Genomic DNA, 288,358 nt, shown 5'->3' on the forward strand with positions numbered 1-288,358 from the left:
CATTTCTGATTTGTTTGATATAAATCTTGGTTTTCATCTAGGATTTTTCTTGGCATTTTTTCCTTTATATGACCTTACATTTAAAAATTTTTTTATGGAGATTTAAAAGTATATACAAAAGAGGAAAGACTAAGTATAATGGATCCCTATGTACCCACCTCCAAACTTCAACACTATCAAGAAAGAGCCAAGCTTCTTTCACTTCTTCCTCCACTTTTTTTGATTTTAGTATTTTTTAAAGACATCACTTTGTTAGTTTTATCTAACACTCAGTACACATTAAAAATCCCTAATTGTCCCCCAAATGTTATTTTATTATTGATTTATAGCCCCACTTTTACTGATGATTGAGGTGTAGGTAGCATTGTCTTGATTCCTCTAACATAAAGTTCGCCATCAACTATTCTCCTAATAGTTTCAGCAGCTATCAGTGATTTTTACCTAGGGCCATTAATTCATCCAAGGATACAATATGATAATTTCCTAATTCTATCATTCCTTCTATGTTTACTAACTAGAATTCTTCTATAATAGTCTATAGGGTAAAAACAAAACAGAACAAAAACCTCTTCATGTTCCCCTTTTATTCATATACACTACTACCACACTCACATTTCTGACTCCAGATGTGTCATTTTTTCCCACACCAACCAATTCTCTGACACCAGCTGGATGTCCGATAATTCAACTCAGTTCTGACACTACCTGCAGTTAGTATCGGATCCCACAGATTAGGGGCCCAGTCTCACAAGCCTGCCTTTACTGCAGATGCCAATTCCAAGTCCCAAGTTGTTACCTGTACTTCAGACTGAATGGCTACAAATTAGCATTCCCATGACCCACTTCTAGGGCTACATACTATTCTAGATTGGCTCACAGAACTGAGGGAAACACTTATGTATCTCAGTTTATTATAAGAGGATTTGATGAAGGCTAATAGATGAACATTCAGATAGAAGAGATGCACAGGGCAAGGGATAGGGCAGTGGAGGGGAAGAAGTGCTGACACAGAGCTTCCATGCCCTCTTTTGGAGGATGACCCTCCCGTACCTCCATGTGTTCAGCAACCTAGACGTTCTCCGAGCTTTGTACTTATGGGATTTTTATGGAGGCTTCATCATGTAGGCATTCTCAATCATTAACTCAATCTCCAGCCCCTCTTCCCTTCCCAGAGGATGGGGAGTGGGGGTAAAATTTCCAAGCTTCTAATCATGGCTTGGTTTTTCTGGTGATCAGTCCTCATTCTGAAGCTCTCCAGGAGCTCACCAAGAGTCATCTCATTAGAACAAGACACACTCCTATCACCAGAAAATTCCAAGGGATTTAGGAGCTCTCTGCCAGGAACCAGGGGCAGATATATATATATATATACACACACTCCCCCCCCACAAATGTTGGACGGGGTTTGGGTAGTGAGCAAATTTGCTTGTTCTCTTTCTCAAATGGAAAATTTTAACTGCTTCACTATTAATTATAATTTTGCTGCTTAAAAAAGTTAAAATATCCTTTATCAGATTCAGAGAGTTTTCTTTTATGCCTAGTTTGCAAAGAGCTTTTTTAACCATAAGTTGATTTTCAATGTTATTAAATGATTTTTCTACATCTTTGAGATTATAATACAATTTTCCTCCTTTATTTTGTTAATAGGATGAATTTTTAAAATTTCTTTAATAAACTTTAGTTTGGGTTCCTCAAGAAGCAAATGCCAAGAAAAGAACAGACATATACATCTATGGGGAGAAATGCCTGTCAAGGGTAAATGGGAGGGAACAGCAGTATGCAGGGAGACCATGATGGAAGTCAGACACTGTGAACACAGAGGCAAACAGAGGAGGACTGGGCAGGAAGAGTCTCAGCACAGACTATCGCAGAGTTCCAAGAAGTTCTGGTCAGCCCAGTGGGAAGATTTTGTGCACAGTCACCTGTTAGAAGTATTTTTTAAAAATTTTTTTGTGAGGGAGAGGTAATTAGGTTTATTTATTTTATTATTTCTTAGTGGAGGTACCAGGGATTGAACCTAGGACCTCGTGCATGCCAAGCAGGCACTCTACCACTGAGCTATACCCTGCCCCCTCTATTAGAGGTATTTTGAGCCTGCATCCTTGCCTTACTGAGTCATTAGCTGAGCACCCCGGGGGAGCATGACTTTGCTGTGAACACAGTGGTGGACCCAGAGAGGTGCAAGCTGGGGGTGTCAGTTAACTATACTCCCAATAGCAGGAGATCTGAATGGTTCTCCCGTGCTCCGTTTGCAGCTGTGAACAGACATGAGCAGTGACCTCAAACTGAGAAAGTTATAACTATCTAGAATTCAGAACCTTCATGTATGTAGGTCTGAGTCACACCACTAGGTAAGGCACTGACACTTGCTGAGGTGATAGTTAAGGGTAAGGGAAATTTAGAATGAATAGTGGAGGAGAGAGAGTGTGTGTATCAGTTGTAGCCCCAAAGACTAACTGCAGTATAGGAATAGCTCACCAGTCTCCTTTTTGTAAACTTCTTTCAGCGAGATCGTGGAGGAGCTGCTCCCAAACCCATGTGAAGCAGCAGATCTGTGTTGTGCAAGGGCGGACTGTGGTGGCCATCAAAATACACCATTCTTCCCTCATACTTCTCACAACTGTAAATGCACTAGAAGAAAATATGGGAGGATTAATAATAAAGACACCCAGAGTAGGGAAGGTCTACGTACAACATACAACCTAGAAGTCATAAAAGACTGATGAATTCAACCAAATAAAACAAATTCTGCATGGGAAAAAGTTTCACACAAAGGCAAAGGTCAAAAGACAAAAAAAAAACACTGGAATTCATATCACAAAGGCCTGAATTCTTTAATATATACAAACAACTCCTAAATCAGTAAGAAAAACACCAGTAGTTATCAGTCTTGACAGATAGTGACAAAAAGCTCCAAAATCTCGATGGCTTAAGCCAGAAAAGTTTATTTCTCATACGCGCTCTGTGTCCGTCAGTTGGGTCTCTTTCCCATGCTTTCCTCATTGTAGGACTTATGCTGATGAGCAGCTGTCTCCTGGCGTATTCTTGGTAATTGCGGCACAGGGAAAGAGACTCTGCAGGGTGCACTGGCAATTCAATATGGGCCTGAAAGAGATCCTCATCAATTCCTCTCACAAGCCATAGGCCAGCCCCATGGCCCGACCTAAACCTAAAGGGACCAGGCTGTGCCATAATCTGTGTGCCTGGAAGGAGAGGAGAGCCGGCACTGGTCAGCAGCACTAAGTGGTCATTACCACTCCAGAGAGTCTACGAATTATTTGGTTTCTCAGTTGAAGGCCTTGTCAAAGAAAGACGATGGCATATTTCATTACATTCCACATGCTGGTTATTAAAGAAGTAAAAAATTCCTCTCTTTCCAAAGTTGGTAGTGACATCTTTCTGATCAACAGAGTGAATCTGGGGGTCTGTGAGGTAGATGAGCCCTTTTCCATTACCTGTCACCCAACCTGAAAGAGAAATACATATGTCTGAGAAGTAGATCCTCTATGAATGTCAACAAAGTGTTTCAGAAGAAAATACAATATATACATTTAAATAGACACTTGAAAAACTTCGTCATCCTGTGGTTTATGATTGATAAATTTCTATTAAGGGATTTGGTGTTGCATATTCCAACGACTGGTTTAAGAAGAAGAACTGAATATCGGGTAATTAAATTTGTCAAATACGACGTACCCAGACCACCAATTTTCAGGTATTAGAGAGCAGTAACATTCACTTAGTGAAATTATTAAATCACAATATTGAATATTTCTTTCCTAATTCAGAAGTTTCTTTAATGCCTTACTCATTAATTCATATATTCCTCTGTTCATTTAACAAATATTTATTGGGTGTATATACTATACAAAACACTGTTTTGGTCACTGGAGATACAGCAGTGAACAAGTTAGTAAAAAAAACTCTGTCCTCATTGATGTAACGTTCTCATGAAGAGGGACAGACAGACAACACAGGTAAGCAGAATATGTAATATGACGGAGAGTGATGGTAAATGCTATGGAAGGGAGATACAAAAGATCTTGGAGGATGGTCACAGAGTCATTACTAGAAACAATTATGATAAAACTCATTTATTATTTAAATAAAGTATAGGATAATGGCTAATAATTCTGACAAATAAAATAACAAACTAAAACAAGATTAAAATGTTAATGTAGATTTTAAAGGAAGTCAGATTCCAGCACACACAGCTTTCTGTTCCGTAATGATCCCAATTATGAAACCCAATCATCACACCCGTAATAAAGGGAAAGGGCTGGAGGAAAGAAAGTGTGGAAACATTCTGACACATTTAAACATGCAATCACTCAAAAGAAACCTGCATCACTCAAAACCACTTCAGTGAAATTTTAAAAAGCTGTTATGGATTTGCTCTAGAATGAAGCCCAGCAGAATATGAGCCAGATCTTCTCCTGATTGCTGGATACCTTAGCCACCTGTAGAAGTTGTAAAATTGGGGGTGGGGGGGTCATCTTTTGCTGTATACAGGAAAATCAATTAATTTAGTTCCAAGTAGTAGCCTACACACCAAACAATCTATTAAATAATGATCAGCACAGCTAGTTACAAAACCTCACATTTACATATAAATAATAGTAAAAAATAAAAATATTCCCAGTTTCACATACCTTGCAAGTCAACCACAACATCTTTATGATTAGAAAACTCATAAGAAAAATGGCCATAAGCCAAGCCATATTCTGTGGCTTTGAATTCTGTTTTCACCACTTTCGTGTTATTTGATAATTTCACAAATTCTCCCAGTATGTAAGGTTCCACACTGATACATCCTTTTATTGTTTTGCCCTCTAAAATCTGAAAAATAGAAACAGGAAGCAGTATAACATAACGGTGAAGGCCACGGGCTTTGAGGTCAGTAGATCTCGCTTTGAACGCAGGCTTTGCCATTTAGGAGCTTTGTTACTCCTCCAGACTTTGGTTTCCTTATTTGTAAAGAGGGTGTAGTGATAGCTACCTTACAGGACTGTTAAAAAGATTAAACGAGACAATACATGTAAAGTCATTAACATGTATCTGGCATATAATAGAACTTAAAATTTCTATTATTCTTTTATTAAAATGTGCACATAAAAATCAGGCCATGAAGTGACCTGCCCTAGGGGCTGGCTTATTAGGGCATGTAGCTGGATCACGGACCGAGACTCTGGGTTGCCGTATCAGCTCAAGCATTTCTCTGCAATGTGATCTACTTTGTAGAGTTGTTTCAAAGGTCAGAATTAATGTTTGTTTGTTTGTTAAATGCCCAGCATAGTGCTTCACATAAAGAAAGTGCAAAACAGATGACAGCTACTATTAAATAAATAATAAAATATGGATCTAAAAATACCTCTGGCCAAAGTAGAAAAACAGAATAAGCTAAGAGCTAAGCTAAGCTAACAACTTAATCCAAAGAAGAGAAAAGTCAGTGGGGATGGTTGCCTTTGTATATTTAAATAGATAGATATATTAGTGAAGAGAGATTGATCTCAATGGTCCCAGAAGGCAGAGTTGTTAATTCATAGGTAGAAATTAGAAAAAGACAGATTTGGCTCAAATTTAAGAACTTCCTAACCATTAGAATTATTTGAAAGTAAGAAGAGAGGAGGTGAGTATAGCTCAGTGGTAGAGCACATGTTTAGCATGCATAAGGTCCCAGGTTCAATCGCCAGTACCTCCATTAAAAAAAAAGACAATAATCATTTTTTTCTCTCTGAAGGTGTTTAAGCTATGGCTTAGTTATCACTTGATTGCAAGGGGGATCAACAGGTATAAAATGGGATTTATGCATCATGTTGAGGGAATAACTTGTATTAGATATGAACTTTAGGATCTTTTCTCCCTTTTTGAAAGTACAAAGACAAAACAAGGGAAAAGGATATTAAAAATGCTAACCTGATCATATGGGACCAGATACCAGTGTGACTTGGAGATTCCAGTTGATGCATACAGGGTACAGAGGGTCGCATTTCTTACTTATCTTACAAGTAGGTGAAATAGATGAAGGAGGCTGATAACTGAGTTTATTGAATTTTATCAGAATGGTGGTGGAGGTAGGTGAATGGTAGGTTGACAACAGAAATCTAACCTATTATACATTTATAGGCTTGTTGAACCAAACCCTTGATTTCTTCAATCTTACCAGTAATATTGTAGACGGTATGTAAAATATCTGTGTTGGAATCTTTTGTTCATAAAGTCTCTTGTTAAATTCTGTCACATAGTGCTGTGCAGTCATCTGCCTCTCCACATCGATGAAGTGGTGCCAGAGCCCTTTCGGCTCCTTATATTCTTTTCCAACATATCTACAAATGGGGAAAAACCGCACAAAGAAATGCAAAGTGATCCTATTACAGAGTAAGAGAGAGGAGATCAAAAGAGATGTGCAAAAATGCTTGAAAGATGTTATTCTTTCCCCGTTTTAGTCAGTATTAATTATCTTATCTCATGACTCAAATAATTTTTAAGAGCCACCTGAACGATGGAACACAATTCATACTAGCCGACTGATGGTGACGTTTGTGCAGCATCTTGACTTGGCCAGAGGGTGCCCAAATATTTGGTCAAACATTATTCTGGGTGTTTTTGTGAGGGTGATCTTGGATGAGCGTAACATCTAAATCAACAGACTGAGTAAAGCAGACTGCCTTCCCTAATATGAGGGGGCCTCATCCAACCAGTTAAAGGACCAAATGGAACAAAAGGCTGACCTCCAAAGTAAGAGAGAACTCCTCTGTCTTTGATCTGGGACACAGATCTTTTCCTGCTTTTGGACCTGAACTGAAGCATGACCTCTCCCTGGGTCTTGAACCTGCTCTTTGGGCTGGAACTCCATCGTCAGCTCTCCTGAACCTCCAGCTTGCCAGCGGCAGCTGCTGTGACTTGTCAGCCTCCGTAATCATCCAAGTCAGTCCCTAATAATAAATCTCTGTCTACATGTATACATGTCCTATTGGTTCTGTTTTTCTGGAGAATGCTGACTAATACAATGACCCAGGATGATATGGTTATAAAGAGAAAGTGTCCACTTAATGCAGTTCACCAGACTTGTTTGGTAAGTCAAGGGAGCGAGCATGCATACTGGAAAGTGTACGGACGCTGGAAATGACCTTTTGCTCTCTGAAGCAATGCCTTATTCAGGTCAATTCATCAACCTGAAACCTTCCTCTATCCTTTCCTTTTATGATGACTTCATCTCTGCAAACACTTGTTTCCCCTCATCACCTATTATATGCACAAAACTGTGCTAGTCCCGGGGTGCTTTATTTAAAGAAAGTGTGAGGAATGATTTGTACATTTCAACGGCTTATGCACAGCCGGGGACAGAAGATGTAAGACAGTAAATGACTAAGTGTTGAAAGGAGTGAACAGCAAGTGTTACACTTTACTGTAGTTAATATTTGCTATCAGCTGGTGTAAATTTGTAAGTAATTCACATGTGTCCAGAGTGACTTTCAACAATCAAAGGGAATTTTCAGAGTCACAGACCTCAACCAGAGCCAACTCTCTCCAGAAATTTCTGAGCCCAAAGTGATAATGGAAACCAAGTTGGCTGCAGTTTTGGCCATTCAGACTCCTAAGGATCAGAAAGGAAATCTGGCCACAGAGGCTGCACAGGAGGAGGCTGCATGGCATTGGAAGGCAGCCTGCCCAGAAGTGGCTGTCATGACAGGGGCATCTGCCAGGGCTTCAGGCATTTCTGGTATGGGGACACCTCTGGGCCTGCAGAGGCTCTGAACCAGCTCAGAACTGTGAGCAACCCCTGTGGCTCTGGAACTGGAGCATTTCCTGAATATTCTGCCAGAGGACCTCCAACCTGACGTACCGGATCATCAGTCTGGGAACAGAAGCCCATTCCTTCTGGCATCTTACACCATTTTTCTGGCATCATTTTTCTTTAGTAAAGATTTGTTAGCAGTAAACTCTCTTTTTCTTTGATTGCTCTTAAGATTGTTTCTTTGTCCTTGGTGTGCTGAGGTTTGACGACTGTGTAGCTGGCAGTGGATTTATGACTGCCTGCCTGCCTTCCTTTCTTCTAGTTTCTTCCCTCCTTCCCTTTCCATCCTACTTGGGATTCATTGCGATTCTTGTATTTGAATGTTAATGTATTTTGGCAATTCTGGGAAATTATCAGAAATTATCTATTAAAACAGTCATTTTTTTTTCTATTTGCTCTGTTATCATTTCCTGATCAGACATACGATAGACCCTTTCACTCCATCTTCCAAGTCACTTCTCTCTTTTATCTCCCATCTCAGATCCTCCTATGATATATCCTGGTGTATCAGTTGCTTAGGATTGTTGTAACAAAGTGCCACAAACTGGGTGGCTTCACAATTCTAGAGTCTGTAAGTCCAAGATCAGGGAGTCAGCAGAGCCCTGCCCTCTCTAAAGGCACTCAGAAGAATCTTTTCCAGGCCTCTCTCCTGGCTTCAGGTAGTTCCTGCTTTGTGGCAGCATAACTACAATTTTCACATGCATTCTCCCTGTGTGTGTCTATCTCCAAATTTCCTCTTTTTATAAGGATACCAGTCATAGTGGACTACCCTATCTTAGTATGATCTCATCTTAACTAATTATAGCTGTAATAATTCTATTTCCAAATAAGATCACAGTCTGAGGTACTTGGGGTTATAACTTCAACATCTGAATTTGGTGGTGGTGGGGACACAATTTACCCATAAGAATTGGCTCCATCACTTTGCTGTGTGAATTGGGGCAAGTTTCTTAACATCTCTGTGTCTCAGTTCCCTCATCTGTAAAATGGGGATAATAATAGCATCTACCTCATAGGGTTTTGTGAGGATTAATTAAATTAGTATATAAATGGCTTAAAGCAGGGCTTCTTGGCATATAGTAAGAAATTTACATGTTTACCATTATTGTTATAGTCATCAACCACCTTTCCAAGAAATGTACTTCTACTATTTAAGAGTCACCCGATTTCTCTCTTTTTTTCTTGTCCTACTTATTTCTTAGATTATTTGGATTTAGGTAAACAACAGGATCTACTTTAAAAGTCTTGGCTTATAGGTGCTTGGCTTAAACTACACATACGGTATAAAATTAGGTCTTAAGCCCAGTGAGGACCACCTGTGATCACTAATTTTCAGGTGAGTTTTTGCTTAAAGTTGTCATCAAGAACTAAGGCCAAACAAAAATTTTCCAGGTTATTTGCCTCAGCTGGGTGACATATTTTAAGCTAATCTTTTTCTTGAGGATGGAGCCATTCCTGAGTCCCTGCTTTATATGGTGGTCACTATGCTCGTTCCCTTCCAGGTGTGACTTTGGTCACTAGCTGCTCCTGCACTCCGCCCCTGCCCAGAACGTCTACGCCGGGTGTCTTAAGGGTTCAGTGTTCATTTATATCCCTGGATATGCTTCCTCCCCGGCCTCAGAGGATTTTTCTGCCTTTTTGTAGGCTCACCCATTTAATTAGAAGTGTGGCTTTCATGGTTTAACTCGCCTTTTTTGCCACCATTTTTAGTGAGGAGTGTTTAAGACTCTCTGCCCTATCATATGGCCAGGAACTCTGTTTTTCTGATTTGTGCAATGAGGTTAATGTTCCCTAATGGGTTTGAAATCATGTATATAAAACATCCAGCCCAATGGCTGACATAATGTGGGTCCTCCATATGTGGTACCTGTTATTAATGAGGACGAGGAAAAAGGAGTCAAATTATGAAAACATACACTTTAAGCCATTTTCCCCAGTCCTTTTGAAGTCTCATAAACAGTAACTTAACAGAAGGGGGAGATTAGTCTATTTTACATTAATGTTAGAGATTTTTTTTAAGCAATACCTTCCCAGAGTTTCTTCTTGATGAAGATGATGAACCCAAAATGCATTTCTTTGTCTGCCTTTCTTCTTCACATTCAGATAGTCCCCCAAATAGACAACAGTTTCCTGGGCTGTCCACAGTTCAGATTTCTTGGAATATTTTAACAAAAGAGCATCTGGGAAAAAAAAGATAAGATGAAGTACTGATCTTATTTTTCAAAAGGATGTTACAATTCATAGATAAATTGAAGGAACACAGATACCAATCCAGCTCATCTGAAATCTTCAACTTCTTTATATATTTTCTCAAATTTTATCCTTCTCTATGACTATTACTAAAAATTACTGAAGTACAATACAAAGGTAAAGCTTTAGAAATTACAATGAAGAATAGCCTTTGGTTCACAAAATCTCGTTTGTGATGGCAAGGTGTTAAGGCCAGAACTTCTGTATGAAAGTAATGAAAAATAAAGGGCTTTTAAAACAGCAAAACCCCAAAGACCATCTTGGAACAACTGAAAAGTGCTTACATCTTCTAATCATCTGGGGACCTCAAATAATAGAGGCTGCCACTTATGCCAGGTCACACAGATAAAAATAAATGGAATAATTTTATCCCAGAGGCTCCTGGCAACTCCAGGGTTCCTAGATTACATATGCAAATACACCTTAATTTTCTCTCACATATTTTGTTTAAATTGGGAAGGTCCAGGAATTACTGAGAAAATATAGCTACTGTACAAAGATGCACACTCAACTGAAAAAGGAAAGGATAAAAGGAAAAATAAGGGCTGTTTCCACCTTAAAGAAAGGAAGACCAGTGCTAGCAAGAAAGCATCTGTTTGAGAGGGAAGACCAACATGAACTCTAAGGAAGAAATGCAACATTTTGGGATCCAAGTTAAAATGAAGTGAACGAGGATCTCCTGTGTCTAGGTTGTGACAAAGGATAAATGAACAGGAAACTCAGGACATAAAATACTTAAAGTGAGATAAACCCATTGGTCTGGGATGGGGGAGGGAGATGACTGGGGTTGGGAGAGATGGTGACCAGAGTGGGCGACTTAATCAGAGAAGCTGGAGAAGGAGATGGAAGGTGAGCTGTTTGTACACACACGTAGAGAGGGCAGTGAACTGGGGGGAAGAAGCAAGGGAAGTACCCCTAGTTCTGTTTCTTAAGCTTTGGGTCTTGCTTTCTCCATCATGTTTTACTTACCCAGACATTGACACACAGACAAAACAATAAAGCAGCTACCTAACTTTCAGAAATGTGATTCTCAAACTGCAGTCAGCAGAGAAACCCTTTTATTAGAAAATTTTGCTTCTTTTGGCAACAACCTAATCTGTATTTTAGCCTGACTTCGTGGCGGCAGGCAAAACACTGAAGTACTCTGAAACAGAAATTCTCCACATTGGCTTTACATGAAATCACTGGGGAGCTCTTAAAAAATACGGATGCCTGTGTCCATTCCGCAGAGCCATTAGATTGAAATTCTGGGGTGAGGCACTGGAAATTTTGAAAAGCTAAAAAGCCCCTGTGGGGCTTCTCATGCGGTGCCAGTGTTGAGAACTACTATTTTAGTACCCAGTGCTTAGCAATCCACACAGTTGTTCCCTCTGAAATGCATTCTGCAATAGTTTTTTCTCACTCAAATAATTCTTCAGTATCTTGGAGGGCATTACATTGTGATCTTCTGGGCTAAGAGAAGAACTTTGTTTTGTTTTCTTCCAAGCTTCTCCACCACTTCTAAGCTGTATTAGATGCACTGACTGCTGGGTGACCCCAGCCCAGGCTCCCTGCTTTGGGAAGAGACCGCAGGTGGGTCTCTAAGCAGGAAGCAGTTGCTAATTGCAACAGGACAGGGCACTGGATCAATCCATTGGCTGGTAAGAAACCACTTAGGTGGACAGGTGTGAAAATCTCTGCCCACTAGAAAGGATAATGTGCAACTAGGTCACATTCTGTTTGCCTAGGACTGGAATGTGAAAAAAAAAATCAGCTGATTGGTAGTGAGAATCAATGGAGAGGACAGATGCTGAGTGGATATGACACCCTGAGCTGTTTTTTTTTTTTTTTTGAAGTTTTGAATATTTTATTTTATTTTATTATTATTATTTTTTTTTAACATTTTTTATTCTCCCTGAGCTGTTTTAAACCTGACTGATGACTATTCCCGAGTCCTGTAAGATTCTCGGCTTCCTTATTGCCTTGTGTGTCTTTACAACAATCCTCAATGTATGAGGTGGCTTGAGTGAGCCTCTGTTCTTTGCAACCTTTAGAGTCCAACACACAAACAATGAAGGAGGCCCCTGAAGTACACATTTCTCTGTATCTTCACAAAGTGTAACAGGGGTCTGTGTCTTTTATGAGCTTTAAGTGATCTATACAACAAAAGCTCCAGAGGGCCCCAAACGCACAGAGATGCTTCCTGAAATGTTGTACTTACTGTGTGCTCCATAGAGTTGACCGGACTTGAAAACTCCTGTATTCTCCAGTCTCTGGGACAGCCAGTCATGCCTCACCCCGGCCAAGAGTTTTTCAAAGTCATCAGGCTGCAGAGTGCGAGCCTCAAGGATCTCTTGCCTTGTTGTTCCTGGCAATGAAACAAAAGAACTTCCACTGGAATTCAGAAGGGACCATGGGTTTTCTCCCTCAGAAGAACCACTGGAAAGTGCAGGTGATTTCAACCACCATGCCGCAGACGAGCTGGAGTTCTGGCTGCAGTGTAGCAGGTTTCCAGGTTCATCTGCTTCCTCTGTGGTAGCACAGTCCTCGCTGAGGACAGGGATGGAAATGTCACCTCTTACTGAGGAATTAGGGATCTCGGCCTGCAGACCGCACAGCGGTCTCAGAGCACAAGGTCGGTAAGAGCCATGTGTGCTGGTGGCATGAACATCCGCGCCGTCCAGCAGTTGGCTCTCCTCATCCACTGTGGAGGCGTCCGGGTCAACGCTCTGCCCTTTGACTGAGCCACCGCTTTTCCCAGAGTCAGGATTTTGACCAGGCCAATGAGAAGTGGAAGAGCCACATGCTACTGTGGAGCTTCGGCCGAAAGAGTCGCCCACGACTGCATGTAAGTCTAAGGGCACGTCTTCTGCTCGTTCTGCTGTTTCTCCTTCTGGGTCAACCCAGCAGGGGCTATCTTTAAATGCAGGGCCTATGTCTCCTTTGATTTCTTCTCCCTTCTCTTCTCCATGTCTGTCTTTGGTGTCACAGTTGACTTCTGGAAACTTATCAATTATTTCAAAGGTTTCTTCTTCTTGGATTGAAGGATCTGTGGCCTTTTTTTTGGGCCAAGCAGAATCAGAAGACCAAGAAGCAGAACCAGAGGAGGATCTGGGGCAAGCAGAAGTATTTCTGGACCCTGCATGTCTGAAGTCCTGCATACCTTCTGGAGCATCTTCTAACATACCTGCACCCGTGGCCAACAAAGTGCCTGTTGTGCTACGAGGAGGGAAGGTTGTCAAGGGCATGTGTTTGTGTAGCTGACTTTGAGAAGACTCTAAACTGTCATCCTTGGACACCTGGAGAGAGAGATCACGAAGCTCTGAAGACAGTGGATGCACAGCTCTGCTCTCCCCAGTGATCTCCAGCTCTTCGGACAGGGCCGTGGAACACTGTGTGTCCACAAGACGTTCTTCCTTGCTAGGCTCTCTTCTAGTTGACCTATCATCAACATGATAATTCACTTCCTCCCAACTTGTAGAAGAACTAAACTCTGATAACTTGCTCCAAGAACTGGAGGTCTGGCTGTTACTCAGAGACTTGTTCAAGACAGCTCCCCCACCATTGCTGTGGTCTGGTGACTCAGCCTCAGTCTCCACCTCTTCATCCACGGAGACTCGAAATACATCAGAACGGGTCCAGTTTCTCCTTCCTACCCTTCTGAGTTTCTCCTGACCATTCTTAGCCATTTGGGAGGAAGATACTACCATGCCTTTTTCAAAACGTGGTTTGTCCTCAGTAGTACTCATAGTATCTATGTTTTTTGTTTCTGTTTTTAGATCAGTGATGCAGACTCCCACTTTTGTATCTTTCTGTTTATTTTTGTTGTTTCCACAAGTGCTTTTAAATATTTCACACACTGAAGTATGGTGCTGTGAATAGGTTTCAAGAATTTTTTGGAAATCCACTTGCCCATGCAAGATGAGTTTCTCCAACCCACAGCTGAAACCCTCTGGAACATAAGACTTGCCATCTAAATTTGAGAAGCCTTGAACTTGTAAATGTTCCTTCACCCGAGTGATAACAGACATAATTTCCTGAGAGATAGCTTCTCTCTCTTGACTTCTGGAGGACATACTGAAAGTGTACAGCTTTCCCATGGCTTCACTACAGAGCTGACGTGCTGCGTGGACTGTCTCTGTTTCCCCATGGAGTCTCTGGTGCACTGTGGTGAGGCCAAAACCAGCTTTGAGAAAACTATGGAGCTCCTGTTTCCCAGTAACTGTTTCATCACGCTTCTTGGTGAGGAGGCCAATCTCAAAGGCCTCTTTGGCTTCACACAGATATGAATTTTTCACTCCTACAGGACAGTCATTAGAACTACTATATGACAACAGGCATGTGCCACGAATATTCTGAGGAAAATACCAAATACAAAATCAGACATTGAATTAAAAACTGGAGATGAATCAGGGAAAACGTCTCATTCCTGGAGGACAATCACTAGAAATATTAAAAAAAAAAACTGTGCCATGCGTATTCTAAGAAAAATATACAAACATTGAATCAAGGACCCAAGGTCTTTTTGGTGCATCAGGAGAAGGGACCAGGATGCACGTGACTGGCCCTGATGACACATTCGTTGTTGCTGTGCTGCTGTTAGCGTCAGCAAGCACAGTCTATACATGGAACGTGGACATGGTAATTTTGCTATATACAAATACATCATTTATTTAATAATAGTCAAAATAATAGAATAGTGGCTTCCAAACCCTTTTGTGCATTTGAATCACCTGGGCAGTATTTCAGAATGAAAGATTTCTGAGTAGAAATCCCAGGGGTTTACACTGAGTGGATTGAGGGTAGAGCCTAGAAAGATGTATTTTGAAAGGGCTTTTAGGTGATTCTGGTGTGCCTGGGAACTGCTGTTCTGGAGCAGATAACATCATATCCTCCAACAGCACTGACTTAGCTCCCATCAGAGTGTCACCACTCTAACTGATAAAACCTTGACATATGTGAAGTCTGACCACAGCGATCTAATGATGTGCACCAAGCCTATTTTAAGGTTAGACCTTCCCCTCCACTGGTTACGTCTGACACTGGGGAGAGGAGCGATGAAGGGCTGTAGTCTATTTACCATGGCCGTGAGCACGAAGAGGGGCGTGTAGGGACTGAAGGCAGCTGCCAGCTTGCAGGCCTCCGCGGCTGACAGCAGATGATGGTCAAACTCCTTCAGCAAGCCCTGTGAGAAAACAGGAGGCTGAGTGCATTGCTGACAGTTATTTATCCATTAGCAAAAGACAGGCCGTACAATTCCTTTGCTTTTCTTTCAGGATGCTGAGGGATGCCCTGCCCCTCATCCCAAACATTTCAGAGAGAGTAAGTGGGTCAAAAGACTGTCCAGGTCTCCCCTACACCCACACACCATCCATCCCCAACCCGCACTGCAGAGAAGGCCTAGTATGTGTAAACATTCACAATGCCTGCCTGTGCAAAATAATTCAGGCAAGTTTCTTTGGAGGATTGTGCAGTTCTTTGTTTGCAGAACTCTGAATGTTTTATAGTCAGATTCACTGATGATTTCTGCATTGTTCTTGGTAAAGAGACCTTTAATGTATGATTTCACGGCAATTAAGATTCATTCATTTATTCTGGAAATACGTATTGAGTACCTCCATGTGCTATGTACTGGTCTAGCCACAAAAGAGAGTGCAGACTGTAAGCCTGCAATGAACTTGTTTTCTTTTGAGGGGAGGGGATCAGTCAATACACCAAATATGTAAAAGGCATAGTATTCAAGATGGCGATAAGGGTTGCAGACAAATACAAAGTGGGAAGGGGCAGGAGGACCAGGGTGGAAGGGCAGTTTGCAGTTTTAAACAGTCATCAGAGACAACTTCACTGAACGGGGGATATAACCCTTCTCTTGTGTTTCGGTCTGCCTGACAGCAAAAGCAACATTTTGCTAAGATTCAGACTGCTAGCAGCAAGCTGTATGTGTTCTTGTGCTACACTAACCAGTGTTGAGTACAGTTACTACTGTTGCTTTGGTAGTTTTAAAAAAGGCAATACTGATGATATGATTAAAAAACCTCAATTTCAGTGCAGGGCAGGACAGCAGTCAATGCCTGTGCTAATGCTCCAGACTGTTTAGAGACTGGCTTTTGCTCCCAGTTCTCTTTCTCACTGGTTGTGGAAACTGAAGAGGTCACTTAGTTTCTTTGAACCTTAGTTTATTTTTCTCTAAAATGGGAATAAAACATTTTGCTCTGCTTATCTTGTAGGTATATGTGGATCATACACACATATACATATGCTTTTTGAGTTACAGAGCAATAAATAATTCATAATTATTCAATTATGTTCATAATAATTCAAATGTTCATAATCTTTATTATTACGGATAAGAGCCTGGACAAGTGACTGACGCTCTGATTTGAACAGATGGTAATTAAGGTTTTAAAATTATTACCCCCCTGCTTTATCATTGAGATAGCCCAAGTGTGGAAACTAAATGTTGTGATAATTTGAAAGGAAATCATGAGGTTCAAAGTATTTATCACTCTGATTTCATTCATTCATTCACTCATTCACCAGTCTTTTTTTTTTCAGTATCCTCTGTAGGCCTGGTACTGTGCGAGATGCTGGGATATTAAAGCCAAACAGCACACCATTGGAACTGTCCCCAGGACTGCTCACATTACTCAAAGAGGGGAGACCCCAAGCTCCCTGACTCCTGGAGAGAGAACTAACCAAGCACCCAGAATAACAGTGACAGTTTTCTAGGTGATGCCACTCTGCATGATGGTTTTGACAAATGATAATTACCAAGTTAATTTCAGGATTGTTTTTAAACTTCTCAAAATCATTCTTGCTCATGGAAACAAAGATGTCTGCCAATATACCGAGTGATGTGGAAATACCCTGTAAGGAAAACACATACAAAACACAGATTAAGAATTCACAATTGTTGCTCTCATCTCAGGGCCTAGAGTCAATGATCAGCCACCCCCACCCCATATGAACCACTGCTTATTATTATTGTTACTGTTATTATGACACTGCAGATACTTCTCAGCCGGATGCCACTGGGCTTGGAAGGTCATCACATCCTGAGGACAAGGGCATAATGTGAACTCAGCTATTTCTTAGGTGGGCTTTGCTGGGTTATCGACACTAACTTGTCCATACTGCTTTAGGCATAAAGAATTGGCCCAAGCAGAGTCCCCACACCCCATTCCATCTGTGTTGTTAAAAGGATCGTAGGCAGCAGCGCTGTTGACACAGCTCAGGGAAATGTGTAACCCAATGCTTCAGGTAATGAGAATGTTCTCACAGAATTACAGAGAATGAACACATCAAGTAAGAAAGCAAATGTTGCTTCCCAGTTTCTTGAATAAGGGTTATGACATAAACAGTTAATTGAAACCTTTTCTCACTCAACTGAAGGAAAACGATTTTACGTATTAGCAACTTGGCCATCTCAACTTTGCTACGGAACCAGGTAAAGGCTAAATATATAATAAAATAGATATCAGTAGAAATAAATGGATCAATAGAAATAAATATGTAGATAGCAACAAATAAATATAGAAACACTAAATATATGCCAGGAGTCTAGCTGTGAGGGAGGACACAGCAAGACTCAGAGGAAGTTACCAAACGTGTCTGGTCCGATGCTTATGTAGAACCAATAAAAATAGGACCAATAAAATTGACAAATCTTAAACTGAATGGAGATAATCTTCCAAAGACAAATATAGGAAATGAGAAAATGAGCACTAGACAAACCACCTTTTTATCTGGCTGAGGAAGAGTCAAATATCCTATGATCGAGGCCCATATTAGCTCTGCTGCTTCGTACCACATCCCTGCAAAAAAGAGGGGGACGGGACAAACTGCTGGTACCTGTGCCCTTGTGTTAGAAAATACCTTTAAAAACCAAGACAGAAAGAAGATTTGTTGGATCTTAAGAAAATTTACAATTGAATTAGATTGAGAGTAATCAACAGATAGCAATCTGCTGGGAAAACAGCAATCTGTTTTTCTAACTGGTTTGATACAGATGATTTTTTCCCTTTCACAGGGAAACAGTAAGAATTATTATATATTACATGTGTACATATATAATATATTAATATACAAATAGTTATCTTCATTATTTACAAGAATACTATTCTCTGTTAAAAAAATTCAAAGACATTAGTTTGCATTTTAAAGTATAGTTAGGGTTAGGGTCCTATAACCTTTGCTTGTAAAACTCAGGAATACCTTCCGAGCAATGAATGGGTAAGTGTCAGGGTGGGTTTAGAATAAGGTGTCACTATCTCACACGGAGTCCTGCTGAACAGAGAGCCAGATGCCAGAAGTAATACCGAGAACCCGGTGGTTAACGGTCATGATATACAACTGTAAATCTTAACAAAGCTCAACAGAAAAATATTTTGTTTTGTTAATGTTCATAACGCTCCTGGCATCTTAAATGTCATTCCCCTTTCAATGAGGAAACTATGGGAGGTGATGCTGAACAATTTCCACCAGATACACTGAGAAAAGTTCACAGTAAAACCTCGTAGTTGGACTTGGTACACAAGCCTGGAGAGAAGCGGGTGCCTGAGGACCATACCCAGCTTCTGTAGAATCTGCCCTCTGATCTGGATGCAGACCGACTGCACCAGGACCTTGTCGCTTTCATTTCTGTACAGCCAGGTACCTACAATAAGAGAGAGAAAAAAGAAAAGCATTTCTGGCTTTGAATTGTTAAAGAAACAGCCTGGTGATATAAAATGATTTTCATAGAAGCCTTCATGAACACACACAATAGAGCTTTGGGAGACCATCTCTTACCTGCATTTCGAGTAAGGTTCAAACTCCTTGCTGCAAACCACAAGACTTCACAGAACTGACTCCTGCCTCGTCGCCACCTCTTCCCCTTACCAACTGGGCTCTGCCACACAGCTTCATTTGTGTTCCTTATAAGAGCAGGCTTCTCTTGCTTCGTGGTATCTGCACTTGCCATTCCTTCTGTCTGGGATCCATCTCCCTCTGGCTCCTATTTCAGGGCTCACCCTCAATTCTATGCCTCCAAGGCTTTCCCAGGTTAACTAACTACAGTGTTACCCCCACTGTCTTGTGGTTACCTCGTGAAGGGCGGGATCCACCCCATCCGCCCAAAATTGGTTTGGATGTTGAAACAGATGACTCTAACGTGCACTAAGAAGGTATGAAAAAATCTAGTGCTCATATAACAAGGCTTACATGAGGAGGGCAGGGAGGGCACACAAGCTGGTTCATTGGACTTGAGCAAAGGCAGTGGTCAGTAGCTTTAGTTTTTATTTTGATTAGGGTGTGGGGCTGGGGTAAAGGTTCCCACAAGCTGGGCAGGGGCTTAAAAAATACCCAGCCTGTTCAGATGTGGGACAAAGGAGGAAGCAGCTGGGGCCTGACAGCTGTCAGTGGCTAAACATCAAAGATAGAGTCAGACTCACTATGACACCCTCCCACGATTCTCTGTCATATCATCTTCCTTTTTTCTCCCTAACTTTTAATCTGTGTGTGTGTGTGTGTGTGTGTAGGGTGTAGAAGCTGGGAAGTGTGCATACTGTAGGTTAGTGATGGTGGCCACAGATGAGAGGTGTGTGGTCAATATCCATATTCCAAACTGCCTCCCCACCGGAAATGTCTACAAGTTTCCAGGAGCTTGGGACCTTATATCCAAGCATACTGCACTTAAAAGTCTACTGGGAATTGTGTTCAACTTATCGGGAAACTTGTTGACTTAAGTGCTTAGAAATTCAGGCAAGATATCTGAAGGCTTAAACTATTTGTTACCCAACTCTTAGGACTTCCTTTCATGCATGATTCAATATCGAAAGAAATCTGTTTTAAAATAAGTTTTTATTAAAGTTTTTCTGTAGCAAAATAAAATGTATTCCCCAAACCATTTAAATTCAGAAAGCAGTAAGTGTGTTCTTCTGAACTTACAGGCTTAATTTCTATCCACAATTCTTTTAAAAGCTGAGGCTGAGCTCTTTCTGAGGCCCAGAGAGTTTCCTACTTTCACAGCTAACGCTGATTAGGTAACACACTCTCCAGTAAAGCACGGAAAATTTAGAAGACTTGGTTGGATTGTTTTGTTTTTGTTTTTAAATAGAGAAAATGGAAACAGAGAAGTAAGCTGCTTGACCAAAGCCACTTCATTTATCAGTGGCAAAGCCAGGGCCAGGTGGTTCTGGGAATGCCCAGCGTACAGTAACTATCAGGTCATCAAGCCGTTTTTAAATGAGAACTCTGGTAGGGGCCTGAGGGTGAAGGTCATTGTGAAGACATGGAAGCACCTTACCTGTCGCTCCATTGTTGCTTATCAGACTGCTCAGGATATACTCTGCTTTTAAAAGTTTCCCTGAAAAGAAGCAACCAAATGCCGCACAATTAGTTCCGAACATGTTCTTTAAATGCTCTAAGGTTAAGACATTATAACGGGGGCCATAACCTCTCTTGGAAACCTTCTATTTTAAAATTTAAAATCAATGACCACATCATATACAAAGTGGAAAGACAGATGACATTTTCAGGAATTGGTAAGGTGGGAAGTTGTACAGTACCTGAAATTGCAATTATACACATGCATTCATATGAATGAACAATTCATTCATAGAGAGAGAGGCTTAAGAAGTTAAAATGAACCTCTGTCAAAGGCTGTGTCTGCCCTCTGTGAAAGCCACACCTGGAGAGGTGGAGTAGAGCTGCCTGTGAAGACTATGTATGGAATTATCAGGAAAAGTTGTTTTTTTTTGGGGGGGGGTAGAGAGGTTTTCTTCCTAAACATTTCACTTATTTCACCACATGGAAGCAGCCTAATCTCTGGACAGCTATTTTCCCATAAGCAGAAAATTCAATCACTCGTCCTTTCATCTACTTCTTCTGGGTGTCTCTAAGCCCTGTATGACCTGGCCCCTGAGACTCCTTTGACCTCATCTCTAGCATTCTTTCCCTCCCTTTCACTCCTTCTGCTCTGGTTTCAGTGGCCTCCTGGCTATCCCTTGAATCTACTGGGCTCATCTCTGAACTTACAATTATTTTAGTGTGGGATACGTTTATCCCAGGTATCCACAAGGCTTGCTCCCTTCTCCTTCAGGTCTTTGCTCAAATGTCACTTCACTGTCCCATAAGGCCTTCCCTGACCACCCTATTTCAAAGTGCACACAGGACATACACCTGACTGTGGTGACTGTGCTTCCAAAGGAAGTCACGACAGTGTCTTCCGTTCCAAATGCTCTTTTGCAATGTAGCCATGCCACTCCTCCATCAAGAAGTGGCAACTAAACTCCTAATTTATCCCTCCCTCTTCCTTCCCCGCTGGTAACATCAGTTACTTTTCTATGTCTATGAGTCTGTTTGTTTCATAAATAAGTTCATTTGTGTCTTTTTTTTTTAAGATTTCACATATAAGTGATATCATATGAGAGTTGTCTTTCTCTGACTTCACTTAGTATGATAATCTCTAGCTCCATCCACGTTGCTGCAAATGGCACTATTTAACAACAAGGTTGCACTGTATAGCACAGGGAACTATATTCAATAGGTTGTAATAACCTATAATGAAAAAGAATATACACACACACACACATACATACATATGTAACTGAATCACTATGCTGTACACCAGAAACTAACACAACATTGTAAATCAACTATACTTCAATAATAAAAAAGAAAAGTGGAATATAGAGTTTATTTTCCTTCTCCTTGAGTCTAAATTGGCCTTGTGACCGTTGTGACCGATGGAATGTGGCAGATGTGACCCTGTGCACCTTTCTAGTCTGGGCATTAAGAGATCTGTAACTTCTGCTTTTCCCTCTCGGAACCTACCCCCAATGCTGTGAGGAAGCTGCAGTTGCTGCATGGAGAGGACCATGCAGAGGAGAACGGAGCCCTTGCCTGACAGCCCCTGCTGAGCTCCTGGCTGGAAGCCAGTATCGAATGCTCGCTGTGTGAATGAGACCATTTTGGACCTTCTAGCTGTCACAGCTTCCCAGTCGGCACTACTTGCACCCAGTCAAACTACAAAAATAGGGGATATAATAAATTATTAGTGTTTTAAGCCAGTAAGTTGTGGGTTGGCTTTTGCAACATCAAAATACACGACAGAAACTGGGCACCTGACAGTGGGATGCGAATGTCACAAAAACTTAGAACGTACAGCATTGGCTTAGGAACCCAGTGTCAGGAAGAGGCTTGAAAGATGCTGAGGAGACTGAAAACGCAGTGAGGAAAACTGTTTGCTGAAAAGTTCGAGAAAAAGGAACACACATTATATAGTGGTGGAAACTACCATCCACCACTGGTGGCAGCATAGTCTTCAGCAGCAAAGTGGAAAATAAAAAGTATAACTAATGAGTTCGTGTATCTAGCAAGGGAGATACCCAGTAAGAAGGCCGAAAGTACCAAATGGACATCTCTTAGCTGCCTAGGATATAGTGTGGGAAGAAAGAAACAAACTAAAGAAGGAACTATTTTGTTTTCATGCAGGGTTTAGAAGAAATATAGAAGGCTCAGAATAGCCTTTCCAGCCAACAAGACATTCTCAAAATAAATTAAAACCTGGGGGTATAGATCAAATCCAGAGCACTGGCAGTAAAAGGTGGCCAAGATCAAATCAAAGGTGTGTCTGTAAAACCCCTTGTGAAGACCTCAGACCCTCTCGACCATGCATGAGAGCTTCTAAGAATCTTAAGTGTACCACTTCATAGCACCTTGATTAGCAGCCCCAAGCAGAGCTCACAGATAATTGCAGGCATGGCTTTTGTCTAATTTAATGTATTTAAAGGCTATAAAGTAAAGGGTTAGAGGGATACTGCCTGGGGAAGCTGCTTCTCTCTCTGATTTGGTGTGCTCCTCTTGCCAAGCTTCCGCAGGACACACAGCTTCTCCAATGCTGCCTGCTGTGCGCTCCTGGCTTCTCCTGTACCCGACAACTGAAACAGAGGTGGCTTGTCCACTGGGCTCCTCACTGGGCAGAGGTGAGCAGCACCCAGTGGTCAGCAGCTTCCTTTAGCATCCTCGATGATTCACAGTGCAGTGCTGCCAGTGAGGCATCTCCCATGACTGTTCCCCCTGGCAGTCCATACAGGCAGCTTTGTGGTGAGTTCCAAGGCACCCTTCAGGGAATAGCTTCCCCCAACGCACAAGAGGGTGGTCTTCCCAGTGAGTTCTGGTGGCACAGAATCTCCTCGATTTCTCTGCCACCCAGTGAGCCCGGTTGCACCACCTGTGACAGGTCTGGATCTCAGTCTTGGTGAGCTGGGGTTTGGGATTGGGGAGCTCTTTCTTAGGAGTCCTAGCTCAGTCTAAGGGATAGTGGCTGCTCCTCATAACTAACACCTGAATTCGTCAGAGTTTTTCTTTAGAAGTCTCTTTACTTCTTACTAGCCAATCCCTCATGACTCTAATCCCCTTATACAGTCAATAATTCTTTATGTTAAACTTTCCTTGTTCAAATTACCATGAAGTTTCTGCCTCCTGATTGGAACCTGACTGATAACATCTTTAACTCCAGTTTGCATTTTTAACCTAAATGGGTAAAAAATTTTCTAAAATAGTTCTCAAATCAATTTAGGTGAACACATAGTTTTTCTTATTTATTTTGTCCATGAGGTAAGTTGAATGAATTGATTTAAAAATATTTAACCATCCTCATCTATCTGGAATAAACCTTCCTTGATGTAATGTATTATTATTAATTTGTTACAATGCTGGTCAGGTTAATAGTATTTAAAGATTTTTGCATCTTATAAATTATGTGTTATTTCCATATAATTTTCTTTTGATCTTATTTGGATTAACTGTGCATTTATTAAATTCTTTGTTCACCATTGCTTTTTGAATCCTCCCACTCAATCTTTACAGATTCAACTTCCTCCTTAGCAAAATACATCCTTTAGTGTGTGTTTATGCGTGTGTCTGTGTTTGTGAGTATTCTGCGTGTGTAAGCAAGAGAAAGAGGTGTCTTGAGAGTAAGAAACATTTTTGGTCTTTGCCTGAAATGGCTATTTTATCCTTAATTTTGATGATTTTTTGCTGGGTATGAAATTCTAGGTTGAAAGCTATTTTCTCTCAAGTTTTTGATAGATTCCACTGTTTTTTAAACTCTGTTGTTTCTGAAAAGATGCCTTTTGTCAGTCTTAATATAGTTCCCATGTACGTAATCTGTCTTTTCTCTCTTTTTCTTTCAAGATTTTCTCATTGCTTAATTTCTTGGTAGTTTCACTGTACTGTGTCTAGGTGACTAAAATTTTTTTTTTCCCTGTCTACTTCTTCAACGCAAAGACTTGTGTTTTTCTCCAATTCCAGTCTGCCCTGCCCTGGAAGAACTGCTGGGTTTTGGGCTCTCTGAAGCCATCATCATTTGATTACATGCTTGTATCCTGTATCTGCAGACAGAGGAACTGGATGCCTTGCCTACTTTGTGGGCAATTCTCCATAACTTTAAGACAACTACCTTGATTTTTTTAAACTAAGTAATTGTTTTAATTAAAAATAAAACTAAAAATTTTTTGTTTGGACCTCAGTTACTTTTTTCCCCCTCCAGTTTTATTGAGATAGAATTGACACACAGCAGTGTGTAAGTTTAAGGTGTACAGTGTAATGATTCGACTTACATACATCACAACATGATTACCACAATAAGTTTAGTGAACTTCCATCATCTCATATAGAACAACAATATTGATTTTTAATTTCAATTGCTGTATTTTTTAATTTCTGAAAGTTCTATTTAGTTCTTTTTCTGTTGTGTTCTACTCTTTAAACATAGTATTTTTAAAACCACAAGTTGTTCAGGTTGTTCGAGTTTATATATCCATTTCTGTTTTGGAGCCATTTTCCTTGTTTGTTGTAGATTCTGTTCTTCTCTCACAAGTTTCATTTCCTTTCATTGCTTGTACATTTTAATCTAAGGGCATCTTCAGTGAAGATCATTCTCCTGTGAGATTCCTGTGCTTCTGGAGTGTGGATGTTTCTCTAGCACATCATTTTGTACTTGATCTTCTGCTAGGCCCTGGAATTTCATTCCTGAACTAGCCTTTTCTTAATTATTTGGTGGGGGATTCTCTCTCAGGGGCAAATTCAGACTCCACATACACATCTGGCACAGACTTGGGGTTTGTATTTCTTTGGGGATTTCTTTTTCTTTTTTTTTTTTTTTTTTGCCTCTGCTCTAGAGCTTGGGCAGAGAGCAAGCCTCCTCACCTCCTCTCTGGGCAGGTTGGTTCAGTCCCATTTCATAGCTGTGCAAACCTTTAAGAACGCCAGCTTTATGCAGATATTACACTCCAAGTAGGCCCACGGCCCTGCCTCTTGTTCTTGCCCAGGAATTAAGACAGCAGTCCCTTCCCCTAAGACTATATCCAAGTGTAAACCCTTCTGGCTCTAGTGTCCAGAGCAGTAGTCTCTTGTTCTGACTTTGAACATCTTCTGTGTTTCAGGCACTTAACATTTTTTAAAAAAATTTATCATATGTATACAATGGGAGAAGATTGTGCATCTGCTCAGTCCTCCATGATGATGGAACTAGAAGTCTGAATCTTTGTATCTAACTGTCCTAAAAGGTTTTGTCTCCTCATTTCAGGCAAGAGTTACCCGGGCAGGCCCAGGGTATCCTCTCTTGCTTCTGAAATCCCACAATGTTGAATGTTTGGACCTTTGGGATGGGTTTTGGTTGGATACCAGGAAGGGCTGGGTCAAAGGGGAGAACAGAAAGACTGTGCCATCCCCTCATATCATCTTTACTCTTTATCCTTACCCCCTTGTCATATCATACACACCTCTCATTTCTCCAGCCCAGGATTCCCACACACTGGGGACTGAGACCCCTTTGCACTGTACCTTCTTCTCTTCCCAGGATACCACCCTTGCTCTAAGCTCCCCTTTCTCTCTGAGAAACCCAGTGTAGGTAGAGGCTCAAGCAATGTTTGAGGGCAGAAGTTAACAAGTAAGAACCTCACTCTGAGGCTGTGTTTGTTTCCTTGTGGCATTTCTGCCAGTGTCTTTGAGGAAAAGACAACCCCAAGTATTGAAGAATAAGACCAGGACTTTTATCTTAGACTTGTGCTGTGTGGGCAGAGGAGCGTACTGCTCATGACGGTACCAAGGCTTACTTGTCAGCAGAAGAAAATCTCTATATCACCTTGGTTACAGGCATGAATGAGAGAGCCAACCAAGCAAATAAGTAAAAGATTACTTGGCTATATAAAGCAAAGCTATCAACATGTCTGCTTCCTGCTTGTCCTCAATTCCCATGTCACCAGAGCAAATCTGTATATCATAAAACATGCTTCAATAACTCTGTTCCAAGTTCTACTTGATGAGAACCAACATCAGAACTCTGCCTGCGCACGCCCAGCCCTCCTCACTGGGTTCCTTCCACAGATGCTCTGCTCATGTATCACTGCCATCTGATTCCATCAGAAGGAATATCTGTGGCTAGCTTTCTCTCATATCCTAAACAGTACAAACCCTGAACATCATAAAGGGTCCCAAGTTATGGACATCTGAAGTAGGAATTTTTCCCTAAGTTCAAGTCTATTGATGCAGTTACTCTAGAAAAGTAAATAAAAAGACACGGGCACAATTTATGCACAGCTGCGAGAACCTGAAAGTGAATGAACCTGGGCTTTTAAACAGTTACCCTACACAAGCCCATTTCTCTCATGTACTTCTATCTCTGTCTCTCTCTGTATTCAGTAACTGTCCCATTTAGTATAGTTAGTACAGTTCATTCTTAAAGGAAATGACGTAGTTAAAAGATACTTTAACCTCTTTCAGACCAGAGTTATTAAAACAATAGCAATAGCTAAACCTAATTTAAAAAATGAGCCAATTCTGTTTCTGGGAGAGGCAACTTGCCTTCTATTTACATCCTTTATTCTTTCACCCTTGGAAGCGAGGACAGCAAACTACAGGTTTCGAAACCCAGTGGTTATCAATAATTTAAATAATTCCAGAATTCTGTGGAAATGAACTCAGTAACACGTAGCAGGCCCCTCTACCCTCCAACCCCCCCTGTACATTACAGTCTAAGCTAGTATGTTGGCCTCATTTTTCATTTCATTCAAAGTGACAGAAGGAAAAAAAAAAGATACTTTAAGGCCTAATCAGGTACTGCACCGGTGTTCCTAGGGATGGAAAAAACCCTCAGATTACTTCAGTGGGTTTGTCAGCTCTATTGTTGGCGTAGTCAAGTGGCCCTACAGAAAGGAGACAGGAGAGCTAAAAGAAAATAGTAGAATTCTAATCTGCTTTTTAAAGGCTCTTGGTCAGAAGTATAGCAATTCAGATATCCCTGTTTGAAAGCAGCAGGACAGATTTGTTAGACGACAAAAGCGCCAATTAGTATTTTCCACCCCCTTTCACAATATTCTCTATTGCTTTTGGCTCTGAAACCCTTTATGCCAGGGCCTTTGTGCTGGCAGGAGGTGGGTGGAAGGGCACGGCGGCGGCTGCAAAAGATGGCCCACGGGCCCCTGTGCCCGTCGCCCCTCACGGAAGTCAAGGAGCCCGGAGGGAAGGCGAGCCCAGACGGCACGATCCCGGACGAGCCTACCTGAGTGCATGGAGATTCGAGCTTGGCGAATAACCACCTGCGGGGCAATCGGCGTGGCTGGCTGCAGCCTGTGCAGCCCTTTGGCCACCTGCAGGAGGTGGCCCGACACGTCCAGCCCGTACAGGAACCGGTCACTCAGGAACACGATGGCAGCGGCGGTGGCACAGTCCCGGGCGAGGATGGAGGCTTTCAGGGACGCCTGAGGGAACATCCATGGGACACCATGAGCCACACAGAAAGAGCACTTGGCAGGAAAGAAGGCAGTCTTGGGACCAAGCTAGTCTTCTAGGTATTTTTTATCAAAACAAGTACAACAACAAACCTAGAGCTAGAAGAAACATCAGGCTAAACCAAAAAACAGTAATAATAATAATAATAAAAAGTCCAATTCATTTGTGGAATAAAATAATATTTCTTTCATTACATTTCCCCCATTACATTTCTAAAATCATACCAGTGATAAATGCGTATTTCCTGTTATTAAAAAATTCAAACAAAACCAAGCAAAAATTTAAAATGCCCCTTTGTTTCCCAACTACTTACTTTATTTTTCCCCTCCTTCCACTAATTTCATTCTCATTCTTCCTGATAATGGTTTCCAGAGATCCTTCCAGAATTCTACCCTTTTATGTATACTTACACATTGATTCCTTGTCTTGCCTTCTCCTTTCTCCTTTTCTCCCTTTTTCTTTCCTTTTTCTTCTTTTCTTTCTTTCTTTTTTCTTTCTTTTCTTTCTTTCTTTCTTCCTTCCTTTTTTCTTTTTTTCTTTCTTTCTCTTCCTTCCTTCCTTTTTCTTTTCTTTCTCTTTCTTTCTTTCTTTCTTTCTTTCTTTCTTTCTTTCTTTCTTTCTTTCTTTCTTTCTTTCTTTCTTTCTCTCTCTTTCTCTCTTTCTCTCTCCTCTCCTTCTCTCTTTCTCTCCTTCTCTCTCTCTTTAATAATAATACTACACTAGACATATCGTTCTGCTACTTGGTTCTTTCAGTCATCATAACATCTAGAAGAGCTTTTCATACCAATTTGTAACACTACTTCATTTATTGCCTACATTTTAATTAAGAAGAAATACACAATTTTAGGTAATATTTTAGATTTGATTTATATGATCATATTTAATGAATAAAATAAGAAAAGAAAGAAACAGACAAGAAATGAAAGTATAATATAAAGAAAAGTAAGATAAATGAGGCAAACTTTGATGGGAAAAAACATCATCTTTTGGTCTCTTAAGGTGTTACACTAAAGACATTCAAAGTCATGCAGCTGATAGCATAAATGAGTTTATTAACTGGTAGTACTTTCTACATTTGTTAAACTAAATCAAGCAGAGTGTTTTCTGGGCATGTTAGCCCACATATGAAGCATCGCTCATTTTCCCACCACAATCTTACCATACAAGCACTGCTTTCTTCATCACATAAGTGCGAATACTTACTGGGCAAAACTAGGTGCCAGGCACAGTGCTGAGCTTTATATGTATCATTCATTCAGTCCTCACAACAATGCCAAGAGGCAGATTCTATTTATTTTTAGGGTCAAAACCAATATTTAAAAGATTTTTTATTTACTTTTTTATTTTTTATACAATTTTTGAAAAGTTACTTTCCATTCACAGTTATTACAAAATATTGGCTATATTCTCCATGTTGTGTAATATGTCCTTGACAGATTTTGACTCTAAGAACATATTACTTCCAAAACCTCAAGAGCAAATATCTCCTCTTTGTATATTAGGCATTTCCCTATCGGAAATTCTTGCAAACTCCTCCCATTCTGACTTCTAGAATCCTATTTCTTTTTATTTATAACCTTGCCTAGGATTGCAAGCAACCTCCCAAATTTGCAGTCTTCATAGAGATAAAAATATCCCAGATCTTCAACATCTTGAGTCTGGATTATCAAGATTAAAAGGCAGATTCTATGATTATGTTCATTTTACAGATGGAAAACCCAAGACTCACACAGGTTAAGTAACATGCCCAGTAATTTCTGTGACTGAATGAGGAAGTCTACATAATGCGAGGGTTCGTCTAGCAGACCCTCATGCTCCAATACCAAGCTATATTTTCTAATTTATCCTTTGTCAGAATTAAATATAATATTTAATCTTTTGTCTGCCTAACTCTTTTGTTTTATTTCCCAGTTTGCTCAGAATCCAGGAGGGGAGGAGAGGTGTTATTTATTGGACCCTCCCAAAGACCCCCATCATTTCACTGCCTGACACACGGGAAACTGCTCTGCTCACAGACCCTGCCTTTGAAGCAGCCATGTATTTTGCTACTGGACCATGATTCCTTCTTCCCATCTCACCACCAGCTCAAGGCCAAGCTAAGACTACCCACCTGATTGATACCTGGCCCATGACTCCTGTGGTCTGACTTGAAAAATGAACTTATAAATATGAACTAAGAAACACAGAAAGAATTTGCCAGTTATTGCAGGATGAGAAGAAGCAGAGTAGAGTGTAGCTAAGCTACGTTAATGGGCAACACCAGCGTGAAGGTCCAAGAACACAGCTGAATCCAATCCACCTTTCCCAAGTGCCGTTCTTAGAGTTATGGATCTCCTTTATTATCCCATGTGTATCTTTGTAATAATGTACATCCCATTTTATGAGTTTGCTTGAGTGAACCTCTGTTTCATCCAACCAAAAAGCTGAACCAACTAAAACTGAAATGCTCAAAACTTCTATTGAGGTTTGTCAAATAAACCATCAATCTGAAAAACACAAGTTTTAAAATGAGAACAAGTCAGTCATTTGACATTTATAAAATGTAAATTTAAAGACGGAAAAGGGAATCAATGATTTTGTGTATGCCCAACTCCATTTAATAAGGACAGTCTCTGATCTGAAGTCCCCCCCGTGCTAGATACACATAAATCACTCTTTGGTTTGCAGCCTCAGCTGCTATCTGCAGAACTTGCAGCCTCTGCCACTAGGCTTCCTTAAACTTTTACTTGGAAACAGCAGCCATATTCCTGTCACTCTGCTCATGACTAAGTACCCTGAGGAAGGCACTCCTCAAGCCAAAGTCAGTCCGCTCTTTGAGGTGCATGCTTGATGTTTAGTTCTGCTCTCCATTTTCATAGGTGCCCCACCTCTGTTTCAGGGTAACTGTAGTACTGACATGGGGTACAAGGTCTAGAGGCAGGCTGTTCTCCAGAGGTGACTCTCCACCCTTTCCTCCCTGATAATAATGGTTTCCATCTTCATATTACCATCTAGTTTATGAAAAACGTTCACACAGATTATCTCATTTAAATTTACAGTAACTATAAAATCTCAGTAAGATAAGGAAACCAAGGCTGAGAGGTTAAGTGACTTTCCAAAGTTACAAAGTCAAAAGTGTCAGGGTCAGGCAAGAACTCAAGTCTCTATCCTTTTTTTTTTTTTTTTCTTTTCTATTGTGGTAAAAGTTGCAGAACATAAAAGTTACCATTTTAATCTTTTTAAAATGTAGAATTCAGTAGTGTTAAGTATATTCACAATGTTGTGATTTAGATCTCTAGAACTGTTTAATCGTGCAAATATTAAACTCTATACCCATTAAAACAACACTCTCTCCCTCTCCCTAGCCTTTGGTAACTACTATTTAACTTTTTGTTTCTATGAATTTGACTATTCTAGGTACCTCATATAAGTGGAATCATACAGTTTTTGTCTCTTTGTGACTGGCTTACCTAGGATAAAGTCCTTAAAGTTCATCCATATCGTACCATGTGTCAGAACTCCCTTCTGAGTAAGAATAATATTCCATTGCATGTATATACCAACTTTTGTTTACCCATTCATCTGTTGGACATTTGGGTTGCTTCCACCTCTTGGCTATTGTGAATAGTGTTGCTATTAACATGGATGTCCAAATATCTCTTGGAGACCCTGTTTTGGATATATACCCAGAAGCAGAATTGCTGGGTTATATGGTAGCTATAATTTTTAATTTTTTGAGAACCTCCATACTGTTTCCATAGAGTTCATACCATTTTACAATACCACCAACAGTGCACAGAGTTTCAGTTTCTCCACATCCTCAGCTAACACTTGAGGAACTCAAGTCTCTTGAGGGTCAGTTTTTCTTCTGCTTTCCTCCTGTGGTCTGATCAAGGTGATTCTGAGCAGGGCTTAATCTGGGCATAGGAATCCAGGTCTTTGGAGCTAGGGCTGAACTCACCATTCACTAAGTCCAAATAGTGGCTCTAAGGAACACATATCCTTTATTATGATGAGAAAATTCTAAGAAAAAAAAAAAACCAAGGGCAAATAAAAACAAATCCCAATTGAAAAAGTATTCTTGCTGTGTATTTAAAAATAAGAGAAAGAAAACTTTCTAGGAGATGGCCTCTAATTTCAGTGTTTTGGAATTCCCTAGTGAAAGTTGCTGCCATGAGACCAAATGATAATTTGATGATTAGATGGGGATTACTCCAACTGAACATTTCTCACACTGAGTAAAAGTCCAGTGGGTCCCTCTGGGAGGTGGCCTTCCTGAGTTGAGGAGATGGAACTTCCAGGATTCTGGGGAGGCCAAGGTGACCAGAGTTAACAGAGCGGAGAACCAGAAGGAGAGAGCTGCACAAAGCAAGAAATCCAGAGATCTGCAGAGGGTCCCCCTCGAGTCTTTAGCAGAAAACTACTCATCAGCTCATGTACGGAAAGACACCACCCAAGTCTGGGGAAAGAACCACCCGGATGAAGCAGAGGAAACAATCTCTAGGCCTCATATAGTTTGTGTTTCCACCTGTCAGAGTAGGAAATCATGTCATCATAGGGCACCGGGTAGAGTATTCAGAAGGGTATTGCTTCAGTGGTGGGAAAGATAGTTCTTGGCTGACTTTGAAAGTTTAGAAGCAAGGTTGATCAAACTACTTCCTAACCTGACTGAGTTCTAGAACAAAGTTCAAGAATATTTATATGCACACAAATTATCTGGCAACTTTTAAGTATTTATAATGTCTGATACCCAGGCAAAAATTACCAAGCTTGAAAGAAGCCCATACTGAAAGGAAAAAGAAATCAACAGAAACTGAAACCCAAATGACAATTATTACAACTGTATTTCCTAAGTTCAAAAAGGTAGAGTAAAAATTAGGTGGAATTAGGGACACAGGAGATATGAAAAAATGATCCACATCAAACTTATAAAGATAAATTACAATGTCTGAGGTGAAACCATAGTATCTGGATTGCTTCCAAGCTCCTCCATTTGCTTGCCACAGCAAGTCACTTAACCACCCTGAGTCTCAGTTACCTCATCTGTGAAATGTGCATAATATCTATTTTCAGTGCTGTTTTAGGGATTAGAGGAAATGTAGGTAGGTCAAAAGCTCAGCACAGAGCCTGACACATTGTGAGTGCTTAATAAATGATGCGGAACAAACGAACTCAGTTCACGTGCTTCCATTCTCTACTGTGACAAAATAACAACAAGCAAAGACAGGATCCTAAAATAAATGTCAGTGGGATTTTCAATAGAGTAAAAAGGAAGTAATAGACCCTGCATATAACATCTCTAAGGCTTATCTCAGAAAATGGTTAAATCTCTCATTTTTTAAAATTTCTTTCTTCTCTTCGCCAAGTCTAAGGAGTGATGTTACTGGAAACTGCAGGGGGAAAAAAGGAAAATGAGCAGGCTCTCTGGCAGTTGGTGAAGGAAAGCTGGTTCTTGAAAGGGAGCCTTCTCAGCATGCACGTGTGAGTTGCTTTTGGCTGTTGCCAATGGAGGAATCCCTCCCGAGCACCTGTAAACGGATGCTGCAAACACCCCATTCTGCATCCCGCATGAACACGCCATATATTTGAGCAAAGAACATTGCCTCATCTATTTTTCCCCCTTCTACTCTTAATAGTTCGGAGCACAAAAGACTGAGAGAGGGTGATCTGCCAGACAAAGGCCCTTTGAGTTCCTTGGAAAAGTAGACTTGGAGGAGGATGGAAGGAATCCAAGTGGCCCTATTATTTCCACTTGCACTAATTAGACATTTTTCTATCAGCTATTGAGCACTGCTGAGAGGCCAAACTCACTGAATTCATTTCTAAAGTGTTTACAGAAGTTTGCATCTGTTTGTGTCTCTTCAGGAGGAAAATAAGCACTTCAATAGCATTGTGGAAAATCTAAACGAAGCACCCTATTCTGGAGGATCTGGCATCCCTGCAGCTGCATAATTTCACTCTGTTCAGGGCCCGAACCTCTCGCATCTCTCTCCAAAAACCAACGACGCAAAATGCAGAGAAGTCAACTCAGGAGGATCTTTTCTTTCTCGTCATTGTCTTTTCTCTCCCTCTTTTGAAACGGCGGCATGCTGTGCACGACATACAGATTTAGGTGGGTATCATTCTTGCAGTCCCTCTCTCGTGTCTCTACCAGCACTCTGAGAAATTAATACCCACTTTCATTTGCTGCCAAGTCAGGGGATAGTAAATTCCTCAGCAGCAAAGCAGAATACATCACCATCCTGGGAATCTCCCCCAAATGTACGCCGGGGGAGCACTCTGACTTCAGAAGGAGAGGAATGAAAGGAGGCCCAAGTGTGTGGTAGGGAAGGACGCTAAAGAGAAAGTTTCCCTACGTGGTAAAATGTGCCTGGGTTATGCACAGTTAGCTTAACATGAAAGAGAGTCCCTTTCCCTCCCCCACTCCCCAAAAAAGAAAGAAAAAGAAAACAGCACAAAAACCCTAACCCACTGACTACATGGCAGTGCCTTTGAAATGCATATTGGTCTACATGGAATTTGATTCAGGATTCTTTTTGTTTGGGTTTTTTCAGCCCATGACTGACCTGCCATCACAGAGGACTCAAAAATATAATCTTTTCAGATGGTGTCATAGTAACAGAATTTTAGTGATGGAACAAACACAGGATAACTCAAGATAAAAATTAAACAGGAATTCTATTCCTTTTATCTTTTCCTCAGAGGCTGACCTAAGAGGAAGCTTGTCCAAGTAGCCACCAAATTATGTTTTTCTAGTTGAACGATCCTGTTTAAGTAAAAATATATGGATGTAGATAAGGGAGTGTGTGTGCTGGATTTCTAAAGAGACAGGCACACAAATGTGCACACACATCAGTTGTTTTTTCACATCTGTTTTCAGGATGGGAAATACAGGGTTCTAATTGAGTTTATGGCAGAAAGGGAACTTCATGGCTAGGAAGCTGAGTCAGGCGGTAAAGGAATTAAACTCCACAATGAGATTTCAATATGCAGATGATTGAAAAAAATGCTGAAGAGTCTTTTCTAAGGGCTTTTGCTGAACAGCATCAAGGAAAAGTGTGTGCTGTTTTCATGGTTCCTTGCATTAGCACTAGCCCCTCCCAATGCTGAGCTTCAAGTTTGGGTCCCAGCTCTGGGTTCAAAGCCGCGATGTGTTCACAGCAATGACAATGGCAGCTGTTCTCAAGGGGGGCTGGGTGAGGGGACTCAGAACCGAAGCCATCTGGCATTGCAATTGGCAGGAGCAGTGTAAAGGGAAATTATTGCTGCATAGCAAATTGGGAGACTGGAAAAAGGCAGGGGAGGGGGGGAATGTCCTGAGGTGAGGAATTAGCAGAATAAACAAATGAAAAGTGATTGACGCCTGTATAGTTATGCATTAAAAATAAAAGCAGAGTAAGAGTCAACCCATCAAAATGGACTACTCAAGGTCAAGGGAAGACCAAGCAGGGCATGCTCCGTGTTTGTCCACCCACTGAAATGTGAGGAGGAGGAAGAGGGGAAAAATTAACTTTCTTAAGGTTTATGCTCAGAGCCTGTTCACATTTTCATCAATCTTTCCTTCATTTTACCAATGGACATGCAGAATCTAGCACTTGGGGTAAATAGTTATCATCTTTTTCTCGCTCTCAATACCTAATGATAACATTTTGGATCATCTGTCCCTGCTTTCTCACCCTCCCTCTCTCAAATCTACTGTGAATCAAGTTGGCTCTCTGTTGAAAGAAAAAGAAAGTAGGACCCAAATAGACACCACCTACCCAGGATTCTGGTGAACCTCATGGCTCCTGGGACCTGCGGACCTACATGCCTCACCTCTCTTCTAGACTCCAGGTTGCTATGGCCATCATGCCTCAAGTCATCATTCTTGGTGATTTCAGCATCCACACTGATGATTCACCCAGCACAACAGCCTCCTGGCCATGGGCTCCTTACCTCTAATGATCTTGTTCTATACTCAACCTCAGTCACATACTCCATGGTCAGTCATAACTTAGAACCTGCCATTTTGGTGGCATCACAGAATCTCAATTCAAGCATTTGATTCTTTGAGCTTCATCTCCTATTCATGCAGCCCCCTTCCTGGATAGCCCACCTCCAGTAATTCTGCAACCCTTTGGAGACATCCATACTATCTGCTGATCCTACAACTTTTTTGCTATGTCATCAGTCCCTTATGTCCTTACTTGCCTCTTTAAATTACATGGTACATCAACTCAACAACTTTTAAAAAATGTCTTCTTGACTCCTTTGTTACTTTCTACTTCTATCCTATTTGTCTGGCATATTTAACCATGTTTATTGTAAAGGGGAAGTGGCCTCACATTAGAATCACCTAGGGAGGCTTTTAAAAATCCAGATGCCCAGATGGCACCCCAGACATGTCAAATCAGAATCTCTGGAAGCGTACCCAAGCACTGATTTCTTTTGAGGATGCCCACGTAATACCAATGATCTCAGGCAATTCCAATGATTCCAGAGTCAAGAACCCCAGAACTTGCCTCTTTCTCCCCACTTGCTCCCTCCTCCCTGCTAGAGGTGGAATGAGTTATATCCAATGGGAGTGGCATATCTGGCTCAGGGCTTCCTCTTTCCTCTCTTCAAGTCTTCCTCCTTTTTTTTCCCTCTCTTGGTAATATTTATGTATTTATTTTTGTATATATATATTTCTATTGAAGTATAGTCAGTTTATAATGTTTCAACTTCTGGTGTACAGACAGCATAATGCTTCAGTTATACATGAACATACATTAAAAAAAAAACTTCCTCCTTATTCTACAATAAGGGAAGGGGCCTGCCAGCAACAAGATGAGTCTGGAGTGAAGAATTTTCCAACCCACTTGTCTGAAAACCTGAAGTTACATTCTCCTATCTGTTTTAGAATAATAAAGGTCTATCTTTCAGCTGGTTCTGAACACAGGAGGGGAAGATAAATATTATTTACTGTCACTTAACATTTTCAACTTATGTCTAAATTCTCTGCCTAACCTAGGCTTCTCTACCTAAGCAAGTGTATGTGGCTGGACAAAAACACACAACCATAATACTTTAAATTTGTGACAATAACCTGAAGTCGGCCCTCAGCACGGCCTGACAATCCAGTTACATTTACATCTTTGCTCTTCTCTCCAGCTCCCACAGCCCCTTTAACCTCCTCACACTCATCTGATGGCCTGAATTCTTATTTCACTAAGAAAATAGTGAGAAGAGATCTTCCTTATTCTCTTATCCAGGTTTTCCAGCCCTCTTGTGTTGTAACCGACGTGTCCTGCCTGCTTTCCTACTGACATATTTAAGGCCAATTCCCCACTTATATACTCAATTCTATCCCGTCTTCTTTACTCTAGGACATTATGTCTATAAACACCTTCTTTCTCTTCTGTATCATTAATTTCCTCATCTCTACTGGATCATTCTCATCAGCATACATATTATAGTATCTTCCATCTTAAAAAGTCCTCCCTTAACCGTATATCTTTGTCTTAGTCCTTCCAGGCTGCCATAACAAAAACGTAATGAACCAGGTAGCTTATACACAATAGAAATTTACTTTTCACAGTTCTGGGGGCTGAGAAATCCAAGATCTAGTAACCGGCAGATCTGACGTCTGGTGAGGCCTGCTTCCTGGGTCACAGACGGCTTCTTTTCTAAGTGTCTCTCCGGGACGTCTTTTATAAGGGCACTAACCCCACTCATGAGGACTCTGTCCTCAAGGCCTAATCATCTTCCCAAAGCCTTGCCTCTGAAATCATCACTTTGAAGGGCAGGATTTCAACCTATCAATTTGGTGGGGTGACTCAAATACTTAGTCCACAGCATTCTCCCCCCAGCACCTGTCCTTTTTATACAGCCAATCTCGAAAGAGTTGTCTAAACTCCCTGTCTTTGCTTCCTCACCTCCCATTCTCTCTCCAGTCTGTAGCTCTCATCCCTAAATGTCCACTGAACCCGTTATTTTCAAGGTTGCCAACAACCTCCAAATCCAATGACCATTTATTAATCTTCATCTTATTCAAACTCCTAGACGCATTTGGCTGTGACAAACAATCCCACACTTTTTCATTCATGTGACTTCTGGCACGTCACAGTCTCCTGGTTTTCTTTCTACTTCATTGCCTACTCTTCCTCACTCCACTTTGCAGGAGCGTCCTTTTCCAGCCTCTGAATGTTGAAGGCCCTAAGACTCAGTCCCAAGGCTGCTTCTCTGCTTCTCTTCTCTAGCTACACTTACTTTGTTCCATGGCCCCAAATATCACTTCTTTTGATGAATTCCAAATTTAAATACCACCCTGAGTCTCTTTCCTGCAATACTGCCTGGTATATGAAATTGCCTGGATAATAAACAGCCCTGTCTGGATGTCAGTTAGGTATCTCACACTAAACACGTGTAAGACAGAACTTTTTATTTGCTCTCCTAATACTTTCTCCTCCATCTCAGTGAAGATATTCTGTCCATTAACTTGCGTAGGACAAAACTTTAGAATTTTGACTCCAAGTTTGTGACTCTTTTCTTTCTCTCATACTCTACATCCAATCCATCAGCAAATGCTGTTGGCTCTTTTAAAATATACACAAGATCTGACCACTTTTCATCCCTCTAGAGCAACCACTTTAGTCAATCCATTATTGGAAACTTGCTTGGATACTAGCAACAGCTTCTGAACTAGAATCCCTCCCTTTGCCATCCAAGTCCTCTCTCTGTTTCCTCCACATTCCTCACACAGCAACCAGAGTAATCCCTTTAAAATATAAATTAAATAAAAATGTAGATACTCTGCTCTCAACTTCAAGTCAAGCACGTGCCTTTGCCTTTGCAATTACTGTTCCCTCTGTCTGTAAAGCTGTTCCCTCAGCTATCTGCAAGGCTCCCCCATTCAGATCTGGGCTCCAGTTATCCTTTCAAAGACTTTTCTGACCATTTCTCTAAAATAATAGTATCTATAAACACTTGTTGTATCCTTTCCTTGAATCTATTTTATTTGCCTTCATAGCACTTACCCTTCAGTTTTACATTATATATATGTATGTATGTGTGTGCATATTTATTTATTTATTTTATGTTTATCTGTGTATTTTATTTCCTGTCTTCCCAGAAAAATGTAAGCTTTTCATTTACATTGGCTGTTAATGCCCAGGCACTTTGTCTTGTTTACTGCTGCTGCCTCAGTGCCTTGAAAAGTGGCTCAATAAATAGTTGTTGAATAAATGAATTAGTTTATGGCCCTCTAGCTGTTTCCCTGGTTCACTTATTTTCACATATGCATGCATAGCTGCCTTTATACTACTTCAGATTTTAGATCATGATTTATTTGTTATGTGAGGCATAAGTGAAAATATTGATAGAGCAAAGTTTTTTTCAGGGAGTAAAACAGCAAATAACTAAACAAGATAAAAGCAGACAAAAGGAATATGGAAGTGATTTGATTTTCTGAGCTAGCTGGCTTTAAACATATAGACTTTGATCAGGGCATAAAGTCCATATTTGTATGAGAACATTTATTATTTAGTGATGCTAATGTCATGATTATGTGCAGTGATAAAGAAATGCTAGAGAAGCTTGGGAAATTGGGGTTCATTTTCTTTCTTAATTATGAAAATGCCTGTAAAACCATATTTTCTTAAAGGATCTTTCCACTGGAAATAACCATAAAGTGAAAATCAAAATCAAAAGTCTGTGTTAGGTGATGTAACACTTTGGACAGAACTAACTGATTTGGGGCCCATGATCTTAATCTCAAAAATGAAAGGGAACTCATCATTGCAATACACTCCATCAATAGGGGAAAGCACCTGAAGCTTTATAATGTAGCAAATGATTCCTGCCAATTGATTTAGTGGGAATTCATTCATTTATTCAATAAAATATTTACTGAGCATCTCCTGGATGCATCTGATAGAACACTGGAAAGGCAATAATGAAAAAGACAGACATAATATTATCTAACCTATAAGCACTTTGAAGATGAAAATTTCCACCTAAATGAGATTTTCAAAAATTTTTAAGAAACCCTTTGATTTTTTTCAAAGAGAAAAAGCCATATAAATATTAGAGTATAAAACTTGTGTGAGATACAGGAAGGGGGTGGGGAGCTACATGACTGTGAAAAGAAGTGCTTGCAGGAGTCAGTATGCGGGAGGGGGTCGCTGCAGCCACAGCACAAAACACCTAAATGGATTGAGTGGCTTATAGAAAACAAAGAACAGATGAATAGCAGAGTTGGAGATTCAAACTTAATATTTAGACTACAAGTTAGGATTCTAATCTGAGTCAGCACATTAACTGCAAGCCCAAAAAGATGAGTCCCTAGAGGAAGAGTTATCTGTTGAAGAAGAGGATGCATTTCTCCCATATTCCAACCACGTGGGCTTCTGGGGAGATGCCCCTCCCAGGTACTGTTATTACTACTACTACAGAGGTAGGAAAATGGAAGCCAACAGTTTAGGGAAGTTGCCCAAGGTGACTAACAAGGGGCAGCGTTTGGATTCAAACCCAGGCAGTCTAGTTCCCAGGTCAACTTCCTTAACCTCTACCTATGCACCTTAGTTTTATCAAGATTGACATTGTCTGGAATATTAATTACTCAGCCAGAAAAAAAGAATGAAATAATGCATCTGCAGCAACATGGATGAACCTAGAGATTACCATACTAAGTGAAGTAAGTCAGACAGAGAAAGACAAATACTGTATGATATCACTTACATGTGGAATCTAAAAAATAATGCAAATGAATCAAAAATATACAAAACAGAAGCAGACTCACAGACATAGAAAGCAAACTTATGGTTACCAAAGGGGAAAGGGTGGGGGACAGGTAAATTGGGAATATGGGATTAATAGTTACAAACTGCTATACATAAAATAGATAAGCAATGAGGATTTACTGTATAGCACATGGAACTATATTCAGTATCTTGTAATAAGCTATAATGGAAAATAACCTGAAAATACATATATATAACTGAATCCTTTGCTGTATACCTGAAACTAATATAATATTGTAAATCAATTATATTTCAATAAAATTTTTTTTAAAAAGTCATATCATTATTACCAAAAACATATTAGAATAGTGGCAGATATATAGCATGAAGAGAATTGTTTGGACCCAATTGTCCCTAGGGTTTTTCACTTGTTCTTAAAGTAATAATTATCACCAAAAGGATGGAGAGCTTAATTGCACCTATTGCAATTTTAAGAGCTATGCTTACTTAGAGAAACAAATGTACTGATTTGTCACTTTTATTATCTAAGAGAATCACATTTACATAAGCAAAGCAAAAATAAATGTTTAATCAGTAAGGGTAACCATTTTTAATAAAACTTCATAAAAACATCTCAGACCACTAGATTAGGAAGTGTCAGCTGAAGGAATGGCTGGTTATTCACATTACAAAGTAGTCTTCATGATTCACTGTGAGACTCTCAAATAATGAGCTTCCATAATTTATCTAAAATATTATTCAATTGCAAGCATGTTATCAATGACTAATAAGATACTTTAAAAGGGGAGTAAAATAGTAGTACTTCAACCAGATTGTACATTAGACTCAATAGTGATGTTTTACTAATATGGGTCTTGGATCTCAATAGAGATCTACTAAATCAGGCTCTGAATAGCAGAACTTGGGAATATTTATTTTTTAGAAGCCACACTTTTCCTCATTCTCTCTCCCCAGTCCCCCACCCCCCAAAATTAGCTCTACCTATGCGTACACACACACACCCACACACCCCAGTAATCCTGATTCAGTCAGCCCCTTGATTTGCATCTGGAAACTCTGGTAAAAGTCACTGAAGTTACAACCAAGTCTAAGCTATGTGCATTTTAAGCATATTAGGCAAAGATACGGCCTTATACAAGGAGTGAAGAGAAGCTGCCTTAGTCTTGTGTTCAAAGTAATAAAATGGGAGAGCTACTGAGAGACAATGTTAGGAGTCTGACCCCTAAACCCTTTTAATGTTCTACTTGAAAGTGACTCCAGAGGCCCAGAAATTTCAATTTTAGATGCAATGCCAACGGGAATAATTCATGCCTAGCATGATGGGAGGGTTTCAATAACCATGAAAGAAACATATTTTGCTTCTACTCTTTACCTGATGAATAAATATAAAAAATTTCAGAATTGAGTTGGTAATACTTTCAAAATGTGACAGATTATACATGTGTATGGAAAAGAAGCCAATTTGTTTGTGCATATTCTTAGGAGAAAGTGAGTCAAATCAGTTCCTAGAGGGGGATATTGTGGAAAAAATTTTTTTAAAATGGGGCTTGAATTGCACTGAGGCACGATTTGATTTTGGGTAAGATACTTAACTTTTTAATTTCAACTTTCTTATATATAAAATAAGGATAATAATACCACAGAGATTAGAGAAAATTAAAGACAAATACATGTAAAGTAACTAGCACTTAGTAGATGTTCAATAAATGAAAACATTATTTTGAGATCGAGTTGAGGGTAGATCTGTGGAATCAATCCCTGAGATCTCAGATTTTAAACAAAGTTCAAAGAGTTCACACCAAGGTTTACCAGTGAGCAAGAAATTAAGCTTTACTAACATTTAAAAAAGTGGGTAGATCCCAGCCCCTTACTTTGCTTACATATATGTCAGATGGTTACTCACGAGGAATTCTTCATCTTGGAGAGGCTGATGATGAGAACTCACCCACTGAACTGTTTTTAGCTTATTGTATTGTAGTTTATTTATAACTGGTAAAGTAGATTTACAGATTATGTTAACATAAATCATAGATACTTTAGAGTAATCTACAATGAGAGGGAGAAAGACTAGAAAAATCTCAAGGCAAAGATTTTAAAGAATGGTCAAATGTGAAGAGTTTGGACATTTTTCTTTTATAAACAGACAAACGCTAGCTTTGTGCTTTGGAAGCACTGTAGTCAACAATGTTCGTCTGAGGTACCGTTATTACTAATTGAAACAGACAAGTTCTCCAAATTTACCAGCCTTTTCTGTGATAAGTGGCTAACAACAGTATGTTATGTAATAGGTATTCTGAAAGCAGTTTCCAGATAATGAGGCTGAGGGTGTTTTCATCATTGTGATTTTCATACTAAAAATGAAGTATCACATACGGAAAAAACCTCACACAAATGGGAAATTTTCAACCTGTTTAAAAATCTTCCAAATGAAGAGTTTGAATGGGTTTTGACATCCTTTGTTAAAACATAATGTCTTCTGATTACCTTGCAGAAAAACACAATTGACACTAAGGAAAGTGGAAATTTGCAAGCTGAATTTCAACAAACAATTTTTCATAATTGGTGGATGGACTGAGATATGAGTAGCATGAATTAGGAATCACAGTCTACCTCTTTTATTTGGATCTGCATGCCTTTGAGACATAATGTTTTTCAACTGTTACAATCATTGGAACTAAGTACTGAAATAAACTATGCTAGCCATATCTTCAAGGCACAGTGCTAAGCCAAGATTTTAAAAAATAATTAAATGTATTCAATCACAATTTTAACAGGAACAAAAAGTTCTTGTGCCAATAATGCAGTTTAAGAATTATTTTTAAATATTCATTTTTTTTGTTTTGTTCTTCTTAAATTTTTATCCCATAGAAATATATAACATAGTAATGCATAGCACATGTAAATAAATAAATAAATGTGGATCAGGGTGCCTACTCCAAAGTTTTTACTGATGAGCAATAAAAAAAATTAAAGACAACTGATTCAGAAAAAAATTGATCAATGGGATAATAAAAATCTTTCTTTTGTGTCGCACAAATACACCCAAAAAAGAAAGAACTAATTCCAAATATCTATGAATTTGTTGAGATTAAAAGTTTTTGGATTCTGCCCCCTGAGGCAAGTTGGTTTAATAAACAGGGCAGGTGATTCTACATCATGAAAGGATGGTGGCAGGTAGAGGGAGGTGGCACAGAGTGGAGGTCTGGGGTCTTATCCCAGCTTAGCCGCACTTTGTAGTATGGTTTGGGAGCATCTCTCAAGCTCTCTGAGCCAATCACTTCATCTGCAAAACGAGCATAATCCATTCTATCTTGCAGGGTTGTCATCAAGATTATATGTTGTGCTAACATTGTAAATCAACTATACTTCAATAAAAAATAAGAATTTTTTTAAAAAAGATTATACGCTGTGAAGGACATATCCTACTGACTCACATGAAATGCCAGTATTTGGTGTTGTTTGACATACAAACACAACACTGTGGTTCAACTGTTTATATTCACAGCGTCAGATACGTGGAGATAGATATTTAGAGAGAATACTGTTCAAGCTCCTTATTTACTTAACATACAAGGTGTGAGAGGTGCTGTTACTCTTACTTCCTGACAGAACTGAATAAACACATCCCCAGGACTGATCTTTTCTGAAAGTCATCTCTGTCTCCTGTCTGCCCAACACCTCAACCTGTTCACTTTCTGCATTTCGAGCTGATTTGCTCTGCCCACTTGTCTTAGTTGGATCAGTTCCTCCAAGACTTGGCTCAGCTTCTAGGTCTCATTATGGGAGACATGAAATCCATGCCATAGGGTTAGTCCTCATCAAAGGGATAACTCGCATGCCTGATTCTGTGGCAACCAAAGTTTCACTGGTAGAATTTTAATGACAAGTCACCATTTTAATTTATCTTCCATTGAAACTGGAAAGTACTGTATTGAAAGGGGTAGCTTTTTGGCACAGTTTTAGAGCAGGGTTTAAATCCTTGGTGATTTTAATCATACTCTCTTAAAGTCTGAACACACATAGGCCTTGGGGCTAATATTTATCCTCCGAAGGCTCCATTCTCTTGGTGCCTAATTTTCACTTATTAAATGAAATTTATTTTTGGTGGATCTGAACCTTTTGTCTGGTTTATTTTCAAAATAAGAACTATAACGTTTAGTAGAGGAAACTAAAGTTTTAAATATTGATGATTGGAAATTACAACATTTCTGTCTTAATTGCGCTCTGAGTAAAAAAGTCAAATCACATTAACAGAGAGGGCAGAGGGCAGTTACAGGGCAGCAGAGAGGATAGGAATGCACCAGGCAAAGGCTGCCCCAGTCCTCCAACAGCCCGGTGTGAAGGACGGACATGTGTAGACAGGGAGGACATGCCAGGCTCAGGTTAGGATACCTGGGTGCTGTGGTCCTGCCGCTCCCACAGACTGGCTGTGTGATGCACAGCAAGACACTTCTTACTTTCCCTGCGTTTCAGTTTCCCCATCTGTCAAATGATGGGCTTGACATAGATGATCTCTAAATTTCCCTCCAGCTTTGGTATTCTATCATTTGATAAAGAAATAACTTCTGTCCATGAATATCAATTATATATATATATGTATATATATATATGAATGTATATTTCATAGGTGTGTGTGCACATGTGTGTGTTAAAATGACCTCCAAAAACTTAACAGGAAAATAATACTTGACTTATAGGAGACCAGCAACTGGGAAAAGAAAAGATTCCAAAACAAGACTGCATTTCGAATCCTCAGTTTATCAGTGAAAAGATGCATGGTCTGAGCATGGTCTATTTAATTAATAGCTTTAGCTTCTCCATTAGAAAATGGGCAGTTCAGTATTTGTCCTTACTCTCAGAGAAGTGGTGCAGCATAACCCAGCTATCCTCACTTAGGTTTTTGAACATTTGACCCTATTTAGATTTAAGGACCACTGGACAACAGATGCTCTTCTCTTTCTCTCAATCCCCTTTCTTTTATAATGCTAAGAGATGCTTATTGTGGAATCAAGGAAATATAAAGAATAAAAGTAACTACTAATCCCACCACTTAAGTAAAAATGTTCATCCAAATTTATTTGGATTTTATTGTTCAGGATTAGTATTAGGTATTTTTGTAAAATATACATGTTATTGGTTTATACTGCAATTCCCCCACCCTCACCACAAAGATTTAAGCAAGAAAAAACGTCAGATCGCTATTTCAGAAAGATAACTTTGGTTGTAATATGGAAAAAGCCTGGGGAGCCATGGCAGTAATGGGTACTAGTCACCGATCTATTTCTGGGGCTCCTCCTTCAGAGCACATGGTACAACCGTGTTTCCCTGGCTCCTTGAAGTGAGGTGTGACTACATGGCTTCTCTAGACCAATGGTCACCTCTGTGCGAAGGTATTTAAGAGCCACTGAGCAAGTTCCAATTTCCCCTTCCCCCTGCCTGGCAACCAGCAAAATTCTAAATGGTAAGTATTCCATCAAGCTGGGTCCCTGAGAGAGTGACAAAAAGCTGAGATTTCTCCCTCTACACCCCATCAGATGGACATGTAGCAATAGGAAGGAACGGATCTTAATTGCTTTAAATCCCTAAGATTTTTTAGTTTGTTTGGATTTTTTTCCACAGCATAACCTTACTATCCTTACTGATACTGGGGACATGACTAGAGATAGGGTGAAGAGTTGGACATACTCCAGGAAAGAGATGATAGGGTCTGAACCAGTATAGTTGCAATAGGGTTGAAGAAAGGAAAATGCATACAAGCAACATTTAAGAAGAAAATTAGTAGGGTTTGATAACCAATGAGATACAAGGGTCAAAAAGGAAGACAAAGATGATTCCTAGGTATTGATTTGTGTAACGGGGTGGTCCATGGTACCATTTAATGAGACTGTAATCACTGGAGGACAAAATCTGATTGGTGGAGGGAGAAGGAGTTGGGAGATGAGTTAAGGTTTGGACCTACTGGACTTGACATATCTGGGACATCCAAATGGAGATGTTTAGTGGACTGTTGTACCATAGGTCAAAACGGAATGAAGTAGGAAGAATGATGTTTTCTCCAGTCTATCTTCTCCAATCATATTTAGGGATGAAATAGCACAGTAGGTACTAGAACCTACTTTTTTTTTCCTTGTAGAAACGATTTTCGTTAAAATGTTCTTTTGAACAAATTCTGCTCTTGACTTTGCCTTCTTCCCTATAGGGGCATAGGACCACATGCTAAGAATCTTGAAGTGATTTGAGAGCTTTCTTGCTTCATCATCTTCCACGTGTGCATAAACAGCTTCCACTCGGTATGTTAGTTTCCTATGGCAGCCACGCAAAGTACCACAAATGAGTGGCTTAAAACATAGAGATGTATTGTTTCAAAGTTCTGGAAGCTGGAAGTCTGAAATCAAAGTGTCACAGAGTCATGCTCTCTCTAAGGTTCCGTGCCTTTCTCTTAGCTTCTGGTATTGTCAGAAATCTTTGCATTCCTTGTCCTGTAGCTGCATAATTCGTCTCTGCCTCTGTCATGACATGGCATTCTCCCTGTGCCTTTGTCTTCACATGGCCACCTTCTTATAAGGACACCCGTCAGACTGGATTAAGGGCTCACCCTACTCCAGAATGACCTCATCTTAACTAATTACCTCTGCAATGTCCCTATCTTCAAATAAAGTCATATTCTGAGGCACTGAGGATTAGGACTCCAATATATTTTGGTGGAGGACAAGTCAACCCACAACATTTGGTAAAACTGTGATAACCCTCAAATTTTAATGCCTTTAACAACAAAGTTTTTGTTGTTCATATTTCACATTGGGTACTGTTTGGCTTCAACTCTGAAACTCTGCTCCAGGTACATTGCCCTTTCTAGGATCCAGGCTGAGGAAAGCCCCTTTCTTGTTCATGAGGCAAAGGAAAGTTTCATTTGGGGATGTTTTCAATTGCTGAACTACACAATGGTTTATAAAGCTTCTGCTTGGGACTGACGTATGTCACTTCTAATCACGTTTCACTGGTAAGTCAGGTCATATGGTCAAGTCTATAGGAATAAGAAGAATATGTATTGAGTACCTGCCACATATTAGCTGGTCAATAAATGGGAGGAACCATTCCAACAAGCAGGTTTTTGACAAAGGGTTGCCCTATCTCTTCACTTTGGTAATTTTTCCAAAACAGGAACTAGGTCTTCTATTTCTTTTGCATTTTTCTCAGTGCTCTATATAAAATGCCTGGCACATGCTAACATTCAGTAAAGTTTTGCTGAATGAATGAATAAATATACAGTTTGCATTCACTTTGCTTTTGTATCCTGACAAAAAAGATTTCAGTTATTAAAGCCCTAAAGCACATAGTTAAAGATGAAAACCTCATTTGAGAAAATCAGTTGCTGAACAAATCATAATTTCAAAAGCATGTTTTACTGCTTTTAAATTCTCTATTACTAATATGAAAACTGGTACCTGAGATATATTGTTTTTAAATTAGTTTTTAAGGACATCTTTTTGCCTAGAGCCTATTCATGGAGGAAATTTTATTGTTCCCAGGATAGCATCTCAACCTCTTATCTAGTCCTCACACACTGTATCTTTTCTTTTTTAATTGAAGTAGTTGATTTACTAGGCTGTGTTAGTTTCTGGTGTACAGCATAGTGATTCAGCTATATATATATATTTTTTTTTCATATTCATTTCTATTATAGGTTATTACAAGCTACTGAATATAGTTCCTTGTGCTATACAGTAGGACCTTGTTGTTTATCTACTTTATATATAGTAGTTTGTGTCTGTAAATCCCAAACTCCTAATTTATTGCTCCCCCTCCTTCTCCTTTGGTAATGATAAGTTTGTTCTCTATGTCTATGAGGCTGTTTCTGTTTCATAAATAAATGTTCATTTGTGTCATTTTTTTTAGATTCCACATATAAGTGATATCGTATGATATTTATCTTTCTCTGAATGACTTATTTTACTTAGTATGATAATCTCTAGGTCCATCGAAGTTGATGCAGATAGCATTATTTCATTCTTTTTTATGCCTAAGTAGTATTCCATTGTGTATGCATATATACCACATCTTCTTTACCCAATCATCTACCGATGGACAATTAGGTTGCTTCCATGTCTTGGCTATTGTAAATGGTGCTGCTATGGACATTAGGGTGCATGTATCTTTTCAAATTAGAATTTTCTTTAGCTATATGCTTGGGAGTGGGATTGCTTGATCATATGGTAACTCTATTTTTAGTTTTTTAAGGAACCTCCATAGTGGCTGCACCAATTTACATTCCCACCAATGTTGTAGAAGGATTCCTTTTTCTCCACACCCTCTCTGGCATTTTTTGTCTGTGAACATTTTAATGATGGCTATTCTGACTGGTGCTCATACACAGTATCTTTCTTCAACTTGACATCTCATTTCCTAATAAATTCACACTTTATCTTTTGCTAAAGACCCTTTCTACCTCTCTGTTCCCAGGTCACTCATACTAGACATTTAAAAAAGCCCTGTAATCTTATAATGAGCAATTCTTATATATTTATTCATGTTTATTTATGTTTTAATTCTTGACTTTTTAACATTCAGGTAGTTCAAAAATAAAAATATCAACAAGTTAAAGGCACCTAGATTATCTAAAGAGACATATTAGAAAAAATAGTCTGAAAGCTAAATTTATCCAACTCTATTCATCCACAAATGCTTTTTAAACCGTATTAGCCTAAGAAATCAACTATTGATTTATTTTTGGTCTCTCTTCAAACCACTGCAAGGTAGCACAGATATTTCCAAAAAAGGTTTGTTGAATAAAGTTTATCAGGTTACCCATTTTCATGGTTGTAAAAGTTTAAAAGGAAATGGAAAAAATACCCTCATTCTGAGCCTGCTTCATCTCCATGTACTGCAGTTAGCCACGCTGTAAAGAGTACAATGTATCTCCTTACGGAGGCACTACACTAAATTCTGGTTCCCTGCCCCCGACAGAAATGTTGTGGGCTGGGGAGTGGCCAGTCCACCCCAGCATCAGGACCCCCAAATCTGCAGGGAATGCTCAAAACCAGGGTCTATGAAACCATTCTTGGCCTTGCAACCCAGTCTGCTCGCAACTGCCACTGACATGCAAATCCAAACATGCTCTTTATCTCCCTTTCAAAAGTCCTCTTTTCGTATTTTCTTTTAATCATGTAGCAACTGTCCTTTTCAGAAGTGGGAAAGTTACTGAAGAAATCACAGAAGTTGGCAATCACATTGAGGCCGGTGCCTACATTCCCTGGCATCCCACAAGTGAGGATGGTTTGACTCGTTAGAACCCTACTGTGCCTGCCTCAAACCATGCTAAACAGAAGCTAACGCTAAATGCCTTCAATACTTTTTGAAAAAATCCATCAAAGGTTTTGCTGAATGATATTTATAAGGGCCTTACTGTTCTCTTTCAAAAACTGAAATGCCCTTCTCCGACACTTGAAAAAAATTGCTTGCGCTTTTCATCCTTCCCTCTCAGAGTGTAAACATTGTTTTGAGTGAAAGGAGCTGAAGGAGCACTTACTTTCCCTTGAAATTTTATTTTTAAATAAGAGAGGGAGAAAATCCTTTTTCTGACTAATACTAATAATACAGGTCACAGTGTCAGGCGATATACAATTAAATGGAAAACAAAACACATTCCCCCTCTTTTTCCCACAGTACAATGGCGCTGGAATATAAATTACCGATGAAGATGAAATAATACTTCAAAGCTTGTAGGGCAGGGCAGGGCAGTGTTTATAAAGTATTTTCTATGGCATGATGAGACATTAAAGATGATGGTAACCCATGGACTTGGGGGTGTTACTGAATAGTCTAAAACTAGCATGAGGTTGGATTTTAGGTCCTTGTAGCCTGTGACCCTGTGATATGCTTTGTTTCGCAAGGGCAGCTGCAGTTATCAACAGATGTTTCAGCAATAAATAATTGGTATCATCTCGGAAAAGACCCATCTACCTGGGGAGAGGGCATAATACCAAAAACACTGCCCAGCTATTACAGCCACATTAATCTCCCATCTCTCCAGGTTTCTTGGGGAGCGTACTGCAGGTGTTTTTTCTGGGAGAGAGCGGACAAACTCTCTCAAGTCAGCAAGCTTTGTGTGGAGTGTAAAGGAGGTTGGCCCCTGCCATAAATTTCTGTCTGTGGCCACACACCAAAGGAGAAAAGATCGGGGGTGGGGAGTGTTGGGGGGGATGGGGAAGGAGGAGAGGGGAGGAGTGGAGAGGGAGGAAACGGGGGAGGCTGTGGAGAACAGAAAGCAAAGCACAAAGCACAGATGATTTTTCTTGGTTAAGCCTAAGAGAGTAATTAAAAATGACTCTTAATTTTTACCAAATAAGGCACTCAGCACAATTCTATGCTTAACTTTGCTCTAATAGTGGAATTTACTTAAAGACAGTGTTTACACTCCAAGTGCAATGATAATTTTTTAAATGGAGGGGAAACTTTTTATGGGAAGGATTCATTTCAAGATAAATCATAGAAATTTAGGTCCATGAAAAAAAACTGTAAGAAGAGATAAGGGAAAAGACAAACTCAGCAGCCTTTAACTATTTTTTATGTGGGAACAGAATCTCACAGTTGATGATTAAAACATGGCCATTCAGCTTCAGGAAAGTATAATATTGAAACCAGTGTATAATGGGACAAAAACAAATCATGGAATTTCCTCAAGGTACTTTGGACAAGCTAAGGTATTACAAGGAACATGAGTTCACAGGGCACTATGGTTCTCCGTGTTTACAAAATAGAGTGGTTTAGCAATTGTGCACTTGGGGTCTGACACAATAGGAAAGCATTCTAAGAGTCTTTAGGAGGTGTGGTTGCTTAATTTATAGCTTGCTGGGTAAGCTAAAGAAAATGATGCCCAGAGTTCAAAAAGCTCCCAGGTTAAACACATTAGGGGCTTAAAGCAGTCTAATGGATGGATTCTTAGAGCTGAGTAATCTTGGGAGCTGGGCACAAATTTCTTAAATTCTCTGTGCCTCTATTTCCCCCTAATTGTGACTCCTGTGCATTATAGAAGGAACAATGAATGGCCTCCTGAAACAGTCTAACAAACTATGAACAGTTTGTCTCTCAACTCACATTAACTCCCAAACACAGCAAGACTTGGAGTTTTTAAAACACCATTTTCACCTTTTCAGCCAGTATCACTATCATCTTTGAATGCAGTGAAGGGGATCTGGTGATTAGGGGGTGGAATCAAAGGAGTAAAACTCTGGTTATAGGGATGGGCTGCATCTCCATATCTCAGCCTGCGTTGGAAATTCAGAGGAACTTTCTAAGCCCCAAAGGTCAAAGCAGAGGTCACCCCCTCTGTGAAGCTATCCTGCTCTCATCTTCCTTGGACGCTACATAAAGTTCTTACATGCCACTGGCCGAACATCACAGGGCTTTCCAAGCACTTCTCCACTCCTACCCTTGTTCATGCTCTCTGCCTTTCCCCATCAATCTCACCCTCCTCTTTTATAGCAGTGGTTCTCAAACTCTAACACGCATCAGAATTGTCTGGAGGGCTGCGTAATGCTGACTCCTAGACCCTCAGCCTCAGAGTTCTTGATCTGGTAAAACTAGCATAGGGCTTAGGAATCTGAATTTCCAACAAGTTTCCAGGTAGTGCCAGTGCTGTTGTTGGGAGAGCTGACTTAAGCACCACTGTTTTAGAGCTGCGCTGTCCAATAAAATAGTAGCCCTAGTCACATGTGGCTCTTTGTACAGAAGTTCATTTTAAAAATTAGATAAAACTAAAAATTCAGTTCTTCAATCATTCTGGTCACATTTCAGGCCCTCAAGAGCCACATGTGGCCAGGGCCTAACGTACTGAGATGTAGAACATTAAAGCTCTAGTGGAAGCCTACCGCTCACGTTGGAGTGAGCAAGTCTCACAGCTTCTCCCTGTGCTTTCAAGGTCAGCCCCGGGGGCTTCCTGGGGGAGAGACTGGAATGGGATGGAGGAAAGGGCGTGAGTCACAGCCCTGTCACTCACTTGTCTGTTGCCCTGGGCGAGTTAATCTCCCTGCACCTTAATTTCCTCACCTGCAAAATGGGGATGATAACAGTAATAATCACTGGAGCACTATTTTGAGAATTAAATGAGATGACGCATGTGCAAGCATTCTGTAAACCCTAGCGTGTTATACACATTATAGTTTTTGGTCCATTCCACTCTCCACTAATAATAAGCACACTTATTTAAAACCCCTGGCTCACCACTGGATTTGTTTTTCTTCTTTGCCTGTTGTCCTTAGTCTGCTTAACCCAGTCTGCTTATTTTCTTGCAGGGTTGGTGGGGAAGGAGGGGTGGTGGTTACTGTTTCTATTAAGTCTCCAATGATGCTGTTATGTGTGCATAGATCAGGTGGTCTTCCCTGGATTTTTGTTTTGATAGACAAAGACTAAGTCTATATGTTTATTTTGGGGATGATCCCAAAACACATTCCCATGTAAACTGATAAAAGAAAATTCTTAGGATACTGTGATTGCTTGTAATGCCTGGTCTCCAGACAAATGTATATATTTTAGATGAGAAAAAAAAACACAAGCTGATAGACTCTCTTCTTTGCTAATCATCTAAGAGAACGTGGTGGGGGGGGGGGAATGCTACCAAAAAGGAAAATGGCACTCCTAGTAGCACCCCCAGAACTTAAGCCTGAAATCTGAGCTCAGATCTGAGTTCATGTGTTATTCTTGAGGCTCTCTCCTATCTGGAGTGGAGGTACCCATTCGATTAATTTCCAATACAAGAGTTGAGGAATAAGCCAACTCATGTCAATGACTTTGACTTGATACTTTCTAAGCAGCCTGAATCACAGTGAGATAAAGGAACAAATAGGATTCTAGGCAGGGCTCAGGGAAGGGACATGTCAGACTCCAATAACTTAGACAGAGAGTCACATTGATGTAATAGTGGTGAATTAATTTTTTTAATCTGCCTCACTTTAAGAAAGTAGCATGTCAAAAGAAAAATGCTATAAGGCAGGGTGGAATCAAAACTACTGCTTCTGGCCCACCAAAGATATGCAAATATTTCAGCATGACAGGTTCTCATTGGGCCCACTGACCACCCTTCTTCACTTTTGCTTGATTTGGTTTTCCAACAGAGGGTCTTACGGGCAAGCGGAGCTTTCCTAAAAGCTTTCCCCCCCACATTACTCAGTCTGGCAGAGCTGGCCATAAAGGTAATGGCTGTCTATGCTTCAGAGAAATTTAATCTATTAGACCACTTAGAGGCTAAATGCCTCACTTAGGGGTGTCAGAGGAACAGGTGGTGTGGCTCTTCCTACCAGTAACTGCTGCAACCCGGCGCCAATCACATCCTGCAGATTTGTTTTGTCCTCTGGGCCCACGGCTTGTTTGTACTGCCACTTTTCAGGCACGAAGGGCCACTTCATTTCCTTTGCCTCCTGGATCAGGGTTCTTAACTCCCTGGGGAGTGAAGCTGAAAAGGTCAGAGTTCAGGTAAGGAAATTGCAGTCAAAGAAAAGGCTGTTGAGTTACCAATGTTATGATGAAGCACCTCAGTGGCAAACTTTTTTTCCCCCTACCTCTTGCTGGCTGGTCTGAGAGCAAAAAGCTATCTGTCAGGGGTGGCCCTGCACTACTTTGCCCTACAGGTAAATTGGGGTAGTCAGGCATTAAGGAAGGTTTTTAGCAGGAAGTAAAGCACTTCAGTGACTATCTCTGCATGAAGAATCAGAGAAAGGAATGAAGGAAATATTCTCCCTGTAAAATGAGAAAGGGACTGAGGTGGAATGGCATTTGGGGCTTGTGGCAGCTGGTAATGCAGAGAATCAATTTGTACAAATTCTTATTTACTTCTCTAAGACATCACCTCACCTCTGACTTTCACTGTGGACTACATTTGAATATAGACAATGAATATAAAAACCCCACATCAATTTGTTATGAAATGGCCTTGTTTCACAGTAGGAGATATAGTTAATCTCCTAATGGACACCAAACCTAATTATAGTTGTCAACAGTCTCCTACCCAAACTTAGGAAACCCCAAAAGCTCTGGAAACTAGAAGGTTTTTTCTTAAGCTTGACACCCAAACCAGACTTGAATTGACTAAAGGCTATTTATAATCTTGTTTATCCTGCTTGGTGAGATTAGTCAGAGTTTTGCTCTAAAAATTTTAATCTTTGATTGTAGATGCTGCCCCCAGCTTCCGCTGGAGTGCTAATAAACAGATAGTATATGCACCACACTACTCTTTCTAATATTTGAAAAAATCCTGAATTCTGAAGCACATGTGACCCCTACGTCTGTGAATAAGGGGTCACAGACCTGTATGTATGACTGCCAGCTATAAATCTCTAGGTGCTTGGTTTGCAGACATCTCAGACTCAACACATCTAAAACTGAACTCATCACCTTTTCTCTATATATGTGTTTCTCTCTCTATGTTCTATTTTGATAAATGCTACTACCATTCACTGAGTCACCCAAGTCGGAAACCCAGAAGTTTTTCTCCCTCGTCCTCACCGAATCTAACTAGTTATCAAATTCTGTGAATCCTAAGATGAATCTTCTCCTTTTAATTATCAGTAATTCTTGTTTGAATCATTGTTTCCTATCTTGCCCCATCCACTTCATCTTCTGCATTGTTGATCCCCAGTTTGCTAAAAACAAGATGGACCAGGCCATTGCTCTACACAAAATTCTTTGCTCCTTTTGCACGTCCTGTCCTCCCTGTTTGCACTGCCCTCCCTCCATTGCTTCATGGCCAAGTTCAGGCCCACTGACTTCATTTCAGCATTCAATGCAAACTCTGCCACTTCTCATCAGCCTGCCATGATCTCCCAGTGAATTGAGATGCCCCTTGTAAGTGCTCCCAAACCCACAGGTGCCTGCTCCTTTCAGTGTTCACGTCACTGCTCTCTAGCCACATCTGCCCTCTCATTGTGCTGTGGACTGCCAGTTCCCTGAAGACAGGCATCATGTCTTACCACTTCTGTAAAACACACAATGATATTAAAAGAAGGATCAGTCTTATGTTTACATGAGACATGCTAAATAGGACAAAAGAGGTGTGACAGAAAGAGTAGAAAAAGAAGAGAAGGAAGGAAATGTAAATCTGTCTTGGTTCCTAATGCCTTTTTATCTCCTTGCCACCAACTGGACAAACGTAAAAAAGTCTCCCAATGGGGAAGGACTGCTTCGCATTGAGAGGCTAATGCATGGGCCATGCCAGTGAATGATCTGAACTGACGACTAAGGATGACTTACAAATATCACACTGAAAACACTGCCCCCCACTCTCGTCCACCACCCCATTCAGCAACCCAGAACTACTGTCCACCCACTGTATGACAACACCGCCCCAACAAAGGCACAACCACGGGGTTGGAGACCTACGTGGTCACAATCTCCTCCTACCACCATTGACATAATTTTGACCTCTGAAAACATTTCCAATATATATGTAGAGAAAACTTCTGAAATGATATTTCTAAATAGTCACAAATAGGATGACTATTCAGTTCTGTTTGCTTAGGGCAGTCTTATGTAGTCATAGTGTACTTATCAACAGCACTCTTCTTCACTTTCAGAAGTAGTCCAGCGTGACTGATAAATTATTTGGACACTCTGTCCATGAGTGTCAAGCTCAGGAATCAAAGGAGTAGTTAAATGAGAAGAGAAATGTGACTTCTGGTTTCAGAGAATTTCTTTATGTTTTGGCACTGAAAAGCTTTAAATATTTTCAAAATTTCTTCATGATGATGGAGAAAAATCTGTATTTTACACAACATTTTTGCCTCTTTGTACCACCCTTTTCCTACAGATCATGCCACAGCGTGGGAAGTCCTGAAATGTAAGATGCATCTGAAATACGTTTTAAAAATGTATCTCTGTTTAGATTTCAGTTCCTTCTCTATCTCGTCTCAGGGGAGTTGCTTGGGCTAGTCACCCATGCTGACTAGGACAACTTCTGAGGGAAAAGGATGGGGCTGAGAGGAGGAGGGAAAAGGATAAAAACCACAGTGTTCATGTTCGAGTCTGCTGGCTGGCCCTGTCGCCTTAAGTGACCCTGTACTAATGCCTTTCTCTTGGAGCACATGCGGGTGACGACATCGGTGGTGGTGGCGGCCCAACCCGCAAGCTAGAGCTTCTCTGAAACCATCTGCCGAGGGACAGCTCTGCGTTCAGACTGCATCCAGCCTCACCAGTGGCGCTCAAGTGGGCCGTGGCGCTCGAGTGGGCCTTGCAGCAGGCAGTGGTGATGGGCAAATGCTGAGTCTGTCAATGGCTGAGCACAGCGTTCCTCCCTAACTGGTTTATAGGATTCAGCCATCTCCAGCAGTCAGCGCCTGATGGAGCAGTAGCCTCCTCCTCCTCTCTGATCACTCACTTCCCAAGCAGCTTACCTGAAGGGCCATGGCTAATGCAGTGATTTTGCAGTTGTGATTTACCTTATCTGGAACTAAACTGATTATTTCTCCTATTCTGTGCTACTTGGGGAGAAAAAGAAAAAGCAAATGCTTCCCAAGTGGGGGCTCAGAGTCTTTACTAGGGAGAACACAAAGCTTAAAGGAATTTAGGCTGAAGAGACAAGGGACACGATGTAGTAAAAGGACAAGAAAAAAACTTCAGGAGAAATAACAGAACACAACACACTGCCCCCGGGGAGAACTAGGACCAGCACTGGAGCGAGCAAGGTCACACACTGATGTATCTGACTAGTAAAGAAGGAAAACACAAACTAAGGTTGTGAAGCAACTAGATATGGGGTATTTTATCTTGAAAAGAGTACGGATGACAGGCTACAAAAAATTAGACTCCTAAAGGCACCTAAATGTTCCCCTGTAAAAATGTATGTGCCTATGTACAAGAAGACAGGGGAAAGACTCTCCCAGAACTTTTCCCCATTACATAATCAACAACAAAAGAGATGGGGACTGTGCATTTTATACAGGAATCTTATTTCTGTAAGGGATAGCAAATCACTAAAAATAGAAAAATATTAAAAGCACATAAAAAGGACACACTGATAGAAATGAAGGAAAATTATTTGAATGCTAAAAAGAAATCTAAGGGAAGAAGGTTGCCTCTCCAAAACTGGCTAAAGAAGAAATGAGAATTGCTTTAACTTTCTAACTTTCTAGACTTTGTGATTGAAAACTTCCCAGTGACTCACCTAAAACTGTCAATGGCACAAGCTATGAATGAGCAAAAAAGCCGAATTCTTACACCCTGATAATGATACATTAAGTATTTATCAGTATTAGTGGATTTATTTTACAAATGGCATGTAAATACAACATGAGAAATATACTGATGATCAAAACAGAGAGATGGGACTGATGAGATGACATATTTGTGGAAACTGTGGAAGTCTATGGAAACTGATAAAGCACAAAAGCCTAGTTTGAAAAAAAAGTAGGTGCCACCATTCAGAAGTGGCTTCAATTTTTTAATAATTGAAATTTACGTGCACCAGCCCACTTGGACCCTTTGTTCTTCTTGAACTAAACTGTTTCTTGTAGCCTCATGTTTACTGAAGCTTAAAATTAGAACTGACAGCAATTCACTGCAACAAAGTGGGCTTCCTCCCTGGCCCGTCCGCCCGCAGCCCATGTCCCATTCATGCCCTAGAAATCCACTCATTTCTCGGTGGTCATCTGCCAAGAGAAGAAAAATAGGGCAGAGATGAGAACGTGCCGTTCAGACAGGGGAGAGGAGAGCAAACCTGCTGCTCCCCACTCCCCCCAGCGCCTCCCATTGGGATCTCACCTCTGCACTGCTGGTCCTCCCTCTTGTCCTCCTCCGACACATCTAACGCCTCCAACAAGAGCTGGTCCAGCACTTGCTTGCACTCTTGTAGTAGTGCAGCTACAGCTTTTTGATTATTCATGATGATTACCCTCCCTTGATGATGAGTCAAGTGTCCCTGCGTCTACGGTGATCAATTACCTAGGAGAAGACATCGATTCTCAATAAAAGAGCCCCTTCAAGGCTGAGGTACCTGGTGAACAAAAGAGGGGGAAAGATGATTAACTGAAGCATCATCAATTATCTGTAAGACTCAAGCAGGGAGGGATAATAGAGCAAACGCATGAAAATACATGACAGCCCCCGAGGACTTTATTAGGGGAGTGTGTGAAATTACTGCAGGGCCTGCTCTGGATGGGCAGCACCTCGAAGGCATCAGAGAGCAGAAGGGAGAGGGTCCTGCTGCGGACCCCAGTCACCCACAGTGAAGTCAGCGAAGTCACATGGAGCCAAATGAAATGAATATATCCTATGATTTATATATTTTCTGCATACTTCACATCAGTGCCTCTGGATCCCAGCAGCACCACACTTTCTGCCTCTCTGGAAGTCTACAGGAAGCATCTGGCTAACAGTTCTAATATTCAGACAGAAGCACATGGTAATATGAAGTTTACCACTCTCATAATCCACTGCTGATTTCCCCTGTGCAGTATTCCTTATGGTATTTAGCATCATATAATTTGGACCAAAATAGGCAATGACAGATGCCAAATTTAAAGCTCTTCACTGCCAGGCATACTGCCAAATAAAATAGAGAAATGACATCCCAGAAAACCCAATTTCCTAGATCTATCATACGGATGGATCTATTATATGGATGAATGGATCTACTTAGATCCCATTTAACATATATACAGTTGAGAGATTTCTTATGTAAATACGAGTATATTATAATGAACTACTGCAGTATAGGTAATTTCAAGAACATAATAACTCACTGACAGTACAAAAATGCCTGACAAATAAATACCAGAAAGTCACCTGATTAACAAATCTTTCTGTTTGTTTTCCTTCTATTAAAGAATGTACATTGTAAACAAAACAAAGGAAGTTATTCTCTTTCTGAGTTTGCCAGAATAGACAGTGGACCTGCGTCTGGGGACACTCTTGTAGGGAATCTTATCACCAAAGCAAGAGAATCTGAAAAGGATTCAAGTACAACAGACATACGGATGACTCTTCTCCTTCTGTCTCCTAGCAGATCCATGCAACACAATAACTGACTGCTTTAGTAATCATCAAAAATACTAAAGCAGTGAATTATTGTGTTGGTGTTCGGAAAAATGTTCTCTACTACTCAATAGCCTCCTCGCTTTAAGAAGTTTGTTTTAAATTTGAAATAGTAAGAAAGCATTTTTTTCTATCTTTTTTCTATTTTATGACTTAACAGGAACAGAAAATGAAGGATGAGCTAACTGTGTAATCTAAATTTTGTATTTTTGCATGAAAAATACAAAAAAGCCTGTATACTCTCTATGCTTTAGGTTTTAAAACGCACACGCACACGCGCCCATATACACACACACAAGAGATACATGACACAGAACTGCCAAAGCAGTTTCATTAAAACAGTCACATATCTGATGATGAGTAACGCAAGAAGGGTTCTTCATACAACATTCCTGTTACCTGAAAGAGCATCCACATAGGGAGTTCATGAAGAATCAGTTACTGGAAGCATTTAAACATAAATACAAATTTAATCCTTTTTCTGTTTAAGATGTTTCTAGAAAGTATTCCTGCATGGATTGGGTTGTTGGATGAAATGATTTTCAATCTCCCTTTTAGCTCAAGTGTTTATAAGTCAATATTTTGCGGTACAAGCTGGCCATTAGCTCGTCTTTCTATGAAAACAACTAAACACTATGGGCTGGTCAGAGAGCTAATTAGTGGACTAGAGTGAAAAAGAGGCCGTGGAGCAATGATATTCCATTTCCACCATTCCTTGGAAAAGGGAGATGGTGGTTATAATGGGAAGTTAGTACGGAGGTTGAGAAATGCATCTCGTAGAGAAGAAGGTTAAGAACAAATTTGCTTGGAATGAGTTACAGGTGAGTAGGACACTCACTTTTCTTTAAGTCCTAAATTAAAGCAAGAAGGGGGTTCTCTTTCCAAAGATCTGTTTTTTAAGACTTCATATAGAAGAAGAGGTGTAATAAAATATAAAGAGCTCATGTACAAAGAGATAAAACTATAGCATAATTTTAATAGCACATCACCCTTTTGTCTAAAGGCTTATAGTAATGTTTTATTAGTGCTATATTATCCTCTTAGGGTAGACAGTAGTCTTCCATTTTACTGACAAATTAAGATATAATTTAATTGCCTTGTTTCTGTTTAAACTTTAAGCAGAGAGTATGTAGCAAAGAAAAGAACACTTAGAAATAGGAAAACTAGTATACATAATAGTGCTCAGCAACTAATTCCACTTCATTCTCTACCATCAACTACTTGTGAGATCTCGGAGATTAATTTTTCTCATCCATATTTTGAGGAGATCGGTTGGGAGTATTTGTTAAAATCTTTTCAGGTCTTAACTTACATACTCAGCAGCAGTTTAGATAGACCAGGTTGCCTATTGCAAAAGAATATCTGATATTTATTTACAGAAAAATTCCTGGCTCTTTTCAGAATCTGTAAGTACAAAATTTTTATATACACTTTTCTCTGTGGTTTAGAAGTGTTGACTTGAATCTTAAAGGCTGATTACTAAATAAATATCCTTCTTTGCTTTTGTTTCCTCACTTGAAACCCCAATTCCTGATGCACAGGATCATAAATCTCTTCCTTTTGTCTAAGTGCTGTGAAAGAAAGATAAGATACGTGGTTTTGTGAGAGCAAACAACAGGACTTGACCTAATCATTTGGGTAAGGCTAGGGCAGGTCAAGGGGGGCTCCCCTGAAGATGTGATGCCTGACTTAAGCTCTGAAAGAGGAACAGCGTTTAATGAAGTTAAAATGATAGTGAAGAGCCATAATGTAGAAGAAAACAGAGAGCGAATGAAAGAGGTTGGCTGCACTAGAAATAAAAGGAGAAAGTTGATATGAAGTGATGCTCAACAGGTAAGCAGGGACTGTGCAGGGCCGTATGTGCCAGGTAAGGAATTATTTGTTTGCCCAAAGAGTCACAGAAAACTACTAGTAGCAATAGGAACACAACCAAGTTTGCATTTGGGAAAGATCGTTCTGCTTTAACTGTAGTTTGTGTACTGGGGGCAGGGAGGAAGAGGGTGACTGCAGGTAGATCAGTTAGGTACTTATTGCAATAATTCAGGTGAGAGATATCAGGTCTTTGGACCAGAGAGATAGTATCAGAGATATAGAAAATTGGACAGATTTGAGAACTGTTTAGGGAGTGGATGCAGTACTGGTGTTGGATGGATGTGAAAGGTCTTAAGTATGAGTTCCAAATTTCTGCCTCTCCATAGCTCAAAACTGAATGGACAATGTTACCATACTTTGAGACAGGGAACATAGATGAGAAAAGGCATAAATACATCTTCTATTTCTAGCAATAAACCTAGTAAGGATGATAAATCATACTGTCCAACAAAAGCAATCAGATTTTAACCAAGAAAGCATGTCTAAAAAAGGAAGAGACTTCCAAGATAATTAATGTTTATTACCTGTTACGAAAGATATTCTTTATATATTTTGAAAGTTATAGCATTTTCCTCTTTCCCTGTAGAATTCAGGAGAGACAATAGGAAGAAAATACTGTAACATGAGAAACACTTTGGAATCCAACCATCTGTCTAGACTTGTATGGTTCATTGTTAGGCATAACAGAGGCTGGAGCCCAGGAAATTTTCCTTCAGGCAACAGTCCCACTGGAAATTTTGGTCAGCTTCATTTATAAAAGAATCATTTTCAATTACAACACGTATCAATTTTTGTCCCCCTGAACTATGGCACTCTGTGAGCTATACATTATTTCTAAATTGGAAAAATGATGTTTCTCAATATTTAGTAACCTATGAATTGTTTTTTCTATTTTAATATCCCCCATATATTTTTTTCTTACAAATCAAATAGAAATAGGCCAGAAAAAGCAATCAAGCATGCAAACAGGTATCTCTAGAATAACAGGTACCCCACAAAGTTAGAATCATATACTCTAACGTACACATGCACACATAGCCTAATGGTCATGTATTCATACATTCTGTGTTTGATTTTTGCACATGGATGCTTTAGCTCTGTTGATGACTGAGAATTTAGCTGCGTGGCTGAGTTATAGAATAATTGGCAAGTTGGCCATCATTAAAAATAAGCAAGTCAGTGAATTATTCAAAGCCCCATTTCTTTTGGCATTTGTGTTTGAGCCTTCTTCACTGGACAATCAGTAACTCTTTAGGGGATAAATTAGGGAAAATTAAAGAACTCCAAAGGTATTCCATGGTCTACTGGCTGCCACCTCAATAATAATCCACCAGCCAACTAGTGTGAATCCCTAGGCTTGAAGATGTCGGGAAGCATAAAGAAGTAAAAGAGATGGTCTGTACTCTCAGGGAGCTTAAAATGTAATCAGAGGACTAACATATCAATATATTTAAAATGAACTATACAGAGCATATCACACATGACTGTATTCCAAATGCTCAATTTAAATTATCTTTGTTGGAATTCAATTAATAGTTGGTTAAATTTACAAGCAAGTTTACAGAGCTCATTTAATTCATATGCACATGAATACTTATGCTAACAATACTTTCCATCTACATTCAAAAGTATTTATCATATTGTTTTTAGGAGAAAATGTATTCTGGTATCCAACAGAATAATCAGAATACACTTCTCTAGTCTGGCTCCAGCAATGACAATGCAGCCTTTCCCAGCATCTCACCCTCTCCTGAGCAACCCCATACACCAACTCTGACTATATTACCTCTTGTACTGATTAGTGGTGGAAATGGGTAAATAAAAGGAGAAAAACTAATTGGAGAGTAATACAACTATGGAGTTTGGTTAGATACTTTTGGATGACAGCTGTTTGTTAGCATTTTAGAACTGCATAAAAAGCTAACTTCTAAATCACCAAAAACCTAAAGGGTAGATTTCTATATCTATCAGTATGTAAGACTATATGCCCAAACCAACACTCCGGCTGAAAACAACTAAAAATGCTGGAAAAGCATGTTAAAACCTCTAAAATGTATCAATGAAATGGCAAGAAAGGAAGGATTACTCAGAAGATAAAAATCAAGTAAAAGCTGGAACCCAGAAAGATAACACAGAATCTAGTCTTTGCCTTGAGTTTATCTGCCTAACATTGTGAGCTAAAACTGGTTTTCACTATCTTGGAGCATAAGAGGGTAGGAAATAAAATCAAAGGTTTACCCACATGGGACGTACAAGGGGAGACTGTCCCCTGCATAAACTGAGATCCTAAAAGGATGCACCTTTACTGTAGGGGTGGGCTAAAAATATATTCTCATCTTCTTTCTCTATCTCTAGGAAAATTGTCTATGGCAAAACATGCTGCTTCCTGGAGAACAAAAATTTTTGCCTTGAGAATTTGAAGCCACAGGTCCACAAAACCTCTTCTTGATAATTATTTTTAAATAAGTTATTTAAAATTGATCCTAGGTTGGTGGTTTTCTCAGGCAACTGGTGGAATGGAATACAATCTTCTCTAAAGGAATCTGATTTTGATCTAAGTTTCAAAGAATTCTCACCTATAAAATACCAAGAAATATAAACTCCTGGTCATAGCTCACAAAGTACATAAGGTAAAAAGAAACAAAGAATGAAAGCAGAAACAACAGACAGTAAAGTCAGACCCACAAAAACTCTAAATAGTGGAATTATCAGATATAGACTATAAAATATACACATTTAAGAACTGAAAGTATATGTTGAGTGTATGAATAAAGAATAAGAAACTGTAAAAAGATACAAGAAGATTGAAGTAGAATCAAATTACATTTCTAGAAACAAAAAACATAATTAAAATGTTTAAATTCAATGAATTGGATATATTTGATAAAATATTAGCTCTGGCTAAAGATAGAATTTTTGAACTGAATGATACATCAGAACATATTGCCTAGAACACAACAGAAAAAGACAAAGGGATGGAAAATACAAGACAGATTAAGAAACACAGAGGCTTGACAGGAAAGCTCTAACATATGTCTGTTCAGAGTCTTAGATGGGAAGAAGTGGAGGAAGCAGAAGAAATTTGGAGAGGTAATGACTAACAACTTTTAGACTAGCAGAAAGACAGTAATTAAGATTCCCATTATCTTCAAGCAGAATAAATAAATAAAAATCCACACCTAGAAACATCACAGTGAAACTAGGTTAACACAAAAGACATAAAGAAGATCTTTAAAATGAACAGAGAGAAAAGACAGATTACCTTCAAAAAAATAAGAGTGAATTTTTAGATGGCTACCTAAAGCAACAATGGAAACCAGAAGATAGTGAAAGGCTATCTTTAACATGCTAGGAGGGAAACCCTGTAAAATAAAAATATTTTAAAATAAACATCAACAACTCCTTACCAAACATACCTCTATAGAATGTACTTTAGATAAAAGGAAAGCGATCACAGATGAAGGCCCTGAGATTCAAGGATAAGCAACAAGCAATAAAAGTGGTAAGTTATTGGCTAATCATAAACAAACATTGTATAAACCTACAACAATGTTTTATGGGATAAAAAAAATAGAAAAATATACAGACAAACACAAACAGCATGTATGTCAGGAGTAGAGTGATTGACATTAAAATTTTCTAAGATCCTTGAGTTGGTCAGGAGTGGAGACATTAACTTTGACACTGATAAAATTTCTAAGGTAACCCCTAAAAAATTGAAATAAAACATACAACTCTGAAACTACAAGAAGGGAAAAAAAGAAAAAGCCAATCTAAAAGAAGGCAAGAAAAAAAAGAAAATTAAGAAATATACTTCTAAATGACTCACAGGTCAAAGAAGTCTTTACTATGGAAATTAGAAAATATTATAATGGAATAATAATATTACATATCAAAATGTGTGGAATTCAGTCAAAGTGGAACATAAACATTTCAATACTTCCAATAAATATAAATGAAAAAATGCTATAGTAAAATGATATAGACTAGATTAAAAAAATAGCTACATGAATTTAGTTAAAGAATAAGAATATAGAAACATTAAAATAAGATGGAAAAAGATATACTAGAAAAATACTAACTAAAAGAAAGCTGATATAGCTATATTAATATCAGATAAAACAGACTTTAAGGCAAAAAGCATTAGTAGAAACTAAAGCATCACTTTATATAGCTAAAAATGTAATTTAATAAAAACATATCATTTACAATGGTATGAAATATGTAAATAAAAATAAGACATATGTGTACGTAGAGAATATCTCAGAATAATGATAACAATAAATACGCAAGACTTTTAGAGAAAAATTATAAAACTTACTTTATTGAAAGACATTAATAAAAATCTAACTACATGAAGAGATATCCCATGCTACTGGCCTGGAAAATTCAGTATTATCAAAACATCAATTTCACCAAATTAACCTGTATCTTTAATGCAATTCTAATCAAAACAAACAGCTGTGTGTGTGTTTATCTTTGTGCACAACCTTACAAGAGTTCTAAAATGTATGTGTGAGAACAAAGTTTAAGAATAATCAAGATACTCCTAACAAAAAATAACAAGGGAGGAGAAGGGTGTCATACCAGACGTCAATAATTAATATAAGATTATATTAAATGATACAAAAATTATTGGCAGTAGGATAGATAAACTGATCTTCCAAATAAAATCAGGAGTCCAGCAAAAGACCCACGTACGTATGAAAACCTGATTTATTACAGAGCTCAATATAATTTGAGTTAATTTTTTAAAAAATCAATACAAGTCAGATTAAAGACCTAAATGTGAAAGACAAAACCATGCAACTTGTAAAAGAGAATACCTAGAAGAGAGTATCTTTATCACTTTTGGTTAGGAAAGAATTTCTTAAATACTTGTGAAAAAATAAAGGCCAGTTGTAAAGGAAAAGATTGATACAATTAATTGGAAAGATGAACTTCTGATTGGGAAAAAGACATCGAAAAGAAAGTGAAAAGACAAATAACAAACTAGGAGGTATTTGTAACATATGTTAACTGACAAAGGATTTCTATCCAGAATATGTAAAGAATGCCTGTAAATCAATGAGAAAAGGACCAGCCACGTAGTAGAAAAAGAATGAGCAGAAAACTTGAACAGATACTTCACACAAGGAAACATGGATGGCCAACGAACAACCTCATTAGGGTAATTAAACCACAATGAAAGAACATGCACAACTTCCTTATAGGAAAAAAAAATTTAAGTTGGATAACAGTTGTCAAGAACAGTCAGTATTAGCTTTTCTCATCCACCAGTTTGGTACTACCCAGTAAAATCGAAGATGCACACACTATGACCCTGTGTCCACTCTCAGGCATATACTCTAGTTTATGGAAGCTTTTGGACTTGTGCCTAGGGGATATGTATAAGAATGTTCACAGTGACACAGTTGGTAATAGTTTGTAAATTAACAAAAGGGAACAATTCATATATCCATCAGCAGGAGAATGAATTAGAAAACAGGTATATTTATACACTAGAATAGAATAAGCAAATGAATGAATTACAGTTACATATAACAACATGGATGAATCTTAGAACTATAAAAAGGAAGTCACAGATGAGTACATGCATATAATTTACAAACATTCATAGCTAAACAACATACTAATATAGGATACAAATATATAAGGTAAAATTACAAAGAAAAGTAAGGGAACATAAACTAAAAATTCAGAATAGTGGATTTACTGAGGGGAAAGTGAAGAAGATAGGAGGTAGGTGTACAGACACAGGAGATTTCAAAGAAAGTGATAGTTTCTTTTATTTAAACTGGTTGTTTGATCTATAGATACTAATTGTGTTCTGCGTATATTATACTCATTTTATAATTTTTGATACCTATTTGACATTTAAGGAAAAAAATTAAAAACAATAAAATGGAAACCCAAGTCTAGGAATATTGCATAGGTAACAAGTCAGTTCGGGCCTGCCCTTAGGGCTGGAGCCAGTGATTTCATTGAAAGACAGTAAAAGACAGCACTTCAGAGCAGGGAGGGGCACTTGCACAGGGATTTCTCAAGGGTAGGATTTGAAATAGCTGAAGACAGGAGAGAAGAAAAGAAATCTAGTTGGGGAATGAAATGAGCAGGCATTTCAAAGAGATCATTGGGAAGCCAGGAGTAAGGATAGGCTATTGAAATAACTGATGAGACAGGCAGTTTGAACCATTAGTTTAACAAACACTGATTGCCAAGAAATTCAATTCATTTTTCATTCCATTTATAAAGAAAATGAAGGAGTGTGCTGTGATTTTTTAAAAAAGTAAATAGATTTTAGAAAATTCTGTAAGTGAAAATGAAGTTCTTTGCTATGGCTCTTTTATAGCAAGATTTCCAGCCAGAGGGCCATATCTTGTTAAAATGGGAAGTTGGAGGCCAAAGCTGCCTCGTCCCTCTTTCTCTCTTGCTCTTGTGCCCCATTCTCTCCAGTTCCCCTGCAGCTGAATGTGTTTATCAAACTTGACTGCGCAGGAAAGTGCAATGAGAATGTTTCGGGTCACAAACAGGTTACCTGCCGGCCTCAGGAAGAAAGAAGGGGAAAAAGAAAAGGCCATTGTTGCAGGGTCTTTTGCTCATACTCCCCAGCTACAGTTACCTACTCCATCAGCCGTGGTGACATCTGATGAACTATTAGCCTAGCCCCATGGCTGGAAGAGCGACATCTCAGGTCAAGGTGAGTCAGGCCTGCCATCTGGTCCTGCTTGAGGCTCCTGTGCTTATGACTTCCAAATGGTCCTTCTAGGAGAGTTTTCTTTGTATTTCTGCACCCCAACTAAGAGAAGAGCATTCCCATATACTGACTCCATATGTCCCCAAATCCAGAGCTGCCATGATACTGGGAGCCATTCATAGAGTAGGAAAAAGTATTTTATAAACTTTGCAGGGCTTTCAGTCTGAGGCATATCCTGTGGGAGGCAGATATTGTCTCCCCAAACTCTAGGTAAATAATTTGAGCCATGAAGAGGGGGTGAAGAGGCAGGAGGAGGTTGAGTAATTTGCCCAAAGCTCCAAGCAAAGATCAGGATAAGAATTCATTCGGGGTTCTGACTTGTCCTCAAAATACACTTTGCTTCCCCTTTAAATAGATATTAGCGTTCTGTAGAAAAACATAGCAGGTGCAATTTGCTAGAAAAGAAACAGTTCTCTTTTAAAAGAGAAATTTCTTTAAAAGAAGAAACGGAGTAGTCTGTGCTGCGGTGGATGAGGCAACTGAAATGCTCCGTTTACACCTACAGAGTCAGGATGGCAAAGCTGCTGGCTGTCTCCAGGGATGGAATAGGAAGAAAGTCCAGGTGATGGTGCAGTATGTATATGGAAATGGCATGAAACATACTATGATATAAAATTGCCAGGGCTGTAAAGCATCATATACTTTTGATGAGGCCAGTAAATGTGGAGATTAAGGTTAATTTTGCAACAAAATATTTTCAAATCTGTATCTATAATTCCCGTGGCCAAGAGAGTTATTTTACGAGGAATCATGTAGATTTTGAAGTTAGAGATACCCTACAAAGGAGCAGTCTGTACTGGAGAAAAGGGATGAGCGGGGCTCTGAAATTCTTGGAGCAGAAAAATGAAGGTACTGCAGTTTTTCTGTTTAAGTCATCAGTAGGCAGCCAAGTGAAGCACTATTGCACTTTACAGTCAGGGTTCTTGGGTTTCAATTTTAGTTCTGCTACTTGCTAGCTGAGCAGTCTTAGGCAAATTATACCTCAGTTTCCTTATCTGTAAAAAAAGGGGTAATAATAGGACCAATCTCACAGAGTTTTTTTTTTTAGTAACTTTTGTTTTTCTTTCTTTATTAGTATTTTTAAAATAATGACTGGGGATTGAACTCAGGACCTCATGCATGCAAGGCATGCACTCTACCACTGAGCTAAACCCCCTCCCTGCCAATCTTTCAGAGTTTTAAAAGGATCAATTGAGTTAATATATGTAAAACACAAAGAATATTACCTAGCATGTAATTAGTGCTTGATAGGTATCAGTTACTGTTTTTGATAACATTTCCAAGAAATAAAGTTTTATTTTTTTAAAGAGTCACCCAATTTCTCTTTAGTTTACCTCTTTTGGGATTTGATTTCCTTGTTGGCTTCATTAGCATTTATGGTTTTGAGAAAGAAAATTGCTTGGCTGTGCAGTCTTCAGGTTCTTGATATTTTTTCCCAGTATAAAGCCATGTAACAGTGGAATTATGCCCTAAATAATTTTCCAGATCCACATTTAATTAATGAATAGAAATGCTGTAAGAGAATTGAAATGTTATGACCAGTCAGACATCTTCAGGAAAAAAGATGTGAGTTTTATTTGCTTTTTATAAAAACCCTTAAACCCAGCCAACTTGGTTTAATCAGCTGTTTGCCTCCAGCCCTGAGCCGCGCCTCTATGGTGTTAGAAAAGAGCCCTGAAGCGGCTAAGGGGAAGACAGCCCATCGGATTATAGATCAGACAGAAACACCCTCAACCCCTCATCTTCTTCTTCGCCCTGAGACACATACGAAGCTCTTTATTTATTTTATACTTGAAATGTCAAAGGCGCCTGGGGGTGGGCCTCTGGCCTGGGGATTGGCAGACCACACTCCTGGGCAGACATAATAAAAGTCCACCATGTGGCCGTGTGATTCACACAGCGTGCGCATGTCACCAGCAACTGATGGGTCTTGGCAGGGAGCCTCCTACTGGCCAGGAACAAGTGCGAACTCACGTTTCCTCTAGTGGCAAGTGACTGTGATGGAGAACAACTCGGATATCCACACACTTTGAGGGCCCAAAGTCAAAAGTATCAATCAGTGGGACAAGCGTTACACACACCAAACTACCTCAACACAGTGACAACCAAGTCGAGGTCAGCCGCCAGGAGCTCTTTAGGAGAGGAGTTTACAGCAGTATTTTACTACTTCTGCATGATGATAAAGGAACAAGAAGTGTCTACAGAGGAAAGTTAGCATGTTTAACATTTTGTTTACTTAGCTCTTGACAGGGCTCCGAAGCATCCCACCGCATATACAAAAACAGAGTCCTTGACATGGCTTGTCTTAGCCAGAAAGGCTCAAGCAGAAAACCAGGCCTACTTTGCTCTCTGTGCCTGCAGAGACCCGGAGGCCCTCACTTCATCAGGCTGGCTTGGAAAATGAGAAGAGTTTTATAATTTCAGGATTCTATGCTTTCTATAAGAGTTCTACCACTGAGTAAAATGCCACTCGGTCATGGAGCAAGTGTGCCCAGAACGTCAATCACCTGATTTGAGGGATAACTTGATTGGTTTTGAGCCAGTCCACTCACTTTCTTTGGTAGCTCCTCAAGCGGAAGAACTCCCATTTTCTCTTTTCTCTAATAAAGAGGACAGAGATCTGAGACTTGGTGTTAATTCTATTCTTTGCTTTTAGCTAATGAAGGAACATTTGCCAGTATAGAATTAACAGTGATACAGAGAATTTTAAAAAAATGAGTAAACCAAAAAAGGCAAGTGAAACACATGAGCTTTTTTACACACTCTATTACTGGCCAAAAACTTTTCCTACTGTTTCCTTAATGCTTGGCTTTAATAGCTAACTTAGAGGTTTAAAATATAAATTAATACAAACTGACTATATTTGCAAACTCCTGGATGGTTAGTTATGCATTTATTGAGTATCCCTTATATACTGTATTTCAAACTTTTGAAGATTACCAAGAAACAAAATAAACCCTCAAAGACCTCATTGGGGAAATAAAGTGAGTATATGATTCAACTTGCAAAAAATTCCAAAGCAACATTCTGACCCAAGGATGAATTTACTTAAATGTAGACAAGTTAGAGAATTCATTCTACCCTTTCCACTATTAGAGAAGAAAAGGCATTTCATAATACATATTGACAAAAAGAAATAGATTTGGCTTGATTATTTAACTTTTATAAGATTACAATGAGGAAGGTAGCAAGTAATATGCTACCAATTTGAAGATAAAGTCAGAAGTTCAGTGATTTGTCCAAGTTCAAATAGCAACTTGGTGGGATTATCTGCAAGAGTCAGACACAAGATTTTAAACATCAGTCCACTGTGGTTTTACATGAGATCACTCTATGTCTTGGCTTTTGTGGGGAAGAAACCAATAAAAACACTGGGAAAAAAAAGATATATTATTTTGGTAGACTATTGATTCTATGACAGAAAAGTATAATCCAGTCTGTTTAAAAGAAACAGGCTTCACTCTCAAATTTTAAAGCACTGAAATAATAACTGCTCTGTTTCTTCTTGGTAAAAGGTATCCTAATTTGACCTTATTCAAGCAGTAATATAATTCCAGGGGGACCAATGAAGAGAAAGGAAAGAACTGATGAGGTCTAAGTGGTGATTACATTTATAGATTAATCCTGACAGGGAGCAAATACATCTCCTCCCAGGAGGCCCCAATATAGCCAACTGAGAAGTGGGGTCATTATTCATGAGCACAGTAGATTTTTCTGATTACAATAAACATTTTAATTACTTTAGGTGAAATATTTTAATGGTAGCAAACTTAAAAATTAAGCACTGTCTTTTTTGGTCATATTGGCTATGCATGAAATCCATTCTTATTCTTTATACTACTTCACACAGCAATTTGCCTGCCCTGAAATCAAAATGGCAAAATGGTATACATTTATTAAAAAAGCATTCACATATGAAAACCTGCCAAACCCCACACGGGGAAGAACGGGCCATGTGAGTGGTCAGCAGCATGGCCACAGAGCAGTTTCATTTCCATCCATGTTCTACTGGGGCCTTTCACATATAATTTCACTTGAAGCTAATAAGTTTGGAAAACACTTATCCAAATGAATCAATGAAGATAAGGTAGGAGTAGAATAATGATTCAATTTTTATTTTTCAATGAGATGATAAATTCACATTCTAGGAAGATACTAACACATACCACAAAACACATCCACATACATCACAATGAAAATAATTATGAAAGAATGAAACCTTTGTGTCATGGAAGCAAAATAACTAATTTGGAACATGAGAGCCAAATACTAAGTTCCTTTAAAAAAAAAAAAAGTGGGGATTTCCTGACTGATAATAATTGTCACAGTAAATGATATTAAGGAATCTGTTCATTTTTAAGGTGAGGTAATAGTACTGTGGTATGTTAAAAAAAAAAAGAGCTCATATCTTTTAGGGAAACATTCTGAAATATTTACAGATGAAATTATATAAAATCTGAGATGTAGGGAATGGAGGTATGGAGAAAGTAAGGATATAAATTAGGCAAAATTGGCTACAGGTTGTTAAATGTTGAGGCTGAATCAAAGTACATAGATTTCTTATATTGCCCTCAGTACTTTTGTACATATTTGAAGTTTTCCATAATAAAAAATTTTAAAATATTCTGTTTTGAGGACTATAAGCAAAAAGGAATGGTTTTGATGAACTCTGAGAAGCACAAATGACTATTCTGAAATTATTTTAACCCTGCTTAGTCCCTGCTTTAGACAGCCAACAAAACTGGGCTTTGGCCTCCCTAATGTGAAGTAAGCTCTTTAAAGTGACGCTACTGCTTCACCCATTTCTATAATTAAACCCAGACAGTGACTAGTACATTTGGAGCGTCTGCCTAAAAAGTTAACAACAACACATTGTGTTTTTCAATCACGGCCCCATCTCACCTACATACCCATCATAAACACTGCTAGGGTACTCTGTTGCATTTCCCAGTTAGTATGTGCTTTGAAATCACAACCAAATTTTAATGCTATCTTAAGCAAAATACAAACAAAAAGTTAAATGTAGTGCAAAAATAATCATACCAAATACTTCCAAGCCATTAGCATGGGTAAATGAGCTCTGTCTATAAAAACACAAGAAGCAAGCCCCCTATTAAAATTGTCTTGAGAAATCAGAGTTTACAACTGTGAGGAAATAGTGAGGCTATACCTGCTTTTACCAAAATTATGTGAAATGCTGCTATTCGTCTACTTTCTACGGAATTAAAAAGTTACTTTTTAATTGAAAGAAAAATTCCAAACTGTGGAAGGAAAATCTCCAACTTTATCTGCCCTTAACATTTTTTTTTAATATGAAAAAATAGTCTGATGATTTGTGATGATGTGAATGTTCACGGTATTTGAACTAATTTAACTATTTTAAATCCACAGTTTGCTGTCACAGACACCACCGAAAGGCGGGGTGGAGAGGGCACGTTTCATTGGTTGAACACTTTCTATGCTTTAGGTGCTGTGTACCTCAGATACAAACCCTTAGGATGTAGGCTTTATTATTCCCACTTGAGAGAGGAGAAAGTTAAGGGTCATGGAGGTTAAGTCATTTGCCCAAGGTCACATATTGAATAAAGGACATATTCAGAATTTCCAGAAGATTTTGACCCCATGGGTGTTTTTAAAGCCACTTGCCTTCCAGCTTACTAACATAGTCCTGAAAATTTCAAAAGGTATCAATACATAGAAAGATAGGATTAATGGAAGTCCTTCTAAGTACTCTTATTATACTTTCAATAAAGTAATTCTATAAATACATATGTGTATATTACACATGTGCTCTTCCACTTTACTAATAGATCAATTTCTACCCAGCCTGGTCCAAAGAAAGTTAATCAAATTTCACAATTTCCCCTAAATATACTAGTGAGAGACAGCTGAAAAGTCAGAGACCAATTCTACTATTTTCATGTTGGGAAGACAATTGCTTACAACTGAATTCTCTCTAGACTTCAACCAGCAATAATTCAGGCCAGAACACACTCTGCTGTCACACTCTATCTTCTCCAAGTTCGGGGGAGTTTTGTCTCATAAGGATAATTAAAGACATGGTAGTGCCACTTGCTAGGATTTCTCTCTTTCTCATTTACCTCTTATAAAAGAAGAAACTTTAGTTTAAAGATTAGATTTTTTTTCCTTTTTCTAAAGCTGGGTATACCAACTGGCATGGGCTGTATTAAAATCAGGAGAAACCTCAATCAAAAAGCCCCTCTCGGAAGGCAGGCTTTCTTGTTAATATGCGCCAACATGAAAGGCTTTCTTTTCATCCTATACAACTACAGTGTGTGTAAATTGCAGGGGGCTCATTGGCATAAATCTCGGCAGCGACCTCTGAGGTAAACTGGATTTACATTACTTTCTGACAAGAATTAAATGAAGGCCTTGTGGATATATGAACAGCCTTCTAGGCTGCAACAGATGGGCATGAATGTGCTCCCTAGGAAAACTATCAGTGACATCTGTGTCCTCCAAATTCTGGTGGTCTCAGCCAATTAACAGAGGGGAAGAAAAGGTGGGGGCTGGGAGGCCACTGCACAGCCCCCAGCCAAAGCCTAGGCAGCAGTGTTTGTGTTTGGAGATGGGATCAGGCTGGCCTGAAGCAGTGAGGTTAGCACTTTATTGTTATCATTCAAATGGAGAATGAGGCTTACAAGCTATTTGTATACCACAGTGAGGATAATATGATTTTTCTCATTTGACCAGAGGAGATGGCCCTCTCTTGCAGCTGATATCATATTTCAGTGCAATCTTTTTGAGACGGGTGTTTACTTTTGTCTCTTCTGGGGCAGGCTGATGGGGTTGCTGTCTGCCAGTTTATGTGGCGCATTCACATATCACAAAGCAGGTGAACTCTAAGACAAAACAGAGATCTTTCCCCCAAACAGTCTTCCTCAAAATCTATTTATTTCCTCCTCCAAAGTAGCGTTTGTTGATTTCACAAGGAGGTCAAAATCAAGGTTTTCTGCAAACTTATGGTTACCAGGGGAAAGGGGGCGGGAAGGGATAAATTGGGAGTTCGAGATTTGTAGATACTAACTACTATATATAAAATAGATAAACACCAAGTTTATACTGTATAGCACAGGGAGCTATATTCAATATCTCATAGTGACTTACGGTGAAAGAGAATATGAAAATGAATGTATGTATGTTCATGTATGAAGCATTGTGCTGTACACCAGAAATTGATACAACATTGTAAACTGACTATACTTCAATAAAAATATAGATACAAAAAAAATCAAGGTTTTCTGGTTAAAACAAAGTCAAGAGAAATTACATCAGAGAACTTTAATGAAGTGATGAAGGATTCCTTGAAAAGACAGCATAATGAACCATGAACCCTACTGTCTGAATTTATCAGTTTTGCTATGCTGATCCCCCTGTGTTTAATATGCAAGGCAGAAGGAAAACTGGATGACCCTAGGCAGATGATAGGATCCCCCTTGTGCTCTCTCATCTCATTTTCTTGGATTGCATGGACCAAATGACCAGGACTAGGGAGCTGAAAGGATGGCAGGGGAGATGAGAACTAACATTTACTTGTTCAGTATCAGAAGGAATTAGAAGAGGACTATTTAGATTTTCTAGGTTCTGTGTCTTCTAGGCCCAAGCATTAAGAACAGAGGCTTTGGACCCAAACTACCCATGTCCATCTCCACCACTTCCTGGATATGAGACAAAAGGCAAGTTACTTCCTTGTGCCTCAGTTTCCTCATCTGTAAAATCAAGCAAATAATCGTATCTACCTCTTTTTTTTAAATTGAAGTACAGTCAGTTATAATGTGTCAATTTCTAGTGTACAGCACAATGTCCCAGTCATAATAGACATACATATATTTGTTTTCATATTCTTTTACATTATAGGTTACTGTAAGATATTGAATATAGCTCCCTGTGCTATACAGAAGAAATTTTTTTTAAATCTATTTTATACATAGTAGTTAATATTTACAAATCTCAAAATCCCAATTTATCCCTTTCCACCCCCTTTTCCCCCTTGGAAGCCATTAGTTCATTTACTATGTCTGTGAGTCTGTTTGTTTTGTCGATAAGTTCATTAGTGTCTTCTTTTTCCTTTTTTTTTTTTTAGATTCTACATCTTAATAAGGATGAAATAATCTAATACGTGGAAAAATGCTTCTGACATTGTTTGAGGGCTATTTTTATCCTGACTTTATGGAGAGGAGTATTGAGGGCCTAAGGGTAACGTCCTGGGCCTCTAAACTAGTTTTTCAAATGACTTTTCAAAAGAAACTATTTATATTGCTCTTACGAGCTTAAGGTCATGTTTTAAAATTACATATTTCCTTTAATGTAGAAGATTTTGAAATTATGATTGGCTAAAATGAACTAATTTTCAATACCATCTAGATATCTCTAAATTATAAAATAGTCTGTCTAGAGGCTAATAAAATGATATATTTAGAACCCCCCAAATTTAAGCCATTTGTTTGAACTTTGTTTTCTTAGTTGTAGAAACAGAAGTAAGCAGCTTGTGCTGTAGTAAACTGAGGTTATTATACGCAGAGTTTTAGAAGACAATGGCTAATTGTGATAGCTTGGATGTAAACTACTTACCCCTTTGTCAGTGGTATTGTTTAAAACACAATAATTCCATATAGCAACTGTTTAGAACAACAACAACAACAAAAGGAGGGCAAAAAGGGCGAGTGGACCTTCTAACGAGAACCCCTGTCTAGCTGTACATGTTCATCTTGCTGTGTTTTTAAAGCAAATTTTCACTTATTGATTCTTCGCCTCTTACTCTTTGCTCTGCATGACTTTCTAATGGTGCAGGTGTCAGAACTTGAGCAAGCTGAGCCTCAGCAGTGTAGGGTTGCTTTTAGGGGAAGCCAAATTATTGGTCCACAAAGAAGTCACTCACTCTTTCCCCATTACTCATATGCTGGCTTTCAAAACCCATGGATTTCATGGTGAGGATGAAGACAGTTGTGGGCACAATTTTTATACAAATTGTGAAGTTTTTTTTCATCTTTATCAGGCTGCAACACCAAATATAATTTTGCCTTATTCTGTTGGTATAGTATCTTCATGTTGAGCTATAAACAGCAGAGGGGTCTTTGTCTGCATAGAGGTTCAGAAGAGACTTGATACTAAACAAAAGCACCTGTTGTTTCGTTCCTGCGATGGCCTCAGAAGTGACCAGTTGGCTACATTTCCCCCACACTCCTCCTTAGGCTTTTCCCAACACTACCGTCTCACACATCATTACTGGACGTAAAAGGAGAATAATTGAGGAGAAGATCAATAAATTTAAAAGCTCTTTAAGGAAAGACATAATGAATTTGGTACAGCACATATTTTTAGATCAAAGATGCCTTTGAAGTGACAAAACCGTAATCCATAAACTACTGAAGCACTTCCTTTCTCTCCCAAACTGCTTGTTGTCAAATAAAATGGAAGTTAAGGAAATTATCTTTATCTGAAAATGGCCAAAAGAAGCCATCACCTAATGACAGCCTTGTCACAAGCGACAATTGGGGAAATTGTCAGGAAGGCAAGGCCTAACAAGCAGAGGAGTGGGCTTGCTGTTTGCACTAATCTGGCCATGCAGCCCCCACACACAATCCCAGTCAGCTTGCTGTGTGAAACAGCTAAGGCTTTGTCAGCAGTGGCAAAGACTGGAAAGAGTGCTGTTTCATGAATATGTATTACCATCCCTCCATGTCTACAGAGACAAACCCTTCAAAACTGAGATATAAAACACACACATCCACACCACCAACCAACAAAAACCAAGAAAACCTAAGCTACTCGGTTGAGTGTAGTGAAATGCTAGTAACTAATGAAAGATCACGCGTTGGAAATCGAGCTATAGGCACCCAGTTCCATGTGTTTGCAGGATCTTTATTTCTCAGCCATTGTGATGAAATCTTTAGGGGGCTTTCAGTCTTTAAGAACCACGTCTATGGATTCCAAAACGCTACACACAATTACATGGTTTGCAAATCACACACCTTAGAATTCACCTTTCCAATGCCAAATATGTTCTGAAATTCTCAATATGTGAAAATAACTTTCATATTAATTGAGTACATGTGCAGTTTTAAGAAATCAATCAAATCTCACACTGGCTTCCTATGAAGTAGTAAAAACACTATGTGGAGAATTATGATAAAGATACAATTGTCCAACACTGAGCAGAAAGACATTGTGCTGGCAAAAAGTAAAAACTGCAAATAAGAAATTTTAAGGTGTAACGGGAAAAAGATCCACTCTGCAAACCATTTGTAATCCTACAATGGTGTTCAAAAATGCTGTTAAAAATGTTTTTGACTCCATATTTTAGATATATCCATTTCTACAGAGATGAGTTATTTCACATCCATCTTTTGGACATAGATCTAATAATATGTTTCTGATTGACTGAACTTTGACTTTGCTACTGACATGGCAATTTAGTTTAAATATAAATATAAATGAATATATCTATATTTAAATTCACTTTTCATAGCAGCAGATGCATAAGGCAGAAAAATATAATGTTTCTTTTTTACTTTTTCTTCTGATATGATAAAGTTTGGTTTCCCACTGTGCCAGAGACAAAGCTCAGTTTTGAGAGGTTTCGATATTACGCAATGTTTGCTGTAGACATTTACATTTCATTAGCATATTCTGCTCCACGTGAAATCCAGCGCTGAATGCTCCCAGCACACTAAGGCTAATCCTCTTTAAAGAGCGACAGGCTACATTACATGTGGCCACAGCGGCAGCCGAGCCATCGAGCCATCGCTGCATCACTTTGAAGACGACGAACAGAGTTCTCTTGTGAGTCTGTCGGTACCCGGCCTCACAACCACTGCTTTCTGTGCTGTGAAACCCTTCTGTTTTCATCAAGGAGAATTACGAGGAGGCCGAAGTCCACGTTCCAATTCTGAAAGCTGGGCTGCACTTGAAGAGGAGATATTATGCTGATTTCACTTTTTCCTAAGTGTCTATCTACAACCTTTTCAATTAAGATTAAAATGAACTATATCCAAGTATTTTTGGTCCTTTGATTAGAAGCAAGCGCTAACCACATCTTCTGTCCAGGGAATCTGATCCTGGATAATCAGAGGAAAGGGACTCAGTGATGCCACAGGTCTTTTTTCCTTTACCCTTATTTTTACAGGATAACATTAAACATTCAGATGCAGTTATTTGTAGTAGCTCACTTTCCTACAAAGATGACTCAGCTGGCATTAGCTAAGCAGCAGACAGATAATCCAGAATCCAATTTCAACAAAATATAAGGAACTAAAAATTGTACAGCATTGCAGAAAATGTAATTTTTTAAGTTAAAAACAAAGGAAAAGGAGTAAGTACATCCCTCTACTGATGCTATTCTCTTGTTGATGCTTAGTTTATGTTATCAACAAGATTGGTCTTATTTGTTTTTCTTATTTTATAAGTAATTTGTAAAAAATGGTTTCTAAATTGTTCATAATTTTGAAAATAATTATTTGGTAAAAATTGCTATTGAAGATGTCCATTATACTGCTTAATGTTATTTTACTTAAAGTCCTACATTCTAAATTCTCCTATGATTAAAACAGGAGACACTTTCATTTTCATGTCAAGTGGAAATATTTCTTTTTATTAGATTATGAGGATTTAAACCTCATCATGTTGTCCCTTTTCGCCTTTACTCCCAGGAAGCTCAGGTTTTGTGATCAGTTCCATGCTGTCCTTCACTTAGATAATCTTGAATAAACCATCTAACCCAGACCCTTCATTCCTTGGTCCACCTTCTTCTTTACCAGTGGCTTAATAGTTGAATGTGTGTGTCTCATTATATGTAATTTCAAATATTTTTGAACATGTGTGCAAGTTAAAATACATTTCACAATACTGTTCCCTATTTAATTTGGTCCATCTCTTCACAAGCATATGTTAGAAAGCCTTTATGGAACAATGGAAAGAATCCAGCATTTGGAGTTAAATAGGCCTGGATTTGTTGTACACCTACTATGTGGCAGGAATTATTTGCCTGCCCTTCTGGGGTAACTGAATGGTGAGGCAGGCATGGCTGTGGGCAACTCTAGTACTTTTTTTCAGTCACTAAAGAAAACTTTGCTATGAGTTTTCATATTGTACCCCACTTTAATCCCAGCAATATCTAAATTCAGACTTAAGTTTTATTTATAATTAGTATGATTCTCTGCTTATTCTTATATTCCAGTCACTTCTAAGGTAAAACATACTCTAAAAGACTCTATTGCAGACATCTAGATGTTAGCAAATACCTTTCCTAGGTGGTGGCCTCCTTCTGTGTCTGCACCACTTTAAAAGTTTTAAAGCATCTCTTCTGTGTGATTTTCCTGCTCTCTCTTACACCTCTTCCCAAGTGTCTGCTAGTGCCACCTTTCCCCCACACTTCTAATTTAAACAGAGTAGGAAGTAGAGAACTGGGTGTATTTAAAATTGTTTATGATATTTTACTCAAAAACTGTCTTAGAAAAATACTACTAAGTATGAATATACTTAAGAATAAAAAAATGACATAAAATAGTATATTAATCAAAATGATTTACAGAATGCAAATCCTTAGGCAGTTCTTCAAGCATATATACTCAAATGTGTGTTACTGCTGAATGCTTCTAAAAATCGATAATATTGTAGGACCAAAAGAAACTCCATAAATCTACAAGAGGAAAAAAATATTTGACCACAATTTATAAAAGCTCTAGATTATGGACAAAAATTTAAATATAAAATTGGCTCACTTAGAAATTTCAACAGCACTCACAAGTCATCTCGCTCTCATTTTCCAATACATTTTCAAACTTAAGGGGTGCAACCGAAACTATAACCAAAATAAAATCCAAAGCCTGACAACCTTTTATAATAAAAATGAAGAAGTATGAACTGTGTTTTCATCTTAAAGAATGGAAGTAACAAACCAAGTCTTAGGGAAGCAGGAGGAATGAATAAGCGTAAATTGTTTCAAAATAATTATTTATAAAATAGTAAATAAATCAAAATGATAGTAATTTGAAAAGGCCAATAAATTGGATTTCAGGAAAACCTAATGGAAAAAAAGAAGAGAGAATCTTTTCAGATTGGGAAAAGTGGTATAAACTTAAGAAGTATAAGAGACTACTATGTACAAATCCACATGAAAATGTGAACATTTGCATAAACGGAATACGTTCTAGGACAATTTTGATATCCTATGAAAACTGAAAAAAATCTAAGATCTAATTAAGACTAGGTGAAAACAATTCTCTTATTTTCTTTTTTTTAATGGTAACGAACTGCTTTCCAAATGAAGTATAACACAATCAGAAAATTATATGAACACTAAGTATACAAAGTGAACACATCTGTCTGTTAACCAGCTCAAGAGAATGAATATTTCCAATATCCTAAAAGTACAATTTGTATATCTGCCCATTCCATAACCTTTCTATTTTCCCTAAATGTAACTACTAAACTGAATTCTAACACCATAGATTAATTTCACCCATTTTTGAAAAAATTCTCTTATTTTCAAGAAAGGTGCCAGGTTCAGATGACATCAGAGTCAACTTCTACGAAATCTTTCGGATTTATGTGATTTCCAGGATATTCAAATTATTATAGAGGACAGAAGAATACAAAAGACACCTCCAGTGCTGACATAAAACTATTATTAATAGTTGACCAAGACAATGGACAAAAAAGATAAGCAAAGTAAAGATAGGGATAAAAAAATAAAGATAAAGATAACTATAGCAGACACATCCCTCCAAAATATAAACCACCAAATATTAACTTAATAAGACGTGAATCTGAACCATACTTGGAAAGAAAACTTTTTTGAGGTGAATGGAAGAAAAATAAACAACGAAGTAATATTTGTGGATTCAGAGCTTTGATATTTTAAAGATGTCATTCTCTCCAAAATCATCTATACTTCTTACAAACTTAACTTAAAAAGTTCCAACAGGATAAATTTAGAGCTAGTATATACTGAACTGTTTTCACAGTTAACCAATTTTCCAGGAGAAAAAGAAACCCCAGGTTTGCAGCATTTGCTGATTTCTGTGGTGTAAATATTTCTACCATGGCTGCTATCAAGCTCTCAATGTGAGATCTCTGAAAATAGAGTTGGGAAGAGATATGCAATAACTCACTTTATGCAGTGTGTCCACCAGGCAAATGCAACAGACACAAGTAACCTCAAAAGCACAGATAATAGTAAAATACCAGGAAAATAACTAGGAAATAAAATTTTTTCTTTGTCTTCAAGTAATTTATTAATTTTAAGTTTATACATTTAGTTCATAATGATGGTGTATTTAACAAATGGCTCATCAAATTCTTTACATTTTAATAATTGGCTCTCTTGAGCCAGTAGTGCCAGAGCTCCAGCAAGCCGCTAAGAGGGATCATGAAAAGTTTCTGATGAAGACAGACTTTAAAAAATTAAGCTTTACGAAGATTAATATGATGGCAGTGAGCTAGTTGTCACTTCTTTTCAAGTTTTATAAATTCTATTCCAAAAATTTTGAATGACTCCAATCATATCTTAGCTGTCACCATTTTATTAGTGATGAAGCTGGCATATATAAACAGAAGTGATTGTTCTTTCTTCATAGAATTATTATACTGTAGTCAGAAAAGGCAGAAAATTACAAAAATTGTCAAGGATACAGAGAAATATATCCTTGTAATGCAAATACAAAGACACTTTGACAGGTTCTTTAAAAATTAAACATAAAAAACTTACCATAAAAACCTGTAATTCCACTTAACCAAGAGAAAGAAAAGGTATTTACCCAAGATAAATGAAACATATGTCCACCCCAAGACTTGCCTGTGAATGTTCAGAGCAGCATTATTCATCACAGTCAAAAAGTAGAAACAACCCTAATGTCCATCAGCTGACTGATAAAAGGATAAACAAAATGTAGTATATCCATACAGAAGAATATTATTCAGCAATAAAAAGGAACTTGCTACAACACAGATGAACCTCAAAAATATGCTAAGTGAAAGGCGCCAGACACAAAAAACCCCCACATATTTTGTGATTCTATTTATGAGAAATTTTAAGAAAAGGCAAATCAAGAGAGATGGAAAGAGGACTATTGGGGGCTGGGGATGGGAACAAGGATTAAACGTAAATGAGCATGAGGGATCTTATTTGGGTGATTAAAATGTTCTAAAACTGGATTGTATGATATTTGCATAACTTGATAAATTCACTAAGGAGAATTTAACTATACTTAAAATGAGTAAATTTTACTGTATGTAAGTTATATCTCAATAAAGATGTTAAAATTATATTTAGCTAAGTTTCACTCATTAATTTTTGGTCATCCCCATTTACAAAAGAGGCAAATGAGACAAGGAAATTAAGTAACTTGCTTGCTGTTAAAGCTTTTTGTTTTACCCATTAGAATTCATACCTCAAACTGTAATTTCTGTCTGCCTGTCCTCCCCTGATTGAATGCTAAAAGATGTCTAACTGAATCTCATTTTACTCACCCCATTTGTGTATCTGCTTTCCATTATCCAGGGTTCTTCCTTATCTATACTCACTGTGTGCTGGTTACACAGAACTATATGTGTGTTAAAATTATAAAATAAATACCAAACTAAAGGTCAACTTTACTGCATATTGTTAAAAATAAAATAAATAAAATAAAGCTGATTTATGTTGTTTTCCAAAAGAAAAAGGAAGGAAGGGAATGGAGGGAGGCAGGCAGGAAGGAAGGAGAGAGGAAGGAAGGAAAGGAAGAAAAGGAAAAAAAAATTATGACATTTTAATGTCTTACTTTTTGAATCTGTGGTATCTAGATATTAGAAGGAGATTCTGACCAAGCTACACCTAGGGGAGCAGGCTCACACACACAAAAAGAAATAAAAAATAATTGTATGTTTTTTCTACTACAAATTAGCAGAAACTAGGGGAATGTTCTAAAGTTCTAGATTAAGGAGGAAGAAAGGAACAAACTCCCTTGGAGATTCCAAATTTATTATGCTAGTTCCAATAGGTGGGATTGGTTATCACAATTTGGTCAGAAAGTAGCAAATACATGAGATGCCTTGGTAAGACACATGCGTAACTGAAGATAAGAGATAAATTCCATGAGAATTCAGAGATCTATTAATTCACTGATCTGGCAGTCTAGAGATATGGAATACACTGAGGTATTCCCTCCAAACTGAAAGACAATCTGCTGCACCTCGTATCCAGTTCCACAAAGAAAGAGGCACACACACTTGGTGGGATTTTAGATTAGAGAGGTGAAATAATATTACATTGATTTTGCTCCTTCCTACCTTTTGAATAAACCAGAAGAATTCTATATATAAGAAAGGTCTAAAGCAAAAGAATTCTTTGGCCAGTTCAGTTTAAAGAACAACATACTCTTTCCAACTAGAAATGGTTAAGTTTTGATTAGAAATGGATAAGTTTGGTTCAAAAGCAATTCATGGTGGTCTTTGATGTGTGGGACTGGAAAGGGTTTAATTTGAATTACAACAGTGTTTATATGCTTGTGAGAAGTTATATGCTTGTGAGAAGTTATATGTACTGTGAGTGTTTATATGTTGCAAATGAGATTTACAAGTGATAAAATTGTTATATCTTCTTTTTTTTTTTTTTTAAAAAAAGAATGTTCTTCAGCCAGTTCAGTTTAAAGAATAATCCACTCTTGCCACTTAGCTCTTGTGATCCAGGAAATCTAATGTGTACAATGCTCTGTGGCAAGTCATTGAGCCTATGGAATTCCCAAGTAAGAGAATAACAGTACAACCCTAGAACTGAGAACAAAGCCATACTCTTTGACAAATAACATTTTCCTTGAGAAACATCTCCAGGTTTTTGCTGTTGGGTCATGACAGAGACTGAATATATGACATGGGAAATGAACTGATAGTGAGACCTGAGCTGTCCTTCCAAACTGGATGCTATCTGATGAACTGGTTGTTAAATTTTGGATGGGCAGAGCAGCTCTCCATCATCAAGTTAAAGTGAGACATACAAGATCACACACAGTTGAGTTTTAGAGGCACAAGAAAGTTTCATGAGCAAATAGTTCCAACTCTCATGGCACCCAATCTTGCTCCAATGCCACTTCTTCCAGGACCCACACAGGGAATTTCCCTATGGGCAGGGAAGAAACAGTATGAGACTGATTTACTAATGATTGTGCACAATATACTGGCACCTGCCATAAATAAACTGATGTAGCAGTAGAGTTCTCCTCACTGTTGGCCATAAAGGACATGCAGGAAGATAAATTTTCACAATAAGCAGAACTTTGAGAAGCACATCTAATTGTATACTTTGCCTAGAAAGAAAGATAACCACAGTGAAGATTTATAAAATATACAAGAGCCTAAAGGTTTGTTTTGATGGTGAGCAAGCTGGAAAGAACAAGATTAGATGACAGGGAGATTTTGGGGTAGAGGTATGTGTATGGACCTCTCAAAATAGTTTCACAGTGTGAGAATATTGTGCCCCATGGGAATGCTTAGCAAAGGGCTCTCACTACAGAGGAGACTCAATAATCAGATGGGCAGGAAGATCAGTACTGCAAATGTCAGCTGTCCTCTTTCCCCTTCTTCCCCTGTTTCTCAGTAGGTTCCAAAACAAAGTGGTTATGGTGACAGAGATGGAGGTTACCCATGGGCTCACCCACAAGACCTTTTCTTACCAAGACAGATCTGGTTACCACCACAACTGAATGCTTAGAATGCCAGCAGCAGAAACCCACACAGCTCCAAGTGTGGAGGATGGGAGTGGCGTGGCCAGCCTCCTGTTGACTGAGTATATTGAAACCCTTTCATTGTGGACTTGGAAGCAATTTTTCTCATCAGAATGAATATACGTTCTGCATTAGATTTTACTTCCCTGCTATGCTTCTATTAGCAATACCTTCTGAGGACTTACTGAAAGCTTAAGTCACCCACAGTATTTCATACAACATTGCTTCTGGCCAAGGATGCTGTAGGATTCCCAAAGGATCCATTGGCTTTACCAAAACCCAGGAGCAGCTGGCCTTGCAGAGTGGTTCAGTAGTCTGTTGAAGACTCAGAGCCAGCTGGAGGACATCTTATGAAGTGAGAGTACTGGTCTAGACAAAATGTATATGCTCCAAATCAATTACCAATTTACGATGTGTTTCACCCAAGGACAGATCACATGAGTCTAGGAATCACAGAGAAGGAGGAGTGGAACTTCTCACACTACCCTCACCCTCCTTACTGGGAGCGAATTAAGGCATTAAGAAAGTTCTAAATCTAGCCACATAAACAGTTACAAAATTGGAGACTGTGGTCAATATTTATATTTTCTTGCTTGCGTGGTAGGGTATATGTTCATACATTAACTTCCTTCTTTTTTCCCCTTCTCCCTGTCAGTTACTATTTTATATATGGTGTATCAGTGTGGTTACCTTTACAGTTTAGTCTACAAATAACATGTACGTAGCTTTTACAAAACTTATCAAATGTCCTCTTCTTTCTCTTATCTAAGTGTCTAGGCAATAAATTCTGTCTAGAATTAAGTTCTAAAAATGAGTCCACATTTCCCGATGAATTTGCATGCTTCATTTGCACAATGAAAACCGTACAGTCTAGCATGTTCCTCTCCTGAATTGGTTGTCTAGAAGCTCAGAGAATCCTATAAGCTCCACTCCAATGACTCACTCACAAGGTTTCCAGACCTTGCTTTCTTCCTTTCTTCTAAATCAGTGCTTTTCAGTTTAACTTTTCTGCATTGTTTTATGTCCTTATTTTATTATTTTGGTTTACGTCCATTTTAGTTGCGCATGTTATTTCAGTTCCTTTTTATAAATATACCCCACTTACAGCAAATCAGTTCATGGCTTCCCTTAGCAGCAGCTCAGCCACACAATGACCTGTTCATCCAACCAGCATTTATTTAGTGCTCACCACGCAGATGTGACAGTCCTTCTCCCCATTACCGTGCACACTCCTTATGTCCTCAACCATCCCTATTATTTCATGGAGATGCCCACTGTCAACTCCATGGGCAACACTTGGGTAACGTGTGGCTCCTCTTACTTGGACTGGTTTTCAGAGTCTGTTTCCGATTGTTCCTCACTCCCACCCTCTAGGGGGGTCTGTCTGTCACCAGTGGGTGCATTTAGATCCAAATCCACTCATAGATAAGATGTTACAATTTCTGAATTTTCTGATAACTTCTCTATTTAACCATAGCTTAGATTAACTGCAAACTTTTAGAAGCTTTTAGAAGCTACCTGAAAACCAGAACTGCCTCATCCTAAGAGCTAGGGCCTTTCTCCCTTTTGTAATGAACAAAGATGTGAAATACATGGAATTGGGCAAGGGTGATGCTGCAAGCTGGACACAAACACTGCAACCTCTGGGAGACGTGTTCTCCACTGGAAATAGTGAACTAGCACTTAGTGTATAGTAAAAATAAATGGATAGGGCTGCACCCAATACACTATTCTCTTCTCTTTTTCTATTCTTTAGGAATAATATTTGTCTAACAGGTAAATTCCTCTTGGTGGGTGACCTGTCTTCCTCTTTTTTTCCCTAAATTGATTTTCCTCTTTTTGCCTGCTTGTTCTTCCTAAGCACATATATTTATTCTTTAATTTATTCAACGTTTTCATAAGTACCTACTATGTGCCAGACAAACTGTTTAAGGATAAAGTTATGAATATGGTACTATTTCTGGACCCCAGAAGTACATAGCTGTGGGGAAGCCAATGTGCAGACAATAATTACAGCCTCATGATAAATGACAGGGCAGGGGCACTACAGAAGTCCAGAGATGTCCCTGCATCTGACCCACAAGCTGAGAGGGGCTTTGGGGAGAGTGACCCTGCTTTATAACACAGCAAAAGGTCTCAATCTATCATGTCGGGTGAGTTGCTGAGCTTTTTCACAACTGAAAGAACCAACAAAACATCTCAGGTCATTGCAGGAGCAGGCAGTTCTGGAAAACCACACTAATTCTCACACAAACTCATACATTATATGCAGTTGTGACCTAGGATAGTAAAACCAGGACCACAAAGTAGACTTTTAATGAAAAAAACCCATGTTTCTCGAGTAGGTCGGGCACACAGATTATACAAAGTACTGCAGCGCTTCCTCAGGAGTCCTGAATGCCCAGTGTGCCCCTCGGGAAACCTCCTTTAGCCAGAGAAATGATGTCAGTAAAGGATGGTAATTGGTCCCTAAAGGATTGCCTCGGGGAGGCTACAGAACAAATACTCAACAGCGGCAGTAAGCAAGCAGGGGAGGGTATAGCTATTTATCTAGATCAAAAGATATGGACACTTTGGACATGTACAATAGGTTAAGATAACTGAATAGTGTTACATATGGGTATTCTGAGAAGGGAACGTTTCTGTACCCCTGAAGAGACTTACAAGAAACCTATTTATGATCCCTACTTGACCATCCTTTTTCTTTATCAGTGACTCCAAAACAGCATGAATACTCAACCAAAACATTTCTACCAGAAGCAAATGCAGTCTTGTCTCTCAGCATCACATATGACTGCGGGTGGACTCACACTCTGACAGTCCCCCTGGAAGAAGGAACCCAGTGTGTCGGCAAAGAATGCTTTTGGCTTGGAGTCCTGGGCAGCCTTTATTAGTGTATCCATTTCACTTAGTCCTCCCTTCACAAAACAAAAACCACTGCTTTCTTCTCTAAATCGTCATCGCTTAGTAGTCACCCTATCCAAGTTCGCCATCTACAGGTCATACAGTTTATAACTGCTTTTAGGGCCTTGAGAAGCTTGCACGTGAGGATTCACAGGTGCCTGTTTTGAGGGCAGTTTGCACTGCTGATTGATACCACAACTGACGGCTGTTTACGCATAACTAGAGCTTAGCAGATATTTCCTGGACTCTTACATTTCTCTATCACGTAGGGATATACGTTAAAAAGGTGACAGTGAAGAAGAGCTATGAAATACATGTTTTAGTATCATGTTTTTCAACTTAAAAACACACACACACACACACACACTCTCTCCCTTCCGGTTAACACAAAAAAGAACACACTTGTCATTAATGCTTGTATTACAAAGCACTAACAACCCTAACCATCCCTACCATTTACTGAGCGCCTAGCTTGGTACCACTGGCCTGGGAACTTACAGACATTACCTAATTGAATACAGAACATCTACAAAGTATTTTTATTCTCATTTTGTACATAAGAAATCTGAGTCTGTAAGAGGTTAAGCAGCTTAGCCAAGGACATAGAGCTAGTCAGTGGGTTGGAGAGTTGTTTTTGGAGATCTGTCTCACTTCAAACCTATGCTCCTGAAAAGCCCACCATACTGACTCCAAGTATTTCATCTTTCTATTTTTCCAGCTTTACAATAAGTGCCTATGGATTTTCAACTACTCCCCCACCTTTGAGGTTTAGATGTGTCCTTACAGACAGGGGTTATCTCCCTACTGCTTTAGTGAACAGGAAAGAATAACCTTTTCCCTTGACGTGCTGTACCATAGAGAAGAGTACAACCAGAAACTGCAGTCTCATGCATCACCAAGTTAGTCCAGCAGTATTCCAGGAGTCCGGGGTGAATCTGGGACCCACTCTGCTTCTTCCCGGAGCTTAGGTTGGTAAGTGTGTCCTGATCATACCTCATCTGCCCCTTTGACTTTAAATAAAGCCATGTTCAGTCAGCAATGCCCAAGGATCCTCAGGTTGGAGCTTCTGTCTTATTTTTCCTCAGAGGTTTCCTCTTAGAAGATCAACAAACTTTACTTTTGGAGATATTTTCTTTATTTTCAGTTGAATTTGAGTTTCTATTTTTTTTTTGTTTGTTTTGTCCCCAAAAGATGAGGCTAACTTAGGTAAAGTGGAGGCATGCCCACTTTTGGAATTCAGTGATTTCTGGACAAGTCACCTAGATTTCTGGTTTGCATGAGGAGCTCCCTGGGGACAAGATCACTTTAAAGACTGATGGCTGGGAACCCTACATTAGGAGATTCTCAGGTCTAATCTAGCCATGAGGAACAGAACACCCCCAAACCAGCTTTAGCATAAAGGGGAAATTACTGGACGGACACAGGGTTATCTCCTGGACATAAAAACAGAAAATGCAGATAGTCTTCATGAAGGATTAGAATCAGGAAATGGAAAGTTGCTGGAAGGGGAGGGGGAATATAGCTCAGTGGTCGAGCGCGTGCTCGGTGTGCACAAGGTCCTGGGTTCATCTCCCAGTGTCTCTGTTGAGGGGAGGAAAAAAAAGCTATTGGAGGCAAAAATAAATCCTCTCTCTTTCTCTCTCTCTCTCTCACACTCCACCAAGACTTACTGAAAGCCTGCTTACTATGTGTCAGGCACCATGCTAGGTAGCAAGAGCACAGAGGTGAACAGAATAGACACGCTCTGCTTTATTACTCTCTGTAGACCATCCTTATTGAACCAGTCACCCTGGCCTAATGTGCCCTCCTGATTCAAGCCCTCAACAGAAGCTGACTCAGTATCAGCACCCTCAGTTCAAAGACAAAACCTTAGCACAACACATGGCTTGTTACCGCTAGCATCAGCTGCCCACCCTGGTCCAATCAGGTATAGCAACAATGACTCTGGTGGGGAGTGGGGGTGGTTGCAGGGGACAGTCTCACAGTCAGGGAAGAATAGAGCAAACTGTGTGAAAATGGGATGCTGGTAAGAAGGATACGACTGGTGAGGGAAAGGATGATCATCCCAACTGCAAAGATTTTTCAGAGATACAAGGATGATGGTTTCCATAAACTTGAGGAAAGAAAAGGAAAGAGCCTTAGGAAGGCTGAGAACTCCACCGTGAGGCTGGGAAGGGTTCCCAGACATACAGCCTAGGTGAGGACACCAGTTTGAATCTGAGTGGAAGTCTCTGAGTGAAGAACGGGTTACTCAAAAGCCCTCTAACCCGGCCTCAGGGGAACCTGGGTGAATTTCCTTGGGAGGAGAGAGGAGAGGGCAGGGGAATTACAGATCTTAAAAAAAAAAAAAAAAAAAAGGCCTTCCTTGAAAAGTCTAAAAAGCTTGCAGCTGTTTAGAAGTTCAAATTATCCAAGGTTGTCTGAAACATTTGTGAGCCCAGGACACAGTCAATCCGCAGTTTTGAGAGCAGCAGGTGGAGGACAGTGACACTGCAGCAGTAGCATGTGAAGACTGGAAAGCATCCCGAAAAAATGGGGAGTGGAGAGGCTAAAAGTTGAGATACGGAACAGCAAAATTTTGTGTGACTATGGCCCAAGTTATTTAGTCACTAGGGCTAACGTGGTCTTGGGGAAACAGGAGTTATAATCATCAACATAAAAACAATCCCCTCACAAGTCTGGACTGCCACCTTGTATGTCTCAGGGACCTAACTTCTATGCACGGACAAGATATTTCAGGTTAACTCTTTTCCTTCAAGAGAATCTTGGGAGGGTCAGATATTTCATTTGTTCATCTGCAAATTTCTAAGGAAGAATTTAATTCTGATCAAATTTACGAGTATATTCTATTTTGATTTGCAGTTTCATTTACTATTTTGAGAGAGTAAAAGTCATCTCTGGTAAACGTTCCCAAATGGGTATGGTTTTAAAGTTCTTCAAAACTTTCAATGAAATTCAGCTTATAGCAAAAGGCTGTGGTTGTGAAGAACCATAGTTTCTGTAATACTGACTTTGCAAGCTACAGACACAGCCTTAGGTTGTCTGCACTTAATCGTGGTTATTTTGGATATGAGTCCTAGACTCACTTCCTATGAGGTAAGGTGTTCAGAAATTTTATTTGTGATAAATCCAGGGAGTCTACAAAGTCTTATTTTCATTAGCCCTCTGAGTTTTTCCTCCTAGTCAGTTCTGAAATCTGAAGTTTTTCTCAGGGGATTTTTACCCTAAATAGGGGACTCAATTTGCCTTTTTTTCATTCCTTGGTGGTTCCCCTTCTTCTCATTAATTAATTAATTTGGTTCAACAAATATTTATTGAGCCCCTTTGATGTGCAAGGACAACCACAATCCTTATTCTCACAGAACACTGTGGGGAGAGGCAATTCACCATGGGCTGTGGGCATGTCCGCAAGTTCTTGCTGGGTATGTTAAGAATGCCAGACCAATCTCTCCTTGTCTGGGCTATTTATCAGGATTGTATTTGCAGCAATCTTGGCGGATGAGGTAATGTCTCCCTCTGGGCCAAAGAACAGGTCTGCTATAAAAGCAGTGGATTCCCCCGGCTCAGTGTTCCTTGGCTGTGACACAAGCCCACTTACAACCACCCTGTCGGCTCAGTATCACTCCTTTGGGACTAGGAGGACTGAGGAACTGATGTTAACATGATGCTCATGCTGCTTGCCGGGCTCTGAGCACTAAAGTCCTTTGTCTTTGATCTAAGAGTCTCATGTCTTCTGCCAGCATCCACTGAATAGTAGCAGGCTAACTTATTAACTCTAAGGAGAATAAAATAAAATCCCAGACCCTGAAACTTAATCTTAATTTCCAAGAATTTCATCACCCCTAAATAAGTCTCTTGCAGAGTGAAATTCCCTAAAAATCTGTCTTAGCTGAAATAAGACAAAGGCAAAATATGTCAACTTTATTTGCTATGAATTTGTTTCTATACTTTCTACATTCTCCCAAATTTTTAGCCTGTATATTACAAATTCCATGCTCTTCACAAATAACAATTTTTTAAAAAATTAAGATTTGTGGCACTTTTCTTCCAATAATGAAAACAAACTTCAATTTCCAGGGTGTCTGCTATCTGCCAGGGTCTGCGAGGGATATAAGGATGAAAAGACACAGGCCTAGCAGTTTTAGGGCTCAGGGTTTAGTGGAGACAACAAATACAAATGTGTATCTCAAATATAAGACTGAGCATGGTCAGATGTAGTTGAATTCCAAGCAAAGAATGAGTGAAGAATGGGAAAGAGGAGATTTAGTTAAGTTACTGTTTACTCAGAAGGCCAAATATGAGCGAAACATTGCAGGGTGGGGCATCAACAAGTGGAAGAAGTGGGAGAGGCAGGGTCTGGGGAACAAGCAAAATGGTGTGAAGAGTTTCATTTCAGACAGGTGGCTTGGGATGGGGACACAGCAAGAGCAAAGGTGCAGAAGGGTCTTGCAGACCATAGCTGGAATCAGCAGATAGTCCAGGGTGCCTGGACACCATGGAGAGATGAGGTTTGTCTGAAGTATGCATGAAATCTTGCAATTCCCTAAGAGAGGTAGGGAAGTGAAAGGGCTAGGTATAGACTACTATTTCGAGAAGCACTACTATTAAAGGGAGGAGAAAGACTGCATTCTCAAAGGAAATCAACATTTCATAAGAATCGTTAGATGTTGACATGTGTAGGCTAAGCAGATGTCAGAAGGCAAAAGGTTTTAAAAAGAGAGAGGAATGAAAGGGACTATGAACAATAAGAAAAATCACAAAATGGGTAAAAAGGTGTTGGTTTAAGAAAACAGGAGTAGGCTTGGATACAAGGCAGAACATTTATTTTCTGAAGCAGAATGGAGAGAGGAACAAATAGCTAATGATTTAGAGAAAATCTGAGAGTTCACCATGGATAACCCAAAAACCTAGGTCAAATAATTGGATATCTGGCAGGAGTGAGTCTAACTTGAAAAGAGGTAAAACCTGGATAGAAACAGGTGTTCTGGAGAAGTGGAAAGACAATCAACTAGAGATGAATAAAAGAATCAATGAGCATCGTTGAGAGCCCAGCTATGGTCCATCATAATGGATTAGAGTCAGCTGGGGGGCTGTCTCAGCTCTGACCTAGAGAGTTGAGCCAATCCAGGTCTGGGAAGTGTATACAACGGAGGTCAAAGAAACAAAACAGAAGTCTAAAGTGCTTAAAGTAAAAATACAGATCATCTTTTTTAGCCAAGGGGTCTAGACTCAGAGGGAAGGTTAGAGGGGCTAGAAGTGGGTGAGCCCTGGGCAAGCTGGGAATTGGGGATGTGGGAGACGGCAATGAAGATGAATGGAAAAGAGGAGGTAGGGGGTTATATTCACACATACACACTTCAGGTTTGGCAAGGGTCTGGGATTTAGAGTGGATCAAGTAAGGACAGATTCTCAGTTGCAGCTCGGGCTAGTCTGATGACCGACATGGAGTTAAGTCTAAAGTTGAGGCGGTCAGGGAAGCATGGGGCATTTTACAACCCTTCAAACTGGCAAAGCGTTTTATTGCTGCATATCAGCTCTCTTCAGCAATGTTATTTTCACAAATCTAAACTTTACCTTATCCATTTTATTTATTGTTAAAAGACATAAATAATATTAAGTGGGTATTAAGAACTTAAGACAAGTTGTTCTTGAGTCCTTTATAAAATTTCCCTTAATTTCCAGTTTGGGAGCTGAACCCAGACTAATTTATTTAGGGCCCTGTGGTAGACTGTGTTCCATTTTTTCTCTCAACTATAATTAATGAGTTAATTGTGTGGTTTTGTGTAAAGTCTGTCTTTCCCACTATGATATACACTCCAACAGGGCAGGGAATGTGTCTGTTCTGTTCTGTGCTATAGCCTGGAATATTCAGCACCTGGAATAATTCCAGAACATAGGAGGTACTCAAAAATATCTGTTGTTGTCAAATGTTTATAAAAGAAGATATCAGCTAAATCTGGGCAACCTCTCTTGGTTGAGTAATCCTATGCATTGCTTACTGCAATGTAATAAGCTAGGAAATACTTCTTTTCATTTCAAGAATATCCCTAATGTTCAAAGAAGACAAGGTGCCTTTTACTGTCTCTGTAAACTATTACATTCTCTGCCTACGTTGTTGAAGCGACAAGAAACAACATGCTTACTTTTAATTCATCCTATAATCTTTTCCTTTCAAACGGATGTAAAATTAACTCTTGGTGTCAATCCTCACCAATCTTAATAGACGTTTCACAAATTTTTTACCTTATTGCTTTACAAGATCACTATCAGATTTTTATGGAAATTCTGCAACAATGTTTATGTCCTAGCCCCTAGCTCAAAAGAGTCAGTTAATTAGAATGTCAGTCCCGACAAATGTTTTCCTCATTCACGTCAAGGTTTTAACTGCCTTTCTGCAATTTAGGAGCCTGTAAATTTGTTCTTCTTTCTAGAGCCTCTCTGCTGCCCTCTTCTGGTGCCACATAACAGCACGGGCATGTGAGATTACTTTTAACTATATTTTTACTTATTAGTGAAAACAAATGTGGCACTCTACAGAACAGAAGACTCAGTAATGATATAAGAAAATGGAAAACTTTTTCTAAACACTAAAATAGTGACACATATTTACCTGACTAATAATCTTCTGTTAACTCCATTTCAGTAAAAATCCATTACTCTTTTTGAATTTCACTATAGAAAACAATCATTAATCTATTGTCTCAAAACCTATGATGTTTTAACATAACAACAATAAAAATTACATTTATACTATCTACGGAGAAAGAGTTTGTTAACCAAATTAATAGTGTAAATAGCATTGCAGGGCATGTTTAAACTGCTCGAGAGAAAAATCTATTAAACTGTTAGAGTATTTTAGAATGTGAAAGAAATACTGATAATTCAAAAGAGCATTATCTATTTATAGAATGCTCTATAGGTCCTTAAATTGCAAATAATGCAGTGGTTCTGAACATATATGACCTGAAGCCTTTGTTCATGCCGTTCTCTCGACTCCTATCTTATTCTCACTACACATCCTACAGTCGACAAAGTCTGCCAGCTTCTCTTCATAAACATGGTCTCTGCTCTCTCATTGTCTCCTGTTGCAGCCTGTACAGGGTCCTCTCCACCTCCAGTTAGGACCGTTAGCCTCTACACTGGTTTTTCTGCTACCTGTCTCTTTCCCTGTTCCCATAGTCTGCCCTTCATGCACTGCCAAATAGCTTCTTAAAAGCAGAACTAACTGTGTCACTTCTCTACTTTAAAATGTCTGTCGGCTTGCTGTTGCCTGTAGGATGAAGTCCAAGCATCTGAACTTAGCATGGAGGGTCCAACCTGCCATCCCCAGCTGTACCGGCAATGCAACACAGTTTCTGCCCTGGAGCACTTGCCCTTGGTATCCTGGAATAGGGTCCCCAGCTCTTTGTTTTTGACTGTGGCAGAGCTTGGCATGAGGCTCTGTCATACATCAGTTACTTTACTATCTCCCAAGAGACTATGACTCCTGAGGGTGGCCAGTGTCTCACAGGTTGTCTTTCAAATCTCCAGCACACTGCTGGAGCTAGCAGTGTGACTAACACACAGGAAAAGCTCAGTGCACCTCTGTGAATGAATGAATGAATGAATGAATGAATGAATGCTGCTCGCCTCATCTTTAATGAAATCCTGAGTTTTCAAGTGTTAGATTATAATGCCACTTCTCTAAAGTCTTTCTTAACTCTTATCTGGCAGAACTAATTGTTACCATTAGCTGTATAACTCCTGTCTCCTCTGCTGGGTCATAAGAACTGAAAGGCAACCTGGGAGAGTGAAAAGAACATGAGATGTGGAGGCAGACAACCCTGAGCTTGTATCCCAGCCCTACCGCTTAATCTCCGTGTCACCTCTGACAGGTAGCTCAGCCCTTCTGCAATGAATGTTATTTTCCTCATCTCTAAATGGGGCTACCCTACTTCCCCATATGTTTAATATAAATATTTAAAAATAAAGCTCATGATTCATACTAGACTGTAATCAAATTTTAGCATTTATCCCTTTCTCTGAGGGTGAAGGCCCTATCTAATTCATATCTAGATTCCAGGGCTTCAAAATCTACAGCAACTCAGTAATGTTTGTTAAGTAAGTAAATGAATTGAAAAGAGTCATCAAAAGTAGTATAAGTATATAATTTAACAATCTTTTAAACTAATGCAATTGGTTATCATTCCTTCATACTCACTTAATATAAATATTTCACCTTAATACTCTGACATGTCTTGAATCATTTTTAGTATTTAAAGTATACAGAGGTCACATAATTTGAGGTATAAATATTTTCTAATCTTTTAGTTATACTTACATTTATATATTTTCCTTTATGTAGTCACTGTAAAATATGAAGTGTTTGAATAAAAAGAACTAATGTTTATTTTTAATAGGATACCTATATTACAATGTTAAGAAAAAGCAGAATATAAAATTGTTTATACAGAGTGATAGCAATTATATAAAAAAGTCACTGAAGACCAATGATTTTTTTTTCCAGAAATAGCAAAAATCCACACTGAAATCTTAAGGGACCCTAAATAATCAAAATGATCCTTAAAAAACAATGTTGGAGGTTTTACCTTTCTTGATTTCAAAACTTACTACAAAGCTCCAGTAATCAAAACACTGTGGTATTGGCATAATGACAGACATATAGACCAATGGAATAGAAATGAGAGCCCAGAAATAAATCCTCACACATACAGCCAAATGATTTTCAACAAGGGTGCTAAGACCATTCAGTGGGGAAAGGACAATCTTTTCAATAAAAGGTTCTCAGAAAACTGAATATCCTGTGCAAAAGAATAAAGGTATACCCAACCTTACACCATAAACAAAAACTAACTCAAAAACATAAGAGCTAAAACTATAAAACTCTTAAAAGAAAACATAGGAGGAAATCTTCATGAAATTGGATTTTGCAATGATTTCTTGGCTATGATCCCAAAGGCACAGGCAACAAAACAACTTAGACTACATCAAAATTAAAATCTTCTGTGCATCAAAGGACATAAACAGAGTGAAAAGGAAACTTATGGAATGAGAAAGATATCTGCAAATCATATAGCTGATAAGGAGTTACAATCCAGAATATGTAAAGAATTCCTACCACCAAACAACAAAAACACAAACAACCCAATCCGAAAAATAGTCAAAACACTGGAACATTCCTTCAAAGAAGATATACAAGTGACCAATAAGCATATGTAAAGATACTCAACATCACTAATCATTAAGGGGATGAAAATCAAATCAGAATGAGATACCACCTCACATTTATTAGGATGGCTACTATGAAAAAAAAAAAAGGAACAGAAAAAGTGTTGACCAGGATGTGTAGAAATTGGAACCTTAGTACACTCTTGGTGGGAATATAAAATGGTGCAGCTGCTATGAGAAACAGTATAGTGGTTCCTCAAAAAATTAAAAATAGAATAATCATATGATCCAGCAATTTCATTTCTGAGTACAAAACCTAAAGTAACTGAAACAGGGACTTGAAGAGATATCTGTACACCATGTTCATAACAGCAATATTTTCTTCTTTTTGTGTGTGTGTCTATTATTTGTGAATAACTTTTTTTTCATTTTTTGTTGAAGTATAGTTCCTTTACAATGTTTCAGGTATATAGCAAAGTGATTCAGTTATATGTATATATAAATCTATTCTTTTTCAAATTATTTTCTTAGGCTTTTAAAGTTTTTTTTTTTAATTGAAGTAAAGTTGATTTACAATGTTATATTACTTTCAGGTGCACAGCAAAGTAATTTAATTATACATATACATATATATATTCTTTTCCAGATTCTTTTTCCATTATAGGTTATTACAAGGTATGTACTATAGTTCCCTATGCCATACAGTAGGTCCTTGTTATTTATCTATTTTATGTATACTAGTATATAGATGTTAATCCCAAACTCCTAATTTATCCTTCACCGTCCTTTCCTCTTTGGTAACCATAAGTTTGTTTTCTGTCTGTGAGACTATTTCTGTTTTGTAAATAAGTTCATTTGTATCATTTTGTTCAATTCCACATGTATAGTGATATTGTATGATATTTCTCTTTTTCTGTCTGACTTACTTCACTTAGTATGATAATCTCTAGTTTCACCCATGTTGCTGCAAATGGCATTATTTCATTCTTTTTATGGCTGAGTAGTATTCCATTATATATATATATATATACACACACACACACATATATATATATATATATATATATATGTATGTATACCACAATTTCTTTATCCATTCACCTGTCAATGGACACTTAGGTTGTTTCTATGTCTTGGCTATTGTAAATAGGGCTGCAAGAACACTGGGGTGCATGTTTCATTTCAAGTTTTCTCCAGACATATGCCCAGGAGTGGGATTTCTAGATCATATGGCAACTCTATTTTTAGTTTTTTTAAGGAATCTCCATACTGTTCTCCATAGTGACTGCAGACAGCACTATTTTCAATAGCCAAAAAAGGTGGAAACAACCTATGTGTCCATCAACAGATAAGTGCATAAGTGCATAAACAAAACGTAGTATATACATACAACAGAATATTATTCAGCCTTAAAAAGAGAATGTTGGCAACTGCTACAACATGGATTAACTTTGAGGAGATTATACTAAGTGAAATAAGCCAATCACAAAAGGACAAATATTGCATGATTCTACTCACATGAGGTACCAAGAGTTGTCAAATTCACAGAGACAGAAAGTGGAATGGTGATTGCTGGGATGGGGAGAGGGGAGAATGATAAGTGACTGTTTAAAGGTACACAATTGCCGTTTTGCATGATGAAAAGAATTCCATGGATGGACGGGAGTGATGGTAGTACAACAATGCGAATGTAAATTAACACCACTAAACTGTACACTTAAAAATAGTTACAGAAGTAAATTTTATGTTATTTGATCACAATTTAAGAAAATAACTTAAAAATATTCAGAAGGAAATACACCAAAATATTAAGACTCTTTGCCTCTAAGTAATATTTTTTGATTATTTTCCCCTTCTTTTTGTATTTTCTACGACAACTATGTATAGCTACATCACTAGTAAAAAAAGAGTTGAACTGAAACGTTTCATATGAAAACTCACCTCAAATCTGTGTTTATTAGACTTCAATCCATTTCTGATTTAGAAGAACTTTCTAGGTAAGAAAAAAACAACAACAAAAAGTTAAACACAGAAGTCCTTGTTATAATAAAAGTATAAACAGAGTAAGAAATAATCTCTACTCCTTATTTCCTGCATTATGTCACGGGCATTGTTGCATGCTTGCCACCTGAAACATCCAGATAAAAGAGGAACTCACGTTCCTGTGTCCACAATGAGAGTGAAGTTACAATTGGTCATCACTGATCTTCACTTTCGATACACAAGGAGGAGGAATATCACGTCAGGGAAGACCAGATCCTGTCCAAAGTGCCTGATGGGGTACAAATCTCTTTTGGTCTTTTCCCCCCATTCCCTTAGAAGAGGGGGTTTCAAATCTCTCCTTAGACTTTTGAAACAGTTCAAGCATGAAGGAGAGAAACCTCACTATTGGTCTAAACTATTAGGGGTGGTACTATCTGATAATTTTGTTATGCGGGAAATAAAAAGCTTTTGCTGAAAAACCCTTCTGGATGATATTTTGTCTCTTGAAGTTTTGAAACTTTCATTCACTGACTTAAAAAAAAAATTATGTATTTCTTTCGTGGCTTGCCAGAGAGAAGGAATCCCCCTAGTTATTTACACAAAAAATTTGCTAAGAGGGTTTGCAATAACCACCACTACTTTTTTATATGTTAAAAATGGGAGTACACTACATTTTATAGTGCTGTACATCTTTCAACCAGCCTGAAAAATCTCTCCAGGGTCATCTTATGCTCCTATCATCTCTGAATCACCAGTTCTGGATAAGCAGTCTCCTGTCCTTTATTGCCACTTTGGACTTTACTTTCTCCTCCCTTGTTCAATCTGTACACTCCTCCTCCCAGCTTTGACTCTCATGTTGTCACCCACCGCCCTTCATTGTTGCTGTCAACTGCCAACTCTGAAGGCATTTAATTTCTGGATCATTGCTACTCTTTCCAAAACATTTCTATTCTTGGAGATTTCAATTATATAATGATTAAGGGGCTCTGAGTTCCTTGAAATCTTTTCTTCAAAGATCTTGTCCTTCACCCACCCTTAGGCATTCATTCTAAAGGTCATTCAGCATAGACTTTGTTATTACCAAAAACAACTACTCTTCCATACTTTCAAGTTTATGTATCCCACTCTCTGCTACTGCCATCCATCTTGTCCCTTTTGAGTCTCCCAAATCCAACAATCCTAAACTTCCACTGGGATTTCTAATCCACTGACCCTACCACCTTCCCATGGACCCTCAACCCCTTGCAGTCCTCTCTCTTCTCTTTATCCATCTTAATTTCCATGGTCAACCATGATAATCATCACCAGCGTACACTTTTGACTTCATTTTTAATATTTGCACGTCAAAATCACAACTCTAGTTAAATCCAACTTTAACACAACTAAGCAATGCTGGTGGGGAGGGACATAACCGCGCCACCTGTTCTTACTTTAAATTTCTGACTCTGAACCTCAACCATTAATGCTGCCGGGCAATCGCACTGCACTCCTGGGGTCCATTCACCTTCCAATCTCTTAGGTGCCTATTCACACTTTCTCTCCTCTCCTCCTCTACCCTCACTCTCAGCAAACAGAGGAGGACTTCGATGGACTCTCACCCTCCTCTACCAATCTAACAGCAGCTGCACCCCATACTCTGCCTTCCCACCTGCTGTCAGATGAATCACCCATTCTTTTATCTAAAACCAATCACCCCACACACAATAATTTCAACTCCTCTCTCTACTCAAGCACACTGATGCCGCTTTTCTCTCTCTCTCTGTTTCTTACATCCTTAAGCTTTTGCTCTTCACTTGCTTGTGCCTATCAGGGTACAAACAAGCCATAATTTCCTCCATCTTAGAAGAAAAGTCTCTTGTCAGTAGCTATTGCCCTTTGCAACAAAATTCCTTGAAAGACTTGTCCCTACTAGAGCGTTCAACCTGTCTTTTCCCATTCTCTCTTAAATGCACTCCACTCAGACTTCTGTTCCATCACTCCACTGAAATCGCCCTGGTCTCCGTCACTGATAAGCTCCACATACATAAATCCAATGGTCAGCTCTCACTCCTCATCTTAGCTGAGCTGCCAATAGCATGTGACACAGACCCTTCCTCCTCTAACACCCTCTAGGACACCATGCTTTTATGGTTTTCCTTCCAACTCACTGATGACTCCTCAACCTTTTTGGTTGGCTCTCTTCTTCTCCTAGGCACCATCATGTAGGAACATGCAATGGCTCAGTCTCTGCCCCCCCCCCTTCTCCATCTAAACCCACTCCTTGGTGATTTCATTCAGTCCACGGTTTTATTGGTTGACAATCGTCTAATTTCTATCTCCAGTCCAAACCTCTCTCTTGAACTTTTCATAAGTATATTTTCAACTGTTTATTTGATGTCTGTACTTGGATATCCAATAAGCATCACATTCTCAACATGTCCATATTGAACTTTTGATCTGCCTCAGTTAATGACTCCACCTTCCCAGGAATGTGAAATGAAAGGCCAGCTCTTAGATGAGCTGTGCATTTAGAAGAGGCTGAGTGGCAGCAGATGGGGTAACCTGAAGGGGCATATCATTTGGGGAAACTTTGGCCAGGGGAACTCCTCATGTCCACTCAGCCTCTAACTTTGTACCTGTGCAGTTGCACTTAAAAGCTTTTCCTCTAAGGTGACTTGGGGGAATTATTATGTTGAGACACTGTGGAACTTCTGAAATCTATCTGTTGCACAATAAGCAATGCTTTTCTGTTCTTTCACTCTGACTTCCTTTTTCATTCACAGCGGCTACTGGTTTGCAAGTGAGAGGCATTACCAGCTTACTGGATGCTTCCCCGTAGGCTCGATCAAGAAGTATTTAAATCATAAAAGCCTTGAAGATTGTGCCATAGTTATTTATCTCTGATATATTTTTCTAAGAATTTAGATTTTTTAAACATTTTATTATTACGAGAGAAAACAGTGTGATTGTAGAATATATGGAGGAAAAATATGGTAAAAAAGAAAATAAGAATTACCCATGGTCCCACTAAAAAATAAGCACCATATTTTGATATCATTGTTTCTGCACAGTTACAATATTTACAAGGAATTTACTAAAAGTGTATAATTTTTAAAACATACTAAGTTAATACCTAAGTATTCTTTGACTATAACTGAGCAGCCTGATTCTTGCCTCTCAATTGCGATGCCCACATATATTCAGAAGTGATTTAACAAAACATTGTGACACTGTTCATATTTTGGTGGCGCTTCCTTTCACTCAGTCCTGTGGCTAACTTAGGCATGGTTTCTGCGTGTGTTATCTTCTGGTTTTCTTCCAGCCTTGCTTTAGAACTAGACATCCTCACCACTCTGCCGGCCCCACATTCCACCTGACACAGTGACTGGTCCCAATGGCCAACTCCTCATCAGTGAATGTTAACCTTTATTAAACCTCTTCTAGAGAAAGGTCTCTCCTGTCACGTGTAGGGCAGGCATGGTGCAGTTAATAGCAGAATGGAAAAGACTGGAGTAAGGCTGGAACCTTGTCTGGAGTTACGTGTTCAAGTCAGGTAGGCACGCTGAAGGACAGACACAGCTGTAGGTACTGAGGAAAGTCTGGCAGGTACGTCATCCAACTCAAAGTGTTAGGCAGTGAGATAGAAATGAGCACCGGGCAGGAGGAGAGGAAGGGGGAAGAAGCAACCCAGAAAATAACAGCACACCTGCACTCAAGATAAGGGGCTCCAAAAATGTTTACTTTCTCTAAATGAGGCCAGCTAAGAAGCCGGCTAGGATCCAATGCTGCAGCTGCACAATAAAGAGGAGGACCCGGCTTAACTTGACCCAATGCTCATTATAATGTAATTAACATTGCAGTTTGAGCCCCTCCCGTGGGTTTCTCTGTGTGCATCATGGGTAAGAACATGCCTAAAAGAGATGGGCGTGCCTGAGCACAAGGAACCTGAGCTGTCAGTCAGCATGAGCACTCAAAGAACCTGAGCCGTGAATCAATCACACACACACAAAAGCCCCCTAAGCCAGGATATAAAAACAGGAAAAACAAAGGAGCGGCATCATTTTTCCTCTCTTGGGTTGGCCCGCTCCCAATTCTCGGGAGTGTACTATATTTTATTATCTTTTTACTTTATTAATAAAATCTTGTTTATATCATGTTTTCTGTCTCTCATTAAAAATTCATTTTTGGGGGGTGACTAAGAACTGAGGTAACTCTTATTCCCCTCCTCCAGGTAATAAAAGGAGATGAGAAGAGATGATTGGCATAGCTCTAGTAAATGGTTGGAATTAGAGGTGGAGGATGTGTATTGCATGAGGTAGAGAAACAGAGTCATGGTAATAGCTTAGCAAAGCGGTGGACATAATTTATTGCCATTTATTAAGCAAATACTATTAATGGTAGTACCTGACTCACAAAACTGTACTGAGTATTAAATAAGATAATGTAAAAAAACCTTGTAGCAAGAAGACTGACATACAGTAGTCTCCCCTTATCTACGGGAGATAGGTTCTAAGACACTCCAGTGGATGCCTGAAACCGTGGATAGTAGTCATGAAATAAAATTTATATTTTAAGGCAGGACAAGAAAATTTAAGCATAAAATTCTCTCTCTTTGCCCCTTTGGGCCTTGTCCCTCCCCCATTAATGTGCAATTTTTATATGCACTGCACACTAACCAGACCCCTCAAAGGTGGGAACGCCTGCTAGACTGCAAAGATCTTTTTTTTGACCTTTCTTCTGACACTAACAAGGATTTCTTAACTTGATTGCCAACTGAATTTTTGTCGATAGTACCAAACCCTATATACACCCTACATACATACCTATGATAAAGTTTAATTTATATTAGACACAGTAAGAGATTAACAACAACTCACAATAAAATAGAACAATTATAACAATATACTGTACTAAAAGTTACCTGAATATGATCTTTCTCTGTCTCGGTCTCTCTCAAATATCTTACTGTACAAATTAAACACCTTTCTATTTTAACACACACTTAGCAGCCATTGTGGCCAAAACATTAGCAGTGTGAGGTGCAACAGCAAAACTAGCATGAATTTCATTTTCCCTCATCATAAATTCACAAATAGAGGATTCGTTCTTACCGTAGATCTTAACAAACTCAGCATACAATATTTTTCCTTCCTTACTAAGTCAAGAACTTTCACCACCTTACGTAAAGGAAGCACTTTACAGCTTCTCTTTGGCATATCCGAATTGCCAACATCACTCCTCTGGCTCTTTGGGGCCATTATTAAGTAAAATAAGGGTGACCTGAAGGCAGCGCTGCGATCTGATGAACAAAGATGGCTGCTAAGTGACTAATGGGCGGGAGGGCGGAGCTGGACAGAGACCGGTCTCCTCTCCAGGGACAAAGCCAGAACGCGCGAGATTTCATCACAGCTACTCAGAAGGGCGCATGATTTAAAACCTAGGAATTGTTTATTTCTGGAATTTTTCATGTAATATTTCCAGATAGAGGGTAACTAAAACCATGGGAAGCAAAACCATAGGTAAGGGAGGACTAGCATACAGACTATGCTCAATAAATAAGCATTAATGAATAATAAATACTTAAGTTGTTATTATTAACTATATTTAGCATTGGTGAACAGTTTGAGAGTGTCATATATGGTGGGTAGGAGAGACCTGCTTCCTTGGCTTCTTAGATCTTTAAATACTGCCTGTTCATGAGTTCCCTGAACTCTCATCTATCCACTTCTGTTGGATCCCGATCACACAGTAAGGCTCTTGCTCCCAGGTGCCTGCTCTTTGCATTGATCACGCCCTAGGAGATGCTGGCTCCGTCACAAACCAGTTGTGTGCATTTAGGCAGATCACCTCTCCGTGCTAGACCTCAATTTCCTCAGCTCTAAAATTAGGGGGGTTTACTAAGGCGTCTAAAGTCCCTTCCAAATTTATGATTCTGTAATGCTGTCAAAATTTAGCACTCTGTCAAAATTTCGCAGCAAGTAGCTGAAGCCCAGTGCCAGCCTACGCAGCCTCCACTGAGCTTAATAACAGCTAGTGTTGCTGTTCCTAGGCACTGTCACAGGGCCTGGGTATCAGCTCATTTGATTCTCATAACAGCAGTAAGACATAATTAAAAGTTATGCTCACGTCAGCTATGAGAAAATTGAGGCCTACAGTGATTAGGTGACTTGGTTGTGGTTGTACAGCCAAGAAGGGACAAAGCTGATTCTAAAGAGGCAGTCAGTTCATCAGATCAAGATCATCCCGTACTGGAGGGTCTCATTCACACTTGATAAAGGTAGCCCAGACAGATGTTATTCTGAACAGACAGTAAAATCTTAAAAAGCCCAAAAAACCTACTAGTGCAAAAGCACAAACTTGGCCATGCTATGGACAAACTGCTTTAAAATGTGAGCCTATTGATACAGAATATAGGGTACTCCTTTGGGAAATCTTTAAGAATATTTAAGCAGAACAAGAATTCAGGATATGTGGTTTTATCAAATAATACCAAGTCAGAAGAGGCGTCTGACCGGGTCCAAAATGTCTCAAATGTTACAACCTTCTACTGTCACTAGTTGTGTAGATATCACTACATGCATGTGAATAAAACAGATGTTTTATTCTTCAAGTGTTGAGTTGATGGATCTGTTTTTTTATTTACTACTTGGGAAAAATTATTTCCTTTGTGAGCTAGAGTGCTTTAGGTAATGATAAGTCTCACTTAAAGAAAAGAAATAGGGCAGCAGAGTAGGGATCCATGAAATTTTATTTATTTAGCAAACCTGCATTGGGCACCTATAATGTGTTATACATTTGGGCTAGGTACTTGGAATTCAAAGTTAAAGATGAGGTCTTTGTCCTCAAAAAAGAGTTAACTATGGATAGAGACAAAAAGAAGAAGGAGAAGAAGAAGGAGAAGAAGAAGAAAGCATTACAATTTACTGCAGTAAGTTCGGAAGTTCGGGGGTAGAGAAATGCTCTGGGTTCTAAGAAATGCCTAATTCAACAGGAGAAAGTGACCATCTGCTTTGAGAGAGAGCTGTGATGTCATTCAAATTTCCCAGAGGAAGTGATGCTTGAATTGGATCTTTCAAAAAAAGTAGCTCACAAAAGAAGGAAATGGTCTTCTGGGAAGGAGAAGCAGGACTGGTGATACAGAGTACAGCAGGTCAAGTTTGGTTCAGAATGAGTGGCGGAGTGTTACTGCAGTTTAGAGTCATCTGGAATATTAAAGCAGGATGAAAAGTGGGGCTGGAGAAGTATGCAGATGGCAGATCATGAGGGCTATTGACATACAAGCCCCTGACAGACATGAGCCAATACAAACTGCTCAAACACCACCCTGCAGGCAGACTAGAGGCTGAGGACTTGAGGAGATCAGGATATGGTGCAAAATGTCGAGGGCCTGAAGCAAGAATAGACAGATACGGGTGGTTTCCAGAGATAGTTAGGGAATGGAATCAACATGACTTCAAAATTGATTAGATATTCTTGGTAAAGAAGTAAGGAGTCTAGAGTGGCTCCTAAGTGTTTAGCTTGAGCAGCTGGATGAATTTAGTGACAGATGTCAACATAAAAATAATGATGGAGGCGGTAAATGATGAGTCCAATGTGGAAAATGTTTCGTGTGAGATGCCTGTAGGATGCAGGAGAGAGATGTTTGGTAGTAGATAGATGTTTACATCTGGATACAAGAGTTGGGAACTCGGGGAGAGGAAAGACCCGGCCTTCAGTATCCTGGTGTGTATTGGTGTAGTGGAGAGACATACTTCACCCAAGGTGAACACACGGTGAGAGAAAGGAGGCAGAGAGCAGAACGCAGTGCATGAAGTGGGCAGAGAAACAGAAAAAGGGAAGCGCAGCCAGAGATGTCAGAGAAAAGTCAGAAGTGCGTGGTGATAACGAAAATCAAAGCAGCGAATTTAGAGGAGTCAACAGTGCCAACACTGCAAAGAGAAAGAAAAAGATGAAGTCTAAAAAGTGGCCTTTGGATTTGGACAAGGTGATGAGAGGTCATTTTACTTAATGGAAATATATTCCAAGAATGTGCCCTCAGGAAGGTCCTGAGGAGAGGAAGGAAGATGAGGTGTTTTCCTCATCTGCATTAAGAGTCTGGAGCCTGCGTGCCCAGAATTAGCAGGATAAGGGTATTTCTAATTGCTTCTCAGCTGCCTGGCAAGCTGCGCCTTGGAAAGCCTCGACCTAGTTCCTCATATCTGCCTATAGTTTCTCTTGCCCACTTGGGAAGAGGGGAGTTGGGGGGTAGCAGGGAATCTCGGTTCAAACAGCTTCTAGTATTTCTTATCAAATAACTTTTGGAAGTGCACATCAGACATCAGAAATATGATGAGGGTCTAAACTTTTTTTTTTTTTTACAGAAAAGAACAACAATTATAAATAGATAAGACTTTCGCTGGCAATTTTGTAGGTTTTTTGGTGCTTTATTATGCACCAATGGAGAATATACCATAGTAACTAGCTGGGCTGAAGTTAAGATTCTAAGCAGAGCTTCCTGGGTAAGCCAATGATACAATAAACTCTGAGGTGCAATAGGAGTATATACAGTGATGTGGCAAAATTGAACCTAAGTACAATATGTGCAGACATAAATCCATGAATCTAGGTTATGGGAATCCATAAGAACAAGAAACTAGCTAAGAAGCTATTAGCACATATATCAGGTAAAGCTCCTCTTCCCCATTCCTTCCCTTTTTTTCTTTTCTTCAAAACAGAAGAATAAGCTGAGTGCAATAAAACTATGATTGCCACGGAAGCAATCAAGTAAAGCACAAGCAGCACGAGAAAATCAACTAGAAGTGTTTCAATTGGTAATTCCTCCTATGTTCTGTGGTTCTGCCACACATGCTTGTTCCGGCCCTGAGTCAATCCCCTCTTCTTTCAAATAGGAAGTTACCTGTACGTCAAATAAAGAGAAGGTAAAGTCTTACTTTCCAAAGACTGCACAGTTTTACTTACTGTTTAGCAGCATGGTTTAATGCATTCTGTTTTCTTAAAAAAGTAACTATATATATAGTAATAACTATATTATATAGTAATATAAAAAGCCAATATAAAAATATCATATTAAAAACACAGTAATAGAGAAAAGGGAGAAAAAGGAACAATTAATATACCACTATAAGACAACACTCTTAGAATATTTGTAAATTCATATCTACACCATTTTATATGTGTGTTAGGCAGTTACAATAGTTAATCAATACTAAATCTATTTTTCACCTAGCATCTTCTACACTGCTACTAGTCTTCATCCATCATTTTGCTTAACCTTTTCCCTTTGTAAGAACGCTCACAATTCTGTTATTAAAAATAACTTTATGATGAACATCTTTGTGAATTTTCTCTGTAATTTGAATTATTTCCTCCCTAGAATGAATTTCCCAAAAGAAATGACCAATATGACCATTTTAATGGCCAACAGCACATATCAGAATATGTTAATGGTCCTGGACCTAGATGATGTTTGCTATCCCCTCCCCAACTCCCACCCTTCAGCCCCAACCCCACCCCCACTTTAGAGATAGTAGCGTCTCAGTGAAATGGGCAGAATGGAGCTACAGTGCTTACTCCGGGATAATTCACCTTCTTTATAATTCTTGTTTCAAGAAATATTAGCTATCTTCTGCATCCCTTTAATTTTATGACATTTCATGAGGACTGCTGGTCTAATAAAGTTTGATAAGGCATTTTTTATCAAATACTGTGTATATCTGTAATTAGGAAATTCAACAGATTGTGTTGTGAAGGAAAAACTGGTCTGGGCTAACAAGATAACTCACAAATCTAAGTATTAGAATACTGATCTGAGTTCTGCTGGACTAACTTGTAAATCTAAGTTAATTAGTGTTGGTTTGCTGTTCATGTTTTTTGCTAGCCAGCTGGATTTTCAAAGATATATATCTGGCTTTGGAATGTTGGTTTGCTGCCTCCTGCCTCCACTTTTGTGATAATGATGCTGCTAAAGCTGTTCCATGCCTATTGGCCAAATACCCCAAGCTTGTACTTTACCCTATAAAACCTCATGCGCACATCTTGGAGGTGCTCAGAGCTTCGGAGCAGAAGCCCCTCTGAGCCCGCCGGCATAATACATCTGAGTACTCCAACCCTCCGAGTGGTGCTTGTTTCTTGGCTGGCCTGTCGTTTCCGTAACAGTGTTATCAGTTGAGCTCTGTCACCAATGACCAGTGAAGTTCATAGATACTGCATTGGTTTACAAAATATCCACTTCTCAAACACTTTAGGGCAGTATTTCCAAAACTTTAGTCATTCACATGCTACCTTCACCGTCTTTACCCTATCTCCATATTATCTGTAATAGGATTTATTTAATCATTCCCTTAAAGGCAATAGTAAATTGGTTCACTTTCTTTTTACTTAACAGCTGCAAGAGCAGTATTATGCGTGAAATCAGACTTTAAAAGCTAATTATATTTTTAATGCACATTAAACTAAGCATAACTCTAATTTTCAAAGTTTGAACGTGTGCCACCTAAAATTAATAGTTTGTACACCATACTTTGGGAAAATTAAATTAATATGTAGCTGATATTTAAGCTATGATCATCTCTTTCTGTTCTTCAGACATAGAAGAATGATGACATCAGATAATATTCTTACTTTTAAATTGGTCTATCCCACAGAACTCTATAAACAAAGTAAATCACAACATCCTGCAACGGTAGATGTCACTGTCAATAACAAGAAACAGAGTCCCCCATATGGAGGCAACAAATACAACAGCAGAAATATGGAATGAGTTTACACCAAAAGCTTGAATGCACATTCCTGTTAAAATTCTTCAACTCATAGACACAACATTTCAGGAAAGAAAGGCATTTACAATGAGGATTTTATTTTGAAAAGCCATTATTCTCTGAAACAGATTAAGGGACAGTAAAAGTAGTACATGTGTTGTGTTCTGGGAAAGGGATCAGTGAAATTATTTTAGAATGGGTAAAGCCATGGAAGTTTAGAAATATTTTGAAATGCGTATTTAGATCACATAGCACTTCAGGGGAGATGGTTTCTTAAGTCAGTCATGCTCATTAAACAGTATTATTTTATGTGAGATTTAGAATATCCATCATAATTTACATATGACTTTTTTAATTAAATTTTTTTTTTAAAGTTTAAACTAATTATTGGCTCCCTACTCACGCAAGTGGATAGTCTAAGATTCCCCTGTCTTGTCAGGGGAAGAACTTGAAGAATTAATTTCAGACTCAAAAAGACATTTGAGATGAATAGTAAATAATTATTAGAATAATGTTAAGTACTTTGTTTCTCTTCAGGCTGCAGGTTGACAGGATTTGGATGGAGGAGGAGGGAAGACAGAAGTAAATTATTTTGGTCAGTGGGTATAAAGACTTGATTTGGCATGTGTTTAGGCCTGGTGTGTCTTCGAAGTGGTAAATTAGCCTACACCCACTACTGCCCAAAGTAATGCACATTGTACAGACATGTAATCTGCTGACACACCACCTACCCCTAGGGGTGCACAGCTTCTGTGGTATAGTTATAATGCTCTTTTTAGTTCAATTGAATTGGAGGTCAAGGAGGAAAGAGGAGAAACAGAAGGGTGTGGAGACCTTGCTGAAGTGTTATGCATAGACTTGTCCAGCAACAGTGATTACATGTAATGAATTAAAAATGTTCTTAACAAGGAGGTATTAGCCAACCAAAAGCAGATACTGTTTTTCATAAGAGTATTAGTTTTATAAGTAAAAAGAAAAGGAAGAGGGAGATAGAAGCAAATATTACAGAGGTGCCATTATGTTGTGACATAAGTACCCTGCTATCTGATTCTGCCTCTCTTTGTACCCTTATCCACCTGCAAATTCCAAACAATTGTAAAGGATTTAAGCTATGGCTTTCCTAAGTCATCTAGAGCCTTAACTTTAAATGCTAAAATTGGTTAATGAAAGGACTTTTTAAAATAGAAACACAAAGTTTTCCTAGATATTTTCTCTATATATAACACTTCTCCACATCCAGAATTCCGGCCAGTTCTTTCCAAATGAGAAAAGTGATTCTAAGAGCCTATCTATCTGTTTCTTGGCAAAATTATTAAGCCCATCATAAAAGTGATAGCTTCTGTTATCACCACCTGTGAACTCCAGGCAAATATCCTGGGGTTAAATTTTCAAATTAAGTAATGCCAACTCTTTTAATCAAACATCTTGATTAAGAGATAAATAAAGCCAGATGTCCAATAGCAGCTCTAGCAAGCTCCATGACATGAGGACTTTATTATTAAAACCTTAAAAAAAAAAAAAACTGGTTTCTTTTCTCCACTTCCCAATAATGTAACTTTACTGCTTAGGTAGTCCTTCACCACCCTCCTCCCTTCTCCATACTGAGGAGTTTTTAGAAATGCAAAGATTCTTCCTGGAGCTCTAAAGTTATTTAAATGTAGGCGAGAACAGGTGGAAACGGGCTGACAATTTAAGAAAATATTTCCTTAAAAATTATGCCATCTTTTGCACCCCCATCTACTGCGTTTTGTCATTAAAAGGCTGATACTCACCTTTATCTTGAAGAAGAGGAAAAATACTCTGAAATCAGTAAACCTAACTCTAAAAAAAGTTAATTATAGCACAACCTCCCTGAAATAAACTGTTTCTCATAAACAGCCTCCGTTTCAGGAAGTAGGACTTTGAAAGAAAACAGCCTGCTATTGTCTCAGAACTTGGTTGTGCAATTCAACCCCGGGACTTTCAGCGGTTCTGCACCATAAGACACGCCCCTTTAGGAACTGTGGTGGTGAAAGGTATTCTGGGAGTTGTATTACTACAGAAAAGTTCCTTCTAAAGAAAGTGCAAGAAAATGCCCTATTTGGACTAAATCAGAATGGAGAGCCAGTGCCCAGAGAGCCGAGGAAAGAGAATGTAAGTAGGAAGTAGGAAACAATGAACATGATACTGTTTCTTATTTGTTGTCAAAAGACAAACTAAAATGTTATGGCTCTATTCAGCGCTCATCTATTTTAGAATTACTGTGCCAGAATTTAGCTGCTTGTCACAAGAACACCTGTATTACCAAGTTTTTTTGAATGGAAAAGTGAAGTTAGAATTTTTCTCATAGAAAATCTGATTGTAACTGTGTTACATAGTGGACACCTCCCTTCAATCTAAATCTGCGGCTCCAGATTTTGAGAAAAAAATCGGAAGTACATGAAAAGATTTCTTTAAATGTTTAACAACATTTCATCGGAAAAGTTACTGAAGTCAACAATATTTTAATGTTCTCTGTCCTTTCTGTGCCTACTGGGTTAAAGAAGTGTCCTCTGGGGTGAAGGAGTAAGAGATTTCATTAGTAGTAATTTGATTAGTCTTGGTAAAGCCTTCTGGTATATTTCTCCAAAAATGAGAAAGTGAATGACTCTAATAACTGGGTAATAAATCCTTGGGCAAGTCCGGTGGTTTCTAACTCTACTTCCCCACAAAATAGAAAAAAGAAATACTTAATTATTCAGCCACTTAGTATTTCAAGTACTAAATAGTATTTAGATCACTTAAAATTTTTATGCTAGATCACTATGTAATTCTTAATATATGACCTTAGAAGAAGTTGAGATAACCAAATGATATTAGTATAACAAAACTCTTTCTGTCTCCTTTTATGCATGTAAAGAGTTTTCTTTGTATGCATTTTTTTAAAATAGAATACTGGTTTATTCTTTCAGTATGAAATTCATACTGAAACATTCAACCATGAACTAATTTTTTAAAACCCCATAAATCTCATTGAGAAATGCATTTTCCATAAAAGTTTATTCTGTTTACTAATTATTCACCAAAATATATCATTTATTTTTCTTTCTAATCAAATATAAATTCATAATACTTATAATGTGTAACTCAATATTTAAAAAATTAATACTTAGAGTCTATGGCAAGAAGAAATAAATTTTTAAAATTTCAATATCCACATGTTTTTATTATAAAGAAGTATGATGAAAAAACATTTAATCATATAAACTATTAATATTAAAAGAAAATTCTATGGAGAAAGTGGAATAAAAGTTTAAGGAGATAAATAACATAAACTTCCTAATTGTTAAACTTGTACATGTACAAGAACTTGTACATGTGTTTTTAAGTGGATGATGGGGACATCAAATCATTAGTATATATAATTTTCATTGGATACATCTAAAAGAGTTTTTAAACATCTGACTTGGATCCTTTGCAACCATTTAAAGTGATGATAAAAATGAATATCAACTTAAAAATGTGTAAGAGAGTTATTGTTTTTGAAAATTCTGTTTGAGGGTAAATGAGCAAAAATGTTAGAAATTCAGTGCTTGGGGGAAAGGACTAAATATTCTAGAGCCTATAAAAAGGGCACTGGATACTTGGGAATGGAAAGAGAGAAAAGGGTACTGATACTCCTATCATCCTAAAAGCCAGGTAGGGGGAAGTGATGGATGGGTGGGCCATATTTCAATGAAGAGGCAGGGGTCAACAGTACTAACTGATGCAGAGAAGTGAAGGAGGATGGGGACAGAGAAGTGTCCGTTGGCACGGCAAGTAGGTCAAGTATAGCTTTAAAAGAACAAACTCAGTGGAGTGGTGGCAGAAGGCAGATGGCATATTTCTAAAATCCTAGTAAGATAAATAAGTAGAGTAGAAAGGGACTCTCCATCTAAGCCTAGACTAAATAAAATATTCAGGTGGAGCCTATTTTTGGAGGAGCTTACATTCCTTCCAAAGGGCTTCAGTGTTGGAGCAAGATGATCTCAAGACCAGCTTAACCCTTTTATTATATCACTAATTATATTATAAACTTGAAGCCAGAAAAGCTGGGAATAGTGATATTTCTATGGGGATAATGGCCAGAATGTCATTCCGGAAATTTCTTCTCAGAATTACATCCGTAGCTGTCAGCACAATGATGGTAAACATAAAGAAAGAACCAGAGATGGAGGACAGAAGGAGAACTTATTCCAGGTATGGCATTTTTCTGAGGAAAGACTTATTTTATAAGAAAATGAAATGATTGTATTATAAATTAAATAATGTGGGTCTTCTCAGCAGTATAAAAAGTTGTTATTTGTTAGGATGCTAGTAATTTATTATGTTTTAAAAATTAATGGAGAAGCATTAACAAATGAAACCTAAATACTTAAATATAATATCAAAGAAGGTTTGGGGGCTTGTGGGGTTTTATTAAAAAATTAATTAATTAATTAATTCATTAATTTTTACTGAAAATGAATACTATATGACAAAGTTTAGATTCAGTGAGGCAAAGATTAACCTACTTGGTTTGGAGGATATGAAACAGGCAGAAACAATGCACCCCCCCAAAACTGACCCTTCTTTTCCTGCTTACCTAGCCTCTGGCTCTCACAAAGAATGACCGGGGTTTCCAGGGTCAGGATCCACTGAGGTCTCTCATAACTCATTGGGGTCCTCTAACAACAACAACAAAAAGGTGTTCAATTGTTGCATAAAAATTACCATAAATTTAGCAGTTTAAAACAGCATTCATTAAATTATCTGTTCTATGAACCAAATGTAAAATACGTATAAATGAAGACATTCTAAATGTCCATAAAATGATATCATCACTAGAGCATGGACATTTTATAAGTATTGAAGAATCTAGAGGAAAAGTAATAAAGGTTCTATGATATACAAAAACACAAAAACCAGCACCCATTTATAATTTCAGTGTTTGGTCAGACAGCAATCTGGGCACATTCTAGCTGAGAACACTGCTGCGGTTCTCACCCGAGGCTTGGGGCAGGGAGTGGTCTCCGGCAAGGCTGGAAGTTGTTGACAGAATTCCAGATATAGGACCAAGGTTCCCATTTTCTTGGTAGCTGTTGGCAGGGGACCACTCTCAGCTCATAGATGTCAACCACAGTCCCTTGCCATATGTTTCTCTGTAGGCAGTCCTTGACATGGATGTTTGCTTCCAGGCCAGCAGGAGTGGTGTTTCTGACTTCCTGAAGGGCTTGGCCCTTTTATGGATTCATGTGATTTGGTCTGGCCCAACCTGATAATCTCCCTAGAGTTCCCAGATAATTGATTAGAAACCTGGTCACAGGAGTGATATCCTATCACAGTCACAGATTCTGCCCACACTCAAGGAATTGTACAAATTGTGTACACCAGGGGGTAGGAATCTTGGGGGCCACCCTAAAGTCCTGCCTATCAGCAACTTCCCCACAACTGCTTCCAGGGAGGGGCAGAACAGATGGCTGAAAACAGGCTGACTCCTCCTCTCCCTCCAGCCTCCAGGTGTCCTGCCTCTGGGGGGCTCCAGTTTTCTCCTCACCATCTGATCGCTCTCTCAAGGGCCTGGATTTTATTGCAGTCCTCCATCATGTGAAAAATGTTGAGGCATCAAAGCATTGAGACCTTTCTCTCAGGAGACTTCTTTCACTTGGCTCTTCCTAAAAAAGCTTTTAAAAGAATTTGTTTAATGTGTGTGTAACCATAATGCATGCAAATGAGAGAAAAATCCAAACATTTTGAAAAAATACACAGTGAAATATATCTCCTACCTCCACCTTCTGCCCTCTCTCAAATTCTTTTTCTCAGATTAACCAATATTACAGTTCTATTTCTTGAATCTCTTTGCAGATAGTTTGTGCATTTACAAACTTTTTTCTTCTCCCACAAACGTAGCATTTTTGTTCTGCACTTTGGTTTTTCTCTAGTGGTGCATCCAGCAGACCTTTCCACATAAGTCTAAACTGTTTCCATTGCAGTTGCTTAACCCCAAGAACAGGGAGAAAGGGAAGTCCAGACTAGCTTTTCTTCATTTCCATCTCAACACTTTGGGCCTTCTCCTGAGCCCCATTTAGGGGATTATGATAAAAGAGCTGAGTTATCTCAGTAGATTCTGAATGTTTTCACTGGTTGGCAGAGAGCATCAGCCCTGATGTGGGGCATTCCTGGGTTATTCCAAATCTGAACATCTGAGCTGGGCAGGGGAGAATTAGATGAATCTGTATCCAAGGTGCTTAGAGTACATTGAGCAGAAGGCAAGTATCATATAACCCAGTTACCATCAAGCAACACAAACAAGCAATAATTTAAATTTTTTCCTATAGTACGTGATTGTATTTCCATAAATTAGCTTTCTCTATTTTTTATTTTAAGTGAAATACAGTAGATTTTCAGGTACATCAGCTTAATCGTGGGCTTGTGGAAGTATCTAAAAACTGTTTTTAGGATTCTTTCCATGGACAAATATTTTTGTAGTTCCAAACAAGGAAAGACCTGAATTAGAAATTATGTTGAAACCTATATTGTGGAGGTGGGCGTGGTGATAGCAAGGGGAACAGTTACTGAAGGGGGCACCATCAATTGAATATGAGAGCTAAGACAGAATTTTACTTTATTGTTAAACATTAATACAATTTGGAAATTTCAAATTGTTCAAAGCTAGACAGAAATACATTGGACTGTGGGCATTCATGTTATTTTCAAATTAAATGATTCATCACTGATAATTCAAACAGTAAATCTCTCTCACTTTTGTATCAGTAATATACATGCCTAGTGTTTTCTTCTGTTTTCCTTTGATAAATAATTCTGGCCTGACTTTCGGGGTACCATTTCTCTGAAGGGTTCTTTTTAATCTCTCAAATTTGTAGCCTAGGAATACTTTAGCCCTCCAGAAAGCATTTAGCTTCTATACTCAGCAACACTCACAGCATTTGGCTGTATTAAGTGAAGTTAACCAAGTTTTAAAGCCATCCAAAGCCTTCCTTCATTAAATTCACAGGAAAGAAGTTTAACCACACTCTGTCTAATTTAAAAGATGTTAACAGTTCACCAGCAGTTCTGAGCGCAAGAGACAATTTTCGAAACTTCAGAATCAAAGAATGGGTTTGTCAAAATGACACAATCACATCAAAACCAAAATTAAAATTATTTTATTCCTCTCTGAAAAGGAAACCTGCAAATAAAAGGGCCCCAAAAGCTATTTCTGGGAGGTGTGTTCTCATCAGCACATGTGTGATGTTGGCACATGCTGGAATCCTTCATTTCTTCAGCCTGATGTGATTTTGGCTGAAGTATTTTCACACACGCTTTTAGTAATTCCCTTGTTTTTTTGAGAAATCATAGCCTGAGATGAGGATATTTTATAAACCTCTTTCTATAATATCTAGTAAACTTTCAGCACATAAAGTTCTACTATATTTCTTTAAATAGCAAAGACATTTTCAATGAATGATGTTCATGTTTTTCCATAAATGCTATTGTTACTCTATTTAAACTTTGAAATTGAGTAACAATAAAACAAGTAAAATCAATAGTAAAACTAAAATAATCTATTAAAAATGTTTTTAGTGGTTTTACACAAACAGAAACAGTAATAAAATAAAGCACATATTAGAAATTACTTTGCCTAATTTAGATATTACTGATTTAAAATCTTTTTTTAATTGAAGTACAATTGACTTACAATACTATAACAGTTCCAAGTGTACAACAGAATGATTCAATATTTTTATATATTATGAAACGATCACCGTAGGTCCAGTTGCCATCTGTCATCATAAAAAGTCATTACAATATTATTGACTATATTCCCTGTGTTATACATTACCTGTAGTGACTTATTTATTTTATAACTGGAAGTTTGTACCTCTTGATTGCCTTTGCCTGTTTTACCCATCTCCCTCCCCTGACAACCACCAGTATGTTCTCTGTATGTGTAAGTCCTTTTCTATTTTGTTTGTTCACTTTTTAAGATTCCACATATAAGTAAAATCATACAGCATTCATCTTTCTCTGACTTATTTCACATAGCATAATACCGTCTACGCCCATTCATGTTGTCATAAATGGAAAGAGTTCATTTCTCTTCTTTATCCATTCATCTGTCAATGGACATTTATGTTGTTTCTGTATCTTGGTTATTGTAAATAATGCTACAATGAACATTGGGGTGAATATATCTTCAAATTCGTGTTTTTGTTTCCTTCATATCAATACCCAGGAATAGAATTCTTGAATCATATGGTAGTTCTAGTTTTAATTTTTTGAGGAACCTCCATACTGTTTTCCATAGTGGCTGCACCAATTTACATTTCCTCCAACTGTGCACAAAGATTCACTTTTCTCCACATCTTTACCAACACTTGTTACTTGTTGTTCTTTTTTTGATAATAACCATTCTGACAGATGTGAGGTGATATCTCATTGTGGTTTTGATATGCATTTCCCTGATGATTAGTGGTGTTGAGAATCTTTTCATGTGCCTGTTGGCCATCTGTATATATCTTCTTTGGAAGAATATCTGTTTAAGTCCTATGCCCATTTTTTAATTGGACTGTCTGGTTTCTTTGATATTTGTTGTGTGAATTCTTTGTATATTTTGGATATAAACTCCTTGTTGGACATATTATTTGCAAATATCTCCTCTCATTCAGTATGTTGCCTTTTTGATTAGTGATGATTTCCTTGGCTCTGCAAAAGCTTTTTAGTTTGATGTACTCCCATTTGTTTATTTTTGCTTTTGTTGCCCTTGCCTGTGGAGACAGATCCTCCAACACCCACACAAATATTGCAAATACCAGTGTCAAAAAGTGGACCACTACAAAACAGAAACAGACTCATAGACATAGAATACAAACTTGTGGTTGCCAAGGGGGGGGGTGAAGGGACAGACTGGGAGTTCGAAATTTGTAGATAGCGACAGGCATATGTAGAATAGATAAACAAGAATATACTGTATAGCACAGGGAAATATATATAAGATCTTGTGTTAGCTCACAGTGAAAAAGAATGTGACAATGAATATATGTATGTTCATGTATAACTGAAAAATTGTGCTTTACCCTGGAAATTGACACAACATTGTAAACTGACTATAACTCAATAAAAAAGGTTTAAAAAAATTAGATTACAAAAAAAAAGTGGACTGCTTATGTTTTCTTCCAGGAGTTTTATGGTTTCAGATCTTAAATTTAAGTCTTTAATCCATTCTAAGTCTATTTTTGTATATGGTATAAGAAGGTGGTATAGTTTTATTCTTTTGTATGTAGCTGTCCAGTTTTCCCAATGCAACTTATTGAAGAAACTGTCTTTTTCCCATTGTATATTCTTGTCTACTTTGTCATAGATTGATTGATCATAGGTGCATGGGTTCATTTCTGGACTCTATTCTGTTGCAATGATCTATGTGTCTGTATTTGTGCCAGGACCACACTGTTTTGATTACTATAGCTTTGTAGTATAGTTGACATCAGGAGCATGTAGCCACTGTCGAGTGTCTCCTCAAACCTTTAAGGAACAGAAACTTCAAGTGTGCATTTGTGGCTGTTTCTCAACTTCCAAAAACAATTTTCAGTTTTAAGGCCATTGTTTTTAACCAGTTGTCAGAGGGAGAAAACCATTACTCAGATTAGATCCTGATCTGGACTTTAAGTCTCATTTTGGGTCATTTTATAAATCAAGTTATCTTAAAGGAAACAGAAAAATGGAATAATGTTTTCAAGATCGTGAATTTTAGCAGTTGTTGCATTTTCTCTTTTAGTGTTATTAATAACACCTACTTAAATAGTCCTTTGCAGTTTATAAAGCATTTTCACAGACTAATTTTAAAGATTAGAGATCAGAAACTCCAATTCTAATAATATTTTATTGTGTGAGTTTATTGGTGTAGTTCAATTGCATGTCTTATCTTCCACCTGCTCTAACGTTCTTTGGCTGAAAAAAAGGTACTGTGACTGTCTCTCTCTCTCTCTCTCTCTCTCTCAGGGAAGAAATAGTGTTGATGATTAACGAACAAAATTGCAGCCTTATAGGAATCTGCCTTACTTACAGATGCACCCTTCCTTCCTCATGCTTACGGTTCTTGATTGTATCTAACTCCGAGAGTTTAATACTTAACCCCTTCTCAGAACCTATCAGATGGTGAAGCAGCAAGCGTCACTGTCATTTTATTGCCAGTGAAACAGAACCATAAACAAGTACTGTCCTGAAGTCAAGGACAGAACTGAGACAAATGGGCGGCTTCCATCAGACATTTACCAGAATTGGTGGGCGGTTTCCAAACCTTGAAATAGGTAGGCCAGTATGACCAAGGTCACTGCAAGCTTTGTCCTCCCGCCGCTGTGCTCAATCCTTTTTCCTCCTCATATAGTCTCTTATCTCCTTCTAGACATCTACTGTAGTAGGCGCCCTGCACCTTTTAGTTCATTCCAGATCTTCTCCCTGAGGCAGAAAAATAGTATCACCTTATTCACTCTAGGCTATAAAGGACTCCTGAGGTTGACAGTTTCCCGTTGTACCGAGTACCAGCCCTTACTTTTGGAACCCGAGACCCTGGGTGTTGAGTGAAGAATCCCTTCGGGTGGATGGTGCGAGAGAGGAAGCGCCTGGACTGCTTGGGCGTCAGACCAGAGCATCACCGGCACCGGGAGGCAGATTAGGAGCCCTGGAGCAAGTTCACGCCCTGCGTGTGCTGTTGCTCGCCCGGAAACTTAACCACCCTCTGGGCCTCAGTTTACTCATCTGTAAGGGAGGCCCACTCTCCCGGCCGTGGGGATTAAATAAGAATAATGTGAGCCAGGCACCTGTCTTGACTGGGAGGTTCAACTCCTCGCGTCCCTCGACCCCGGTCCCGGCCAGCACTTGCAGTGTGTGTGTGTGGGAAGCAGCCCTCAATGTTGAAGTGATTCTGTTCCCTTTTCAAAATCCAGCTCGCAAGTCACATCCTCTTCAGAAGAGGGGCTCTTGTTTGGGAGGTGGGGTCCCCGCCGGCTTACCACGCATCAAACCTGTTCTGGGAGCTCAGAAGGCGGCTGGACTTCTCGTCAGAAAGGGCGACGTCCGCGGTGCGGTCACCGCGCGGAGGAGGGAGGGGGGCGAGGGCTGGGCGGAGTCTGGGAACCTCGCACTTTGCGTCCTAAGCGCTCGGGGAAGGGAAGGCGGGGGGCCGTGCTCGGCCGGCGGGATTTAGGCGTCACCACGCGCGCGGGAAGGCCTTGGCCCCGCAGGGCTGAGAGGCGTCAGCATCTCTCTCCCTCCTCGGCGCTGTCCCCCAGCGCCGGCTCACACCTGCCCCCCAGCCCCCACCGCTGTAGCTGCGGCGCGGCGGGCGGGCGTTTTCACCGAGTGCGGCGCGGACGCGTTGCGGTGGGCGGTGGGCGGTGGGCGGTGACCGCCTGCGATCCGGGGCCTCCGCCGGGTCGCGTCCATTAACCTCGTGCGGAGCCCGGAACGCGAAGCCGCTCTGGGAAGGACTCTGGGACGCCGAGGTACCTGCCGGGTGGCGGTCTGAGGGATGACGTGGGGACGGTCTTTTCTGCTTATCGCCCGGAGAGGGAAGCTTTGTCAAGGACACTTTCGGGGTGTTGTATAGACAGACAGTCGTCACCCGCTCCTCCTGCTGGCTCGGCTACGCGCAGACGCTGGAGCAGTTACTCACGGCGTGATCCCGGCTTCACAAAATTGAGTAATACTTGCAGACCAGAGGAAGGAGCACTGAGGAGAAATACTAGAGATGGGATTTAAGTGTTCTACTTGTACTTTTCTGTGCTTTGCAATTTTTTTTTTCTAATCCGTAAACAAGAAAACAAGTTTATGAAGGATAGCTCACAGTGGTTGCGGGAGACCCCTCGCCGTCGCCCACCGTCCCTCACTCTCGCTTGGCAGAGACTTTTCTGCTGAGACCCGGGGGGCTCTTCTACATCCGCCTTCCTTGCTTCAGCCTGGTTCATTAGGGAAATAACGTAATCCCTTGTTTTTCGGGACTTTCCCCAGCTTCCAGATTGAAAGAAGAATTTTTCCAAATTCTCTGGAGCCAGAGTCCACACTCAACCTCGCAGCGGAAGTCTGCCCTCACAGCGAATCGGACTGCAATTTTGATTGGACGCAGGCCAGCCAGGCAGAATTGGAGAAAGAAGACACCGTCTCTGATTTAAAAAGAGAAAGAAAGAAAAAGAAAAACCCCTGAGCTTTACCTAAGGGTTTCCTCCTGCTGTTTTGGTTTTTCACGAGTCCTTTTGCAAGACCTGTTTAGTAAGTATTGATTCTGCTGAATAGGAGCGTTCAGGGATGTCTTCAAAGCCACAATGCAGGGTGATGACCGGTGAGACGGGTCAGGCAGGATAGCTGCCTTTTTTGCTGTGCTTCCAAGTCTCTCTTCCCCTCCTACTAGCTCAGTGCCAGCAGTTATTGTGGTTCATATGTTAATACAGATGCTACTGTATGTCAGACATCATCAACAGTGTTTTACAAGTTTTTGATATCAGAGATCATAGTTTATCACTTTAATGATAGCCTCCAACTCCATTTAATACTATACAAATCAGATGCTTTATGACTTTGTAAAGGAAATACTTGTTACATGTTTCACTGCATATTAGATGCACATGGTATAAAATTCCAAAGGTACAGAGTGCACAGTGAAAAGTCTCCTTTACACCCCTGACCCCAGTTTCCCTCTCCAGATGTAACAACTGTTACCACTATGTAAGCTCATTGTTCTTATGTTTCTTTGATAACTTAGGCCAATCAGATTTGAAAAAGCTACTTTTGAATGACTTTTTACATGAAAGATCCAGCAATTTCATTATTTTAGTTTTTTTGGTTAGTTTCTGTCTTTTCTATTTTTCTGCTGTCCACTCTGAAATGTTAGAGATTCAGGCCACTTTGTAGAGGGAACTTGCAGCTCTGGAAATCAATGAATAGGTTAGTTTCTAAGTTCCCTGAGGTCAGAGACCAAGGTTTACTCAACTTTGGCGCTCCCTGCAGCCCACCATAATTACTAGTAACATGCCAGTATCCATATTAAGGATAACTGATATTCCCAGTAACCTGGTGCTTCACAGCCTCTTCCTCTTATAAGGAGGCAGTAACAGTGTATTTACCTCCTCAACACTAATTCTAGGTTGGTTTCTTGCTGGTTCTAATCAACACACCTCCATGGCTCTCTTCTCTCCTGGTTAGCTACGCTGGTTTGTGAAGTAACTGGTAACAGGGAGTAATGTTTGTAGTGGGCAAGAGAAAGGGTGCATTTCCGTTCTGTTTGAATCCTGCCTTTGACACTGGCTTTGTGACCTCGGCTACTTGGCTAAACCCGCTGAGACTCACCTCCTTTGTCTGTGAAGTGATGGTTCATACTGTTATTTTGAAAATTAGATAAGACAGTATGTATACAGGGCTAGCACTGTGCCTGGTACATGAAAGGCATTCAGTAAGTAGTAGCCTTTATTACTGTCAGGCTTTGTAACTTTCATACATTCATACGATAGGTGAGGACATATGTCAGGGTATATTATGGCTCAGTAACAAATAAGTTACAAAAAGGATTGATTTCTTGCTCGTATGGTAAGTCTTTTATGGCTCTATCTTTGGTCTTTCCCTCTGGGACCCACGCTGAGCTGCTCCTTTTGGGGACTGCAAATGTAACAGAGGAAAGGATCTACCTGCACAGTGATTTTTATAATGTATGCTTAGAAATAAGCTTCACATTTCATTGATATGATTGTCAATGGAGTGGGAAAGATCATCTTTTAAAGGGGCAGAGCCAGTAGAGATGGGCCTGGTAGTGAGGGGCAGTAAATGTTTGACAGTGACACGGTCTCCCTCAGTGTTTGTTGGAGGCTCACAATTGTGAACCCAGAAGTTCATCAGATGCTGATTGCTTCACCCCAAGACACTTATAGCCACTGATTTATAAACCAGAATGCCAGCTTTTTCCTTTGCAGTGGATAATACATTTGCCCTGTGTACTAGCCATAAGAGCCTATATGGGGCAAAGTTTTCCTGATGGTGGATTTGCTCTAAAGACTGAGTTCTAAGCTACTAGGTTATATAAAGAACACAAAAACAAAATTTGGGTGTTACCAAAAGACATTATCCAGAATATACCATGTTTTAACATCCAGGTCTCCTTTTAGAACTGTTACTGTCCGAAGTCCAGAAATGAATTAGAGTGGTGGCAGCGTATCCTAGACAAGGCAGAGATCATGACAAGAAGTTTCTTTTTACACTCTTTGTTAACAGCTAATTCTTTCCTTGTCAACCAATAATTGCATCATCTCATGATTTGTTATGATTATTCTTTTAAGCTGTCTGCTTCTTAAATATTTATTATTGTAATTAAATTATCTTCAAGTCCTGCAGTGTAGGATTGATTAATTCTTGTCTTTGTGTGTTAGTTCTTGCTGTCTTTGGTTTTATAGTAATTCTTACCACCCTTGTCCCAAGATTTTGAATGTTCCTCTCTGTTTTTCTGCTTATAGCTGGGCATTTGTTGTCTGCTTGAGTAAGGCAATATGATATAATAATGTCCAAAAAGAGCCTATTATGAAAGTAAATTTAAAATTACAGATATATTTCCAAATCAATAAAAAAGAAATTTTCCTTAGTTATGTCATTTGTTGAGTAATTGAATAAACTGAGTTTGATTTTTAGCAGCACAACTTTGCAAAACAGAAAAGATTCTCTTAAAAGTACACAGCAGCAAGCATAGAAAGAAAAGGAAAACATTCTGCTTTTTTCTTTTTAACCAGCATTATTTGATACCAATATCTAATACAGATGGCAAACAAAAAACAATAAAACTACAAGTCAGCTTCGCTTAAGGCCATTGCTCCTCAAACCCCACTGTAAGTCCTGCATAGTATTTAAGGAAGGCCCGGAGGACTCATCATCACCCTGTATCTCCTGGTGTAATAACCACCACACGAGATTAAAGGAATTCTAGGCAGCTATTCAAGACTGAGGTATATTTATATGTATAGATATGGAAAAAATCACCCGTTTGTATTACTAATCAAAAAAAAATGCAAGGTCTAGAATTAAGTACAGTATGTTCCTATTTGTGTAAGAAAATTTTTTTTGTATGTTTAGATATGTGTATGTCTTTGAGCATACACATAGTTATATTTATTGTGTTTCAGACTTCTGTAAGGATAAACGCAACTTTTACAGTAGTTGACTCTCAAAGAGTAAACAAAGGATTAGGGTGGAAAGAAGATACTTAAAAAAATTCTTTTTAAATGTTTGAATTTTTTAATCATGTGCATGCAGTTCTTTTAAAAGAAACTAAACTGGCAGTTCTGTGTCAAAATAACTTCTCATAGATTTTAGTAACTAATTCTTCTGTCCTGTTTTACTGCTTAAACTACTCCACTGATTATTAACGGTACTTATAGCGTAGGTGGAGGACACCAAAGGGCCGTGCACTCAACAGGGATGTGGTTAACAGCAGTTAGATTGTGTTGCTTGTGGTTAATGACAGTTTGTCTAGTCATTAGGAACCATTGACAAAAATAAATAATCTCAGTACAAGTACAGACTATATGATATTTAGAACTACCTCAAGGAGATTTATTTTTCAATTAAAAGCATATAATGTCTACATTTTAAAATTATAGAATAAAATAAACTTTTAAAGCATTTACTGTTTTTAAACCTTTACTTACTAGAAATCTAAGGATATACAGGACAAATGTTGCAGTTACTTGTTTATAACTTTTAAATTTCTTTAATCAGATTTCATAACTCATAGTATCAAATTATAATTCAGTTAATAAACTATAGATTTCTTTATGTGTATATCCTATGAGGGTATTCACACCAAAGGGATTCTTTATTCCTGATTTTCTTTTTAAAGTATAGCTGTCCTATTTTGTCTGGGCCCAAGTCACTCAATTTAAATGAGAAAGGAACTGAACTGAAGTTTCTTTATGCTCCCCCCAAATCACTTTATCAATAATCATTCCTTATTACTGTCCAGATTATATGTGTAGTCTTACTGTCAAACTAGAAATGAAAAATAGGAAAAAGTAATGCATCATTTCTCATGGGGCTTAGTATAACATTTCACGTTTCTACTAGTTAGTTGAAAGTATTCTATGTATCATTTTCTTAAAGTCTAAATAAATCACCTATCAGAAAATTTTCATCAAAATATTATAATCCAAGATCTGAGTGCTTGACATATGGGAGTGAACTAATGTGCTGATTTGATTGTTGCAGGCAGGTCAGATTCTGGTGCACATCATGTCTGGTTTTGAAGATGCTGACACGGAAGAGACAGTAACCTGTCTCCAGATGACTGTTTATCATCCTGGCTACCAGCGAAGTGGAATATTCCAGTCAATAAGATTTTTTAACCGAGAGAAACTCTCCTCCAGTGAAGTGGTGAAATTTGGCCGAAATTCCAACACCTGTCATTATACCTTTCAGGATAAACAGGTTTCCCGAGTTCAGTTTTCTCTGCAGCTGTTTAAAAAGTTTGGTAGCTCAGTTCTCTCTTTTGAAATTAAAAATGTGAGTAAGAAGGCCAGTCTGATTGTGGACAACAAGGAGCTGGGCTACCTAAATAAAATGGACCTGCCATACAAGTGCATGGTTAGATTTGGGGACTATCAGTTTCTGATAGAGAAGGAAGATGGAGAATCATTAGAGTTTTTTGAGATTCAATTTACTTTGTCTACACAACCACTGTTGCAAGAAAACAACTGGCTACCAGAGCCCATACCTGAGTGTGGCGGTTATTCATCCTCCTCTACCCAAAACAATTCTCCTATAGAAATGGGTGAAAATGAATGGTGAACACACAGGGCTAAGAGAATCATGGCTGAAGAACTCTAGACACTTTATAGATACTTCCCTTATTAAGAGTTTATCAGTGTAGTATATTATTGTCATCTGTTATGTTGTTATGATCTGATGTCATTTGAAGCCTGTCAGTTGTGTTAGTCATTGCTTTAGGCTCTTGTTGCATTGCTGGATGTATAAAGAATTACTGTAAGTGTACTCTGTAAGCGTTAATACATAAAAAGTATCCTTTGTGATGAAGGATTAGTGTTCTCAAAATAAGGTTATGTTACTTTATTTTTATGCTTGATTTTGGTCCTACATTTTGTATTGTTTCATTTTGATTTGTACAGAACCATCTCTTGGTTTGGTCATACTATTTCATAACAGCCATTTGTTTTCAAGGTCAGAGCTACAAGCAAGTTATGGGTGTTGTAACCTGTTGGTACTTATAGTACCAGAGTACTGGAATAGAGCATAGTGTGTTTTAGTGTCTGTGTGTCATTGTGGTTTTAATATGGGAAGACTTACTTAAACAATAATATTTTGATTTTCTGTGTTTTTTCCCTATAGAATTATGGTGTTTATGCCAAGACTACAGTTCTCCTTGTTTATATTCGGCATCTAAAAACCAGTATTTTAAACATTTTCATGAACCACTGTGTTTAGGATTATTTTTCATTTTTCTTACCAAATTTTGAATTGTTTACATACTACAGATTTTTAAATTCCATGAATTCAAAATTTTAACAGCATCTGTGTACATAAATAAAATCAAAGTTTAATTCTCTAACCATTTTCTCTGAAACTCTTACTGAAGACAGGAAAGGACTGTTTTTAGACTACTCTGAGGAAGGAATGTAGTAGGCAACAGGCAGAGGCTCAGGCTAGGGATTCAAACAATCCAGCTGTGCCCCTCATTGCATATTGGCTTCGTTAGTTCTTCACATCACATGGTGAGAACCCTTCATGCCACCCAAAGAGAATCCTTATCTCCCAATTCCAGTTCAAGGGAAAGATTACCTTGGGTCAGGTGCCCACCCATCTACCAGTCAACTCTCCTCAGGTCCTATTAAATAATGGTGGTTTCAGCAAGTGACCATGTAGATAGTAAAGGCATTTCCTCAAAAAATGGCCACAGTGGGGTGGGGTTGAGGGCAAACAAAAATATCGGTGTTTGATACAAAGTACTACAGCTAAGTTGTGGAACTTTCAATTCATCTCTTAAGGACTTTTTTGTCCCAAGAAGTTGATTTTTCTTGGATTCTTTAAATAAAGGGGTGTGTTAATTGGTGCCTGTGTTAGTCACAGGCAGTTTCTTTTTGAACCCGCAAGTTTACGACAAAGGGGTGCTTTACAATGGTGAAATCTCATATCCCATATGATTATATAACCATATTCTAGAAGATTCTGTTTCTACTATCTACTTAATGCATTAACCTGAAGAAGCATTACTTTTAGGCTCTAACATGAATGTATTTGTTTTAATATGCCTTGTAGAAAAATTAGCTATAATCTTACTACCAGGAGATAATTATTAACACTTTGTGTTTATATATTTGGTAGCTGCTTCCATGTTATCTCATGGCCCTTTTTACTTTTCCAGTCCTCTAACACTTAATTCTTTATAGTAATTGTTATGTTAAAATAACAGGTATGGTTACTATTTTACTTACTGGACCCTGATTGAAACAATTAGAGCTTCCATTTCAGGTGATGACCAAGGATGAGCACTATGAATACTGTAGCTGGAATTTATGGGGCTTCTAGTTGGTACAAGTTGTCCTCAAGTTCAATCACTCACCATTCTACTATTCAACCTATATGAAAATATTTATTTGGCCTTAGTATCTCTAACAATGCTTTTCAGGGACACTGGTGAAGAAAATAGGAAAGCAGTGGTATTAGCTCCGTTGCTGATTTCAACATTTTGTTGCTGGTTGGAAGGTCACTGAGGGACTAGAGAGGAGCCAGTTGGCATTGCTTACCAGCATTTTCACAGAATGGAAAATTGTGAGATGCATGCGAAGTCAACAGCTTTCTTAATACTGTAGTGAAATCATTCTCAAAAGCCAAAATCAAGGCAGTAACATTTTACAAAAGGAAACTTCTGAGGTTAGACAGGCCAAATAAGGTATGATAGTGGAACTTCGCCTTAGGTCAAAGTGCCTTTTTACAATAGTATAACTTTTGATATCTTTAAACAATTTTTCAATCATCCAAAGTTAGTTTAGACTTTTTCTAACAGCTAAGTAAAAAAAAAAAACTCCAAACTTCAAAAAAGAAAAACAAAAACCCTCAAAAACAATTCTACTCTAATTTCTACAGAAAGGAAGTATGTATAGTGTTGAGTGTAGACTCTGAATCATACTGCCTTGGTTTAGCTACCATTTCCTGTATAATTTGTCAGTAGCTCTGAGCTTCAGTTTCCTTTTCTGAAAAACGGATTACATCAGGGTTTCTGTGAAAATCCTGAGCTAAAGTATGTAGACTCCTTACCATGGTATTACACATAGTACGATATTTTGCATAGGACTGAGCACAAGGCGGTCCTTATATTTAATGGTCACATATGAAAGATATGTTACAGAGATGTACTACAGAGGACAATACTACTTACTTCTGGGTGTCAGAAAAAAAAAACCCTTTAATTTGTAATATTAATAAAAATACTCACATGATAATTTAATATCATTTTCCTAATTTCATTTTCAGCTTTAATATTTCCTGAGGATATAAGAATCAGATACTGGAAATCTGTCTTTTACAGTGAATTCTTTTGTTATCTCCTTTACTGTCAGATAATTAACCAGAAGTACTAAATAAATGAAGATGAGAGAACACTATAAACATATTTGAAATACAATCTTTTTTAGATGTCTGTGTTCTTAAATTATGATTAAAACATCTTTACATAAGTTAAAGTAAAATGAAAATTCTGACTTCTACTTAAAAGATGTATTTCTCCAATTACTGGGGTAAAAAAGCAGGCATAATTTCCAGTTATACTATTTTAGAAGTTCAAGCATCTTAAATAAAAACCTTCACACAACCCCATATACCCTCCAGCTACCCCATTTCTCTGCTCTCTCTGACAGCAACTTTTCAAATAAGTTGTCTACACTGGCCATTTTTTCACCCCTTGCAAGATACTTCTCAGTTTCTACCCCTTCATTTGTAAAAATGGTAATATGCACCAATATTCATGTTCCCAAACCGAACTGACACACCTTGTCCTCTTCTCTCAATACCCCAGGAGCATTTGAGACCGTGACTCTTCTCTTTTTCTGGCTCCAGTGACACCATATTCTTTGGTTCCCCACAATCCTTCTGTATTTGCTTCTTTTGGCAGGTTTTCTACTTCCTGGCCTCTAAAGGTCAACACTTGGTTGGGATTCTCTGCCTATCTGCTTCCTTGGGGTGATCTCAGCAGGAATAATGACTTAAAATACTATTTACCGACTACTGACTGACTGCTAAACTTGTACCTGTTCTCTGAGATGCAGACATATATCCCATCATCTACTTAATTTCATTCAGATTTCTTATAAAACACCTCAAATTTAATTTTCCAAAAGAGAACTCTTAATTTCCTCTAATCTCCAAAACCTGTTCCTCTCACTACATTAAGTCAGAAACCAAGAAGTTACTGTCAAGAATAGCTGCAGTGACACAACATTGTAAACTGACAATACTTCAACCAAAATAATAACTAAAATTAAAAAAAAAAAGCAGCTGCAGCTGCTAGGCTAACTGTCATACTTGCATATATTTGGCCTATAGGGAGACAATGAGCTAAAATAGACAGTTTATTACTTACACAGATAGCAAAAGCAAGACCAGTGTGGAGTCAGTGTCCCACGTCCTAGGTCCCTTGCTGACACTGAGCCAGGGGGGCCAGATCACAGATGATTTAAGTGGAGAGTAGCTCTGTCATTGAGGAGCCAACTCTAAACTCCAACCAAGCAGTTTTATTAGCCTGTATCTGTACCTGAATGTGGGTACAGTGGAAATCCCATGCCTCACTGGAACCAGGGAGTTGAATGAGAAACTGCCTCATGGCAGCCTTCTACGAGGCAGGGCAGGGAGTCAGATGATAAATGACTTTATGATGGCTCCCGTATCCTGCCATGATCCAGGGAGGATCATAGTGCTTTCTGTCAAGACTTGTGTCAGACTACGGTTGAGTGTTGCCATGTGGATATGCACAGTGAGCAAGTCTGCCAGGGCAGCATGTGGAATGCATTACCCTACAGTTAATGGGCAGAGGATCTGAACAGACATTTTTCCAAAGAAGACATACAGATGGCTAACAGGTACGTGAAAAGATGCTCAACATCACTAATCACCAGGGAAGTGAAAATCAAAACCACAATGAACTGACCTCACATCTGTCAGAATGGTTATTATAAAAAAAGACAACAAATAACAAGTGTTGGTAAGGAAGTATAGAAAAGGGAACCCTTGAGCACTTTTGATGGGAATATAAACTGGTGCAGCCACTATGGAAAACAGTATGGAGGTATCTCAAAAAATTAAAAATAGAACTACCATATGATTCAGTAATTTCACTTCTGGATATTTACTTGAAGAAAGCAAAAACACTAATTAGAAAAGATATATGCACCCCTATGTTCACTGCACCATTACTTAGAATAGCGAAGACACAGTAGTAACCAAAGTGCCCATCAATGGATGGATAAGAAGATGGGTGTGAGTGTTATATGTGTATGAATATTACTTGGCCATAAAAAAAGAGTGAAATCTTGCCATTTGCAACAATGTGGGTGGACCCAGAGGGTATAATGCTAAGTGAAATAAATCAGAAAAAGACAAATATTGTATGATTTCACTTATATGTGGAATTAAAAAAAATGATCAAACATAAAACAGAAACAGAATTATATTATAGACACAGAGAACAAACAAATGGTTCCCAGAGGAGAGAGGGGTGAGGAGAGAAAAGAAATAGATGAGAGAGATTGAGGTAAAAACTTCGGTTGTAAAATAAATGAGTAACAGTATGAAATATACAGTGTGGGGATGTAGTCAGTAACTATGTAATTGTATCTTTGTATGGTGACAGATGGTACCTAGATTTATCTTGGTGAACATTTTGAAATGTAGAGAAATACCAAATCACTATGTTGTGTAACAGCAATCAACATAGTTCTGTAGGTCAATTATACTTTAAAAACAGATAGACTAATAGAAAAAGAGATCAGATTTGTGGTTACCAGAGATGGAGGGTGGGGGGAGGGGGAACTGGAGGAAGGCAGTCAAAAGGAACAAACTTTCTGTTATAAGATAAAAAAGTACCAGGGATGTAATGTACAACATGATTAATAATAGTACTGCTGAATGTTACATATGAAAGTTGTGAAGAGAGTAAATCCTAAGAGTTCTCATCACGAGAAAAATAATTTTTTCCTGTTTCTTTAATTTTGTATCTATTGATGTTCACTAAATTTATTGTGAACACTAAATTTATTGTATGAAATAATCACTTCATGATATATGTAAGTTAAATCATTATGCTGTATGCCTTAAGCTTATACAGTGGTCTGTGTCCATTATCTCAATAAAACTGGGGAAAAAAAATCTTCTTGGTTCTACCTCTCAAGTTAATCTGCTCTACATTCCTACAGCAGTTATCAATCCAAACTATACCATGTCCCATTGGAAGTACCATACATCCACTCTTGCCCTGTTACAACCTATTCTCTACGTAGTAGCTAGAGGAATTTTTCAAAAATGCAAATCTATTACTGTACACTCTGGCTTACAAAAGGTCAGTGGCTTCCTATTCTACGTCAAATAAAATTCACTCTCCCTAACACCTTACCCAATACAGTACACTCTCCATTATTTGCTGAATAAATAAATGCTATTTCTAGGGTTTTTAATAAACAAATAAAACAAGAAAACTAATATCCTTTTCTTAGCAGTTCAAACACAAACATTTTCAAGTTTAGTTCCATCCTGCTTTGCTTTACTAACTCATTCCCTTTTGACTTCAGATTTAATAAAATAACTATTTTATAAGTCAGGAGACAAAATTATTGCATGTTTATGGAGTAAAACTAGTAATAATCAAATAATTTATTATTCTTAAATGTAAAAATGTGTTTATTCACAATCTTTGAGAAGTTACCATTCCTTCAAAAAATTCTTTATGAACAAAATACCAAGAAAAATTACAATAGTAGCTTATGCCAAACCAAAAATATACATCTGATGTATACAAACTTTAAAAAGCATAACACAGGCAATGTGCATATAGATTATCATTAAAGTATTTCCAATGACACAGCTACAACTTAAATTATGTTAAGACAGACATAAATTATAGCATTACCTAATATATATTTACATATTTAAAGTTCCTATTTACTTCCATGAGATAAAAAAGGAGACAAAACCACAGATGTCCATTGCCTTAGCAGTTCAAATATTGAAAGGGCCACATGATTTTTTAAAAGTACAGCAAGAACTTTAAGTTACTATTTATATCTGGACCTTCCTGTATTTTTGAGAACATGCACTGTCATTGTTCCAAGAAAAAGAAAGAAAAACACTAAGGAAAAATCAGAAAACAGTTTGCTTACTAAAATCATATTAAATCCTCAGCAAAATCAAGACAAGCAATTAGGGAGTGTCTTATATCCTAGGCCTTTTAAATTGAATAAACTTTAGAGAAAAGAAGTTAACTGTTTATCATAAAATTCAGTTGTATATATTGATTTACTTAGTTTCATCCCATTAAAGCACCTTGTATTACAAGGTAAAGAAAAGCTTAATAAAATCAATGGATTCTTTCATACCAGAAAGGATTTTATTTACTTTGAAATACCCGTATTACCTTTTTTTTTAGGTTTTCCTTTCTTAAACCATGCCCAGAGAATATGCTCTGTAAAATCTTTCTAAGACCATTCATTGAAATATAGAATTAAAAAAAAATGAAACCTAGAAATTTAATATATCAATTAACTTAAAGTCAATAGTCCATTAATAGTAGCATGTAAAAAGAAGTGAAAAACCTAAGTATATATATTTTCTTAAATATTACTTCTGATTACCAACTTAAGTGTCCAAACTCTGAAAGCTTATTTTAACATGTCATATCCATTGTTCAGACTGAATCAACATTATACTCGGATATGCAACAAAGGTAGAAAGAAACTGATACTTCAGCCTCTCTTTAGGGTCACCTACTCAAATTAATTGTGCTTACTATTAGATAATAAAATTTAAATAAGTCACAGGAATAAATAATGCTGGTAAAGGGAACACTATTCTAAATCTGAATCTGGCAGTCCCTCTTCATGCTCCCTTCATGTCCACTGAGAATTAACACAAAATGCCTTAATATTTTCACAGTTAGCTACTGAAATAGGGTTAAGAAAGCATTCAAAGTGAAATTGATAAAACTATTTTAAAAAGTGAAAATCTACAAATAGTAAACAGGAATGCTATAAAGAAAGAGCTAAAATAAATTTAATTAATAACATGACAGAAACATTGAACTGTTTTTGAAAAGCAGAAGGCAGATGATGAAATTGCACTTAATTCTGAAGCAATTCAGATACAGCCTATCATTCCTATTCCTTCTTAATAAGCATTTACATGGTTTCTTACCTCCCCTCTTACAAAAAGGCTCAGCACAACCATTTATACATTCTAGCTGGTTTTTGGTCATAACTGGTAAACAAGATCACACAATTTTACCCTATCGTTTTTGTTGATCTGCATCATATTGCTTTAGGCCAGAATCAGACAGTTCTAACACAGGATTTACAAACCCAGAATACTCGGAATTGCCATTATCATCCATTTCAGCACTGACGAAATCATTCTCCCACTCCAGCCCATTGGAATCATCAGAGGCTGATGTAGGATTACTTCCAGTCTTCTTGCTGCTATACTTAAGTGCTGCCTGGAGAATGTCTTCCTCTGTTTTGGACCGTTCTCTCACTGGAAGCATTCGATTCATTCCTATTATTTGGGCAGAGTTATTAGAAATTTCAGTGAAGATTTAAAAAGCTATACTAAAAGACAAACTATCAGACTTGATTTGTGAATTAACTTAAAGAGCCCATCCTGTGGAGGCCTTTTTAAGGGAAATGTTCGGGTGTAATCTGAGAGTGAACATTAATGTTCACTAAAGGACAGTTCTGATGGCAACACTGATCATCTAGTAAGATGAAATTTCTGAAGAGCATATATAAAGCAGAATCGATGGAGGACTTTAATTGCAATTAGTCTTACACAGCCAAATCAGTGTGTCTGCCAAAGCCCTTTCCAACCTAGATGACAATTTCATTTTCCAGAGATGATAATAACTCTAATAATGATAACAATATATACATTTCTAGTACTTACTAGGTTCCAGTTAATGTAGTCTGCACTTGACATCTATTAACTGACAATCCTCAACAATTCTATGAAGTTACATACAGTCCTATCATTATCCTCCACTCTGCAGTTGAGGAAACTAGGGCAGAAAGAGGAAAGTGATTGGCCCAAGGTCACACAGCTATACAAGTGGTGGGGTGAGAATCTGATACAACTCAGTTTGGCTCCAAAGTCTGTGCTCTTTTGCTATTCTGACTCTAGCATAAGAGCAGAGACGTTTCGAGGGAAAACTGTTCTAGATCTAATTCTAAACAGAAAGAAATTGGTCAGTAAAATTGAAAATATCAAAAATATTGGAAGAAAAAACTGTCATTTTGGCACAAGGAAGATAAGGAGGATAGAAAAGAAATTTGAATTTGCAAACGTAGAATCAACACTGGTAATAGAATTAAAAGCTTCCTTAGGAAAAGAGATTATAAGAGAATATCCCTAGAAACATTTAATAATTTAACATATCCTGAGCGTATAGAATCAGACCCTTCAATAACAAAAGAACATTTAAATCTATCGCCATTGTCTGTCACTACAAAAATCCGAGACTCAACCTGGCAAAGCAAGTTGTCCTTACAGACGTGATAAAAATTTGAGCTGGATATTAATATCATTTTGTGGATTGGTATTTAATTGAATAATACTATGTCTAAAGGAAGCTGGATTGGTTTCTAGTGGGCTCTGTCGTCTACCTAGTCTAGTTAAAAAATTCTGTTTTAATGACTTGAATGACCTCAAAAGTCACATTATCTACAAATTTGATTAGCATACAGTGAGACTGACAGAATCAAGGATTAAAAGACATGAAAGGCTTTATATCAAATTGAACAAGATGCTAAAATAAAAATAAATTAAAATCTGCTGATTGGGATCCAAATTCACAGTAACAAAAGTACAGGATTGGGGAAACAGTTTTTAGCTGAGAAGATTTTAAATTAATTGTAATCTTTGGTAAAATTATTAAAGTCCTCTGTATATCAGTTTCTTTATTGATAAAACAAATGGCTTAACTAGAAGATATCTAAGGTCTATTCCACTGCAAAATTCTGTGAAATATTTAATACTTACTACTTTTCTTAAAGTCCTATATTCTGTAACTGGTTTCTCTTTTTTTGATTACCTATTTCTTAAAATGAAAATAAAGACTTGGGCCTTATTCAGTGAAATGGCCTTAAAAAAATCCACATTTTAGCTATACTCTGGAGTACTTATAGCTATGTGCCATACTGTACACTGAGCGTTTTATATAAATTTTACTTAATCCTCATAATATTCATGATTTCATTTGTTCAAATATTTATTGACTGCCTATTATGTGCCAAGCAATTTTAGACCCTTAGTATACAACAGTGAATAATCATTCTTTAAAAGTAGGTTTATAATTTCCTTTTTATGATGAACAAACTGCAGCTTAGAGAGATTAAGAAATCTGTCTAAAGTATTACTGCTAGGAAGACATACTAGCTAAAATTCAAATTCATGTCTGTGTTATGGCTTTTATATTAGCAAAAAAAAAAAAAAAAAAAACAACCTAATTGCTTATTTATTATGAACTAAAAGTTAATTATATTTTGGCTTTAGGTGGTCCACAAGGGGGCAGTAATTTTTACTGAGTAAAATGAGCTAGATTACAAAAACCTTAAAATAAGAACATTTATTTTCTAAATCTCAAGAAACATTAAGAATTAAGCAACTTTCTAAAAAACTTACCAACAAATGATAATCACTAATACAATAAAAATCTAAGAAATTTTTACACTGATTTTTCAAGGCCTTGCATTCATTTCAGTTTAAATGAAGTAAAATATAAAGTACATTTCTATAAATTAACACAAATTAAATAAAAGTTTTCAGGTAAAATTGTGAATATAAAATACCTTCTTCATCTTCCCATTCTAGATCTAAAGATGTGCTGTCATCATTTCCACTAGTTGATTTAGTTTTGGTCATTAAATCACAACTGCTTTCTGTATTTGGTGTTAAAACTGTGGCATCTGATGAGAGTCCTAGAAAACACACCAAATAGAATTAAATGTGGTCATCTATACTCCTTTACCACAACCATTTATTTTGTGATAAATATCTCTTTCCAAATAACACTACTCCTTTTAACATCATAAAAAACAATTATTGAAATCACTGCATTAGTAAGTTTCTGTTAGAAACAGTATAACAGTATAAAGGGGTTTTCTCCCTTTCTCTCTTTTTATTTCTTTATTTTTTTAGTGGAGGTACTGGGCATAGAACCCAGGACCTTGTGCATGCTAACTAAGCATGCTCTCTACCACTGAGCTATACTCTCCCCATCTTTTCTTCTTCTTCTTCTGCTTCTTCTTTTTTTTTTTTACTTCTTTTCACATCTACCACAGTAAATATGCAAATTTAAATGAATTATAAACTTTCCAAATATGATAAACTCTAGGTAATATTTTTAACAGTCAATTACAAAAGGGAACAAAAACAAACAAACGAAAGTGATAAATGAAAATCAGTCTATATTTTCAAAAGGAACCACTACCATGCTTCCATTTCTGGGGAGCATAGTAGTTCTGACTTCTGAAACTTGGAGAAAACCGATTTAATCTTATAAACCAATTTGTAATAAGTAAAATAAGTATACTTTTTTTGTACCTATTCCCCTTTTCTAGGAGAAGGAGAGGTGAGATCAGAGTAGAAATGGAAAAAGGAGTGCTTGATTCCCTATATGTATCTACAGAAATGGCCTGAAATTTTTCTTAGCCCCAAACTCCTTTTAAAAAAGGAAAGATAAAATTGTGTAATTAAGGACTAGTTAAGTGACCTGTCTGGGCAACACAAATTGAAGGGTAGGAAGTTCTTCTCAAAAAAGCCAAGATCTCCAATTACCTGTGTAATGTGGCATAAAATAATCTTAAAACGTATACAGATATTTTAAAAGACTTACTACTACTGCGAAAAACTTCATATTGTGACTTTATATTTCTCAAACAAGATTCAAAGTCATCTTCTGGTCCTGAGCTGTAATAAAAGTGAAATAACTTTTCAATATATTCATAGTAGATACAATATAACTGCATGCTTAAGTTAATGATACCACTGTGGTTTGAAGGTCTATCCCACACAAATTCATAATTACCTTACAATTAGAATAATCTAACCAAAAGAGGTCTTAATTTCCTTAATGCTAGCAATAAACTGAAAATAATAAGTCGAAATCCAAAGCTTAGCCATAAGTCTAACTTTATAATTTACAATGATCTGAAGCATGAACAAGGTTCTTTGCATGAGTAGGAATCACGACTGGAAATGTGACACTGAAACATGTCTTCTAAAAAATGATCACACATAAACTTTATTGTAAGAAAAGACAGGGGCCAAAGAAAACAAACAACTAAGGCAGAAACAATTTATCCAAAGGCATTCAGTGTGCTATTGCATCATATTCTATATGAAAGATGTGACCACTCTTAAGAATGCAATAAAGTCAACTTAAATAAATGATCATTTTCCAATATAAAGAGAGCAAATATTCTTAGCATTCTTACAAGACAGTGTCTTTGATAAGTAGTAACATTTTCTACCACAAAGGGAAGAAATATGTTTTGTTATTTACCTTTGATATTCTCCACTGTTTGAAGAATGGTATCGCTGTACAACTCTCTGCCTTTCTTGCTTTGGAAACATAATACAATACAAAATCACTCTGTTGAAAAATTTTATTTTTTAAAACCATTCATGCAATGGCAAAAAGTATTCTTTTTCTAGTTTTTGGGAAAAAAAAAACCTTAAAAAGTTACTCTATTGAAGTCTTTTTCCTTAAATTTATCACTCTTTATTTCTATATCCTCTTATTTATGGGTAGAATTTCTCTCAACTTGCCAGTGTATAATCCTTAAGTGGTCAAAATATTCATAGTGTTATTAAAAAATAACTTTGAAATTAGTAGCAATAAAACAAAAGATCTAAAAGACCTGAGTTGTGACTCTGACAGTTACTAGCTGTATGTCCTTAGCATGTCCTTTATTTTCTGTTTCTTCATCTGTAAATTACAGATGGCCATAATACTGCCCTAGCAAATTCACAGGGCTATTGTGAAAATCAAATGAATTTGTATGTCTCTGTGTGTCTTTGTGTGTCAGTGCATGCTGTATAGACTGCTATATGTTCCTATATCAATATTTATTCAGGGAAGAAAACACTCAGATTCTGCATATGGAATGCTTTTAGTCTTTAAAAGGCAAGCAGTAAGAAAATTTATTATAATAAAAAGAGTTGTCTAAATTATAATTAAAGGAAAATACTTTTATTTCTTAGTAGAAGATGAGTTAATTTTTAAAGTTTCCCACTACTTAGAACTTACTAAAAAATAAAAATTAAAAAAGATACTCCCTCATATAATCTAATTAATCTGCTAAAATGCCAGAGAGAGAGAGAGAACACAGGTTCCATAGAAATCACACAGAAACACGATATTTGATTTTTCAGTTTCTCTAAGTTACGATAATTATTATGTGACATAATCCTTGTACTACTTCAGTTAACACTGCAGTGGAGTACACACAGGCAAAAGATGGAGGAGGATGCTAAGTAGAAAACTGGCAAAGCAGTACTTGAACTCTGGCTCTGTCATTTCTAGTTGTAGGATCTTAAGCAAGTTACTTAACATCTTTGTCTCTTGGTTTCATAATCTGTAAAATGGGTATTAAAACCACTATCTTCCTCCTCAGATTGCTGTGAGGATTAAACACAGTGAAATATGTAAACTAATCAGATCAGATTCTGACACTTAGCTAGGGCTCCATAAATGTCTGTTATTAATAGCTGTCTGGCATTATGATAATGCCATATTCAAATACGGCATGGTAAGGCATGATAAATCTGCTGTTTTCTCTGATAATATGTCAAGATTTCTCAAGACTCAAACTCCTAATCTCCCAAAGATACACATATGAAGATGAGAAATATACAGTATTCCTATGGGGCAAAATCACCCAGTTTATCCGATTCTAGGAAGTATAAGACTAGCAGTTCAAAAAATTGTTTAAAAAAAATTCACAAAAATAAACTTTAAAAAGCTGTAGAAATTATATTTAAAGGTTAGTTTTGCAATGTTTCATCTAAGAATATATTTATTTTTCCAAAAGAGTACTGAATTCTGGAGAAGTAAATTTCATCTTTGGGATAATCAAGAACTAGCTTCCGCTAATTGAAAGCTAAATAGCATTCAGTATCAAGCATATAATTTGATGTTATTTCTAGCTGTTAAAGACCAACTAACATGTCTTCAAAATTCCTAGGAATATATAAATAAATACATTTGTTGTTAAATAAGAAGCCCTTGACTCTAGGGGAAAAAAGGTCCCAACTAAGATTTGTCAGAGAAAATCAGGAGAAAAGCAGCCCTAATGTGTGTTGGGGTCTTTTCCCCTCACCTCCAAGAGCTTTCGCTGCTTTGCTGCCCTGGCTGCTTCACGCTGTGCAGCGTATAAAGCTTCTTCTTCTAGTCTTAACTTCTCTTCTTGTAAGGCTAACTGTACATGAACAAAATAATAAGGATTAACAAAAATCAGAACCTGTCTAACTGCTCTAAAAATAAAATATTTCTATTTATAAAATAAAAAATAAATCATTAAAAAAATAATTGAGCTCTACAAAGCAAGACAGAATTGAAATTTTTGTGATTTCTCGTTTCAATTTCTCTTTTTACAAAATAACTCAAATGATATCAAACATTGCAGAATTCTTTAGAAGGTGAATTATAAAGTAGAGCATCTAATTTGCATAAATACAAACTGTTTCTAGCTTTAGAACATATAGTGATCTTCATTCTCAACAATTGTTCCAATGCCTATCACCTTGATTAGTTTAATGGTTTGGGCCCTCATAAGTTCAGGGTCTTTAATCACATCACTGTCTAACAGAGTGAAGCAAGCTTTCACAAAGTTCATTTAATACTGATGCACATGTGTCCTGAGTTCTATTACTATCAAGTTATTAAATTACTTCCAAATTTAAGTTCTTGCCATTCATAACAACATACAAACTGCTTTAGTAATAATCTATTGCATGTCAGATCAAACTTAAAAATCAAATTTCAACACAATTTTTTTCTTTAGCCTAACATTAGCATCTATTGTGTAGCTTAAGTTAATGCCGTTGAAATCACCAGCTGGTACTAAACAGACTATTTTTAAATGTACAATGGGATATAATTAACTCCATTTAGTTTAGAAAATGGCAAAACTATAATTACAGGCCATTTCTGTAAATACGTTAAAGTAAATATAACATTTAAGATCATCAGAAGTACTTGGTTCACTTACTAAGAATAGATAAATACAAGACAAACAAAGAGATTAAAAAAAAAGACGACTTATTGTGAAACAGAGTAATTTTTTAGTTAGTTTTAAATACAAAGGTGCATGTATCTTGCCAGAGTCCTTACTTGTGAACTCAGAAATTACTTAGAGAAGAATGTATTCTCTTCACTTATTGACAGCATATGATTTCTGATAAATTAAACCAAACTAAAACAAATTATTATAGGCCGGAATAATTTTTTTCACTTTTAAGTAATTTTCATCTCTGTATATCTAAATATAGGTCCAATGACTATTCATATGCAATATATTATTTAATGACACCTTTCCTCTGTAAATATAGAGATTTTAAGATAACATATACTTAAGCAACATAAGACTATTCACCTCTTTTTGGATCTTCATATCAAGATCTTTCTGTTTTTCAACAATAGAATCATAATGCTTCTCTCTTAGGTCAACAATTTCTTCCTTGGTAAGAGGCCTACAGAGGAAAATGAGGGAGAAAAGGAAAAAAAAAAAAAAAGCACTGATGAGCCCACGTCTAAATAAAGCACTCATAAAATCAATGAAATTCTGAAATTTTACTGTCAAAAATGTATTAGAGCAATTTGATGCGATGATTTCAATTCTTAGAGTAAAAAAGCATACATTCTAATGCTAATTACAATTTGGTACATGAGCTGAATAAGATGATATACCATCAGAGTACTTTTTAGCAAAACATTCACCTCCATTTACCTTTACTTTGGCTCTGTTTCAGCCATCTGACCATATCCCAAAATGTTCATCATAAAATACAAACTTTTGTACGCTACGCTGACCTCAGCCCCTGTATCATTCTGGGACTCTCGGCTCTCATACTCACTCCCCTCCTATTTATTCTGCTCAACCCCTCTGGTCACCCCAGGCCCTTGATCCTTCCATTTTCTCCCAGTAGTCTATCTGGCCTCACTTCACTTATAACCAGTGGGGACTCCATGGCAAATCTGAAGTACTCTCTTACCTGCATACTCACCTTCTTGCGTGCCTATCATTATGCCTTATTCACCCAGATTACTCACTCTCTGACCTTGGATCATGACTAACCCTTTCTGCTCAGAGATGCTAAAGAAAATCCAACATCTATTGGCCCTCAGCCCCTAGCAATAAACCTTTACTTACACATAACTCCCTCTTATATCTTATGCTAACTACTTCAAAACCTTCACATACACACTCCTTAAATTATCATTAGAACTCCTTTCTCTTAGAAGTCAATATCACCCCACTTTGAGACATGTCTCTAACCATCAAATTCCTCATCTTCTTGCCAGTTCTCCTCTTATCTAAGTCTATCCTCTTTCCTCTAAAGAGGTAGCATTTTTTAACTTGTTCAAGGTCGCCACTGCCATACTTGTACTTGACTTATTTATCACTGGTGTCACCTCACCCCACCCCACCCCACCCCAGGGAATTCTGTGGGACACTGCTCCATCAATTAGGGCCTCTCTTTCATCTTTAGTCTACCCTTTTTGTCTGTTTTCACCTCTCTTCATTGAAGAAAGGAAGAAGGAAAGAAAAACTTTAACTTGACCTGTATCTATTTCTAACTACTGCTCCTTCTCCTTCCCATTTCAGCCAAAATTTCTGAAATCAAAAGTTTATTGATAGCACATCTAGCACTTACTATGTGTCAAGTTCTCATCTATGTGCTTTACACATATTACTAATTTTAATTCTCACAAAAACCCTGTAAGGTAGATATAAGGGTCATATATATGAGGGAAATGAGACAAAGACAGGTTAAGATTAAGTCCTAGTAAGTCATATAGTATGTGGCAAAGCTAGAATTTGAACCCAAGTAGTCTAGGTCCTTGCTCTTAACTACTGTGTTTCCTTTACGTTCTGTGTCCTTACTTCCTATTCTCTCATTAACTCCTGACAGTCTGCCTCTGCTTTCATCAGTCTGATAACTTAAGCAAGGGTAATCAATGGCTTCTATGTTGCCAAATACAATAGACAGTTTTAAGTTCTTATTTTATTACTCTAGTTTCATGTGCCAGTGTTGACCCTTCCCCCCATTCTATCTGTCTGTCAGTCTGTCTTCTATCCTTGGCTTTCCATGCTTTACTGATCCTTCTTTATGCGCCCACTGCTTCTTGGTTATCTTCTGACTCCTCTTCTAGGGTCTGCCTATTCAATCCTCAGATCACAGCTCTCTCTCCAAGCTCCAACCACCCCACTTTCTCCTCTTCCCCAACCTCAGGTCTTGAAAATTATCATGGTTTTAACCAGCCATGTATAAGGTAATGTCACCTACTTTTGTTCCTCTAGCCCTAACTTCTGCCTAGGGTTTTGTTTTTATTTCTTGTGCTTTTAGTTTTTTGAGGTATTACTTACATAAGATTAAAAAAAAAAAAAACATGATTAGTAAACAAGTTTTAGAATGTCATAAGGAAAGAAAAGGGGGATAAAGTTTTAAAAAATTCAAAGAAATGTATTTATCGATATTAGATAGTTTTTTAAAAATAAAATATGCATAAGTTCAATAGGAAAGCACTTAGGTAGGCACATATGTATATTAAATTCTTCCATGTTCAAAACAATCTTTTGAGATATGTTAACACTTGCCTCAATCTTATAGAAAGAGAAAACCAAGGTCCTAAAATATAAACTGTTTAATGCCTCAAAGCAAGCAAATGTCAGAGCCTGGATTCTTAGAAAGCTTCTTACAGTTCACATAGAAGTTGTTTTTAAAAAAATTTTTAAAAAGCCTTACCTATGACTGCTTCCTGGGCTTTCCCCCTGTACAAAAATTAATTAAACAATTAAACAAATTTCACTAACTGAATTCTATTTAAGGCAAGCCAATAAAATTTTTACTTAAGATATTTTCTGCTTATCTGTTTTATCATAAGAAATTTCATTATTAAAAGTTTTTTAAACAAAAAGCTTTAACATTTTACCTCTTCTCAAAGGCAAAATTCAGTTTAATATCTACCTTAATTATATAACAACCAATTCCTGGACATTTCCTAATTTTTTATAATAAATATTTACTCTATGCCAAATGAACGTCTGGGGTCAAGATGACTAGACAACATACTCTCTATGCACTCAACATTTACAACCGATCTTCATTATTCACAGATTCTGTATATGCAAATTCACCTATGAGCTAAAATTTATTTTCAATATCAAAACCATTACTCCCTGCACTTCTGTGGTCATTCATAAACTTGCACAGAGCAGCAAAAATCTGAGTTGCCTAATGTATACATGCCCACTTGAGGTGGAAGGTGATGCTCTGCCTTGTTTCAGCACTCATACTGTGCCTTCTCTGTAGTCTATTCAGTGTCAGTTTTTTGCATTTTTGTGCTATTTTTATTGGTGATTTTGCTGTTTAAAATGACCCTCATGTGTAGTACTGAAGTGTTATCTATTGTTCCTCATTACAAGGTGTGACATACCTTATAGAGAAAATATGTGTGTTACATAAACTTCATTCAGGCATGAATTTTTAGTGCTGTTGGTAGTGAATTCGAGGTTAATGACTCAGGGGGGAGGGTACAGCTTAGTAGTAGAGTGCATGCTTAGCATGCACAAAGTCCTGGGTTCAATCTCTAGTACAAATAAACCTAATTATCCCCCCACCCCTAACAAAATAAAATTTAAAAAAAACTTAATGAATCAATAATATACATTAAAATAAGGTATCAAAGAGAAACATAAAACAAGGTTATATATTTGATCAGCTGACGAAAATGTTGTGACCAGAAGCCTGTAGGAACCTAACCTGTATTTCCCCTAGGAGTAACGTTTCAGTATTCACTAATTCAGCATTCAGCAACTTTATAGAATGTAACTACCACAAATAATGAGAATCAACTGTTTTGTCCTCTTTCACAGGATTATAGCATTTTACCCATAGTTTTTTTCCTTCAAAACAAAACCTAAATACTTTCGAGTGATTTGAATTTATGTACACATTTAAGCTATTCACATCTCACAGTTAAAATATATGACTAAACAACAGCAGAAATAAAATTCCACCAAATGATCCAAATTAACTTAGGAAAAAGCTCTACGATACAGGATATGACTTTCGATTAAACCAAACACTATGACATGAAGAGAAAAAGACTGGTTAGCAAAAACAAACACAAACAAAAAACTTAAGCAAACAAAACGTACCTTAGGAAAACACACTGAACCACAAATTCTTTTAAAAGCAGTATGATGCAGGGATGAAGGCTGAAGGTTGACAGAACTCTGACATTTAGTACTAGCCAGAAACTTTAAAAATATGTTAAGAGTTTGTTTTAAAAAATAGAATTAAAGTAACCTTTGAAAGGGGAATAAACTAAATAAACATTAAAATATTTGGGAGAAATTCACTGGGAAAACAAAAGGCTAAGACAGTTTCCCAAATGTGTTCTACCAGATAATAAATATGCATTACTATTTAAAAACAGATTTATACCCAAATTAATTTGGGAAATGCTAAATTGAACAAGTTTAAATAATTTTCTTTAACAGTTCTCAGAACCTTTAATATGATAATTTACACTCTGAGACTAGCATTCTGTACACACTCTGGGCGCTTGGCTAAAGAATAATTTAAATTTGGTTTGGTACATTTTCTTCTTTCCTTAAAAAACAAAAATGATGGGGAAAAAAAAGCTTGTAGTATTCTTCTAATCAAATTTACTTTAGAGATGTGGAAAGTAGGCCCAAAGAAGTTTAAGTAATTTGCACAAACGCATCTAACAGTTCAGTGAAGCTGGAAATTAACATAGAAACTAAAACTCTTATAACTATGCCAGTGCATAAAAAATACATACCATATGTCACTAATTCTAAAATGCACTTTTTTTTCCATTTTAACATTTCTGTATTTGGGATGCATCTTAAAACAGATTTTTAGATGAAGTGAAATGTAAAAATCAACAAAAAGAATAAATGATAAAAAAGATAATCGCTAAAGTCAGAAAGTGATCATAGAACAAACATGAATAAATTTCACCCTCAGAAATCTATGAAAATTATAGTTAAAGAATGGGTTTACTCTGGATTGTTGAGGAATTTTACCTACTTAATGGCAAGAGGTTAGAAATATCTTTTAAAAAGTTCTTCAGGTTCTGTAGAATGCTTTAAAAACCTGTTTTTTAATATATATATATGATATAATATATAATTGATATATGAAACTATACATAGTATATTAGTTTTATATGTTATATAGTAGAAAAATCTGAATTATTTGTTAATATAAATTAGTAAAAGAAACTAAAAAGTAAAACTAAACACTAAAAATTCTAAAATAAAAATAAAAAATTTTAAAAATGATTGTTAGAACTAACAAAAACAAATATAAATTTTCTACTTATGTGAAAATACTTACTTCATCACTTTCTACTAGATTCTCAAACTGAAACAACAAGAAAGTAAGTGTTAGGATGAATCTTTGTCTAAAGTATCTATTTCACAAAAAATTTTAAGTCACTTTTTCATTTCAAAAATAATATACCTTTATATTTTTAAGATAAAGTATAAGTTATGTCTTTTTACACACTAGTCCATTTGATACATTTAACAGTTCTATAAGACAGCCAAGACGAGAATATACCATTTATGACTATATGAAAAAGAAAAAGAATTACAGCAATTTTCTACATAAATCAGAAACATAAACTAAAACTTTCACCTGAATTGAATATTTCATGGGTGTTTTAAACTCACACTGCCAGAATTTTTTACTTCACTTGAGTTTGGAAAAAATTATTTAATAAGAAGTCCCTCAAGAAACAGACTTAAAAAACACTCAAATAAGAATTTCTCTTGTAATATTTATATTTATTCATCTATTCATTCATATAACTATTTACTGAAAATCTACTAGACGGTAGATGCTAATCCCCAGTGCAGTGTCCTTCTAGGGATAGGAATGTAAACAATTTGATCATGAAGGGATGAATGTCATGTCAAATGACCAAATGAAAGTCATTACTATTAAATTATATTATTAAAATATTTATACTTCAAATAATTTGACAAATAACCACTTGAAAGAATGGAAAATTGTTCTATTTTAATATTGTTTCGTTGTTTAAAGATCAAGAAAACAATGAATTCAAAAGGCTTAGAAAATACAAGACTCTAAAGCGATGACTTAAAAGTGCTTAAAATTATTATCTTGAACATATATTTTGTGCTGGTTTGTAATCTGTTTTAAAAAAAGAATTCTTGGTTTATATGCTTCTTTATTTAAGACAGAATGCAGTTTTGGACTGGCTGTAGGTTCTGCCACTTACAGGTTGTGTAATATAGTCCAATTTCTTCACCTGTCTAAGCCTCTAATTATCGCTGATAAAGTGGGGTGACTGCTACCTGTTTAACAGAATTGTAGTAAAAATTGTACATTCATAAACTGTATGATAAAATAGCTGGTACATAGTTGGGACTGAGTAAGTGGTAGACTCTATCATTATGTCCTTATATACAAAGAATAAGCAACTCAGAGTTTCATACAGTGGAGTTGCAGAAAAATCAACTAGCTGCTTTGATTCTGGCACACCTCAACTAGCAGGTCAGTGACCTGTCTCTAGAATCACTGTCTACAGAGCCACTATAACTGATAGAAGAGTACCCTCTGCCTCAGTTGTGTAGGGCAGAAAAAAGGCGAAAACAAAACACTACTTCTTAAAGTAGAAAGAGCAATTCTATTAGAAGAACAGGACCTTAATCTTTTGCAAGATGATTCTCCCTATTCACTGTTCCCAATGCTTTCCCTGTTCACTAGCATCAACAATATTGAAGTATATGAAAATTTAGTACCATACTAAATTTAGGTCCAGGCCTTTCTCCCTTAAGAACAACAACAACAAATGTCCTTCCTGTCCTTCTGACAGTACTTTTGTCCAATCAGATTCACGACTCTGCTTACCTCTATAGTTAAGTGCTCACCTCTTGAGCATGTTCTAAAATACTTGGATCTGGGAAGAAAAACAGAAAAACAACTTTAAAAATCACAATTAATCCTAAAACTGAGTTAATATCATGGCATAAAACATTTCCTCAAATTCACTAATATGCAGTATCTTATATTTGAAAAAAGAAACCACCACACTTACCTAACAATATAAATAGTCCAGATTTTTTAACTTAGTTATGGATTTAAGTGTTTGGTCAACCAATATTTTTCTACTGGTCCTAATATTTACTAAAACTGTAATAATAAATTAACTTACTATATTTACCACATGGAACAGAATATAATTAAATTTAAGTTTATCTCATTATTTTTACTGTATCAAGAAAAGTAACTTGCTAAAATATTGGTGTGTTAAATAATGTATAAGAGTATGCTCCCAATTTTGTTAAACATTTGCAAAACAACAAAAATCTAAAAAGATACATGCAATATATTAAGAGTGGTTAGATAGTCGGATCATGTTTATACAAAGCTTAGGTGCTTTTTGTTCTCTTCTCACGTCTGCACTAATAAAAGAAAAAGAAAATCAATGCACATATACACTAGCCAAATAATTCATTACATTAATTTTTCCAACTAGGGTCCAATATTAACTTTAGTTTTAATTTCTCCTCACAATGTATATATGTATCAAATCACCATGATGTACACTTTAAATATCTTACAACTTTGTAGCTTATACCTCAGTAAAGCTAACATTAAAAAATTCTAATCACTCTTTTCTGCTCCTACTAGTGAAACCTACATGTAGTCAAGTAAGCATCTCCTTTGTTATACTCGCTCCAAAGATTTGACCACACTCTATTATAAACTATATGTCCTCTAACTAATATAGTATGAAAGCTGGTTTGGGACACAGCCACTCAAACCCCTGTACTACTGGAGTGTTAGGAGGTAAGACTTTCACTTACAATGTGGATCTTGTTATTGCTGCCTAAATTGATGACAGAGAGACTCTCCATCCTCTCACAGGGAACCAAAATTACACTGAGTTCCTAATGTATCAGGATTCTTGGACAGAAAGTACCCCTTTAAGAGATGGTAAGAATCCTGGGGTTAGGAGAGATCAGAATGCTTTGTGAGTATTATGTATGTATGTGCGTGCAGAAGAAGCAGACAGATTTAGTAAAAGAGAATGCCATGTTACCAAAACTAAATTTTTTTATCATAAAGAATTTTAAAAAAGCAATGAAATTAAAGGTGCTATTTTTCCTGGTACAATCTTTATTTGCTAACAGATATAACGCAGTTTTATTGACCATTAAGAGATCATAGGTAAAAAGCAGAACATTTGGTATTGCCATTCCACAGATCTATTGATTCATGTAACATATCCAGTATAAATACCTTTAATTCTCTAAGCAACTAGTGCCTGCATCCTTCTAATCTTCCCCATTTCTCAAATAAAAACAGAAATGAGTTTAGCTTTCTAGTAGCACTGTGTTCTGACATTAGGATTTATGCTTAAAGTACTATATGCTCTCTCCCAGCAACCATCTCTCTCTTCCCTGAATGAAAAATCTGTTTCTGATTAATCTATTTCCTCTTCTAGGCTTACTGAGTGATTTAACCGAATAGTAGAATAAAGTTCAGTAATACTAAGTATCACAGTATAGGCCATCAAGTGTGACTTCACTGCTGAAGCAAAGTCTAAAGTTAAGACTGTATAAACCCAAGGAAGTAACTATTGCACTACACTTACATTAGATGGCAGAATACTGTGTTCTGTTCTAATTATTCATAGACATATAGCTAACTTTAGTAGAAGCCCAAAGTGTTGGCTATTGTAAATGTCTCCCTTTTTTGTCCCCTTTATTCACATCTAACTATTGTGAGGATGTTCATGCTCTTGAACGACTCTCTCTGATTATCTGACCAACCTAGACCATAGCTATCCCCCAGACCTCATTTGAATGGCTCAGAGTTATATGGAAACTGAGTAGAGAGACAGAGTATTCTCCTGAGAGCTCTAGGAAGGTGCTAAGGGTTAGGGTTCTGACAATCTGCAGAGAGTATTGAAATCGATTGAGAGAGTGTTTTTTTTTTAAGTGTTCTCACAGTATTGAAGTCATCCCTAAGGACCAGTTACACCCCTGCTCTGCTCTGCCCATAGTTTGCTTAGTACTTGAGAAACCTAGTACCCTTATAAAAAATTCCACCTTTTGCCTAAGATAGTTTAATCTGGGTTTCTGTCCCTATAATCAAGGTCCTGAGTAATAAATAAACATGAGTCTAAGTGATAGAATGACAAAAAAGAAAATTAAGAAATAGTAATATATATAAATATAATAATAGGTAAACAGAAAAGCATAATAAGTTTGGGGAAAAATTCAAGCTTTCTTTTAAGACAGATTAAATTCAGACCTTATTATTCACAAAGGGCATATACTGACTCCTAACACCACAAATGCTAAGATTATATTGATAGATTAAAGTAAATAAATACTCAATTTGGCAAACTCAGGGGCTGTATCCTGGAATTTATCTGAAAAGAAAATGAGAAATATTGTGGTACATATTTGAGAAGTAATTAGAAAGCCAATTGTTTGAAAGTCTCATTTCATATTTCAGAGAGCTTTCTCATTAGTAAATGAAAGAAACTGAAATTAAAATCTTTCTATATTATTGGATGCCTAAAAGCCTAACACATTTAGAATATAACTTTTTCAGTGTTTCTGGTTATAAACTGTCTTGATATTTTGTGTTTTCTGACTCACAGTTTTGTTCTAGAATGAGGAGTGAGGCTCTTGGCAATCCTTTATTACTTCTAGGTAAGGATGAGAATACAAGTGGAACAACTTAAGAGAGAAAAGGAGATACTTATCTATTAAATGTGGCCTCAAGTGTTTATATTTTTATTTCATAAGTACTTATTGAGTAGGTACTAAGTGCCTGGCACTGTTCTAGGTGCTGACAATACAACTGTCAATAAAACAGATAAAGACTGCCACCTTGCAGCTAACACTCTTGGGGATGAATGACAACAAGCAAGCAGATAAATGCATCAGATGGTGGGATATGCTATGAAAAAACAAGTATCTCAAAGTAAGTGAGGATAGTGACTGGGAAAGGGAGGTTATTTTATATGGAGTGGTCAGGGCAGCCCTTTCTGTTAAAGCAAAATTAGAACAAAGACCTGCAAGGCAATGAGGAAGCCAGTCAACTAGATATCGGGAAGAAAAGAATTATAAGCAGAGGAAAAACACAAAAGCTCTGAGGCAAAACTGTGCTTGGCATATTCTAAGAAAGTAGGGGGCCTGAACAGCTGCAGTGGAGGAGAAAGGGAGATAAGATCTGAGAAAGAGCCAGAGTCAGACCACAGGCCAGGCCATGGGAAAGATTTTAGGTTTTATTCTCAATTAGATGAGAATTCACAAATATTTGTCTTTGGCGTTCACTTTTTCCCTGATTATCTTTTTTTATACATGATTTGTTCAAATCAGATTTCAAACAAGGTTTACACACTGCAGTTACCTGTTAGGCCTCTTAACGTCTGTAACAGCCCTCCTCCCTGCACCATTACCTTTTATCATGCCATTGATTTGTTAGAGAAATCATGTCACTTGTCCTGTAGAATTTCTTACTTCCTAGATCACTTCCTAGTATTTTTCCTCTTGGTGTTGTTTAAATGTTTCCTCTATCCTCTGTGCTGGTAATCTGATTTAAAAGCTTGATTATATTGAGTGCAATTTTTTAAGGCAAGAACCCTTTATATGTGGTATGTGCTACTTAATCAAATTACAAGGAGTTTTATTTTTGTCTGCCTCACTTTTGCTGACACTGAGAATGATCCATAGGTTCAGGTATTGTTAGCCTAACGCATCCATTAGAAAGCTTCCCACCAACATTTTACTAAACGGTTTCAACATCCGTTGATAAATCATTTTCAGCTCTATTATTTCATTAGAAGGTAAAAAATCATTATTTTTTATTTCTATCATTCTTTAAGAATTTATTAGCTATATAAAAACTTCATTGGAAGATCCTGAATAGATGATCTGCCATAAGTTTTAAGAAGTCTAATTAGGAATCTATCATAATACTATAGCAGAAAAATGATGGTAGCTTGGATGACGAAACTGAAGTTATGAGAAGTAGTTCTGAAGAAAAGGTTGACAATTTGCTAATATATTAGCTGTAAGAGTGTATGTAAAAAGGAAAAATCAAGGATGCTCCTAACTTTTTGGCCTGAACAACTAGAATGGAGTTGCCATTTAGTGAGATGAAGGAATCTGGGAAAGGAGCACGTTTATGGTTTTAGGTGCTCTGAACTTGACATCCATATATTGAGTCTAGATTAGGGTTCTCTATTCAAATTCTAAGCCTAGAAACATTAACATCCGTCCAAAACCTCCTTTAGAGTACTTTCTATAATTAACCTTGTGGCTACTTCTCAATCTCAGATCAGTAAAAACACTACTGTTTTCTTTCTTGCTTCAAACCCAGGAAATTCATCTTGTTTTCTTTTCCTATCCCAAGGAAGAATGGCTGCAAAGATGCAATGTCAGCAATCTCTCCCCTCCCATACATATGCTTCATGTTCTCACCAAAACATACACATACCTATTGCTTTTAAGGATTTTACTTCTAATCACTATGGAAAAATAGAAGTATAGCCTATTCCCGGGAGAGAAAGGAAGAGTGAGTTATCCCTCAATAAGGGATAGTTATCCCTCAATAAGGGATATCTCTCAATAAGTTAGACATATAGGGAAAAAATTAAAACTATAAAAGCAATGCAGAATGGATCAGTTACCTTGATAAGCTGGGTCACCTTAGGGGAATGAATGGCTCCTGGGTTTTAAGACTTAAAGGAAAGAGAGTAAGATGGCATCTAAAAGAAGAATGTGTTGAGAAAATGGAAGACCAAAAACCACAGAAACGAATATTAGCAGGGTTCATCCAAAGCCTATCTGCAGAAGGGTCCTGGTTCAAGGAACTGAGCTGTCTGACCCAGTGGCAGGTACTGCTCCAAGGGGATGAGTTATTTGAATTGTAAAACTAAACTTCTTCTGAATTTATATTCACTAAGCACCTCTACCCTCTTATTCCTCTCATCCATTAAAATTCTATCACGCTATTGCAGCAATTCAGTCACATCTTCAAACTGTACTTCTAATTCTGGTCCTCTTGTTATTTCCACTGTCTCAGCAGTTACATTCTCCACTGAAGTCTTAAACTCCTCAAGGTCATCCATTAGGGTTGGAATCAACTGCTTCCAAACTGCTGATAATGTTGATATTTTGACCTCTTCTGATGAATCATGAATGTTCTTAATGACATCTAGGGTGAATCCTTTCCAGAATGCTTTAAATTTACCTTTCCCAGATCCATCTGAGGAATCACTATCTTTGGCAGCTATTGCCTTACATAATGTATTTCTTAAATAGTAAGACCTGAAAGCCGAAATTACAACTTGATCCATGGGCTGCAGAATGGATGTTGTGTTACTAGGTATGAAAACAATATTAATCTTGTTGTACATCTCCATCAGAGCTCTTGGGTGACCAGGTGCATTGTTGATGAGCAGTCATATTTTGAAAGGAATCTTTTTTTAATGATCAGTAGGTCTTAAGAGTGGGCTCAAAATATTCAGTAAACCATGTTGTAAACAGATGTGTTGTCATCCAGGCTTTGTTGTTCCATTTATAGAGCCCAGGCAGAGTAGAATGAGCATAATTCTTAAGGGCCCTAGGATTTTTGGAATGGTAAATGAGCACTAGCTTCAACTTAGTCATCAGCTGCATTAGACACTAACAAAAGAGAGTCAGCCTGTCCTCTGAAGCTTTGAAGCCAGACATTTATTTCTCTCTAGCTATGGAAGTCCTACATGGCATCTTCTTCCAAGAGAAGGCTGTTTCATCTACATTGAAAATCTGTTGTTTAGTATAGTCACCTTCATTAATGATCTCTGGATAACTTGCTGCAGCTTCTACATCTGCACTTGCTGCTTTCCCCTGGACTTTTATGTTATGGAGATGGCATCTTTCCTTACACCTCATAAACCAACATCCGCTAGCTTAAAAATTCTCTTCTGTAGTTTTCTCACCTCTCTCAGCTTTTACAGAATTGAAGAGAGTTAAGAGTCTTGTTCTGGATTGGGTTTTGGCTTAAGGGAGTGTTGTGGCTGTTCTGATCTACCCAGACCACGCGAACTTTCTCCGTATCAGCAATGAAACTGTTTTTCCTTACCATTCATGTGTTCAGTGGAGTAGCACTTTTAATTTCCTTCAGGGACTTTTCTTTTGGATTCACAACTTGGCTAACTGACCCAAGAGGCCTAGCTTCCAGCATCTTGGTTTTTGACATGCCTTCCCCATGTGATTTTTCATCCTTTGCTCTTCCATAAAAATTGGTGTAATCAGCCGGTTAAGTTCAGTCCAACTGCTGGAACTGCACTGAATTCAGATCTTTCTGTCTATGAACATGGTATTGTCCTCCAATTATTTAGTTTTTTTTTTTAACTGTTGTTTTGGTCTTATACATCTATCATCGATTTATTCCTAGTTTTTTGTATTTTTAATTGCTTACACAGAAAGTAATTTTTAAAATATACATTATCTGTTTATTGCTGATATATAGGAACACAGTAAAATTTTAATACAAATAATAGATAGAATTTCACATTAAGAGATTAGGAAAAATATGTGATAATACCAAGCATTAGAAATGGAACAATGAAATCCCACTGTCTGCAAAAGTATAAACTGGTATAACTGCTTTGAAGATTTTGATATATTCTAGTAAATTTGAAGATGTGTATGAGCTATGAACCAGCAATTCAATTTCTGAGTATATATACCTAAAAAATCTCTAGAACATGTGTACAAAGAAATATTTATAAGAATGTTAACTGAAGTAGTTTGTAATAGTAAAAAAATCTTGAAATATTCTAAATGCTTATCAACAGGGGAATAGATTAATTTAATTATGGCTTATTCACACAATAAAACACTACAAAGGAGTAGAAATGAATGAATCTGAGCTACATGTATGAAAATGAGACTTAAATGAATATTCCAGTTAAGAATCACTACCCTAAATCAAAAACTTAATCAATCAATGTTTATTATACTTAAAGTGACTAGAGGGGGAATGAAGCACCATTATTTCCTTCAACTTAGAGGAGTAAATGTGGGTCCTCATAAGAAGCTGTTCCTGCAAGTGTCAGGAACCATGTGAATCCTAGAGAAGTGAGTGGGGATAAATGCAGAGAGTGAGGGAATAATGGGAATAATGTATGCAATTAAATTTTGGGCATAGGCAAGAAATGATGATAGCCTGGATTAGAGTGTTGTCAATGAGAGAAGTGGATAGAGTAAAGAAATATTTAGAAGATAAAAATCATCTGGTGTGGGGGATGGACTGGAAAATGAGAGGTGATGGGGAGAAGTGTCAGAATCTCAATGGGGACATAATACAATAGAAGCAGAAGTCAAGAAAGGAGGTACAAGAGAAAAAAAATAAATGTAGTAAATCCAAGACAGTAAATCCAAGACATAAGACTTAAGTGCAAGGAGTGAAAAGGATAAAGGACAAAGTGATGTAAGAAGCTAGAAAAGTCCTTTAGGAATATATCAGTATCATATAAAATAAAGCTGAACTGTGGAAAAAATGGTTAAAGTCATACCACATGTGCATTTAACTTCCATGAATATAGCCATATGCCCTGGAGGGAAGGGGGAGGTAAGAAATAATATGAGCAGCAACCAACCACTGTATTCAAAAGTATGTATATTCAGGTGAGTTAGTTATGGTAAAAGTTGAGCAGCTGAAACCAAGAGGCTCTGGACAATGATTTAAAGAAAACAGAAGTCTATATTCCTTTAAAAAAAAAAATCTAGAGCTCTCCAAAGTCATCCACTGACATTTATTTATACACAATCCTTATGTCTCTGAGAGCTGTCTCTAAATGAACCAAGTTTCTGTATAACCATTCTCCTATTGCAGAATGATGTGAAAGTGGACTCAAATATGTAAAGGATATTAAAGAGGTAGAAAAGGTAGGCTATCATACTCTGCATGATGGTGGCATGTAAAGGAATTTGGAAGAGTTTGAAAGTAATGCAGTATAAAAGTGGAGATTCTTGCATATATATTTATTCATCAGTGTTATCAAGACAGATATTAAGATAATCTTTTATTAAGGATAAAATCATTCTCATCAAGAATAGACTGAAAATGCAGTTTTTTATGCTTCTATATGTTATTTGCAAAGTAGACAAATATACTTTTATAGAAAAGTGACTTTAGTAAAAGATAACTAAAAAATTCTCACAAATCCTACATCTTCACATTCTCCTGTATAATATCTGTTAAAGTAAAATAAGTCTTTCCTTGTATTTTGTTTGACATTATAAATAAATAATGAAGAACCATGGTAAATTGTTCCACAGTCTATTAAAAATTAAAAGCTTCCCATGACTCTTTTTTTCTGGACAAAAGATTAGAAAGGTTACAAATAGAAGCCTGGAAAAAAACATTACACTGAAGATGACAGACACATCATTTTTCAATGAGTATCAAATACTTCAATGAAGGTTTAACTATTCAAATCTCCAGAGATAATCCATCAACAGACTTTCCATGTAGGGACAGCAGTGACATAGGTGGTAATAATAAAGTAATAATATTTACTGTTAAATAAACTCCTCCCTAATGAAGGTAAACTTACGAAGAATGGATATTCAAAATATATATTGAGTTCTTTGGAAGAGGAGGGACAAATCTTCCTGTTAAGCATGTTAAAGACAAAAAATATGGGTTAAAAAGTTAATTGCCTTTTAAGAGGAGCCTGATTTAGAGGGAACTAGTAACCAGAAGAGACCTCAGAGGTCTTTTAGTCCTCTTATTTATCCTCTGCAAGCTGTAAGCAACATCTCAAATTGCTGACTACCTTCCTCTTTTAGAAACTGTTGCCACTTACATGTCTATGATTTTGAACTTTTTAATTCTTCTTACTTCCCTGGATACCTGAATGACAGACATAGCTACATATTTATATTTAAAATACAACAGTGAATAAAAATTGACCCACGTATCCAACAGGCTTACAGTCTAATGCAGCAGACACACAGGTAAATTAACAACTATGATGCTCTGAATGGGATATGTCCAAATAAGGGGCATCAAAAATTGGCTAGAGGAGGAGGAATTAGCTAGGTAGTGGAAAGGAATGTTTCAGGGAGCAGTAGCTACCAAAGTCAAGGGGAAATGAAAAGATCAAGACTGCATATGATAATTCTGTCAACAAATACTTAATAAATATCTACTACATACTAGGCACATAACTTGGAGCTGGGCATTCAAAAGTAAGCAAAATAGGAATGAACTTCTTCCTTTACACTGAGAGTGGAAAACAGACATTAACCAAATAATTACACTATTTCAGGTATAATTATAACTTGAGGAAGTCCTGAGAAGAAAAGGAAGATGGTTCCATCCTGGTGTGAGAATTTATCCCCTGAAGGTAGGAATCAGACTGGGAAAGCTTCTGTGGGAAACAATCCTTGAGCTGGCATCTAAAAGATGAGTGAGTAGGAGTTGTCTAAGGAAAAAGGGAAAAAATTGATTCAAGGAAGAGTGTGATACAAATGAGGCAAAAAAAAAAAAAAAAAAAAAAGTAGGCAAAGAATAGATAAGATACTGCAAAGTCTTGAAAGCTACATTAAAGATTTCGGTCTTTATCCTAAAAGTATGGTAAACCACCAACAGCAAGAATTTTAATCTGCATTTGTATCACAGATTTGCATTTATGATCACGTTTGACTCCAGACTGCAGGATAAACTGAAAAACATCAGGAATAGATGTGGGTAGACCAGCTGGTAGTCTATCCACTCAGTCAACAAACACTGAGTGCCTACTATGTGCAAGCACACTTTGTGTGTTGGATACATAGGAATAAATAAATTAAAGTCCTTAACCTCATGAAATTTATACTCTAGTAAGGTGAAATAGGTAACAGACAAGCAAATACTCAGTCTACAAAGTCATGCAGTGATAAGTGCTATGAAGGAAAATAAAACAGTGTCAAAGTAATAAATGAGGAAGAATGCTATTTTAACACATGGTATTGTAAATCTAAGCAAGAAATGATGACAGCTTGAATAAGGTGACAGTAGTGAGATAAGTGGGTGGAATGAAAAGCTATTTAGGAGGTAAAAAAATATATATGGTTTTGGGGATGGACTAGAAATACTGGATGATGGGGAACAGTGTCAAAGATGCTTGTAGATTAGTGACTATATGCATGCTACTTAGGGAAAGTATAGTAAGGTAAAAGTCTAGTTAAGTTTTAAAGGACTATAACATTTAATAGCTGAGGTGAAGAAAATGAACATCCATAAGAAATAGGAAAGATGGATTTAGTTAAGTCCACAAGCCAGGGAGGTAGATGGAAAGTACAGTGAATGTGAAATTGCAGGAGTTAAGAGAGGAGTCAACAGCATCAAATGCTGCTAAAAGATCAGGTACAGTAAAGACTAATAATACCTACTGGATTATGATGGTTATTTTGATGTTATGAGTGGGGGGCAGGAAGGAGAGTAAACATTAGCTTACCTTGAAGACTGAGTGAAAAATGATGAAATGGAGATATCAAGACCAGACAATTCTTTAAATTGTTAAAGGGAAAAAACTGGAGACAGGTAATAGCTGGAAGGAGATGCAGGAATCTAAGTAAGGTTTAGTGTTTCTTTCTTTTTGGTTTTCAGATTAGAGAGGCACAGCTCACAAAGGTATTGGCAAGAGGGCAGAGCTACAAATACAGAAGACTGACGGGTCTGTACTAAGACAGGTAGGATGTACAGGTTGGAAAGAAATGGGACATTCAGAAGGTATAAACTACAAAATCTACAAGTATAATCTACAAAATTGGATTTGAAAGGTGAGTGAAGGGAGGAGTTTAATATGATTCTCACGTTCATGGCTTTGGTAACTATATATTGTTTTAATACTCACAAAGTAGGGCACAAAGTAGTAAAAATGGCTAGGGCTTAAAAAAAAGAAAAAAGGAGTAAAGAACTATGAGAAGGAAAGAAAGATGAGCTCAACTTTACGAAGTAAATTTGAGGTTATGTTTGATACTCAAGGGGAAATACTCAGTAGGCAGTTAGATATTCAGGGTTCAGACTCAGATGATGGAGCTCATTCGTATGCAGGTAGTAGGTAAAGCCAAATGTTTTCATGCCTTCACCCAGGGAAAGTACATTAAGGAAGGAAAATAAGGAAGAACAGAGTAAGGTTCAGTACAGAGCTCTGGGGATCCTCTAAGGTATAACATAGAGTTTTCAAGAAATTCATATCCATTTAAGTCTACTAATGTTTTCCATCCTAACTTCTGAAATTTCAAGAGAAACATCTTGTACTTATATATTTCTTAAAGCTGACAAACATGCAGAAAACCAAACTGAATCTCTCAAATAATGACACTATTGATTACTGTATTTTAGTAATATGTATTATGATAAAATATTTTAAAATTCTTGTTAGTACTCTATACAGTCCTTGAGGAGCTCTCAGCCCATAACATGGTATATACCAGGAGGCAGGAAACTATGGTCCATGGACCAAATCTGCCCCAATGCCTGTTTCTGTAAACAAAGTTTTACTGGAACACATTCACATTTTACATACTGGCTGGCTGTTGCTGCTTTTTTGATAAAATGTTGAGTAGCAACAGAGACCTTATGGCCTGCAAAGCCTAAAATGTGTATTATTTTTACAGAAAAAGTTTACAATCCTTGCCACAAAGTAGATTTAAGCCTGCAGAAAATATTATTTCCTCAGGGAGATAATATTATCTCATGGGGTTTGAGCAGGTTTCACAGGGAATATTTAAGGATAATTAAAAGCTCACCAAGAATAGGAAAGAAGAAAAATATCACATATAAAGGCACAGAACGAGAGAATACTGTATTTCAGGAAAACAGGAACAAGTACAGTCCATCTAGTATGTAGGATATTGGGGATGTGGCAAGTGAAAGAATGGCAGGGAATACTTTCACTGATTGACTTCCCCTGCCTATGCTGCCAGGCTCATGTGCACAAGGAGTAAAATCTACAATTTTAAGGCTATACTCTAAAGAAAATATAATTAGAAAATGCAGTTAAGCTGGTAAAATAGATTAAGTTATCCTGTCAGGAGTCTGAACTCGATACTACTCTGAATTGGAAGGTTATCATTTATCAAAAATTAAAATACTAAGGTTTATGAATGCGTTATTTTTTGAAATTAGAATAGATTCGGTGTTTTCCTTTTAATGTTCTGATTTGTATTCTGACATAATTTTCTGAATGAGAGAACGAAGAGTAAGATCACACACCTTACCCCAATGCAGAACTGCATATAATTCCAAGTATTCAAAAGGACATTATGTTGCCCATTTGAATGTCATGCAACTTATCATCTGTCAAAGAAGGGGAAAAAAGGCTGAGCAACCTAGCTGTAGGAAATAGTTTGCAGCTGGAAATCCTTAATCAAGGGAATGTCATGATCTTGTATGGGTTTTAGAAAGCTTAACTCCACTGACAGGAAGGGAAGATGGCCTGAAGTATAAGAGATATAATAGGTATAACAGTCTAGAAGCCAGTGACCAGCGGACTTGAAAGACAAAGTTTAGAGAAGAAGCACAGAGGAAGGAAACGGGTTCAGTATGTACTAAGGAAAGAAAGAATTGCTGATGAGAGTTGTAGAGGACTATAAAGTTTGCAGGATAGAAGACTGAATGGAGCTGTGTTAAGGGAATCCCTAATCATTGATTAGGGAATATATGAAGCAGAGAAAGAAATCTAGAGGGAAAAATGCACTATTTCAGATATTTATTGGAACACCAATATTAGATATTAGATATTTTAGATAAGTTGACTTGAGGAGCCTTTTAACATTCAAGTGTATCTCTTCAGTAGGCAACTGAAAATATAGTGCTGAACATTTGAAAAGAGGTTTGCTCAGAAGACATGAGATTTGGAAGTGGTAGTGGTTGAAACCATAGAAATGGATGAAATTTCTTCAGGGGTAGGCACAGGTGTGAAGGGAACTAAATAAATAGGAGAAAAGACCGATGAAAATTCCATATTTAATGGGCAGGCAGAGTGAGAATAGCCAAGACAGGAACAAGAAAATAAGATAAAAGTGATTGCAGGGGTCAAGTGTATAGTTTCACAAAAAGGAAAACAGCTTATTACACAGAATAAAGAGCCAAGTTGTTGAGATAAATGCATAAGATCTTCCGGTGACAAAGTACAAGATAATGCACTGAGAGATACAGCAGCTAATTGTTCATAATGTTTCTGTTTAATAAAATGTTTCTAAGGTATAATAAAAAGCCATGAGATATAAAAACAGTGCTTGGAATATAGGAAGTAATCAATTGTTGGTAGCTATTACTAAAATCATTTTCACCAGGAAGAAAACAGCAAATCCAGCAACTTTGCTGCTGGAGCCAAAAAGGCCAACAATTTTTAAATATCAAGAAGGATACAAAACATGAAATACCTTTATATAAAACTAGAGTACATCTTAACTGGAACCATTGTGTGGAATTATAAGATAAAAAAGGGAATTAAAATACAACACAACAAAACATAATTGGATCTTCAGTTTGAGAAAGAAAAACTATTGTTAAGGGTCTATGCAAGATTTCTACTACCATCCAAGAAAAAAGGGAAACTGACCAGCAGATGGAGCCCTTCAGAATGTGAGTAGGCAAAACTCCCTATAGTAAAAAAGGATGACTCATTAGGATGTCTAAATGTTATTCCCTAAAGATACTTAGCTCCCTCTGTTTTAATCACCATATAACTTTATTAGTAGCAAAGTTTCTGACATACCTTAACTCTAAGAAAACCCAGGATTCTTTCACTTATGGTCACTACTTTGAAAAATATAAATCACGTCAAGTTTTTGTGATTGCTCCTAAACTTTTTTGCCCTTAGATGAACTACTAAATATCTAGATCTATACCTGAAAGAAAATCAGAACTACCAGGTGATTACAAAAAAAAAAGGCAATTACTAAAATGGGAAGTAGAGTTCAATCTTATTTTGTAAGTAACAACTACATTCATCTGTCTCTGTATGTTTATTAGGAGCTCCTAAAATGTTAAAATGAATATAAAACAATGAATTAATCAGAAGATTCAACTGGGGAACTTTCAGAACCTATGTTTATGGATTAAAACAAAAGGATGGATATCACTATTATATGGTTTTAGATGACAGTGTCCACAACCCAGACTCACATTGTCTCAACAGGACTTGTTTGTTCAAGTTTTGCCCATAACCAGAAGGTACAGATCCAACTTTTATGATTTTATGGCATATCTAGAATTAACACCACGATTCACTGATTTTTCCTGTCCCTTCCCTATATTGCCAAGTTCATGTGCTCAGGGTGTAAAACCTGTAATTTTAATGCTATACTCTAAGGAAAACATTTTTAATTTGTAAAATCACTGTGAAAAAACAAAACAATACAAAAATCCCACAGATATCAATGTACTCCAAAGTCAAATACAAAGGATTTTTACTTACCTAATTTGAGCATAAGACTCTATTTTTACAGTTACCCTACAACACAACTACAAATAAACAAATATATTAACAAAGCCAAGGATTTTGTGGCATCTAGTCTGTAGGCAAGCCTATTTACGTAGCTTGACTATATGAGAGCACCCATACACAAAAATTAGAAGTAAATTAGATGACTCTAGCTTACAAGATAAAACAGCTGTCATGTTCCCCTGTAACAGCCCTTAGGTCAGGGAAACCAAAATACTAAAGTAGGCACAAAATCTTTAAATCTTTACTTTTCCATCTGGGACACTTACCTACTTTGTATCAGAGAGGTGGCACAATGCCTGATGACGTAATGAGTGACTCATATATCATAAGAGCTACATCACCAAAATATCCAAATGGTAAATCATGTGGCTTCAGTATGTGTATGTTGAACATCTTATTACCTAATGATGTTGGTTAAATGGGACAGATCCTGAAAATTTAGCAATCTGTTCCAGAAAGCGCAAAATTAATAAATCTTATTCCTTATAAAAGTGGCTTGGCTCAGATTTTCAATTCTAAGTTTGAATTCCTGGGAGATATTTAACAATAACAACAAATCCAATTTCAAAGAAACTTAAGTTTTTCAATACCCTATGAAATAAAAAAGACAAAAACGGAATAATTATAAAATTCTATTATTCTATGGATGGTACGAGTAGAAAAATCTTTGCATGTTGGAGAGTTTATCAAGAGTATTGATGCTCAGAAGGACTGATTTCCCTAGCGTTACAGAGCTTCTGGGTAGCAATCACGGTATGGCATTCCTCTCCAAACTCCAAAAAATCAAGCTGAAAAAGCTACATACTGCTCCTCTTGTTGTAAGCACCAAGAATTTGAATGCACACTGGGAAAGGAACCCAGCAGTTTGCAAGTCTCTGTACGCATCAAAGGATTACTGAATGTCTGGGATCTTACTTCACTCCAGCATCCAAATGACCTCTACTAAAAAATCTCAGAAACATCACTTTTTGGAGCCAGATTCTCCATCTGCTCTGTCAGAGCCAAAGGGAGGATCAGATACAAGACCTACCATCATCTTTGGCATTAAACTCAAGCTCAACGTAGGATGTGTTCAGGTTGCTGTGGGTCCTGTTCTACTGCCCATTCGTGGGACAGTGCCCCATGCTTCCTAGAGATGATGCCTCCCATGACTCCCCTCGTGACAGCGCGCCCGGCGGGAGTTTCGCTTGGAGGCTGTAGGAGCGACACCCCACCCCCTTCTCTAGCTCTCGCCCTGGGAGGCCCTTCCAGACCAAGGCCTCCACTAGGACCACTCACTCGACGCCTGCTCACCGGTGAGGGTAGCGGGGAGCCCGGCTTCCGCTAAGCCTTTAGGGGAGTGAAAGGGGTTCCTCGCCAGGGGCAGAATAGGAGGAGCCAGAGGCCGCCGGGCCCCTCCCCCAGTGGGCTTACCCTCCGCCGCCTCCTACACGCTGCAGCCGCCCCGCTTCCTTGCGGAGAATCCCGAAGCACTGCGTCCAGCAGCAGTTCCCCATTGCATGCCGCCTAGGCGCCGCGCTCCTCCTCCTCCTCCTCCCGCTCAAAGCCCAAACCGAGGCCCGGCAGCCGCATCCGCGCGGCACGAGCCGAATGGAGGTTCTGGTACCAAGGGCGGGCCGGCAGGAGCGCGGCAGCGTCAGGAACTGGGGCGACGAGAGGGACAGGCGCCAGGAACAAAGGCAGCGGTTACTCCAGCGGCCGCCGAGTCGCCGCCGCGCCAGTGAGGAGGGCCGGGCTGCGGGCTCTGGACTCCCTCGCGGTCCTCATGGCCCCTCGCTCGCCTCAGGCCCCTAGCCCAGCTCGAGTGACCGCCTCCTGCCGCTGAAGGAGACCAGTCCCAGCGAGTCGCCCGCCCAGGCCCCGCCCTCCCGCGCACCTTGGTCTGCGCCTCGCCGCCGACGCCGCCACACCCCCTACCTCTCCCGGGCTCCAATAGGTCGCTCCCTCGGCCGCTCCGCCTCCTCCGGCGAGCGGCTCTGACGTCAATTCCGGCAGCTCCCGAGTACGAACCCTCTGCCTTGCACGGAGCTTATTTCCTGGGTGTGGAAGTTTGTTTTACTGGACCGTGACCTACCTGGGAAATCTTTTATCCTTGCAGTTTCCCCGCTATGGGTCTGGAGTGTCTCCCACACAGTTTTCGAACTTTGCCCAAAGCCTTGTGAGCGGCTTACCTAGAGCCTCAGGCCAGGAGTCGTCAAATGTGAAGGGGGCACTTCTCTGTGAGGTGTGTGCTTAGGTTTTGTTTATATTACATCATAAGTGGGAAATAGAGCCAAGGAACTGATTGTGGTTATTTTGAAGAAACAAGAATTTTTTATTTTCTGGTGTCTAGTTTGCGTTTCAGTCTCCATACTGTCAACATTGTGGGGAAATTAATTAACGGTGCCTTACTGACGTTTTGTTTTGTTTAAAATCAGGTTTTCAGATATTCGGAGAGGCAGCTGGGGTCCGGAGGAAATGTTAGAAGGATAAGGTTTTTTCAAGGACACTAGCCTTGCTAATCGAAGTGTGCTTCCCAGAACTGTGGTAGATGGGAAACGACAGCTACTATGAGAGAGTTTGCGGCACCCTCTTCAAGTTTTCCTTTAAAACAGGTTTTGTCTGCAGTTGGCCTTAAAATCGGATATAAGGCGTGGCTTAGTAAACACCTGGTCTAGTAGGTAGGATGCTTTAATACTAACCACACATGTCAATTTTTAGCCTGTTTTGATTTACCTAGGAAAATTGTTATATTTTAGAAAATTGTTATTCATGATAAAATATTCTTTGACCTCATTTTTTTGCTTCCTGAATTCTAGACCGACCCAGGTTTCAGTCTTAGCCCTGCTTCTTAACTAATTTTGACCTTATTTGAATCTTAGTAGTTTTTTTGTAATCGAGTGCATGAGGATATATTTGTCCCAATAGTCTTCCATCAGTGAATTCTCGTGGAATGCCTGAATAACTTCCTGAATAATGGCTGTATTTTCTTTCTCAACTTCAGCCCCTGAAATCAAACAAATATATTTATAAAATAGTCTTTAAAATTCAACTCAAAATGTTTAAAAAACTAAGTATTCAGTCTATGGAATACTACTTAGCAACAAAAAGGAACATATTAATACACATACCTTAAATGAATCTGTAGGATATTATACTGAATGGATACAATATCACTTCCCCAACCCTCCATTTGGGCATGGGTATCAGTAAAGACAACAGACAAGTGTATTCTGATAAGATTTATGCATTTAACTAATCACAGCTAGAGAATTCACTTATATGACAATTGCCCAGGCAGGATACTTGATTTACCAGTAAGAGACACAAATAGATTGTTCACATTAGTGGCCATTTACTGTCAGCCTGCTAGAGAGACCCTCCCCCCCACCTTCCAGGTAGCAGGATGTTTCTCTGTCTTCCCCATCCCTTTCAAAGTTCTTTTCTCTATTGTAGTTTATTCTGAAGTGAAAGAAGTTTTTCTCATAGTTACTTGGAGTTCATCAGGATGCAGTCTGCTCCTTGAACTGTCTTTTGGATTATGTGATTCCAAATTTGAATCTCTTTTTGCTCAGAACCTCTTCTTTATTGGTTATTAATCACTTTTTGTTGTTTTGATATCAGTTGCTACCATCATGTTGTACTGGGGGCTGGAGGGTCCCTGCTAAGGGAAGAACTCTGTGCCCTCCATTATCACACTGGACCAAACATAGACCTAAACTTATCTTTTTAATTCATTGGAGCATAGTTTAAATTGCCAAAATTTATACAGGATATTAGATATGACCACTACAACATGGAGAAAATGAGATAGTAATGAAATTTACCTTATGTGTTTGTTGTCAGTTTAAATGACTAAGCATTTAGTCAAATGCTTGATGTAATATAAAAGTGTTTATTATAATATAATTCCTATTATATACTATGTATTATGCTATAATTACCTATAATACCATGAGTGTAATATAATTATTAGCTGTTACTATCCACATACTGAAGAAAATTTTTATCAGCAAGTTTTTCTTTGTAGCTGCATCCTTGGCATCCTGTGATAACTAGCTTTTTCAAAATTCTACCTCTTAGACCTGCACTCAGGCATACTCCACACAAATTACTTGAAGTCAGGCCCTAAGGCAGTATGGCCAATGTAGAGGAATGAATTCTGTAAATCTCAGGCCTTGTTTGTCCCATGGTCTGCCTCTTTCCAGGATGATTGAAAGTGAGAATACCCACTGGCTTATGGAGAGACTTCATCCACTACCAACTAGAAGTGTTTGTCTTGGGAACCCAAATAGAACAATCTCATCATAACGCAATCATCCAGTATCATTATGGTTCCTAAAGTCTTGTTATTCAGTACTAACTGTCTGAAAGACCAACAGTCCAGTCCAAGTTTAACTTAACCCAGCATTGCCTAGTTCTTCTGTATATATTTACTTTCATTATAAAGTGAAAATGTAGGCGTGTTAAACCTACTTTCAGCTCCTGATTGCTCAATAATGGCTTGAAAAGCTCATATTTTCATAAAAATAAGTCCTAACATTTTGCCAGCATATCACAGCTTCTCTTAATACTTAACAAACATTTCTCCAAAAAAAGTCCAAGTGAACTAACTCTGCCTACAGAGAAAACAGACTTTGCATTATCATATAGAGTCATGTAGCTCCTCAAAATGACTGTTCTTAAGTATCTTTATTTCTGCAGTGGTCTTTTACTTTCCACTTCCATAGCTAAATAGGTAAATGGACCATTTAAGTGATTTTTCAAGAAAAAGGGATGCAAAGATGAGTACTTAAAGATAAAAGGGAAAGTAAAAGGGGAAATTAACTTTTGGCTGATTCAGCAGTGCCCCATTTATTCTGGGGTATGTGATGAAATTCATTAGTTGGTTCAGTATCACTGAGTACTATACACACTGAGTGATTTGCTTTCTTCTTTGCTCATCCATCATTTACATTTCACAAAGAGGGATTAACAAGAACTGTTACGTGATTAATATGAGATGCTTACAGTGAGTAGAGTTTGTTTCAGTTCTCTCCTGCCTGTTCAGAAACTGCATTAGTAATTTAAGCAGGGAAAATTTAACAGAAGGAATCATTAAGTAGGTAGGTGGTGGTTAATGCTAGAAGGAAACTCGAAGTTCTAATAGATGTAGCTACTACAGGAAGCAGCCACCAGCCTGGGACTGAGGAAAAGTGAACAGGGAAGGAATCTAGACATTAAGAGGAAGACCATACAAGGAGATATTCAGACCTCTGAGAAGACAGTGTGGATTCCACAGAAACATTCTACCCATCCATGTGGTAACAGAAGAAGACGGAAAGCTGTCTCTGCCCATGAACCCACTTCCGTGGACTAGGGGGCACTCACCACTAAAGTAGGAGGGCTGTGGCCATTGTGGTAAACACTGCCAGGATGCCTTCCTGCTGATCCACTTGCCACTATACGGAGAATAGAACAGAAAAAGAGTAAATTACTTCCTCCAGCCTTATAGTGTCCCTCTAGCACCCTAATTGGAAGATACCAAACAGAACCTGCCAGCAAAGGGCAAAGGTAGTCTGCAAAATCCAATTGTAGAATCAAAAAACAGTGCAAAGAAGGGTAGGAGATAAAGGAGAGGTTTGTTATTATTGATGTGATCTGGGTTTAGGGGGAAAAAAAAGAGCCTGTCTTCTTTAGAGTTAAGGAGTTGGAATTTACAACAACCTCAGAGACTTGGAATGCCAGGCCAAGAAGTCAATATAAAAAGTGGTTTTGAGACAGTGATGCCCTTGAGATTTCTTGCAAAGCAAAAACAAATTCACTTTGGGGGAGGTATAACTTCCATCTAGGTTGCAGATAGATGTAAAACTACACTGAAAATGAACCTGCAATCACATATTACAAACTACCAGGACACAGGAATAGCAGAGAAAAAAAAAAGAATCTTACAGAATAAATGTAATAAAGCAATCAGATAAACACTATAAAATATGTATGTTTAAAACAGTTAATGTCATAAAAAGGCAAGGAAATACAAGATAATAGTTAATTGAAACAACTATTAGAAGTGAAAAAGACACTAAAACATTAGTGGAGAAATTTCAGCTTTTAGTTAAGATGTAGAAGAACATGAAAGACAAGTGGTAGCAAGGAAAACCTCAACAAAATTAAACTCCTGTCTCTGTGATGTCAGCGAGGAGTGAAGAATGAAAGTCTTGAGGAACTAATTTTCAAATAGAAATGAGGCATTCATAAATGAACAGAGAATCTCAGCAATTTTCCACTTGGGAGTAGGCACCTGGTCTAAATATGGGTAGATGGAGAATTGGTCTGTCAAAGATGGAGATGAGAAGAAACCAACCAAGGGTGTACTTGTAGGATGCACAGGAATCTGGAAGAGGACTGTAGTAGATTGAGTTTTTAAAAAATGTTTTCAACAATATCTTCTATCCTATAGAATCTTTTCCTGCAATGTGACAGTGACATTCCTTCCATGGAGTGGTAGTGTTCATAGTCCCTGCCTTGAATCTGGTCAAGTTTGTGACAGTGGTGGAAATAATAATATGTGAATTCTGAGGCTAAGTTATAAAAGGGACTATAGCTTCTTAGCTAGCACTCTGGAAGACATGACTTTGCAAGTCTGACTGCAGTGTAAGGAGTCCAAAGATGCTATGGTGTGAAGAAAGATCATATGGAGGTGTTCTGGATATCCCAAGCTGAGTTCTCAGCCAACAGTCTGCATCAACCAGCAAGCTTGTGTTTGGAGCCACCTCTAGAAGATTCCTGCTTCCTGGAGGCAGGCTACCCTCCAGCCTAATTCACATTTTCCCTGAACATAATAAAATGTTTGTTTTCACTTCAAATTTTATTGTTTTGTTTCTATTTGAATGCCTTTATTTCAAATGTTTGAACTGCTAAATTTGGGATAATGCGTGATGGAGCAATAGGCCACCAGAGTAAGCTCTAGATTTGAAAATAAAAGTACCCATTTTGACAGTTCTCCCCTCCCTACATACCAGTTACACCCAAATATTTCCATGAAAGCAGCAGTTGGAGTAAAGGCTGGAAAATAGGTATAAAATAGATATCCTCTACATCCTCACAATGCTTGGATTCTGGGCCTTATCAGAGTTGAATCTAAAAATGAGCCAAAATTATCTGAAAGTACCAAACCTTCTCCCAACTCAAATACTAAAAAAAAAAAAAAAAAAAAAAAAGGCACAAGAGTTAATGTGTTGGGAGTAAGGCTAATTATGAGTGAATTAAAGCTGGAAAAAAAAAAAAGAAGGAACAACAACAAAAAAAAGTGTGACTCGACTCTGTTCAACGTAACTCTTGGAATAATACGAATAATCATCCTCATCCTAACTGAGGAAAGGGCTTGTACTCTCTGGGATAATCAAAGCAAAACAAATTATATTTCAGTTTTGTCGTTTTACATAAATATCTTTAAGTTAATTTTTTAATGGACATGAAAATAAGCAGAAAAGTAGGACCATAATCAAGAAAAATACAGTCAATAAAAGCAGTCCTAGAGATGACTCACTTATTCAACTTGTAGACAGAAACTTTAACACAACTATTATAAATATATGAAAGCATGTATAAGAAAGCAAGAATATAGTAGGTAAAAATATGTAGTATTTCAGGAAAGAAAGAAAAACATTAAGAAAATAAATTTTAGAACAAAAAATTGTATTGAAAAATACAATATCAGAAAAACATTTAAAGTATCAACTGAGCTTAACAGCAAATTTGATAATGTAGAAGAAAGGATTAGTGAACTTGAAAACAGTTCTATAGAAATTAATGTGGATTGGAAAAAAAAAGATTGGGGAAAAAAAAATCAGATTCTCAGCAGCCTGTGAGTTAATATCAGGTGGTTCAACCATATTTGTGTTTGAGTTCCAAAAGAGGGGAAAAGAGAGAAGTGCTTAAAAAACAGTATTTGAAGAAGAAGTAATAACAAAAAATTATTTACATTTGGTGAAAAACATCAAATCACATATCCAAAAGAACTCAATAAACTCTAATCAAGATAAATACAAAGAAACCACATGTAAGCATACTGTGGTCAAATTGCTGAAAACCAAAGATAAAAAGAAAATCTCAAAACAAAAAGAAAAAAGAAAAAAGCCCAAACCCATGGGGGAGAAAAAAACTCATTACGGGAGAACAACAGTAAGAACTCCATCTGACTTCTTATCAGGACAAATGCAAGCCACAATGGAAAATCTTTAAAGAAGTGAAAGAAAAAAAAAAAAAACCTGTCAACTAGAATTCTATACTTAGGGAACACATCTTTCAAAAATGAAGGCAAAATAAAGACATTTTTCTGATAAACATCAACTGAGAGAATGTTTAATGCAACAGATTTTTACTACAAAAAGTGCTAAAGGAACTCATCAGGCTGCATGTAAATGATACCAGATGGACACACAGATTTATAAGAAAGAATGAGTAGTGCTAGGAATGTGGATAATATAAGCCACTATTTTTTCTTTAATATTTTAAAAGGAAAATTAACCTTATAAAACAAAAAGAACAGCAGTGTGTTGTGGGATTTGTAGCATGTACAAGTAAAATAAATAACAGCACAAAGGAAGGGAGAGATTAAGTAGAATTATACAGTTGTAAGATTCTTCTATTAGCAGAGAAATGATTTAATATAATTTCAATTTCTATGGAAAATTAAAGATTCATATAATAATTTCTAAAGCAGGATTTCTCAATCTCAACATTATTGACATATTGGGTCTAATAATTCTTTGTCACAGGGGCCTGCCCTGTGCATTATAGGATGTTTAGCAGGATCATTGGCCTGTACCCACCAGATGAGTCATACCCACATTCCCCAGTGTGACAACCACAAATTTCTTCAGATATTGCCAATGCCTCTGGGAAACAATATTGCCCCCGATTAAGAACCACTGCCCTAGGGCAATCGCTAGAAGACACACAATAAGGGAAACACACCCACCCACCCACCCACCCAAATACTTAAAGCTATAAACTCAGTAGAAGAAGTAAAAGAAAATATTAAAAGCAAGGAAATAAACAGACGATGAACTCAGTCCAAAAGAATGCAGTGAATAAGAAAAAAAAGAAGGAAGAATTGGTGGGATAAATGAAAAACAAATTACAAGATTGTAGAACCAACCATATTAATAATTACTGTAAATGTGCTAAACACATCAATTAAAAGGTAAGAATTTTTTTCTAAACTGGATTAAAAAGTACCACTATATGTTGTTCACAAGAGATGCACTTTTAATATGAAAACATAGATTAAAAGTAAGGATAGCATAAGATAACTATACTAATTAGCTGGTATGATTATATTAACATGAGACAAATTGGACGTCAATACAAGGAACATTACAAATGTCAAAGAGGGATGTTTTATTATGATAAAGTGGATTAATCAAGAAGACGTAATTCTAACTTGTGCATGTACCTAATACTTGAGTCTGAGAATTCAGCTACCATGTTGGAGAAACCATGTAAAGGAGGGCTGAAGTGCGCTGGCCCTTAGCTCCAGCTGAGCTCCCAGCTTGCAGTCAGGACAAATTGCCAGCTGTTTTATTTTATTTAAAATAGAAATATTTTAAAAAGAGAACTTATGAGCTAATAAAAAATTTTGAGAAAGTCACCCAGGATTTAGTACATAAAGATGGAAATATGAAATAGAAGTTAATTGATTAGGTTATGGAATGGACAGGTACAATAGGAGTTCCAGCAGGAGAAGCAAGAAAGAATAAGGTTTGGAGATATTCAAAGATATAATATCTGAAGTATCATTAATGCTGAGATGAGATCCGAATCCTCAGATTTGGAAAATATAATTCCTGAGTGAAACAAATGAAAATAATCCATATCTAGACACATAATATTAAAACTGAAAAACACCTAAGTCATAAAGATCTTAAGAAGAACCCCAAAGAAGAAACATATTACATTTAAAGAAATGATGATTGTCAAGACTTCTTAATGCAACAATAAAAAAACAGAAGGCCATGGAGTAATATACTCAAAGTGCTGAGAGAAAATAAACCAATATCCAGCTAAAACATTGTTCAACAGTGAGAGCAAAACAAAGGTATCCGTTATATCTGCTACATAAAAAGTCACACAACTATGGTGTTTACTGTTGTTCAGATACTGGAATACTTTCATACAGATTGGTAAACAGTTGTTGCCCCAAGCCCTCGGAGTGTTCCTTAGGACCCTCCTTCCCATATTCCTAAAATCTAACAAATTAAAGTTTAATTCCCGGCACATGGAGAGGCTTCTAGGACCTTATTCCAGCCCTGTGATTGCCATCTATTTTCATTGGTTGGGTCCTGCTTCCCAGGCACTGCCATTGGATATCCAGAGATCCCAAGGAATTGGCCTCTTCCTTATCTGAGCCTATCATCTAGTTGTGGTTGTGGAGGATGGTCCATGTGGCTACCACCGAAAGTATGTGCAGGTGCCTGCCACCCTACAGGCTTATAAGCCAGGTTGCTGTGGCTCCCATGTGCTTGCTCCCATTGTACAGTGTTCTCTAGGCCAAAATGGGCCTCTATCCCACTGGTAGCAGCCCTTGTACCCTGGGGAACCAATGCCCAGTACTAGTCTGGCTCCCTCCACAATGCTGTGGCCATCCGCTGCAGGCTGACACTCCTTTGGATTCACCTTCAAATGACCACTTGTGGAAACTGTAATCTCCTTAAGACTTGGAGAAAGCTATGGAGAACAGAGAAATCAGTTAATAGCACTAATGGAGGCCACCTTTGGTCCTGCTGAGGTGCTGCAAGTTCTTCCAGTACAGAAGACATTCATAGAAGGCACAAGGCCATAGAGGATAAGCAGACCTACGTGGGTGGTTTGGAGCCAGAGGATCCCCTTTTTATTACCCTATTTATTTTCAGTTTTATTTAATAGGATGACTTTTTAAAAATGATTCTTACACCCTCCATCACAAGCACATGACATTTGTTTTTAAATAAAAATGAGAGCTAAATTATATACTGTTTGCTCTCTGTCAGGTATCACTGTAAACATATATTAACACATTTGGGTCATAGAATTATTACTATCACTCTCATTTTACAAATGGCAATACCACAACATAAAGAAGGTATTCAAAACTTAAGTTGAAGAGTTGGGATTTGAAGCCAGAAAGCCTAGACACAGAGCCGGTCATAATCATTGCAATGCTGTGCTCCTTTCCTTCTGGATTGTAGGAGTAGGTTCAACCTAATTAAGTATGGTAATACAGTAAGAGATAATAGAGGTAGTAACTATTTAAAAATCTTGGACAGCAATATGAGAATTGGAAAAAAATAATGTAGGTCAATGTTTTAACACTTAAAATTATTAGTATTGTAACCACAGAACCAGCTCAAACTGATCCTTCTCTGTCAATAAAAGGATGTCTAGTTGTCTTGCAGATACAGCAGAACCAAAACTGCAAGTCATGTAACCTGGGCGTGTGCAGAGAAGGAAAATCCTCAAATAACACTGGGAGACCACATTTCTTTCCCTTGGAACCTGAACACTGGGACCCTTTCAGAAATGAGGGGTCTGTGGTCCAGGAAGATCTGGTGCTCAAATCCACCATTCTATATCTTACTAAAAATGGCCAAGTGTAAAGGAAGCTCTCGAGTCAAAACCTGCCCCTGCCAGTGCTTCTGCGTACCAGCCTGTCCTCCCTAATTCAAAGTTTGACTGAATCCCAGGTTGGAGACAGATTTGAGCCCTGCCTCCTGTCTTCTTGCTACTCCATCTCACAATAAATCTCTAGTTGCACTAGTCTTAGCTTCTATGGTTGTCAGGCAGGGAGCCCTTGCTTGGTAGCAATATTAAGAGAATTTCTTTATGTATTGAAACTGTAAGTCTCCTAATTACTCTCAATTTAGTGCAGAATTTATTGAAACAGTTTGATATAGTTTCCTATATCAAGTTGTGGCTAAGAGAGGGGCATCATTCAGCAAGGAACACCTATGTAAAATAAAAAAAAAAAAAAAGAGAGAGAGAGAGAGAGAGAGAAGGAGGGGCCAGCAGTGCAAGGGCCCACCTTCAGAGATTTGATTTAACCAATCTAGTCTAAGTACCTAGCATGAGCATTTTTAAAAGGCTAATGTGTTGTCAAGGTTGAGAAATGCAGCTCAGCAGCTGAGGTTGGCAAACTACAGTCCACAGCTGCCTGTTTTTGTAGATAAAGTTTTATTGGAACATGGCCATTCTCATTTGTTATTTGTTGTGCATGTCTGCTTTTGTGCTACAACACAGAGTAGTTGCTACAAAGACCATATGGCCCACAGAGCCTAAAATGTTTTCTGTCTGGCCCTTTACAGAAAAAGTTTGCCAATCCTTTCTCTATAGCACTGAAAGTGAGTGAACTAGGACTACAATATTTAAAAAAATCTCCAATAAAAATTTTTAACGAGAAAAGCAAGATGGCAAATGATATATACAGTGTAATACAATGTATATGAAATTCCAAAATATGCAATACTACTTTAAGGTACTAATTTATGTAGTGAATGTTTTTTTAAAAACCACATAGAAATGTTAAGCACAATGTTCAGGATAGGAGCTACATCTAGGGAAGAAGGAGGGGAATAAGATTTAGGAAGAAATGGAGAGGAGAGCTAAACCAAATGAAATAAAACAAGACAAAATGGCAAGATTGACTAGAGCTGGAGGATAGGTACATATAGGTTTATGTTATTCTCTATACTTTCTAAGTGCTTAAAAATTAAATGAGTGGTGGGCACTGAGGCTTTTTGGATTTTACTTGTAATCTATTATAACAAATTATTTTCAGTATATTAACTTGTTTCATTCTCACAATAATCCAGTGAAACAGGTTGTAGTTGTTTGTTTTTAAATTGAGGTATAGTTGATTTACACAGTGAAGCAAGTTTTAGTGTTAACTCCATGAGAGTAAGAACTATACTTGTATCTGCTCACCACTGGACCACAAGCAACTAAAGCAGCTTGGCACTTAGTATATGATCAAGAAATATTTGTTGAGTAAATAAACTAATAAGTAATGAAAGCATTGTAACTGCAGAAGACCAGCCAAGCAAAGTGGCTTATGCGAAGTAAAACTGTTTATTCGTGGAAGAGCTAGCATTTGAATTCAGGTTACTGACAGCTAATCTAGTGTCATCTATAATAGTCTAAGTTAGCCTTGTCTCTCCTCCTTTTCTATAATCTGTTATGCCTTTGACCCAATGGCCTTGACAAGAGCTGAACTCATGCTTAACATTTTTCTGCAATTATTAGAAACACAATCTTGAGAATATTGAGTTAATGATTTTACAGTTTGTGTTGTTGTTTAGTATATATGACAATGGGCATACGGCTTGGTTAACTGTTTCCTATGGGATTGACATGTTTTATGAATTATATATCTGGGAATAAGGGCTAGGTTCACTGGTTAAATAGGATGCTGCCTAGAAGGTGGATTGATTTAGTATACAAATCCAACACTAATATTATTTTGAATGTAATTGCTTTTGCTAGTCATTTATTGAATGGAAAGAAAGTCTACCCCACCAGCCTCCTCTTTCATGCTGCTGTTGTAGCATTTTCTTTTTCTTCTAATGTCTTCATTCTGTTGATTATGGATAACGTGGCAACACTGTCAGCCGTCACCATCAATACCAACTCCACCATGAACAGAAACACAATTGAGTAGCCTTTTAGAATCCTAAAGTAGTTTAAATCACTTATTTCATTCTTCTTTCTCAACAAGGAAATTAGATTTACAGATAAGAAAACTGATGTTAAAAGAATTAGGCATCGGCCAAGTTCACAAAACTAACATGTGGCAAAGTTATGATTTAGGCCCAGGTATGACTTCAAAACCATTTTTTCTTTATGGTTGCAGGAGGCCAACATCAAGTGGGACTTGGGAAACTAAAGAGCAAGTCTAAAACAGTACTTCTGATCTTAGGAGGTAGGTTAGTTTGTTTATCTTTCGATTGTTTTTTTAGGCTTTGGATTTGTTATTTTCAGTTTCGAGTACCTAGTGAGCTCTAAAATTGTGTTGAGATCTAAAATCTAGCCAAGGCTGTATTTTCAGATGAAATTTCTGTGCATATCTTGCACTATACACACTTGCTGATAAATGAGTGTTTTACTCCGCAAGGGACTTTTTTCCAATCTGTGAGCCTATGGTGGTTTAGATCTATGCCACTAGGATGAGCTTCAAAGCAAATGGCTCAGTGATTGCAGGGAACATCTGTCTGTGCTTGCCAGTTTGTATGTTTTCCCTAGCCATATAAATCCTCACTGTGTGGCCAGATTACAGCTATATACAATTCGGAATATTTCGTATGCTATCCCTAAAGACATAATAGACATAAAAGGTATTATTCTAAAATAGGTCATGACATTAATATACACATGCATTCATGGATCAACAAAACAATATTAATATTCTAAGTGGAATAATAGATAAGGAGATATTGAGTTAATCTTCTTAAGTTATTTTATATTTGAAATTTACACAATGTGAAATATGAAAGTCAGGGCCTATTCAGATTTTTGTCAGTAGTGGGGGAATTATTTTCAAAGGTAGATTTTGAATGATCACTGACCCTGTATGAGAGGCTGGGCTTTTCCACGCTTTTCCTTTTACAGCAGGGGGACCATGTTGAGCACCTAATCACTAGCAGAACAAAAGATGCAGCATTTTTTCCATAGTCGGGTAGTTTGGTTTACTTCTGTTCTCATTTTTTATGTCTTCTAATTGGTGTAAATACGATTTTTGTGATGGCATTAAAAGACTTTTAGAACTATTTAGACTGGGGATTAGCAGCCAATTATTTCGTTTCATAGTAAGAAAACCACAACCCACAGAAGTTAAGAAGCAGAATTAGGACTAAATCCCAAAGTCCAAATTAAGAGTGTTAACCCTGACCTCCTTGCATAGTTCAGTTGCTAATTCATATTGAAAGTTATTTTGAAATCTTAGACTTACCTAATTCTTTTGAAATCCACTGCGAATGCCTCATTCCAAGCATTTACTTGGTATCTAGATATCTACAGGATTTTAAATTGGACTTTGTGCTTCCAGTGTCTTTTTACTCCAATTCCTTTTGGTTTTGTTTCTGAATTTATTTACCCCCTAGTAGCATCCCAAGTAATCCTTTAAGTTTTTTAAATGATCATGAAATATTTTATCTTTATAAAATTATATTATCTTAGATCAGGAAACACACTCTGAGAGGGCGGTTTATGCCCAGGGAGTTTACTGGAGTATGTTCTTGGATCAATGCCTATAAGGGGAGGGAAGAAAAGACTGGGTAGAGGGAGTTGTTGAGCAGCTCTTGGAGGCCAGGCTTTTATACTTTTGTATGTGCTGCTTCTGGAGAAGGGGAAGACCGTGAGTGAGGTGACTCTCTTTGGTTAAGGGCAGCTCCTAGAGAGAAACTCAGCTGGGCACTATCAGCTGCCATTTTCCCCAAAAACTAGGGGAATGAGTGCTGAAGGCTGGAACAGAAACCTGAGTTGTGCACCACAGCATCCACTATGAATATATATAATGTATGAATAAGACATAATAAATATAACAAACACTCATTGTGTTGGTTGGGAATAATCATCCCCACCCAACTCCCGCTCCCCACCAAAATGCCCTAATCCCTGGAGCGTGTGAATATTTTACCTTCTATGGCAAAAGGGGCTTTGCAGATGTGATTAAGTTAAATGTCTTGAGATAGGGAGATTATCCTATAATAGATAATAATATCCTATTATCTGTGTAGGCTCAGTGTAGTCACAAGTGTCCCTTATAAGAGGGAGGTAGGAAGGTCAGAATCAGAGAAAGAGATGTGCTGACAGAAGCAGAGGTTGGAGCAGTGTGGCCAGAGATCAAGGAATGCAGGGGCCTCCCACACTGGAAGAGCCCAAGAATGTATTCCCTTCTAGATTCTCCAGAAAGCTCTCAGGTCTGCCAACACTTCCGTTTATGCCCATAAGACTCGTTTCAGACTTCTGAACTTTAAAACTGTAAGATTTTTATTGTTTAAACATTTTTATTGTTTTAATCTATTAAGTTTGTGGTAATTTGTTATAGCAGCAATAGAAACCAATACACCGATATGCTCTCACCCTGGATTAAGCAATAGAACATCATTAACCATGCCTCTGAGAACCCTCTGTCCCTCTCCAATCACATGCCTCTCCTTTCCTACCAAGGGTTACTACTATGCTGAATGTTTATTTCTATCATTTCTTAACTTTTCATTATAGTTCTACTCTCTCTATATATTCCTAGTAGCACATTGTTGAGGATTTATATTTTTACAGTATTCTGAAATTGCTTTGTCACTCAACATTGTGTTTGAGATTCATCAATGTGATGTGTGGAGCTGTGGTTCATTTCTTGATTGCATTTCTTGATTTCTGGATTGCTGTTGTATTCTCGTTTTATGAGCATATGGCAATTGAGTTATCTTCCTGTTGAACGTTATTCTACCTTCTTTTGATGAAATCTGGTAAAATTACTGCAGATTGTCCTCTGAATGGGTAAGGACAAGATATAAGCAAAAGCACATCAGAGAGATCAATGTAGTATCACAATTTCTCTTTTCTATTTACCTCACCTTCTTTCCTGGCAAATGAAAATCCTTCTCATGTTCATGACCTAATTTAGATGATAAGCTCCTAGATGATAGGAAAATTGTGATGCTAAACCTGTTTTGTATGGTACAATACTTTGTACGATGTATTGCTGGTGCTGAATAATTGTTGAGTAATAATAGCAGTAAATGTTATGTACCACTAGTATGTAGAGATCAGGACCTTTTGGTTGCAAACAACAGAAACTCAACTCATACAAACTTAAGTAGAGAACGTATTTTTTTGGTTCACATATGTGGAAGTTTCAGTGGGAGGAACTAGAGCTTTAAGACACAGCTGATACAAAGTTGAAATGATGTCTTTAGGACTCTATCTCCACAACTCAGATTGCCCATCTTTGCCTGACCTGTCTCGGAAAGAGAATATTATAATGGAAAGATGCCTGTTGTTGGCTCCAGACCTACTCCATTTTACAAATCATTTTTACAGAAAAAGAGAACATCACACTTCCTGCTAGTGACCAGATATGAAATCGCTGATGATCTTGGGTATTTTGATTGGTTTTGTTTGAGTCATGACAGGCCTACCTGATTTACATGGCCTGAAAATATTACTATGGAATGGGTAAACTTCCATATGAATCCAAAAGAAAGGATGTTAAGCAGAAAAGAAATGTCCTTACCACTTATGTCAGAAAATAATCTCAAGTTTAATGTATTTAACACTATGCTTACTGCAAAGATTCTGGGATCTTAATCTAAACAAAAATAATCCTTATAAACATGGACTATCACAGTTAATCATAAAAATTCAAATAGAATTTAGGTTTATAGCCTAGTATCTGGTTATATTTTCCCTTTGGGCTTCAGATAGTTCTTAAAGCAAAAGGGAGAACCTATGAGGCATATGCCATTTTGTTGAATTTTGGACCACAAAAGTTTTAAGCTTTGAATACTGATTTTCACAGTGTTCATGCTGTGAAAATCCCTATAATAAAACCCATTTCACTTTCAATTTTGTACCTCTCTAATTTGGAATATGGATGTATTTTAAAAAAAATCTGACTGAGTTTGTAGATGTGCATGTGTATTGGGTTATATGAATAGACAAAGTGTGTGGAAGGAGCATGGGGTCTGTGAGTAATAAGGCTTCAATTCAGATAAAACTTTTAAAATAATGCTTTAATACTTACCATGTTGCAATTATCCTCCACGTTGTAATCTAGGCTTTTATTTATTTTATCTGATCATCCAGTAGGATGTGAACACCTCAAGCTGAAAATAAGGATTGTGTTTTAGTTATTTTTATATTCCAAGCCTAGACCAATATCTGACCCATAGAACTCACTGAACCAACATCAATTGAATTCTTATTGTTAACATAATATTTATCAAAAATAGTAATATTAAACATAATACTACTAAGTACTACTTATTGAGTGACTAATATGTGCCATGTTCTGCTAGGTACTTTTCAAGTTATTTTGTTGTTCATTAAATAATATATTAACTTTGTTAATACAATGCTTGGATGAGTTTCCTCATTTGTAAAAAAGAATGTGGCTACATAATATCTAATATGTCTTCCAAGTTAAATGTTGTAGGAATTCATTTTCCCATTGATTTCCATTATATGATTGGAGATGAATTTTTATGGAAAGTACTTAGACCAAGTGCATAATAAAATTTCACTTGGCACACATTGAAAAATGTTTATTCACTACGGATTATATTCTGTGTTCTTCTAGGACTTTCCCTGTAAGAGAAAGCTGCTCTTCTGCATAGGCGGACTATTTAAAAAGTTCTGATTGGAGTGGGCAGGACACCCTAGTAGTCTCCTCTGGGCTTCCTTGTACCAGAACTCTGGAATTTTATGTCTACCCTCACCTTGAGAGTTTCAGTGCAGATCCATTTCTCCCAATGTCAGTCTGCCTCTAATTATTACAAAGTTGAGGAAAAGACTTCTGAGTTATGCAGTAAGACGTTTATTTCCAACTTGCCTTTCTTCAAGCTGAATTTTATTGTAGTCCAACAACCAACATATCTCATGTTTACAACTGCAATAACTAGTTTATTCTCATCCTCTCTAGCCCTCTTTCTAATCTCTTTTCCACATTGAAACCAGAGTAATATCTTCAAGATTCCTATTAGTTCCTACTTAAAATACTTAAGTGGCATTCCATCATTCTAAGGATAAAGACAACATTCTGAAACCTGGTTTAGAAGGTTCTGCATGATGGGCCTCTACTTCCTCTCAGGAGCGTCTTCATGTTTCTTTCCCCTCTCTGCCCTAGCCACTCTGGCCTGCTTGGAGTCCCTCACACTCAGCAAGCCCACAGGATATTTTCATGTATTGTTTCATCTGCTTGTAATTCTTTCTCCTCCCTCTTCATTTATTAATTCCATAGTTAAAAGTGTGGACTCTTGAACCAGGTTACTTTGGTTTGTAACCCCAGTTCTACTATTTGTTAGCTGTGTGACCTCAGGCAAGACACTTAACTGTTCTGTAACTCAGTTTCCCTGTTTGTAAAATGGGAGGTCTTTTTAGTTCAGAGCACCAATTCTAAGTTGGGGGTGGAGGGGTTATCTCCACACCTCCAGCAAGCAATGCTCTGACACAAGCTGGGTATTCTGCAGTTCAACTCAATTCCGACTCTGTCTACTCAGAGATAGCATCAGATTCCACAAGTCAAGGGCTCAGTTCCACAAGACTCCTCAAACTCTCCCACTTCACATCTGAATCTAATCACAAGCCCAGGTTGTTACCTGTGCTTCTGACCAATTGGCTGTATATTTAAGGTTCCCATAACCTCTTCTTCCAGTTTGATTAATTTGCAGTGGCTCACAGAAGTCAGAGAAACATGTTATTTACTAGATCTCCAGTTCCTTATGAATGGGTATAACTTAGGAACAGCATACGGCGAGATATGGGAAAAGGGGCAGAGCATCCAGGCTCTCTCCAGGCTTGTCACTCTTCCAGCACTGCCACATGATCACCAGCCAGAAGCTCGTAGAACTCAGTCCTTTTGGGTTTTTATGGAGGCATAATTAATTAAATCACCGGCAATAGTAATTGATCTCAATCTCCAGCCCCTTTTCCTTCCCTGGAGGTTGGGGAGTGAGACTAAAAGTTATAACCCTTTAATTATATGGTTCATTCTACAGGCAACCAGCCCACATCCATGGGTCCTTCCAAAAGTCACCTCATTCACATTAAGAAAAAAAACCTTTCTTGCTCTCATCACATAGGTAACTAAGGATTTTAGGAGCTCAGTGCCTGCAATGGGATAGAAGACCAAATATATCTTTCACATTATAAATCATAATATCATAAGGGGTAATAAAAGAACCAACTTAATGCAATGTTGTGAGGATTAAATGGGTTAATAACACATGTAAAACACATAACATAGTACTTGGCACCAACATTATAAATGTTGGCTTTTAGTTAGCTGACTATTCATTCTCAGATTAAGCATCACTTTTTCAGAGAAGGCTTCCCCTAACTTTCCAGACTAAGCCAAAAACCTTCATTCTAGGCTCTTTGTACCTTTTTTCATAGCACTAGTCACAGTCACAATTTTACATTTATTTATGGATTAAAAAAATAGCCTAGATATTGGCTATACAGGTCTTTATTCTTCTTTTCTTTCGTTCTTTTACTTTAAACTGTACATATACATTTACAAATATTTTCCTATCAATTGTTTTCCAGCTTTATTGAGGTATAATTGACATACATAAGCTGCATATATTTAAAGTATAATTTTATAAGCTTTGACATATGTATACAGCTGTAAAGTATCACCATAATCAAGCCTCTCAAAGTTTTAAGTAGACCTACTTCCCATAGACCTCAAAGCCTCCAGAGGTTTTTTTTTTTAATAGCTGGAGCACTTCTAGAAATGTTTTCAAAGGTGGTCTTTATGTGATGAATGTTCTGATGCCTTATATGCATGAAAGAATCATTATTTCAGCTACGCACGTAGGTAATATCTTAGTTTTATATAAAATTCTAGAAGAAAATTCTATTCTTTCATGACTTTGAAAATATTGCTTCAAATTCTTGCATGACAGTTTAATTCTTGCAACTTTTATATGACTGTTAGACTAATGTCTTTTTCCACAACTACGCTGGAAACTATGACGACAGAGGTCATGTGACTTTTGCTCATCACTGTATACCGTTGTGTGTGTAGCACAGTGCCTTGGTACTTAATAGGTGTTCTTTCACATTTTTTGATTGAATGAACAAAGATTTAGAGTGAAGCAAGACCAGAAAGATTTGGGATAATGTTTTGGATGGCCTTGAAAGCTAGTTGAAGAGTTTGTATTTAATTTGGAAAGGAACAGAGTTACACAGAGTTTTAAAATAGTGTTGTGTAGTGACCTAATTAGAGCAGCACTTCAGGAAGCTTATTCTGACAGCAATATATTAGGTACATTGGAGTACAGGATACCAGTGTCATGGAAACCAATTATAGTGCTGTAACAACAATGTAAGATAAATAATGGATGAAGGCCTGAACCCAGATGCTGGGCGTGGGAATTGCAAATTGAAAGCCTATTTGAGATAGGACAGGACTTGACAAGGATAGTGAATGATTTTTAAATTTCAGGTCTGGATGACTGGAAGACAGTATTCCATGAACAGAAATAGGAGATTTCAGACAAGCAGACTGTTTAGATGAGGTATACGTTCTGAGTTAAGTTTTAAATTGTTTTGGTTTGAATGCTGATGGGATGTTCAGATGAAGATGAACAGAAAAAAACTGAAAATGTGGCTGTGGAGCTCAGGACATAGATCAGACCTGGAAATAAGGTCCTAAACATCGCTGGTCCTCTATGACCCATCAGTATCCAACCTGCTACTCACTTATGTATGGCCCACAACCCAAGACTGTATTTCACATTTTTAATTGCTGAAAAAAAAATCAAAAGTAGAGTAATATTTTGTGATACATGAAAATTATATGAAATTCAGATTTCAATGTTCATAGTTTTATTGGAGCAGAGCCACACTCATTTTCATATTGTTTATGGTTGCTTTTGTGCTACAGAAGCGGAGTCAAATATAGTCCATCAGACTGTGTGGCCTGCAAAGCCTGAAATATTTATTGTCTGGCCTTTTACTGAAAAATTTACCACTGTATACATATGTTACTGAGTTGTCAACTGATGTCACTCTTTTGTAAAATATTTTGACCAGAAAACCAAAAAAATGATAATAGCTGTATTAAAATAACAAAATTATGGATTTTTTCTCTCATTTTACAGATTCTTCCAAGTATTTCAATAAGACATTGATAGTTTTTCTTAAAATAAATTTTATACAAGATTCATTCAAGTATTTCAGGTGAAAGCAAATACATTTACTATTTGAATGAAGAGCAGAATCCTAGGCCTATAATGAAAATTGGAAAACTTCATTAGGTCATTCCAGGCAGAATTTTACACAAATGAAAATGACTGTAAGATGTGGTGGTGGGGAAATGGAAAACTAGATTCTGCTTGTTCAGCCATAGGGCTGTGTTATAAATGGGGCAGTCACCTCTGGTTAAGGGCTCAGGTCTCAGCTTTGAGGCACAGAAATTCAACTTTTCAGTCATTGACAAGTTGGTTTTTTGGTGCATTTTTTCCCAATAAGACCCACTTGGTACAGCAAAAAACAGAAATGGCTGGGTGGTCCTGTGGAAAGTTTTCATCAAACTAGAATAGCTTCTTACTATTGTATAAAGACATAGTAAATCTGACCCAAATGGTTGAATTGTTCAATTAGGATACCTTGTGCTATGGATGAAGTGGATAAATATTGACAAATCATTGCTCTTTGACTCTCTAATTTTAGACCCTATAATGATCATTACTCTTTAGTTACATAGCATAATACCATTATAGACAATAATAAAAAGTACCCTAAGTTATCTTTATATTTATTCTCTTTGATAGAATTAAGGAGCAATTTAATTTTGGGGAACACTCTAACATTGTGAAAGTTTGTTCAGAGAATAATTTTTATTAATCTCTTTCCCCAAATTGTTGGGAGTCCATCCTTTTTTAGGGACTACATTTTCATATTTTCAGCTTGAAGTGGGTACTTAATATATTTGTGATAAATTCATCAGCTGTTTTGCCAAAAGGTAAGAGTTTTTTCCCCTTTTAGCGTGGTCAATGACATAGGTAAGGAATGTCACTTCATTAAAAATATACAACTTTATAGGGTTTGAGGTATACAGAATTTTTTCAATATTTAGAGTGACTTGAAATATGTTGTAATACCTTCTGTGGTAATTTTTAGCACATGTTTTCTGGCATGATGTAAAATGGCAACTCGAATGGCATACTTATTTCTATGTCAGGCATATTAAGTTTGAGGGGCAAGTGAGGAAAATACAAAGAAGTTTAGAAATCTACAGGAAGTGTGGCCCTAGGCCTGTGGACAAAGGTCAGACCTAGAGACGCTAGAGCTGAGAGTCAGGACAGAGCAGCAGACAAAGTCAATAAGAAAAGTTGTGGAAATGGAAGAGGATCTGTGTGATGTGAAGGTAATATGTATAAAGATATCTGCCACAGTGCTGGACACATACTATGCACCTTATGTGTGGTCAACGTTAGAGAATGGAAAGGCAATCGAGGAGCAATGGGGCTGTCTATAGAAAAAGAAGCCAGAGAGAGTGGTTTAAGAAATAGGTGACTCTTTTTATGAAGGGCTGGAGTATTTCATAAAATTTCTTCATCATTGGGATACTTTCTCCCAGTATTGAAATCTATACACGTATCTTTAATAGCTGGTAATAAAAAGACTCAGAGTTCAGTTAACAAGAAAATTAACTTCTCTACACTGAGTGAAGTTAACAACATTGGCAAACAAGAAGATTGCTAAATGCAGAGGTCATGGGATGGAAATGCAATAATCACAGCTTAGAAGTTAATTATTAGATCAAATTCCTTACCACTCTTCTAACATTCTTATGCTTTCGGAAGTGAGATCCTCTATAAACACAGTTTATCAAAGACCATTCTATTTTTAGAATAAACATTAATTATAAAGCAATTTCTAGAATATGAAGCCTAATCTTTAAAATGTTTTAATCTTCAGGCAATTATTGAAGACCTTTTTATTCTGGAAAATTTTCACACATATATAGGCATTAGAAAAAAAAGAATATTAATCTCCATCTTCTGTCTCTCAGATTTAACAATATCAACATTTTGTCAGTCTCATTTCATCTAGCTCCTTGCACATCTCCCCACCACACACACACACGTGTTGCTTTCACCTTAACAATGAGAAAACGCCAGACAATCTACAGAATCATAACTCTTATCAAGTCCATCAGAGAACTGAGGTTGTAAGGCAAACAGATAAATTCTAAAGCGTGGCACATACAATCTGTTTCATCTTCTGCAGACCACAGAAGGAAGAGGTTGTTATCATAAAAGCAGGAAAAAGAACACAGCTAAAAAGTTGTAACACATCCTTAACGTCTGAGTGTGGGCTACTGTGACATTGTAGGGTCTTTGGGAACTTGGGAGTCATTCATTTGTCACTTCTTTTTCATCGATCTCTACCTGGTGTTCACAAGAAAGACTGAATACAGGCAAGGAGATCTGAGAGCATGCCTGTTGGTAAAAATCTGTCCACTTTCTAGACTTCTGTCACATGCAGAGGAAAAGCTGTAAACCTCTGGGAGGGGTCAGGAAACCATTCTACTCCCAGGGCCCAGGGAAATGTACAGTTCTGCTGAGGAAGGGATGGAAGCAAAAGCCAAATGCCACAGTGAGAAGGACAGGAAGCCACTCTGCCGGACCGTGAGTCTTGAACTGAGCAGTATAATGCTGAAGGAGGGCAAAAAAGTCTCTCCAGTCTAAGACTCTCAAGACTCCCTAGTGTGGGGAGGGGCAGGAAAACTGGGAAAGCCCACACCTAAGGGTGAGCCTAGACAGGAGAAATAAGAACCCTCTCCGTCCACCATAAATTACCCATCAAGTAATAACCAATGACTGTCTATTGCTGAGGAGAAAGGAAAAAAAGAAAAAACATGCTGGTAGATTTAAATTCAATCATATAAATAAGTACATTCAAACACCCCGATTGGACTAAATTGAATTTGTAGTTGAAAACCTTCCTACAAAGAAAACTCTATGCTCAGATTGTTCGCTGGTAAATTCTACCAAATATTTAAGGAAGAAATATACCAATTTTGCTCAAACTCTTTTGGAAAATAGAAGAGAAAGGAACACTTCCAACTGATTTTATGAGACTGGCATTACTCTGATTCCAAGATCAGAGAAAGACATTTCAAGAAAAGACAATTTCAGACTAATATGTCACATAAACAAAGATGTAAATATCTTCAGAAGAACATTACCTAATAAAATCCAAAAAATGTAAAAAGATTATATATCATAACCAAAGTTGGATTATCCCAGGAATGTGTGTTTCATATTCACTAATTTATCAGTGTAATTCACCATATCAATAGATCAAAAAAGGAAAATCATATGATCCTCTCAACAAATGCAGAAAAAAGTATTTGACAAAATTTAACATCCATGCATGTTATAAATTTTCAGTGAACCAAGAAAAGAAGAGAACTTTCTCAAACTGATAAAGGGACTCAATAAAATACAGCTATCAACATGCTTAATGATGAAAGAGTGAATACTTTCTTGCTAAGATCAAGAACTAAGCAAGGATGTCAGCTCTCACCATTTATATTAAACTGGAGGTCCTAGACAGTGAAATAGACATCTCCATTAATTAAAAAAGAAAGAAAAAAATAGGTATGCAGATTGACAATAGGCATTTCTTTTCTTTATTAAAAGAGGACATGATCATATTCATAAAATATCCCAAGGAATCTACAAAAAAATACAATGTCAATAAATGAATTTGGTAAAATTTCAGGGTATAAGATCAATATACCAAAATGGACCATATTTCTATATATACTAACAACAAGCAAGTGGAAACTGAAGTTAAAACATACTATTTACCCAGGGAAATATACACAAAATGTTACGATAACTCAGAGAGAAAAAAATGTGACAATGAGTGTGTACATGTCCATGAATGACTGAAAAATTGTGCTGAACACTGGAATTTGACACAACATTGTAAAATGATTATAAATCAATAAAAAAGTTAAAATAAATAAATAAATAACAACAGCTAAAAAAAAATACTATTTACCAAAGCAAAAAAAAAACCCAAAAACCATGAAATACTTAACAGATAAATCTAAATCTATGTTCTTTTTCTCCATTCATCTTCTGTCCTCAATCCCATACCCTCACCTCCATGGACACTGGAATTAATACATGTAATATATGCCTTTTCAATATGCCCCCCTGGGACCTATTTAGAGATATATGTATCCTTGAAAAAATACACATTAGTCTTTGTGTATATTTAACATCTTTTAATACAGTTAGTATAGTGCCATCTACCCAATCCTGGCCTTTCATGTTCTGGGCTAGAGTATACCAATGAGTTTTGACAACTCAAAATTTACAAAAAGAACAAAACAAAAAAAGATACAACCCCAAGAAGTTAAAGAAGTAACTGAGAATTGCTCTACTGGAAGAAATATACCTATATTTGTTATTTTGTTTCTATTATACCCCTGGAAGGTATTTGTTGTATATTTTTCTTAGAATTAAACTATTTTGAAAAATTCCTATTTTAGTCCGGTATTAAGAAATAACTGAAATACAGTTTTGGCTTTTTTTTTTTTTTTTGAGTGAGAGTCTGGGTTCAGTTCTCAGAATTGCCTACAGAACAGTGCGGAAATACTCAGAAACATTGCCTTTATATATTTATCAGGAGCTGCCACCTGCAGGCAAAAAATAAAACAACAGATTCACTGGGGTTTTTTTTGGGGGGGATTGAATTCATTATCAGTACTTTTTCTTTATTTAAATTAAACTGGCTCCCTCTTTCTCCCATCAATTCATTAGTCTTTCCTGCTTTTCCTTTGTTGTTGGTTTTCATTACTCCCAATTGTTTCACTTGTTCTTTTGACATCATCCTCTTCACCCTTTTTTGACTATCTTCTATTACACCAAAAGACATGCGACAAGATTTCTAAATAATAATGATTGGATTTAGGAATTCACTTTTAGATTATTTATTATGTAACTAACCCTAGGTCTTGTCATATGTAAAACATTATTTATGCCAGATTTTAGCCTCCAAAGATTAGGAATATGCCTATTTAACTGATTTTTTCCTTCTTGCATGAATTATTTAATTCTTAGATTTAGTTTTAAGAAATACCAGTTTAGCGTGAATTCCACATAGAGTCATGAGCTTCTTTTACCATTTCTCTTAATTTCTGGATTCTTCTGAGATGGAATTGCCATCATTAAATTTTCCCTAAAGTTTCCCTTACCTGAGGCTGCTTTTCTCTGGGTCTACCATTAGACCACAGTTAACTGGGGTTCAGTATGAGATCTGAATTTAAATCCACTGACTGGATTTAAATATTATAGTGTCACTGGTTTTTATTTATTCTTGAAAGAGAATATCTTGATTTCTAACAAGAGTAAAAACATTTGTTTAGGATATAAAAATTGTACTTTTAAATATTTAAAACGTTAGCAGTATGAATTAGTCACTTAATACTATGCTATGCTAGATAAAAAATTAAACCCCACATTTTAGTGGCTTAACACAATAGATGTTTACTTTTCATTCACAACACAGTTCAACAATGATTGGGCTATCTCCTTGTAGATCCACCAACTGGAACATGCGCTATTCAAAGTTGCCCTGGGAGGGAAAGAGAAGGCAGAAAAGGCAACTCAGTTCTTAACTGTCTCAGTGTGAGTATGACATTCATCACTTCTACTTACAGTTAAAATTAGCCAAGTAAAGTTTGGAGCCAAGTTAATTCATACATAAGGCTTATTTTCAGTGCATTAACTGTATACTCTTGATGATCAGTTGCTCTCAGGGAGATTTGCGGAGGTTTAAAAATATGTCCACAAATTCTTTGCCATTCTTCTCTTCTAAAGGTGGGTCCTAATTTTTCTCTCTTTAAGAGTTGGCTGGACTTAGAGACTCACTTCTAATGATTAAAATATGGTGGAATGATGATGTATGACTTCTAAGACCTGATCATAAAAGGCATCATGGCCTCCTCCATGCTCTCTCTTGGGTCACTGAGAGTTTTGAGAATATGTCAAGCAGTTCTATGTACATTGAGGAAATGAGGCCTCCTGCCAGCAGCCACGTAGGTGAACTAGTGTAGAAATGGATTCTGCAGTCCCATAAAGGCCTTCAGGTGAGTGCAGCTCCGGCAGCCTCACAAGAGCTCCTGAGACAGACCACTACAGACCTATGAAAACTGTGAGATAATAAATGCTTTCTTCTTAAATTACTATGATTTGGGATAGTTTGTTATGCCACAGTAGGTAACTAATCCAGCATTGTAAGATTAACTCGATTTTATTGGTATAAAAGATTTCCCAATGAAATGCTTAATAAAACTGTTTTAATTAACACTAACACTTTAAAATAAAACTGTGAGAACTTCATGTATGTAGAGAAAGAAGAGGGAAATGAGGGAGTCAAGAACTGTTACTCACCAATTTTTATTGTCCTCTTAGCTTATTTTATTAACAAATAACCAAATAACTCAAGAGAAAAAACAAGAGAATTTAGACGTTCTCATTGAAATATGTTTCAATAATACATAGAAATTTAATAACTACAGTATACTCTCAACATTAAAAAGGGATTCTTACTTTAAAATTAGTCTTAATAAAGTTGTTTACAGTAATTAAGATACTATGAGATTACGATTGAATAATCTGTGTGTAAAATTTAGAAGGAATGTATTGAAGGGTATTAGAAGTCAGATTATGGTCCTATTCATGTATGCTGCCGAACACTTGCTGTAATGAGTCCAATTTGATGTTTGAGACCACATTGTTGTCAATTTTCACTGTACTTGGTGAGAGGAGCTGTAAAAATTACCAGAACCACTATGCAGTTATAATGCAAGTCTGCGAAAAAAGCATATTTACTTTTATTTGTGTGTCATATTACCTTTCTTTTGGTGACAGGTTCCAAAGTAAAATTTAAGAACTAGTGTAGCCCTGAAGAGTTTTAAAATATGGTCTGTATTTCATTGGTTTTAACATTATATTTAATAAGTAATACTAACACCATGGTCTCCCAAAGAATCAGCCAACATGATTCTTAATGCCTGTGGCTTAATAAACTTGACCAGGATGATACTCTGACCTTGAATATGCAGCTCATTATGAAATTTAAAAAAAATTATTAAGATGTAATTCACATACCATAAAATCCTGCCATTTAAAGTGACAATTCAATAGTTTCTAGCATATTCATAAGATTGTGCAACCATCACACTATCTAATTCCAGAATATTTTCATCACCTCCAAAGGAAACTCTCTACCCATTAGTCTTCTGAACCTTTGACTTAAGTGAAATTATATGCAACAGTTACTAATATTATTCAGTAGGAATATTGATGCTATTAATTTTATTTACCTTGATACATTGGTTACTCGCTATTTCATGTTTTAAAAGAAATTTAAAAATACATATTTTTGTGATTATAAGGTTAGTACACATTTATTGTAGAAAATTTGAAAACTCTAAAATACAAAAGAGGAAAGAAAACAGTATTTTTCAGAGATAACCACTGTTAACACGAATCCTTTTGGATGTTATACATACACATTTAAAAATTATTTACTTAAAAAAAACTAGTTAATATATACACCTGGAACAAAATTAAAAGGTTCAAAAGGGAACACAGTGAAATGTTAAGTCTTTCTCTTCCATGTCCCAGTTTTCCTATTCTGAAGCAACCTCTGTTGTCAGTGTCTGGTGTAATCTTTCAGAGATGTGACACACACACGTTTTAAACTCCTCTTTACAGTATTTTTTGGTGAAAATTGTAAATCATGGATGTTTTAAGATGATGAGTCCAATATGGTTCCTTTTTCTTTTGTTTGTTCCACTCCTGTTGATTCTGTTCTTTGCCTATTATTTTGCAGAATTATTAGTCTCTGTGTATGTTGCAAATTCACTTTAAGTATTGAGCTTTTATAAATGGTATTCCTAAGAAAGTATACTTCTACGATATGCTCTGTAGAATGTATTTAGTATTTACACAAACAGAAGTTTACCTCTCATGGTTCCCTTAAACTTGTTTTGAGTACTCTAAATTAGACCTCTGTAGGGATTGGAGAAGGCACTTTAAATTCTGTTCCTTTTGGTGATAAAAGTAATTTCCTAATTGAGCCTTAGCTAATAATGGATTTCTCCACTGGGCAGAAGCGTGGACATCGTTATCCTGACTATGAAATACTATGAATACTTTCTAGGGGCATAACGTTTAACTATTTAACTCTCAGTATCATGTATCCTACAGATATACAGAGAAACTGGTTTTTGACTTGAACTGATAATAAATTTGGCTCTCTGGAATTTGTTGCTGATATTTCACTGAAATCTTTCTGACATAGAGTTAAACCCTTTCTGAAATAAATATTTTGTACTACTTTTTTCTCCCTTTCTTTCTTTCCCTCTTTCTTCTTCCCTCCCTCCCACCCACTCTCCCTCCCTCCATTCCTTCCTTCTTTCGTTTCGCCATTGACTATTTCAACCTCCTTTTCATAAGAGAAGGAATTTTACACACAAAATTAATTCTCTCATTGTACTATTTCCCTTACTTGTAGATTAGTTCTGTAATAATCTGATCATCTGTGATGGTGTCAGAGAAAATGTAATTTCTTAAGTAAATTACTAGATATTTGCTCTCTGGACTTAACCCCCTCCCCCACATGATTTAAATACTTATTGCAATTTAAAAATTTTCACATTGGTAGTCTTATTAACAGAATATTTTCTTAATTAAAATTCATGAAGACAATCATACCTAATATGTCATTAATCTTTATCATGTACGTTAAAAAATAAAAAAATTAAATGAAGTCCCAGAGCATACCATTGAATTGTAGATATTTTTCTTTGGTGATTTTACCTTAGTTGTAATATTAAGGCAACAGGGAAGCATGGAACAAGCATGTGACCAGAAGCCTTGAGTCCTGGATGGTTATCCCAAATCTGGAGCAAAGAAGCTGGGCAAATCACTAATCTGAGCCATAGTTTTCTCACTTCTAAAATGACACTGCTGGACTTAGTCTTCAGTGTTTCTCTCAACTTGTAAGGCCATGATTTTAGTTCAAAAAGATTGATAGAATGAGAAAGAAAGATCCCTGGGGAGAGAGAGGTTGACCAATGCCAAAGTGAAGCAAAAGACTAAATTAAAGTAGGGGACTGGCACACAAGCACTGAAGACAAATTCCTGTTCATTGTGTTTCTTTGTTGTTCTACTTTGTTGACTCGGTAGCATGTAGCTCAATAATACTGACCCATTGGCTTTCTATCTATCTGTGGCTCTCAAGTGGGAGGATTTGCTCTTAATGTGTCTCCCTGACAGACTCAGTTCAGGACTGGTTGGTAGGGAATCACGGCTGTGTCCCACTGAGCTGTAAGGAGCTAGTGAACATCAAATCTAGTCACATTCTGGTAGTATAGACATAAGCAAATAAGTCAAGGACTGAGAAAATAATAACTTTCTGCTATTGGCTATTTACAAGAAACAAGACTCATTTTCTCTAGTCCTCAGAACAGCTCGACAAGGTACAACTGAGAAAGTTAAGAGATCAGAAATTAGGAGCTAAGGAAGTTTAGATTTAGACCCAGGTCTATTTTGTTCTAGAGTCCATGCTTTACCCTGATTTATGCAGTTCTCTGAATATGAGTGGTTCTGGGCTCACATAAAAACTGGATGAAGGAATCTTGCACCCTGCATCTCCAGTCCAGACAAGGAGAGCAATGTTTCTTGGTTCCAGAAGTACATAGGAGAGCAGCTAAACCTGTAATTTCTAATAGTAGGGGAAGAAACTAACAGTGACTTCAAGGAGGGTGAGGAGCAATTCCTAGTGGAGGGAGTCAGTCTGGAGTCTAGGTCTGCAAAGTATAGCTTGGTGCTGGAGTGGGTTGGGGGCCTGGGGCTGTGGGAGCCAGCCCACTGTTGGATTAGGTTGAAAGCCTGAGTCTTCGGTAGTTGGCCTGGCCCCGGACACGGTTAAGAGTCTGAGTTCACGGGGGCTGATTAGGAGCTTGGGGCTTGGGAGCTGGCTGGCACTGGGGTGAGTCAGGGGCCTGGGTTTTCAGGAGCCCACAGGGAGCCACCTAGGGTCGTAGGAGTCAGCCCGGTGCTTGGGCAGGCTAGCACTGGGGTCTGTGGTAAAGTCTGCTGCTCCCTTCCTCTTCTCCCATAGGGAAGATGCTTCTCTCTTGGGTACCCCAGCATGGGGGAGGAGTGATAGGAACAGCCTGAATCTATCTTTCCTACCCTCTTCAGTGCATCTTTTCCTTTTTATGTGGTTCAGGTGCTGTAATCCCTCACCTGGAATCCTTGGCTCTTGTGAAGGTATTTTCCGGCATGGATAATTGTTCAATTTGATGGGTTTTTTTGGGTGGGTGGGTGGGTGGGGAAGCACTAGAAATTCCTATGCCATGATTTTGCTGATGCTTGTCCCCCACCTAATAGTATTCTAACATCATCATATTCAACCACAGGATTGGACTTATAACCCATTTTTATCTCTTCTTGTTACTATTAAAAATTTCACATTTATTCTTGACTTCTTCAAACTAGATTATAAACTCTGTAATAGGAAGTACCAGGCTTTATAATTTTCATTTCTTACATGTAATGCATTGCTCTGCATATTGTAGGTGTTTAATAAATGTTTGTAGATTGAGTGATTCAATAGGAAAAGCAGACTTCCAAAATCTTTCCAAAAAACCTAAATGAAGTGAAACCCCCAAATTTCAGTATAGAAAGCAAATGCCAAGTGAAGGTACAAATGGCTTTCAAAGGGTTCTCTTCCCTATGCAAATGTCTGTATAACATATAGATGAGAAATTTTTGCCTTGACCATTGTTTTGAGGAAATACTGAAAAAAGTAAGAAAATCTTCTAAAACTCTGTATGTGAACTTGCTTTTTTTTTTTTTTTCACTTTTGCAGTGTTTAAATAAGTTCCCCACAAGTTCACATGAAAGAAAATGAAAAAAGCAGTCATAGGCTTGGTGGATAGACACTTAAACTTCAGATTTGATCAAATCACTTGAGAACTGGGCCAAGTTATTTAGTGTCAGCTATTACACCTAATTCCCAGGCTATCCAGAATTTGGCAAAGCCTGGTGGAGCAGATCTGTAAGAAACTTTGATTTATCACAAAGGGGAGAATTAAGATTTAATAAATAAGAATTTTGGACTTGCTGTTTATTTGATTAGTTAGCTTAAAATAGGCTTTATTGCCAACTTGAGGGAGAAAACAGGACTGCTCCATGAGATGACCCAAGTGAGCTTCAGAAGGGACTTGTCTTGGCCTTGTTTGGAATTATTCCTTTATTTCCTGGCATTTTGATATAGCATGAGCAGCAGAGGTAGGAAAATTCTTGAAAAATGTTTTCAGGGATTCCGGAATTTAAACTTTCATTACTGGTCCTGGGTATGCAAACAATTGAGCAAAATAACTGTATAAAAATTAGGTTCAAAGGTACCTATAACCTTCTGATAAGAAGTTCTCAGTTCAAATGATTTTCAGTGTTACAACTGACCTTTCTGTGACATTAAGCTCATTTTCCCAACAAGCAATTATGACATTGCCTTTGGAGCACTTTGGGCCCCCATAGACCACGTGCAGTGGAAAGAAAACAGCTTAGTATCTGGGCCTTATTATCCTTTTTGTCATCTAGGCATCACCAAGTTTCCCCACTTGTGTTCAAGCCTGACCACTCATGCAATTTTTATAGTAGCAAGAAACAGTTTGGAAATTTCCACCTTGAAGGCCAATACCTCATGGAAAACTTTGAGAAGTATTTTATTTATGAATAGAAACTCAGTTTATTAACCTTCTTGGTATATATTTTTGAAGCTTCTCTATTTTGTTAAATAGACTATCCTTAAAAAATTCACTTTTCTGCCAGGCAGAGAGTGGATAGAAGGTAAAGAAATGTAATGTACTGAATGCATAAATTAGCGTAGATTAAAAACAATAACCTTTTATTATTAGTGTACATGAACTGCATTGTAGAAAATAAATTAAGCAAAATTAATTAAATAAAAACATGTCCACCACGCAGAGATCACCACTGTTAACACTTTACTATAGCTTCTGGAAAGTGTATGTAAAATTTAAATTAATGTATTAAATATTCATAATGAATATATTTCATACACAAATTTAACCCAATTAATTTAAATTTAATATTTAACCAAAGTCAAGATGTTTTTTAAACCTTATCTGATAGTTTATCCCTCTAGACTTAGATTAAATTAATATTTGCAAACAGGAAAACCAAAGCACAGCTTGATTCCTAGAGGGCAGGAGGCGAGGAGATTACAAGTGAAATTCTTTTTTCTCTGTTATGTCACCTGTTCAATGTACAGTCTTCAAAATTACCATTGGATGGCTAGCATAGCTGACTTTCAGAAATGATAGCCAGTATACTGAAGATATTCAAGCTGAAATAATTTCAAATTCTCATAAAGCAGAAGATCTCTTAATGAGAAGAAAACAGGTGTTGCTGACAGAAGCAGTTATCAAACCTGGTAAAGCCTTACACCACAGAGAGTACCCAGCCACCTGTTATCCTCCCCTGAGAGGGCCTCTTAGTGATATGCAGACAAATTGAAGATGCCCCCGTGGGTAGGCATGAGTGCAAAAGGAGGTTGCCAGGCTGCAGGATCTATCCCTGCATGTCTCCTCTCCAGGATCCTACAGGGCCAATTGATATGAACCTGGGAGGCCACCCTGGAAAGACTTTTAAAGATATTTCCAGCCTAGGAACTCTCCTATGGGTAGTCTCTGAGATTAAGACTGTTCTTTGGGAGTAGGTGGGGACAGGAGATGGTGTTCCAGTTTGGTGTATCCTGAGCAGGTCAGAATACCCAACAGTGTCATGAGGCTCTTCAGGACCTCTGAGCCAGCAGACTTCCTGCTGCAGTCACAGCGTGTCTGTTTCAAGGGCAATCTGAAAGCACACTCCCTATGCAGAGGAAACCTCTAGAAGTACGCAAGTATATGTCAAACCCAAAAACTCCCTTGGGTATGAGCTAATTGCTCTGTATTAGGACATTTAGATTTTTAGTCTTTCCCCCTCCTCTGGAAGTTTATTAAACATTAATCAAATGCTCACATGGAAAGCTACAAATCAATAATTTCATGAAGAAGAGTGGATTAATATGAACTTTACATTGCTATTATAAAATAATGTATAAAAAGAAGGGGATGAAAAGAACAGAAATCATTAGACACTCATGTCGTCTGGTGACAAACTACGTTTATAGTAAAGGGAATAATCCATAGTTACTGACATGATGACAGATTCATGTGGAATTTGTTAAATTTCTTCTTTTTAAAATAAACTTTTGATTTTAGAATAGTTTTAGATTTATGCAAAAGTTGCAAAGATTGTACCTAGGGTTCCTGTATGTCCAGCAGTTGGTTTCTCCTATTAACATCTTACATTTGTAGTTACAGTACAGTACATTTGTCACAACTAGTGAACCAATATTGATACATTATTATTAATTTAAGTCCATGTTTCATTCATAATTCCTTAGTTTCCCCTCCTGTCCTTTTTCTGTTCCAGAACCCTTTCTAGGACACCACAGTACATTTAATCATAATGTTCCCTTAGTCTCTGCTTGTCTGGAACAGTTTCTTAGAATTTCCTTAGTTCTTGATGACCTTGACAGTTGTGAGAAATACCAGTCAGCTATTTTGTAGAATGATCCTGAAATTAGATCTGTCAGATGTTTTCCCCATGATTGGCGTGGAGATATGGTTCCTTCAGAGGAAGAACACAGATGTGAAGTTACATTCTCATCATATCCTATCAAAAGGTACGTGCTGGTTTATCACTGATGGTATTAAGCTTGATAACCTGGCTCCACTAAAAAGTTACTCCCCCTATTCTGTTCCACACAGTACTCTTTGGAAAGTAAAAGCCCATACTTAAGGGGTGAGGAGTTATGCTCCACCTTCTTGAGGGGGCAGTATCTACATAAATTATTTGGAATTCTTCTGGACAGGTTTGTCCCTTCTCATTAATTTATTTATATAATCATGTATTTATATCAGGATGAACTCATGGATATTTATTTTATACTTTGGGTGTAAAATACTACTTCATATATTTTCTTGCTCAAATTGGTCAAGCCTTGGTCATTGGAAATGCTTTCAATTGCTTTTTGTACCACTTCTGTATGTATGTGTATGTGAGTGTGTGTGTGTGGTGGGGGGGGGAAGAGAGAGAGGTTGATTTAGCACTTCCTTAATTTCTGACACTACAGGATATCCCAGGCTCATCCTGTATATTCACTGCTCAGCCCTAGAAGCAGCCATTTCTCCAGGAAGGCTGGGTTCCTTTTAGTAGAAGATAGTATTAGAAACAAAGATCTGGGTGCTGGTGTACTGATTACCACTGGGTTGTGTTACTTCTAGGTGCTCTCAGTTTGGAAATACATGAGTGTCTACTGCAAGGGAGCAAAGTCTTTTCCTCTGTCCTCGTAGGGTCAATAGCTGGGTGTATGAAATAAATTGACAGGCAGATTAACAGGAGAAAAGGTATACAGATTCATTAAATTTTGATATTTCACGCATGGGAGCATCACAGAAAAAAATGAACCCCTCCCCCCAAATCAGTGAGATTGAGAACTTATATACCATATTAATAGGGGAAGGGGAGTGGGGATGTAGGTAATTTAGGAAATGATTTTTAAGAAGGATGAATGGGCCCTTAGAAGAATAGATGGGAGGCACGATGGTTTGTGACAAAGTCTGGCTTTGGTGTCCACTAGTCTCCTCTCCTGTAATAGGAGTCAGTGTTGCCTGGTTGATGAAACTCCTGGTGAGAGGATTTATGAAAACTGAGTTCCTTTTAAAGAATCTGTCTTTAGGCAGATAAGGGGCATTCAAAGAAAGCCTCTCCCTGTATTTGCTGTTATTCAAGTTCCTTGGGCTCAAAATAATCAATGTACCAAAGTGGTATATTTTGAGGTGGCATGTCTTGAACTCTTTCAACACTAATCCCTTGTATAAACTCACATCTATGCTTATTTCTTATTTATTTAAGCTAAACATGAATTTATACTGATGTTCCTTGCTGTGTAAAGAAAAAAGTTGGCAGCAGATGGTGTCTTACAGCACATTTCATTTCAGTCTTGCTGTGATTATATGTGCCAAATCTATTAAAAAAATCACTGTCCATTCTCTGGGCTTTCTCTGAAGATTAAATTGCATTGAAAAACACAGTTCTATGAGGAACAAAGACTTGCACAGAATTGGAAGTGAGGTAAACATTAGAGAAAATAGAAGAGCCAGGCAGGTGGAGGAACAGCCGTGCTCTTAGACAAGATGGCAATGGAGATATGAAATATGAAGTTCAGATATACTTCGAGGATTCACTAGAACCATTTATCCTGGTATGACCATTTCTCACAGGCACTGATGAAGACATGTGACTCATTTCATGAAGAGGTAGTTTTAGCAGCAGTTCGTCTTGGTTTGGCGGAGATGAAGCAGTAGCTCCAAGCACTGGTGAATGATATCAGTAAAGCACCTGCAATTTAAAACGAGTATTAAAGTTCGGGTCCTTTTGTGTCTAAATCCTTTTGCATTAGAAAAATAATGTCCTCTTTGTTAGCGTAGGTCTTTTGCAAGCCAGGTTGGTGGCAAAAATCCTTTGTTATCAACTTGGGTGTCAGTGATATGATAAGGAAAGGAAGAGCACAGTATCTTTCCATTACAGAGGGAGGAGATTGTGATGATCAGGATCTTGGCACAGACCTCTCAAGAAATGTTCTTTACAACTTGAAAAAGGAAGAAATGCCTGAGGAGAGCCGTATTTTGCCAACATTAGCTCTATCTGAGCATCTTACAAAAACATCTGAAAGCATAAGCTAACAGTTAAGGAAAATGTGGGAGAACCAGTTTTGAAATGCACTAGGAGATGGCACTAAAGATATGCCATAGTTTATTATAAAACATTCATATCCACAAACATCTGATTTGAGAAACTTTCACTTTTCAGGTAGGGAGAATTGAAAGAAAAGAAAATATGAGAGAGAAACACAGGATGAAGCAATAAAATTGAAGACTTGCTAAAATAAAGATTAATTAAGATGATAATATGCTTTTAGCATGTGTTTGCAGACTGAAAAGATAAGACTTTATGAACAAATTAATTATACTCTTTTAAATACTATATATTAATAATCTTTACTGGGTTATACTACCTACTTGGGTATAGAATGTATCCATGTATACTGGCATGTCCTGGCTTAAAAAAATTTTTTTTGGGTGTGAAGGTAGTTAGGTTTATTTATCCATTTACTTATTACTTAATGGAGGCACTGGGGATTAAACCCAGGACCTCCTGCATGCTAAGCACAAGCTCTAACACTGAGCTATACTGTCCCCCCCATCCTGGATTTTTTATGTGAGAGTACTAGTGTACAATTATATTTATCTTGGTGAAACATTTCTAATGCACATTGAAAACATAATGTAATATAACATAAACCAGCAGATTAGTCTGAAATTTCAGTTTGGAATCAAAGCGATATACTTTTTGTGATTCTGTAAACATAGCATAATGCTCTTGGCCTATGCAATGGAGCAAAACTTACAAAAGTATTTTCAGAGCTGATTTCATTTTGTAAATTGTTCACATCCACAGGAGAATTGTGTATGCTTTGGTGAGTGCAACAGAAAATGCATGGTATTGTAGTAAGTAGATGTTTGGAGAAAATGTCTCACTAAAGAAGGTGTGGCTGCACAGAGCACATTTCATTTCTATTCAGCTCTTTAGATTCTTCATTCCTTATTTTTATGATCATTTTGATTCATGACAAATAGCTGAAACTAACAACAGAATTCACAAAAATTTCAATTATGAGGAATTGTGAATCAGCATTGTAACAGAATTCCTTTGTATTTATCTATCTTTTGGCAGCAATAAAATAATCAGCTTCTATGGCTCTGAATGTATCCTTGGATAGTGAAGAATGTCCTCTCTTATGTGTGAATGTGTATATTTAATGACTAGCATGTATTGAAAGCTTGCTTTGTGTAAGGCACTATGAAAGGATATGCAATAATTTATTAGTCTTATGTAGAATGACCCCATTTTACAGGTGAGAAGCTTGGAGTTTAAAGAGATGTGGGTATGACTTATATAAATTTTATAGTTAGTAAATGGCAGAACCAAGTCTTAGATACAGGCCTGACATAAAGAGAGATTTTTATCTGAAAGTTTGTAGGTTGTTCTAATATCTTCCTATAACCAAAGGGGGAAATCAGGCCTAAACAATCTTATAGTTTTAGTATGTAATTGGCTTGGGGACACGGTCTTGTTTGATCTTGCTCACTCCTAAGATTCCAGGGATAAAAATAGCAGCTAATATTATACCTAGAGGCCCCTAAGATGTTCTGGGCCAAGACTGGAGAAAGTTCTTTTCAAGTGCCTACTGAATTACCAAATTTGGCTGCTGAGACCTTTTGTGTTAAAAATAAATAAAAAAGCCATGATTAGGGCCTAATCTCCAAGTCATAAACCAGTTGCAATAGTGTGTTGGGGGCAAGAGGAATATGGTTTCTTTACAAGTGAGTTCTCCTCTGCCATTGAAATTCTTATTTTAAACATGTTCCCAATGTTTGAGAATTAAAACTAGTTAGAAACTTGGGGAAGGGGCCAGAGAGCACAAAGCACTTACCTGCATCTAGGCTTGAACCTACCCAGCTCCCAAGACATACCCTTAATGTCTTGTGAGGCCCCAGGGGAGTTAGCATAAATTTTGGTGTAAGCAGTTGACATATACAAAATTTCATGGATTTCCTACTCTTAATTTTAAGTAATGGGCTTTTCTGTGAATCATTTTCTCACCTGTTCGTAATAACTTCAAGCCTTTTTTTGAATTCTGGGCATACTGTTCAGTCAACTAAAACTTTATCGTAACTGAAGACCTGAATCTCGTAACAGAAGCAGGCAGCACAACAGACTAAAGGCTGTACCTCTGTTCAGAAAAATTTTTAAATTTATCTTGATCAATGAGTTTATAATTTGAATTAGTCATCTTATTCTGTACTCTGAAGAGTGGGGTTCGTGGAAGTGACTCAGAGATCATGGAGGGTGAGGTGAGAATTGAGTCTATAATGGATGGTGTTTTGTGCTGTGCAGATCCTCCCTTCAGAACCACAGGATTTACTGTGATAGCTGCTGGAATACTGCTAGTGACAGCCCCCAGCTGTCAGCCATCTCTGGCAATGACTTTTGGCTGAAGAGATCTCCCTTATCCCAACTATAGGTCAGTCCTTAAGGCCATTCCTGTTTGAGAGCACCCCATAGAGGCCTTGCTGTAACTGTACTGAACTGCCCAATTCTAATTCCTTTACTTCCTTCACAGGTGCTCACTTTAGAGCACTCCCTAGTAAATTTCCTGCATGCTAATTTTTTTCCCAGAGTCTACTTCCCCGGGAATTTGGAACTACAGCAAAATCAATTATAGCAGCGCTGCTTTTATCATTTATATATATTGGGTATTTATGTAAGATTTCACTCAAAGCAAACCAAACTAAACACCTTTTAACAATTAAACAAATACTTCACCTTATCATTATAGTTTTGTACAAGACCAATTTATTTAAGTTAATCGTTCCAAACCAACATCTAAGGTGTGTTTTCCTTTTGTAATTGTTTCTTCTTAACTTTTATTTGTATATTGCATTTACACATATACTTTTGTGCCTTTTAAAGCTGAAAATACATTAAATAATAGTCATTAATATTTTTGATATTACATATGTAATAACCAGGAAAATATTTTACAGAAGCAATCATGACAGACCAGAGCAGAGCATTCAGTAGATCGCACATATTCTCAAATACTGAAGATTTTTAAATATCCCACTCTCCAACCCCAAGAATAATTCTTATTAAATTTTGTCTCAAACCAACTATAGTATAAATAAATATATTGCATATAGAATTTTCATTCTTCTATTAAAAAAATCTCATATTAAAAAATAAACCATCAACTAGCCTCTTATAATATGGGGTAAACTAATAACAAAAAAGGTCCATGGTCTTATGATAAAAGTCACTGTATTCTATGGTGCTTTGGAAAACTAGCAAGGAGATTTCTAACTAATTCAGTTGATGAAAGGTTAAATGTTGAAAGTTTAACTGCTGAAATGATAACAACTCAAATTTAGTATGCATGTGAAGGCCCAAGTTCTGGATTTTAGCAGGCTCCTGCAAAGCTCATCAATAATTCTAACTTAAAAAAAAAAAAACTGTCAAGGCAACATAAAGAAGAAATATAGCTTTGATGCCTAGGTTGATCTTGATCTGGATTTTTCCACCATTCTATTGCCTGGGAAGCAATACACATAGCAGGCCTTGGCTTTCTGCTCCAGCAGTGGGGATGAGGAGAATAAAGCTCTGTTCACTCTCAGGTGACACTTGATGTGTCACCAATTAACTGATAAGTGGAACACACTATATAGGATTCGGAAGGGAGACTCAGAATGCAGGGTTGTGAAAGTATTATTTATTAGAAAGAATAACAAAGTATTCTATATACATATTATTTAACATATATGATCCTGGCTACTAGGACATTCTAGTAATGAATTATTATGGAGCCTAAAGTACCAAGCTTAGATAGCTCAAAATTCCTGCTCACACTTAGGAGATTAAAAAAAATTTAAACTTTAGTAGATAAAGGTCTATTGAAAAATACTGGAAAAATATGTAATTTAGGTAGCATGAGTGACCATATGCATCCTGGAGAAATAGTGACTCTACCAAGCACAGCATTGAAAATACATTTTCTCCTAAAAAGTGCAAGCATATAGTAGCAATACTATGTATTTATGCAAATAACAGCAATATTCTTCCATCAAAAGTGAATAAACTTTATAAAGAACGTATACATCAATCCACTCTCTTTATGCACAGTAAGTACATTTTGCAGTCAAAAACTTCTAAACTCTAGATTTTCTTTGTTAATACACTGAATAAATGAAGCTGATTTATTTATTCATTTGACAGAGTTTTAAGCACATACTGTATGCCACGCATCGTGTTAGGCAATGCAGTTATGAACACCATAGACATGTTTTCTGCCGTGATGCCTGTTGTTTAATGGAAGAAGTGACCATAAGCATTTACAATATAGCATGACAAATGTTGACAGGAGAAATACAGAGTCCTCTGAAAGCACAAGAAGTACCGAAACTGGATTTGAAAGAGTCGCAGAAATTTTCCCGGAGGCCATGATGTCTAAATTGAGGCCTTAAAGCTGTGGAGATGTTGGTCAGTTTGGTGGTGAAGGGTTCAAGAAAGAAGGTAGAGCATGCACAGAATTCTGGAAGTGAGAAAGTGTGTCTCCCTCAACTGAAAAACAAAAGCAATATAGTGGAAAGGGAGGGTGGTGGTACAGGGAGATGAGGTACACAAGAACCAGTTCATGAAGGGTCTTGTAAAACATATGAAGCAGTAAGGATTTTATCATAATTGCAACACGAAGCCATTGAAAAGATTTAGGCCCAGGAAATCAGACATACATTTTAGAAAGATTATTCTGACTATAAAGTGGGAAAACAAAGGCAAGGAGACCAAGGAAGATTCTGATAGCAATCAATGTATGATGGTATGGAATAAGTCAGTGATACCAGGAATGGAGAGAAGTGGAAAGATTAAAGATATTTTTAGGAAGTAAAAGAGACAGGGCTTGGTGATTGGCTATATGTGGGCAGTGTAGGAGAGGATTGTGTCATTTGCTGAGAATGGAAACACAGGAAGAAGAAAAGATTTGGGAGAAGGCTGCTGAGTTCCCTTTTTGGATGTATTGAATTTGGGGTACTAAGGGATAAGCAAGTACAAATGTTGGGCAAGCAAGTGAATGTATGGATCTTGTATTCTGTATAGAACTCTCTGAACTGGAGATGCAGACTGGAGAGCTGTTAGTATGAAACGGTAACTAAAGCCATGGGAGTGGTGTATTGCCCAAGGCAATGTGTAGAGTGATGAGAGAACAGGCTGAGACACCAAAGATTAAGGGTAGTGCAGAGAAAGAGGACTTAAAAATACCCTCAGTCTAGCAATAATCCTGAAGCCATAATTTGTGCATTAGTTTATATTCTCCTTGGCCAAGTGTAGTGCTAGAAGTACTAACAGGTATAAAAATCTTGATTTTTTTCTCTTCTTTCACCTTTGTAAAGCTCTTAATTGGGAATGAAAACATTTAAAATAAATTGAAGTCAATAAACATTTGTAAAATAACTGTTAAAATATAATCTACAAAACCAAACAGCCCTTGATTGCTCAATACATAGCTTTGATTATTTTGTGCTTTCTACTTGACAACAGACCTTTACTTCTGCTGTAACTTGCCCTCCATCAGCTCTGTAACTGTTTCTTATTTCCTGATCATCTGGATAGTCTATAGTGGATTTGCAGCTCAGTGACATCCCAGAGAGATTTTCTCTGATCAAAACATGTGATTAAATAGAGATATATGTTGGTCAGAAGACAGTCATGGTTCATATTTCTCACAAGGAAAAAATACAAATACAGTTTTGGATGGGTTGATGGGGACTTGCCTTTATATGCTTCTTTTATATTTGTAGGAGTAGAAGGGAAATGCGGCCTCCCAGGCTAATCAGTGGTGTGCTGATATATGTTTAACAATTGGCTTGCCAGGGAAAAAGAGTCCTAGTTTGTCGTGTTTGCAATTTTCTAGTGTAAATATTGCCCCCATACACAATTTCAAGCTACCAACTTGATGTCACTGAAGGCAGAGTAGGGAAAAAAATGTATACAGTTGGTTCCTGCAAGCCAATGCAAGCTGACACCAGCACACTACGAGACCAAGAATGACCTGACTGGTGGCCAGGAATGGGAAACTACCTTATACATGATAGCTTAAGATATGAGAGAACTAAATTCTACAAAATACTGAGTTTTTACTTTAATGAAAATGGATTTATTCATCTATAGTCAGCTTATTTGTAGGTCTTGACCTTTTCCCTTTGAATTAAGGGCTGGCAGTATGAGCGATATATACACCAATAATCTAATAATACAGCATTGTGACTTCTAGCTCTTATTCATAGCAATAATAGTTTCTAAAATTGGCTTGTATCTGAGATTGAAAAAATTGAGAATTATGTTCGATCTAATTCCTTATACCTTGAAGCAAAGAAATGACCAATTTCTCTTCATTTGAGGCTGTCAGTATAATCTGCATTCTAATATATTTCATCAAAGAAAATATTTTATTTCCATCAAATAAGAAAGTTTGTTTTTTCCCTATAAAAGCAAATAATTTGATGGCATACTACTATAACTAATAATATGTGCAGAAAGAAGAGCAGCAAAATGTCTCATTTCTTTATAGAATTTAATATATACCCTATTAACAGCAGTGTGCAGATACATAGTAATTGACAGTATATTAAATAATTACCATTAAAAGTTAATTTTAAAATATTTTCAATATTAGACACTGGTGGAACCAGAGCTGTTATACACACTATCTTTTTTACATTCCAAGAGGAAATTAAAATTCCTGGTAGTATTAGAAAAAATGCACTTTTGAATATTTAATGTAGATATACAAAATCTCATGACTTCTATTAAAAACCTTGCAATTCTACTGCACACAAACGAAGAGACCTTTTCAAATAATTTGCACTTATACCGAGTTCATAAAGGTTACTATAAAAATATTGCAAACCCAATAAAAACACAATGATATAGTACAAGTCTTTCTTTCTAAGTCAGACTGTAAAAGATATGTATTTATACAAATGCACAAACTTTTTAGTGCTCTCTGGTATTTTTATTTGGGATTTTCTAATTTTAGAAATCTAAATTGAACATTTTCATCAATTTTCTGCTTCAGAATGGAAGACAGTGAGAACTTGTACAATAAATTTTAAAAACAGGATTGGGTAAAAACTTTATAAAGTAGAAGAGTAAACACTTTACACACTTTGGTTATTGCCCTGCCAAAGATTAAAAATGCCCTATTGTCCCAAGTCCTCTTATTTAACTTGAATTTCTAATTATCTTAACTACCTCTTTTTTGTCTACATAGAAACTCTTTGAGATGAAAGTGTAAAGATTTTAGGTTCTCTAACAAAATTCAAACTGTCACAAGCCATTTCCATTTTCTAAGTGTATTTAAAGAAATATTTATTTCAATATAAAACCCCAAAGTGCTGAATTAAGACATTAATAACATGCCTGGGGCCAATTACTCATTTGGCTTTAGCCTTAAAGGAATATTATACAATTGGCTGTTGAGTTCCAAACTTAAGCATTTGGTTTTATACGTAATACTCTACTTCCTAATACAGATATCAAAGAAAATGAGCTGATTTTTAAAAAAAGAATAGTAAAGAATTTCAGCCATAATACAAACCAACTTTGGGGGGGGGGGGAAATCCATGCCAACATAGGAAGTAGATTTTTAAAATCTTACAATAATTGCTATAAAAGAACTATAAAATGTAAATTTCTGAAAAAAATACAATGAAATGTCTCTTTAGGAAAATACACAACTGGTTAGATACAATAATATATAGCATTACCATGGGGTGTAGCCAACTATGGACCTGGCTTATGAGACTTTAAAAATTCACAAAAAGTAATTAGCACCAAAATTGTCTAAAACTTCAAATGATATACTGAAGTGATTCCAAGCCCAAGTATTACATTATAAAAAGGTTACATTTAACTTGGGACGTTTCTCCAACAATAATAAATATATTTCTTTTCAATCTTTAGAAAATATGCTAGCTTTACTGATTTTCATCAAAATGTTAAGGTAGTGTATAGTAATTATCATTTACATTGGTCTGGGCTGAGCAGGGACAACAGAAATCCAAATTACTTCCAAATAATACGGGTTTTCTTTGGTGGGGGTTGGTGGGGAGCAATTCTCCAATTAAAACTTATTTTTAGCTCCTTGTTTCATCCTTTTTCTTCTAAATGTTTTATTGGAGCTCTTTACAAGACCTGTATTGCCCATTTTGAATTTCACATTCTATTTTCCCTGCTCACTTTTGGTGTTATTTAAGATCTGTCATGGGAATAGGGGTGTCTGAAAGTGGGCACAGATCACAGCAGATAATTTTGAGTAAGTTACAAAATATATATTCAACCCTATAATAATCAAGAGTTGAGTTTAATTTTAAACAACATCAACTTACAAATTTAGTTACAAAACAGCACACAATTTGAAACAAGGCAAACTTTTCAGCCTTCATGTAGTGAAATATAGAACTTCACTAATTACATATATGGCTACCAAATGTCAAACAACAGTTCATTTGGCCCTATTTTACTGTTGCACATAAATAATGACAAGGCAGAGAATAGCAACTAGTCCAAGGGCTGGTAGGCCAAGGAACCACAGCATAACCCAAAAGAAAATGACTATTACTGGTTCTACAATTTGTTCTCCAAAATACATCCTTGTGAAGCCCATGTTGATGAGGTTTTTGTTCAGTTCACCAAAAAGTGTTCCCATCTTTTTGTAGTCATCTCCAACAGGCTCGCCAGTGTGGTTTTGTGATTCTTCAATATCCTTTAAAAAACAAAACAAGACAAAACAAAACATAAACATAAAATGAGAAATAGATGAAGGTCTTTAAGAATAACAACTGTCATAGATCTTTTCTAATCTTCCCAAGTATATACTGGTCATACTTCTGATAATCATTCAATAATACTTGGGAATTGTCCTTTTGATTGTCATATAGGACAACTGTGTCTGTGCCCAAGAAAATGGAGAGCACTGACTTACTGATTTCTACGGAATCAACATTGACTGGACCCTCAACGAGATGATTTACAAGATGAAGGATATAGCTGATTCATTTCCATTCACTTTCTAGTTTCCTAGAATTGCACAAAGACAACTTCTTAAATGAAGACTCATGTTCATATTGCTCTTGTCAGTGACCATGATTTCAGAACCACCTTTTTCCTCTATTTTGAGGCAGGGCCCTGGATGGCTCTATCCTGGTAAGTAAGCTTCTTTTTAGACCACTCCTTTTGATACTGAGACTTCATGGAACCTAGCCTCAGCTGACTGGAGCAGGGCTTGCTGCTACTGTAAGCAATCCTCAGCTGTTACTGCTGTGATCTTTCAGTCTTAGCTGGAGAGCTAAGAACACTTCAGTGTAGGATCTTGCATAGTTTCCTGTCCAAATTCTACAAAAGTCCTAAATGCCTCTTATTAATCTCATCAGAAGAAACCTATAGTTTCCAGGTAGGAAGCATTTTGTACAATAAACCCAAAAGTCCATGTAGAGGTCAGTTCCCCAGAAAATGCTGATGTGTACCCAATTAAACATACCAAAAATTATATACTATTTCTATTACCTCTTAGTCTTACAACAATTAAGGCTTTCATGTTAGTTATTAAGCTACAGTCTCTCAGCTTCAAACCCACCCTTTGGAATCCTGCAGACATATCTGGCTCCCTGTTAGGCTCTGCCAATAGAGGAACTAGAGAGACACTGCACAGCTGGAGAAGGAAGAAGGGATTTGCTCTTTCTTGTTGGCCTCTCATGGGTTTCTTGGTCCTGTCAGTCTCACTCTAGCAATAGTTTACTCTGGCGGTGGTAGGACCTTCCAGTAGCAGCCACTGATTTCCATCTGGTGGCTTCTCAACACTTGCAAAATCACTCTCAATGTGCCTTCTTGAGATACCAGATCAAACTCGTGAGTTCCTCTTCCCCAGATACCTGCTTCCCAGGTCTATGATGTCCCTTCTTTGAGTCAGAAACCAGCACTAGGTGAGCAGTGATCAGTTCTTGGAAGTCTGAGCTCCATGGATGGGGCCTTCCCCAGTCTTCTCAGTTTTAGTAATTCCACCTCTTTTCTTTGCTTCCCCAGGCTTAGGAGTGGTAGCTTCTTCCTGTTGTTACTATCAGTGGCACTTTAGCCTACTTTAGTGCAGTGGTTTTTAAGCTTTAGCATAAGGTAGAATCCCCTGGAAGGCTTTTACGCACAGATTGCTGGCCCACCAGCAAGGTTTCTGATTCAGTCAGCCACAAGTAAGGCTTGGAGTCTGAGAATTTATTCTTCTAACAACTTTCCAGGAGATGCTTATGATTTTTTTTTTTTTTTTTTACCATCTTTGGATATCATGACCTTAATGTTTTCTTTTTGTCTTTTCTATTCTTCAGTGCTCACTTAACAATTCTTTGTATTAGATTATCTTTGTTAAAATAATTGATATAGTTTCTCTCTTCTCACTAGACCGTAATATAGTCACAAAAGCAAAACTATGTCATGTAGGTGACATAGTGGTAATTATAATTTATTAAATCTAATTTATCCTAGGAGTGATGATTCAAATCAGTAATTAGTTATTGAATATCTACTTGCTCATAGTAGGTGCAAGTTGGAAAATTACTCATGTTTTAAAAAAAGCTTTAGGTATAGGGTTTCACATATTAACAAGTAAGTATTAAATGCCATTAAGTATGTTGTCTATGCCAAAAAAAGTTAATTAGCTTAACTTGAGGCACTCTTCAAACATATGAATCAAACCTAGATTCCTTTAGTAAAAGCCAGAGCTTAATCATTTCAGAAATCAGTAAGTAAATAACTAAAAATATCATCATTAAAAATTTCTCTATCCTACACATACAGTTTAAAATACATATTTAAAAATAAAATAAAATAAAATACATATTTAAAGAAAGAGAGTGATGAAATCTAATTTTTATTTGCAATAGACAAAATGATTTTCAATATGACTTTAAGCTGGTCTTTTCCTGTATAATAGTAATTTATGTAGAGCACAGTGTCATTGATGAAATAGTAGAAAAAATGAGACTCAATGGGTCATCATTCTTAAGTCTACATTTTAAGTCTAAGGAGGAAATATTTTTGAGTTATAAGTACATATAATTTAATAACTTACTTTTCGATTTTCATTTTTACCAAAAAAAAAAAAAAAAGTGAGAAAAACAAAATGCTGTGGAGATACCTAGGGAGATAAAATCCAGGCTCAAACATTTACACTGAGTGTGACCTTGACCAAATTACTTCACTTTCCTGAGCTTCAGTTTTTCTAACCCACAAAATGGAATTTATATGAACCCTTTTTGATACTGATAATATCCTCTTGAATTATAATTTATTTGTTAACCCTTCCTTATTTTTTGTATTTTAACTTCTAAATTATTTTTTCCTTCACTCGTGCTAAAATTAGGTCAGTTTTATTTTTCTCAGCTTCCCATACTTTATAATATGTTCTGTGAGAATATACCACATTAAAAAAGAAAAACAAAAAATCTTGTTCTTTCCTGAGATTAAGCCTTTCTTTTCTTTACAATAGAACCTGAAGAGTCCTTAATTTAGTTTGTAATTCTTCTGGTCTCTCAACTCTCTCTTTTACTCCAGGGTCTAGAATTGTATCATTTCTGGCCTCTTTTTTTCATTTTTTTATTCAAGTTTTTTTTCTTTTTTACTACCTCCAATTTCTTTTAATCTATGCACTTATTTTGTACTTTGGGGTTTTCTGTTGTTACTGAAGCCTTTTTAAGACTTTTTCAGTGTTTTTGTGGTTTCAGTACAAAGTAAGTACCCTAATCTGAAGCAGTTTTTTCTGAAGATTTACTTTAAATTCTTCTACATTCTGCTTGTGGGTTTTTCAGGGGAAGAAGTAGGTGTTGCAACACTTAAGTCAAAATAGGCAATTAGTTAACTCCTGGAGGCCAAGTGGGGAGGCAGCAGTGAATCACACCATCTCAGATCCTGGGAACAGCTGGTGGGGCAGAGATTAGAAGTGGAAAACCCAATAAGGACTGGTCTGGGTGTGCTGTGGCTGCTGCAGCCTGCTGCTTCTCTTTTTTTTAATGTGAAAACTTTCAAACCCACAACATTAGAAAAAGTACTACAATGAACCCCTAAGTATGTATGAGCCAGATAAAATAATTACTAAAACTCTGTCACTTTACTGAAGCACTTCTTAATCTGGGTAATCTAAAGAAGAGGAAAAAGGCAAAGTCACTAGAAGAATGCCTACAAGTGGCATCTCTTCACAAATGAAGTTCTGTCGAAACAAAGATATCCAGCAGTTAATTGGATGGGGGTTCAAATAATCCTAAAGGAAAGACACTTAAAAACATGGAAGAGAAAAAAGGCAGCATTCTTGGATCACTGACATTATAGTCAATCTTACTACAGTATTTTCTGTATCCAGGGTATCCCCTCAATACCACAGTCCTACATTCTTTAGCTCCCTTACATATTTGATCTCTGAAAAAAGAAAAGCTATGTAAACACATTTTCCTTTTTTATAGAATGAGTACATTTAAGACAGTGAAATGAATATCACTATCTTTTTTTTTGTTTTTTGTTTTATATCTTTCTTCACTGTTTATAGCATACTTGAAGGTGAGTTTATTCAGCATAAAATTGCTCAAAATTTTATTTTCATCTTGTATAAAAATTTAAACAAGGTAAAGCTATTTGCAGCAGTTTAGTACATTTTTCATAGCCCTTTCGAGGTATTGAAGACTAGAATTCAGATTCAATTGTGAAAAAAGACTTAAGAGAATTAAGAGAAAGAATTAAGAGAAATGCTTAGCACAGCTGCAATACGGTTAAAAATCAACCACAGACACATACAGAAACACTTCACCCATAAAACAATATACCAGTGCAGAAATGCAAATGGCATTCCCCCAACCCCTGTTCTACCATTAATCACTTTATGTCTTTGCCAAATTTTATTCTTTGTATGTGAGGTCCCAATGGAAGAACATTTATCAAATGCACAGTTTCCTTCATGGTCATATAATAGTACTAACTATGACATGCACATTAAAAAGGATTCTCACCAAAATAGTAATATTATTATTTTTGTCCATAATTAATGACATAGGGGTGTTAGAATTGATTGAAAATCCTTCTTAAAAGAACACAGAATTAGTGACGAGAAATTAAAGGTGAATCCTTAAATAAATTGTAGGATTTTTAGGAGAGAAGGATCCGTAAAGATAATTAAATCAAAGTCTCTCACTTTAGAAACAAAAAAATAAGAGGTTAAGTCACACAGCTTAACAAAAAACACAAGTTTTGAAAGCAAAGAGGATAGATTCAAATCTTTCTCTGTCGTGTAGACAGGGCAAATTACTTAACCACTGACCCTCAGTTTTCTTATGTATAAAAGGGGCATTTATCTACCTCATAGAGTTGTGATAATAAAATAAGGAAACATGAAAAGCTTTTAGAATACACACAATAATCACTCAATATACGGTAACTACTATTACTATACTTTCGGTCGAATTTATGTTTTGTGATTTTTATTTCTAATCTCTTTCTGTTGTAATATGCTGTCTGAGAGAATAAATACCTTAGTGATCATCTTTCTCATGATAATTAAATTCAGTTGTGTTTTTCTTAAGTGTTATGACAATTTAATTATATAGAAGTAGAGGGGGGATGTTTTCTATGGCACATCCTTACCTTACGGAATAATCCATGCACATTAGTGTGGCAGAACCTGCTTATTCACTTTAAGAAGAGTGCAAGCTACAGTCTATAAACAGGCTTTTACTGACTGGGTGACAATTTAAGATTGACTTTCAATTGCTTTCCCGTATACAGTATTGGAAATCTGCTATTTTTGCCTGTGTGCTTTTTATTCTACTTTCTTCTGCTGGTATTTCTTGATTTAACTTTGGGGAAACCTTCCCCTACCCACTCTTGGTCCATGTCTTTTGGCTGAATATGTCCCTATTCCCTAGTTCCAGGCCTGGCCAATCAGAACATTTCATTTCCTTGGGCATGTGATTAGTTAAGGAATGAGCATTACAATCCAAGACAAGCCAGTGAAAGCTCTACCTAAAACTTTTGCTGTAACTATTGAAAAAGAGACATTTTTTCCCCCACTGCTATTGGTTAGCTGGTAAGATGTAGGGCATCTTATTACAATAAGGGGAAAGCTTGCTATGAATGAAGCCAATATAAAGTAAAGCCAAGAAATGACATAGTTGATGTTGTGTGAATACTTGAATCCAGCTAGTGCATCTGCCTTTTTTTTTTCTTTAAATAACATGAGCCACTAAATTCTTGTTTTGTAAAATCTATTAAAAGTTGAAGTTTTGTCACTTGGAACCAAGAGTTCTGACTATACATGATGATGATGATAAAAAAATATTAAGAGCTACCATTAACTGAATGTTTACTATATGCTAGATACTGTGTTAAGCACTTTATATTCATTATGCCATTTAATCTTCATTTATTATAATAAGTATGATTAGTTAATTTAAAAGCCTGCATTCTTAACTATAGTGCACAACTTCCTCACTAATTTGGTTTTACTGTTTTATTGTACTAGCAATAATGAACATGATAAATGTATTAATAATAGTAAAAAAATAATGAGGGTTATGCAAGTGGAAATTTTTAGATATAACTTTCTAAAAGTTTTAAAAAACTACATAAGAATACATGGATACATGGTTATTATAAATATTCAGATAACACAAAAGGATACAGAGTAAAAGCTAAGATGCTGATTTCTTTTTGTCACTTTAGGTTAACCTTACCTAGCTATCAAGCAGAGCCAGACTCAATATCCCAAGCCCATGGAAATCCTAACTGGGAAGGTAAATTTATTTCAGTATACATTTCAAGATGTATAATGAGCAAAAGGGAGACAATTTTTAGGTAGCACATAGTAATCTGTGAATTTAGGTTCATTAAATGAAGAAATGAATGAATGAATAATTCCTAAATCTTCTTTCTGCAACCTCTTCTCCTTTGAACTTGTTTATTCAACTATACGTTTCACCTGCTATCCAAAAGTAGCGTGTTCCTATGAAACCTTTCGTAAGTCAAGATGGAGTAAAGCGAAGAAGCAATTCTCTTAGGACACATCTTGCTAATGGATACATAAAACAAACTGAGAAAAAGCACAGATGCTCACAGACACAATTCAAAGCTATGGTGGCCTGATGCTGAGATGCTGAGTGTAGTTCCCCGGAAAGGAGTTTGGTGGGGTCCCTCTATAGCTACTTGGGATGTATGCTGTTTCTGTAACAGCTCACTGCAAAACAAATGTTGAGCACTCTTTTCCCTTTACACCTTTTTTTCTTACAAGCAAAATCCTCTTTGGACTTCTTTTGATTATTGAAAGCAGGAACAAACTAATGAAGGTCTTTCATAAAAGTGAAGTGGTGGAAGGCAAATTTTTAAAAAGCAGGGAATACCTGTACTCCATTGACTGTTTTTCGACTTCACTAGGATTGTAGTCCAGTCTCTAACTTCTCTCAATCCACTTACCCTCTTCCTTCTTCAGTCTCCTCATTCAGCTTGAGCTCTATGACCCTAATTTTAATAAAATTTTAAACAATTTTGTCTCATAGGGCAAAACCCTAATCTCGGAGTAACAATTATTTTCTGTGTCTGCACCTGAGTGTGGTGCTCTGGAAAGTCACACGATAGGGTACCAATAGTTTACGACAACACTAAACAGATCCTCAAATACATTCCTTCTTCATTTCTCTGCTCACCTCTTTTTTTTTTTTTTTCTCTGCTCTCTACAAAGACTACTTCAAATCTCTTCTTTTAAAAATCTTGAGCTACCTCCTACTCCTGTCTTTATCCCTCTCCTTCAGCAAATTACCGGACCTTCTATTTCTCAGGAAAAAGAAGCAGTCAGCAGAGTGTCCTTAACTTTGTGATACTAAAAGTATCAACTGCCAAAGTTTATGTCCATCTTCCTTGTATTCTCTTTTGTTACAAATAAAGAAATAAGGAAGTACTCCTCCATCTTTGTCCACTTCCTCTTACCCATGCTTACGCTTACATCCTTTCCTACCTTATAGTATCCCTTCTCCATTATCCCTCTGTCTCATATTTATTCAGTCTTCCCCACTCAATTGGCTCCTTTTCATCAGTATTTATACATTTATACATCTTTCCCCCTTAATTCATCTAAGCCACATTGTCCTCTAGCTTTGCCTTGCCTTTTCTTCTTCATAATCAAACTCTTTGAGATAATTCACTTTGCTTGTATCCAGTTCTTCATCTTTATCAGGAACTGTGAAGGGACTGATATTTTATCCTACTTGCATGTTAACAAGTTAGCCTATCATGGTTTCATGGATATTGGCAAAAGACATAAGCCTCCTGGGTCTGAGATAAAGGACTTTATTACTCATGCCACAGGAAGCAGCCCAAGTTTCATGTTGATGCTGGTTTCCTCCTAAGTCCCACAGGGTGATAGTGGCATAGGTAGATGCTGCATGTAGTGGATTTGTGTCACAGCTGAGGAACTCTGAGCTTAGGGAATGCTTATCTTTTATAACGGGCTGTAAGCAAATCTGCCTGACCTTTGTCCCAGAGGGAGACATCATCTTTATTATATTGGAGAGCAAACAAATCTGCCATCTATTCCTCAAGGAAACACTATTCCTATCTTTCAAGTTTGTTCACTTAACAAACATCCTTGAAAAACAGTCATGAACAGAAGTTCTCAGTGCAAGAGATCCATGGAGAATTGCTCCCAACAATCTTCTGTTCAGACCTCAACCTACTCCAGTCTGGCTTCTGTCCCCATCATACCACCAAAACAGGCCTTGAAAAGGTTACCAATAAACTGCCACATCAATAAGTTAGAGAGTTTTCAGTTCTTATTTTATTCAACCCCTAAGCAGCATTAATGATAACCATTTTTACTTTTCTTTTGAATTATATGATATCACATCCTCCTGTTCTGTTTTCATCCCTCTGGCTGTATCTTTCTCAGCCTGCTCTGTCGGTTCATCATCCTCAATTAGCTATTAAATATTGATCCTCAATCTCTGGTCTTAAGCCCTCATCTCTTTTTTCTTCCATATTTTCTTCCCACATAAGCTCATCCAAATCTTACAGTTTCAGTTACCAACAATAAATCAGTTATTTAAATACTATATTCAGCTCAAACCCTTCTTCTGCACCCGTATATTCAACTGCCTTCTCAACAGTTACACTTGGATATCTTGAATATACTTTAATGTTCATCAGGTCCAAGGTCAAACCTATGATCTTCCTCCTCAAAACTGGTCTTCATTCAATGAACAGATTCTCAGGAATAAAATCCATCTTTAATTTCTACAATCCAGAAACCCAGGAATGATCTGCAAAACCTTCTTTTTCCTAATTTCCTATATCCAATTTATCAGTGGGTTCTACTGCTTTTAACACTTAAATTCTAAGTATCTCCCTAATCCACTTACTTCTTCCTGTATGATTCTACCTACCTATCTCACTTGTTCTCATCTTACACTCTGACCCCTCCTTCCCTTTCTCTACTTTAGCCTCCCTGTCCTAATTTGAGTCTCTCAAACTCACCTGCTTTCCTTGACCCAGAGCTTTTGAGAAGTTATTCCCTCTGCCTGGTACTTTCCACCCTCTTCTCTTTATTTACTAATTCCTATTCATTCTTCAGATCTTGAGGAAGGCTGTCCTGACTTTTCTGCTAGAAAACTCTTCTTATTAAATGCACTTATCACACCACATAGCTATCCTTATCTCAGATGAATTTTGTGTTTTGCTTGTGTGATTATCTGATTCATGTTTATTTCTTCACTGGCCTGTAAGCAGCAAAAAAAGCAAAAATTATGTTTTTCCCTCTTAACTCTTTCTTTTTTGATTTGACTTATACATGTTGTGAAATGCTATTTACCATAAAAGATTTGTTTGCATTATCTCATATAGATACAATAAAAAGAGAAAGCAAAAATAGAAAAAAAAAAAACCCCTGGGGATGAGAACTCTTAGGATTTACTCTAACAACTTTCATTTATATCATACAGCAGTGTTAACTATAGTCATCATGTGTATATTACATACCTAGTACTGATTTATCTTGTAACTGGAAGTTTGAACCTTTTGACCAGCTTTCTCCAATTCTCCCTCCCCTTTAACTTTTATATTCTCAGTGCCTGTCATATTTTAGGCAATTCCATCATAGATTACAACATCTTACAAGGTGTTTGATGTAACCATTCTACTAATTTGGCCTACTTTCTAACTGTCCCCTAAAATGAGCTCTATTCTAGTCACATACCCTGCCCTCTGCATCGTCTCCACTCACATGTTAAGGCTTAAGGTAACAAACACTGTGTTAACATCTACTATCCTTGTTTCATATGTTACCCTATTTAAAATTCAAAATAACCCTATGAGATAGGTATATTATGGTGAGTCTGAGACTACTTCCTCAAATAGAGATACATAATATATAGATATTATGTGGAAGAACCAAGATTGAATTTTAGAATGATTCCACAACTATGGCACTATAGTAGATAGGCAATATTATTCCCATTTTAAAACTCAGTATGTAAAAGGTTCTTTATTGCTTAGTCATAAAGTACGAGCATTTATAAAGCCAAAACCTGAATATTTAGATAAGATGGAAAATTCTGAGGCAGGGCAAGGAAAGCCTTTTAAATGGAGGACACATTCTCCATGGATAGTTAGCGGAAATTAGGCAAGATGTAATGAGACAAATATCAGTGAAGATCCCAATTACTGCATGCCAGGGAAATCAATATGTGAAGAACACTAATAAAGAGTGCTTTATCAGTTAATTAAAAATTAAACCCCAGAATAATATTTTCATTATTGCATTAACCATAGGACTTGGCAAGATTATATACTGTTAATAGTTCAAGAGGCTTATCTGTTTGTATGTTTCCTCCCCCAACACACACACACACACACACACACACACACACACGTCTTCTGTTCTAAATCCTGCCCTTTGTCCTTGTAAGTGGACTCCTGGAATCAGGAAAATGATATTGGTTCCTAGTCATAAACAATTGTGGGAAAGTGTCTCAAAAGAAGAGAAAAGAACAGGCACTTACAGTTTTCTAATCTCTTTTATTTGTTGGCTGGTGTACAAACTGTCTTCTCAAAACCTCCCTTTCTGCTTCTCTTTATTCCTAACTAAGAATGTGAGTTACTATTTGGTATCATTTCCTTACTCCAGTACAAGTTTTTTTCCACCTTTATGTTTTGTGCTGATCTTGTCAAATATATTTCAACGGTATAGGCTCAACAATTATATACATACTGTTTTCTGCAACCGCTTTTAAATCAGTCAAGAGAAGATGAGCAATTATACTATCGTTTGTAATTACATGATTACCTTCACCAGTGCTATTTGTGTTTGTGTGTATGTGTGTGTGAGAGAGAGAGAGAGAGTGTGTGTGTGTGTGTGTGTGTGTGTGAATTCAAAGTCTGGTATCACATGTTTTCATCCTTATAACTTCCTTTGATATTTCTTGTAAGACAGGTCTACTGGCAAAAAATTCTGTTTTTATTTATCTGGGAAAATGTTTCACATTCATTTTTGAAAAGTAATTTTGCTGGATATAAGATTGTTCATGGACAGGTTTTTACTTTCAGCACTTTGAATGTGTTGTCCTATTGCCTTCCGTCCAAGTTTCTGAGGCAAAATCAACTATTGATCTTACTGGGGTTTCCTTGTATGTGATGAGTTGTTCTTCCCTTGCTGCTTTCAAGATTTTCTCTTTGTCTTTCAATGTTTTAATCATGATGTATCTGGATGTAGATCACTTTGTTTATCCTACTTAGATTTCACTGAATTTCATCTATGCGTAGCTTAATGCTTTTCATTAAGTTTGAAAAATTTTCAGCCATTATATCATAGAAGATTTCTTCTGTCTTGTTCTCTTTTCTCCTGATATCCTCATTATTTGTTTGTTGGTGTGCTTAATCATGTCCCACAATTCTCTGAGGCTCTGTTCATGTTTTCCATTCTTTTTTCTGTTTTTCAGATTGCATAATCTCTATTGCTTTACATTTAAGTTCACTGATTTTTATCTTCTGCCAACTCAAATAATTTTCATTTGGGTTACTGTACTTTTAACTCCAGAATTTCCATTTAATTAAAAAAAATTTCTCTGAATATTCACTATTTGATGAGACACTGTCATACTTTCATTTTTAAAGCATGTTTCCTTCAGTTCTTTGAATGTATTTATAATCATTGTTCTGAAGTCTTTGTCTGCCAAGTACATCATCTGTGCCCCATTGAAGACATTTTCTATTGCCTGCTTTTTTTTTCCTATTTGTGGATCATACTTTCCTGCTTCTTTCCAGGTTTCATCATTTTTTTGCCAATACCTGGACATTTTAGGTATATTTTAGCAATATTAGATACTGATTCCATACCCCTAATCTGGAGATGGTTGTTGTTGTTGTTTGCTTGTTTATTTGTTTAGTGACTTGGCTGAACTAATTCAGTAAAGTCTATTCCTCTGCAGTGTACAGCCTCTGATTTTCCTACTCATATTTTTTCTACTTGTTTTAATATTTTAGCCTCATTACCTAGGTGTTGTCCCTGGGCTTGTCTAGCCATTTATTGGTTAAAAGTTGTGCTTAAGGCCCCTTAGTCAGTTGATTTTTATTCTTTACCATTGGCTGTATCTGTAGCTTGGAGACTGCTATCATAGTTCAGAGATTTTACTTCTTTGCCCTACATTCACAGCCAGGTCTAGTAGCTTTAAGTTCCTACTCTGACTTTTCCTGAGACTTGGGTATATCCTTGGGCATGAACACAATTTTCCAGACTGTCAGAGGTGGCTGCGACATTTTTGAGCCTTGCTTACTAGGAGTTGTCCCTCGGTCAGAGTAGCTTATTGTTCAATCAGTGTTTGGCCACAGGTTATATTTAATCTCCTTGTTCCTGTGAGGCTTCTGCCCTGTTTTGATGGGTCTGTGCGCAGCTTAGGGAATGCTTTCAAGTCTACACCACATCCTGCTACAATTGTTCCTGAGTGGGTGCAGCCTAGCAAAGCATACTTGCCTTCCTGATCCTCCGATGACTATGATCCCAGGAGGGTTCTTCATGGCTGACTCTTCCCCTGGTTTTCTCTTTAAAACTTCTGGATGCTCTGTTGTTTTGATGTATTGTAGTGCTATCAGCCTCCTCTCACTTGTTCTTCATCAAGACCTGTACTGTTTTCAACAACAGCCTTAGGCATGGAGTTCCCCACCCCTTCTTCCAAATAAAGTCCATCTTCTCAGGCAGATCCAAAGAACTCTTTAATTTTACGGTCTGCCTTTTCCCTGGGCAGAACACCTGCACCACTGCATGGAGTTTGGAGGAGGGGCCCTCTTTTCCTAGGGTGACAACTTTGCTCTACAAGCAGGCACTGGGCGTGGGGAGCACCTTTGGTCTTGGCTTGCCTCTTCTGGTGTGGAACCTATACCCTGTAGTGAGTTGGGACAGGTAATAGGGCCTCAGTGTTATCAGCTTGCTGTGCCTAGGGTGGGATTTGCTTGAAGAAGGGAGACTTGGTCCTTCCTGCCACACCTACTAGAACAGACTTCCGGTAACATGGCTGGGAGGGGATGGAGGAAAGGGATGAGAAAGTCTTCCCCTCCAGGGTGAAAACTGTAGCCCTAGACTGGGAGTTAGGGGGAGAGTGGAACCTCATCTTCTTGGCTACACATGCTGGAGCTGGAGCTTCTACAACACGGCACTGTGATGGGGAGGTAATGGATTAGGGTGTGGCTTAACTGCCACAAATAATCACTGTATCTAGATTTAGCAGATTGTCTTTAATGACTGTTTCTTCATTTGCTGTATGCTCTTAGCTTGATTGCTAAAGATTTTAAACGATTATTTTGTTTTAAGTAATTTTCACCAGTTAAATTGCTATTTTGCTGGGATAAGGTCTGCTGAATTCCTTACTTCATTGTTCTGGAAGTCTTGCCATGGTTGTTTCTGGACATTAATTACTTTTGATGGTGAATTGAAGGATGATTCCTGTAAGGGTGAGCCAGGGGATCCTGGATGGTACTCAGCTCATTTTCTGGTATCAGCCCTCAGACCTTAAGCACACTGAATAGTCATTATTTTTCATATATGCTGTGATAATCAAATTCTGAGTGTAAAAGTTCAACTTCTGAGGTTCTATTTAATCATATAGTTCTTCCACTAACCTGCCACCCCACTTCTTTAAAAGTCTTTAAATATTTACTTACATGTAAAGTTTAAATGAATAAAAAAAAAGGCTTTTTTTCCTGTCTTACTTCCTCTCATACCAACCATTAAAGAGGTAATTTTCCTTCTTTGCTCAGCAGAGTCTAGCAATTACTTTAGCTGATAATTAACTTATTTTTTAAAATTAAGCCTAAGAAAGGTTAACTCAAAATTTAAATCTCAGAATAGTCCTGCTTTTCTCTTTAGTTGCTTTCTTTCAACACATTAAATTTTACACCCAAATCTATTTTTTAAAAATAATTTTTAGCATAGTAAAATGCTTTTATCAATATTTAGAACCCTCTGGAAAAGTTTGTAAGAGATGAGAAATGTCAGAAGTAAATCAAGAATGCTCTGTGGGTATTAAAATCATCTCCTCCTTCCTAACTCCCCAACTTTTTGTTCTGGCAGCCCAGAACAAAAAAAGTAAACAAAGAAAAAACATACTAATACACATAAGAACAAATAAAACTACTTTAAGCTATCATGTATATTCAATATAACATTTATAGTTATTTTGCTGTAAAAACACTTCTACTTTATAGAACAAATTTAATTCAACAAAACTTTCCTGGTGTATTAGATAAATAAAACTATATCCTTAACTTCAAGAAGCTAACAACTTAGCAAAAAGGTTAACATTTATATGAAATAAACATATTTTAAGGCAAAATATGACATGTTTGATAGTCACAAAATGCTTGACATTTAGTTCAAAAAAGGTCAATTTAGTCAAAAAATTTATCAGGAGAGCTGGCAAAAATACTAATGGAATGCTTTCAAATATTTAGTTAGATGATATTTTAAAAAGTGATATGGAGTGTTCAACTGCTTTTGTCTTGTTATAAAACAGAATAGGTGTTTATAGTACTGATATACTACAAACTGATTCTGTGGTTAAAACATCTTTACTTCAGCATTTCGTTATCTGCAAAGATTCATTTTTTGATTTTTAATCTTCTTCATCTAAAGCAACAACTAAATTATGTTTAAGTAAAGTTTTTAATGGTTTTCACAACATATTTATTAATTTTAAAAGCCCTAATATTTTTTGAATATCTACTATGTGCTGGGCAGTGCTTTAAGTACTTTGATCTTCAAAATGTAAAGGAAACAGAAGAGAGATTATGTACTGTAGTCAAGTTCACCTAATAACTGGTGGAGCGAAGACTCATTTTCATTCTTTTCTAAAGCCCTACACTATATGCTTTCTTACAAATATAAAATGAATCCTATAATCATTCACATTCTATTTGTTTTAATATATCAGTTTTTCAACAGTTCAGTTAACTTGTCTTGATTCAGTTATATAGCAAAAATAATAAATCATTTAAAATGGTTTTGTGATGTTTACATTTAGCTCACTGTACAGTATAGCAGCTGGTCTCAACCATAACACAATTTGACCAGGATTAAAAATTTTTCTTTCTTTAAAAATAAAAATGAAACCAACATCTAATTCTTAATCCCACCACTGCTCCCCAGAAGAAAAGCAACATAAATTGGCATAAAGACTGAGCACAAAGAACACTACTGAGGCAGATATTTTTGATTGTTTGTTTCATTTATCTAATTGCATCCAGTTAAGAGAGAAACCTGTGTCTTATCTGGACAGAAAATAAACACCTTTTCTTTCCCTTGAAATTTTCTTGCCTTTGTAGTATGAACAATGAACTTCTAAAATTGTGGAATGTGCTTCAATGATTATGGAAAAGCTGCCTTCAGAAGTAACATAATTTTGGTTGACTATAATTATGGAGAGACAAAAGTGAAGGCGGAAGAACAATGATAGAAACAAGCTTGGATTCAGTTTTAGGGTGATTTTAGACTGCAAAGTCTTCCCCTACAAAATACTAGAATTTTGTTTCTCTCAATCTACTTCACCATTCCACTGGACCTCTCAAAAGAAAGCCCTGTTTTAAAAAAGATCTTGTTGCTTTCTTTTAAAAGGGCAGGAGCCTTACATTTGCATAATACCAGGAGATAGTATCATATTGTGATAAACAAATACGTGAAAATAGATATTAAGAAAGTAGTTATAAATTTTAAAAACCTTTGGATTAGGTATATATTTAGCCCTTTATTTTCTTTTTGCAATTCAGAACCCACAGTCTACCATTTCAGCTATGAATTCATAGCCACATATTCTTCTGCACTCTGACTTTCAGCAGCCACCAATTTCCCTGCTTCTTCTTCTAGGCTGCTTAGTGTTGTTGCTGGTAAAAATTGTGCTCAAATGCCTCCTCATAAAATCTTGCTGTCTCAACATTCTCGGTACTCCTTTACACTCTCAAGTGGAGAGAGTCACCTCTTGGTAACTATCCATCCAATTCCTCATATTTATTGTTCCAGATCTTTCCTGCTCTTCTATCTTCTCCTTTTTAGAGGCGTTGCTATTTATTTTTAGGGTTAATCAATATTCATAATCCCAAATACTCACATTTATACATCAAAGTACAGAAATGGATTTTATACTGTAACATACTTTCATTCCTAAAGCAAAAGAAGCAAACTAGGGATCCTAATTGGAACTGGAACATTTGTGCATTAGGCAAGTTACACTTCCTTTTAAGACAAAACCACGAAAGGCAAAGATAATACAAAATCAAAGGCACCTGTCAGAATCTAAAGCACTACGTAGATAAGTACTGATTCTTAAAAGCACTGGGTCTATCACTGCTGTTCTGGTTGCTTGACCATAATCTACTGAATCATCAACATTTATGACTTTGTCATAATGTCCCCTTTTGAAACTGAATTTTAGTATAGGTGTTTTAAGTTTGTACTTAGGCTAAGGAATTATATAATTTTATGAAAGTTTGAAAATTCTATTTGCTTATGCTATTATATATCTTTCCCATGTTATATTTGAAAAGATAAAGATAAAAATGGCTGGTATGTCTAACAGAACTAGGCAAATATATGAACCATCTTTGTTAGATTTAAGTTGTCTTAAAGTTATTAGCTTTTTCTCATTAATTGCTTACTAAGTATTAAAATGAGATTTGGTCTCATAGTCAATTTAACAGTACTTATGAATGGAACAATTTTTTAAAAAGCTATGAAAATGCCACTTACATAACAATGTTTGGGAATTGTTTATTGTGTTCTGTAAAATAACAGCTTCTTGTTTTATACACTGCACTTTTTGTCACATCCAGTGACTTGGATGATATTTTTCTTTGCATTCTGAAATAACCACTGTGGTGCAATCCTTATGAAATGAAATGCCGACTGGGTTATCAGTCACCTATTTGGATTAAGTGGGGAAAATTGCTTCTCATTTATGACACTAAAGAATTTGTAGGAATCTAGTCTTGTAAATAAAAGTATGTAGGTTTATGAAATCTCTTACTGAGGAAAGTTTTTGAAAAACAGTTTATCTACATAAAGCCACCTTATTTTATAGTGGAGTATATCAGTTGTTTTAATTTTGGATAAATAGTGATATAGTGAAAATGACGACAAGTTTTCTGCCTACTGTAATAAAGTCTGTAGTCACATTCTGAAGTTATGATCCTCTCCTCTCAGCATGTTTTGCACTTGCATTTTATGTAAGATGTGTGGTGCCCTACTTGTGGGCAAGCTTGTACAGACTGACTGATTTGCCAGACTGACAGCTGCTTACTTTCAGGAAACCACACTCCAGTTCTTGGTGTGTGTCAGGTCCTCCCCAAGTACCACTAATCTTTGATTACTAAACTCCAATTCTGATTAACTCACAGTCCCTGTCTCACGGAACAGTCTGGCTTGCAAAATAAATCCTTCAGTCAATTTTGTTCAATTTAATAAATAATAATTGGATGCCTACCATAAGCAAGGTAAGTGCTGTGACATACACAAAGCATATAATCCATACTCCTTGCCATTAAACCACTTATAAGGAAGGATACATACTCAAATCACCATTTTAAACACTACTGCACTCTCCCTTAATAATTAAAATGACCTGTACTTTTATAAAAGATTCATGGTTTCCTTCTTATCTTTCTCAGCTCAGGCAACTTTTCAGACTTCTAGACTTGTATGCTCAATTGCATATTCAACATTTCCATGCAGGTGTCTTATAGGACATCAAACTCAAAATGTCCTGTACCAAACACATAATCATCTGCCTTAAAACTGGTCTTCCTCTAGGGTCCCCAACCCTCAGTCAATGGCACAGCCCAGAAGTACAAGCAAGAAGCCTGCTAGTCATTCTAGATGTCTTCACCTCCTTTGTCCTTTGGGTCTACTTTTGCTGGCTCATTTCCCTCTGAGCTTGTGTTGGAGTTTCTCAGGGACTTATCTGCAGGCTGTCTTCTATTCTTACTCTGTAGTCTCTCTTGATGGAGGGTTCATGTATTCTAATGATTTTATTAATGCTTATATGGTTTATATGCTGAAGACTCTCACTTTTAAAATCATACCTTGGCTAAGAGAAAATTATTCGTGAAATAATTTTAAGTTCTTCAGAAAAAAATCCTATGGTTTCAATTTGATTCCTCCCTTCATTTTAAGTAGAATCTTCTCCCCATTTTGCTTAATAGCCATCTTTCCAATAACTTGTTAAACACACACATTCCAAGCATTTTTCCTCACAAAAATACCGTAAAGTGGGTATTGTTAGACTCTAGAGGTCAAGTGACTTCCCCAGAATCAGACAACCAGTCCAAATTTGAACACCAGAGTCTTCTGACTATAAATTCTGAGCTTTTCCCAATAAACTGTACTGCAAACCTCTAAATTCCTTAGTGCAAAGGAACTGAACCAGGTATTAAAAAGAAAACAAAATATTTATACAAATTCATTATAAGGGGGTCATTATATAAGTACTCCTTAAGAAACATACTTTTAAAAAGATGAAGTCTAATTAATTTACTTAAGTGTATAATTAACTTTTTCCTTTCATCTTTCCACAAGAGATTTGGATTTGCTTACAGTAGGAACAACAGTAGTAGTAATGAAATATAGGAAACTGGAGGAGGGGGGAATGGGTGAATCTCATAAACAATGCAAGTTTATGAGAGGAGAGATTTGTGCCTGTTTCTGTTTATTTCTTTGTATCCCAGGTGCCTACAGCAGTACCCAGAAAAACAGTAGCCCAATAAATTTTTTGAATAAGTGAATGAAAAGCTACCAAGAAAATATATGCTAGCTAGAAAAATAAGGAACAAACAAATAATAAGTGCAGAAAATTGTCTATAATACAATGACTATAGTCAGTTGTTAAAGCAATTGATGTTCCATATGATACAAATGGAGAAGGAAAATATCTTTAGTATATGGCCAGGTTGTTAGAGCGACTGTAGCCTAATACAGAGTGCTCAAAGACTGATTTCCAAATCATTTAAACTCCAAAGGGAATTTATATCATCCAGAAATGGCAGAATCATTATACCCTTTTCATTATATTACTATTAAAAAAAACTTTACATACTGAATAATGAAGTTAATTTTTTCTTCATATATTTATTCTAAAGTGTTTTACATTGAGTATTTTTATTGATATCAAAAATGGTCATAACTAACTGGTTAATTCTCTATAAGGAAATCACTTCATTCTTGCCCTGCTTTAAATTTAAGAGCTTACACTAAATATGCTTCTCTTCTCTGGTGGAACTCTTGAGTAGACAAAGTTGTGATACCAATAACCATTCAACACATGGACAAAGTATGCTAGGATGATATGAACACTTGTTCGCATTGAAATTTGTTTTCAGTAGTTATCTTAGTATTAGGTTAATTTTAGTTATATAACTCAGCAGAAAAAATTTCAAATATAAATCAATCCTTGCTTTTCACATGTATATAAATCATGCATTTCCATAGGTACACTGAATATATATATACAGTACTACCATGGAAGAAGATTAGAATTAATACTAGCTAACAGCACGAGATGTTGTAAAGGGAGAGATCAAGTACCCTCACTATTCACAAATTAATCTACTCTGTGTAGCACATTTCAGAAATTTTTCTTTATTTCTGTAAGAGACTTAAGAATAAGCAAAAAAAAAAAAAAAAAAAAAAAACTATGGGATGTCTCCATGGAAAACTATGTATTGTTTAGAACACTGTTTGGCTTCTATGGCTTTCGAGATATTTTACAAGTCTGTAAATTACAGATAACCAATAGCAATGCAAAATAATTCTTATCTATAGGGAAGCAAACAAATTCTGTTTCAGTAGAGGTTCAACTGTCTTCTCTCCCTCCCTGCTAATGGAAAAAGCCAGTCTCATGGACATTTGTAAACTTGTAATATCTATTTGTAAATTCAACATATCTTTTCTCCATTTATATATTTCTGATTCTTTAATTTCTCCTTTGTATCAGCTGTAACATTTGGGTTCCCTCATTAATGATGAGTTACATAAAATCCTTAACATACATTCATTTTATATTTAATGAACAGTATAATTTTACCTCTTTTTGAAAATTATCCTTTAACATCACCATGTCTGAATTTTTACCTATGTTAGCTCTGGGTTTCATTTACTGTCTTTCCTATGTCCAGTTCAAGAAAAATTAGTTAGTAAGTGGCAGAGTTAGGATTCAAACCTAGGTAACCTAGATCTAGAATATGTACTGTGAATCTAGCTTTAACAATAGATCAAAGAGGAGGCATACGGCTTCCCTTTGCTGCCATTTTTTTTTTTCTAGATGATCTTGTGGAACATACTTTGATAAACCAGCTGTTATATAGGTTCCTTCATCTATTTACTTAAATATCTATAAGCCAGAATTAATCTGAAAGTTTCAGCATTGCAAAAGGCAAGAAATAGAAATGAAGCATTACCATCTGAAAGGAAGCAAAATCAACCTTACCTATGGAGTGGATGATTACATACCTAGAAGATGCAAAAGAGTCAGGTCTAAGAGATACTAGTATATTTTTACCTATGTTAGCTAGTTTTACCTATGTTACCTAGTATTAGAATTAATAAAAGAATTTGTAAGGGTAGCTAGTTTAAAGCTAAATATACAAAAGCCAATAGCTAGAAACCAGCAGCAAAAAACGTGGAAAAAAGAAACTCCTTTCACAATACCAATAGAAATATAAAAAGTTAATGTAGACTTCAGGGTTTATACCTACTATAAATGATTATAAAGCCAGGGAAAAAGTGAATTATTCAGTGATTAAGGGAAAAAAAAGATTAGTTCTGTATCTCACACAACATATAAAGTCATTCTAAAGAGATTAAATATATGGAGTAAAAACCAAAGCTATAAACATACACACACTCAAGAAAATATTGGTGGATATTTTTTGATTATAGGGTTCAAAAGAATGTTCTAAACATATGTGTATATGTATATATGTGTGGCATGTGTGTGATGTATGAAATTACCAAAAAAATTCCTTTGGCCAATAAAATTTAAAGCATTTCTAAATCAACTACATCATAAATATAAAGTAAATAACAAGCAGGGAAAATAATTATAATCAATGTGAAATATGGGTTTAATATCTTATAATAATGCCAAAAGAAAAAAACCGTCAAAGAACATGATTTAAAAGAATTACAAATGCTCAATAAATATATGAATGGGATTAGTATACCTCACCAGCAATTTCCTACAAGAATAAGAATATTTTTGCTTACTAAATTGGGAAAGATTAATCTATAAATTATACTATTAATTGCTGGCATGGATGGTTTCCAGTCAGCACTCTTACATACTAATGCTGGAATTGTACACTGGTGCAAACTTTACTGAATGCGGTTCTTTAGGATGTTTCAAGAAGCTTCAAAGAGTATGACTTATTGACCCAGTTCTTCCACTTCTAGTAATTTATTACAAGTAGAACTGTGAGGAACTGTGAGAACAAGATAGAACTTCTATGCAAAGATTTTCATTACAGCATTATTTATAAAAGAAAGTTTGAAGCAACTTAAATATGCAGTATTAAGGGAATGACTATTAAGTGACCCTAAAAATAATTTTTACAAAGAATTTTTGATAACATGGGAAAATGACAAAATTTGCTAAGTAGATAAAACAAGATACCAAATCCAGATATTACATTACAGCATGTTAAAAAATGTGTATATATATGCACATGCACACACAGAGATATACGAATGTAGTTAATACCAAATGTTTGATATTTTATAACACATTATTCAGAGTGAGATTTCAAATGCTTTTGTTTTCTTCTTTAGATTGTTCTATATTTCTACATTTTCCAAAGTACTCATGACTTTTATAATCATAAAGAATGCTAAAAGTAATGATTCTGAGACCAATCTAAGGATATGAGACTCTCTATGCTCTAAGATTGCAGGGCCATCTAATTCAGGTTGTGAAGTGCCACATCTAAGAAGATGCCATTCACATTAATACAAAAACGTAATAAAAGGTCTGGAGATGTTTAACCTTCCAGCTATGCAGCAGGGCAGAGATTCTCTTACCTAAAGGGACTGGGTGCTCACAGTTATGAGCATACTTGGATCATCTCTCATGCACACATTACCAACACACATATAGGGTAGCTGTGTTCTGTCTCCAGTTTCTTGGGCATTTTGCCTCTCTCCCTTGCTTATCTCTCTTAGAGGCCCAATTCATACTTCAAACTTGACACAGTTCTTTCATCTAGGGGACCTGGTCCATTTTTTCAAGTCCTCTCCTCCTAGGACACAGGCTGCCTTGTCAGTCATCCTACCTAAAAAGAAACAGGCCAGAAGGACAGAGGAACTTCAGTTTTCTCTCAGATGGAGTAGTACCTAAGGATAAATTGTAAAAAATGATGCTAAGACTAAGAAAATACCTTAGTTACTAAGAAAACACCTATATAAATACTGGTATTTTGTTTTTGTTGTATTGAAGTAGAGTTGATTTACAATGTTGTGTTAATTTCTGGTGTACAGTACAGTGATTTAGTTATACATGTATATATTCTTTTTCATCATAGGTTATTACAAGCTACTGAGTATACTTCTCTGTGCTATACAGTAGGACCTTGTTTATCTATTTTATACATAATAGTTAGTACCTGCAAATCCTGAACTCCTAATTTATCCCTCCACCCCTACTTTTCCTCCTGGTAACCTTAAGTTTGTTTTCTATGTCTGCGAGTCTGTTTCTGTTTTGTAAATAAGTTCATTTATGTTTAAATACCAGTATTTTGGTATTATGTGAAATAAATAGCAAAATACAGATACATTTTGATCTGGTATCATAATAACAATGAGCCACAGATACATTTTGTATAGTCAAATCTGATGCAAGAGCCTTTCAGACAGAAGTGGAAAGAAAAATCAGTGAAGGGAAGGATGTATGTAGATGAGACTTCAGCCTGGGGAATAATGAAAGGAAGAAACCTGCTTCATCAAATAATCAGGTAGGGGCAAACTGTGAAGGAACAAGAAATAGAAAAGGATTTAATAAAAAATTAGGGGCTGACAAAAATCACTGCAAGAGTTGGAGGAGCAAAAAGTCAGGTGTCTTCTGTAGCTATAACATTCAAGAGCACACCACCCCATAGCCCTGATGCAGACATAAAGGAGCCTCTGCTGTTACTGCTTCCGCTGCTAACAGTTCTTTCTCAGTATCCATGAGGCTACTCAGACTCTGGATCACTGAGTGTGCTAAGCAGAAAGGACAGCAGGGAGATGGCCTCTGTCTCATTTCCAGCTAATTAGTTTTAGTTCTGTTTCTGTTTATATCATTGTTTCTATGGAAGAGTTCACTTTAAGTTCTAAAGAAACACGTTTACAAAACAAGTTTTCAGAAATACTCCATTTGTGATTTGGAGTCCATGTGTTCTTAAAACAACAAAACAAACACACACCACCCACCAAAAGAAAAACAAAATAGAATAACTATGTAGGATATATTTTATACTTGTTTATTTCATTTACCTCTCTCAAATATCTTTATCTCTCTACCATCATTGCATGGCACTGCATAAAAAATTTAAATCCATTTTCAAGACTTGAAAAAAAGCTACTTTCATGGCCGAGAAATGATTTATCACAAAAGCTTGCTTCTTACATCAATGGGCTGGATTGTATCAATTTAAAAATTTTTTTACTTCTTGATAAGAAGTTCTTTGGTGCTGATGTTGGAGGAAATGCATATCTCAAGTACAACTTTCAAGTATTGAGTATGTAGATTTAGACTATATAAATAAATCATTTGATGAAAATAAAATAACATTTTCAGAGGAGCACATTGCATGAAATTTCCATGTCATGCAATGAAAGAATCAGGTATGCAAAGCATATCTGTTTTCTAGGATATATGTTTCATCTGTTTTCTTTGTACTGTAAGCAATTTTATTAAGATCAGAGCTGCTGCTGATGAAAAATCTACAGAAGTGTAAATGAAGTATTTTACATGCTCCCTGACAACCATTTGAAAATTTACTTTGGGACCCTGAAACTCAAATGTACTCCCCACCCCCCTTCAAATGAGTTCCTGTTGCTGTTTTCTCCACTTTTCCAGTTGAACAACTTAAGTAAGAGGATACAGCCTTTTAGCTACTGAGTCATGGTACAGTTAATGGGGGAAAACCACCAGGAAAGTAATTAGGAAGATCTCCTAGTTATTTGCTTCAGTCACCATCTCTTATTTTGCCAAAAGAATGAAAAATTACACTTCCATATGGTGATCAAACCTAATGCTAAGGCATATTTTGTGCGTGCCACAGTTATTTCTGTTTCCTACATACAATGTTGAGATACTATAAGTAATACTTTGTCTATTAATACATTTAGTGATGATACTGGAATTGACAGAAAGAACAGATGGAGAAGGATAATGAAAGGAGACAGGTATCAACTGATCTCAACAGTATAGGTTGTAATAAAGGCAAATAATCATTTGAATTACTGTTCCTTAACGTGATTCTGAAGGTTAGCGTATCTAGAGTATTTCTGAAAGTTTAATTACAGTTTGCTGGTGAAAATTAATCCCCTACACAATCCAACTTATTTTATTAAGTTTCTTGCCTAATCTTGAAGATAAATGATGTGTTATAATGCCTATTATCACCATACTTTAGTGAAAGCAAATTCAGAGAGCTACAGAAATTACCCAACTTCTCTTTTCCCTTATTATGACTGGCCTCAAACATTTTTTCTCCTTTGGTACCATCTGAAAGCAATTTTCTTGCTTTTTCACTTTTTCAATGAAGTTTAGATTTCCTTTGTGTTCATGTGAAAAACTTGCTCTGGGAGAGTCCCTGTTAAGACATCTATTGTAATACTCGCTCCTACACATGCCTTCAGATACTGATTGCGTGTCTCGAGAAATACACCCACACCTTACAGAGGCGCTAGGTATGCGCTCAGAAATGCCAAGATGGAGGGCAGGAGGGGAGCAGTTGTCCCCTAAAACACAGCACAGAGGTAGGACTTGAAACATGTAAGGCTTTTAGATAAGTGACCGTTATGGAGGGCAGTTCCACAGAGTCCTGGGCGCCGGCCTGAGAATCCTCTGCCCGACGGGTGGGTAGGGGCGGCGCTGACCCCGCCAAGCACGCGACTCCGGGGCCGGCACTCGCCCGCGCAACGCGCGACCCCGCGGCCCGGCCCAGAGCGCGCGGTCCGACCGCTCTTCCCCGCTGCTTCCCCGAACGCCGCGGGGACCAGCGACCCACGCCGAGCAGAGCCCCGGCGCCGCCTGCCCGCCGGGCCACTTCCCTCGGCCGCCGGGTGGGGCTCGGGAAACCCCGCCGGACCGCGCCGCCCTCCCGGCTCACCTGCTCCGGCTCCTCCTGCGGTCGCCGCCCGCGCCGCCGCGGGCTCGCCCCGGACTCCAACTCGGTCCCCACCACCGCCGCCCGCTCCGCCAGCGCGTCCTGGTCTTCGTCTTGCTCCCCACCGCTGCCGCCGCCGCCGCCGCCGAGCAGCTCCCTGGCCGAGCACATCCCGCCACCAACTCCCGCAGCCCGGGACGGCCGCAGGAGGGGCCAAGCCTGGAGGCGCGAGGCAGCGACCGCCGCCCGAGGGCCGTCCTGGGATCCGCCGCGCTCGCAGCTGACAGGCGACTTCGGAGTGCGCCCCGGGGGCCGGGACGCCAGAAGTACCAGCCCGGCCCGGCCCCTCCTGTCACCGGCTCGCCCCGCCCTCGGCCGCCGGGGTGGAGCCCACCCGGGGGCGGGGCCGGGGGCGGGGCGGGGCCAACGTGGGCCTGTGTGCGTGCGTGTATGTGCGTATGCGTATGTGTGTGAGACTTAGAAGGAGAGTGTGTTTTCGCGCGCGAGTGTTTGTGAGAAAGACTGAGAGTGTGTGAGACTACATTATGTGAGAAAGACTTTGAGAGCGTGTGACACTATGTGTGTGAAAGAGATTGTATATGAGAGGCTCTGTGTATGTGTGTGTGAGACTGTGAGAGATTGTGTATGAGAAAAATTGTATGTGCATGAGACTGAGAGCTCACTTGGGTGTGAAAGACTGATAGAAAGGGACTGTGTGAGAGAGAGTCTGTGAGAGATACGGTGTGTTTAAGAGTGCGTTTAAGAGGGAGAGAGAACGGCGTGTGTCGGTGTGTATGAGGGAGAAGCAAACACACACACACAGAATTCTACATTCCATCAGGGCCCCTCTGTGCTTGCCTGGCACTGGCGGTGTGCCCGGGTGTGCTGCTGGCTGCCTGTCCTGAGTAGCTGTCCATCCTTTGCAAGTAAAACACATTTTCTGGCTATTTTGTTCTTTTTGCCTCCCCTCTGTGTCTCTCTGTTGAGTGCTTCCCTGGTGTGTGTTGGAACCTTGGAAGCATTTGGTGTTATATGTGCCTTTGTGTATATTTCTGTAAATGGGTAAGAATATGTTACTCTCAGTGTGTGATAAGGGAGATACATCTAATTTATAATTCTTTTTCTTTCTACATGTGATAATTGCAATTTATAATAAGAAATATTTATTTTGTCTTTATCCCCATTCCTGGCACTGAGCTCCTAAAACCTTGGCATTTCCCAAGTGGTAAGAGGGAAAAAAAGGTGTCTTTTGTTATGTTAATGAGATGACTTTTGGATAGCCCCCTAGGTAACTTAAGGGTGGGGCCTGGTTGCTGGAAGAACCAACCTTGTGATTAAAGGGTTGAAACTTTCAGTCCCATCCCCCTGATCTCTGGGGAGGGGAGAAGGGCTGGGGGTTGAATCAATCACCAATAGTCAATGGTTGAATCAGTCATGCCTATGTGAAGGAGCCTCTATATAAACCCAAAACACAAGAGTTTAGAGAGCTTCCACCTTGGTGAGTAAGAGGAGATCAAGGGCAGGTAGAATGGCAGCTAAGAGAGGGCATGGAAGCTCTGCACCCCTTCCCACATAACCCACCTTATGTAACTCTTCATCTTCACCTATATCCTTTGTAATATCCTTTATAATGAACTGATACAAGTAAGTAAATGTTTCTCTGAGTTCTGTGAGGAGGTCTAAGAAATTAGTGGAACTTGAAGAGGGAATCTTGAGAACCTTCAATATATAGCTGGTTGATAGAAGCACAAGTAACATCCTGGATTTGCATTGACATCTAAAGTGTGTGTGTGGTTGGGTGGAGTTAGTAGGAGGGGAGGGGAGCAGTTTTACAGAACTGAGTCCTTAACCTATGAGATCTCTGGTCTTATCTCCAAGTAGATAGTGTCAGAACTGAGTTAATTGCTTAGTGGTGTTGGAAAATTTACCCATTTTTGTTAAAGGGAAATTGAGGGCACTTAAATAAAATATCAAATTTTGTATATCTCTTATCTGTACTTTGAGAAAATGATAGACTATTGTATAGATAAAATATCAGGCTACCTTTCAAGGAAAGTAAATACACCTAGATATGGAGAAGAATGAGTTATTTGAGATCTTCTATTAAAATATCTTTAGCCTCAGAGAGGGAATTAAAATAAGCAGGACTCTAAAGGCTTATTTTAAAGACCTACTTCCTCTTTTTAGTAGTCAGGACTGTATAAACTAGAAAATATGCCTTTAAATGCCAGAAATTAGAAAGAAAATGAATCTGGTTTATTTCTTTTCTTAAAAGCCTTTAAAAACCCAGAAGAAATTATTTAATATCATATATATAATCAGAAACAAATGTCACCATGGGAACCCAAAAGCATTCCCTGATGGGCCTCATTGCTTTCCTCTAATGGCATTTCATTCTTGAAATTTTGCTTTGGCTCTTATTAGTGTTTCTTATAAAAAATGACCTTATATATATTTTAAAATGAAACTTTAAGATAGTGTATAGTGGCACAGACAATATCAGCTTTTTACTGCCAACTCTGTTGAGCTTAAGGTACATTTTGAAGTTCTCCCTCTTTTGACTTGTATCTGTTAACTTGATAAGTTGAGCAGCTATGCACCCAATCAGACTATAGAGTGAACAGAAACTCCTTGTATATATAAGGACTCAGAAGGCACAGAATATGTGTATCTGTCCAGGTAAAAAGAATAATACAGAGTTTAGCTTTGTTCAACTTAGGAGACAAGTCTTACTAAAGTTCTTTAGAATATACTGTCTGGCTTTTTGGAGATTCAGGCTTCTTGATTCTTTGCAAAGTGTATTTAGTCATTTAGGAGACATTATTGAACACCTTTAGGCATTAGGCCCAAGTCTAGGTCCCTACTCTCATGAAGCTTCCATATTATTTTCTTTTGAATTCTAATTTACTTTTCCTGGCAAGTGCCAAGAATTTTCACCAAAGGGTGGCCTCTGATCCTTGCCTAGGTCTGATGTCAGAACCTTTTCTTTTTCTTAGTATTATCTATTTTTTATTTAGTGAATGAATTTCTCTTTAAACTGTTATTCATATGTTCATAGAGACTTTGATCTTTTCTGAGGATTTAGAGAATCACCTCTTAAAAAAAATCCAATAGTAGCACATTGGACAGGTTACATCACAGATAACACACTTTCAAGCACATCACATGGGAGGGGAGGGCTATTTTCACTCTGTTGCATAATATGATTAATATACACATAAAGCTATTACTGCCAATTTCCCATGGGAAATATAAGATTGTTATTGCCTAGGCAACTCTAACATGTTGGTCTCAAATTCTATGTAGTTTAGTTGTGATTTTATTAGTGTGTTTACCTTGTGTTCTCCCAAGAATGAGTAAGTGGCAAGAAACAGATTCATTTCTAAGGCGTGGTCTGTGCAGTATGGATGTGTCTTGTGCAGTTGCTGTGGGAACAAGGACTTTGAATCTCTCACTTCCACACCTTTGAGATCTTATTTTTAATGTTCTTCCACTCTTATGTGTACATCTTTCCAGAGAGAAAAATGAACAAATCAGAGTGATCTGTACTCATTTAGTAGTATAATATTAGAAATGCAATTATTTATAGAGACTACACCAAATTTCATTTTTCAGTTTATTTTTTTGACATATTAAGATGTTTTGTTATATTCTTCCTGAGCTTTTATTTTTGCCTCCCATATTATTTAAAAAATCTATTTCTTTCCTGTTTAGCAGAACTTCAGTGTGGGGAATAGTTTTTGAGATGTTTGGAATCTTAATCAAAATCCCAGGAAAAACTATGGTTTCTGGATGGTATGTGAATTTAAAGGAAAAGAAACTTTTTTGAGAACACTCTCTTTCTTTCCTGTTTTTTTTTTAAGGAAGTTATGTCAGAAACATGCTGAAACAATGCTTTCTCAATGTTCTCTATCCTTCCCAGAGAGTCCATTCTGATTGGGAGAAGGAAAAATGCGTCCTTCTTCTTGGAATTAATTTCTGTTCTCTCTTGTTAAAAAACAAAATTCAACTGAATAAATTTTAAAGATCTTCTTGGCTTTATTTGGCCATTCCTGAATCAGGAAGCATCCAGTCTAGCAGATAGGAAGGAGCTCCAAAGAGTTGTACAGTTCAAGGGGATTTTATAGACCAAAGGGAGCAGGAACAAGAAAGTTATTCTGGGTATTTGCTGATTAGTTAATGCAGGGTTATTCCCTTTTATGGGGCAAAGGGAAGTCTTAGGTCCCGGTTTGGTAACTTGTGCTGGGCAGGCAAGCACTGATCAGTTGACCTAGGCCTTTCTTTTTTGGGAGAGCTGAGCATTCCTTAGTTAAGTTTTGGTTTGCTGATGTGGGCTTTAGTGTGAGTGACTCCATCTTGGGCCTAATCTGGTTACTTTAAGATTGTTTAATTCCCTTTCTCTGGTGTGACTTCTTTGCATCCACATGTACTGCTGAGTTTTCCCCTTAGAGTAGGAATGTAAATTAGGAGCTATGTTTTCATTAAAAAAAAAAAAAAAAAGTCAAGAAGGCTATTCAAACTCACTAGTAGAGAAAAAAATGGAAATGCAAACAATTACAAAGTACCACTTAATATATATTAGCAATTTTTCACGTGTTGAATAAAACCTAACATGGACAATGCCTTAGGGTAATAGTTAAACTCACTTACTGCATGTTTTGGCAGTACATATTCTTAACCATAAAAATATCCATATCCTTTGGCCCACTAACCACAGACCTAGTATCTCAGGAGCTGGGAAGGTAAAGAGTAATCCAGAACTTAGCTTTGTTCAGCTGACAGAGTTAAGTCTGATAGAAGTGAAATTATGTGAACATATAGATCAAATCTGGAAGGGGAATTAAAAAAATGTTTTTTGGGTGGTGTGTTTCCTTGTAAAATTAATTTTAATGTTGTAATTTTAAAATAATCATTTTAAAAGATCTTTCTGTTTTCTTTGTAAAATTGGATAGCTGGCACGCAAAGTCTGGTCAACTCTCCCTCATAACTGAAAGTTCTGTTACCTTTTGTTAAATAATTTAGTTCTTGAATGAGTTTGGATATTTTATTCATGCTGTTCTCAATTGTTTAGAATCTTAGTTGCAAGGAATCTAAGAGGCAGTTTAGAACAACCTCCTACCCAGTGTAGGGATCCCTTCTATAACATTCCTGACAGATGGTCACTCTCCTTCTGTTTGAAGGCTTCCAACTATGGGAAACTCATTACTTCATGATGCCACCTGTTCAATTACTGGATATCTCTAATTGTTAGAAAGTTCTTTACATCTACTGAATTAAATCTGTATCCTTATGTCTTCTGCCTATTGGTCTTAATTCTTTCCTGAATTGGTTCAAGAGAACCAATTAATCTCCCCGCCCCGGTAGTCTTTTGAATGTTTTTTAAAAGGCAGTTTTGGTCCTTGCCTTTATTCTATCAACTGTTATTTATAGATAGATGTAGAAGTTGTGAATTTTGCCACTTGTTATCTGTACCTACTTCTTATGTTAATAGTACCCTAGCTTTTTTATTGATTCACCGCTCTCCCACTGTCTGTGATTTCAGTGAAGATGAATCTATTCCTGGATCCAAGAGTTGAGAATATGACCTTTACAAAGTAAATCAAATGCATTTCACCTTTCCTTCCTCCTGTGACCACAGTAATTGGTTTAAGGATGGGCAAATGACCCAAATCAGGTCAATTAGAGTCAATGAAACTCAATTCTGGGATTTTTGTTTGTATTGTAGAGAAGGCAAAGTCTTGTCTACAGGATGGGTGTGTGATGATGTGAGTTCGGAACTACAGAAGAACTACTTTATAAGGCCTAAGAATGAAGCCTGTCCAGTAGAATGCATGACTGAGAGATGAGTTTTTTAAAGCCAGCTTTTAACTACTCCGAAAGTTAAACTACCTCTGTATGCCTTTTTCAATTATGTTAGCCAACAAATGTATCACCGAATGCCACCCTCCAAGTCCCTTTTTCCTTATACACCATCTTATATTGGCTCTTCTTCACTTATTAGTTAGAATGATACAAGCTCTAAACTGGGATACAAAAGAAATGAGTAGTCTCCTACTATCAGACTGCAAAAATGTGGGCAGTACATTCTAATCTCTGGTACTGAATTTCATCATCAGTATAATGAACAAGTTTAACTAGACAGTTTGAAAAAAACTCTTCTTGCTTTAAAATTCTATGATTTCTGTATGACTCTGCCTCCAGATCTAACCAGGGTAGCTTGGCTGCTGTCCTTTGCATTGGTTCCAATTGATCAGGTTGTTCTTACTGGAGAGGTTAATTCTCGAAAGCAAAAATATAGAAGGAGTTTTCCTATGCTGCATCTCATATTTATCACTCATATTTAAATTACCCAAGGTTATTTTTCCTAATCTCCACCTTTTAAAAGTTTTAATGAACATATAAAGTATCTTAATATATGTCCTAATATAATATAATATGTCCTAATATATTATGTATAATAAAATAGATGTCCTAATATAATAAAATGTCCCAATATAGATTCTAAGGCATCTATAATTTTAAGACTTTGTCATGAAATAACTCCCTTTACTCAGTGAAAATTAGGTCTATTACTCTTATTATTTACTTTTTATTTTGAAAAATTTTGAGCCTTAAGGAAAATTGGAAGAACAATACAGTGAACACCAGCAGAGCTTTCACCTAGGTTGGCCTGTTAATACTTTTTTATATTTGCTTTCCTGTGTGTTTTCCTGAATAAATCTATTACTCTCAATGTGTGTTTAAAATAGCATATATCAAGAAAACTAAGGATTTCTAAGAGGAGTGCTGCCCTTTCCTGGGAACATTTACAAGGATCTGGAGAAGTGGAGGTGGTAGGGGTTAACAATTTGGAGTCTTGACTTTGCCTGAATTTCAATCCTGGTTCTCTCTCTAATCCTCAGTTTCCATATTTGCAAAATATGGGCATTATTTGCACCTAAGTTCATACTCAAAATATATTCATTAGTATTAGCATGTGAGCAGAGCTCACCTGAGATGTGCATGATTTTTTCATTGCTTATGGGAAAGCACAGTTATCTGTGCTCTGCAAATGAATTTGGATCTTGAGTTTCCTCAAATGGGAGATAAATCTGTGGTTGGCCCAAAAGGGAATGCAGAAAGCTGAAGCAGAAATTAAGGAATATGTGCTTTTGGCTGAGCAAGAAATTAGACTTCATGCTGAAAGTTTCAAACAGCATCTGTCAGTGTGGTACCAGTTGAAGTAAAACTAGATAAGGGAAGCAGATGGGTTTCATTTCATGTGCCAGTTACTCTTAGTGGCTGTCTGGTACGCTGTTTTAATAGCTTGTGAGAACGTTTGGGGAAAGAATGACTGCTGTGTCATGGGAGATATGAACTATGGCACACGTGCTATGTATTTACCTCTTTGGTCTAGGTGTGAAGGACAAAGAAGGCAAGTTTCAGGAATGGGGAATGAACTACAGCTGGCTAATGAGATTGAGGAGAGAGAAAAATTATTAGATTGAAGCAAGGTATTCCATCAAGCCTATTATCAAACCAGTAATATGTGCATGTCTATCCTAGCATTTACCGCATGATGGTAACTTCTTTGTTTATGTGTTCCTCTCTCCAGTTGAAATGTAAGTTTCCAGAAGGAGGATCCACTATTATCTGTTGTGTTCTACAAAGTGCTAGGTATGCAGTAGGTACCTAATCAATGTTTGAGGTGATTCAGTTCTATCTAAATTTTGGTTAGGTTTGGGTTGTAAGTCCTTATCCTGTAAAACACACCCTGTTTCTAGGCTTATTTTGAAGCCTCCTGTTCTTCTCAGTTCCTATTAAAAGTATCTTTGGAAAATTCTCATCTTATATCAAGGAAACTAAGAGCAAAAAGTTGTTTGATAGACTTTAGTCAGAATAGAGAAGGAGTAGTAAGCCCCTGACTGCTAAACCTTTTTTCAGAGTTCATAAAGGACAGAGTTCAGATAGTGACTAGAGATATGGAAGACCCTGGAGATGCAAATGTTAGGCCTTCTGTGAATACTAACCAGCTCTTTTCTACTCCTGCAACCCATTAAGCACAGTATCTATTAAAAACTAAAAAACAAAATCAGAATTGTATGATTCCTTATCTTCTTAAATATTCAAATTGTAGGTAGTCCTTAAGTCATAATTTCTAAGATTTTATTTAACTTGTAATTTCCACATCGTTAATTGACACCCATAAATAAAATGGGTGCTGTTATAATCAGTAGCTGGAGAATGTTTATTCTGAGCTGTTAGGGGAAGAGGACGCATAGCTCAGTTTTGTCCCCATTGCCTTCTTTTCTGAACAATAGTGACAATTTAACTGTTCAGTTGAATTTTAACATAGTATTTTTATAGCTGTGAGGTAGTGTGGTAAAAAAATAAAAGTTCTGTTGAAACATAGATAAGAGGTATAGGCCTCCTAAACTTATCTCACAGTCGAACAAAGGTAAAATATCATCAGGCATGTCCCCAGTGGCACAATTTTGGCTTAATAACACACTATCTAGTTTAAGCTTTTTCAGTTTATCTGTGAGGTTCATTTATCAGAGAAGGTAAAAATAGTTGATACAAACTGCTAGATATATATTTTCAAGTTGCACCAATAAGATGTACCTAAAGAGATTTTTATAATTTTTAGCTTTCTGAGACTGTACACACTTAACCCTCATATAAAATTTCAGAAATCCATTTTATGTGAAAGTAGGGGACTACCTATATTTATTTTCCTTGATAGTTGCCCCTTTTCTCAAGTTGTAGTTGAGTATCTTCAGTTTTTCTTGCTTTAATGGTATCTTGCTGTTTTCTGTCTCTGCCTCTTAATAACCTTATCTAGAACACAGTTGACAATGGGGAACTAAATAAAAGACCTTCGAAAGACTCTTGAGCATTGTAGTTCCTCTACTCAGAAAAAAATGCTTGGATTCTCACTCAGAGTCTGTTTATTCACAATCTACTCACAATTTCAACAATCTTGGTGCAAAAAGACACCTATATGTTATTTAAATTCTGTAGGCAAGGTGGTTGTGTATGGCATGATTTATATGAAGGAGCACAAAGAATATACAGACCTTTCTTATTCTCAGGTGCTTAAACCTTAATAAGCCATATGAAGCATTTACACAACTAGGAGTAAAGCAGTGCAGAATGAGGAAAGTGTCAAAAGGAATTACAAATGAAGTGCTAAGTAGTTTAGAAGAGAGGGAGATTAGTTACCTAACTTCCATTCCTACAGTATACATCTGAAATAGCAAATTTAGAAGAGGGAAGAAGTGCTATAGACAGGTTTGCTGTCAGCCACTACTATTACAGCTGGTAAGTCAACATCAAGAGATAGTTTAGCAATATTCTAGAAAGCAGGTGTGTGAACTTAAAATGTCCAGGTGTCACTTAGTGTAAGGTTACCCTTAAGAGGCTTTGAGGACATCACTGAATAATGCAGTAATCAGTGCTGTATAATGATTTATAGACTTTAAGAATTAGAAGTTCTCTTAAAGCCCATCTAGGTTTTACATTTTATTAATGGCATTTAGAAAGGGCAAATTACTTGCCTCAGTCTGGTGGGGATGGGGGGGATCATCCTTGACTCCTTTTTTCTCTCTCCCTAAACTTTTCCATCCTTTCACCTGCCATCTCCTTCTAATCATTTTCCTGCCTTTTTGCTGCCATTTTCCTCACATTGATATTCTCATTTCCATTTCAGTTTTCACTGCTTTATATCAGACCTTCAATATCTCTTGCCTGGAATTTTCCATGGATTCCTAACTCGTCTTTCTCCTTCCATTTCTTATCCTTCTTAAATCTATATGCCACATTTCCATCCAGAGACATATGACTGAAATGCAAATTTGATGGTGACATTCACTGACTCTATGCTGCAGCAGCTTTCCATTGCCTGCAAGATGAACTTCGAACTCCTATCCAGCCCTTCCCTGCTTTCTATCAACTTTTGATGCTATATGGATATATGGGGCGGGGGAGGGTGCTTGGCACATTGCCCCCTTCTCCTTCTTCATTCTCTCTCCAAATTCACTTGGCTAATATCGCAACCGTTAGGACTCACCTTAATGCCTAGACTGGAGGTCTTTCACCACCCAGTGATTTTCATCGCATCCTATTATTGGATTGACTCGTACTATAATTATGTATTCGGCTACTCTGTTTGAATGTGAGCTCTTTGATAGATGTTGTTTTATTCATCTTTGTGTACCAAAGACCATATTAGGTGCTCAGTTTTAGGACATGTTAGATATTCAATCAATGTGTCTTGAATGCATGTAAAGCTATTAGAAATAAAACTACCTGAATACTAATAGTCAGGCAAATGTTCTTCCTCTTACACTCTTGGTTTGTGAAACTGGCTGTGAATCAGAATCACCTGGAAAGGTTTTCTTCCCAGGGATGGAAAGGAAAAGCACAGATTCCTGGGCTTCACTCCTTCCCTAGTGAATCAGAATATTTTCATATTTTTATGAGTTTTCTCAGGTGATTGTTATGAGTCAACCTAACACCTGATCTCAGGTTGGAGTTTGTAGATCATTGCAAAATATTTCTTGTCATGAGCCTGTGAGAGTAATCACATTTAGTAAGTCAAAGTAATGGGAATAAAGGTAATCTCTTCAGCAAATGGTGTTGGGAAAATTGGACAGCAGCATGTAAATCAATGAAGCTAGAACACTTCCTTACACCATACACAAAAATAAACTCAAAATGGATCAAAGACTTAAACAAAAGACAAGATACAATAAACTTCCTAGAAGAAAATATAGGCAAAACATTATCTGACATATATCTCAAAAATGTTCTCCTAGGGCAGTCTACCCAAGCAATAGAAATATAAGCAAGAATAAACAAATGGGACCTAAGTAAACCTACAAGCTTCTGCACAGCAAAGGAAACCAGAAGTAAAACAAAACGACAACCTACGGAATGGGAGAAAATTTTTGCAAATGATGAAACTGACAAAGGCTTGATCTCCAGAATATATAAGCAGCTTATATGACTTAATAAGAAAAAAACAAACAACCCAATCCAAAAATGGGCAGAAGACCTAAACAAGCAATTCTCCAAGGAAGAAATACAAATGGCCAATAGGCACATGAAAAAATGCTCAATATCACTAATTATCAGAGAAATGCAAATCAAAACTACAATGAGATATCACCTCACACCAGTCTGAATGGCCATCATTCAAAAGTCCACAAATGACAAATGCTGGAGAGGCTGTGGAGAAAACGGAACCCTCCTACACTGCTGGTGGGAATGCAGTTTGGTGTAGCCACTGTGGAAAACAGTATGGAGATTCCTCAAAAGACTAGGAATAGACTTACCATATGACCCAGGAATCCCGTTCCTGGGCATGTATCCAGAAGGAACCCTACGTAAAAAAGACACCTGCACCCCAATGTTCATAGCAGCACTATTTACAACAGCCAAGACATGGAAACAGCCTAAATATCCATCAACAGGTGACTAGATAAAGAAGAGGTGGTATATTTATACAATGGAATACTATTCAGCCATAAAAAACAACAACATAATGCCATTTGCAGCAACATGGATGTCTCTGGAGAATGTCATTCTAAGTGAAGTAAGCCAGAAAGAGGAACAAAAATGCCATATGAGATCACTCATATGTGGAATCTAAAAAAAAATGAACATAAATACAAAACAAACAGACTCATAGACAAAAATACAAAGTTGTGGTTGCCAAGGGGGAGGAGGGTGGGAAGGGATAGCCTGGGAGTTCAAAATTTGTAGATACTGACAGGCATATGTAGAATAGACAAGATTATACTGTACAGCACAGGGAAATATATATAAGATCCTGTGGAAGCTCATAGTGAAAAAAATGTGAGAATGAATATATGTATGTTCATGTATAACTGAAAAATTGTGCTCTACACTGGAATTTGACAATATTGTAAAATGACTATAACTCAATAAAAAATGTTATATAAAAAAGAAAAATAAACACTAATATTAGAAAAGAAAAAAGTCAAAGTAATGGATAATATTAGATAGTAAAATAATATATTTTAGAAGGATTTGGATTCAAGATGGTTAAATTTGTTTTAAATGTGTTTAAGGATAAATGTCCAGTTCCCCAGAAAAGTCTGCACACTGTAATTCATTCACTAGTGATTCTGGAGAGACAAGATTTTCATTTTTGTTTACATCACACAAATTATTTTTTCTTTTCCTAATGCCTTTGAAATGGATTTTATTTCTCATATAAGTTTCTTCATGTGCTACTTAAAGCTCTACTCCTTTCCCATTTATAGTTAGGAAAACTCCATTCCTTCAGGTCTTCAGCCTCCATTTCTAATGAAATGTATTTTTTCAGTTTTGCTTTTTAAAACTCTTGATATTTCATTCATCTGCTCTGTGGGTTGGTTAAGTCTCTGCAATGTACCTAAACATTTCCATTTACAAGAGAAATGGGTCCTGGCTTTCATCTTGCCGTCAAGTTGAGCCAATTGGTTTCTGTGGGTTGTCAGGGCGCTGCTGAGGAGAGGAACTCATGTGGGTGGGAATCTGGCTGACTCCACAGTTTTCCATATGCACCGTGTGCTCCTCATGCTGGAAGCCATTCTCCATGGGCAGACCTGGGAGCAGGAAGACAGCCACTGTGTGGGTGGTTTTGAAAAAACTTCCCTCTGTTTTTCCTGTACCCAGCTGATTTCAAGTTTCTGGATAATAGCTAAAACAACCTTCAAGTTTTCCTTTGATTAAGTGAGATTTCGGGCTGTGTTAAAGATTGCCCTTGGTTTTGGACTTATTTTCATGTATTTTACAAGACAGTTTATCTCCAGCTTTGGTTTTCCACTAGATACATTATAGGCACATATTTATTATTTTTACTTTTTTTAAACAATGTAATTTGGTATGAATCTAATGCTCTCCTAGTGGAAATTTATACTGTTCTCACCCTAATCATGGGGGGAAAACGAATTGGTTATAATTTTTATTCCTATCATGATTTATATGGACTGAAATTACATTCTGTATGAAAAGCATGAAACTCTCTTAAGTTTTTAAAAAAATATTTCCTAAAGTTTATATTTTTCAGGTCACCAAGAATATAGGCTAACTTAACATTTACATCTGATATTATTTTTCTTACTATTGTTTTGCTAGCTGGCAATACATACTTGCTTAAGAGATCCTCTCTGTTGTCAGGTGCTTAAAATCTAATAGAGACTATAAAGCATTTACACAACTAAGAATAAGTGTCTGGAGTTGAGAAAATGTCAAAATAATTTCATAGAACATCTCGAGGGTCTTCAAAGATTTCTATTTTGAAAAAAATATCTTCGTTCTCTCTTGTCCCAGACCTAATTTGGCTGATTCGTGTAAAGAGAGGAGGACAATTATGGGTAGAAACTGTATGATTATTTACATTTGTTAACTGGTTACTGTACGGTCCTGAGCATATAAAATGACACAGTCTTCATTAATTTTTATGTAAGTGTTGGTGAAGTGGTTCACTTAGGTTATTTTATCAAATGTCCTTTACTAAAATTTGCTTGAATTTTCTATGTATCTTCAGGAAAATCTGCATTACAATCTTGCATGTTAACTTACAATATTAGGTTTCAGGGTTAACACATTAAACCTATCATTGGTTAGATTTAAAAATCTATAAAGGCCTATGACTTTCCCCAAGGTAGTATGTATTTTGGTGTTCTAAGGTGATGTCTTCTAAAGTGGTAGTAATAGTAGACACATGTTGTGCTAATGCATCTTCTCAAAGCTGAAAAAAAACTGAGTTTTACATACGTATGTTATATATATATTTAAGGTTTTTTTAAGATTAAAAAAATCTTGATAGAAGTTGTTTCTAAATACCACACATAAAAACACAGAATGTAGTTGTCATTTATAAAATTCTTTCAAGTGGAATAATGTTCCTTATATTGTAGCTATTTTGTATTCAAGGATATAGTCCATTTTGAACTATTTCTTAGCTAATTGGTCTCAACAGACTTTATATTTTTAGTATGTACTGACAAATATTGAATATACTTTCCCCCCACTTGAACCAAGAGTGTGACTATTATCACTTATTTTCATAGTAAACAATTAAGTGATTGTGCAAGAGATATCTGTTACGAAGTTAGGAAATATGGTATTTTTATATATGTTAGGGCTATAAGTAGAATGAAAGGTAAGTTCAAAACTGGGACATTACTAGGTAAATTTGTTAGTTTTAGTTCATCAGTAAATAGCCTGGGACTCTGCAGTCAGACTGGGTTTTAACTTTAATTCTGTCATTTACTAGCAATGTAACCTCAGTCAAGTTTCTAAATTCTGTTTTCCTTTCCTGAAGAGAGGGATTAAGTTACCTACCTCGTTGTGATAGTTCTGTGAAAAAATGCATGATTTGCTTAGCATAGTGCTTGGACAGCTTATAACCACTGTAAAAGTTATATGGTTATCAATAATAAGACATTTTAACAATTTACACTTCAAAATTACATACTAATTATTTATATAGAATAGACTGGAAGTTTGATTTTAAGTGATTATGACTTTTAATCAGTTAAGTTTATTTGCCTTTTACAAGTATACTGTGATTTTAAATGTTTTTTTTTCTCCTAAGCTGAAGGCTTAAAACCCTTTTTCCTTAGAAACACTTCTGGTTAAAAAAACCCCTTATTTTAAAATTGGATTTATACAATGGTAGAGGCATACTTAAGAGATCATCTATTCCACCTATTAATTTACTGGTGGGGAGACTGAGTCCTATAGAATTTAATAGACTTACTCTAGTTAAAATATAAAAGGAAGAAAAATCCATAAATTTGGTCATTGTCTCTTATGGTGGTAGACATTAACCCCTTATGGAAAGAAGAGAAATGGGATGGTTATCTGGACAATAGAGGTCTAATACATTTTTAAAATAAACTCAACATATATTTAATGATGACATTTTCTTTTTATAGATCATGGTTCTGTTGTCTTGGTGTAATTATTAGTGCCCCTTTCACCCTCAAAAGTGTCTTAGTTGGACAATATATCATATGCTCTTCTAATTTAGTTGTGTTTATACAGGCAAAGAGTAGCAACCATCTGATAATTTGTGGATCGGGTAGATCCTAAAATAAACTACTTTTTTTCTTTGTTCTAAAGTTGGGGAATGGTTGAAATTATTAGACAATTACTCAACACTTTCTTCATCTTCTGAGTATAGTCCTCTGGAAGAGACATTATTAATCGATGGCTTGCTAGCAATGGAAAAAATCTATTAACCACTAGAATTATATGCAAAATGGTGTGTGTGTGTGTGTTTGTGTGTGTGTCTGCGCATGCGTGCGTGCACACACTTTTCTGGGAAGTGTGTCTGTATTTTCTGTCAGAGTCTCAAAGACTTTATAACACCTCAAAAGACATTGCCCCACTTTATGTTCTGTTCTTACTGGCTGATGTTGCCCTGCTACACTTTTTAAATATCAAATCTGTGAGACAGAAGAGGAAATTAATTTCAAATAGTACTTTTATAATTAGAATACTTTAATAAATTTAACACTCTTTAGTGAAAATTATTAAACAGAGCCATATGAAATATTGACAGTAATCGCTTGAAGTGGGGTGTGTGATAGGAGAACCTGTTTACAGGGACGGAGGAAGATAACACTAAACAGTGGGTTTCTGAAATTCATCTGGGCCAAGGGAACAGAATTATTGCCAGTTTTTAACCCAAGGAAATGGCCATTTCATATGGTTTAATTGAATGATCTCACAAGTGAATTTAATTCAAAAAACTATATTGAGAATGCACTTTATGAAATCATTGTATAAGGAGCTATTTAAGGAATATAAATATTTAGACTTCCCTTCCCATTTGAGGAGAATTTGGAGAGCTTTACATTGGGAAATGACTAGTTTTTTTCTTCTTTGTAGCTCAGCAGTATTGATACAATACTCAAGGAAATATAATTCTGATGAGGGAAACATTTAACTAACTCATAATATACAGCAGAATAAAATAGGCATAACATGGAGTCTCAAGTAACATGCTGTGGGTCCACAGAGGGAAGGCAGGGTTAATTGTGATTTCAGTGAATATGGAGGGCTTCATGTTCTCATGTGGAGAGCAGATGGATGGACATAACAGATTTAAGGAACTTGATTTGCTGTGATTTTTTTTTTCTTACTGGTTATCCTCTTTTCCTACTCTTAATCAAATTATTTCTTTCTTATTAGCCCCCATTTTTTTTGAAGTAAGAAAGGAAAAAACAATGATTTCTTACGATGACTAACAAGAGAACATGCTTTCAAAGTGCAAAGCACTCAGCTCCCTAGGATAAAGAGTCTAAATATATACTTAAATCCAAATATAGATGGACAGGAGAGTATCTGCTGTGTTTCAAGGAACACACTGACCAGCTGAAGAAGATTTGCTTTATTCTCTGTTTTTTAAAAAAGTGCTGTCAGTTTTTGAAATGATAACTATTAGAAAGAAAGACAGTACAATTGCTCAATTTTAAATAACAGAGTCCCAGGAGAGGGCTGGCGGAAATAGCTCATGCTTTTTTTAGCTGTCTGAATTTTAACTTTACACAGAGGAAATCTATGTAAAGTATGCACAAGTATGTATAGAATTAGAAGGCCTAAGTTGTTGGATGGGTAAAGATTCCTTCAGGGAATACTTAAATGTTCAAACATAATATTATACACACACCCACACATGCAGAGGGTTAGAATTATATATTTTAGCCTAGTAATAAAGAGATACAACCTTCATCAAGAGAAAAAGAAAAGCATAATATGTACTTCCACTCACATTTAAGAAGTATTTTTTTTTTTGTCAGGAAATAATCCTTACTATTTATTTAATTCATAAATATTAAAATCTTTGAAAATTTGATCCTAAAACTATTTTTCTAGGGCAAATGATGAAAATATGCAGATGCTGGAGGTCATCTATCTATGCTGGAGGTCATCTATCTCAACTTTCCATTTTAATATTTGAGGAATTGGAAGCTGGGGGTAAGACTAGGTGCCTTGCTCAAGTCTTCTCTTCCACTGGTTATTTAACCGCATAGCCTCTCTAATATCTCACTTGTTTTCCTGAGTTTTCAAGATTCATGGCAACCAATAACAATAGACATTTTATAAGAATATATGAAACTTGAAGCCTTCAATTATTCATTCCAATTTTCTATATACCCTAATTGTTACAAAAAAAGAGGAATTTTATTTTTTTAGTACAGGTTCTTTGGATGTAACTCTGTACTTGGAAAGGAAAGAAGAAAATGGAGGTAAATATCAAACTAAATAACAGCTTTATTGAGGTAAATTTACATATCATAAAGTTCACCTTAAAGTGTATAATCCAATGGCTTTTTTATTACGTGGACTATATTGTGCATCTATCACTATTGTCTAATTCCAGAACATTTTAATCTCTTCCTGACAAAACCCCATATCCATTAGCAGTCATTCCTCATTCTCTTCCCCCTCATCCAGCCCCAAACAACCAATAACCTACTCTGTCTCTTTGGATTTTCCTATTCTGAACATTTGATATAAATGGAATATTTATATAGAATTTTGTGAGTGGCTTACCTCAATTAGAATAGTTTTCAAGGTTTATTCATATGGCAGCGTGTATCAGTACCTCTTCCCTTTTAATGTTAGTGTTTGTCTTCCATTGTATGGATATAACACATTTTGTTTAGTCATTCATCACTTACTAGACATTTGAGTTGTTTCCTTTTTTTGGCTATTGTGAATGCTATAAATATTCATGTACAGGTTTTTGTTGTGGATATATGTTTTCAGTTTTCTTATTGTATATGCCTAGGAGTGAAATTGGTGATGATATGGTAACTCTGTGTTTAAGATTTTGAGAAACTATTAGACTGTTTTTCAAAGTGAATGAACCATTTTACATTCCCACCAGCAGTGCATGAGGGTTCCAATTTCTCCACATCTTCTCCAACATTTGTTAGTGTCTTTTTGATTATAGCCAAGATTCTAGTAGGTGTGAGGTGTGTAGACCAGTGTGGTTTTGATATGCATTCCCCTAATGACTAATGATATTGAGCTTCTTTTCATGTGTTTATTGGCCATTTGTGTATCATCTTTGAAAAAATGTCTGTTCCTTTTTTTGCCTATTTTTAATATTGGGTCATTTAAAAATCTTTTTTTTATTGAAGTATAGTTGATTGACAATGTATTAATTTCGGGCATACAGCAGTGATTCAGTCGTACATAAATATGTATATATTCCTTTTCATATTTTTTCATTATAAGCTATTACAAGGTATTACATATAGTTCTCTGTGCTATACAGTAGAAGTTTGTTTGTCTATTTTATATATAGTAGTTTATATATAGTTTGTCTATTTTATATATAGTAGTTAGTATTTGTAAATCCTGAACTCCAAATTTATCCCTCCCCACTTCCTTTCCCCCCTTGTAACTATAAGTTTGTTTTGTATGTCTGAGTCTGTTTTTGTTTTGTAAATAAATTCATTTGGGTTGTTATTTATTTATCGTTGATTTGTTAAAGTTCTTTTTGTATTCTGGATACAAGTCCCTCATCAGATATATGATTTGCAAATATTTTCTCCTATTTTGGGGGCTGTCTTTTTCTTCCTTGATGATGTCCTTTGAAGCACAAAAGTTTTGAATTTTGATGTAATCCAATTTATCTATTTTTTATTTTGTTGGTTGTGCTTTTGATGTCATATCTAAGAGACCATTGTCTTATCCAAAGTCAGGACAGTTTATATTTACTCCTATCTTCTAGGAGTTTTATGTTTTAGTTCTTACATTTAGATCTATGATTCACTTAGATAATTTTTGTATATAAAATGAGGTAGGGTCCAAATTCATTCTTTTGCAGGTGGAGATTCAGTTGTTTCAGCATCATTTGTTGAAAAGATGTTCTTTCACCATTGAATGGTCTTGGCACCAGTGTCAAAATCAACTTACTGTGAATTTAATGGTTTATTTCTGAGCTGTCAATTCTTTTTCATTGGTATATATTTCTATCCCAATGCTAGTGCCATATTGTCTTTATTACTGTAGCTTTGTAGTAAGTTTTGAAGTCAGGAAGTGTGAGTCCTCCAACTCTGCTCTTTTTCAAGATTGTTTTGGGTATTTTGGCTGCTCACATTTCCATATGAATTTTAGGATCGCTTGCCAGTTTCTGCAACAACAAAAGAAAGACAGCTGAGGATTCTCAATATTTACTGATGAAAAGTTTGTTATAAAAACTAGGCAGCAGAAGAGACTACAAAGATGAAACCCAGTAATTAATCTTCAGAGGACCTGCAATCTAGGAGTTATACAAATATGTCAATTATCAACCTATTGCCTCCGAGTTCCAAATTAGTTCCTTAATATATGCTCTTTGATAATGGACAGAATTCTTTTACACACCTCCTCTTTACAGTGAACATGATGCCATGCTTTCTCAGTAGAGGCTGTTGGAAAGATGTCTCTTGCTGTTTCCAGCGGCTGCATGGTGAGTAGGTGGAGTGAGTGTGAGGACACCTAGTGGAGCTCTGCTTTAGCCACATGGCCAGAATGTGTAGTCACTAGATGACCTTGTAGCCTCAGCCCAGCCTGGCAATAAGCTTCCCATAACACTCCCATCTTCAATGTAGAGGCTGTTTTTTTCACAGGTTTCCTGCTCAGGTCAGTGCCCTCATCCCCAGTGCATTCTCTGTGCAGTACCACATGTAGATTACTGGGAGCCTAGAAGGTTTCACTGAGCCATTACTTCCTCTTCCAGCCCTTGTGGTTTGCCTGCTCCAGGGCTCGCATCCCTTGCACACACCCACTTCTCTGGTTGCTGATTAACTACCCTCAGGCCACATTCTGGAAGGATGCCTCCTGCTCTCCCAGTGACCCCAATCAGTACTGGCTAGAGTAAACCAGTGAACTTTTTTTGTTATCCAGTGGGCTGAACTGTAACTTCTCTAATGAGGTCTGAATCTCGGGGAGGAGAACCCCTTCCAACTTTGTTTTTCCTTGGCTACTCTCCCTCAGCATTAGAGTACTACGAAGTTACCTTATACTTGCTCCTATACATTTGTTTATCAGAATTTAATCTATTATGTGTCCTCTGTTTAACCCACTGTGTGATTGGGTCTGCACTATTGCAGCATATTCTGTTTGTAAGTCAGAATATAGTAAGTAGATCTGAATGTGAGATCTGGGATTTGTAGCTCACAGTCTGTTGATGGGATCAGGAAAGATTTACTGAGAGAGAGGAATTTAAGCTGAATTTTGTAGGATGTATCGGTAAGGATTTCCTTTGTATTTGCCATTAGGGAGCTTGTATTTTTAAGACGGTTGCCTCAGATCTCTGTTTCGAGGGTAAAAACATCTACAGACTGAATTGTACTATTTTCCCAAACACCTGTCCTTTACTCCTAACTGACAAGCTTCCCAGGTTTTATTGCTGGTCTCGGTGAAATTGTTAAAGAAGGTGTTAGAGATAATCAGATACCTGGGCTTGAGTGGGTAACCTCCGCACCCCTCCCCCATAGAAGTGTTTTAAATGGCATCATCTCATTGGAACTACTTAACTAAATGTTTAAAAGAAAGGCTTTGATGGACTGTTTAGTATGGTTAGAAACGGACACCAACAGCCATATGTACCAATTAATTTCCTCTCCAAATGTTTTTATACTGTTAGGTAGATGTGGTCTATGTTTTGGAAAGATCCTTTCCTTTGAAGTAGTCATTACACTGTTTTATTTCCTGTATGAATGCCAAGTACACATTATTTTTCATTTTCCTTTTTGCTTGCCAAAGCCTTTTAATTTTCCTTCATCTCTTCACAAATATCTAATAAATAATTATGACATGCAGTGCTATTCAAAGCATGGCCCCTGTACCTGCAGAATCAGCATCATTTGGGAACTTATTAGAAAAACAAATTCTTGAGCCCCACCTTGAATCACAATCTCTGGGACGTGGGGCCCTGTGCATATGTTTTAAACTAGCTCTCCAGGCAATTCTTGTGCACACTGAAGTTTGAGAAGCATCAATTAAAATTTTACTGATTGCATTTCTCTTGAAACACATTTTAGAATTTAAAAAGGATCTGGAATCTTAAGAGCCATTTGATGAATCCAAATCAGGTGTGTGTCTCCAACATCCCTGATAGATTGGCATATAACTTCTGCTTGAAATTTTTTACTGATAGGTACTTTGCACCACATACGGTAACATTTTGGAACAATTCTAATTATTGGAAATTTCTCTTTTATGCATTTAACCCATACTGACTTAATTGTATCTTTTGTTCATTGTTCCTAATGTTCCCCTTGAGGAGCACGAAGTGAATCTGGTTTCCTTTACACAACCCAGATGTTTAGATATTTGAGACAACTGTCTGCTCTCTCCTAAGGATTTTCTTCCCAAGAGAGTACTTCTTTGGCCCTGTACTTTACTCACTTAATAATGCCTTTTGGATCCTTCTCTTAGAATGATTTATATATCGATGTGTTCAAAATGTCACCTCCAGAATCAAATATAGAGTGCTCTATGGAGTTTGTCCAATGAAGGCTGCTACAAGACTGTTCTACATGCTGTAGAAAGTAAACCAAATACTCTCTTGGGCTTTACAAAATTGAACACCAAGCCTGGTTTTGTTACTTTGGATATGGGCAGATCACTCAATTTCTGTGGATTTAGTTTTAATTTAACCGTATAAATTGGGATTACTATGTGGCACTTTAACCTGAGGAAATGCTAATGTGTAGAGAGTAGGCATGGCTAGTAAAGCTATTGAAAAGAATTGAAATGGAATTGTCAAAAGGCAGGAAGGGAACCAGTAGAAAGTGCTGACACAAATATCTGATTCTGTCTTTTGACAGGTGTATCCTATTAGCTCAGCTTGACCAAGTCACAGGAACTTGGGCTTGGCTCCAAGGCAGGATGTTTCTTACACGAGGGACCAGAGTTCTCTTTAGGGAGTCAGTAGGTAATTAGAAGATGCAGTGTTCCAAAGGTGTGCAAGGTATAAAAATTAATAAACAGAAACATCAATTAAAATAGAATCAGGAGGCCAGAGGGGAACTTTTCACAGCCTATAAGGATAGTGGAGCTCAACAGAAAGGAAAACGACTTCGTGTTCTTGCTTGGCAAGAGCTCAGCCAATGAGAGACTATCACAACTCAGTCAATGAAAAGCCACTATACTTTGAACTCTCAATTACTCCAGTAGATTCTTTGTTTATTATGCCCCTCCCACCTTCCTTTTCCCGTCCTTGTTGTGGGGTGACTTGCACATCGCTCACCATGGTCACTAACCCCAAATTACAACCTTGTTAATACCAAATAAATCCATTTTTGCTGGAGAAATACCTGGTAGTCTTTTTATTTTAGGTCAACATTTTGGTGGCCACATGGGGATCCAGAGAAGACCCTTGATGACTTCGAGGCTGGTAAGCAAGCAGGTGTTGTGCTTACACTGAGCTCATTTTTGCTCACCGTTTTTCTTGGCAGACCCTGTGGTTTGAGAGTAAGCCTTTCTCCTGGCCCCAGCCTCTGCCCTCTTTGTGTTTTGAAGCTCTCCAGAACTTATTTAGGATCTGTCTTGAAGCTTTGTCCTTTCTGAGTAAGGACTTATTCTGTATATGAGTACTCATTTCACACTTTGGCTTGATTTTTTTTGAATCAAGTGGTTCCAACTGAAACTGTATTAGCCTTCAGTCCCACTCATTTTGAAATGGGGTCTGTTCCTTCTGGACCTGGCTAACCTTCAGCCTATTTCTTTTGGACATGGACTGTTTCATTGGAACTGTGCCAGTTTAGCCTTTAGCCTAATTCCTTTTGCAATGGGGGCTGTTCTGTTGGAACTATGCTTGGTAAGCCTTTGGCCCAACTCTCTTGGAATTAGTATGTTTCATTAGAGCTGTGCTGTGCAGCCTTTGGCCTGGCTTTTTTTTGGGACTAGACTGTTCCCTACGGACTGGCTGGTATAGGTCTGTAGTCTGTCTGAACTGTTTGAACTGTCTGAACTGTTTAGACTGTTTGAAAACTGTTCTTTTACTCTAGAGAAAAACTTCTGAGAAATGGGAGCCCATTTATCTAAATATTTTGAAGGTGCCCTCCCTACAGGGACCCTGGCCAATTTTATGTTTAAAAAACCACAGCCCTTCCTCATGTGCATTTCTAACTAAATGGACTGACCTAACCAAAGGCAATTTAGAACATCAATGGCCATTATGGGAACTTTTGAAACCTCCAAACTTACTTTTTTAAAAACCAAATTGGACACCATAACTCTAAAATTTCCAAAACTGAAAATAATGGCTATTTTTGTTGGTATTTTGAGCTTCCAAATATTTTTAGGAGCCTAAAATTGCCTCTCTGCAAAGTAGGATTTTAAGATGAACTGAGTCAAACAAATGATAAAGAACGTAAGATGGCTTTTGAAGCCTCATGCCCCTTTTCTCAGGCCCTGCCTCTGGTGCTATCTTCCTCTTCCCTTCTATACCATCTATGTCTCCTCTCTGCCCTCGTTTCCCCCATACTAATTCTCTTGTTGACCCTCCCCTTTTCTCTGTAACACTCCCCACTCCCTTTCCCTTTGAACCTATCAGAACCTACCCCTATAAAATTAAGCCTTCTGAGGATCCAGAGGCTAAATCCTCAATTTCTGATATTCACTGGACTAAATCTGAACTGCAAGCCATAGCCAACGATTTTCTCAAAATAATTGAAGAGCCGCACAGATTTGCTGAGGAATTTAATATATTCATTCAAACTCATCAACCTGATTTCTCTGATTTATTTCATATACTTGTTAATGAAGGCCAGGACCAGCATTGCATAAAACCCTCTAATTGGAAAAATGTTGCAAGGTCTATAGAACTGCAACCAAGAGGCCAGCCTGCTAACTTCTTATTACGGTCAGGCTAAGCCAATCACTAGGCAACTTCATTGGGCGTTTCCTAGACTTCTTCAGAACCTGTTGATTAGATCAAAATTCAGGCTTGCACACAAAAATCTGATGAAACTGCTTATAATCATTACAGTGGACTCCAGATTATTTTTAAAGAAAACTCTGATCTTCCTTCAGACATTGATTCCACCTGGATACCTTTTAACTCTGTTTATTAGTGGACTGTATCAGGACCAGAATGCAAATGGAAAACTATGTTCACTTCAGATTTAGTTAATCTGGCTAACAAGCTTTCTCACTATCTGGATGAGTTCCCTAAAAGGAAGACCACTAATATTCTTCAACTCCAGCAAATGAAGGCCCCTAAACTGAAAAAAAAAAAAAAGCAAAAAAGCTCTCCAAGTTTCTGCTATTATTACAAAGAGTTGGGACAATGGAAAAGAGATTGTTATAAACTTAAGCACTTCAAGCACCTTCAGTCCTTGAACCAGCCTTTCCAGTGCCCTTACCAATTCTCAGTGACAGGGCCTCAATGAACTATAAGGGCTCTTCCCAGTCCTCTCTCTTAATTGGCTGGGAGAAACATTTCTCCAGTTTGGGGATGAACCTCTTCCAGTCCTAACTGACATTGTAGCCACACTCTTGCTGCTCCATCCCACTACTCTAAAGCAGTTCCTGCCTCAGAGTACTCAAACAGTTTGAATACTTGGGATCTCTAGTGAGCCTCAAAAACTTCCTGTCTCTGAACCTATCCCCTCTTGTTTAGCCCTTTGAGAGATATACACCCTTTTCTCCTTAGTTCTGCCACCCTATCTGTTATGCTGAGACTTCTTAGAAAAGTATCACACCAGAATTTCTTTCTCCCTGAAGGAGGAAATAATTCTCGAGTTTGACAGTAGTCATCAAAGAAGCCAACTAAGGGAATTAAATGACCCTTTGACATCTTTTATTTGCTTCATCTCTGACAGTACTAGAGTTGATTTTGGAAACACTGATCATTTGCCCCCTTTGAATCAGCTATAGCCCGCCTTATGGGCAAAATCTCCAACTGATATTGGCAAAATTCACAGCACACCTCTTACCAAGATTCAGATATATTCCTCAGAACTTCTCCCCAGAATTAATCAATATTCTACAAGAAACCCTTCAAGATAAAAAGCCCATAATAGAAAATTGCAAGGCTCAAAGCTCACCTCTTGTACTACTCCCAAGTACATTATCCCTCGTCCTACCTTTAAGACTTCTATTTTACTGCTGAGAAAACCTAAAGGAAAGGGGTGGAGATTTGTTCAGAACCTCTGAGCAATAAACAACATTGTTATCCCTCCACACCCTACTGTTTCTAAGCCTCACATCCTTACTAACATCCACTTCCACCAGAAGCAAATTCTTTACTGTGACTGATTTATACAGTGCATTCTTTAGTATTCTAGTTGATAAAGTTAGTCAATACATCTTTGTGCTCACTTGGGGAAAAAATTTTTTTTTACCTGAATAGTAATGCCTCGAGGTTTTTTACTGAGTCCCCTTATTCCTCAGAAATCCTGAAGGCTGACCTGAATGATATAAAGTTCCCTAGGGTTTCTACTTCGTTTGCCCAAACCAAGATGTGATATTTAGGGCATCTGACATCAGAACAAGTGCTACTCTAGGTTGAGATAAGCTTCACGGTTTCCCAAAACCCCAAACTAAACACCAACTGCAAGATTTTCTTGGACTATTTGGTTATTGCTAAAATTGGATTCCAAATTTCTCTCTTATGGACAAATCTTTGTATGTTTTATTAAAGAACAACATCACTGACCCAATTTTATGGGAAGAACTGGACAACATAGCCTTTAAGAACTTAAAGGAGAGTTTGACCAACTTACCTGTCCTTGGATATCCCAATTATCAGATTCTCTTTTTCCTTTTTGTAAAGAAAATGAAAGGGATACCCTTGGGTTACTTACTCAAAGGCACAGGGACCACCATTGGGGTGTGTGTGTGTGTGTGTGTGTGTGTGTGTGTATAAATAAAATAGGGTATTATAGCCAGCAACCGGACACTGTGGCACGGGGACAACCCCCTTGCCTTAGAGCCGTTACTGCCACTGCTTTTGTGGTTAAGGCTGCTGAGGAAATCATTATGAGATCCCTTTAGTCATTTTTGTACCTCATGCAGTAGAAGCCCTCCTGAATTCTCATCACACGCAACAGTTCTTTGTCAGTCACTTTACCTCCTATGAAGTCTTTTTGTTAACTGCTCCTCACATAACTCTACATTGTAGTAACTTGAACCCTGTTACTCTTCTTCTCTGTCTCTGACCAAGTCTCTCACGACTGCTTGATGCTAACTGATGATCTCTTGACTCCTTGTGATCATCTGCAAGAAATTCTTTTGGGTAATGCTGACTTCTCGTGCTTCCCTGATGGTCGTTATTTCAAGGGTGGCAGTATCATGCTGGGTGTACTCTTGCAACTTCTTTCAGTATTGTTGAGGCACGGTTTAACCTGTGGATACTTAGGCATAACTGGCTGAGTCATACACTCTTACACAGGCTTGTACTTTAGCCAAGGGCAAAGATGCCAACATTTATACTGATAGTAGATACGCTTTTGGAATAGTTTATGGGTTTGGAATGTTGTGGAAGCAATGTGGCTTCCTTACTTCCAGCGAAAATAAAATGTCAGAAGGCCCGTATGTTCAGGAATTATCAGATGCAATACTTTTACCTGCCACTTTAGCTATTATTAAGATTCTGGGGCATTCTAAACTTGACTCTGGAAGCTAAGGGAAATCACCTTGCTGACATTTCCACGAGGAAAACTGTCCATAAAGGAGTCAAACCTCAAAGTGGTGTTACCCCAGATGATAAATTAGAAAAACTGGCTAGAGAAACCCAACAATTGGCCTCAGAAAGGGAAAAATAAGATTGGAAATTCAACAATTGTGTTTAATAAAAAGAGAAAGACCTGGTCTTCTCATTTTTTAATTGGGTTGTTTGTTTGTGGCTTTTTTGATGTTAAGTTGTATGAGCTTTTTATATATTTTGCATATGAACCCTTTATCAGTCATATCATTCGCAAATATTTTCTCCCATTCAGTAGGTTGTCTTTTAATTTTATTGATGATTTCCTTTGCTATGTAAAAGATTTTAAGTTTAATTAGGTCACATTTGTTTATTTTTGCTTTTATTTTCCTTGTTTTAGGAGACAGACCCCCCAAAATATTGCTATGATTTCTCCATGACAAGGAGTGTTCTATCTATGTTTTCCTCAAGAAATTTTATAGTATTCAGTCTTGCATTTATGTCTTTAATCCATTTTGAGTTTACTTTTGCATATGGTGTTAGAGGATATTCTGATTTCATTTTTTTTATATGTAGTTGTCCAGTTTTCCCAGCACCACTTAAGAAACTATGTGTTATAGTTTATCCTCTAGGGGGTAAACTTTAATACCAGCTTGCAAATTCAGTTTGTATTATTACCCAGAAGCTCTAAAATTTATGTTTGAGGATTTAAAAGAATAAAATTATTAGGAGATTAAGTACCTTTCTCACACAATATTGAGTCTATTACATTTTTACCCCCATTTCAAAACCTGAGTCTTAAGAAAATAAAAAGACAAGCCACAGATTGGGGGGACATATTTTCAAATAATACATCTGGTTAAGTAATTGTATCTGGACTATATAAAGAATGCATATAACTCAGTAATCAGAAGACAAATCACCCAGTTTAAAAATGGCCAAAAGATATAAATAGACAGTTCACAAAATTTATATATAAATGTCTGATAAGCTCGTGAAGAGATGTTCAACACCATCAGTCATTAGGAAAATGCACCACAAAATCACAATGAGACATTACTATATACCCACTAAAATAGCTATAATAAAAAAGACTGACAATATCAAGTTTTTTTGAGAATCAGTAAAAATTGGATCCCATATATATTGCTGGTGAGAATGCAAAAATAGTGCAGCTACTTTGGAAACAGTTTGGTGGTTCTTCAAAAAGTTAAACATAGAATTACCATATGATTCAGTAATTGGAGAATTGGAAACTTGTTTTCACACAAAAATTTGCACATGAATGCTCATTGCAGCATTATTTATAATAGCCAAAAAAGTAGAAACAACGCAGAAGTCCATCAAGTGATGAATAGATGAAATGTGCTGTATCTGTCTATACAATAGAGTATTATTCAGTAATAAAAAGGAATAGCTATTGATACATGCTACACTATGGATGAAACGTAAAGCATGACATTAAGTGAGAGAAACCAAATACAGATGACTACAAATTGTATCCTTTTACTTATAAGAAATCTTGAGAAAAGATTAATGTACAGAGATGAAAAATAAATCAGTTATTCCCTGGGGCTGAGAGTAGGAATGGGAGTGACTGCAAGTAGGCCCCAGGGAATTTTTTGGGGGTGGTGGAAATGTTTTTAAATTAGACTGTGATGGTTGTTGCACAACTCTACAAATTTATAATACTTAACAATAATAAAACACTAAAAATCATTGCATACTTACAATGGGCAAATTTTATAATACGTACATTATAATTAAATTAAGCTGTTTTAAAAAGCTTGAAGATCACAAATTCACTTATATATTTCCATTAATAAATGAAGGTACTGAATAAGTATTCAGAGGATTTAACCTTTCAGATTTCATCTTCTTTCAGTCTTTAATGAGGAAAGTGGGTCTAGCTCAATAAGTATACTCAATACTTAGTAAGTATACTTGTCTAAAGAAAAAAATATTTACCACTCTGCAGTTTCAGAAACTAGCTTACTGAATTAAAGTGTTTATGAGTTAGGTTGTAATCCAATGGCTGCTTATGCAGAAATCAAAATATCGATAAGAAAACTAAGAGATACTGCCTATGACATGATTAAGTAAAAACACATGAAACACACACACACACACACACACACACACACACACACACAAGTAAGGAATTTATTTTCAATGATAACTTTGGGTTTCTTTACCTAATCTTATTCTGTATACTCCTGAGGGAGGCAGTGAATGAAGATTTACCACACGATGGCAAAAAGATAATCAAAGCCTATTATAAGCCATTCAGGAGAGATTACTATTTATCTTTTCATAGTGTTTTCAAGTGTGGCACATTATAATTTCTTTTTGGCATTTCTTGCATTATTTGTTCTGATAATCAGAAAGACATTCTTCATGCCATTTGAATTAAAACCTCCCTTCCTATAACTTACCTTGGGACAAAAATAGGGAAAAGTTTTGACTCTGTCCTGAAAATGTGCTGTTACTGAACTGACAGCCATAATTACTAAGTTTCTACTGACTCCTAGGCTGTGTAATGAAAGGCCCTGAGATGAGTTTGAAGGAGAAAGTTGGAGTGGCTTCAATTCTTCCTCACAAGAAAATACGAATTTTTTTTTTTTTCCCCATGAGAGATGGTGCCCAGAATAGAAGAGCTAGAAGCAGGAGGCAGTTGCAGAAATACTCACAGGGCTTTTTAGGAACAAGAATTTCAGTTTTATTTTTTAGATATTTATTTCTCCAGGGTAAATTCCCTCTACATTCCCGAAAAGTTGACAAAGTCAGCTCTTCTTAAAAGCATTTGTGAATATATGTGCATAAATGTTGTTTATGGATGATTGAAGGGATGAGACAGACAAAAGCAAGAAAAGAAGCCAAGGTCCTGTGTGAATGCATTTGGACTGACAAGAATTAGTAAATGTAAAATGGATTCAGTAGATACAGAACCAAAAATGATCATGGAACCATAAGCTTCCTGAACATTCTTAGAGATTTGGGGGAGAGTAAAACTCCTTGTATATGGGTTTAAAAGAAAGTGTCAAAACATTTGTTTGTATTAACACATAGTATTTCTTTTGTTTTCAGAGGTCACTGAAGAGATGTATGGCGAGACATATTGTGAAATGCTTGGATGTACTACTTCCTTTGGCTGTTTGAGTACTATACATCTGACATACACAAAAAACTATTAGAGAAGAGAATTGGCATGTGTGTAGGTGTTTAAATCTGTCCTATAGTAATATTATCTTTAATCCTGTAACAATAATATTTGATGAATAAGGCCAGACCTAGTTTATGCTTTTAGGATGTCTGCAGTATAATTTATAAATGATATACTCTTCTATGTATCCCCAAGCCTGCTCTCCAGTGCTACTCTACTCTCCCCCACTCTGTTTACTGATTTCCCTGGTAAGAAATTCTGAATTTCTACATAATGTACTCATACTGCTGTTTCTCAATTTGTCATTTGGGACTTAGTTTTCTTAGAGTTCAGTTCGGAAAACTGCAACCATTCTAGGCATTTAGAGTAGGGAATTAGATGATTATCAAATTGTTAGTGGAGGGGCAGGCAACAATTCAGTGGGAGGCAAAGGCCACACAGGACCGTTGGATTCAATGGCATACCTTGCAGAGTGTGTGGCAAACTCATCAAGTCCAGACTAGACATTATAGTGTGAAGTCTGCCCACTGCAAACACTCTTATCTGTCCACCTTGTTTACCCACAGCCACAGTACAAAGAAATGGACTTTCCCTCACTTCTGCCTTCCAAATCTCGAGTGAGTACATCTTACGACACAACTTAAATTTTATGCAGAACTGTAGCGTCAAGACGATTTGGGAAATGTGGCCAATTTTAGCTTCCCAGCCTCAGTGATTAAGGGAATATCTTGAAAGGGTGAGAATGTGTATTGAAAACCAAACAATCATACCTAGCACATGACAAATGTTCCACCATCTCTTTCCCTTCTACTACATCCCTCCATGTAGTAACGTGATAAATTTGCGCTAAATCAACACTGTTTACATTATTATGACTGTGCAAATGTTATGCACTATTAGGCCATGTTATGTGTGGCATCACATCTCTTTCTCATATAATACTTTTCCTTGCAGTCAATAATTCTGTTATTTATTCATTTGCCAGATTTACTTGCTAGTTTTTTCCAAATATTACATTTCTGTCACATGCCTGTCAACAACATTTTAAGTATATTTAGATGCAGCATGAATTGGGGAAGAGGGGTAAATATGAGGGAGCTGGCTTATATGTTTGGCTGCTGTTCTAAATAGGGTAGAAAAACGTAGTGTAGAGAGTAGGGTAGAAAAAAGTCTCAGCCTTTAGAGTTCACATTTTCACTTAGTCCTCTCCTCTGTTTTCACCCTTCCATGCCCCACACCGTGCTTTAGTTTATGAGAGTCCAGTGCTTCTCTGAGTCAATTTCTGGTCCTCAATGCATGAGGTGGGAAGGGGATTTAAACTTTCAACCGCTTAGTGTACAGGCATACAGACCTTCAACTAGGCCCTGGTTTTAGCTGATTCTATCTACCCCAACCCTGCCTTTTCCCATGAGAATTCAGATGTCTTAGCCCTGAGCCTTTAGCCAACAAAATTGGCCAGTTTACAGGTATACCTCTCTACAGACACTTAGATCACACTGCTAAATTATTTATCCCTTCTCCATTTGTTGAAATGTTTCTTATCTACTGTTGTCCATTCTTGTCTTTCTTATAGTTTATCTTCTTTTAATTCTTCTCTTTTTCTTCTTTTTTTTTTTGTGAGGTTCATGAGAAGAGAAGACATTTAAAAAAATGATCAATTAAGTATGCTTAACTGGAGATCTATGCCTTCCTGCCCCCACCCAAAACCAACCCATATTTTCTCAGTAAAGCATATTTGATTTTTGTTAGATAATTATGAAATCTTAGAAATGTTTAACCCATTTTTACATATAGAGAAATTAAGGCTCAGAAAGATTAAATAATGCATTTAAGATTAAATAGGTAGAAAGTGGCATAGCTAGGACTAAAAATTTGGCATCATGAATTTCTAGCGTAGCCCTAGCACCTGGAAGCCTAACGGCATTGTAGATATATTACTGTAAATATGGGTTAAATGAATAAATGATTTTAATAGATTCTCATCCAAACTTTCAGTTAACTATCCTATCAGGCATGCTGGTAATATTCTGTATCTTGATCTGGGCTCTTATTTTATTGTGTGCCCAGTTATGAAAATTCTACTTTCTATATGAATCTTATCTGATGAAAGGGTAGAACCTGGAAAATCAGGAAGGATAAGGACTTGCATATGGCAATAAGGAAGATATGGAGTGAATGACCGTTCAAAGTATGTTGAGGGGAAGTCTGGCCTGCAGTTAGATCATAGTATCCAGAGGTACTGCTGCAGAAAGACAGTCCAGCCCAGTGGTATGAGTTGCATCAGAGAGTTTGAAGATGTAACAAATGTTGTCAAGCAGGTGTACTGAGGGAAAGGCATATAAAAAGCTAAAACTAAAGCAGATAAAAAGCAATTGTAGATTTTTAGTAGCTATTAGGGCCTACAACCTGAAAGTAAAGATAGGAACCAAGACTAAAGCATTGGCAGGTTTTCAAGAATAAATTCATGATTCATTTCTTAAACCATCTCCAGTTTTCTCATATCCCTATAAAACCATGATGATAAAACTAACTTGAGTGCTCCAAAAGTGTGACTAATGTTTTAGTCAGTACACTACAGTTTATAAAAGAAATGAGATGAGAGTACAAAAACAAATGTGATATATTATGTGAAAAGACTGTTAAGAAAAACTACTGTGCCTATTTTGTATATTTTAATTTTAAACAATTTTAATTTTTAAAATATAAATCACTCATGATTCCACCACTTTTTTGAGTATATAATATTTTTATGACAAAGTTACCAACAGTGTCCAGTTGGACTGCAAATATTAGCTTCCATTATTGTTTAAATATTTTATGGATATATGATAAACATGCAGAAAAGTGGTCATATTTTAAGTGTAAAACTCAATGGATTTTCACAAACTGAACACTGTTGTGTCAGGAAACCCAGATCAAAGCAAAGAACATTACCAGTGTTGCAGAAGCTCTCCTTGTGTTCCAAAGGCACTAACCAATACCCTCACCACGCTCGCAAAGGTGACTACTATCCTTCCAAACATCGTATATTAGTTTCATCAGTTTTTGTATTTTTTATGTATAGAATCATACATTATACACTGTTTTCGTATTTGACTTCTTTCACTCATCATTGTTCATGAGATTCATCTGTATCATTAGATATAGTAGTAGACCATTCTCATTTTCATACAGTATTCCATGTTGAGAATATATTACTCTTTATCCATTCTGCTGTTGATGGACTATCAACATATCAATTATTTAAAAGAGAGAATTTAATAAAGAATTGGCTGAGTAAGTATAGAAGAGCTGCAAAGACAGAAGGGAACATTAAGGTAATACAAAGATATTAATTGCAGGAAGCACCTGTAGGGTTCATGGACAAAGGGAAGAGGCTGAGACTGTTAGAGCCTGGGTGTCTGAAGGAGTAGTTCTGCAGAGCAGACAGCTAGACACTTGAAGAGAGGTTGCTGCTTAGTTGGTGCTGGTACCTCGGGACCTTGGAAGACGAGTTCTCTGAGGGCTGTTGATGGTGCTGATGTCTCCGAGTGAGATGAGGAGGCTGGTTCTGGGAGTGTGGGAAAAACTGGAACCTGTAACCAATTGCTAACCCCAGAGTGAAGAATCATTACTGGGGTGAAGCTAACAGAAACAAGGAGCAAAACAGGAAGGAATCCAGTTCCTTTCCCCTCTTCCAGCTCCCCAGGCTCTCTTTAGCAGCCCCTTTTGGCAGAACCTAATGTAGTTATCTGACAAAGTGGAAATGTGCTTCACAGAATTCACATTTCATCATAATAAAACAGAGTACAGACTGGTGGTTTCAGAGCTGAGAAACAATAACTGGAAACCTGTAGTTTCCAGGTTTTGTAAATCTGGCTTGTTACCAGTCATGATGCTGTGAACATTCTAGTTCTTGTGTTTTAGGAAACATGTATTTACATTTCAGTTGGGTTTATACCTGAGAGTGGGCTGCTGAGCCACAGACTATGCCTCTATTCAGTTTTAGTAGATACTGCTAAATGATGTCCAAAGCTATACAAACTCATACTTTCACCGGCAATATACAGCTCCTTCACATCTATGCTATCATTTTAGCTGTTCTGGAGGATATGTAGTGGCATCTCATTGTGACTTTATTTGCATTTCCCTGACAACCAGTGAAGTTCAGCACATTTTAATAAATTTATTGGTCACTTTGATATCCTCTTTTGTAAAATGTCTATTCAGATCTTTTATTCATTTTTCCATTGGGTTTTCTGATTTTTTTCTTATTGATATGCAGGAGTTCTTTATATGCTAGATTTTAGCCCTTTATTAGATACATGCATTGTGGATATTTTCGCCTAATCCATAGACTGTCTTTTCACTCTCCTACTAATGCCTGCTGATTGAAAAAAGTTATTAATTTTATGGTAGTCCAGTTTTTCAAAAACTTTCATTATAATTTACATATTTTGAGTTGTGTTTAAGGAATCTTTTGCTATTCAAGTTTACAAAAGTCAAAAGTACAAATAACTTGACTTAAAAATGGACAAAGAACCTGAATAGATATTTTCCCGAAGAAGACACAGAAAGGTTGAACAGGTACATGAAAATGTGCTCAATATCATTAATCATGAGGAAATGCAAATTAAAACCACAGTGAGCTATCATCTCATTTCTGTTAGGATGTTTATTATCAAAAGGACAAGAGAAAAATGTTAGCAAGAGTGTGGAGAAAAGGGAACTTGCACACTGTTGGTAGGAATGTAAATTGGTACAGCTGTTACCAAAAATAGTATGGACGTTCCTCAAAATATTACAAATAGAACTTCTGTGTGATTCAGCACCCCAACTTCTGAGTATATACCCAAAGAAATTGTAATTAGTACAGTTGGCCCTTGGCCCTCCATATTCTCAGGTTCCACATCTGTGGATTCAACCAACTGTGTGTAGAGAATATTTCAGTAAAAAATTCCAGAAAGTTTCAAAAAAGGAAAACTTGAGTTTACTGCGTGCTGCCAGTACTATGTTTACATAGTATTTAAAATTATTTACATAGCATTTACATTGTACTCAGTATTATAAATAATCTAGAGATGATGTAAAGTTTACAGTAGGATGTGCATAGGTTATATACAAATACTATACCATTTTATATATGGGACTTGAGCATCTGAGGATTTTGGTATCCACAGGGGGTCCTGGAACCAATCCCCCATGGATACCAAGGGATGACTGTATCTTGAAGGGTTATCTGTATTCCTGTATTCATTGCAGAGTTATTCACAATAGCCAAGACACTTATGTCCATCTTTGGATGAATGGATAAAGAAGATGTGAGATACATATATATATATATATACACACAAACACACACAGTAGAATATTATTCAGCCACAAAGGAAGGAAATCCTGCCATTTGCAGCAATGTGGATGGACCTTGAGAGCATTATGCTAAATGAAATATATCAGACAGAGAAAGACAAATACTGTATTATCTCACTTAACGTGTAGAACCTAAAAAAGTTGAACTCATAGAACCGGAGAGTAGAATAGTTGTTGCTAGGGATTAGGGGGTGGGAGAAATGGGGAGATGTTGGTCAGATTTTCAATTATAAGATGAATAGTTTCTGGAGATCAAATGTACAGCATGGTGGCTATAGTTAATAACACTGTATACTTGAAATTTGCTAAGAGAGTAGATCTTGTGTCTCACCACAGACACACACACATAAACAATGGCACCTGTATGAGCTAATGGATGTGTTAATTAGCTTGATGTGGCAATCAGTTCACAATCTATATGTATATTAAATCCTCACATTGTACACCTTTCACAAAATCATGTTGTATAACCTAAATATATACAATTTTTATTTGTCAACCATACCACAAAAAGCTGTGGGGGAAAGAAGCTTACAAAGATATTCCTTCATGTTTTTCTCTAAGAACTTACTCCCCCTGTCTCCCACCACTTCACATTCAAATCTGCCATCCATCTGGAATTTATTTTGGGTATAGTGTAAAAAAATTTATTTTGTGTATCGTGTATAGACACTTTTTTTTTTAATATGGAAAATTAAATGGACCCAGCACTATTTGTTGAAAGGAACATCCTTTTCCCCACTGCACTTCAGGGTCACTTTTGCCATGTGTATAGGCTTGTTTATGGGATATATATACACACACACACACACACACACACACACACACACATATATATTTATTGAAGTATAATCAGTTTACAATGTTGTGTCAATTTCTGGTGTACAGCCCAATACTTCAGTCATACAGGAACATACGTATATTCATTTTCCTATTCTTTTTGTTCATGGACTCTTTATCCTTGGTCACTGTATTAATTTTCTAGTGCTGTCATTGAAAACTATCATAAATTTAGTGGCTCAATACAACACCTATTTTTAATTTCACAGCTCTGTGAGTCAGAAGACGATACAGTGTGGCTCTTCTGGGTCCTCTGCTTACAATCTAACAAGGAAATCAAAGTGTTGGCAAGGCTGAGCTCTTCTCTGGAAGCTCTGGAGATGAACTTGCTTCTGAGGTCGTTCAAGTTTTTGGTGGAATTCAGTTCCTTGTGGTTTTAGGACTGAGTTCCCCAGTCCTTGTTGGCTGTTAGCTGGGTGTTCAGTTTTTGCTTCTCAAGGCTATGCATTCCTTCTCATGCTTTCCAAATGGCTCTCCTCCAGCAACAGCAAGTCAAGTTTCTCTCATATTTGAATTTCTCCTACTTGCCCTTCTGCTGCATCTCTGACTGGATTGTCTGCCTTCCTCTTTTGCTTTTGAGGGCTCATGTGATTACATTTGGCCCACCTGGATAATCCAGGATAATATCTCTATTTTAAAGTCAGGTGATTAGTAACCATAATTATATCACAAAGTTTCTTCACAGCAATATCTTGATTAGGTTTGACTAAATAACGGTGAGTAGTGATTTTGAATTGGGGGTTGGCATCTTCAGAATTCTGCCTACCATAGTGGGTTTGTCTACATTTGCATCATACCACAATCTTAATTACCATAATTTTATAATAGTTTTGGATCTATGGCAGTGTAAGTTGTTCAGCTGTGTTCTTCAAGATTATCTTGGCTAATATATACATAATAGGAGTATGAGAACAAGAGAAAATTGATAATGGGACAGAAGCAATATTCAAATAGATGATAGCCAGTATTTTCCAAAACTAATGAAAAGCATCAGAAATAGATATTGCCAAATTGCCCACAAAAATATTTGCCACAATTTACTGTTTCATTAACAGTGTATGAAAAGGCCTATTTCCTTCCATTATGACAAGACTCGGTTTTGCTTAAAAAATAAATGCTAATCTGATAGGTAAAACATGCAGTTTCCTCACTTTGAGTTCCATTTTATTTGCTTATTTATTTTTAAAACGGAGGTACTGGGGATTGAGCCCAGGACCTCGTGCATGCTAAGCATGGGCTCTACATTGAGCTCTACATTGATCTCTACCCACCCTCCTGAGTTCCATTTTAAAAATTATAATTCAGATTAAGCATTTTTTGTTTGATGTTAATATTAGTTTCTGTGAATGGTCTATCCATATCCTGTTGCCAGTGGTTTTGTTTTGTCTATTTATTGCCATTCACAGTGTTTAAAACCTTATGATGTTAAATTTAGTCTACTTTATGGATTTTGTGTTTGGGGTCATGTTTGTAAAGGCCATTCCATTTTCAAGATTAGAAAATAATTCCTCATTTTTTTCCTGATATTTTATGATTTATGTTCTGTGTTGTTTTGTTTTGTTTATATCTTTGATCTTAAACCTAAATTTATTTTGGGCTAAGGAGTGAAGCCACTTTTTGAGGAGTCTTACAAAGGTATTAAAGTCTCCTGTACCCTGACCCCCACCCTGGTCTTCTCTGGAGTATTTTCAAAGAGTGAAGAGCTTGTAAGTTGGAGAAGCCATAGCAAAGATGGGACCATGACAGAAGTGTTGGTCTCCTGAGGGTATGATATTCTGTATTTGCTATTTTTGTATAAGCAAGTGTCATAGTTGAAGCTCATTTACCTCTATTAGTACAGGCACACAAATCTTAGGAATTCTACATCTGTAGACAAACCCCCTTGCTGGGCAGCATCATTAAGGAACACAGGAAGCTGGACAGCTTAGAAGAAACATTTACAACCTAGTTACGCATTGGGTCAGGCACAAAAAATTTTTCCTTTTAGCCTTTTCATTTTTTGTTCAAAGATAAAAGCTTTATTCAAATATGTTTTACTGAAAAGGAACCATATTTTAGAGATTGATCTGTAGACAGGTTTGTATGAAAATGCCACAGGGCTAACCATGTGAAAGAAATCTTCCACTGAGCTTTCTGAGTTCAATATCACTACAGAATCAATTACATCTAATTCCATTAACTTGCTTTCTTAAAAATGTTCTCATAAGCATCCGTGGTAGAAGGATTAAACACAGACCTAGCTTATCCAAAGGGAAGGTAAGTGAGATGCTATGATAAATAACTAGCTTGTTGCTTATTGTTCAGAATGTCCTCATTTCTTTTTCTGCAGTTTTCTTCTTTTGTGAGGCTTTACTATAGTATACTATCATCAAAGTTTTTATTGTGTGACCCTTCTGTACTTCATTTATTACTCAGGGCATGAGAGAGTATAAACAGAATCTCAGGTGTCTAGGGTGTTATAAAATCATAAAATCAAAAGGTATCCTTAAGGACAGCCAGTCCAATATCTTCTCTGATTTAGTAATCTCTCTACAACATCACTGAGTGTCTTCAAAGCTCTTCTCTCAGTAACAGTAAACTCACTGCCTTGTAAGGCAGTCTGCAGTATATCTGGGTAGTTTTCATTATAAAAATTTTATTTCTTATTTTGGTATAAATGGACTTAAATTCAGAGGAGAATAATTATGGCCATGAAGGGACATGGAATCATATCATATAAGGAATGTCTGCATGAGCCTGGGGAAGTTCCTTTTGTTGAAGAGTATACTCAGGGGACACAGACAGCTGTCTGAGAATATGTAAAGAACCATCCTATGTAAGGTGGATTAAATTCAATCTGTATTATCCTAATGATGATTTTGGCCTACTAAATAAACAGAGTTGGGTAAGGCTGGAATGGCTGCTTTGGGAGGTAGTAAGATCTTTAGCACCACAGGGATAAATAGGTTAGCAGACCACTTGATGGGATTACTGGAGATGACACCCACACATCGGGACAGTTCCAACAACAGATTATGTGAATCAATGAAATCTTATATCTGTCTCTGGCCTTAGGGAATTCTTTCTGACTACTGGTCCTAGCTTGGATGCTGTAATTGTTTTCTAGGGATGTCATAACAAAATACCACAAACTTGTTGGCTTAAGCAACAGAAATTTACTGTCTCACAGTTCTGGAGGCTAGAAGCCAGAAATCGAGGTGTTGGCAGAGTTGGTTCCCTCTGAGGGCTGTAAGGGAAGGATTTGCTCTAGGATTCTCTCCTTGGCTTGTAGATGGCTATCTTTATGTTCACATGGATGTCTTCCTATATGTGTGTCTGTCTCCAATTAAAAAAAAATAATCAGTCATACTGGTTTAGGGCCACTCTAATAACCTCATTTTAACTTTATTACCTCGGTATAGACCTTTTCTCCAAATAAGGTCACATTCTGATGTACTGGGGCTGAGACTTCATATGAAATTTTGGGAGACAAAACTTAACCTGTAACAGTTGCATAAGGGAAAACTGGACCTAGGGGATAAACAGTCTGGTGGAGCTTGTGAATTCTAGAAATTGGCCAGGTTAGTCAATATTTTGCAAAATTTCTACTGTTGTACTTACTATTGCTGTGTAACATGTTACCCCCAAATTAGTAGCTTTAAATAGACATTTAATTATGCTCACAGATCCTGTGGGTCAGGAATTTGGACGAGGCATAGTTCAATTGCTTATCTTTGCTCATACTCTGGGGCCTGGGTTGAGAAGACTTGGTGGCTATAGGTGGCTCAAGGGCTGGGGGCTGAAGTCATTTGGAGGTGTCTTCTCTCATTTGCCTGGTGGTTGATGTTATTTGTCAGTTGTGATGTCAACACTTCCACATGGCCTCTCTTTGTTGCCTGGACTTCCTCAAAGTATGGTAACCTCAGGGTAATCCCTTTTGTGTGGCATCGGGGGTCCCCAAATCAGTATCTCAGCAAACGAAGTGGGAGCTGTATCGCTTTTTCTGACCTAGCCTTGGGAGTCATGCAGTGTCGCTTCGGCCATACTCTGCTGGTTAAAAATGGGTCACATGCTCACCCAGATTCTGAGGAGGGGATAAGGGCACTATATATTTCTTGACATGAGAATTTCTAATACTTAAAAAAAAGAGCATATATCTATTTAAAGGAAATTTAAATTATAGGACATATTGTGGAAGACTTCCCAAGAGAAAAACAAGCTTCTTGTCTTGCTTTTGGAAAGAAACAAAAAACAGACTGCATTCAGGAAAAAAGGGGCCTGTATGAGGCTTACTGTGACTTATTAACGCCACTTCATCTAGTGGTCATGTGTGCCTTTGCACAACATAGAATATTTTGTGCTTTTAAAATTAATCCCATATTACTCAACATCCACTGGGCTTCCAGGAATTACCCACACCCCCCAAAAAACCCCAATAAGTTTTAACAGAAGAGTATAAAATAAAGAGCAGCAAGTATAACCCAGTTTTGCTTTCTTCTGTGTTTATGACCTGTCCAAACAATTACACGAGCAAATTTATTTATTTCATAAAAAATGCTAACCCTAAGCAGGCCAGAGGTTTTAGATGGCCTTGATGTAGCCACCAGATGGCCTTCGCTTTCTGTGTAATTCCAGCTCTCTGCTGACTCCATAACTCTTGTTTTACATCTGCTTCAAAACATATTATAGATTGTGTAGGCATTTTATCAAACAAAGTTTGTAGTGTGTAAATTATTTTCTATTCTCTCCTTTCAAACTTGCCTTGAGATTTACTCTTTCCTATCCTGGATGAAATACTTGGCAGGCCTAATAGCTTTCTGGTTCCTTCAATCACAAGAAAGTCTCATTTTAGCAAATGAAAATTCCTGTCAAGTATAGCATCAAAACTTAGGATTCTTATCTACTTTAGGGTTCTCCTGTCTCCCATCTTAGGCCTGACCAGGAATGGGGGAAGCGTGCTCTGCCTCTTCATGATTTTGTAATTCTTCTTCCTCTTCTACTCCCAGGTATGATCTCCCACTCCTCTGGAGAAGAATGATAAGAGGTAAGAAGAGTTTTATTTGAGTGATATAGTTGTATCTGGCAGCAAAGCGGGGCTGCATTGCCTTTTCTGACCGGGCCCCCAAAGTCCTGCAATGATATTTCTGCCATGTGCTGTTGGTTAAAAAAGAGTCACAAGGACACCCAGAATTAAGGGCAGGGGAGAGAGATAAGGATTATATCAAAGATTACAGACAATTGTTGGCTTTTATTTCTTGGGATGATTTTTTTCCTGGCAGAACCTCCTGCTAGAGAACCTATGACTGCAGTTCTCTTTAACAAGCAATATTCCCGTATGTGGCTGCCTCTGAGTCCCCCTTTAGCCTAAGCTTCCAGCAATACGTGTCCCCGCTGTGGGCCTTTGGCTTCTCCACGCTGACCTCTCACACCCTAGGCTGCCTTTCTGACTGAGGAGCCACATCTGGGTCCTAGGAGACAAACCCTTTGCCCACTGTCATTGCAAGTGTAGGCATTGACTAATGCCGCTCTCCCTGCTGTTTACAGTCAGACTAATAATAGTCACAGCCTCTTTAGACTTCTTGCAGCAGAGGCAGAGTCCAGTTTCAGGTCTCCCAGGCTTCAGAGGCTGTAGGCCAAGTTTTTTGAGAGGTTCACAGAAGCTCCTCTCACCTGGATTAAGGTGAGGGAAAGTACTTTCTCCTTCTCTCCCCCATCTCATCCCCTTGATAGTACCCAGAACAATTTCTAAAGGCATTCTCCTCTGTAGGCTTTCTCAGCTTCTGTATTTACTGAAATGGAGGTGGGAGATTGAGCAATGTTGGGAGAATCAGTTTCACAGCCCTTTGGATGTATTGCTTTGGTGGTCTAGCTCCTCAATTTAGACATTGTCCTTGGACTTCAGGGCCACTGGTGAAACTCCAAGACAAAGAGTCCTATTTTATTATCTTGCTACCCTTTAGCTAAGATTGATAGAGCAGAAATGCCATTATTCCCATTGTGGTGTTTAATAAATCCTGAAAATGATTGGTCAGACTTGCCCAAGTTTAGAAGAAGGATTTGCAGGAGTATTTCAAAGCCAGTGAAGGTTACATGGCATTGTGAGAGAAGTCTGTGAGAAGAAACTTGTGAGAGGAGCAGTGGGAGAGGTTTCGTGAGACCAGTGTTCTTTGTAATCCAAATCCTTGCCTGTCTCCTCTAATCTACTCTTTAAAGTGTGGTGAAAGGATAATTCTAAAATGAAAACCCATTTGTGTAATTTCCCTTTAATGTTTCCTGTATCTCCTTTAAAAGATAAAGGCCAAGATCTTTAGTTTGACATAGGAGATTCTTTAGGATCTAGCCCTTGCCAATCTTGGAAGCCCTACCTCTCACCAGCACACTGGAGGAAAAGGAACCCTGGGTGTGGGGCAGGATGAGTAAATGGTCAGAACTTGCCCTTCTCCTTCCCAAATCACTCAGGCCAAATTTGGCAGGTGCCAGGAGGGAAAGGAGCCAACACAGAATTGGACTGATACTGAAGTTTTAGATTTTGGTTTAGGCAAGGCTAGACACTAATAACTGGATGTGGCCACCAACCTATGAAATCTGCTTACGATGTTAAAATATAGGAGAGGGATTTTATAGAGCATGCTTAAAAGGAGAAAAACAAAAATTGTTTTGTGTTTGTACTCCATTAATTTTACATCATTTGATAAATAATTTTTAAAATGTAGGCATCATTTAGCAGGGACAGGCCTAAGGCGAGCGGTGTGTGGGAGTGTGGAGGGCGACAGGCTGGAGTACAGGCTTATTTGTACAATTTTTCTGGGAATTTGAAATCACACGATTATCTAGCAATATGGCTTTTTGAGTAGACATTCCAGATTTTTTTAAAAAAAACTGAATTCAGAACAGTTATATGAGGTGAAGTCCATATGACAGAATTCTCCCCATTGCTCACTAAGCTCCACATATTGGCCTTTCTCAGTTTCTTAGTGTGGCCAGTTCTTTGTTGCCCCAGGGACTTTGTGTGTGTTCTGCTTAGAAGAACCTCTCGAACCTCCCCCAAATCTTCGCCTAGCTAACCTCTGTGAATCCTTTAGGTTTCAAACAACATACTCAGTTTTAGAGAGGTCTCCTCTGATCCACTCAGCGTAATTGGGTGCCCCCTTGTTATGATCACATATGTTCTCTCTGTTTTTCTTTCTTTCTTTTCTGCTCACTATAATTTGTAATTATATATTTATTTTTGTGTTTATTTGTCTCATGTCTGATTCCACCGCTAAATGATAAGCCTTGTGAGGGTGTATAATTGGTGAGACTCTTAATTGTTTTATTCATCACTATATAAGGAACACCTAGCAAAATGCTTGAAACAGAGGATATTCAATAAATTATATATATATTTGAATCAAGAATAAATCAAAGTGTTTGTTTGATTATGCTAAAATTTTCTCAATATTTCTGTGACCAGGCTACTAATAGTGAGAGAGAGAATGAATAATTTAGAAAATGGATATTTGGGCAACTTTAATTTAGGTGGTGTACAGCATAAATTAAAGAATAGAGGCTCAGGCTTGAGGCAAGGGATTAAAAAAAAATTCTCCAAGTAGCCTCAGTGAACAGGAGCTGGATGCTAATTGTGGGACAGACTTCATTTCTTCGCTCCTTCATTCTGCATCTCTGAGAGGCCTTACAGGACACGTATGAGATGAACGAACAAAGTGATTATGGGGACAGAGACCTTTGACCTTTCTGGTTTTTTTTTTTTGAAACAAATTGTGTCTGGTGGAAAACATGTAGAATTGAAATCAGGGGAGACAACTCTAGCCTTCATAATGATTTTGAATCAAATAACTATTGGCTAAGAGTGCTTTATAAATAATAGTATAGTAACATGCTATGGAATAAGAAGTGGTCTGTGAAAGGAAAAAATGGCCAAATTTTGAAATCAAGGGGTTTAAATTTTTTCAATATAGGGCATTTCTTTATCATTGTTACTAAATTCTATAATGGAAGTAGAAGTATTTAGCATTCACACAATGATACACATCCTTGCTGTATGATCACACCTAAAAAGTGCCACATGGGCTTATGCAAGGCAATTATTTTATACATTTTCGGAAAGTGGGGATTAGGTAGAAAAGAGAGTTAGAATGAAGGTAGGTATGTAAGATTGCAGGGAAGAAGATTTGTTTATTTCTACCCACAAGTTGAGTCAATTCCAGATGTCACATTACTAGCCAGGTTCCAGACGAAACGGCCGTTGACCTTTATTTCTTGTTTACTGCCACTGAACATCTACAATTCAAAAACAAAAGTTTGACTTTCAGGTTGCTTTTGGCAGAGGCACGGGGAGACACTCCTTTGCCCCAGCTCTTTCTGTGTAATATCCAGGGCCTCAGATGTGTCTTGAAGTGCCGTTTCCTGGAATAACAAATAACATGGCTAGTACCCAACTTTGAACTCTCATTCCGTACCAGGTGCTGTGAGCTAAGAACAGTTATGTGGATTATCTCATTTAACCCCACTAGATATTTCTGATGTAGGTATTATCATCATCTCTATTTCAGAGGTAATAAAACTAGAGGCTGAAGGCAGCTAAACCCCTTGCCTAGGTTGTACAACTAATGAGCAGCAGAGACAAGGTCTGAATCCAGGCAATTTGATTCTAAACCCTGTACTGCCTTACTGAACGGCTGGTCATCAGGGAACTCACTCTCCATAATGGATGTAGTGCAAACTTAATGGACAGAATGGTAAATAAAGGTTAAATGCTATATGGCCCACGTTAGACTTAAGTGAGTGAAAGCAGAGCTGCCAAAGGTCAGGAAAGTTTGGAGGTGCATACATAATCTGTATTGCTTGCTCTCCATGTGCAAAGTACTCCCTAAGAATCCTGCAACCACTCCAACCTCCCCAAATCTGAATATCAGACTTGTGTACTGGAATTGGAAGGTTGCGCTAAAGTCATCAATCATGTGGCATTGTTCATCAGGTGTCTGAAAGAGCAGGAGCTGGTAGACAGCTTATTATTTCCTTCCTTCTCCACCTCTCATGGGGTAAAGCTTGCGGGGTGGAGAGGGTCGGTACATGCTCTGAGAAAAAAGGAGAATACGGTGGGCTGCTCTTTCACCACCATCTCCGTAAGACCTTGCACTGAACTCAAAATTCCCTGCGAATTACTCCTGAATGAAAGAGCATGCTTCTTTAAGATCTTTTTTTGTCTGAATCATTAATGCAGTAAGTTCTGGGAAGTCTTTGCCTACACTGGTACTTCTGTGCCAACAGTCTTTAAGTTGAATATAAATAATTGAGTATTTGGGAATTTGAACACATCCCAATTTTACCTTAATTTATTATTATTACAGCAGGAAATCTAGAAATCCACTATTTCCATACTTTAGACTTTTCTCTTTTGGTAGCTCTAAATATTTGAAAGTGATCATGGTGAGACCTAATTATATAAATAAGTATTTCCCCCATAGTCTCTAAATAGTGTGGACACTGAAAGAAAATTAGAGTTAAAAAAAAAAAAAAAGCAAATCATGTCATTCCAATTTGAATGAAGGGCTTTTTGACTTGACAATACATAAAGTTTTTGATGAAGTATTATTTTAATAGGTAAAATAATAAGGACAAATTAAAACTAAAACATTCTTCATCAAATACTTGTACCCAAAGTCTAGCAAAAAATCATGAGAGAGAGTTTCAATTAAAGCAATTACCAATAGCAAGGATGGTATTCAAAGGAATCACTCCCCTAGGAGAGGAGCCTTGATCCTGACTCCCATACACCCAACACTGCTTCACTCTGCTTTATTGTCTCTCAGAATGATGTCCGAGAATGTCTCTCCTTGCTTCCCCAAGAATCTCTGTTACCAGCCCTTCCTACTCTCCCGGTCTCTGACTCTTGGATTTTGGATTCTATTTAAAGTTGCTATTATTGTACTATGTAGGCCCTTCTTAAAACTGTAGACTCTCAAATATCAGTCATCCGCTTCCCTTTTCAGAATTAGAGCCTGAGAAAAATTATAGCTGCTTCCTTCTGCTTTCATCTTGCTCCTCTTGACAAAATAGAAACCTAGAACTCTCAAACTGAAAATATTCTTTTGCATAAATTGGTTCTACTTTCTGTTGAAACTGCCGTTGATCAATGTCTTGTGTGTACACTTAGTTTTGCTTTTCTCAGCAGGGAATTCCCGAGTAGCAACTTTCAAGGATGAATCGACCCACTGCAATTGCATCTTAGCCATTAACCAATGACTCAGGTAAGAAATTTTGTTTTCCTTATGTTTCCCTGATAGGGAGTAATTCAAAACATACTTCTTGCAATACTTGAATATAATTTTAAACTAACACACGAAGCTTCAAATAAATTTCACTTCTACTATGGGCAAGTTGGGCTATGTTCATACTCGCCCTCATCCTCTCCCTCTAGTTTTACTCTCTAAGTTTCATTTCTTAGGATCACTTAGCAGAGCCAGGGTGGACTTGTCAACTGGGCATAGTTGGCACAGTGTATGGGGCCCATGATATTGTTAGAGGCCCACAAAATGTTTTAACTTTAAATTCAGAGGGAAAAGTGAATATAACAATAATATTTAATGATTAATCTAGCCTGGAGTATATATGTCTTTATACCAGTCATAAAATATTTCATAATATAAGTATGTTTTCTGGAGGAAAGGGCCCCTGAAGGCAATAGTAACAAGTCAACAAAAGTCATAACATACACCGAAAGCAGCTAGCTGCCTTGTCGCAAATAAATGTCTCTCAACTGACAACCATATTCGACACACTTGAGGTTTTTTATGGTTGGGGATTTGATGATCTGTTCCATTTCTGGCTAAGTTACACAATTCGTTGGTCGTAAGTTAAAACTAGCATAGAGTGTAAAATTCTGAGTAATGACAATAAATAAGACTTTAGAAATTGATCTAGTATTTTAATTTGGTTTTAGTCTTTCCTTAACAATTTTTTTCTTGTTCTTTTTTTAAAAAACAAGGTATTGAATTTACTGTCATTTCCACTACCTTTTTTTTTTAAAAAAAACCAAAACCATGGCGCCATCTACTGGTAGTTTAAAGAACAGTTCTATATGCTTATATTAAGGGGAACTGTGAGTTGAATCCCATAGCCCATGTAATTTACAAAATTAAGACAGGCAGCTCACACTACCCTCTTCTTCTCTTGATGATTCAATGTCTCTTTACTCTGTGCCTTAAAAATCTGGGTTCTATTGAACCATAATCTCTGAACTCCATAAACTCTGATCTCTAAAATCCTGCTCTTTTTCCTTAAATGTGTCTTTTCAAGTGAATTGAACTGTATGGCTTTTCAACTTGAGGGGAAAATCATCAGCTAGATTAAGAATACTGTAAACCACCTCCTTGCACGGTACTTTGTAGAGTTCAGGAAGTCTACCTCTGCCTGATCTCTCAGAGGATGATTTTCTGTCTTACTTTGTCTTTATTTCTAGAAACTGCCTTCCATGTCCACATCTTAGGCTTTTTTTTTAGTTCAGCTCATTTACCTAACTGTCATCTTTGTAATCTATCCCCTTCTTTATGGAAAATTCCTGACTGACCTATTTCTGGCTTTAGAACTTCTTCTTGACTATATTTTTATCCCCTTGCTGGTTATTTCCTGACATTAATTCTCAGATATGTTATCCTCTTAAGGACTTAGAGTCTCAAGTTGGACAAGTTCTTGGTCTACCAGTAGTTCCCATACTGGCTGCTTATCGAAATGTCTGGGGACCTTTGTTACAAGTCTAGATACCCAGGTCTTTCCCTAAGGGATTTGATTCAATGGGTCTGCTGGAGGCCCTGGGAATCTGCATTTTGAAATACCTTAGGAGATTTCTGGTGCAACTATTGTATTTGGGAACTACAAGCCCACAGGATAAACTGCTCCTCTGAGGACACAAAGCTCTGCATAAGGCAGCCTAAGTCTCTCCCTGCAGTCTCATATTTTGCCGTATCTACCTGCCTCTCTTCTGTATGCATTTTCCTTCCTCCTTGTTCTTTCTCTTCTCGCCCCTTACTAGCTATAAAATTTTTTCTCATCTTAAAAATCCCAGATCAAATATTTGGGGGTCTTTCTTACCCTCCTCGTGACTTCCCTTTTCCCTGAGCAAAATTATTCTCTCTCTCATCTGTGCCACTAGACCCCAGTTACAGCCCACATCACATTGCCAGATTCACAACCTGAATCTGGATGTTTATAACGTAGGAGGATAGCAAGTGATTTTTAAAACGTGGTCCGTAGAGCTCTTGTCTCAGAATCATCTAAGGTATGTGATCAATGACAGATTTCCACCCCAGATTTATTGAATCAGAATCTCTGGATTACAGTCTGCAAGCAGGAAGACAAACAGTACAGCTGAGTATCTTCTGTCCATTAAAGTTTGAGAACTACTTCTTTACCAGCTGCAGAAACTCAAGACACCAGATGAAGTGGCAATCCCTCCACGAACTGCACTAATTGACAAGACATATACCAGGAGGTTGGGAGCCCTCAAAGCTTTGTAGGCAGCAAGCCCAAGGGTTTGGCTTCAGTGATCAGTGTTGCAGTTAATTGTAGTGGTACCTGTGCCTCCTGCCTTTTTTCTATATTGATTTTCTTTTAATCAGGTATCCCAATAAAAAAAGGGAGGTAAAAGAAAATATGCTTGTGAGCAGCATCTTATTTCTTCATTAAACTACAGGTCTCCTCCCCAAACCTTAAAATTCCATGGGTTTAGGAATGTCTGGATCCTAAGTTTAAGACAATGAGTTATAAAATAGTTATTGTTGCCTTTATTTTCCCCTTGTGCATTTCTTGAGGGCAGGGACTATTTCTTACTCCTCCATGGCCTTTTTACCCTAAATTCTCCAGATGTTTTATAAAAGAACATTCTTATTTTTACCTTGGGAGACTTAACAGGACAATGGGATTAAATATCTCCTTATGGTTCTTCAGTAAACAGTAGAGGAATCACTGTGTATTCTCTCTCCTGGACCAGTGCCCTGTTGAGCTTATTTTCCTGCTGACCCATAACAATGCAAACAATATAACTTTGTCAGTTAAACATAGGCATATATTTGAAGAAGATAAAAAATAATAAAATCAGCAAAACCAATTTGACAATTAGTCTATAATATTGATTAAATGCCCACTATGTGTCAAGAAAATCACAAAGGACCACAGTCCCTGCTTTTGAGAAAATACAAACTATATAGAGAAAAAGATATTCACACATAATCTTCATGCAAACAGAGATGAAAAATTTCTACAGGATATCTCCTTTTGAGTCAATTATTGTAAGACTGGAGCAAATACCGAATGTTAGCTTCCTTCTTCCATCCATATCCATTTCCCTTCCATGACAGGAGTTCAGGTCCTCACCTCTGCTGAATGGTGCTCATCTTCTAACTAGACAAGTGTCTTCTAGCTGGTATTTTAGCATCCAATTCATACTATAGAATGTTGCCAGATTATTTTTCTAAAACATTGCTTTTATCATGTGATTCCCTGCTAAAAGCCCCACTTCAGTTTTATCTCATCACTTTTTATAGGGTCAAGTTCCATTGCCCCTTTTAAAGTCTGCTGACTATCGACCTTTCCAGTGTGTCTCCAACTCCTCCCTCTATGAGTCATATGCTTCCATCTTCCTGCACATCCTCAAGGTCCTACAAGCCTAAGTCAATATCTTTCCTTTCCCCAATATCATATTATTTTATACTTCTCTGTCTAAGCAACTTTATTTCTCTTTGTCTGGAAAGCACTATCCTGCCATCTTTTTACCAATAATCCCTATTCACCTTTCCGAAAACAGTTCAGGTGTCAGATTCTGACAAATCCCCACTCCAGCCCCCTGAGAAGGCCTAGTGTTGGCTGCTCTCTCATACTGCTGGTAGAACATAATTTGATTTAACCAATCTGGAGGGCAATTTTACAATATATATCAAAATCTGTAAGTGCCATGCCTTTCAGACAAAAATTCTACTTCTAGGAATTTATCCTAAGGATGTGCAGAGACAACATTTGTGGTTATCTGCCCAGCCCATGCTTTCATTCTCTTGACCGTGGGGGAAGACCCCATATGAGAGTACTTGAAGAGAGAAAGTCAGTAGGTACAAGGAAGAGAAGAGTTAAGCAAAGAGGACTTCCAGGCTAAGACATATCCTCTCTACCTCAAAGAGCAATGATAGATAATCTTTATAAGGAGATATCTGAAAGGACCCGGCCAACTCAAAGACAAGTGAGCACCTCTGTGGACCACATGTGGAAAACCATAGTAGTGAACAAGGATGAAGTTAACAGCCTGCCAGATACTTGATTCCAGTGTGGCCACAAAGGCAGCAGAAGGTGACTGAGATTCTGGAGAAGACACAGACCCCACCAATGCCTCATCATACTGAAGAAGGCTCCTTTTGCAGAGAGAATGTGGCAGTCATTACACAGGAACAGAGCGCTCAAGTGACAGAGACAGATGGAGTGGAAGTATTAAGCAGACATTTCTGGAGTGTGAATGAGTAAGTGAGTGAGTAAGATTGAACAGGGCCCTGAAGTCAGAAATAGGCCCCCACTGCAAACACATGGAATAAGAATATACATACAAATAAGTATAGGATGTAGGACAGGTAAGGCGAGTATCCTAGTCACATTAGTTATATGACATCCACCAGTTCCTTAGTTAGAAGGAATTGGAAAACGCTATTAGAATCTACTGTGTATCTTCTATAGTTTATTTAATAAGAACATCAGTTGTAAATTCTCTCCCTCATACTCATGTATAGAAGCAGAGAAAATGGGTATCCTCTGAAAGAAGCAACTGAGATGGCAATTTCTGGTGATTTTACAGACCCTCCTGTACCAGTTCTTCATGAGATCGAATGCATGAGGTTGTGGGTTTTGTGAAGTCATTCTGGATCCTTATATTAAGTTATACTTCTCTACTTAAGTAGATTTGAGTGGCTTTTTGCTCATTACAATAAGAGGAACCTTGGCTAACCCAAGAAATAATGGATTTGGACCCAAATTTTATATATGAGTATATTTGCTAAGGAAGTATGTTTAACAGCAGAGAAGTGGAAAAAATCTAAATGCACCAAATAGGGAAAGATTAAGTAACTGATGGTGCATTCGTACACTGGAATGGCAGGCAGCCATTAAAAATTTTCGGAGCTTACAACCATATAAAATTATGTCTTGCTCACATAATGGTTCTACTTGGGTATTCCTGGTCTCCTTCACATGGTGACTTGGGGCCCTAGGCTTTTTCTGCCTGGTGGCTCTGTCATTTTCTAGGACCTTGGATTCCTCTACTGCAGCTACTGACTCTAGCCAGCAAACGAGGGAAGAAACAAGTGGTAGACGATTGGTAGGAAGTAATTTTTAAGGGCCAGGCCCTGAAGTGGCATATGTCACTCCTACTTCTATAAGGCTGGGAAATGAAGTCTAGTTGTGTGGTCAGGAAGCAGAAAAGATGAGGTTTAGTGAACAGATATGCAGCTAGCATCTTGGAGGGGAAATACTGGCTTTGGACACAGACCTAGATTTAAATCCCAGCTTCTCTGGGAAAGTAACAGACTACCTTTTAGAATTCAAATAATCAACATTTAAAAAGAATTAAATTGATATCAGTTAGTACTGGGCACTGTTGTAGGTACAGATGATACAGAGACAACAAAAATTCTCTCTCTGGAGGGAGAGCAGTAGTCTAGTAGGAGAGCACACACTTCTCCTTCTATGAATGTAAGCACACTGCAGTACAGTGGAGCAAGTGGAACAATAAATGTGTGTCAAGACACCCCTGTAACACGGGGGTGTGGGTGATCGACCCAATGAGGGAGAGGAATGAGGAGCCTGAAGAAGAGCGTCCTTACTATCCTGAACTTGAAGGTGCTCACTGGAAAGTGGTGTTTGAGGAAGGGCATTTCTTCCCAGGGAAACACATGTACAAGTCATGCAAGATGAACAAGATCGTGCTCAGGAACCTCTGAATAAACACAAATCAGAGGAAGAGCAAAAAAAACCTCCACTGTATGTGTGAGTCAGGCAAATCCCAAATAATAAACACCCTGGAAAGTTCATCTCTGAGGAGATGAATCATTTCTCTTCTAGGGTCTTGCAGTTAATAAGTATTCAGGGAAGGAGGAAACACAGTCACAACTGAGGTCAAGGATCGCTGAGAAGAGAACACGTTCCCCTCGTGGACCTGTTACTGCGGTCACCTCTCATACGTTAGTGATGTTGAGACCTTACCACGAAGTGTCATCATGATGTTTTGTTTTGTTTTTAAGTAACAAATTACTTAGCTGTTCTCTGGGATGTGAACTGTGAATGGAAGTATCTACACAGACAAAAACAGGTTGGGGTGAGTTTGTGAGATAAGTAATTCAGCTGCATGTACTTAAAAGACCTACTAACTTCTTTTTAGCATGTAGGTAAAAAACACATTCATGTAAACCTCAACTTTGAATGGTGCACATACAAAGTGTGTGTGTGTGTGTGTTTATTTAAAACTCAAGTCAAGTTGAATTTTCAGGGGCCACATTCTAGATCCAGTGGAACTTTTCCCTCTTACTGCAGTGAGCACATATGAAGTGTTAAGAGTCACAGCACATGCTCTCAATGTGTTAATCAATTTCCCCTTCCACATTAAATATTAACTTGCAGGCTGTTTCGAGAAACCATATGACAATGAGTAATTATACGTATGGGAAAAAAAGAGATAAAACACAAGCAGTAACAATAATGTCTGACTCAAATGTACGTCACTTCTGGTACTCGTATACCTAATAGAAGCTCTGCTGTCATCTAAATGGTCCTCTCCACTTCCTTTCTATCTGCTAATTATTAAAGTGCTGCTTATATCTATTCAGCAAGCCTTTAAATGTGAACACATTGGCTACACAGGTAGACTTGATTTGTTTAGGAGTCAATTAACTTTTTCCTAGGTCGGATAAAAATATTTTAAAAATAGATATTTTGTGTTAATGAGTACTAGCAAAAAGTCAAGATACAGTTTGAGTTTTATGAAATTGTAGGAGGTTAAGGAACCTCTGGAACTATTTTTATTCCTTTTTTCATGTGTAAAAGATGAGTTTTAAGATCCCTTTAAACTTGGTTTTATTTAAATTGTTCCATTTTTTGTTTTTCCTTGAGGGATGCGAATAGTCACACCACATTTAGCATAATCATTGGTAAGAGGGCTCTCCCACCACAATGCTCATAGTAGTTACATGAGGCTTGTAAAATTGAGAACTTTTTGCTTATCTGAATTTTATAAATTTTCTATAGAAT

The 288,358-nt window shown here is 37.3% G+C and overlaps 4 protein-coding genes and 2 long non-coding RNA genes across 24 annotated transcripts; 3 read left to right on the forward strand and 3 right to left on the reverse strand.

Annotated features, from left to right (window-relative positions):
- Positions 1 to 2,809: 2,809 nt before the first annotated feature.
- On the reverse strand, positions 2,810 to 121,796 carry ALPK1 (alpha kinase 1). 18 transcript variants are annotated; one of them, XM_064481893.1, is made up of 18 exons: positions 116,191 to 116,316; positions 115,240 to 115,321; positions 99,880 to 99,931; positions 69,484 to 69,662; positions 61,917 to 61,972; positions 58,249 to 58,428; positions 53,796 to 53,950; positions 27,573 to 27,771; positions 20,313 to 20,372; positions 18,597 to 18,683; positions 17,765 to 17,841; positions 16,799 to 16,894; positions 15,108 to 15,212; positions 12,249 to 14,382; positions 9,825 to 9,978; positions 6,164 to 6,326; positions 4,653 to 4,839; positions 2,810 to 3,467 (listed from the first exon to the last, which is right to left on the reverse strand). In XM_064481893.1, exons 6-18 carry the CDS (start codon positions 58,367 to 58,369, stop codon positions 3,268 to 3,270), a joined length of 3,738 nt encoding a protein of 1,245 aa, XP_064337963.1. In that variant the 5' UTR covers positions 58,370 to 58,428; positions 61,917 to 61,972; positions 69,484 to 69,662; positions 99,880 to 99,931; positions 115,240 to 115,321; positions 116,191 to 116,316; the 3' UTR covers positions 2,810 to 3,267. The 18 variants fall into 18 exon arrangements, with proteins under 18 accessions (XP_064337963.1, XP_064337766.1, XP_064337984.1 ...); XM_064481696.1 differs by having other exon boundaries at positions 58,249 to 58,480; XM_064481914.1 differs by lacking the exons at positions 61,917 to 61,972; positions 69,484 to 69,662; positions 116,191 to 116,316 and adding exons at positions 120,906 to 121,088; positions 121,643 to 121,796 and having other exon boundaries at positions 58,249 to 58,480.
- On the forward strand, positions 112,649 to 116,231 carry LOC135319976 (uncharacterized). The gene is made up of 3 exons (XR_010379125.1): positions 112,649 to 112,790; positions 114,771 to 114,854; positions 116,147 to 116,231. It is a non-coding gene; the product is annotated as an uncharacterized LOC135319976 (long non-coding RNA).
- Positions 121,797 to 121,833: 37 nt separating the features above from the next.
- TIFA (TRAF interacting protein with forkhead associated domain) lies at positions 121,834 to 130,219 on the forward strand. The gene is made up of 3 exons (XM_064482301.1): positions 121,834 to 122,134; positions 122,640 to 122,897; positions 126,867 to 130,219. Exon 3 carries the CDS (start codon positions 126,891 to 126,893, stop codon positions 127,443 to 127,445), a length of 555 nt encoding a protein of 184 aa, XP_064338371.1. The 5' UTR covers positions 121,834 to 122,134; positions 122,640 to 122,897; positions 126,867 to 126,890; the 3' UTR covers positions 127,446 to 130,219.
- A 3,298-nt stretch (positions 130,220 to 133,517) lies between these two features.
- AP1AR (adaptor related protein complex 1 associated regulatory protein) lies at positions 133,518 to 165,479 on the reverse strand. Of its 2 annotated transcripts, XM_010981093.3 has the most exons (10): positions 165,088 to 165,476; positions 149,064 to 149,112; positions 147,522 to 147,548; positions 144,897 to 144,922; positions 142,523 to 142,619; positions 141,248 to 141,346; positions 139,429 to 139,487; positions 138,760 to 138,833; positions 137,714 to 137,842; positions 133,518 to 135,425 (listed from the first exon to the last, which is right to left on the reverse strand). In XM_010981093.3, the coding sequence occupies exons 1-10, from the start codon at positions 165,168 to 165,170 to the stop codon at positions 135,160 to 135,162; spliced, it is 909 nt and encodes a 302-aa protein (XP_010979395.1). In that variant the 5' UTR covers positions 165,171 to 165,476; the 3' UTR covers positions 133,518 to 135,159. The 2 variants fall into 2 exon arrangements, with proteins under 2 accessions (XP_010979395.1, XP_031323427.1); XM_031467567.2 differs by lacking the exon at positions 141,248 to 141,346 and having other exon boundaries at positions 165,088 to 165,479.
- Positions 165,480 to 165,601: 122 nt separating this feature from the next.
- On the forward strand, positions 165,602 to 170,498 carry LOC116157664 (uncharacterized). Its single transcript, XR_004141756.2, has 2 exons — positions 165,602 to 165,898; positions 170,093 to 170,498. It is a non-coding gene; the product is annotated as an uncharacterized LOC116157664 (long non-coding RNA).
- A 34,390-nt stretch (positions 170,499 to 204,888) lies between these two features.
- On the reverse strand, positions 204,889 to 236,031 carry FAM241A (family with sequence similarity 241 member A). Its single transcript, XM_031462379.2, has 3 exons — positions 235,953 to 236,031; positions 235,098 to 235,528; positions 204,889 to 209,952 (listed from the first exon to the last, which is right to left on the reverse strand). Exons 1-3 carry the CDS (start codon positions 236,029 to 236,031, stop codon positions 209,707 to 209,709), a joined length of 756 nt encoding a protein of 251 aa, XP_031318239.2. The 3' UTR covers positions 204,889 to 209,706.
- Between the last annotated feature and the right edge of the window lie 52,327 nt (positions 236,032 to 288,358).

Source organism: Camelus dromedarius, chromosome 1, assembly GCF_036321535.1.
Source record: "Camelus dromedarius isolate mCamDro1 chromosome 1, mCamDro1.pat, whole genome shotgun sequence".
Lineage (NCBI taxonomy): Eukaryota > Metazoa > Chordata > Mammalia > Artiodactyla > Camelidae > Camelus > Camelus dromedarius.

Excerpts from the sequence above, each read along its gene's own strand:
- ALPK1 (XM_064481914.1), bottom strand. The coding sequence starts at position 58,369 with ATGAATAATCAAAAAGCTGTAGCTGCACTACTACAAGAGTGCAAGCAA. Across the intron at positions 53,951-58,248 it reads GGAGGACCAGCAGTGCAGAG|CTTCACTCCCCAGGGAGTTA; the intron begins GTGAGATCCCAA and ends TGACCTTTTCAG. Across the intron at positions 15,213-16,798 it reads ACAATCCTGAAATTAACTTG|GGCTTGCTGAAGGAGTTTGA; the intron begins GTAATTATCATT and ends GTTTTCTCACAG.
- TIFA (XM_064482301.1), top strand. The coding sequence starts at position 126,891 with ATGTCTGGTTTTGAAGATGCTGACACGGAAGAGACAGTAACCTGTCTC.
- AP1AR (XM_010981093.3), bottom strand. The coding sequence starts at position 165,170 with ATGGGGAACTGCTGCTGGACGCAGTGCTTCGGGATTCTCCGCAAGGAA. Across the intron at positions 147,549-149,063 it reads GTGAGCACTTAACTATAGAG|TTTGAGAATCTAGTAGAAAG; the intron begins GTAAGCAGAGTC and ends TTGTTGTTTCAG. Across the intron at positions 138,834-139,428 it reads AACAGTGGAGAATATCAAAG|CTCAGGACCAGAAGATGACT; the intron begins GTAAATAACAAA and ends CTTTTATTACAG.
- FAM241A (XM_031462379.2), bottom strand. The coding sequence starts at position 236,031 with ATGTGTTTTACTTGCAAAGGATGGACAGCTACTCAGGACAGGCAGCCA. Across the intron at positions 235,529-235,952 it reads GGGCACACCGCCAGTGCCAG|GCCCACGTTGGCCCCGCCCC; the intron begins GCAAGCACAGAG and ends GCACGCACACAG. Across the intron at positions 209,953-235,097 it reads CGCAGGAGGAGCCGGAGCAG|GATATTGAAGAATCACAAAA; the intron begins GTGAGCCGGGAG and ends TGTTTTTTAAAG.